Here is a 288358-nt window from a genome sequence, read left to right as displayed (position 1 = left end):
TCCTTTCATCCAGAGAAATTACATCAGCTGGAATTCACCTCCCAGCCAGTGTTCTCAGCCACGGTGCTTCTCCACACAATTGGAGACGTCAGCCTGCCATAATTCCTCACCACCAGTTTGATGGTTTAGCAAGTTCTCATAAATAACCATTAATCATGGGTGTGATGTCATCTGACAGAGTTCTTTTGCATGAGCCATTCCATCTTCCAGAGGCATGTCCATTTCAGCATTCATACTATTCCTATCAGAAAAGGCATTATACTATTCCTAAAACTAAGCAGCAGACTATTCCATGAAAACATGGTTGGAGTCCATTCAGTTGGGAAAATTGCTCACAGAAGTGTTACTCCCTTTTCTCCGTGCTATGGCCTGGATCTCCATGCTATGGCCTTTGAGCCCCCACAGCTACTTCGTAGGGCCAAATGCTCCTCCAGCATCTCATACATTTCAGCTCCAGGTGTCTTATAGAGACTTGAAGGACCAGCAGAATGAAGGTGAGCCATTTAGGGGTTTATAAGTCAAAATCATCACTTCGTATTCTTCCTGGAAGTAGAGAAAAAATAGAATCTAAACTGCAGCATTATTGTAATATGCTCCCAATCTGTCAACCATGAAGACAGCTGGCCTGCAGTTTCCTGCATGATAGGGACTGGAAAAACTCCAACAGTGTGGCTGATCCTCAGACTTAGAACCAGGGCTTTTTTTCAACAGGGAACGGGGTGGAATGGAGTTCCGGAACCTCTTGAAAATGGTCACATGGCTGGTGGTCCCGCCCCCTGATCTCCAGACAGAGGGGAGTTTAGATTGGCGTGGACGGCAATCTAAACTCCCCTCTGTCTGGAGATCAGGGGGCGGGGCCACCAGCCATGTGACCATTTTCTCCACGGGCAACCCACTGAGTTCCACCACCTCTTTTCCCAGAAAAAAGCCCTGCTTAGAACCCTCTTCATATGGCTGTCCAGGAGCAGGCCAGAACATCCCCTGCACTTATCCCAGAAGTCACTGGATGCTCACTTGGGAACCCATGATGCCAGTAACAGAGAAGCCCACCAAGACAATGGCAACATGGATGAATGCTGCAACAGCAGTAAAACAGTGTAGGCCTTTTAAGGCCCCATTTCAATCACTGCTAACAGCTGCTGGCAGTTTAGCCTTGCCAGGGCAATGGAGGAACGGGGCAGGGGGCTGTAAGTGCAGCCTAAGATTCCCCTGAGGTTACATGAGCCTGCTAGTTGAGTGAGCATGTGCAGCCTGCTTCACTAGCCTCAAATGGTCTTAGAAGTAGGACAGTGAGGAGGTGGTTGGGTTCTCTTTCTAGAACATGCAGAAGATACAGAAGGAGGAGGAGTACAGCAACGATAATGATGATGACAAAGAAAATGATGACCCAGGACTCACAAACCTCTCCCCTCCAGTTCTGAGGCTCTGCAATATGGATACCATACCCCCACCCCTCACACCCCGCCCCCCACTTACCTGGCCGGCGGGGGGGGCACCTTCAGTGTGCGCTCTCCTGCAGTGCTGCACGCTCCCGGCACAGCAGCTGCCTGGATTGGCCCAGTTTGGCCTGGATCGGGGCCACTGCAGAGTGCGGGAGCACTCCTGCGTTCCGCAGCAGCTCAAAACAGGCCCAATCCACGCCAAAACGGGCCCGAAATGAGCCCGTTTTGGCGCAGATCAGGCCCGTTTTGGGTCACTGTGGAGGGCAGGAACACTCCTGCGCTCCGCAGCAGATCAAAACGGGCCTGATCCATGCCAAAATGGGCCCAAAACGAGCCCGTTTTGGCATGGATTGGGCTCGTTTGGGGCTGCTGAGGAGGGGAGGAGTGTTCCTGCCCTCTGCAGCGGCCCCCATCCAAGCCCCTGCGGAGCGCGCTCTGGGGGGGCACCACATGATGATGTCACTTCCCAGAAGTGACATCATCACGCCTGCGGGAGCAAGTGCACCCCTCCAGAAAGGTGAGTGCCAGACCCCAATCCCCCCGCCAGGAGGTTGAGGGGGCCTGGCAACCCTAGCTGTAACACAGTGTTTCCCAACCTTGGCCAAATCCACACGCACTCACCATCCGCTTATCTTGCGCAGTCATGGCAGTTGGGTTCATTCCGCTACCATGCTGTGCATCATCACATTCACCCTCCCAGCGCGTCTTCATGGCACAATCAGTTCTCCACACGCCACTGAGTAAAGCGTTATAGTGGGTGGTTCCTTCCTCCGTCGTCAGTGTTGATGGCGCACGTCACTTCCTTTTTTTTAAAAAAAAGTTAATTTTGCGCTATACCGATATTCTGACTTTTAAGAAATGGCAAGGTCCCCTCCCCCTGAACTTTGATTGGCCCATTTTTTGCTCGTCACAGACCACTTTCTAACAATTGGCTGGTTGTTATGGCAGGCAAATTTGAAAATAATTTGTCACATTAAAACATTCTCCGGAAACCCTGTTGCTCACAAGGTAGGTTTTGCGGTATACCGACCTTTCTTTATTGCGCAAATGTGCTATGAAAGCCCTTTAAAAAAAAAAGAGCCAGGCAAAAACAGATTTCCGCCATTATCATGTGGTACGGTAGGAGGTGCAATTGTGGGGCAGTGATGGCGGGGAACACGCGGAATGGAAAAGCGCGTGAGTATCTGCTCGAACAGCGTTGCGGTTGCAAAAAAGGCGCGGAAACAAAAAGGAAGTGTGGATTCAGCCCTTTTCTCCATGGAGGAACTCCTAAATTAATTTTTCAAATCCTGAGGAATCCTCATTTAGGAAAATGTTTACTAGTCAGAAAAAGTTGATGATGGGAAGCATGATGCAATTACTGCTCAATTACTGTTATTTGTACTGTCAGTGCTTTGTAACAATACAAAATGGACACAGGCACAATACAACTAAATTTAACCTTAATAACTACAACATTTCAAGGGATATATGGAATTTTTCATGGTATTTCAATTTTTAAAATTGATTTATTCTACCATATCAAATAAATGCCCTGACGATGGGATGTGAAACCCTGGTCGGGATTGGGAAATGCTGCTGTAACCAGACAGTCAATTGACCACACAGCTTATCAGTGTAAAAAGAGACAGGAGTTGCAAAGCACGTTGCATTTTCAAAATGACTTAGAAATTACAAGGAATAATGGCTAAACAAATTGCCCATCTTAAGCAAACACGTTATAGCAGGGAAGGCCCTCACACATTTCAAAGACTACATTTCCCATCGTCCCCTTGCATGGTCCTTCCGAAACTCCCCCTGTTCCTACCCGGTGGTTCGTTTCTCAGGGCGGTGATGGTTAGAAAGTGCTGCCAATCCTTCGGGGATCACAGCCTTTCATCCCGGCAGGTGTAGGCCGGGGCGATCCCCGAAAACCACACCGAGAACTTTAGCTGAAACTTTCCTGAGTTTTGCGGAGCAGGAGAACACGGTGGCCCGCCTTCCCATTTCGCGCATCAGCCAAAGCGGAGAAGGCAAGCTCCAGCCCTGACTTGCGGGGGTGGTGAGTGCAGCTACCGGGCATGGGCGAAAGAGACCGGGAGGTGGAGCTGACCCAGGGCGCAAAAACTGCAACATCGCCTTTGCCGTGGGGCTCAGTTTTTCTGTCTTGGTTCTCTAACAATATTGACTCTGGGTGTTAGGTCAAGGACCTGGAACAATTCTTTCGGCATTTGGCACTAGTGTTTTAAACCTGCAGTCTCTTGGAGAGCCTTTTCCTTTCAGTTAAGTTTTCTTTCTTTCTTTCTTTCTTTCTTTCTTTCTTTCTTTCTTTCTTTCTTTCTTTCTTTCTTTCTTTCTTTCTCACTCCATTACCTTAGTTTCAGGTGGGTAGTCGAAGAGCAAGATCCAGGTCCAATAGCACTTTAAAGACTAACTAGATTTCCAAGGTATGAGCTTTCGAGAGTCTTGACTCATACCTTGGAAACCTAGTTGGTGTTTAAGGTGCTGTTAGACCCGGATCTTGTTCTATTACTCTTATTGTGTGTCCTCACCTTCTTTCTTTGTGAAGATCTGAACTCATGAAGGTGGCACCTTTGCTATTATTTTGCAACGGCTAGCTTCCCCCTCCCTTGTCTTCTACTAATACAAATCTATTTGGGACCAGTCAAGGAAGCGCTTCAATGTGGCAGCAGACCCCTCTGTTTCAAGTCTATTACTTTGCCTGATCCAGCTGTGAAACCTAGCATTCTCTCTTCATATATGGCCAGTCAGATGTGTCTGGGCACCTTCACACAGGTGATGACTTCCTTTGTTGTTTGCTCCCACCATCTGGTACTCAGAATTATACTGCCTCTAAACACAGTTAATGTGGGAATATGTAAATATAATTACTTTACAATGTAATGTACATTGAACATATGAGATCTGGAGAGATTAGTATCAGTGTGACTGTATCTTATCCTTAAGGCCAGATGGTGGTTAAATATATTCAGCGAAAAGCCTGCGTCATGTACAGAAAGTTGAAACATGAGGGGAGGAGGAAGAGAAATAGGGGAAGGACGGAGGGAGAACTGTTTTATTGATTCTGGATTTTCACAGGATGTTGTCTTGGTCAGTGACACAATATCCACACACAGGCTGTCAGATTCCCCCTCTCCCTAGTTTCTTGGAGACATCAACAACCTAGCTATTGGGAAGCAGTTACACTTGGTATTGCCTGGGACGCCATAGGCCTTCCACAAAAACCACAGCCTGCCTGTGAGAGAACTCTGCAGAAGCTGACTTTTTGAATGAAGACGATCCAATGCTAACAGGTGTAGATCCTGGAAGAGTGTGGCAGCATGGAGGAGGTGCTCCAAAGTGCCATCCTTTTCCTTTTACCAGGATGTTTGTCTTCGTAGTCCACTATATTAAATTGCAACTGAGTCACCGTCCTGCCTGTTGGTCCTCAAAACTTGAAGAGGACAGAGTCAACCCACATGAAAGAAACCCAGAACTTCCCAAACAGTGGTTTTATGTGTTCATTTTTAATTCTGGTTCAGCCACTGCATTTACTACATCAGTTTTTCTAATTGAACTTTTTATTCTGAATCTGTACCTTGATTTTTAATAATTCCATTCATGTTCTACAGAAGCTTTCAAATTGGAAAGAATAACTATTTCATTGAATACTTTGTTTCATTGGAAGCAGTACGCTTTCCCCAGTTGATACCAGAGAAAGTTTGTTTGCAAAAAGTTTGATATTTGGAGACCTGTACGAATATCCCTGACTTGTCAGTTTGGAAGCTAAGGCCATGGGAAACCAATAAGGAAGACCAGGTTTGCTATGCAGAGGAAGGCAATGGCAGACCACCTCTGCTTCTTATTTTCCTTGAAAATCCCAGCAGGGGTTGCCATAAATCAGTTGACCTAACAGAGCGTTGTTGTTGTTGATGATGATGATACCTGCCAGCCACGGTTGATACAGTAATGGAACTGGAGGCCCCTTGACCATCTTCTGGTTCTGTTTTTGATCAATACAGTCTGCTCTCCTGGGACAAGGTTGACAGGATCCTGTGGGCAATGAGGCCTTCCACCTGCCCCTTGGACCCTTGCCCGTCATGGCTGTTGAAGGCCAGCACCGATGAGCTTCAGGCTCTATTGAAGGCCATTGTTACTCTCTCTTTAAGCTCCAGGTTTTTTTCTTGGGGCGTTAAAGGATGTGGTGGTGCAGCCTCTCCTGAAGAAACTGTCTTTGAACCCCTCTGACCCAGTCAATTACCACCCAGTCTCAAACCTCCCATTTCTGGGTAAGGTTATTGAGTTGGTGGTGGTGAGACAACTGCAGGTATTCCTGAAGGATTCCTCGGTCCTGGACCCATTCCAGTTCAGCTTCTGCCCTGGTCACAGGGCGGAGATGGCATTGGTCGCCCTCACAGATGATCTCCACAGACACCTGGCTCAAGATGGGTCAGTGCTGCTGATACGGTCGACTACAACCTACTGGCCTACCACCTTACTGATGTGGGGATATGTGGGACAGCCTTACAGTGGCTGATCTCTTTTCTCCATGGTCAGGGACAGATGGTGGCACTTGGGGAACAGTTGCATCTACGTCACCCCTTGGTGTGTGGCATTCCACAAAGGGTGAGACTCTCCTTGATGCTATTAAACATCTATATGTACCCCCTCACCCAGCTGGTGTGGAGTTTTAGGCTGGGTTGCCATCAGTACACTGATGACACCCATTCTTATCTGTTGATGGCTGGCTGGCTGGGCTCTGCCTGGATAATTTGTCCAGGACTTTGGAGGCTGCAACTGGGTAGTTAAAGCAGAGTTGACTGAAGTTGAACCCTGTGAAAATGGAGGTCCTGCATCTGGACCACGGGTTATCAGGTTTGGGGATCCAACTCCCAGCACTGGGTGGGGCATCTCTTGATCTGGTGCCAATGGTAAGGAGTCTGAGTGTAATTCTGGATGCCTCCAGGCTCCTTGTCAATGGAGGCCCATGTTATGGCAGTTGCCAACTTTGCATTCTTTTATCTTAGTGTGGCCAGGCAACTTGCCCCCTACCTGTCGACCTGCAGGCTGGATTACTGTAACTCGCTCTACGCAGGGCTGCCCTTACATCTGCTCTGGAAATTCCAATTGGTACAGAATGCAGTGACGCGTATTTTGACCTGAACTCCATTCCAGTCATATATTACACCTGTTCTGTGCCAGCTGTGCTGGCTCTCAGTGGAGTTCCAGGTCAGGTTCAAGGTTCTAGTTTTGACTTTTAAGGCCCTTAGCGGGCAGGGACCAACATACCTACAGGACCACCTCTCACCCTATACTCCCTGGAGGCTGCTTCAATCAGCAGACAAACAACTACTGGTGGTCCCTGGCCCCAAGGAGGTTCGCCTTGCCTCAACCAGGGCCAGGACTTTTTCGGTCCTGGCACCTACCTGGTGGAAATCTGTCTGAGGAGGTCCGATTTCAACAAGATTTGCTATCATTTCACCGGGCCTGCAAGATGGAGATGTTGTGCCAGGCTTATGGGGGCTGAGGCGGACAAATCATCCAACTGGCCCCTCCGGTGAGGATATGTGCCCAACCCTCACTGGCTGAGTGTTAACTGCCCTGCCCCGTGGGTTCGAGGTGCTATGTAAATTACAAATATGAGCCTCCTTGTTTCTGTTTAAATGCAGAGCTTTCACAATTGCTACCAGTGTTTTTAATTGTTTCAATTGTTTTTTGTATCTATATATTTATGCTGTAAATCTGCTCTGAGCCCGGTCACGGGGAGAGCGGACTATAAATTAAATAAATAAATGATGATGATGATGATGATGATGATGATGGAAGTGCCGGGGTTTAAATTTCTTATTAAGATATTATTCATGTTAAAATTGAATAAAAAATACAGATGGCCCCAATACATCCTCTCCCATCCCCAAGCCCACCCAAATTGAAGAAAATATATATATATGCTGGATGAGGGCATAGAGGCATGAATTCAGATCCCCGTAGGTCCTTGGGCCAGTCACTGTATTTCAGTTAACCCTCCTCATAGGATTCTTGAGAGAGTTAAATGTAGGAGGGGGGAAACATGTACACTGCTCCGAGCTCCTTGGAGGAAGGGTGGGATCAAAATGCCACAGAAATAGAAGGGAAATGGACTTGAGAGAGAAGTAAGCGGGAAGTGCAGCAGCAGAACAACCCAGGCAGCACATGTTTCTGTTCATCTTGTACTGGTGAGTATGGATTTCATAACAGGGTCTCGATTGCAGTACTCAATTGGCACTGCTCAGTTCCTTGTAATTCCACTGTTTTCCAGCAGACCAGCTGTTCTTCTATGAATCTGAGGTGTAGCCTGGTTTACACTTTATGTTCTTCCATATTTCAGACATGGATACCATGGAACCAGTGGCAGGCACACTGATGAACGGACAATGTGATTCCCAGAAAAATGGGATTTCAGGTGAGTAAGAGAGGGGAGAATATTCTTCACAAGCACTTCCTACAAGGGCACCCTATTTGGGGGGACAGTTTCTGTTGCTCAATTTGCTGTATGAACTTTTTTTTCTCATTTTCTCCTCTGTCCCTTTTCCTTGATGCCCATGGACTCACGGGTGCTCAGTCAGAAGTAATTTTTTTTTCTTTTTTAATTAAGTAAGACCGTTGGTCCATTTAGTTGGGACTGTCTCTGATTGGAAGTGACTCTCCAAGGTTTTGGATAGTTGTTTCCAGCCGTGCTGCCTGAAAAAGACCTTTTTACCTGGACGTGCCAGGGCTTGAACCTGAGATTTTTGAAATGTAAAATGCCTGTTCTTCTACTTCAGTGTGGACCATTTCTTCATTTGGTTGGGCATAATCCAATTTATGCCTGCCAGTAGTCTTTTTCAGACACGTCTGGCTCCAAGCATCAGTTTCTGTTGGAGGCCTGAACCTTGTGGACAGATAATAGTTCACACTAATCAAATTGCCCTACAATTCCCACTTTGTTGTTAAAGTTGCATGAAGAAGGGCTCCTTCCTGCATGTGTGGTGGATTTGTGAAATAATAACTGGCTGTCAGACTTAAGTCCACTTATAAAATTGGCAAAATAATGAACCAAATGATTACTCTGAATCCAAGTGTTGTGCTCCTTAGTAATTACAATCAAACCATGTTGCATCAAGTCATTCTCAGTTATGTTGGCAGTGAGTATGATATTGCACAGCACTAGAAAACCTCTGATGCCCCAAATATAAGTGAGTGGCATAAAAGGAGTTGGAGTATCAGATTAATGGGGAAAGAAAGCTGACGGGAAGATAAATGAGTCATTTGAAATGTGATTTTACGGATATCATGGATGGCCAAAAAGACAAGTTGGTTCTAGATCAAATCAAGCCTGAATTCTCCCTGGAAGCTAAATGATAAACTGAGGTTATTCTACTTTGATCCCATCATGAAACTCGCTGGAAAAGACAATAATGCTAGAAAAGGTGGAAGGCAGTAGGAAAAGAGGAAAACCCAAAATGAGATGGCTTGATTCAATAAAGGAAGCCATGTCCAGCAGTTTGCAATATCTGAGCAAGTCTGTTAAAGATAGGATGTTTTGGAGGTATTTAATTTATAGGTTCACTATAAGTTGGAAGCAACTTGACAGCGCGCACACACACACACACAAAAACCAGAGGCATTTATTAGCAAGTGGCATTCTTTTATTTTGTATGGAAATAGTTTCCCAACAGATACAAGAGTACCAACTGTTTAAAGGTGCTTCTGGGATAATATTATTATTACAGTTAAATACTATAAAAGTTAAAATATTATTTATTTTCATATGTCCTTTCTGAACCTAAGGAGGCCAGTAGCTCTTAACTAAAAACAAAACATTTCAGTTGTTTTTATGGCTGCTGCTATTTTGACAAATAATCCCCGCTTGCTGCAAGTTTTCTGTTTTTAATACTGTACTTCTCAATTCAGTGTTCTGACAGAATTTTCAATTATAAAAGAAGAAGCATCTGGCAGGTTTCCAAAGTAAATGAATCCTGAACTAGCTGGATCTTTGGTGTGGTCTAGCAAAGTGTTACTTATGTTCCTATATCATAGGTGAACTAGGTAGTGTCGAATCAAGTCAGTGTATTGTTTGATTTTTGGATGGTATAGCATACCCTTAACATACATGTTTTGAGTTAGTAATCTTTGCAACTGATATATTGTATAAGTGCAATGCAGAGGATATCTGTTTCTGTCAGCATGGAGAGCACCATGCTTAGGATATGCAGCCTTCTGTTATGCCCCCTCTGCAGTCCCTCTTCATGTATCTACTTGCTGAAAGCATTACATGGTGCAACAGCACTCTTGTGAGTTCCTTCCCTGGTGTAACATCCTTGGCTGCATTAATACTGTGACTCATTACCTTGCTTTGGTGAAACATCCTTGAGGATGATCCTCCACTTTTTGCCTTGTACAACAGACATAGACCTTGCCTGATAGACTCAATTTCATGCGGCTAAACTTCTTGCAGGAATGTAGCCTTGAGACTGTGGAATGAGTTCTGGACTGAAATATGCAAATCTATCAACCTGCCTGGAGGGGGGCGGGGCGGGTCTTGCATGTTTTTTTATGTTGGGGGCATGCTGCTGCTGCTGCTGCTGATGGTTGGGTTTTTTTCATTGCTTCATTCTTAATTCCTATTGTTGTTTTGTGTTTGCACTTATCCCAGAATCCATTTAGGAGGATCTGTGTCAGGTGGCCAGCCTTCTTTTTTACTGTATAGGTTCTTGCGTGCATAAGCAGTTTGACGCCCATTGGACTGGATGGAGAAAGAAATCAATGCTGGATTTGTAGCAGGCCGCTCCCATTTTAATAATTATTCCCTACATTTAGTCTGTTGGAAGAGGAGGATTCAGTGTTGTCCCTTTCTTCAGCTTTCAGAGGGCGACAAACCAAAGAGTTAGAAAGATAGAGAGGTCAGGGCACTCTGCTCACTGTTTACTGTTTACTGCTCTGACTATCCTATATGTAGATTGCTATTCTCAGGATTTCCTCTCCTGACTTCCTCCCTCTCACTTCTTCTTCTTCCTCCTCTTCTTCTTCTCCTTCTTCTTTCTCTAACAACAGCAACAACAACAACATTTGACTTATATACCACCCTTCAAGATGACTTAACACCCACTCAGAGCGGTTTACAAAGTCTGTTATTATTATCCCCACAACAAAACACCCTGTGAGGTGGGTGGAGCTGAGAGAGCTCCTAGAAACTGTGACTGACCCAAGGTCACCCAGCTGGCTTCAAGTGGAGGAGTGGGGAATCAAACCCGGTTCTCCAGATTAGAGTCCCACACTCTTAACCACTACACCAGGCAACATCTCTCTCCTCCCTCCATCGTGGGAGCATGAATGCAGGACTTGTCCTGGCCTCCATGCCTATCCTTAGAATAGATAGGTAGTTAAGATCTGTCCTCCTTTCCTATTAGAGTATGAAGTTCCTACAATAAAGAACTCTTATTTCTTTTCTAAATATAAAGCAAGTCTATGAGTTGTTATTTTCTCTCCTGCACACACCAGCCAGCAGAACCAGCTCACAATAACTTATAATCACATTTCTTATGCTAAATGATAGACTCTGCTAACGGCCAAAACATGGAATACTTTAATTCGGTTTCTAGGACCTACATACGATTTATAATATTGGGGGAGAGGCTTACAGCATTGTGGCTTATTGGAGCATTCTGGATCACAGGAGTTACACTGATTTATTGGCTACCTGTTGCTTTCACCAACTTTCAAACTGTGTGTGTACTTTTGCTTTAGTTGTATCTGGCCCACTGCCACGTTGCATCCTTCTAATGTTTGTTTTCTAATGTTTCCTCTTTCTTTATTTCCAGGCTTGCTTACAAAGCGCCTTTGGAAGGCTTTGCATTTTTCTTCCCCTGTGACTCTTCCCCAGTACTGTACAGGTAGGTAAAGGCAGGTGAGATGTTCAGAATCAGTTATTGCTTTTGTATCCTGCCTCTGAATGTACTGAAACTGAACCCAAACCCTATGGAAAATTTACAACCCTTAAATGATATGCTGACATTATTTTTTTCCACACATGACATAGAAAGCTTGTTCAGGAACCTTGAACTGATATCTCTTCAAAAGGGCTTCCTTTCTTTCAAGAAGCAATTACTACATTTTGCAAGAAGTAGTAAATGCCTCCTTATCTAGACCCATGGAGTTTATAGACTGGTCTTTATCTACCAGCGTTGTAGACATTGTGCGTGTGATACATGACAGACACTCTGTTGCCAGCCAGCAGGGCTGCAAGACTTGATATTGCCCCAGCATCTCTGCCAGTTCTTGCTTCTATACGTCTGCAAAGCTTACTTTGATGTATCATCCTCGATTAAGCAAATGGATGGCAGCCCCAGCTCTTTCCCAGGCCCTCTCCTCCCTTCCTTAAACTTCAAGCATCTGGACATCAGAACCCACTTCCCCTTTTGTTCAGCTTTCACTAGGCTCTTTAACCACTACTCCTCTCTCTCTTTATGTTACACACTGCTCCTCTTTCTTCTTCATTTGTTACTCTAAAGAGCTCCTACCAAGGAGGGAATCCCTGAATCTTTTGTGCAGCTATTCTCTGGATAGGTTCTTATCCTATCCTAAACATCCTAAGACATAAAAGACAAACTGTGTTGCTGACGACTCACTTTTTATCCTTGCACATGTGCAGTACACCACATATGCGCAGTACACAGGGATAAGAAGCGAGCGGGGGAAAAACAGTTTACCTCCCTGTCACCTCCTCGGAGCCTCTACAGGCCCAGAAAGGCCCAGCACGGCAGCAGGAAGGCCCAGCGCCGTGGCACTGGGCCTTCCCACTGTCTCAGGGCTTTCAGATGCCCAGAAAGACCCAGCCCAGCGATGGGTAGACCCTGTGCCATGGCATCGAGCCTTCCCACCCCCGAGGAGCCCACTACCACTGCCCACCACCAAGGAGCATACCCCCTGCTGCTGAGGAGCCCATCCCCTCACTGCAGAGGAGCCTGCCCACCTGCCCACCACTCAGCTGGCCAGGGAGAAAGTGGGGCGAACCTTCTTTCTCCATGTCCAGCTGATCCATGGGCAAGGGGGGTGACAGGGGAGCCCTCCCACCTGCCCGCTGCTCAGCAGGGCAGGGAGAAAGCTGAGCAAACCTGCTTTCTCCCTGCCCAGGTGATCTGCAGGCAACTGGGGGCGGGGGCTGGGGTGGTATTGAGAAGGCCCAGTGACGCTCTCCAGAGCCTCAGGAAGGCCCAGCGTAATGGGCTGGGAGTGCGATGGGCAGCCGCAGCTGTGCGTCAGCCCTCGAGCCAGCAGGGACCAGGCCAAGAGCAGGAGAGTGGAAGGGAAAGTCCTGGGGTTGAGGCCGCCCCAGCCGGCATCTGGAGCATAGTAGCTGAGCTTCTCCCCCATCCCTCCCTCTGGACAGCTGCACTCAGCTGTGGAGAGCCCAGTGAAGCCCAGCCCCATCTGGCCCTCTTCCGTCCCCGCAGGCATCCCGGCGGTTCCCAGGAGGAGAGGCTCACTGAGGCTGGTGGGGAGACCTGGCGTGGCTTCCAAAAGAGGCGCGTGGAGAGGCCCTCTGGAGGAGTCGGTGCAACAGCAGCAGCCAGCCAGGGATGTACTAAAAGGTGTGACAGGATTGCCCATTGAAAATAACGGGAGAGACTTGAAGGCCCATTGGAGAAAATGGGAGCCCAAAATGTCAATTTACTTGCATGGGCTCCATTGAAAAGCGTTACAGCATAAAAAAAGTTGCAAAGAAAACGTGGAATGGATTTTCCATAAAGGTTTCTGGGCCTTGATAGACTACTCAGGGACTGGTAGTAGCAGAAGTGTTCTTGGACTGGAATGACAGGTCGCAGAGTAGAATGACTGCTCCTGGGAATAGACTTTCCCCATAATCCACAGTGAGTACAGCGCCAAAGCATTTTGTTTCACTTTTCTATTGGCCTGCCGGGTGTCATTGTTGCGTTGCCATGGCAGCGCCCTGTTCGTCACTGTCAGCCCTGCCAATCATTGGTGACTACATAAGAAGAAGGACTCTTACCACTACACTCAAAGGCAGAGGGAGGAAAAATGGGGAGGAGGGAGAGAGCCAGCCGGAGAGGGAGGCGAGCAGAGGGAAGCCTCGTTGAGTGCGGGTGCACGAGTGTGTGCATCTCTCTGTGTGTTAATCTTTGAAACTCCTCATCTTGCCACTACTGCTTCTCTCCCCGTCTCTGCCCCCCAGCAATAACCCTCGCCTTTTCCCCCTCTGAACGCACAGTCAGAAAATGCGCAAGGCACTGCACATCTATTTTGTTTGGCCAGGATGTACAACGGGAAGCGAAATGCAACTGCTGTCTTTAACAGCCCACTTTAAACTAATGGATCACAGACAGGGAAAGGAAGTTAAAAAGAAGAAAAAGAAGAAGCTGGGTTGGCCTGGGCTCTACTTTGGGATAAAGGGCTCCTAACATGATTTGTGCATAGTTGCACTTCATTCTGCCTATCTGAACACTAATAAAGCTGGGGAAGAAAAGCTAGATGAGATCATCAGGTCCATCCTCAGGCCACTGGAGCAGCTGCTTAATGCCACACGGGCTGGGGCGGAGAGAAGGGGGAGGGAAAGCAGAGCGCTTCCAAGCATGTCTTCCCCTAGCAGAGGAGCTGCTTGGGGTAACTTCCCACATCACACTTGGCAAAAGCGGCCTCCTACAGACTCTGCAGCTGCTGCAGGGCCTTGGGAGGGCGAGGCGGGCCTATAGGGGCAATGGCAAGGCCTGGCCTGAGAGGCCCCTTGCTGCTGGGAGGGGGCCCGCCGAATCCATTTTCTAGAGCTCGTTGTATTTGTTCACACAACAGGCATTGTTTTTAGTATAAGAATGATACAATATTAGAGCATATATGTGTTTATTGCTTTATCTCCAAATACATGTCCCTTGACTGATGTAGAAATAATCATCTTTATTCTGTATAAGATAGTTAAGTAGTTCACTAGAAAAGGAAGGAACATCTTCTTTCCCCTCAACACAAGCAAGGTAAAAGGAATGATGGATGGAAGCTGTAGTGGGATTACAAACAACTGCTTTTGGTGGCATTCAACCTGACCTAAATCTGTCCAGACTTAAGGTATTCCTGGATCCCATGTAGGGTTTCTAGGTCCCCTTACCCTCTGGGCGAGAGGTGAGAGACCTGGCACTAACCTTTGAGACATCTTCATGCTCAAAGCGTGCTCCCAGGCTATGCGATTGTGCAGGCCATGTGCTGCCCCTTGAAGCTCTCCCCCACTCCACAATGGTTCAAATTGGGCAGAGGGCGGGAGCACTGCTGCGTGTGTGTGACGGGCCCTGGAGTGCTCTTGTGTTCCACAGCGGCCGATTTTGACTCATTTGGGGCTGAAGTTGGCGCACTTCAGCACACCAGCGCCCCTAGCGGGGGACTGGCAACCCTAATCCCATGCCATGTTTTTGTCCCCACTTTTTCTTTCAGGAGCTCAAGATTGTGTAATATGGTATTTGCCATGTCTGTAGGCTGTGGGCACCCTTCAGGTGTTCTTTTTCTCAGCAGTGGTACGCATATTTGTGGACTGGTTCCTTACTGGCATGGCTTTCTTTTTGTAACATAGCTGCTGCTGTTTCTCTCAGGTTGGCTGGTGTAGCTGCCTGCCTGGTGGAGTGGAGCACAGAATCTTAGAGAACGGACGGTGATAGGTCCCAGATTCAAGCAAAACTCACAAGAAGGCCTTATGCAAATCACCGTCTCCCTCAGCTATAGTTGTTCATCTGCAGAGTGAGAAGAATAATACTGGCCTACTTTAGCACAAGCTTCTTTTTCAGCCACACCGATCTTTTGGATCTGGATGTAAGCAGTGATGATTTTCTGTGTATGTGTCTTTAAATGCATACACTTTAGGGAGCTACTGAGTCATTTTAATTTTGCTTTTGCAAGGACACAACATTAATAGCATACTTTCCATCATGATTTGCTATAGAAAAAGGGGAAGTGTAGAATCAGTCTGCTGTGTTAAGTGTGCTGAGCACAGTTGGTTTCAGATCCCTCTGTTTTCTGGTGAAGAGTACTATTTATACCTAGGTACATGTGTGTTTATGGAAAATCATGATATAAAAAGAGTGGTAATGGCCCAGAGAAAGAGTTCATTAACATTTAGAGAATAATACATATTTGTGAAGACAAATTCATGAACACTGTTGCTTGATACGCTTGTTCTACTCTTGCAGGCTCTTGCCCAGATTTGATGATGAATAGGAATGGAGCACTAGAGCAAAAGACTGGAGCAGCAGCCTCCTCTAGATCCCAATCAGCCATTAAGACTCACCAGCCGCTGTGTTTATCCATCTCATCGAATGGTGCCAGACAGCTCAATGACCTGGTTTCTCAGAATCTTGATACTCAGGTGAGTGATAGCTGAGGCATGCATGTGATCAGTCATTACCACAGGGATTGTGGGGATTAGATATTTGATTGAGAGTGCTATATTGGCTCCCAGCTAGTGGGCCAGTTTGTGGATCCAGCAGAGCATTGGAGTCTAAACTTCCAGGAACTTACTTGATGTGTTCATCCTCTTCTTAGATGAAGCAAGCCCACAGTGGTCGAGCAGCCAGCAGCACTGGGTCCCTGGAACAGGTGTCCTTGTTCTGCCCCTCTGAATCCAGTTCCTCATACAAAACCATCATGTCCACACCAGTGCAATCTCCTTCCAAGCCCAAGTCTTTCTTTCGATTCTCTTTGTTTTCTCCCTCGATGCGGAGCAATGACTTTGAATTGGATTCCAATCCCCTGTCTGCTTCGGGCTTCAAGAAGTGCCACCATAAGTGTCTCAAATCTGGAGCAACCTGTCACCCAAAGCCGAAGGAACTGCAGAACGTCTCAGAACCAGTCATCACCAAGGTAATGGATTGCATCTATGTGGGGAATCTCTGGGCAGCTTACAGTGGGCAGGTACTGTGCAAGAACAACATTGATAGCATCATTGACATGAGCAGTTTGCCCAGGGACTGCAGCCTGAGCACCATTCCCTGCACCTGCAGCCGAGGACCCCGACACAGCTGGTCCCGCCTCAAGGTGCACATCCCGGGTTACTCGGAGAAGGAGTGCACGTCTCTGCAATTGCCTTGCTTCTGGGACATCAATGAATGCATTGAAGCCTCTCTGAAGAAAAGGAAGCGACTTCTGATTCACTGCAGGGATGGCTACTCTCTGGCTCCTACCTGCATCATTCAGTACCTGATGGTGAAGCACAACATGAGGCTGCTGGCTGCTTATGAGTTTGTCAGGGCCAGGTACCCACTTAGTATCAGGGAATGCCATCAAGACCTTCTGTTGGGTCTGGAGAGATCGCTCTGGCCGGAAGAAGCAGACATGGAGGGCTTTAAACAGGCCATGTCAAGGAAGATGGCATGGACTTAGGGGCAAACGAGGCATGGTAATGGCAGTCTTGTGTGTTCAAACATGGAATGATGTCAATTGCATACAAAGAGAGGGTCTGATTTTAAAAACAAAGGGGGAACAAAGGCGGGGGAGAAGTGCAGAAGCTTCCTCCTGTCTGTGCGTTATCTTCCCGCAACTGTTCTCCCTTTCCTTTCTCCCAGCAGAGCACATTTATAGTACTGGAACTCAGGTGAATAAAAAAATATTTTTGGAGAGAGGGTATGTGGAAGCAAGTCAAAAGTAGGGAAAAGATTCTGTTCCATTCACCTGGGCACCCTTTTTGTTTTTAAATGGGGCTTCCATCCCTTCTTTGCATATGATTGGGGAAATCCACTCTTAAATACATGGATCTGCTCTCATCACATCAGTCTGGCTCTTAGAGAGGGTAGAATAAGGAACAGCATATTTTAAGGTTCCTTGTGAGAGCTGAAGCACAACCGGAAGTGGCTCTACGAGGCCTTACAATTCTACTTCTGATATCTCTTATACCAGGAGCTGCCTAGCCGATGGTCCATTCTAGACTAGTACAGTCTTCTGCCACCCAGCGACCAAATATCCCAGGGAGTGGAACGTACATGTACAAAATGTGTGCTTTTGCACAGCTGTGGCTCATCTGAGTGTACTCTGCTCTAAAGTTGTTGTAAGGATAGTAATATTGTGCATGGAGGTAGCCCTTTGATATAATTGGGCAAATTTGTAGAGCTTCTTGTGCATAATTTATTTTGCAGTTTTAACACTTCTGCATATTTTCCCCTTTCACAGAGAGAGATGCAGGGATCAGTACAGGCATTGGTATTTAATTTAATTTAATTAATTAGATTTCTTGCTTACCCTACCCACAAGCTGGCTCAGGGAAGGTTACAACACTATACAGTAATACAATAAATTAAAACAATACACAGTAAATGATAAAATACACAATTTCATAGTACCAATACAAAAGCTAAGACCACAGTCTAAAATGCAGCATGTGATGGTTCACCATAATACATCCCACACCCCAGTATCATGGAAGTAAGGCAGGCAGGTCACCAGAATGTAAAACAAGCAGATAATGTGCCCTCCAGCCACTGGAAATCTTCACAGTTCTTCTGAAATTGTCTGAGCATTGCCCACACACACTTACAAGCACACCTTTGCAATCACAAGGGCTCATAAGCTGGCAGGTTTACATGAAAGGAGAGACTTCTAGAAAGCCAAATTGCACAGGTTGTGGCTTTTTTGTATTGTGGCAAAGCTACATTTTGCACACAGCCCTGATTATAGCCTGTCCCTCCAGTGCTGGCTGTGAATAATTTCAAGTTTCATAAGGCAAATAGCACCCTGTGCCTATTTTCATAGCTCTGCAAATGTGGCAGTTCAGCCCTCTCTTAAAAGAGGCATGATGGTTTGTTGGTCTCATTCATTTGTTACGGAAATCTTGCCATTGTAACACTGAACTACAGCGATGAAAAGGAATACAAGTTTCAGCTCCATCAAGGTGTACATTGTATAATCCTAATATCTGTGTCTCGGCAGGTCAAGGATGGATTGGAATCACAGAAGAAACATGACACTGAAATTTAATTTTGGTGCATAAGTTCTCAGGTTCTGTGATTGGAGTACATTCAGTATATATGCTTTTTTCCCTGGCTGTAACTTTTTCTGTTGCAGATTTTGAAGAATGTTTTTAGGGATACTGTCCATTTATGTACGTAGCAGGCTGATAAAAATAATTGTGTTGCTTTATGCAAGCTCCCAGAGGGAGTTGGGGAAATATTTGCATGAACTTGGTGAAAAAGGAGAGAATGTGATTGTGTCTTGAGCCTTGTTGTACACCTCTCAAAATCCCTCTGCCCATCAGCAGGCTTGAGAAGTTCCTATGCAATAGGGCAATTCTGATGCAATAGAAACAGCAGGCAGATGGCAGTAGGAACAAAGGAAGCTTCGGGTTCTTGCCGTTTCCTCAGCTCCATTTGGCACAATTCGCTGACATCACCAGAGCAGCAATGACAACAGAAGCCTTCCTTTTCTCTGTCCCTCCCATCCCTCGGAGCACCAGACAGAATTTCAATTCCTTGTTTTCAATGGGGATCAACACTTCAAGGGGGAATGTTTTGCAGTTTTTCTGTTTATATGTTCTTCAGTAAACTGGGCTAGAATATCAGAAAACTGAAAAAAGCAAGGGATAGCAGACTGCAAATGTAGGAAGTCCCATTGAACTTTAAGGGATTTGCTTCTGAGTGATAGTGTGTAGGATTGAGCTGGCAGGCAGTTAATAGTCATTTAATTAATTAATATTACTCTTTTGTTCCTTCATGGAATGAAAGGTATCACACGTGCAGTTCCCTAGAGGTCTTCCATCCAGGCACTGACCAAATCCTGACCTGCTTAGCTTCAGCAAGACCATCATATCCTGTGTCTAGTACCTTTCTTGGGAGACTTTCTTTAGCAGTTAAAAAGACACACATTATATTTCCTTCTGATAATATAAACAGAGAACTGCTATGTTTCCAGAAATAACACTGGCTCAGTTCAGACGTAATGCAAAACAATGGATTACTTAAACTACCTGTGGTTAAGGTAATTATGGTTAATTATAGTCTTAGCTACAGTTTTGTGAAATTAGGAATGTGGACATCCTGGCTTGTTCCCCTGGTCAACTTTCATTTACTCCCCAGTAATGGAGATGCCTGGCAGCCTGACTGAAAGGGAGGAAACTAGGTTCTAAGGCATCATCTCTAAACCCCGTCTTTTGCTGTTGCTTTGGCTGCAGTTCTGCCAGCAGGTGGCAAAAGAAAACTTTCTTCCTAGGCATGACCTGCTACGTCAGAGCCGAGCATCTGGCCTTCAAGCTGCAGATACAAAACACATGTTTTCTCACTAGGCTAACACATATCTGCTCGCTCAGATGAACTCCTGTCTCCTCTTCATCAATATGTGGTCTCTCGGCAGCTGTCTGTGAAAATTTACACAGTATTTTCTGTGGTTGCCCAGGCACTAGAGCAGGAAGTCTGCTGAAGTCCTCAAGCTGTTTGTAACTGATGGGCTAGTTACTCGTTAACCAAGAAGCCTGGGAGGACTTCACTTGTGTCCTTAAAATACAGCAAACTTGTTAAATTAGAGGAAGCATTTGATATTGGAATGGAGGCCACATTGGGTTAATAGCAACCTTGCTTTGAGGCCACTCTTGTATTCCAGAGCATGCCCCCCCCCCAGCTCTACAGAATATGCCCCTTAATTCAGAACTCCTTAGCATGCACCTTATGAGTATCTTCTCCACTGGAAAGCAATTTAAATTAACAGCCAGTTGAAGTAAGCTGGCTAGGAGTGCAATGTGAATCAATATATCTCACATTTCCTCCCTCCCTCCTCTCTACAGATCCTTAATGGGGAGAGGTGATTCTTGTCCTCTATGGATGCATATTACATGAAGCTGCACCTTAGAGAGCCAGCAAGCTGGAATTTGGGAAACCCAAGCTCCTGGTTCTAGGATATTCAGAGCAAATCTGGCAAGCAGGCCTGGAATGAAGCCAGGGGATGACTGCTGCCCTGACTGATACAGTGAAGGTTAACTTGCCCAGGGAAGAGGCCAGGCCTTACCTGGAAGCCTTTATTTCACTAGTAGGTTGGGGCTGCAGTGGGCTTTATGGGTAGGTGGAACCACCCTAGTCCCTGTTATTGTAGTCTGAGGACCTTCCAGTCTGCAGTCAGGCTGTTCACTACATGGGCAGCAGAGCACTAGGAAGAAGGGGAAAGAAAGCAGAAATCAAGCAAATTCTACATACATCCATAAGCACATGGCCCAAGTTATGTGTTACTTCCTACAAGCATCGAACAGTGCACATGGCCTCAAGATCCAGATCCTTGGTGACCATGTGGTACCATAATTACCGATGCTGAAACTGCCCTTAATAAGGCAAAATACTGCACACTTGCTCAAACTCATTCTTGTTGTCTCAAATGTCACTAGCAGTCTGAATAAGTAAGCATTTCAGCTGTATTCATACCATGTTGCTAAAGAAGCATGGTGATGTCTGTCAGTCTTCCGGTGCATCTAAGGAACCTGCTCCACTAACCCCCTTTTGAAATCTGCTGCCACTGGAATGAGTTTTTCCTGGAAGCTGTGTGGATAGATTATGCTACGGTATTGCCTCAGGGGTTGTAATCCTTTCTGAACTTAGGTTCTGTACCTGCTCAGTATTTCAAACATGGTGTTCTGACTGTTGGAAGCATTAAAAAAGGGAGGAGGAAGGGCACCCAGAATCTACAGAACTGCTGAGCAGCCTTAAAACCAATCTTCTTTCCATAGAGGCTTGACCCATCAACTTTAATTAATGGTATGGATGCAGCAGATGAATGTTATAATTGCCTTTGTGTTGATGTCTTCAAATATGCTGAGCGAGACTGAGTTGTAGAAGCAAAACCTGTGGAAATCATGGCTCCAGTCATGTAGGTACCTGGATTCAAAGTCATGAAGTTTGCTGGGTGGCCTAGAGTAGGCCACTGCTGTTCACCCTCAGATCCCCTTTGCTATTGCCAATATGGGAATAATCATGCCTGCCTACATTACAGGGACTTCTAAAGATTACCTAGATTGTGTAGGTGACACACTTTGAATCTACTGTGGTGGAGGAAAGTACCATCAAGTCTCAGCTGACTTATGGCGACCCCTGCTGGGGTTCTAAGTACAAAGACATTCAGAAGTGGATTGCCATTGCCTGCCTCTGTGTAGTGACCCTGGCTTGGACTTCCTTGGTGGTCTCCCAAACAAGTACTAACCAGGGCCAACCCTGCTTAGCTTCCAAGTTCTGATGCGATCTACTAGTGCTGTATAAATGTTTGGCTATCGCATCTTAGCCTACCTCAAAGGATTGTTGTAAGGATGAAATATGATAACTCCATGTTTTCTTGAAGAAAGGGGGGGGGATACAAATGGGATAGATAGAGGAGAACTTGCTTCGGGTGCGCAAAAAGAATTTGGGAGAGGATTGTTGTAAATACTGACTACATTAAACAGAAGGTCTAAGAGTATGTATTTTTTTTTGTGCCTGAAGCCATGCCATTTCATCAGATACACCCCCTACCCCCAAAATCTTGTAAGGTAAATGATAACAATCTCAGGAAATCTTTCCCTCTCCCTTTATGATTATTCCATGGTGTTTGTCTCCTCCAAGACTCCTTGAATGTTTCCTGAATTGACTGTGTTAGTCAAGGGAGGTGGTTTGTATTTCTGGACCCTTGCACACCATTGGTCTGAGGAGGCCTTCATGCCCAAAAAGAGAGAATGGGTTTTTTTGCTGAGCTGTTTAAGAAACACATTTATACCTCCTCAGTGAGCCAGCTGCCTGTGGCTTGCCAGTTGATCCTGTCCTCCCACCAGCGCTGTCTATTTTGCTTCTTGGGATTTAGGTGAGCCCTTTGCATGCCTCTTACTGACCCCACTTGCTGTTTAAGGGGGTAAAATGAACAGAAACACCATGGTTCTTAGATTAATGATGTTTGGATGGGGAGGGGGAGGGTCCTAAGCCTCATTATTGAAATAAAAATGACCCTCCCAGCACCCCTCAGTCTTTTCTCTTTAGCATGTCTGTTACAATGAGACATCGTCCATTTCTGTTCCTTGCTGGGCTTCTCTTTTCCTTTAAATAAAAGGGGCTCTGGCTCTCATAATTCAGCAGCATTCGAATCCTCATGTTCATTCTGACTGGATCTCATTCATGTATGTTAAGGAATCTGGAAGATGGATGTAAATTCACAAAGTAAATTCTGCTAAAATTCTTTTTTTCCTTCCTAAAACTTCTCAGTAGAGGAAGCTGGGCAAAAAGCAACAGAACAAAGCTTATTAAATAGGACAACCTATTTAATAAGCTTGTTTTCTGTCCACAAACCATTTTTGACTGTTGGAAGCAAATACTAAAGTTTTGTGTTAAAGAGAAAGGGGAAGATATAATTGACCATTTCGTTTTCTTTGTGTTTGCAAGAAACAAAATAAAGGGAAGTGTTCTGTTTCAGCAGTCGAAGTGATGCTCTTAAAAGTGTTACACACATTTCTTGCATGTCAAACTCTGCCTTTTCTACCTTTGCCACCTGTGCTTGCCACACTGACTCCCTCGCCCCCTTGAACTGCTAGGGCTGGAAAACCCTGCAACCCAAGGAGACAGCTGGAGTTCCTTGAGATCCATTTTTAGAATCACTTTCGTCCCAGTAATGAGATAGGCCCTACACATTTTTCAGGATAAGATTTCTTTTGGGAGATCAGCCATTCATTACTTTCAGAATCTCCTTTCTGGAAATCACAGGGTGTTTTGTTGTGGGAATAATAGTAACATACTTTGTAAACAGCTCTGAGTGGGTATTAAGTCATCCTGAAGGGTGGTATATAAATCAAATTTTATTATTATTATTTTAACTCCCCGTTCCCCATTCCAAGCCTAACAGTGTTCTGAGGCAAGTAAGCAGAAGGTAGTTGGCAAAATAAGAGAGGAGAAGAGACCGTTGGTATTTTTGATTTATTTCAAGCATTTCTACCCTGGTTTTTCAGTATTACAGGGCCATCCTAAGCCAAGTTACATCCTTCTATTTATTGACTTAAACACAGTAGAAAACAACATACACAAGACTACTTAAAAGCAAAAAAACCCCAAAACCACCTTTCTGAACATCGTAGGCTCTTAAATGGAGTGCATTTTTGTTACTACATTTTAAAAAAACAACAAAACCCTACAGTATTGATCCTAAAACCTCATTAAAATGGAAGTGACCTTAATGTATTGCTTTAATGAACCCCATTCAATACAGCACACTCATATCGGAAGGAATCTCTAGTCATAATAAAATGTAAGCTAAGCACTCACTCGGTCGCATGCATTTGTATTCTGCTTTAGCTTGTAATAGAGGTGCCTGGTTCAAATGGGTGTTATTTTTATCATTGGACCTCAGAAGTTTTTCCATTTGTGATTGAGGATATACTTGACAACTTTCCTTGAGTTTAATAGCTGCTTTTGTATTCTAAAGAAACTGGACAGCTGGAAAATGTGTACAAACCAGTATCCATTTACTGATAAAACTTACATGTTTAATCAAAACAATTGTGTTCCATATGTATATGTGACATGCTTCTTTGTTTATTGCAGGTGCCTATCAAACCAAGATGTCTTCTGAGTAAGTATCCATTGCACTTCACATAGGAAACTTCTTTTTGAAATTATTACTATTCTACAGCTTTAAAAATACTATTCTTGAAATCTATTACTTTCAAAAGGAAACCATTTTCTGCACCCTCATCTAGCTACGTATACAGAAGCTGGCCTCTTCCAAGCATGTATAGGAAACTACATGCTGAAATGAGTCCTGCATATGAGACTCCCTGTCCCATCTAGCAGCTGGGGCTGCACATATGAAATTCTTTCAGAAAGCTAAAATTATGCCACTCAGCTAGATTCAGTTCACTGCTTTCTATGCCAAACAGCTGATTGGCCTGATTTTAACCTCTGTGCACAGTCCTGACTTCTGCCCACATATATAGATCAAGATACTTGCTTTTTTGCCTTGATACTAATGATCTTCTTTTCTTCTCTCCTTTCTCTGTGACTTTTTCTACCTTCTTCAACAGGGAGGAAGTAAGTTTTTCTTTCTTGATTTCTTTTACATAAAAGAATTGTGTGTTCAAAATGGCCATGTTACATGATAGGCATCTGCTATCTTCCTGGGTTTCATTTTGGTGAGAAGCTTGGTGAGAAATGATCTTTCATTCAGAACTCGTCTCCTTACCAGTCTAAATAAAAGCCAGTTCCCAACATTCTCCCCACTCCTGAGGGACTAAGGATAGGGCTGTGCAAAAAAACCCAGCAGGGTTATTTAGCTTATTTATTTAAAATAACTCAGTATTCAATCACTGGACTCATCAGAGTGGCTTGCAATGGTGAAAATAATCAGTTTAAAGATACATCGTAAAGAAAAAACCGTACAAAACACACTAAATTAAAAATATTATAGACTGGCTGGCTTGCTGTGTTGATAGGTGCAAGGTTGGTTCCCAGTAGACAATATCTGGGGTCACTGTTACAGGATGTAGTTTTAGATCTCTCTCCCAGTGGGGTATCAAAAATAGACCTTTAGTTTCTTCTCACATACATGAACAGTAACCATTAATTCCTTTGGGGAAAGTAATACTTATGGACATAGCTGCACTGAGGAGAAAAACTGTTACACTCCTTGGTCCTTACTGTTAGAAATTTTGTAAAAGATTAAATCTGTTTCTGCCTGCAGAATAACAGACAGTTCAAACAACAAGAATATATATGAGTTCTTCCTGCAGTGGTTATCATAATTGACAGTGATACAAGGGAACTGGGGTATAGGGTCAGCTCAAACTAGCGAGCTGCCCCAAATGTTCTTTCATGCTGCCTCTCAGTAGATTTGAGGTGGCAACAATGCAAGAGGAAGCTCATACATCATCTTCTGCTGCTTCTGCGGCATCTAAGGTAAGGTACAGAGGAAGGGCCTGTTCAACCCACCTTAGATCCCAAGTGATAGCAGGTGGAAGACATGCCTGCCATCTACTTTCATGCCACACCCCTCCAACCAGTCTGGCACCTCAAGTGGCCTCTTGAGTCACTTTGGTGTTTAATGAAACCTTTCACGGATACCCTGTTTGCCAAGCTGACTTAAGGAGCCAACAGTCTCTGTGGGTATGTGTAACTTCCTAATTCAAGAATTATTAGAGGCCAGTTTTCCACTGCTTGTGTTCTTCAGATACAGGGAGAGTGGAGATCCCTCAGCCTTTATATCCCAGTCATGGAGTGGGAGGGGTGAAGCAAAGAAAGGAATCAGGATGTAAACGTACCTTGTTACAATGAAGCTTGATTAGAGCACAAATTAGCATCTATAGTAAGATAAAAATCCTATGTCTCTATTCAGCCTTAGGATTCCATTGTTCTGAACTTGTAAATGAACTCAAGTTCAGCCTTCTCACTTGTAAACTGTCATTGAAGGTTCAAGGATCTCCCTGTATCTGAAAGCTTGAAAGCTTATACCCTGAAAATCTTGTTGGTCACTAAGGTGCCACTAGACTCAAATTCTGCTAGGGTATTCATGAGCAGAGAGAGGCACGAACAGCAATACGAACAAAAAAAGCCACAAACAGCCCAATCTGCTGTTCATGAACAAGCTGTTCGTGAGGCCCCATTCTGAACGAACGAGTGGTTGTTGCAAGCCTTGTTCATTGCGTTCGTCAGCCGTTCATCAAGCCAGACAGTCTGGCGCCTTTCAATCAATTCCCCTGGCAACATAGGCATGGACTGTCTGAACTCTGAACTCCTCCTGCATTTCCTTCTGGCTTGTAAGTTAACCCCTCAAAGTAGCTTCCAGTAAGTCCAGTTTTTTTCACTGTGAAAAGAAAATGACAGGAAAGGGAGGGACCCATGGATCCCAAGGAGATTCTCTCCGGCCCTCTCGCACCTGGCCGCAGCAGCCCAGTGCTGCCAGCTCTCCCAGTGCGAGAGGAACGGGGAGAATCTCTCTGCCCATCTCGCACCGAGCAGCAACAGCCTGATGACGCCGGCTCTCCTGGTGCGAGAGGGGCAGAGAGAGTCTCCCCGCCTCTCTCGCATCAGGCAGCAGCAGCCCAGTGGCGCTGGCTCTCCTGGCTTGAGAGGGACGGGGAGAATCTCCCCGCCCCCTCGCACCGGGCCGCAGGAGCCCAGTGGCACCAGCTCTCCTAGTGCTTAAGGGACGAGGAGAATCTCCCCGCCCCTCTCTCACATCGGGCAGCAGCACGGCAGCACTGGGGTGGGGCAGGGGGAGTGGGGGCTGGGGGTTGTGAGATGTTTAAAGGGCCCTGTTGCTTGCAAGTCCCCCCTGCTACCTGCCAGCTGATAGTTTAAAGGGACCTTTAAAGGGCCACGAACAACGAACATGTTTGGTAACAGGTCAGGTTCATCAATGTTTGTTGTTCATTGTTCGTGGATGGCAACAAACAACGAACGGCGTGTTCATTTTTTTTTCTGTTCGTGCCCATGTCCATTCATGAGTACCTCTGAATATTCAAAAAAGGTTTGACAAAGAATGAATCTGTTCTACTATGCCCAGATTCTAGAGTGGTGGATTGTTGAATCTCAAGAGGAACTCCTAGGCATCCACACTGTGTGGTATAGTGCAGCCTTTATCTCTCAGACCAAGATGGAAGTGCATGTTCTGAGGCCTATTGTGTGGTAAAGAAAAATCACTGACACTAGATGCTTCTGGGTATGTAAGGTGCAGGTGAGGCCTAGTATGTCTTTGGGATATCCCTATGTTATACCAAGCCCTGCCTCACAAGTGCACAGGCTTCTAGTATAACACAGGATCAACAATATCTCTGAGCCCTTGCCATGCAAGAAGTCTCCAGGCATGCAGACTGAGTGAACATCCCCTCAGAATGCATAACTTGCCTGCATAATATTTCTAGAGCAGGCTTAGTACCTGCTGGAATACAGCAAGTCTGTGTTCTGACTATCTTTCTACCCCATACAAAAAAGAAATTATCATGAAACAAAGCTAAACAAACACAGTAAACCATGAAAACTAACTAAATCATAAGTCAAAAGATTATATTCAATATAATCTTATATTCAATATTATATTCAATAAAGTTTAAATGGGTGTGTATTTAGTTACAAACCTTTTTAATAGCTAACAATGCTCATCAAAAATTTTACAGAACAATTTATTAACATAACAGGTAATGCCAATATCAGACCCACTCAGAATGTTACCCAAGCCTCTATAGTTTTGTTAACTGAGGGCCAAGCTACAAGTGACAAATGACACTTGAATGGCAAGTGTATTTCTCCCTGTTCACTTGCCCTCCAGTCAATCCACTTGCCAGGCAAGTGTCTTTCGTCATGTGTAGCTTGGCCCAAAGTATCTCAGTCATGTATATCCAGAGGGAGTATCCCAGACCCTTAAAGTGCCAGTGCATTGAAACCATTCAAAAATATACCACAATCAATTTCATTCACAGTCAATATATTGTGCAAGTCTCCACAGACAGTATTTGACAATCTATTAAGTCCAAATATAGCAGGAAACACATTTTTCCAACTCTTTAAAGTGTCAGTGCAGATATAGGGGGATTCCGCATGATCGATTTTGATCGGACTTTCTGAGCAGTTGTGCTGAAGTGGAGTCGTACGAATCCACTGCTCCCCCATTCCACATTAAGGCTTTTGTTTCGCACTGACATTTCATTTCATCATGCTCAAAGTCCATTGTGTGGAATTTGCCAGTATAAAAATTGATTCCTCATTGCTTTTTCCGGGGGAAGTGTTGACAGACGTGCGTCTTCTTCATTTTTAAAAAAAAAAAAAAATTTTTTTCAAAAAAACATTACTACATATAAACGTTGCATCAAACAAACACATCTGATAGGTCAGAACATTTCCCGCTGATATCATGGAATGAGTATTGGCTATTGACATTTGGAGGGAAAATTGCTACTGATGACCCCACTTTCCCTCTGCCTCAGAAGCTGTCAGCGAGCAACAAGTAACAAATCTGGCGCCTTGAAAAATGGACCGTTATTGGTCAGCTGTGGCTACGTGATATGTTTCTGCATAGACTTGTAGAAACATTGCAACATTTTAAATAATTTTTTTTAAAAAAACAAGAGTGGAAGGGAAAGGTAGTGGGTGTGGCTTAGAAAACGTGATCGGCCAATCCAATTAAGTTGATTTGAAGGGCGAGAGAAAAGGGCAAGGGTGGGGAGAACATCAGATAAAGAATTTCGCATGATTAAAATCCCTAATCTGCTGCGAATGGACAAATAAATTGGGGAAAAGCAGGATGGAAAAAAACCAGACACAACCTGCAGTGACTTCGAAGCTGCTGCTAGGATTGCCTTCCCACATGTGGAAACACAAATTAAAATCGAGGTCATTTGGAAGCTGAACAGCAGAAAACCACTAGTGCGGAATCACCCATAGTTCATTCATAAATAATTTAAACATTGTGAACTGTCCTGCTCTACTTGAAATAATCCAAATTGGTCCTTGACGCCTTCTTAAAGAATATGATTCCATCTGTGACCATGATGGGTAATTCAGTTCATTTTCTCCATTTCCAGAAATCTTTCTCAGAGCAGTCACAAATTAAAGGGATCCAAAGTATTGCATCCTCATCACCTCAGGCAAAAGGCCTATGAATGAACTATATATGCACTGACATTTTATTCTGAGTGGGTCTGATATTGGCATTACCTATGCTGTTATGTTAATGAATTTTTCTGTTAAATCTTTGATGAGCATTGTTAGCTATTAAAAAGCTTTGTAACTGATTAAATACACACACATTTAAATCTTACTGTTTTTGTTTTATTAAGAATTTTATTGAATATAATCTTTTGACTTGTGATTTAGTCAGTTTCACGACTTATTGTGTTTGTTAATCTTTCTACCCCAGCAGATTTCTAACCCAGATTTCCAGTCAAAATTCTGTTTACTCGTACATTGTCAGCCTTCAGGTGGGATCTGGAGATCTCCTGGCATTACAACTGGAATTACAACAGATCTCCAGTTCTCCTGGAAAAACTGGCTGCTTTGGAGGGTGGACTGTATGGCATTATAACCTGCTGAGATCTCTCCCCTCTAGAGGTGGGCACAAACCAGGGCCATCGTCACACGGGCTTTTATTTAGCGCGAAAATGGCACAATTTCCCAGCAAACACCCACCTTATTCCAACACTGATGCGATTTTCTCTCTTCTGCTTTGTGCTTAATAGTCGCGATATTTTGTGCCTCAGTGTGAATGCCTCACATCGATGTATTTCGCCTTGCAACGCCCTATGCCCTCCCTTCAATCCCAGAATCCATTTCTCCCCGCGACTCCCTTTTTAAAAAAAATTATGTCCTTATAACGCCATAACGACATAACACAATGCAAATTTTCTGCTGAAGTAAAAATGACTCAATCACCATTGGAGAAATATTTTAACTCAAAACCGCCCCTCGCTAAAGTTGGAAAAACAAAAGGGTCAACCAATGTTCTGACCACGCCATGGGCGGGGAAAAAGAGCAACCTATCAGCATCGTTCTGGGTTAGTCTACGGGAATGTTTATATAATGTTATTCCATTATAGCGGAATTAAACGGCAAAAAAATAAAAAAAAGGGGGGAGGAGCTGCTTCTGCGCCATTAGAGAGAATGGAACAGAGCGCTTCGGTGTGGACAGCTCGGAGCGCAAAGAGCCGTGAGGTGACCAAAGAAACGTTACTGTGCCGATATCAGGCTGTCTGCAGTGATGAATCGAAAATTAAACCAAATGAACCAGCCTAAAGTTTGTGGCGGTTCATCAGAAATGGGCTCTGATGAACCGCTGGTTCCCGAACTGTGAACCGGCCCAGTTCATAATGAATTTTGGTTCGTATTTACGTTTGTGCCCACCGCTACTCCCCTCCCCCAACCCCACCTTCCCCAGGCTCTATTGACCAAATCTCCAGGAATTTCCTAATATGAAGTTGACAACCGAGTGTGCTGCAGAATTTGTCCTCTTATGCACGCACTCTCTCTCATCACCTGACCTTGCCTATCTTTTTAATCTCATTTGAACCAGCTTTGAAGGATTCCAGTCTGTCATAGACATAGTGGTACACTATGTCATAGTTGTACACTATGTAGTTCTTATTAGGAGAAGGGAGTTTATCTGGTCTATGAAGTATTTGTTATTTGTTTATTAGTTTCTCCTTCTCCTTTTGATCTATGGAATTATCAGTGTGGCTTTTATAAAACAGCAATCTGTAATCAGTCCAATTTGAAACCATTAAAGTAATTCAGTTAAAATGCCTAATCAACACCATTAATCAAATCCAACAAACTAGTAGATGACAAGCTTACAATGTCAACAAATAGCCAATCCCTTCAAAGACTGTTAAAAAACTGCTTTTACCAGTGCCCCAAATATCCAGGAAGATGGGCTTTCTAAGAAAGAGAATTCTTTGGTGGAGGGGAAACCACTTGAAAGGCCTTCTTGTAATCACATTCCAGGCCTCAGAAATCTGGGACAGTCAAATTAGGGCTCCATGCCCTACAGAAAGTACCATCTAATTCTGGTTGAAATAAAGGTAGGGAAAAATCCTTCATGTTGATTCATTTGGTTTGTTTTCTAACCACTTGGAAGCAAACTCTCCCTCTCTTTTGTTCAAACCTCATATATGCTGGACTGATTTTTTTGCACTGGGATAAATTACACACTTATGCTATTTTAGTTCTTATACTGTGGGTATCTGGAAGAACCATTTCATAGCAATCACAAAAAAAACCATTCAGGTTAGAAGAAAGATTAATCAGAGCTTACTGTAGTTGAGCCAAGCCTTCCCATTGCCTTTAGAAGACACATTCTGGCCCCGCTGCCCCCCATACTGTGTGACCTTATCAGATTTCTTAAACATTCATGACTTGGATGGAAGGCCGTCAAATGAAAGTACAGCAAGTGTCATTCTGATTCAATCCCTGGCACCACCTATTAAAAAGGACCTCCGGTAACCATGTTGGAAAAAACCTTTTCCTGCGGAAACTCTGGGGGACCACTTCTGGTCACAGTAGACAGCTGAGCCAGATGAACCAAATGTCTGACTCAGTGTATAGCAGATTTTTTAAATGTTGTGTTCAAAATGTGAACAACTATGCTGTTCCCACTGAAGGGAAGATATCTGTATTGCAGAGTCATTCAAAACAAGCAAAAACATCAGTATGGAGGACAGATCTTGAAATGAGATTGAAATGCTTGAAAAATTGCCGTGCAGTGTATAAACTAATCCCTCATAGCTGTTTTTTTAGAGAAGAGGTAGTTCTTAACTCATTCGCTACTTGCTCGTTCTCTGTCCTCTGTAAGGCTCCAGGAATTTCATGTAGCTGACTTTTAAGTATTAGTATATTTACCTTCCCATCCTATCCATAACAGAATGCTATTCCTGGGGAAATATCTATGACCCGCTGGGAAATACAAGTTATGGCTACTTATGAAAGCAGAAAACTCCTGTTTTTGACAAGTACTTGATGCATCTGATGAAGAAGGGTTTTTCTGGTGAAATCCATGCTACAGCAAAGTTTTTCAAGTATCACATGGTTGTTCTTCTAGAATTCTTAGCTTTAGAGTATAATTAATACATGCTGCAATTCAGTAAAGACAAAGACTGGAAACAAGCCATAACTGCTTCTCTCCAGGGGGGATTCTGTATCTAGCACTCAAAGGTTGCTTTTGAACCCTGAATGCAATGCCAAGGAAAAGTTTTGCACAGTCAGTGAAACTTGCCACTCTCTGGCAAGGATTAATATACTGTCAAACTTAACTCCATGCCCCTTCCTATTTAACTTCATTTGCTGGCCCTTGACTATAGCACAACTAGAGTAGAACTTAAGCATTAACCACTGGAAAGATTTGATGAGTTTGAATGATTAATAATTGGGGACAATGGACAATTTGCAGTGAACCTCTCTTGGAGCCTCTCTTTTTCTCCCTTCATCCCCCCCCCCCCAAATAAGTCTTTTTGTAAACTGGATCTATAGAACTGGTTTGGAGGAAGAAACGGCTTGTGCTTCTTCAAGGCCTCTTGGCCCTGAAATCTACAAGGACTTGGGTAGTAGCAGCACTAGCTTCCTGTGCAAGCCAGTGACTGATAGTTATGTTGCTGAAAAGTTGTATATCCTTGGAGATGTGGGGCTAACCACTCCTTAGTGTGCAAAACTAGTAGGACAGATAGAAAAACAGAACACATACAGATAATACTGTTAGTTGAACCCCAAAACAAAAGCAATACGTTTTATTAAGACTAGCCAACATAATACAACTCAGTGTACAAGCTTTTGAGTTCTCCAGAACTCATCATCAGGCTGTCAGCTGTAGATGTCCTTCTCTTGATATTATCTGGCTTTTACTTGTTCATAAACTTGGCAAAGATGCATGGCAAGATATGATTTGTGTAAGGATACTACAAGCACATATACTGACCTTCTTCTTTCTCCTTTTTCTTCTTTCAACTCTAGAAAAGGAAAAGGGCAATCACTGCCCGCCGGCAGCATCTCAAGGTACTTACGATTTCTGGTAGTTCATAAAGATGAGCATGATTTTTTGCTGCTGTGTTCACCTCTGGGATAGTAACATCACTGTGCCACACAGTGTTCTCCTACTGGAATGGTGGTCCTACTTCCCAAATTTGCAGTTGTCTTACACAAATGCTCCCACCCAGAATCTATTTAAGTATTTCACACAATTTCCCTTTTGTATTACTACCACTACTATCACTACTACTACTACTACTACTACTAGCCAGTTTGGTGTAGTGGTTAAGAGAGGCAGGATTCTAATCTGGAGAACTGGGTTTGATTTCCCATTCCTATGCTTGAAGCCCACTGGGTGACTTTGGGTCAGTCACAACTCTTCCAGAGCTCTCTCAGCCCCCCCCCCACCTCACAGGGTGATTGTTGTGGGGATAATAACAATATACTTTGTAAACCGCTTTGAGTCAGCATTAAGTTGTCCTGAAGGGCAGTATATAAATAAAATATTATTATTGTTATTACTACTACTACTTGCTACTGTATTGCTGTTCAGTTTTAAAGCACTTATGTTCCTCTACAATGTTTCTGTCATGTTTCCAGTACAACAATGGAACCAAACTAGGCATGATGATGGCACATCTTTGTGCTTAAACATGGAACTGCCCCTGACCAGTTGCGTGTCCAGTTGCAACAGCAAAAAGAACGTGCAGGCAAAAGCTGCTGAATCTCCCCAGTGTCCACTATTGACCTCCAACTGGTCTTTCTCCCAAAGTGCTTTTCTCCTAGCTGAGGTAATATGGTATTGAAGGTCAGCTGAGGAGAAAATCGCTCAGTGTGAGAAGCTGCTTGGAGGTAAGCCACAGGTTGATGGGGAGTATTGCACTCCTCACTGACACACTGTTTTGCTGTTACAATCAGATCCCACTATCCATTACCTATTGCATTTTTATCTTGCCTTCCATCAGGGAACTCAGGACACCTCAGAACTCAGTATATACCACTCTCTTTCCCTGAGAAGTAGATTTTGCTGAGAGTGGGAGTGAGTAGCCCAAGATTTCCCAGCTTCTCCTCTGAGTGGGGATTAGAACTCTGATATTCCTGGCCCATCTGGCCACTAACCACATTAGCTCCTATCCAGCTTTATTTTTTATTTTATTTTATTTTATTTATGTCATTTATGGTCCACCTTTCTCACTGAGACGCAAGGTGGATTACACAGTGTGAGAGTAGTACTGTCAGTATCGAGGACAATTTCATAAACAATGCTGTAGGGTAAATAAATGCAAGTTTACAGAGACATAACATTAGCAAGAATCCAATACAGAGTTGAAGAAATGCTGAAACAGAACATAAGCAATTCTAGGGCTGACATAGGAGCACATATTTAAAGCAACATAGCAATGAAGTCAGTGGGTGAAGTCTATGGTCCCTAACTCATTAGTGGAGCATCTGAGACCCCTCCCTACAAAATAATAGCCGTTTTGAATAATTCAGTTTTTATACATGATTGCTGAAATGCTGTTTCAGCAATCATGTTCAGCTTGTTGCACTGAATCCAGTCATACAGTTCTTAAAAAATATTTGCAACTTCTAAGCTTAAGAGGTTGTAACTTACCCAGGGGCACCCAATGAATGTAAGGCAGAGGCTGGTTATGAATCCAAGTCCAATTCCATACCATTGGGCCATGCTGCTTCTGCCCAGCACTTCTTCTTGGCTTGCACTAGTCTAGAGGTTAGCTGTTCAGGGCACCCTTGTGCTTCCCATGATGCACCTATGGCCACTTCCTTTCTGTGACTTTTCCTTCCCTGTCCCCTGAAAGTTCTTCTGCTGTACCAGTCATTATGCTTTTCCCAATTGTATTTTCCAGAGTGTTATGCTCCAGATTGCTGCTACTGAACTTGAAAAAGAACATGCAGCCAAAGAACAAGAAAAAGCCGCCTACCTGGCAGAGCATTGTCCATCTCTGCAGCTCCCAAGTTCCATGCAAGACCTGCAGGTAAAGGTTTCATCCCCTCCATTCACTGTCACACAAGAGCCACAACATTTGATGCCACTTCTAGCAGTTGATTTTGTCCAATACTCTGGTCTTAATCCATAGCCCATCCTTACCATGTGGAATGCTGGTGGTAGTGTCTTCTTTCTTCATTGAGAGATAGAAGTGAGACTTTTTGGCTCAGAAGTTAGTGTTGAAAACATACAAAAGCTGATCTTATTTTAGCTGAATATATGCAAGAGCTCAGAAGCAACCATTGTGTAAATCTTTCTAGACAGACTTTACAGTATTGCTTAGAGAGAAAGCATGCATGAGAAGCTGAGCTGGTCTGGCATACTCCATATTGTAACTGTGCTCAATTGTGTAATTAATGGGTTATTTTCTTCCATGTTATTTCTAAACCATTTTGGGAAGGAGGACGAGTTGCAACACAATGAGGAACTCCATTAATTTTCCAAAGAAAAACCTCAAACTGTGAATCAATAGAACTGTTGACTCCAGTAAGCCAAATAGCCTCTCCATATAAAAGCTGAGATAGCACTTTAGCCCTAAAGACTTGGATTGCTGTAGGAACATACTGGCCCCCAGCAGAGAAAAAGAAACAATGAACAGCTAGCGTAGAACTAGCTACTAAAAGCAGAGCTCATTCTTTTTGTACTTTCCATGAAAGAGAAGCTTGGAAAAGAATACCAAGTTAATGAAACTTAGACACCTGCTCAAGTGACTGATTATTTAATTTCCAAGAAACCTTCTTGGGTTGAAAAGATCTCAAGATCATAACTTGACATTTTCCATAATTTATTACCAGGTCCTCTTCAGTGCAATAGTTCTGAAATGCCAAGGGGCAGTTGCATCTCTCTCTCTCTTCCTGCATGGTATTTCCTTTGGGTCAACAATATTTCTAGACAGATTCATTAGTACTATAAACAATTAATATATGCTTGGCAAAGACTCAAATCAATTTGCTTTAAAAAGGCTGAATGATAGATCTATATTGATAACATTGCCATAGTTATCATGAGGAATAAAAGACTAATTATAACATGTACTGCTTAAAATATGCGACTGATTTACAGGTTGGTTGCCAGCTGACCAGAAAAAAGCCCTGTCCTTTTAATAGCAGTTTAATAAACAGAAATGGGCAGTTGAAGCTTTTCATGGCTTGGAGCTAATTCAAATCACCTGCTTCAGATCAAACTGATACTAAAGGGACAGTTAGATGGACTGATTTAAAACTTGGCAATCCTAGCAGCCTTAGACCAGAGAGAAGCAGCCACATGCCATGAGTCTTTTATCAGCTAAGGGTGTCCTGGCTGGGGTTTATGTAGTGGTTTGGAGGCCTGTGATTTGTTGCAGGTGTTAGCTGAGACCCTAAGATAACTTTTTCCTGGGAGTAAGCTCCATTCAGTATAATTGGACTTCTTCTGAGTAGACTTGATTATGATTGCTTCTTTGTATCCTGGGCTGAGGCTTGGGGAGAGAGGGGGAGGTGTTGGGGGGGGGCTTGTATTGTATGGGACTTGAAAAGATATACAAGGGTTGTTGTTGGTGTAATGATGTGACTGTGTTGGGATCACAACAGGGGTTAAGGAAGCTTGTGATACTGACTAAGCTCTGTTTCTCCCTTGCCACCTACTTATTTTGGCAGGAGTAATACTGGTTTAGTACAATGCCATTGCAGTTTGGTACCAGCCTATCACCAGGATATGGATAAATCATAATTTCAGTTATTCAGAGGCAAGGCTTAGAATGAGAATCTAAGAGACTTTTCTGTTTAGATTTTGAAAAAATAGCTGGAGCAAAAATAATACAGTGTGAAAATTTCTGAAACTGTACATCCCTGCAGATCAACTGACACATCAAATGCAGATTTCTCTAGATAGGGCTACAAAGGGTAAGAAACGTGGCTAGTTTGAGCAACCCTCTTTTATAATCTCTTCTTGTTTCTCAACAGGAACTGTGCAAAAAGCTTCATGCTAAGATAGAGGAAGTGGATGAGGAAAGATACGACACGGAGATGAAATTACAGAAAACAACCAAGGAGGTAATCTTTGCTGAGCCACTCAACTCTGTGCTTTATTGAGCATCTGCAGCATGCATTGTCATTTTCCGAGCTTGATTGTCCTACAATGTTGGTTTCCAAAGTATGGGTTGGGAACTACCAGAGGCATACAAGAACTTTATGCATAGGGTCCACCGTGTTGGTACTGCAGATGTGTGACAAGAAGTAAAGGCAGGAGACCTGATTTGTGGTCAGGAAAATGGATTCAACAGGAAGGTCCTGCACAAGGCTAAAATTCCACCAAAAAATGGGAAGTATTGCTCTAGACAATTAGGATATTTTTTCAGTAGCATACACTTCAAAAAAACCTTAGATATGCATCTGAAATAATGCATGAAATAGTTCTCAGTAAGAGCGGTATGGTGCTTTATTTAATTATTTTAACACCTTTTTATCTTTCCTAGATAGCTCAAGTCAGCTTACTATAGGAAAAAACACTCTCCCAAACCCCACAATTAATATGTGAAAGTGGAGGAAGGAACACTGGAAATAGCCCCCAAATGGTCTGTAATGTTCAGTTTAGTCATGAGAAGGCTGAATTCACTTTGGAGAAGAAAGAAATCCAGAAACAGTAATGATTAGAGTCAGTCCTTGGGATTGGATGCTGCCATGCCCCTGCTGTATGTTCAAGGATATTGTGTAGAAATCAGTTGATGTAAGCATACCTGCACACTGCACTCCAAGTGCTGGTTTTCCTTCATGTCTACAAATGCCACCTCCTAACATGTTTTTTCTATAGTCCTATCCTTTGTCAGGTCGTCTCCTATTGTAGATCATTTGGGCCTAACAACCCACCCTCCCCATAATCATCTGCTTTCTGCCACCTTCCTGATTCTTGTAAGGTCCTTTCTTCCCACTCATCTCCTCACATCTCTTTCTCTCTAGCTTGAAGATTTGGGCCAGAAACTGTTTGACCTGAGGGGCAAGTTTAAGAGGCCACCCTTGAAGAGAGTCCGCATGTCAGCTGACGCTATGCTGCGTGCTCTTCTGGGCTCCAAGCACAAAGTCTGCATGGATCTGAGAGCTAACTTGAAGCAAGTCAAGAAAGAAGACACTGAAAAGGTATTTGGAGAGTTAACAAAAACACATTCTAGGAATTTGCTCTATACTTCAGTGGTCCTTTTGTCTAGCAAAGATCTTGCCTTTTGAGAGACCAAGAATGTGGACATAAAGTTCTTACTGTCTGGTTATGTTCTATCTCACATTTTCAACTCAGAGCTCAGTTGGCCATTCTAACAACAATTTCCTGTACTTCCTTATTGCAAACATACCTTTCTACATCCCTTATCAAGATCAGCTAGATTCAAATTCTTCCTTTTGCTTCAGCAAGTATTTGCCTAAAGAAGCCCAATGAAAGGAAGTCTAGATGTTTCCTATAAAAGTTCTATGCTAATTGGCAAATATTAGACTTGTACCAGGGCACTGAGTGTCAAACTTGCTTAGTTCTACTAAGTTATATATGTTTACTAGGCATATCGTATAGTTACCAAATCAACTTAATCCACAGAATACTGCTAAAGACTAATTCATTCTTCTCTTTTAACCTCATTTTTCCACCCAGTGGGCCCTTGTTGTAGCTCAAAAAATGATTAAAAACAAAAGATAAACAAAGCTATGCAGCACAGAGTAACAGGAAGAATTGGCAGCTATTCATTGTGCGCACACACACACACCCAGTTTTGTATCCCTCTTCCACCTGACAGACAGTTTGCTTCTGGAAGTCAGCTAGGAACTCGCTGTCCAAAATGGCTCAGTGGGGGCACTCCATAGGAGAAGAGCCATTGCATTTAGATAACATTGGGCATAAAAAGCAACAGCTAAGATGACGCTGAATATAAAAGGTATCCGTGAGTTAAAAATGACATCATATGTTAATCAGTAAGTGATGGTAACCAGAGAGGAAACTTATTTTACCCAAGTATTAGGTGGCAGCAAAATGATTGAAGACTTCTAGTGGAAGTTACCTACATTTCTGGCAGATCTCTAGAGATTTAATCTGTGTTGAACATGATGCTATTTTGGAATTTGTTGATAAACATCCAGCTGTCTGGCCAGAGGTTCTAATGCAAACTGCATGAGACCACACTCTTCAGTCAGGAGTCTTGTAGCATTTTCTGTGGCAAACAGGCAAATAGGTATGAGTGTATGGCCGTTTCCACATGCTGTTAAAGAGACGGTCTACTTACTGAAGGCTGGCGGGTTTTTCCACAGATTCCAGATGCCTCCAATTTCAAAGTGGAAGCAGGCAGTTTGTCTTGTGTCTAATCAGCATCTTTTCTGAGACTGGGATTTCCTGCTCTTTCCTGTGCCGGGTCAAGGACGCTGATCAGACGCAAGACAAACTGCCTGCTTCCGCTTTGAAATCGGAGGCATCTGGAATCTGTGGGGAAAAAACACCAGCCTTCAGTCTCTTTAACAGCATGTGGAAACGGCCTATGTGTGGCATAAACTTGAATGTTCCTTTTCTGCCCTATCACAGGAGAAGGATCTGCGTGATGTGGGTGACTGGAGGAAGAACATTGAGGAGAAGTCTGGAATGGAGGGCAGGAAGAAGATGTTTGAAGGAGGCGAGTAAGAAACACGCAGCTGTTCATCCGGTCTCCACACCTGTTCAATCCCAATACTCCTCTTCCACCTGTCTTGCCATCTAATTTTCTGTCAGCACTTTACAGCGCTGTTTTTAGGCCGACTTTCCTCAGGCCATGATTGCATTTCATAGAACAATCCACCCTACAGAACCTACCTGCAGCCCAACCGTTATTATTACTGGGAAGACAACCATCTGAAGCGGCTAAATGTTTTGAAAACATTTTGCATTAATGGTAGTGGCATGAGCTTAAAGTATTCACTCATTGTTAAATCCTGTAATTGTGTAGGTTCTGTTGTTGCAAAGAAAGCTGAAAGATGTAAATAAAGCTTTGAAATTATGTTTGAATTTTTAAGCCTTGAGAGGCCAAGGCATGAAATGACTTTGTGAGATATGGGTATTTATTTCCTGACATGAGATCTGAAGTCAAATATCCCATTGAGACAAATTGTATTCAGTTCATTGGGTGCATACAGGGAAGATTCACTGGGTGCATTTCCATTTTCTTTCCATGAAATTACCTCTGCCATTCAAAAACCTGCCCCCAAATTAAATGCAATCAAATGAGCAAGATCAAGTTTTATTAAACAGCAACCTATTTCTGGGTCATTAGGAATCATTTTGAGGAAATGTAACAACTGTCTCTAGCTATTCATGAATAAGGGAACAGCCACATGGGAGCATAATGCAGATTAAACATGTCTTTTTCAAAATATCCACAAAACTCACAGTTCCCAGGGACTCGCTCTTATACAAAATGATGTCAGAACTCTGTCCCCAAGCCAAATGAAGAGATACTGCTTTGATGATGATGCAGGAAATTTAGTGCTTTGGTGCCAGCAGAACAATGTGGGTTGTAAGATACTGAGAAGCTAAAGATTCATCTGCCTTCAACTAATTCAGTATTTTCACTGCCAGGGCCCTTTGGGGAGACATTTTTATCATTACTCATAGCGAGATCACTGGGGGTCAGGGGGAGGTACTCTTCACACAACATCCACATATATCCAAATCTGACCTGTGCTATATGATGGATTCTCAGAGTCTCTCTACACGAGACATCTAACATGTGAAAAACACATGTTGGGAGATGCAATGGTAACTGGGAAGGGTAGTTTAAAAAGACAGAGCATGTGGCAGGGCAAAGGCTTTGCTATACACTGGAGCTGTGTGAATGGGCTGTGAAATGCTAGAAGGGAAACTTCAGCCCATTATAACGTCTTCTGGTCCAAGTCCAGCTGTGGAAGGCAGCTCCAGCCCATTTCCATTCCTCTGCCCTCTGGTTGCAATCCCACACAGTTTTAGACTGGAGAGGTGAAATTGACAGAGCTATTGGGAAGGTGAAGATGAAATTAACAAACCCTTTGAGGGGCGATCTCTGCCAGCTCTATCTTTTTAAACTACACTTCCCAGCTAACATTGCATCTCTGTACACTTGACAAACATGCACAGAGGCATCTCATGTAGAGAGATGCCAGGCATCAGGCTAATGAGGCAGGCCCTCTCAACAATAACAGGTATAAGACCGATAAATCCTAATAATATTCTTTGCTGACCTCACTCACGAGGACACTTACAGTGCATTCCTAAACAAAATTAAACCATTCTAAAGTCCACTGAGAGCTGTAACAGATGCACTGTGCATCTACAATCTGATCCTTGTAGTAATTTCAAGCTGCAGACCTAAGAACAATCACCTGCAAGTAAACCCCATTGAATAAAATGGGACTTCTGAGTAAACATGCATAGGATTGCGCTGTCTGTCATCCAGGATTACAGCCCTGGTTTTGCATATCTCCTGCTGAGTAAACAATATTGGACTTGGTATGAATGAGCATGCCTAGGATTAGGGAATCAAAAGCGTTCATGCTGGTAAAAAGCCAAATTGCTCTGTACATTCGTTACACTAAACATAATGTTAGGTTGATGGTCACTTTCTTTCTCCATTCTTTGAGGGGCTGGAAAGCATAGCTGAATTCTAATTTTGCCAGCTGTATTCTTAAAATAAAACCAAGTACAGTTGCAGTCTTCAAATATATTTAAGGTTCCTAAATGGAAACACACATACACATAAATACTATAACAAATAAACATCAAAGACTCTCTGCAGTAATCTGCATGAAATTTCCTACTCTAGTAGCCAACAAATGAGGCTCAGTGTAATGCAAAATTACGTATTTTTCAATTATGTTTGTGAAATCTAAGATAATGAATACTTTGTAGAGCCATTAATCTAAGCTAATTTATTACCCTTTTGGTGTATATAGCTATTACTATTGGAGCTTGTATTGGTCTGTTTACTATCATCTCCTGAATCTTCCCTTGAATCAGATCTTTAACAATTCAAAAAGATTTCCATAGATGCAACTGCTTTGTTGCATCTATCTATGCTTTGTCTACTTCGTTGATCAATTTTGCCAGTCAGTTTTCTGCAAAGCCATTTGTGTGGATGTGCCTCAGCTTCTTCCTTCTCAGAGATCGCTTTATTCCAGGAGATTGTCTCAAGGCGTATATATTTTTAAGCATTGAGACACAACTCGAGCCACAGGTAGCTTATAGTAAAAAAAACAATTAGAACAGGTACAAATGACCCTAACAAATCTAGCCAACGCTAGCTCCTTTACTACAGCAAAACAAACAGTAAAAATAATAAAGCAGTCTAAATGCATACAAGTAATTAAAACAGGAGAATTTAGCAGCAAATATACATACCAGCACAGGAACAAAAAAAAATCTCTAAAACCAGCAGTTTATTGTATCAATACTTCAGAAAAGCATTATCTTACCAGCACCTCCTGCAAACCAGAAGGAAGAACTTATGTTGATCTGACCTAGACCAAAATTCAGCCCTTTAACAGGCTTTTGAAAAGTTCATGACTGATAGAGTTGCAAGCTCCAGGCCAGAAAATTCCTGGAAATTGGGGGGGCGGGATGCATGGAGAGGGTGAGGTTTGGGGAGGGAAGGGACCACAGCTGTGTATAATGCCATAAAATGCCATGGGTACAAGGACCTGCTGTGGCACAGTAAACGACAACCTCACCATGTGGCAACTGGTCTGGTTATTGCATGATGGAGCCTTCTGCCTCTTTCTTCCAGGCCCCTATATGCGCCCTCTTGTGTCCTGCCCCCCTTACACTGCATGCAAAAGACATAGAGCATAATGCTGACCAACTCATCCCTCCCCACTGGCCACAGCAAATCCTGCCTCCCCCATTGGTCAGGGGAAGGGGTTGCAGAACAGACTTCTACACACACACAAAAATCAATTCTCACCTGCATCAATGTTCTGTGTTTGTAAGTCAAGATTTTAAATGCCAGCTGGTTACTTTGTTGGGCAGAGCAGTTTTAGGGGGGAAACAAACTGTACCCCACTCTCCTGATTTTATTTTTTATCAAATCCAACACTTACTTATAAAAAAAAACTTTTAAAACCTTTGCCACTAAATTCAACTTCCAAAGGGAAGTAGGTAGTACTATGCCTAAGCTTTAAAATATAATACCCACTATCACTTCTCTGAAAATTTATGTGCATTTGAATGCCTACCATATGAGGAAAAATCAGCTCTATTTTTAGAACATACCAACATGTGCCTGAAAAGTTGGAATATTATAAATTAAATTTAATTATTTGGTTTGAATAATTTTAATTAAAATTTGATTTTGGGGGGGGGGATTCTCCTGGGTTTGTCATCATCATCATCACCATCACCACCATCACCACCATTACTGTGCTTATATACCACTCTTCCGGACATTTTAGTGCCCTACTCAGAATGGTGAGCAAAGTCAGTGTTGTTATTATCCCACAATACTGCTGGGGAGCTGGGGCTGAGAGAAGCGGCTTATCCAAGGTCACCTACTATGCTCATGGCAGTAGTGGGATTCGTATAATTCCTCAACTGCCCTTTTTCTCACCAGGCAGACTTTTCTCTTTGCATCTTGTTTTGCCCTCCCTGTCCAGAAACCACTAGCCCTGTTCATGCCTTTCTCCCAAGCTTTCTCCTGCTTTTGTCCCAAGATTTTCACTCTGTGCAGAAACAGAGGGGAGACATTGTCCCATTCTGCTGCTCCACATGCAAGTATTGTGTGCACGTGTGGCAGCAGAACGGGGCAAACTCTCCTTATCTGCTCTGTTGTTGCACAAGGCAAAAAGCTCGGGAGTAAGGCAGGAGCTTTCCCACTCCCTGTGGCAACTTTCTGAGTCTATTTGCATGCTGTTTTTTTAAAATAGAAGCCAGTCCCCAAGATGGTGTGTGTCTGTGCAGATCTCAGGTTGCCTCCGTGCAGAACTCATAAAAGAAGTAACGTGTAGAGAGACTGTAAGTAGCAGAAATTCAATATTCTCTCTGATTAATCACATCCCTCCATCCCTTGAACCTACTCTAGAGTTGTGTATGTATTGGTTGGACAATCAGATAAAATTGACTTTTCTCTTGTCTATCCCTCCACCCTCACACACTGTAATGTGTGGAGAAATGAGACAAATGTTCTTCCCATGAACAGATGCTTGAGATGGTGTACAAAATATTCAAACTATTTTATAAAACAATATGTCAGCTGGTGTAGTAGTTAAAGTGTTGATCAGGCTTACATACCCCTATGTTACTAGGCTTGGTGGGTAACCTTAGGCCAGTCATTCTTTCTCAGCCTAACCTCGAGTTCCCGTGTGCATAGTGGTGGTGGGCAAATTCTTGGTAGTTTGCCCCGTTGCCAGCTGATCACTGGCAATTGGTGGGAGGCTGCACTTCATAGGGGCTAATTTTAGCCCCAATTGAGCCAATTTGAAAAGAATCACCCCTGCTCAAAGTGTGATGATGTCACTTCCAGAAGTAACATCATCATGTGGAGCCCGGGAACACACGCATGAAGATCGTGCCACAAGCGCATACTGAGTCTTACCCTCCTGTCAGGAGCCTATGAATTAGGGTCCCCAGTTGCCTACTGGTGGCAGTTGGCAGGAGGTGACAAACTGCCTGGTGATCGCCTGCCATTAGCAGGCAATCTGGGAAAGCATGCAGTGGGCATGCTCTCGGCTAAGTGTGATGACATCACTTCCTCGAGTGATGTCATTGTGCTAGTGGCAGGCATGCTTCTGTACTTTTCATGGGCCAATTTGGGCCCCAAATGGGGAGAATTGGCCCCATGCAAAGCATGGGAGCACTCCAACTGCCAGTGCAATGACATTACTTCCTGGAAGTGACATCATCATGCCTTGCCAGGAGCACATGCACACTTTGTACATGAGCGAGGAATGTCCTCCAGGTAAGTGCTGGGTCCCCCCTCCCACTGGGAGGTTATAGGGACTTGGGAATCCTATTATGGGTACCTGGCAACCCTAGCCTAACCTATCTCACAGAGTTATTATGAGGGCAAATGGAGGAGGGGAGACCAGTATATACCATCCTGAGCTCCTTGGTAGGGTTGCCAGGTGACTGGTTTTCACCCAGACATTCTGATATTTTCTTGGATTGTCCCAGGGAAATGTCTTGAAAATACCAGACGCCTGGCTAGAAAGGAGGGAAGAGAAGGAATGGAAAGGAAAGACAAGGAATGGGAGGGAGCAGTATGGTGCACAGGCGGTCTGGTAGGCCTCTCTAGGGAGGGCTGAAGCCCTTAAGTGGTAGGGTTTCCAGGTCTCTATACCCTCCCGGTGGGAGGGGGGCCCAGTAGTTACCAGGAATTTGCTTCTCACGTGTGCTCCTATGGCAAAAAGAAGCACGGGTGCACTCCCATGGCCAGAGCAATAACATCACTTCTGGAAATGACATCATCATGTCTGCCAGGAGCATGCACACACTGCGTGTTCCCAGGGTGCCTGGTGGTGGTAGGCAATCTCTGGGAGGCCCAAAACCTCCTGTTGGTTGCCAACAACCAGTGGGAAAGCAGCTAAATCACCAAGAGATTGCTTGCCACCAGTGGGCACCTGGTATCCCTATGGGTTCCTATTTTCTACTCCTGGAAAAATTGGAAACACACTCTGAGTTAATCATTTTGTATGTTTTTAGAGTGCTTCCAGACATCAGCTTTGTCAGCAACCATAGTTAAAGCCAGGAAGTAAAACAAGAAGTACTTTAAATTGTAGAGCCTAGCACACATTACAAAGTTCTTGTATCCCTGGCACATTCTGGTCCTATCAACCAAATCTAATCTGGGAGTTTTGTGCTTGGAAATTAATTTTCAGATGGGTGGAAACCAATTTGAACCAGGATTATGGCATGTAGTGAAGATCACAGGGATTCCTAGAGTGCTGTGTGACATGCAGAGCTCCTACATGGGGAAGGGGTACACTTTAGTAGGGTCCAGAGATGCAGAGAGGCCTGGCCAGGCTATAGCCCATATTACCATGAGGGAAAAATGAGAATATACGGTAGATCGTGCCTAAGGGTAATTAATGAAACTTATTTCTTTGTATCTATGTATCTATTGTCCACATATTATGAGATTTTCTGGAGCCCATGTGAAGCAGTGTTAGAGGCGCAATCTCAAGCAACACGTGAATTGCTGGATTTCTTGGGTCTATCATATCAAGAAGTCCCAGTTCAAGAGGGAGGGAGGGAGGGAGGGAGACCTAGTGGGATGGGCAAAGCAAAGCCATACAAGACAGTGGGAACGAGTTCTACTGCTTTTTCTGGTAGGATTTGCAGGCCCAAAATATATGTCAGTGTCTAATTTTCTCACAGTTGCAAACACACATGTTCTCTGTTGCCATGTCTGGTGGTGGCTATAAATACAAATTAGTCAGCCAGAAACGTGAGGAGGTAAAAGAAGTGGGACAAAAAGAAAGTAAAAGACATTAATCTATCCTCCAGTTTTTCAAATCTGTCAAGGCCTTTCTGCAGTCAGGCTACAATGTGGTAACTAGGAAAGCAGATGAACAAAATCAAGATGAAAATTATTTTAATATAGAGACTGAGTCTATGGCGACTCATTTTCAGTGGAGTGTGCCTAGCTTCTTTGCACACTGCCAGTGACTGTGGAAGTAGCCGAAAGAAGTTTCAGCAAGGTGGCACTCAATCAAAAACAGTGGGGCAAGAATGGTTAATCCACCTAGCCATCTTGTCTATTGAGTGTGAACTTGCAAGAAAAATTGACTTTGGAGGGATAGTTCATGATTTTGCAATGGAAAACTAAAGTTTTAAATTAATTGGCCTAATCTTTTCAGCCATGTTGGTCCATTAGAATTTTTATAAAAAGACATTAACTAAATAGTGACCAAAAAGTTACAAATTAGTTAGCAAATTTGTTGGACTCTCAGGCTGGGTGTTATTATTAAACAAAAGTTAACAAAAGTAGGCGTTTTTCAGAAATGTAGAATATGTAATAGTAATTTCATAACTAAAACAAACCTTTTTCATAGCTCATGAGCTTTCTCTCTTGTTGTTCTCTGGTACTTCAGGCACCAGAAGGAAGAAATGGGAGGGGAAATTGAAGATGCGCTGGTACACATACATTGCTTCCAGTTAAATCTGGAAATGACATTTCACAAAAATTCTATGGTAAAACCAAAATGCTCCCACCATGTCACTTCCGGTTTTTACTGAAAGTGATGTCAGCATTCCACTGGTGCACCAGGCCCTGCCCCCAAGTCCCCCCTGGGGGTTCATCACTGTGGCCTGGGAGCCCTATTCATGATATTTCATATATGGGATGAAGGATTGTGGTGTAGATGTGGGGGAGCATTTTATAAATTTGTACTCATTCTCCCCCCCACACACACCCCAAGATAATGCTTGGGCCCTGGTGACATGGTGATGTCATTTCTGGGTTTTTTTTGTGAGGAAATGACATTGTGATATTCACATGACATCATTCCTACCTGTGTTGTCTCCCCCGGCCAGTCGTCATCTGATTGCCCAGCAACCCTAATTGATTGGCTTGTTGCATTAATGGTTGTCATGGGGACATCTGCATGCTGCTCTGTGCTTGGTGAGTTGAAGTGGGATTCCTATAGACATGGTACATTATTGCTATGCTGTCTGTACCTTGGAATTGTCTTTTGTGTTCATATTTCCCTCTGCTGAGTGAGCACAGAGTAGTGACTGGCAGAGCTGGTGATATGACTGTAGGAACCTACTCTTGTGGCTACTTTGGCATATGTTAGCTTTGGCAACAAAAAGAGCTACAAGTGAACAAATTAAAAAAACAAAATGCATTAGAAATAGTAGCTGCATAACATTTATCCATAAGACTATTTTTTCCCATGACAGCAGTATAATAATTAAAGCATAAAACAGTATCCTTGTTTGTTTCTTGAGATCATCCTTGCTGAAATGGAGATCAGGATGCCCTCTGGGTCTCTGCAGATGAAGGAAGGGGAAAAGCTGAAGAAACCAGCATTTGTAAATGCAAACCAGGATCTGAATGGCAAAGTGAGCTGGGTCCTTTGGACTTGCCGGTGACGGAGGAGAGGTGAACTTTCCTGTTTCCCCTCAAATCCTAATTTCACAGAGTAGCCATAAATAAAAGATGTAATATTTTGAACGGAGTCATTATCTCAGTAATCTCAGGACCTTTGCTCTCCTTTTACTGTCCTTGTTCAATTTTGTTTCTGTTCCATTTCAGATCCTTGTGCTCCTCAGGAACCATCAAAAGTAAACTGTATTGGTTAAATTGCTTTAGAGGAGTTGCTTCGTGCATAACCAGGATTCCAAAATATGATAAAAGTATTAACTTAGAGGAAAAGAACAGGAGGAAGCGGGTGTGAACCACAATTGCCCTAATAGAGCTCTTATTTCCTCTTCAACAGTAGAAACCAAATCCATGTACGTATCACCCTAAAGCACTTCATATGCTTCCTCTGTCCCTCTTCAATCTGTACCCGAAGTTCTGAGTGAAATGCCTTTAAGGGTCCTAGGGAGATATGCAGGCAATAATGCACATTAGTTGGCATTGATGCTCAGAAGATTCTTTTGTGCTGGGGCTGACAGAGGCAGTACCACCAACAAGAGTTGGTGCAAAAGTATGCAAAAGTGTTGCCTCCACTGTTCTTGCTGACTCTTTCAGTCTAAGCACTTCTTGCAGTCCTTCTGCACTATACCAGAGTGGGTATGATCATTTTTATAATCAAGACCCGTAGCCTTGCTTTTTTTCTGATACACTTTTAGGACAATTCCAGATGGGTAGCTGTGTTAAGTCAGTAGCAGCAAAACAGAAGTCCAGTGGCACTTTAACAACATTTATTCTAGCACGAGCTGTTGTGTGAGTCATAGTTCACTGCATCAGATGCATCCATAGCAGATGTCTATTTATTTATCTGTTTGTCTATTATCTATCAGTAGCAGATCTGCTGTAGATGAACACATCATGCATCTCATGAAGTGAGCTCTGATTCACAGAAGTTTATACTAGAATAAATATTCTAGTATATAATTAGTATATAGTTAGTCTATAAAGTGCCACTGGACTCTTGTTTTCACTCTAGAGTTCTTTTTGTGTGGCTATGAACTTTGCACCTCCTTCCATCCCTTCAGATATCTTACTTGTAGATACTTGCTTAAGCTGTGTTGCAACTGCTCAGCCTCCAAACCCTGTTATTTGCGTTAAGGTCCTGACATAGACAAAACATAGATAAGGCTAAAAACCAAAAAAATGAGGTAACCATATATGTGAGTACTGAGGCTATTGATGCAACATTTGTGAGATACAGCTTGACTTGGGACAAAGAGTTCTCTGTGAGCTGCTTTTTTTCATTGCATCCCTTGTGGCCTGCACCACTACTTCCTGATTTTGGAGGAGGGGTGGGGGGGATTAGTTTTACTTTTAAGATTTTTGTGCATGTGTGTGTGCGTGCTTCTTTGTGACTAAAAAACAAACCCACACCCTCAGCCCCACATGGTTTCCGGTGCTGCTTGCTTTAGAGTCAATACAGGAAGAGTGGGGAGAGAGCAATAGCACACATACTGTTCTTACAAAACAGTCTGCAATTGCAAATTCAGTTGACTGGACCACATTCTCACCAAGCGAAGAAAATGGCTGATTCAGAGGAATGTCTGAGAGATCTTGAGAGTGACACTGGGGTGGAGGAAGGTGGCCAGGAGGAGACACAAAGGTGAGTGGCTCAGCGTGATTATACGTTTTGGTGTCTAATGTTCCAAAAATGGCTTCACAGTTTAAAAGGAAAAAATAAAAGAAGACTGGGTAGAAAGAGACATCTGGAATCTGTTATTGTAATCCCATTGGACCATTTGTAGAGCCTCTCACAGATGTGGTATTCAGCCATTTCCATTGATGTTAAGCTTACTTTCAGTATAGAAGCTAGAAGTATGAGACAGGAGCCCCCCCCCTTCAAACCTTGCCTTAGACATGGATTCATGGATGGTCTTAGGCAAGCTGCCATTTTTCAATCTCACCCCCACCCACCACTATGTACATAAAGAAAATGGAGACATATATTATAGGGGAGTTGTAAGGATTATTAAGATAGTATGTGAAATGCCTTGAACATTCCGGGGTACAATATACGTACTGAGTATTAGCCATGATGGCAGTAGATCTGTGTATTAGAAAATAATGCTGGGTAAGGGGTCCAATTTAAGGAGCAAATCAAACATGGGGAGGAGTGCAGAATTCCCCCCTTTCTGCAGTTTATCTCTCCCTAGCCTGTCCCCTAGCATCACTGGCTTCTGATACTAGAATTTAGCTCAGAATTTAGTGGCAAGAGCTTAGAGAGACAGATTACAGGGGGAAGTAAGTGGTATGGAGGAGAATTGCGTAGTTCTCACCCACACACCCTTTTCCTCTTTAATTTAGGTCCCCACTTTCTGTGCATTTGAGGCAGAGCTAAGTTTCAACACATGGGTCTGCCACATCTATTTTAGCCATTATAAGAAGGGTCATTATAGTCAAGTATGGCCATGAAGTTCAGAGCTGTGTTTCCACACGTGCCAAATAACATTTCCTCTTCCAAATGGATATAGTTTCAGGTGGGTAGCTGTGTTTGTTTACAGTCAAAGAGTAAGATCAGGTCCAATAGCACCTTAAAGACAACTAGTCCAAATGCTTGATGTCAATTGATGATTTTATTAGTACAATACAACCGATGCTTTCATGCAGACTTGTGTATTGGAAAGTAAGATGGGGTGGGGGTCCAATTTAAGGAACTTGATGTTGTCTGCTAGAGGAGTGTGGGGGCTTGGTTGTTAATATACACATATCCATACTGTGAAGAAACAAGAAGTGATAGCAAAATTACTACACTGGATGATTGGACTGGTTTTTTTGCTCTACTTACCTGTTGAACTTCTACCTCACCAGTTGGACTATGTTATAAATTGTACCCATTGTGGACATTTTTGTACACTGGAAGGCCTGTGGATTAATTATTTGTGTATGTATTACTGTATTTATTGTTGTATTTATTGGAAGAATTATTTATTAATAACACTTGGAGCACTTTGCACTTTCATAATATAAATTATAAAAATTTAATAATATTGTTATAATAATTGTAGATTGTTTGTGCTTGTTAACAGATCCCTTGATTCCCTCCAGAAAGGTTTTTTCCCTTGTTGCTCTCAAATTCAGAAAGTGCTGTATCTTCACACTTAAATAAGGAAATACATTGGTTTGATTCATACTTTGCAGGAATCTTAAATACATTTACTGTGCTGAAAATCTTATTTCTGTGATCCTGCAAGTTGCAAAGTTCTGAGAAAGAGACAAAGAATTAAAACCATTGTATGCAAATTGAAGCCTGTTTACGTGATCCTTGGGCAAACTACCAGCTGGCATTTTCCATCAGCCTTGACTCTGGTGTGCCCTTGGCAAACCAGTTGTCTGAGCTCTCTATCGCAGGCACAAACTATGATTCACCACAAACCAATGTAAGGTGACCCTTTTAAAACAGACAATTAGCAACAGGCCATGCCCCAGGTAGGTTTGAATCCCTCTGTATATTTTACATAAAGTTAGACCTTGCTGACTTGATTCATTTGAAATGAGATAGAATTATAAGCATGCTCTATAAACATGCATCAAAACAGTAGAAAACAACTGACTAACATTTTAAATGTATCGACCGTGTGAACAAAATAGTGGTTAAGATGTACAAACCCCCTCGAAAAAGAGGTGGTAATCTTCTTGTGCTTGTAAAGGTGGAAAGTACAAAATTATGAAAATGTTCTTATTCCAGGTCAGTGTCTTTTGTGATTCTACACCACACAATTCACAATATTAATGCATTGTTTCATGCTGTCCCACTCCCCACAAGTCAGCTGCTTTAAAGGATGAATTATTTTAACTCATGTCTTCTTCAAATGTTCAACACACATACTCAATTGCACTTTGAACTAATGCAGGAGATTGGGCATAGATGCCCTTTTTGAACACAAATATATTGAAGTGCAGACCCTGGGAAAGCAGCTTTGCAGGGTGCGTGACTCAGGCCTTCAATTCAGCCATTATCATGATACAAAGACAGACAGCTGTTTTCTCATCAGTACTCCATTTTCAAGACCCCAGAATGGAATTGTTTGGGTGAAAATGGCACTCCAAGATCTCACTCTGTCTTGAAATCAAATTGGTGGACAAAACCAATGAGGTTCAATTGGTGATGTTCCCCTTTCCCTTTCTAACTTTTCTACTGTTTCACATGGTTTTGTTAGTGTAAGTGCCTCATTTTAGCCTGTTGTGGCTTTTGTTCGTGTGTACAGATTGAAATTGTTTGGTACAATGCACCCAAGATTTCAGGCAAATGCCCTTGTCTGGTGTCCAGTACTTTTATTGTTCTGACCAGCAAAACTGCATTCTCTCAGGTAACTACTATTAGGGTCTGAAAACTACTAACAGTGCAATCCTAACCAAAGTTACACTCTCTAGGCCCAAGGATGTAACTATCTCAAACAACACTGTTAACCCCATAAGCAGCTGAACAAGATTCTGGGGTGGTGGTGTTTGCATATTCTGTGTCCCATCAGTTTCTGGTCAGAGCCCTGACTACCCCTTTGCACTACCAAAGTAGGACAATATTTTTAAAATAAAAAAAACCTGGCATCCTTATTCACAGGATGGGTAACGATCTTGTGGGTACTTTTTCTGCTGTGGAGTAGCTTTTAGCAATAATGCCTTGATGAAAAGCCATATGCTTCTCATGATTGGCCCAGCATGGCAATACTTTCCAGCAAGCCTCAAACACCAAGTCTGTTAAGCTCATTGATCACAATTGAACTGTTCTCAAGACTAGGCTAAATTTGGCACACTCCAGTTTTATCTTCCAATGTGTAATTGAAACCTAGAGCCAAAAATACATTTCCACAGCTTCAGAACTCAGCTATATTATAACATGGCTTCCACTTTGTGGAATGGGCTCCTGAGGAAGTTTTTTGGAGGCTCTGTAAGCTGTTTTATTTACTAAGGCTCTTAATAGAGCTGTAACATTTTCAAGCTGTAGGTATTTTCTTGGGGAGTGAGGGGTTTATTGGGTTTTGTTTAATTGATGGCTTTAATTTAAAATTTTAAGCCTCCTTGAGCCACAAGGGAAAGATGGGGGTATAAATATTTTAATAAGCAAAACACACACACAACTGCAATTGGAATGGTATTCTTATTGTAGTGGCCATATGTCCAGGTCAGTATCTTGTCAAGCAGGATGACACTCCATTTGTTCTTAACATATGAGGTACTCAACCAAGAAATAGCTCCTTACAGACACAATCAACTATCCTTGCACAACCTTCAAGGTTGGCTTCCCATTCTGGCTTCTTGTTTCCAATGCTCCACAAAGCTCTCAGGCTGCCCATGTATGGTCATTGATTAAGAGTGGCTTTGCTGTGCCAGCAAGGCCCATCCTGTCCTTTGCCACGTTCATCTCCAGCTGTCCTGAATTCTCTAGATCCCTTAGAGGAGACTTGGAGAGTCCTAAGTAAGATTACAGCAATTGCTAAGAATATCCAGCATTGGAAGGAGATTGTCTGGGAAAGCTGATATCTAGTGAGGTATCTCTGGACTCCTTGGAACTGCATTCCTGTGGATGGTGCAGGAGGGTTTCTGTTCTATGTTTAACTCAAGTGTGCACTGTTGTATAAAAAACTGGCAAAATGGCAACATGTTCTGCTTGAGTGAATAGAAGAAATATCTTAAATTGGCTTGGCCCTAGACTCAGTTTCTGATGAAAAGTTACAAAAAACTACTTATCAGTTAATAATACAGGTCTACAAAAGGGTGAGTGGGAACTGTCTGTTATTTGGTTTAGATCCCTGAAAATATTTGGGTCTTCTAAATGTTCTTTCATGCAATCAAAATTCTAGTAGTGTCTAGGATGAAAATTAGCATGATTGTGACACTGGACTAATCAAATAATTGAAAATTGCAGTTTTTGGATAGTCATTCTTTGTGAAATCGATTCAATTACATACATTAAAATGATAAACTTTGATAAACATTCAGTAGGTTTGTTTCTGTATCATTTGAGGGAAAAGAATTAGTGATATTAATCCTCTGAAAGATTTTTGGGTATGTACTGTATGCACATTCTTAGATAAAATTTGTTCTACGCAGCTTGATGTATTTCTTGGAACTGCAGTATCAGTAGACTAACCAGATTCTGATAGCAGCAAGCCATGAGAATGTGAATTCTTGATGTGTTTCTCCTGATTCAATTGCAGTGCAATCCTAAACAGAATTATATCCTTCTAAGCTCATTAGCCTCTACAGGTGTAGAAGGGCATAACTCTATTTAGGACTGCACTGTTTTTCATACCTTTATGAAAATTTCACTTGGGAACCTCATGAAGGGCACAAAACTACAAGAAATTAGGGTTGTTTGGATACTCACTAGTTTTATTCATTTCTGTTTGCTGGACATGAACAGGGAGATTATTTTTCATCAATTACTTTGGCTGTTCTTGAATAGCTTGAACCAGTTCATCAGATTATTTTTCATGTATTCAAACACAAAATACAATTCAGTGTAATCAACAGTGTTTCACACATGCACGTTCCCACACAACACAATGGGAGTCCTACTTTCCTCCTCCCCTGCAGGCACGTTATTGCTGCACACCACTTGGCAGCCAATCGTTGAAATAAGCAGTGGGCAAATCAGTCATCAATTATAAACATTGTATTTTTTTTAAAAAGTCACCATCTCGTATTCTGGTTCATGCCACCAATTTTATTCTGCACATGTATATTTTCACATAGCCAATGGGAAGCACAGTTTTTTCTCATGTAATTTGCAGAACAATCATGAGCAGCATTATACCCTTCTAAACTGAACGAAGTCAGTGGGCTTCAAAGAGCATAACACTGCTTAGGACTGCATTGTGTCTTACCTTACCCAACTATCCATGGCCCCAGGCAGAAGCTTCTTTCCTACTGCATATATGCACAAGCTTCCACAACGCAAGGAAATGAAACTCCATCGCTACAGCTATAGCACAGTTGCAAAGCTCTTCAACAGCCATTTGAGGTGGGCAGGTAATGACTGAGACTGGAGGTTTGGCTCACAAGTAATTATGGCTATTCAGGTGAACATCAAACATGTTTGCTGCAAAGTTCAGAGCATCACTTCCGGGAACCTTTTTGATGAATACCTGATTGACTTTAACAATGCACAGGTATTTATACAAAAGAAATACCTGATAGGCTGTTCTCAGTTTGAAGCATATGAAAACAACTCAGTTAATCAGCCTTCAGGAAAGGAACCAGATGTGGTTTTGTAGGACCAAAGTCAGGATCATCCACCAGCAGGAAAAAAGTTGTGAGCAGACATCAACTTGATCTGGGAGGATAATGGACATGCAAATCCTGCCAAGGCATTCAGAGAGTCTGAGAACTCACTAGCATTTTTAAATGCATGGGGATGCATTTCGGATGCACTAAATGCATGGTAATGAATGATCAATGCTACTGGAGAGGGGAAACAAAATGAAAGAAATATACTTGACACATAGGAGCACACATAACAACATGGAACAAATGTAAGTAACAAGCCATTCAAAATAAACCCAGGACAACTTGCTGTGAACATATGGTCCAGAAGATAATACGAACATTAGAACTGACACTCAATTTAATTGAAACCATGTCCTGCCCAGAGTAACTGCAAGCTCCTGTAGCAGAAGCATGTTGGTTGGTATGGGATTTTTTAAACACTTTTAAAGGAACGTGGAGAGAGTTGTCCCCTATTGTTCCTTCCTACTTTTCATTCAGCAGGAAGTAGGATAAAAAGTTAGCATTCCTTGCTTTTTTTGGGCAAGAATGGCGGTCAAAATGGTGGAAGTAGAGAAGAAGAAATGCAACTTTAGGAAGTTCACTTATCAGGGTGTTGAGCTGGATCAGCTCCTTGACATGTCTTATGAGCAGCTGATGCAGCTTACCAATGCCAGCACCTGAATCATACCCTATGGGGCAAGCAGCATCCCCTCCCGAAGCGGCTCCGCAAGGCCAGAAAGAAGCACCCCCCATGGAGAAGCCTGAGGTAGTCAAGATACACCTGCATGACATAATAATTTTTCTCGATATGGTGGGAAGCATGGTGGGTGTGTACAATGGGAAGGCCTTCAACCAGGTAGAAATCAAGCCTGAAATGATTGGCCACTATTTGGGTAAATTTTCTATCATTTACAAGCCTGTGAAGCATGACCAACCTGGGATTGGGGCTACCTACTTGTTTTGGTTCATTCTTCTGAAATAAGAGAGGCTTTGGAAGACAATTCCTATGTATAAATAATGGTGCCCTCCCCCCCAAAAGTTAGTACTTTTTGTCTGCCTTTCTTGAAACAGAAAGACACATGTCTCCAGTGAGACACATTGTATATTGTTGTTTTTGTTAATTATAGTCTGTCTTTCTCACTGAGACTCAAGGTGGATTACACAGTGTAAATCCATATGATCAACAGCTGGGACATTCAGTAAACAATGCAATAGGCTATATGCAGAAAGGAAATCAACCTATCAATGATGTTTGGTTTGTAAACAGTTTTAAAACTACTTCTACCATTGGATGACTGTAGTACTAGATGAGGCTGCTGTACATTTGTCAAGATCATATTAGAGTTCTAAAACATTGGCAATGATACAGTATTGTGGGTGGTCCTACATTAATTAATGTTGCTAGCTTAATCATTGATCTATTGGCCTTTGAACAATGTGATATGCAGTTGAATCTACAGATGAGCATGAAATGGAAAAAAAACAAACCGTGCAGTTTGTGGTTCGTCACATTTCACGAACCACGAACCACAAATTTTCACAAACCTGCCCTGGTTCGCAAACTGGTTCATTTGGTTTGTGAAAACGTCACATCCAGGTCAGCAAATATTCACTTCCGGGTCAGCAGAAGGTCACTTCCAGGCCAGCAGAAGGCCGCTTCTGGGTCAGCAGATAGTCTGCAGGAAGTCCATCCACTGTTGCCTAGAAAACTGATTGATCAGTGCCAGGCTGTCTGCAGCGACGAACCAAAAAACGAACCAAAGGAACCAGCCTAAAGTTCGTGGCAGCTCGTCAGAAATGGGCTCTGACGAATCACTGGTTCACAGACTACGAACCACGAACCACAGTTCGTCATGAACTTTGGTTCGTATTTTGGTGTGTGTCCATCTCTAGTTGAATCATGAATAAAGCATATTGCTTATTTTTATGATTGTGAGATACAATTCACAGTTGTGGTCATACATTAAAAATCCTGTGATCTGGATGACCCTGGTAATTTCCAGAAATCCTAGCCGTTTAAGATATAGAAATGATTACCTTATACTGAATCAAACTAAAGATGTTTCAAACCCTGCTAATTTTGTATACAGTGACTGACAACGGTTCTCCAAGGTTTTAGGTTAAGGTTTTTTCCAGTCTCACTAGCTGTTTCAAGGGACTGAACCTGGAATCTATTTAATATATATAAAATGCATTGACTAAACTATGGCTAATAGTTTGCCTTTGCATCAAGAAGTTTGTCCTTTGCATCAAGAAGAGTAGCTCAGAAACACATTATTCTTGAGTGGTGCTAAAGTAAATCACCAGTCACAAAGTTTTTAATGTGGTACAGTGTGTCATGCTAGAATCTGGGAGATCCAGGTTTGAATGTGGGTGACCTTGGGCCAGTCACTCTCTTTCAGCCTAACCTACCACACAAAGTTATTGTGTACTTAATTTATATTCTACCTTTTTTTCCAATGAAGACCAAAAGTGACTTATATTGTTCCCCCCTTCTCCATTTTATCCTCACAAGAACTCAGTGAGGTAGATTAGGTTGAGTGTGTGTGACTGGCTCAAGGTCACCCAGCATACTTCCATGGCAAAGTAGGGATTTGAACCTGGGTCTCCCAGAGCCTGGTCCAACACTCTAACCATTATACAATATTGCCTCTCACATTTGTGTTTTGTTGTGAAGATAAAATGGAGGATGGAGGAACAATATTGCAGTCACTTTGGGTTCCTATAGGGGAGAAAAATGGAGTATTAATGATAATATAAATAAAGGAAGTGAATTTCTCTATTTAGATCAACCCCAGGCAAACAGTAAGTTTTTTAGAGGTTACATGTGTACAGAATAGATTTTATGTCCTGCATTTATAGTGTAATCTTTTGCACATGCTTTGCATGCCATTGCCAAAAGACTCAAGTTCAATCCCCAGCACCTGCAGTTAATGTACTTCAGGTATTGGGGGTTGGGAAAGAGCTTTTGCTGCCTCAAACTCTAGAAAGCTGTTGTATTAGTAGAAAGTACTGAGTTTGATGGACTGGTAGTCTGATGGACCAGTGGAGTAAGTTTCATGTGTTCATCTGTTTCCTGATACATCATTTCTCTATGGTAAAGCCATAATTGATAATACATTGTGACCATTACATTATAGTTAAATTAAGAACTATACTGTGCAAAAGTGCATCTGACAAAGAGAGCTGTGGCTCTCGAAAGCTTATGCTATAATAAAGTTGGTTAGTCTTAAAGATGCTACTGAACTCTTTGCTACTGTGCAAATGATCACTGCTGTTGAAGTTTGGCTGGGACAGGAACTATTTATTTTTTTAAAAAATACTCTTGTTTTCTGTTGATAGAAAAATGCACATATGTCACATAAAATTAATTATATTGTCATGATACAAATGTACAACTATTCTTCAAATTACATCTTACCCTTTCCAGAGGTATCATGTGTTTATTGGTAGGATTGCCTAACTGATTTTATGCCAAATATGTTTCTAGTTAGAGAAACATGCAGTTTGGCATATAAATCTTTAAGAGATTGTATTTCTTGTTTGCAAATTTGGAAAATAAGACGATTCTGTGAGAAAGACAGATGTTCCTAAAGAAGTCCAAAATCAGATGCGTTTGCATGTTTGCCCTCAAGGAGGCAGACTCTACTTTGTAATTTTCTACTTTATTATAAAGTGACAGAAAAGGAAACAGTCGTGACATTTTTAATTTCCTGGAAAGAATTCTTATTTTGAGTTATAGTTTCTGAAGGTCATCTGATCCAATCCACTTCACTGAGTCTGGATCATAGTGGCTTTTCTGCTCTAACACCATTGTGTGGAAACCATGCAAAATCTTGTGTAGAACTGACATTGACATAGCACAAAGGTGTGTGTGTTTCCATAACATTAATGTCTTAATGGCAGCATGTTAAGGTACAGTGAGAGCAGCTGTTTAATTTTGTGAAATTGTGAATAAAAATAGACCCATAGAACTGTATAGATAGTTCCTGAGTTTACTGGGAAAATGTTGCAGTCTAAAAAAAAATATATATATATATATATATATAGTCTTAGTATTCATATATAACTCACAGGAAACTATAGAAGATGTTTGATTCACATGACCATTTTTAATGCACTGAAGTCACCATGAATTGATGTTTCTTAGCCATTTTGACATGGAATGTGTTTTGTGTTATGTGCTCACACGTGACAAGATTGCAGTGCTCCCCATTGTTATTTACCTTTTTTATGGTACTTGTTAATGTACCTTTACTGTAGTTGATTTTCACAGTGCTGTTTAATAGTTCTGGGTGGAGTTTTAAGATCTGAAGGTATTATAAACATGGGAAGCTGTTTTAGACTAAGGCAAACTCTTGGTCAATCTAGATCTTCTCAACTCTGATTGGCAGTTTTTCTCCAGCACTCGCTGCTTGAAATCCTTTTAACAGAAGATGCCAAAAAATGAACCTGGTATATTCTACATGCAAAATAGATGTCCTTCCACTGAGCAATGGATCTTCCTTTGCCCTGGCTAGTTAAGATTTGGACATGAGTCTTGCAACATTTTGCATATAAATAAGCTTTTGTATTTTATTTATGCTGGATAATGTAAGCTTTTAAATATTTGTCACTGTGGATTTAAATGCAGGCCTCTGAGGAAAGAAGCAGGGGTGGGGTGGGCTGGCTGGGTGAATGGAGTGTGCTGTGACTGGACAGTAACTATATTCTGGGGGCAGGGTGAACTGTGGTTTTTTGTCAGAGAGCTGGAAGAAAGTGTTTATTCAGTCAAGTTCCATGAATCTGTGTGGATTTCTGAAAAATTCTAAGCCAGGCAAACTGTGTGTGAGCCTGGTCAGTCTGTGTGTATCTCAAAGAAAGGTAGCGTTCCCATTTCCCCAGTGGGGGGGAGTGATCCCCCATTCCCAGCTTCTGCTCCCTGCCACCTCTCACCTGGCTGGCAGGGGGGGAAAGGCATGGGGAATGGGTGAAGAGCCCCTCAGAGCATGCTTCTGCTAGATTGGGAGCTAATTTTTACCAAATTTGCCCCTGGCACAACCCGTTGCATCTGTGTCATGCTGGGAATAATGTCATTCCCAGTGCAAAGTGCAAGTGTTGTGGAGCATGCTGCATACATGCGTGAGGTAAATATTCCCATCATGCCCTCCTGCGCCCCCCATCCCTGTCCCCTGCTTTGAGTCTCAGGGAACCTGGCAATCCTAGAGAGAGGATATTCTGTCTAGTTCAGACAAGCTATGTAGAAAGGCCTGAGTGAATCCATGTCTGCATGGATGAGAGGAGTGTTTATTCTGTTAGTGAAAATCTGTATGGAAAATACGTCTTTGTGATTGGACTGGTGAATATACCTTTAAGAATCTTAGGGCCAAGCTACACATGACGAATGACACTTGAACGGCAAGTGTATTTCTCCCTGTTCACTTGCCCTCCACTCAATCCACTTACCATTCAAGTGTCATTCGTCATGTGTAGCTTGGCCCTTAGATACTTATAGCCAAGTGGCCCTGATTTGTGGATACTTAAATCTGGAAATTGGAGCTATGAATGGACAACAGATCTTCCTAGTCAACTGAAAAATGCCCAGGTTTGTAGAAAAATCTGAAATCTAAAAGAAAAAAATCGTTGGGGGGGTTAAAAACCCAAATTATAAAAGGATCACCTATTGCTTTAATCAGATGCCCTCAGTGGCTGTTGCTAGGCAACAATAAGAGTTCAGACAGTAATCCAGGGTTGGTTTCTGTCAGTAAAAGGCAGGAGGAGGTGGCAGGGCCCTTTCCAGGTATGTTTGGGCCTTTGAGGGAGAACTCATTGGGGCTAGGCCAAGAAGCAACCACATGACATGCATGACTCATCCAGGCATAGCTGCTTGCTAAGGTTCAACAGCAGCCCCTCAAGCTTTAGTAGTGTAGTGGTTAGGGTTGCCATATGGAGTCTGGAAAAATAGCATACCCTGGGGAGGGGGGTGGTATTTGGCCCCCAGCACAATCCATTATTTATGTGTTGCAACAAGAAACAAAATTGTTACAGGCGTTGTTGGCTTTAGTGGTGGGATAATGATGTGAGGGGAAAAGACAGAGAAATATAGTCGCAAATGAAACTGGGATTTTCTACATGCAAGGACCATGTCCGTTCATAAACACTGGACACTCCTTTGCCCCAGCTGAGTAAAGATTTGGACATGAGTCTCTCTAGACCTAACTCTTAGATCAAGTTTGCACATACCACTTAAAGCTTTTCATACATTCTCTGGTTGTCTGTATGCACATATGAAAAACAGAAAGGTAGTTTTAAAAAAGCTTGTATCAGGTTTCTGAATCTGTTGATAGCGCTACAAATAGATTGATTCACAGTTGCATTTTAACATTCCTCTTATGCAAGATCTTTTGCTAAACCTAGCACGTTTCTTCATTTATATTACAGTTCACAGAAACTGGTTGCACAAGTTCTTGTGCAAGTAAAAATGTAAGGGAGAAAGTCTGATTTAGCACAAGCAACTACTGCAGTCTTTTTCTTGCATTTTTACTTGCACAGGAGCTTGAGTGCAAATGGAAATTTTGTGCTGGATCCAGCCTGATAGATTCCAGAAAATCAACTGGTGGAAATATTGTTGGTAGAGAGTGCCCTCAAGTCATAGCTGACTTATGGAGACCCCTGGAAGGATTTTCTTGGCAAGAGACTAACAGAGGTGGTTTGCCATTGCCTGCCTCTGCAACCCTGGCCTTTCTGGAGGTCTCTCATCCAATTACTAACCAAGGCTGACCCTGCTTAGCTTCTTCAGAGATCTGACAAGATCAGGCTCACCTGAGTTATCCGCTCAGGGGCTGTCTTTCTGTAATTTGGGAAGTAGTGATCCATTAATTTTTAGCACTGAGAGTTTGGGATTATGTATTATGGTACTTTTCTCCCAACAGGGGATCTATGGTGGCTTGCAACAATCTGTAAAGCAGTACAATTCAATCCATAAAAACTTACCCTCAATATCACACAAACTGCAGAGCAGATGCAAGTCAACTTTTATACACTTTCAAGGAAATTTCTGCAGTTTTGAAATTCGTGTCCATATTCATTTCCATGAAAAGTCCCTTTTGTCCACTACTGTTTCCAACTTGCAGTTTTGCCTAGCAGTGCAGCTGGATCTGAACCCTGATTTCTCCCTTATCACTTGAATGCCTTCACTGCAAGGGGTACAACTGTTTCTTCCTACATGATGTTCCTAATCCTGAAATGATGGGGTTAACTGCTTTCTTGTTTAAGATTGGAGTATATTTTCTTTGCCAGTGTATCCATTTTAATACACACCAGATGTGCAAGGCAGTTGCCTGAGCATCTTAATCCCAGTCTTCAGTAGTTAGAGTAGTCATTCCCACAAGGGGTCGAACTGCTGGAAACTCTCTGGAGATTAGATGCAGTGAAAAGCAGGGGCAGAGTGGTGAACAAACATTCCTCTACCTGGCCTCTCTTTCCACACAGGAAAAGGCTGCTAAGACTACAGGCTACGAAAAATGAAGTAAAAAAAATGCTTCCATTTTCTATTAACCATAAATGCCAGCTATGAGGAACTGAGTGCACAGTATCATTGTTTCTAAATGTAAAGGACCAGTCTAGGAGCACAGAAAATACCAGTGAGCTAGCACTGGCTGTGATGGGGCAGACAGGCTTATTCAGCACTGAGTACCACATCAGGAGAGAATCATGAGAAAAGCCCCTGCTAATTCGAACCTTTAATTGCTCATAAGTAGCACAACATGCAAGTTGGCAGATTTTCAAAATAGTATGAGCAGAGATATGGAGAACGTTATATCACACCTTGCCCTGACCTGGATAGCCCAATCTCATCAGGTCTTGGAGTTAAGCGGGCCTTGGTTAGTAATTGGAAGGGAGACCTCCACAGAAGACCAGGTTTGCTATGCAGAGGCAAGCAATGGCAAATTACCTCTGTTCATCTCTTGCCTTGATATACCCAGCAGGGGTCACCATAAGTCAGATATGACTGGACAGCACTCTCCACCATCAATATAATGCCTTGTTCATTACCTCAAATAATATTCAACACAGGGCTGTGAAAATGGCATAACCAGATTCTACACAGAAATCATGAAAAACTAACTGTATGGGAAAGTTTTAAGGGACAATGGAAATACCAACTCCTCCTTCAACATTAAAGGAAGATGTTCAAAGTCAGCATGTAACACATGAGAAATAAAATGCATATGTATTGAACAATGAAATGTAGGTGCAGGAAAGTCCTTCACAAATTGGGACTGCTTTTAATTTTTTTTTTAAATCATTCTTAATAATTCTGCATTTCCAAGGACAAAGGCAAAGGCAATAGGTACTTCTATAGAGTTAACCAAGAACTGGATACCTTTGGAATGAACAACGAAACCTTCTATCAATTGGCCCAATTGACATGCATGCACAAATTGGCTTGGGATCATTTGCTGGATTTAACATGTTTTCAGCTGTACCATTTAGAGGGCCAAACTAGATAAGATTATTTTTTTAAAAAGTTAAAAGGAGCTGCGGTGCTCTGTCATTCAGTTTTGTCCTATAAATAAAATATTAAAAGTGATCTCCCTTACTCACTACATTCTTAAATGCCTGTTGACATACTGCTTTTCTCCCCTGCAGTCTAATTGACAGTTTTGCCATTATCTTGCACGCAGGAATGGCAGCTCTGTGGAGTAACAAAGCCCTCCTATTTTAAACTAGTCATCACAATGAGCAGGGTATGTGCATGAACAGAGGAACTGTATATTGCAAAGATCCTGGAAGTGCAATGAACCCCCCTCCTCCCATGGGATTCCATGAACAGATTTTACCAAGACCTAGGGTTGGTAACAATCTGGAGCAAAAAATACCTTGCCCCTTTAGCAGCAGCTTAATATGTGGAAGTAGGCAGCTGAAGCTTTTCATGGCAAGAAGTTAAATAACAGCCTCTGGTAAATGACATCCCACTAAGTCTCTATTAAAGGGGAAGGACTGTTTTTCTCCAGGTTGTGGATAAATATTACAAGGCTACTGGTCTTGCAAGGTACCCTGCTTATGGCAACATCTTGCCTCTCTGCTCCAGTCCTTGCTGTTGGTCAATTGAGCAGTGGACAGCAAAATGAGGGGTGCGGGCAGCTTTGTGTGACACTTTAGGAATTCCACAAATCTTTATAGTTTTATCAGTTCTAGGTATGTCATGGTGTCATGCAAAACAATTTCCCACATTCTCTGCCTCCAAAATGCTCCCTCCCCAATACCTTCCCTAAACTGTGTTTCAGTGTTCTCCATCTGCAAGCTTTCTCTCCCATTTGGAAGCAGTAAAGAGACCTGTTGTTGAAGCTACTAGAGTCTCCTGTATGTGTTGGCTACAGAACAGGTCTGATGGAACAACAACAACAACAACAACAACAACAACAACAACAACAACAACAACAACAACAACAACAACAACAACATTCAATGTATATACCACCCTTCAGGACAACTTAATGCCCACTCAGAGTGGTTTACAAAATGTATTATTATTATCCCCACAACAATCACCCTGTGAGGTGGGTGGGGCTGAGAGCGCTCTGAAAGAGCTGTGACTGACCTAAGGTCATCCAGCTGGCTATAAGTGGAAGAACTGGGAATCAATCCCGGTTCTCCAGATTAGAGTCCTGCTGATCCTAACCACTACACCAAACAAACAAGATCAGTAAGCTTATCCAGTCTCAAAAGATACTAGAGAGTCAGGGAAATGGCTACAATGTTGCCAGGACCAGGAAAATCCAAACTTTCCTACCCAGAAGCCAGCCATCAAGACTGTGCAGAAAGACAGGCTTGGGAAAAATTGGAAAAAGCTGGGGAAACCCAAAAAGTGTACAGATGCCAGGAGCAATCAGCCACTAGACAGCTGGGGCAGGTGCCCAGGGCCTCATGCTGCAGCCCCAGAATCAATAAGATTCCCCTGACAAATGCACCACAATGTTGTGGGAAAGCAGAGGGGAAAAACTTGTCAACAGCACCAAGCCCAAGAAAAATTACCCATGTGTGAAAAAAACCCCGAACAATGCTGCCTAGCACAGCTGTTATTTACCTATAGGAGTTGATGTCATATACTCCAGTTATATGGAAGAAATTAGAGGGTTATCTGGAACAGTTTGAAGTAGCAGCAAAATGACCTGCTGCCTCCAGAAACCAGAGTGTGTAGATGAGGGTTTTTGTCTTCCTCTCAGTTGTATCCCAGATTGCAGTGTTATCCCACAGATTTTAATGAAAGGTATTTCAAAACAAATCTGGGTCATCCTCAGTTCTGTTTCATGGTTGCACTAAGCTGCAAAATGCAGGCTCAAACAGCAGATATAGCTGCAGCACTGGTATTCCTGAGATTTTCTGTGGTCCAGAATCTTGCAATTCAGCTTTTTGGCTTGCAGCTAAACACCAAGCATGCGAGTTTCCTTTTATCACTCACACTGAACACAGCGTGGAAAACATGATCTTACCCCTCATCAGGCATGGAGTGAAGGAAGACAGCTTGTCTCCTATAGATGGAGTTTCCATTACAGACATAGGATGTGGTGGCTGCTTTGAATATCTAGAGAACCTCAATAGTCCACTGAGACACCCCCCTCCCACCACTACACAAGCTACACACTTCTGATCGGCCTGGAAAGGAGACTCTTTATTTTAGTTTGGGGCTTCAATACTATATCTGCCAGCAAGCAGTTTCTGACTTCTAAAAAAATATAGTAACCTGCCATCATCCATATTGTTCTTACACAAGAGATTATCAAACTTTCCACTTAACGCTTGTTCACACATCATCTATACAGTTGAAGTCCTGTTGGCAAGCTCCCTTAATGTGGATTAAATCACCCTTATCACTTTTCAAGCACCAATTTGTTCTGTCAGGATAGCTGAAGAGTAAGAGAGGATGAGTTCCCTTGCATGAAATCAGTCTCAACATTTTATGTCAGCTCCTTTTTGAGTCTCCAGGTTAGTTTTTTCTGGAAAGTTCTGACAGCCAGGGACTCCATCCTTGAAATTCTCTTTAGAAGAATGGAGGGAGCTGGGCTTTTTCTACTGTGGAGCAGTGAAATGCTATCTGTCTATAGTGAATTGATGTACTTAAGACAGTGTAAATCTGCGTAGAATTGCCTGGTTAGATGGATATCATGTCACTTCTCTGTGCTCTATTTCGTTTATCATTTTTCTTGGACTAAGTCTATTGACTTCAGTGGTCTTAGAAGGGTGCAACTCTGCTTAGGATGGCACTAGTTTGTATCCTACCCTATCCTACTACTTCATTGAATAAAGCTTGTTTGTTTATTAAAATATGTATATCCCTTTTCTTTTGGCTCAGGTTTGAAGCCTTCTTCCTATTTGAGTGCTCTTCCATTGGAGAACAAGCCATTTAAGTTGGAATAAAGTCTGGAGAAAGGATATTTAGAGGATGGGTGGATTCATCCCACTGTACTCAACTTTTAGCACATGGAAGCTTATGTTATATATGTGTTAGTGTTTAAGATATTACAATGCAAGAGACAGTTTGGTGTAGCGAGAGCCAGTTCGGTGTAGTGGTTAAGAGCAGTGGGACTCTAATCTGGAGAACCGGGTTTGACTCCCCATTTCTCTGCATGAAGCCAGCTGAGTGACCTTGGGTTAGTCACAGCTCTTCCAGAGCTCTCTCAGCCCCACCCATCTCACAGGGTGATTGTTGTGGGGATAATATCCTTTGTAAACCAATCTGAGTAGGTGTTAAGTTGTCCTGAAAGGCGGTATATAAATTGAATTTTATTATGTTGTTACTAGTCCTGGACTTCACCAGACTAATATTACCAAACCTCTGGCATGAACTAAATATACATTACTCTTACTATTAATCTAGTAGTTCACCATTCCTTTAGCAGCTATATGCCACTGTGACACTCAGTTTTGTATGTTTGTGTGATATACTTCATGTGCAAACAACAATAATATTTATGAAATCTAGAACTTAATTTAGCCACAAGGAGAGATGGGGAGGGGAGAATGATTGCAGCAGCTCGGTGAAGAAAAATAATTTTGCAGACAAAATGGGTGATTGATACTGGGGGTACGCGATAGTGGAGAAGCCCAACCATTAACAGCAGTGTTTTGGTTGTTGTTCAAGAACATTCAACTAGAGATGGGCATGAACAGGAAAAAAAACGAACACAATGTTCGTTGTTCATTGCCATCGACGAACAGGGATTCACGAACATCGACGAAGATGACATGTTCACGAACATGTTTGTAGTTGGAGGTTCATGGGAGCCAGAACGGCCCCCTTGAGACTTAGCTGAACTTGAGTCGGGGAAAGGAGAGTCCATGGGTCTCCTCCTTTCATGTCATTTTCTCTTCACAGTGGCAAAAACTGGACTGTCTTCTGGAAGCTAATTGAGGAGTTACAAACTGGCCTTCTCAATGTCCATACCCACCAAATTTGTAGGGGAAATAGTCCTCACTGTCCTCTGAAGACCACCCAAGTTTCAGAGAGATTGCACCCCGGGAAAGGCACTATCCATGGGTCTGCCCCCTTCCTGTCCTTTTCTCTTCACAGTGGCAAAAAGTCGACTGTCTGCTGGAAGCTACTTTGAGGGGTTACAAACTGACCTCCCCAATGTCCAATACCCACCAAATTTGCAGGGGACATAGTCCTCACTGTCCTCTGAAGACCCCCCCCCCCAAATTTCAGAGAGATTGGACCCTGGGAAAGCCATGATCAATGGGTCCCTCCCTTTCTTGTCATTTTCTTTTCACAGTGGCAAAAACTGGACTGTCTGCTGGAAGCTACTTTGAGGGGTTACAAGCCAGAAGGAATGCCAGAAGGAGTTCAGACAGAGTTCAGACAGCCCATGCCTATGTTGCCAGGGGAATTGATTGAAAGGCGCCAGACTGTTTGGCTTTATGAATGGCTGATGAACATCACAAAGAGGGCTTGGAATGAACAGATGTTCGCCAGGAACGGGGCCTTATGAACAGCTTGCTCGCGAACAGTGGATTGGGCTGTTCATGGTTTTTTTGGTTCGTATTGCTGTTCGTGCCCATCTCTACATTCAACTAGCAAAGGAAGAATCTTGTACATTGTTAAGGAAATAGTTCTAATAATGGTCTTTACCATAGAGATTAAAGGAAATTCCTAGAGCCTATCCCAGAAGTGACATCACAAACCACCCTCCCCATGCATTGCCCTCAAAATCTCCTGGGAACTCTAACATTCTCTAATGCACCAGCAATGCCCTTCTGCCATTTTCTGGATAAAACGGGCTGTCTCTATGTAAGTGAATAAATTGACACAAATTATACATTAAAAATGGAAATACTCAGAAACCAGTTAGTGGCTCTGTGGAGATTCATTAATAGACTTAAATATTGCAGCACCTCATGAAGTTTCAAAGGGAGGCTCCAGTGGCAAGTTACTGAGCTGGAGTTCATAGGTAGGGCAGTCTATAAATTGAATTATATATATATATATATATATATATATATATATATATATATATATATATATATATATATATATATATATATAAAATTCAATTTATAAACTGCCCTACCTCTGAATACATACAGCTCAGGGCAGTGAACTACATAATGATAAAATATTTCTAAATAATAAACAATTTAAATGATCCATAGTTAAAACATTCTCAGATGGTGATAGCACTTCAGATTCCAGTTTTGTCACTGCCCCACAACAAACAGAAAGGGGGCAGGAAGGAAAAGGAGGAAGGGGGAAGAGGAGGGAGTGCCAGTAGGATTGTGTCCGCCACAGTCCTCAACCAAAAGCCTAGTGGAGCATCTCCGTCTTGCAAGCCCTGCGGAACTGCATTAGGTCCTGCAGGGCACAGATGTTATTTGGCAGGGAGTTCCACTAGGTGTGAGTCAGAGCAGAAAAAGGCCTGGCTCTAGTTGAGGACAGCTGGACTTGTCTTGGGCTAGGGATCACCAGTAAATTCTTCTCTGCAGAGAGTTATGCTCTTTGGGGGAACATACCAGAAGAGATGATCCCAAAGATATGCAGGTACCTGACTGCTCAAGGCCTTAAAGGTCAATACCAAAACCTTGAAACTGACTCGGTCATCCACAAAAGCCAGTGCAGCTGATTTAGCACAGGTTGAATATGTGCTGTCCATGATGTTCCAGCCAGGGCTCGCACCACCATATTCTGGACCAGTTGAAGTTTCCAGATCAGTCTCAAGGGAAGGCCTGCATAGAGTGAGCTACAATAATCCAATCTAGAAGTGACCATTGCATGGATTACTGTGGCCAGGTCAGGGCCTGAAAGAATGTCAGCTTGGAACATTTTTGATTTGGGCCTTGATTGATAAGGAGGCATCCAGAACCATGCCCAAACTCCAAACAGTCTGTGCCAGTGTTAAGGGTACACCGTAAAGCATAGGGAGTTGGTGCCCCAAGCCTGAATCCCACCCAGCCAGCCACAGAATCTCTGTTTTAGTTGGATTCAGTCTCAGCCGACTCTTCTTAAGCCAACCCACCACAGTCTCCAGCCCCTCTGCCAGATTTTGTAGGGCAGCATTCGGACTTAAGCCTTTTGATCTTGTCTTCCTAATGCCCATTTTCAGACATAGCAGGTCAGCTAGGTGAAAATGTGAGCCTGAAGAAAGGGTGAAAGTTGAGTGGAACAAAGGGATTTTACATCAAAGCATTGATAGGGCCTCTGTATTCATCTCTCTTGCTTCTGATCATCCCTAACTTGGGTCTTTTAAAGTGTTTTTCCTCCCTACATTCCCTCTCCAAAGTCAACTTCCTCCCATTAGAGGTTTTTTTTCTTAAACTCATATAATTAATAAAAACTTGACAGAAACAAAACATGCCTCACAGGCGGGGAGAGGAGAGTTTGGGTTCACAACTCTAGGAATTCAGTTTTCACCAGAGTTGCAAAGATGGACAGGCTGGTTGGGTTGGGGTAGGGATGGCAGGCAGAAAATTATGGGGAAAAGGAAGCCAGTGTCTGTGGGGTAAGGACTATATCCCCTGTAATCACATGGCTCAAATATATATATATTTAGGAGATCAGAAGAAACCAATTCTCATCATCCAGGCCCCACAAAGCTGTTCAGACTTGCTATGAAAATATTTACACTGAGTTTTCCTGACTGGGCAGTGGTCATGAATAAGCATTTTTCTTTACGTCAATTTGTCACAGAGACAGACTCAGACCAAAGCCCCTCGCAATTATTTAGCCTATAAGAGTTCTCAAAGGGTTTTCACTTTTTAATATGTGCTTCTATGTTCCTGTGCAGTTCTAGAGCTTTATAAACCTCATCTCCCTTCCCTTTCCCTGCTTCTGTTAGTATTCTTTATAGGATTGTTAACCTCCAGGTAGAGCCTGGAGATCTCCTGGGATTACAATTGATCTCTAGATGACGTAGATCAGTTTCCCTGGAGAAAAGACTGCTTTGGAGGGTGGATGTTATGGCATTATAATCTGCTGAGGTCTCCTCCTTCCCCAAGCCCTCCCCTCCCCAGGCTCCCCCCCCCAATCTCCAGGAATTCCTCAACCTGGAGTTGGCACCCTAATTCTCTAGGGTTTTTTTTAAAGAATTGGGCCTAACCTAACTGTGATGAACACTGGACAGATACTACATTCAAAATGAGATGGGCAATCATAGATGCAGCAGAAGTGCTGGAGCAATGGGTGGAGTAGGGGAGATCAGATCCAAATCCTTGAGCTGCTTTGTAAGCATATTTAAGGACTCAGATCTGAGTTTTGATTGATTGGATTTATAATCCACACTCCCCAAGAATGGGCACAGAGCAGATAACATTAAGATTAAAATTACAATAAAATTTGCATTAAAACCATAAATAAACATATACTCCAGTAATAAAACCACTCTAGATCCAAACAGATTGTTTTTGTCTTATCTAACCATCATCCTCCAATCCTCCACCCCCCACACACACCAGTTACCCAGCTGGCAGAGTGGAAAGGTGGGGGAACGGGCATCCCGGGCGTGCTTCTGGGGCAGTACAATGACGTCACTCCTGGGAATGACTTCATTGCGCAGGTCCAGAAGCGCTCTTGTGCTTCACAGCAGACCAATTTCGATTCTCAACAGGCCAAATTGTGTCTGTTTGGGGCCTAAATGGGCCCCTGTGAAACACACAGGACTCAAGAAAAGGTGAGTGCTGGATCCTCCCCAAGGAGGGTAAGGGGACCTGGCAACCCTACCCCTTACATTGTCCTTGTATAATAGGTTTGAACTCTGAGAAGTCCTCTTGCAAAATTGACTAGATCTAAAATGAATGTAACACTTCTAATCCTGCCATGTGTGCACACCAAATTTCAGCAGAAACAGATTGGGGGTGGGGGGAGCTTCACATCATGTTCTTTTTGTGTGTGGAAAAATTGGCCTATTGAAATGGATGCCCTGTTACATTATTGTGGGTTGGATCCACATTTAAAAACATTTTTGTGTGATGTGTACAAAATCGAATTACTTCTTTAAATTGTCCCTCATCTTTATACATTGTAAGTTTACAAATCAGAGCTTTCTTAGAATTCTTTGTACAGAGCCTAGCTAAGTATGTTATTATTACAAGCTTGGACTCCATGAATCAGTGTGTTCTATGTGACAAAAGATATAGTAATATTTTTAAATGCTTGTAGATATCTCCTCAGAGGGCTTTAAGTAGGCTTTCTTCCAATTTAGTTTCAGCCTAAAAGATGGCCTCTTACCTTGACTTGGCTGATCTGGCCACCTGAATCCTCACCACAGTAACACACCCTGGCCAAAAGCATGCAATGCAACCAGGACTAGATTACTGTAATGCACCCTGTATGGGTCTCACCTCAAAATCAACTTGGAAACTCCAGTTAGTGCAGAATGCTGCAGTTCGGTTATTATCAGGGACTAGGTGGTACATGTATATTACACCCATTCTGCAGTCACTCCATTGGCTGGCCATATTTTCCAGGTTCAATTAATGGTACTGGCCATCACATACAAAGCCCTTCATGGTTTTAGATATATCTGCTGGACCACCTCTCCTCCTATGCCCCTCCACAACAACTTCACTCATCTGATCAAGGCCATTTATAGGTGCACTTTGCAAATAGGGAAGATCAACAACTGTCTGTTTACGTGCATTCTCTGTACTGGACCCCACCTAGGATTGTCAACCTCCAGGTGGGGGCTGGAGAGCTCCTAGAATTACAGCTGATATCCAGACTACATAGATCACCTCCTGTAGAGAAAATGGCTGCTTTAGAGGGTGCACTGTATGACATTATACCTCACTGAGGTCCCCAAGTTTCACAATCCCCAGGCTTTACCCAGAAAAATCTCCAGGAATTTCCCAACCTAGAGTTGGCAACCCTACTTCCACCCTGTGGAATGATCTGCCTGAGGAGGTTAGGAAGGCTCCCACACTTTAGGCTTTCTGCAAATTATGTAAAACTGTACAGGAGGGCATTTTTATAAAGGAAAAGGACTAGATTACAACAGAATGATTCAGGAAGATGTTTCAATAGAAAGACTGGTACCATGGATTATACTGCTAGGCCTGCCAGGTCTCCCCTGGTAACTGGCAGGAGGTTGGGGGCAAGATGTGTGTGGACATTTACTTTCTTCTTTATCTTCATGTGGGAGAGGAGATGACATCTGTCATGGGCTGGGCCCGCCCAAGCTGGGAGTCCAGGTACTAGCATGAAGCCAAGGGGTGTTCAAAAGTCACAAGCCAGGTCCAGTCCGTAGTCAGAGCACAAAGTTAATGCCAGGGTTGCCTCCAGGATCCAAAAAGCCAAGCCAAGTCCAGTCCGTAAGTCAGAGCACGAGGGTATCAAGTCAAGGTGCAGGCAAGAGCAAGACACAAGGTACCAGGGAGTGGTTGCAGGTAGTTGACACATTGCTTCCACGCCTGGCAGTTGCTCCTGACTGGCTTTTATAGCCAGGCGTGATTTTCAGCCAGCTGCTGGGGCTCCATCCTGATGCTACTCATCATCACTCTCCAGCAGCTGGCGTTGGCTCAGGAGACGAGCACTGCGCCGTCTCTCCTGCAGTTCCAGTCTCTGGCGCTGCCTGCGGCGCTCTCTAGGTGTGGGTGAGCCTGGGGGGGTGGAAGCCCCTGGCTGGGCTTCCCCTGTGGTGCTGGCAGTCCCTGACTGAGCCTCCCCTGTGGAAGTTCCTGGCTGAGCTTCCCCTGTGGTATTGGGGCTAGAGGGTGCTGGTGTCTCAGCTGCTAGCTGTGAGCCTTGATCAGCCAGCAGCTGCTGCTCATGATTGCTGGCTTCTGCTGAGTCAGGGCTAGGGCTGGCTACACAGAACTCTTCTTCTCCTGAGGAGTCCTGGCTGGCTACACGAGGCTCCTCTCCTCCAGAGGAGACCTCACTCTCAGACTGGGCTATGACACCATCCCCCCTCCCAAGGCCCCCCCTCCTCTGTGGCCCGGGCGCCCCCGGTTTCTGAGGATAGGCCCGATGGAATTGTCAGACTAGACGGGGGGCATGAATGTTCACAGCCGGCTCCCATGAGCAGTCTTCCGATCCATACCCCTTCCAGTCCACCAAGTACTGCACTTGCCCCCGCCGGCGACGGGAGTCCAGGATCTGGGCGACCTCATATTTTTCTTGCCCCTCAATGGTAATCGGAGGCAGAGGAGGTGGTGGCCCGGGATGGTGCAGGTCTGGGGGTGACGCCGGGACTAGAAGGGACCGAAGAAACACGGGATGGATCGGGAGGGTCGGTGGCAGTTGCAGGCGGTAGGCTACGGGGTTCACCTGGTCGGTGATCACGAAGGGTCCAAGGAACCGAGCATCCAGCTTTTTGGAGGGCCGTTGGCTGCGGATATGGCGGGTGGATAACCAGACCTGGTCACCTACGGACAGGGGAACACCAGGTTGCCGTTTCCGATCCGCAGCTCCCTTGTAGTTTTCCTTGGCAAGCTGGAGTTGCTCCCGCAACAGCTCATGCATGGATTGAAGTTCCTGGAGGCGATCGTCCGCAGCTGGGATTCCTGACGAGGGTGCGGTGCTAGGAAAGAAGCGAGGGTGATGGCCATAGTTAGCCATAAAGGGGGTCTGTTGGGTGGAGGAGTGCACTGCATTGTTATATGCGAACTCGGCCAAAGGCAGTAGGGCTAGCCAGTCATCCTGTTGATGGTTTGTATAGCATCTCAGATACTGCTCCAGGGTTGCATTGGTGCGTTCCGTTTGCCCGTCGGACTGGGGATGGTGTGCTGAGGATAAGTGGACTTGGGTGCCAAGAAGGGAGTGTAGTGCCCGCCAAAACCTAGAGGTGAATTGAACTCCCCGATCGGAAATTACATGGTCCGGTCGCCCGTGAAGTCGAAAGACATGCTGAAGGTACAGGTGTGCAGTGTCCTGAGCGGTGGGGGGTCCAGAACAGGGAATGAAATGGGCCATTTTTGTGAATAAGTCCACCACCACCAGGATGCAGGTATGGCCTTTGGAGCAGGGCAGATCTGTAATGAAGTCCATGGAAATAGTCCTCCATGGCCCGGTGGGTGTGGGTAGCGGATGCAGAAGGCCGGAGGGTTTGCCAAGGGAATCCTTGGCCCGCCTACACGTCTCACAGGCTGCCACGTACCGGGCCACATCTGATTGCACCCGGGGCCACCAGAAGTCACGGGTCAAGAGATGGGTTGTCTTGTGGCGACCGAAGTGCCCAGCGGGTCTGGAATCATGGACCAGTTGCAGGACTTTCGTTCGCAGCGGGCCAGGTGGTACATAAATTCGGCCTCGATGGGTCAGTAGCCCCTCTTCCTCTGCGAAGCCATCCGCCTGGAGCTGGTGCGGCTCCCGGACCTTCTGGAGATATTTCTGGGCAACTGGGTCCAGTACCTGTTGAGCCAGTATCTCCTCAACCAGCCCCTGGGAGGGTTGCGCGGCAGCGAAAGTTTCGGGAGCCAGGATAGTAGTTAGAGGCTCTTCCCAGCCTGGGGATGAGTTGTACTCTGGTTTCCGGGACAGAGCATCGGCTTTCTTATTCTGGGAACTGGGGACATACGTGATCCTGAAGTCAAAGCGGGAGAAGAACAATGACCAGCGGATCTGCCTCTGGTTGAGGCGGCGGGCGGTTTGGAGATGTTCAAGGTTCCGGTGATCAGTGAGCACTCGGACAGGGTGTTGAGCCCCCTCCAGATGGTGCCGCCAAACCTCGAAGGCTGCCTTTATTGCCAGCAGCTCCCGCTCCCAGATGGTATAGTTCCTTTCTGCAGGGGTAAGCTGGCGAGAGTAGTAGGCACAGGGTTGGGGGACGCTGGAGGAGGTTGCGCGTTGTGAGAGCACCGCTCCGATGGCAGTGCTGGAGGCGTCCGCCTCAACTACGAAGGGTAGCTGGGGATCTGGGTATCGGAGTACCGGTTGTGTGATGAAGCGTGCCTTCAAGGTCTGGAATGCCTCATTGGCTTCCGGTGTCCAATGGAAGGGTTCTCGAGGCCGGAGAAGCCGGGTAAGGGGAACAGCTATGGATGCAAACTGGGGGATGAACTGCCGATAGTAGTTGGCAAACCCCAGAAATCGTTGCACATCCTTCCGTGAGCGGGGGGGTTGCCAGGTCTGTACCGCTTCGACCTTAGCTGGGTCCATTTGGATACCCCGGGGCGAGATCACATGGCCGAGGAATTCTACGGCAGGCAGGTGGAATGCACATTTTTCCAGCTTGGCAAACAGGCCGTGCTGCCGGAGTCTTTGCAGCACCATGCGCACGTGCTGTGGGTGTCGAGCCGGGTTCCGGGAATAAATTAATATATCATCCAAGTAAATGATGACGAACTGATCCAGCAGGTCACGAAAGATATCATTCATAAACCTCTGAAACACCGAGGGCGCGTTAGTCAGGCCAAAGGGCATTACCATGTACTCGTATTGTCCATACCTGGTACTAAAGGCAGTTTTCCACTCATCGCCTTCCTGGATGCGCACCAGGTTGTAGGCTCCCCGAAGATCCAGCTTGGTGTAGATCTGGGCTCCCTTAACTTGCTCCAGGAGGTCGGAGATCAGTGGCAGTGGATACCGGTCTCGGACAGAGATTTTGTTCAGGGCCCGGTAGTCATTGCAGAGCCGGAGTTCTCCACTTTTCTTTTTAACAAAGAGGACTGGGGCAGAGGTGGGCGAGGTGGAGGGGCGGATGAATCCTCGACGCAGATTGGTTGTGAGGAAGTCCCGGAGTGCGGCCAGCTCAGGCTCTGATAACGAGTACAGGCGTCCCACTGGCAGGGGGGCGCCGGGGATTAAGTCAATAGCACAGTCATACGGCCGATGCGGGGGGAGTTGGTCTGCCCCTTTTTCCTCAAACACATCTGCAAAATCTGCATATATCTCCGGTAGTGCAAAGGCCCCTTGTGCAGCGGCTGCAATTGGACCCGTGCGTTTATTTTCATGTGGGCAGGGTGTCCGGAAGCGAAGGTCCTGCTGGCCCCACCGAATAACCGGATCATGGCAACAGAGCCAGGAGAGCCCCAGGACCAGCGGAAAGTGGGGGATGCCCACAACATCGAAGCAGAGCTGCTTACGGTGATGCTGGATCTGCAAGAGAAGGTCCTGGGTTTCCTTGACCACTGGCCCAGAACGCAGAGGCCGCCCATCAATGGCCTCCACTACGGTGGGGGTCTTCTTTGCCCGCAAGGGAATCCTGTGCTGTGCGGCAAACTTGATATCCATGAAGCAGCGGGATGCCCCTGAATCTACCATGGCATACACAAATAGGCATCAGCCGTCGGGCAGGCACAGCTTTACAGGCACCAGGAATGGTTCGGGATGGTCACAGGAGGCATTGGCTGTTCCAACAAGTTGTTTAGCAGGAGTCCGCTCCAGAGCTAAAGCTGGAGCCCTCCTTTTTGCAGGGCAGTCATTGGCGTAGTGGCCCACCCCACCACAGTACCAGCAGAGGTTGTGGGTGTGACGCCGCTCCTTCTCCTCAGGAGGCAAATGGGTACAAGGCATGCTCGAGGGTGCTAGTTCTGCTGCCTTGGCAGGTGAGGCCTGGGGCGGAGGACAGCTTAGCACACGGGCTTGTCTCCGGTTCTCTAGCCGCCCATCGATTCGCAAGCATAGGAGAATGAGCGCTTGTAGTTCTCTCGGTCGTTCGGATCGGGCCACTTCATCCAATACCTCCTCAGATAGGCCCTCCAGGTACTGGTCGGCGAGGGCAGCTTCGTTCCAGCCCAGGTCCTGGGCCAGTAACTGGAATTCAGTGGTGTATTGGGCCACAGTCCCATTCCCCTGGGTGAGGGCACGTATTCTTTGGTTTGCTTTGATGGCCTTCAGGGGGTTCGCAAAGGCGGCAGAAATGTGGGCCACAAAGTTTGGGAAATCCCCTAGCAGTGGGGATTTGGCCAGTAACAAGGGTGTGGCCCATCTTGCCGCCTGCCCCTTTAACAGGCTGAGGATAAAGCCAACCTTGCTTTTATCTGTGGGAAAGTCTCTGGCCCGGAGTTCAATATATAGCTGGCAGCGGGCAAGAAATGCTGGGAATTCCTCCACATCGCCCTCAAAACTGTCAGGAAGCTTCACTGGGCATTTAGCAGGCGGCAGTGCAGCAGGGGCAGCAAGTAGGGTGGCAATCTGCTGCTGCAAAGTCACCAGTGCTTGAGTCAATTGCAGTACCTGATCCTGCAGCAGAGCCAGGCTCCCCAGGGTGGGCATCGCCGTGTCCATGCTGGGAAGTTTTGTGGTGGAAGCAATCTGTCATGGGCTGGGCCCGCCCAAGCTGGGAGTCCAGGTACTAGCACGAAGCCAAGGGGTGTTCAAAAGTCACAAGCCAGGTCCAGTCCATAGTCAGAGCACAAGGTTAATGCCAGGGTTGCCTCCAGGATCCAAAAAGCCAAGCCAAGTCCAGTCCGTAAGTCAGAGCACGAGGGTATCAAGTCAAGGTGCGGGCAAGAGCAAGACACAAGGTACCAGGGAGTGGTTGCAGGTAGTTGACACGTTGCTTCCACGCCTGGCAGTTGCTCCTGACTGGCTTTTATAGCCAGGCGTGATTTTCAGCCAGCTGCTGGGGCTCCATCCTGATGCTACTCATCATCACTCTCCAGCAGCTGGCGTTGGCTCAGGAGACGAGCACTGCGCCGTCTCTCCTGCAGTTCCAGTCTCTGGCGCTGCCTGCGGCGCTCTCTAGGTGTGGGTGAGCCTGGGGGGGTGGAAGCCCCTGGCTGGGCTTCCCCTGTGGAAGTTCCTGGCTGAGCTTCCCCTGTGGTATTGGGGCTAGAGGGTGCTGGTGTCTCAGCTGCTAGCTGTGAGCCTTGATCAGCCAGCAGCTGCTGCTCATGATTGCTGGCTTCTGCTGAGTCAGGGCTAGGGCTGGCTACACAGAACTCTTCTTCTCCTGAGGAGTCCTGGCTGGCTACACGAGGCTCCTCTCCTCCAGAGGAGACCTCACTCTCAGACTGGGCTATGACAACATCACTTGAAGTGGGACTAGAGGCTACTTGGCCCAAAACATAGTGTTTTCTCTTTGCAGCCTATTGCTGAAGACGGGGAGGGGGAAGGAGGCAAGAAGACAAAACAGACCACACACTTGGCTGGAGGAAAGAAGGCCACAACCTTTATTGGAAAACAGCATGTAGGAGCGTGGCAGTCATGTGGATCGGATCCCCCGAAAGCATCGGCTGACCCGCCTGCCAGCCGATGACCACTCCCCCCTCAGTCCCCAGCTGAGGGGGGGGGACCAAGGAGTGGCATTAAGGGGGAGATCATGTGGGTGTACACCCTTGAATGATTCCCCTGCCACCTGGAAGTGAGTATGCCCTGGAAGCCCCCGAGCTGGGCATGCACCTCCATAACTCACTCCAAGACTCCTTATGGGAATCCCCTTCCAGGGAATCAGGGGGCGCAGCCCCAGTTCCCACCAAAGAGATCTGATCCAATGACCAACCACAAACAATAGTTGTGACAGTACAAGCAAGTAGCCCAAAACAGAGGGAGTGGTGGGAGGGGTTTCGCAGCTGGGAGCAAAGTGAAGAGAAGCGGGGCGGCTGCGGCTTTAAATACCCAACCGCTGGACCTGAGGGAAGACTGCTTCCCTGAGGTCCAGCAGCAAAGCCCCGCCCCCCGGCCATTCCACCCCGGCCGCCTCCGATTGGCTGCCCGGGATTTGAATCTGATTGGCTGCGCTCGCCCCAAGGAACGCTGGGCGAGCAAGCAGCGAGGCGGCCACATGCTCCGTCTGCCCTCCCCGTCCGCAGCAGCAAACTGTTCGTCTGGTAAGTCGGGCATCCGTGCATATGATACCCTTGCCAGCGATCAATGAGCAGAGCCAAGAACCCCCGGGAGATTGCCTGCCATTGGTGGGCACCTGGGAACCCTATATACTACAGATATGTATTCTCTGTTGCTGTATGTTTTTATATTTCTCATTATATTTCTACTTACATAATACCATTTCTTTCATCGTTCAACATGTCATGTTTAATATATATGCTTTGTTTCAGATTTCTGCTATCCTAGTCCTATTACATTGTTTGTTAGATGTCTTCTCATCCTATTGATTGTACTGATTTACATTATGCAATTTGCTATGAGTCTCAGTGAAAGAGGCCAACTATAAATAAGATAATGTTAGAAAATGGCTCTGGTCAGGTTCTTAACAGGGCTCAGAAGAGGTGAGCTGCAGTTGAAGGGAGATGGTATGTTGTCTTTAGATGCTAGAAAAGACAGAAAAGCAGCCAGACACTGCTGTCAGTTGGCTAAAGCACCTTAGTTTCTTTCTCCTTCTCTGCAGAACTTATTGTTATGCCCTTAATACTAGGCATCAGAATAAGGAGGCAAACAGGAGCACAGCTGGTTCATTCTCTATGTGGAGCTGTAGTGACAACAACTTCCTTCCTTTCTGTTCCTGCCCACAGTACGTCTCGGAGTGGACTCAGGCAGTTGAAAACACTGGCCTGGATGATGGGAACAGAGTTGTCAAAAACACCGCACTGATACGGGGTAGTGGACCTGCTCCCCAGTAGAAGTGCCGTTTGCTTCAACCTGTGATTTACTTGTCCATTTGTAAATAAAGCAAATGCTACGTAAATGCCATAAATCTGCAGTTCTCTCTCCTCCAAAGGAAGAATAACATTTAAATGATGCCAGATGTATGAACCTGCTTTTTACTGAGTCAGACCATTGGTACAGTTAGCTCAGTACTGTCTACTGTAATCAGCGATAGCTCTCTTGGGTCTCAGGCAGAGAAAGGTCTTTCCCCAACATCTGAAATCATTTAAATGGAGATGCTAAGAATTGAACCTGGGATCTTCTGGCTGCAAAGCACATGGTTTTTAATTGTATGCCCCCTCAACAGTACTCTGAAAAGTACATAGAAATATTCTAAGGGCAACTTGAAAATGTAGGCCATGCAGCCAAACTTTAAAAAAGAATTGCTTTATTTAGCTGTCTCTTTATCTTTTGGGCTAACAGAGCACAACATAGTATATCTCTGTATTGCAAAACCATGTTGCAATTACAATTAGCTTATTTCACTACCAGCATTCCATACAGGTTGCTCACTCTCTTCTTTGATAATCATCAGTTGTTTGCAACTTGATAGTAACTTCCACATAATGATCTCTCAGTGGTTTTACAAACACTGTCAGTCCTCCATAAGCTTCATAAACACTGAAACATGAGCAGCTAAGTAGTCTTTTAATTATTTGATGGAAGCTGAGTAACTGAGAGCTTCACTGAACTTTATTATTATTATTTGAATTATCTGAAACACAATCAACAATAAGCAGAGGCCACATGTTGTTATTGATTGGCCTTGCTAAGCTGATACAAGTTTCCACCAGAGACCTAAGTATCAACCAGATATCAGTGTAATATGTACGCTGTTCCAAGTAGTGCTGTCTTTTGTGGTTCTGTAGGTGTTATGTCAGAAAGCTGCAGTTTTTCCCTATGAATTGCTAAGTTTTTCGAAATGGTTCCCAGTGCCCCGATGACAATGGGGACTACTGTTGCATTCTTCTTCCATAGTAGGGTGATTTCTATTGCCAGATCTATATATTTAATCATTTTTTCTTGTTTTTTTTCTTCGACTCTGGCATCCCCAGGAATTGCAGTGTCGATGATTCGGATTTCTCAATTTTCCACGACTGTTATGTCTGGTGTATTATGTTCAAGATGCCAATCAGTTTGAATTCTGAAATCCCACAAGATCTTGACTTGTTCATTTTGTAGCACCCTTTCCACCTGATGTTCCCATGAATTCTTTGATACTGGCAAGTTGTACTTTTTACATGATGACCAATGAATCAGCTTTGCGACCCTGTCATGTCTAGCTTTGTAGTCCGTCTGTGCAATTTTGCTGCATTCAGAGATAAGGTGGGACACAGTTTCATCTTTTTCCTGGCAAAGTCGACATTTTGGATTTTTACTGATTTTCTGAATTTTGGCTTTCATAACATTAGTTTGCAATGCTTGTTCTTGTGCTGCGAAGATCAAACCTTCAGTTTCTTTCTTGATTGTACCCAACCATGGGTACAACCATGCCCAAGCTAGGCTGTTGTCACTTTTTCCTTCAGTATTTTTTAGATGTTGCCCATGTAAGGGTTTGTTCTTCCAGCCATTTAATCTACTCTCAGACTGATGTATTGTCGAAGGCTTTCACGGCTGAGAGATCTCTGTCTTTTGGTGCTACACCTCTGAAGATGCCAGCCACAGCTGCTGGCGAAACATCAGGAACTACAATGCCAAGACCACGGCAATACAGCCCGGAAAACCCACAACAACCATTACTCTCAGACTGTTTCTTCTTGTATTCAGCTTTTGTTTTGGTTGTTTTTAATATGTTCTCTGTTTTCACAGCCTGAAGTAATTTTTCTGTACTTCTACTGCTGCAATCATTCAGGCCTCTCTTTTCTTCTTCCACTATCTGATGGACTTGTAACAGTTCTCTTCCACCAATTTTTCGTGGTAGATATAGCCTGTCAACATCCCTTTTTGGGTGTAAAGAGTGATGCATGTTCATTAGTTTTCACGTTTTTCAATCCAATTTTTCTAAATCGCTTTGTGTCCAATCTATTATTCCAGCTGGATATTTGATCACTGGAATTGCCCATGTATTTATGGCCTTGATTGTATTTCCACTATTTAATTTTGACTTCAGAATTTTTTGTACTCTCTTGATATATTCTTTCTGAGTCAGTTCTTTTACTTTCACATGCAGGAAGTTATCTAATTCTAATATTCCAAGATACGTATAATTTTCGTTTTTTGATAATGATTTCATATTGTCACCATTTTCAAGTTCTATTCCGTCAATATTTTTTACTTTCCCCCGCTGCACGGAGAGTTCTGCACATTTGTCTAAGACAAATTTCATTTGAGTATCATCGCTATACATTTTCACTGTATTAAGCAATGATTCAAGTTCAGTGGGACTCTTTGCATACAATTTCAAATCATCCATGTACAGGAGATGGTTTATTTTCCCAGCCTGATCAGAAATATAATAACCCATTTTTGTTTTCTCTAGGACCATTGTCAAGGGGATTAATGAGATGCTGAATAATAAAGGCAACAAGAAGTCCCCTATAAATAGTAATAGTAATAGTAATAGTAATAGTAATAGTAATAGTAATAGTAATAGTAATAGTAATAGTAATAGTAATAGTAATAGTAATAGTAATAGTAATAGTAATAGTAATAGTAATAAATGTATAAAACACAGGGGCCCTGAATCAGCTTCAAGCTACAAATCTGTGCCCTTTCATTTATTGCATATACTCACCTTTCTGTGTTGATGCGGACACATGTATGTTAACAAATTTAAGCCAGTGAGCTTTGATAGCTACTCCCTGGGAACTGTGGGAATGCTGTGTAATGTTGCTTGAGATCACATACATATATGAATTGTCTCATGGATTAGTTGATTAACTGCAGGCACATCTCATGTTCTGCATCTTGTTCGTCGCTGCTATTTTCCTTTCCCCTAGGTGTGAACTGACCTGACTAGGATTTGTTTTACTAAGCTTATTCCATGTGAAATATAATACACTTAAGTTTGTCTTACTTTCTACTTGTGGCACACAGTAGATACAAACTAATTTGTTACAACTGTTGAGTTAATGTCAAGAATCTTATCTCACTGTAGAATACGGCGCCTTTCTTTACAATTCTAGGATTGTGTGGATTTATTTGTATGATTATGACCTTGGTTAGTAATCATTTCAAATATATGCCCTGGTACCAAGCTGTTCTATTCTGGAATTGCAACACTATTTGAAAACAAATGCTACTGAAGGAATGAAAATGGAGCATGGTTCTTTAGTTTTTAAAGCTTCAGTTTCATGGGGATTATCTTTAAAGAGCTCAGCCATTTAACCTAATCCCCAGTTAAATGAAAGGGATTGCATTAAATGGAATCCCGCCTTTGGCCAACAGACACATAATTAGCAAATCTTTGTTTTGTGCCTGGCCCAAGACAAACATGAGTTTACTACATATGCATTAGACTCAGGGCCAAGCTACACATGACGAATGACACTTGAACAGCAAGTGTATTTCTCCCTGTTCACTTGCCCTCCACTCAATCCACTTGCCGTTCAAGTGTCATTCGTCATGTGTAGCTTGGCCCTCAGACCCCAAATATCATGTCCAGTCTCATTTAGAACTACGTATAATAATCCCCAAAAGTTCACTTCAACCACATTTCTCCAGGGATGTAGTTTGCGAAGTTGGAATGTGTACAGTTTTACTAGATTGGCAAAGGGGAACATACCAGCAACACCAAATGTAAGAAGAACTATAAATACTTTGAACTTCCCATGTAAACAATCAGTGAATGTAGTAACTAATGCCTTTTATAAGGAAAATGAATTGCACTCCAAAGACATTTACCTTTACAGCTACCAGTGGTCCAGAGAATACAAACATCCTTCCTGCCCTTGTAATGTTGCCTGCCCCTCACCCCTGCTGTACTGCTTTCCCAGTCTTTGGGAGAGGGTGAGAGTGAATATGGGTGCATAAAACAGCCATAGACTAAATCAGACACAGACTTACGCTGGCCCCTATGGTGCTGGGGCCTGAACCTGGGGTTTCCATCATTTCAAGAATGTGCCTGGCCACTGAGCCACAGTATCTCCCCAACAGAGGACAGAATGGAAGAAAATATAGACCAGAGAAGCTGCAGCTGCCATCTCCTCATACAGCAATAGGTTTAAAGGTAATCTCTGGGTTGAACCCAGAATTCCAAAAAAAAGGAAACTAGACACATGGAATGTTGCTGACACAATAGATACATCACTTGTTAAATCACTTTTGATCAGCTCATATTTTTATACAAATTACTGGGCTAGTATGATCTCAAGTACTCCAAATGAATTAAAATCCAGAAAAGCAGTCGTAGAATTAATAACACTGCAGTAGAAAAACCCTTCCTGAACTTAAAGCTAACTAGAGTGTTACATGGAGGTGACAGCTGACCATGTATATTGAGTGACTTCTACAATGCCATAGCAAATGCTCATCAGGAGAGATATTGGTGGCCTGATGAAGAACATGCAATCTGCACAATAAGCCATTGCAAACTGACAGGGTAACGTGGTAAAAGCTTCTAAAAGGAGAGAGATGACTGAAGACTTTTACTCTTCTAAAGATCCCTGCCAGCAACCATCCTATGTATCAAATCCTGTCTTGAAGGGTAAGCTAATCAAACTGTTGGCTAGGTTTTAATTCTTGTATCAACACTTAGAACATGTTCTTAAATACATTATAAAAGCAAAACTGTTAAGGAAGAGTCTATTGCCATATTTTAAGCAATACTCTGTACTTTAAATCACATTAACTGACTTGCATAGTATTTTTCTTAGTTTGCTTCCAGATGTGCTCTGCTCTTGCAAGATGCTGTGGGCTCCATTAGTGAAGCATATCTAAAATGCCAATAACAGTATTTCTTCAAAGAAGTAAGCACTTTGTGAAAAGTAACCAAATTTATTTCTTCATTGTGGCCTTGGGTAAACCACTCCTCTCAGCCCCAGCTCCCCAGTTGTATTGTGGGGATAAAACACTGACATTGTTATCACTCTGAGTGGGGCACTAAACTGTCTAGAAGAGTATATAAATGCAGTTATTGTGTATTATAAGAGTATATGTGCAGTTATTATCATTATCATTATCATTATCATTATCATTATCATTATCATTATCATTATCATTATCATTATCATTATTAATAGCAATTACTCTGAGTGGCTTACATCATTCTTTCATTTTATCCTCACAATAAGCCTGTCAGGTATGCATTTGATGAAGAGAACTGTGGTTCTCGAAAGCTTATGCTATAATAAAGTTGGTTAGTCTTAAAGGTGCTACTGGACTCTTTACTATTTTATAACTACAGACTAACATGGCTAACTCCTGTGGACCTGTGAAGTAGTTTCTGCTGAGAATGTGTGATTGCCTGGAGGTAATTGAGGCAGCTACAGAGTGTGGAATCTCCCATCTAGTTTGACACTCAGACCACTACATCACACTGGTTCCCTTGTGTAAACACACAGTTAAAGATGTTTGCCATAATCACCACACTTGCTTCCTCTTTCTTTTTCCTTTGTTGTCTATCCCACTGTGGAAATTCATGAAAAACTCTTTGGAACAGTAACCTGTTAATTTCCTCCTTGTGTTACTCCACAAAGCACTGGGTACAGGGATAAAGCTAATCAAATACACAAGCAAGTGTGCATAATATGCAGTCCAGGGACCACATGTGACTTACCCAGCCCACATTCCCTACCACTAATCTGGTGATTCAGCAAGTCTTGATGGACTCCTGGCTGGCTGTAGCAGCTTGACAGCATGAGGGCATCTGGATGCTGTTGATGCAGTGTCACATCAGAGATGGGTAACAAATGTTAAGCAAGCTGCTGAGAGGCACTAGTTCCTGGGTTAAATGCTAACAACAAAGCAAGGAGTCACGTTTTGAAGAATGAAACTATGTGGAGGTTGAAGGGATAAATTTCTGTCCCATCTCTACACAACACCAAGGCCAACTGAGGCTGCATGAGCCTGACATTTGCAATTTTTCTGAGGAACAGGATGGTGAGCCCCATCTTATCTGTTTGAGCCCTAAGTGTTCCATTCCAAACCCTGAAATTCATGGGACAAGGCCTGATGATGCCATGGGATGGGGCCTAGAGATGTCATACTTTCACAATATGGCCTGCTTAGTTACAATCAGGATTGATTCTGGCCTGTGGAACTGTTTGAGTTGTGTACATCTGACACAAAGGAAGTAAAAAAAATATTCATCCTTAGTGTTGGTCTTTTATTCATGAACAGAAAGAGCTGGCCAATGACTGCAGGCACATTGATAGAGCTTGATTATGTATTATCTGTCATCTATATACATACTTGCCGTCAACTGATAACTGACTTATGGTGACTGCAGTCAGGAGCTTTCAAGACCAGTGAGAAGCACAGGTGGTATCCCAGTGCCATTCTCTGCATTCTCTCCTGGTAGTCACCCACCCAAGTACCAACCCTGCTTAGCTTCTGAGATATGACTAGATCAGGCTATGCTGTTCCACCTTCCTTCTCATCTGCCATTGACTGTATCCATATTTAGTGATCACTCATTTGGCGGATACACAAGGGGACTGATTAGCAAACTAAATAGAAAAGAAAATGCCCTTGAAAAGAATAGAGATCAGGTAGTATGAAAAATACAGAAGTTAAACATTAGGAAGATAAACACAGTGATTTAAGTGTAAAGGTAAGCACTCAGTGCAAGCACTGAGTCATTACTGACCCATGGGAGGATGTCACATCATGACGTTTTCTTGGCAGACATAAACCTGGCAGGTCCTGGGAGGACCAAAGGAGTTTCTGAGTGATTGCAGGAGTTCTGGCTCAGTGGCTGACCCTGCCACTGAATCCCTGTTTACGGCTTCCATGACTTGACAATACCATTCACTCGTCATAGTGTTGCCTGTGAAGAAAGTGGTTCATGTTCACATTGAAAATGTGTTGGTCTTTTAAAAATTAAAAGCACATGAGGTTGCAACATGACAACATATCTAGAGAACAGAGATAAATCTCTGTCAGAGCTGGAGCTTGCATGTCTTGTTTTAATAAATATGCTACACATTCCTGATTGATATGGCTTTGAATCCTGATTCTAAAAATGCAGCTGGCTCCTATAATTTAAAACACTGATTGTAAGTACCTGATATAGGCTACTAATATAGTAAAAGAAAGATTAATTCTGAACTGACATCCTGTTATGGGAAGCTGTAGCCAGTTCAGGTTTAAAATCCACTAGTCCCTGGGCTAATTCAACAACTCCCTGCGTATGTGCTTTCTCTGTGGTAGCACCTCACCTCCCATGGAATGGCCTACCTGAGGAACTCAGGAAAGCTCCCACTCTCCTGGCTTTCCACAAACTATGCAAGTCTGAATTATTCAGGAGGGCTTTCTACACGGATTATAGGGTTATGTCATAAGAATTAAATCTAAGCGATACCTTGACAAGGGACAGGGACTATAGACTGAGTACTGTCTGCTGATGTAGATATGCTCCTACTGGGTAGTTTGACATTGCTAAAGATTTCATGTTAATTACTTATGCTTTAATTCAGAAAGATTTCATCTATGTGTTTGGTTTTTTGCTACTTGTCAAATTTGCCACTACCATACTTTGTTGATCTGTTTTCATTGAATGTCCTAATTATTGATCATATTGAATTTTTGCTCTGTGAATGTCCTAGCTATTGGTTATATTATATTCACTTGCAGTATGTAATCTGCCTTGGATCTTAGTGAAAAGGGGACTATAAATAGACAACAATAACAATAATTCCATTCAGAGGACTTGCCAAATTAGCTCAGTCCATTACACATACACTGTTGGCACATGCCCAGAAGATCGCACAAAACTCACGGCATAAAAGCATCTTCCCAGCACGATTTCCTGGCATGATCCCGTTTAATGGCCCTTTTTCTGATGTCATCAGGCCATTAAAGGGGATTGTGCCAGGAGATCGTGCTAGGAAGACACTTCATGCTGTGAGTTTGTGCGATCTCCTGGGGCGCATATGAAAATGGCCTTATACTCTAAATTAATTAATCTGGAATAACTACCTTCCTCTGATTTCCCCCAATTCCAATCTCTCAATAAGTAATGGAGGAGCCCTGTGGCGCAAAGTGGTAAGCTGCAGTACTGCAGCCCAAGCTCTGCTCACGACCTGAGTTCGATCCTGGCGGAAACCAGGTTCAAACAGCCGGCTCAAGGTTGACTCAGCCTTCCATCCTTCTGAGGTCGGTAAATGAGTACCCGGTTTCCTGGGGGTAAAGTGTAGATGACTGGGGAAGGCAATGGCAAACCACCCCGTAAAAAGTCTGCCAAGAAAACGTCATGATGTGACGTCCCCCTATGGGTCAGTAACGACTTGGTGCTTGCACAGGGGACTACCTTTACCTTTTACCTAATAAGTAATGAAGATTAGCAAGATTCAAGCCCAGTGACTAGACATGGGCACGATCCAAAAAAAATACCGATCAAGCTGTTCGTGGATCCACACTGGTGATGAGTCCAGATCACCGATTCACTCCGATCAAGTCCCGTTTCCGATCAGGGATCTGGGATCGGAGGGGCACCACACACCCAACACACACTTAGAGCAGATGGGGAAAAAAGTTTTTAACCCGGTGACAAGCCGCCTCCCCTCTGTAAGGGGACGTTCTCTCACACATACACATGCACACACTTAGAGCAGGGGGGGGGAGTTTTTAATCCTGCGACGAGCCGCCTCCCCTGAGGGGATGTTTTCTCTCTCACACACACATGCACGCACTTAGAGCAGAGGGGGAAAAAAAGTTTTTAACCTGTCCCTGCCGCCAAATAGAGAGAGAGAGAGAGACACACCCTGTCAACAAGTTTCAGCCAGCTTTTTAAAAAAAGCGGGGATAGAATCCCACCCAATTTTAAAAGCAAGCAGCCAGTCTTCCAAAAGCATATTTTAAACAGGAAGAAAGTAAAACCAGGATCCACACGGATCCTCGCAGATCCTATGGTTTTTTAAATAGGAAAAACACAAATGAAACATCAAATCACACACCAACTTCTTGCAAAAAGCAGGCACTGGGCTGAGAAGCCAGGAGGAGAGAGATATCTCTTTTCAGTTAACTCTTTCAGCACTGAACGAACTCAGGAGAGGAGCACAAAACAGCTTGATAGCTGCTCTCAAAGCAAGGGTTTTTTGAAAGAGTTAACACTGAGAAGAGCTTTTCCTCGCTAGGGGAAATATTATCAAGTTTCAAACAGAGCTCAGGCATTCCCCTGCCTCCGTTGCCAGGGGAACAAATTGTTGGCGCCTGAATGTCTAGCTTCCCGGTCCTATCACGATCGCCCCGGAGTCCCGACTGCTGGATCGTTTGCCGTGGAAGACAACGATCCACCAGGCCACGATTGGGAGATTGCCATTATCGTGGGGTTTTTTTTATCGTAATCCAGATCGTGCCCATCTCTACCCATGACACCTTAAAAACCAATGCGATTTTCCAGGGTATAAGCTTTTGAGAGTCAAGTTCCCTTCATCAGATTAGAATTCTCACTCTACCAACAACCAAAGAAAGAATTGGAGGGGGAATTCATAATGGCACTCCATAATGGCTAACCACACTGAAGACCAGTCTGCTTTTTCCAGCCCCTGTGTGGAACTCACTGCAAATGAAGTCTGGCAGCTTTTCCACACAACAGCTGCTTCCCACATGGGAGTCACCACCACATCAATGTCAACCTTTGTCAAGAATGTATATAGCTTGGTAACCCACTTCTAAGTAAAGGTCTAGGTATACAAAATGATCACTTTGGAAACATCACATGTTTTATGTGGTAATGTTTCCAAAGTGATCATTTTGTATACCTAGACAGAAAGGGGAGAACAAACTTCACCTGAAGTCAGGGTCTTGTTTATCTCATCTTTCCCAGGCAAAAACAATACTTTATTCCTTGGGAAAGAAGAGTACATTAAAATACGTATAACTAATTCTCTTAAGGCTAAATCCAGGCTGTTGAACCTTGAGAAAGTGGTGGTGGTGGCGGCACAATAATTGTTCAGTGCTGGGAGGTGGGGATGGAGGGAGGGTCTTCACAGGATTTTGCTCAGGGACTGAGTGTGGATTTTCCATGAGACAGAGGTATGGTCACCAGGTTTTTTTTTTGTTATTTATCTATTTATTTATATCTTGCCTTTCTTGCTGAGACTCAAGGCAGATTACATAGGGTAAGACAATGCAGTCAAATAGCCTCTGGGATCCACATATGCTAGCATCATCCCTTTAAAAAAAACAAAACCCTAGCTAGCATTGGGTTTTGCGAGAGCCTTTATTCATCCTTGCCAAACATGTTTTAACTTTCTGAAGATTTTGCAACCAGCACCACATAGCAAAATGATTGTGTAATTGATGAAGGCTGGTGTGCCTTTCTCTCTCTGGAACTCTCTCCCTCCCACCACAAAGGCTGATTCACTTCCTCCCTTGAAGTTTCTCTCACCTTTAAACTCTTCCTCTTTCGCTGTGAGTTGAGGATAGGCTTGCCAACAGCTATGCAGAAGACCATCCCCTCCTTTTTACAGAGACTCCATGCATGGAAATGAGTATCTAAAATTTATGATGACATGGAGGTAACTAATGTCACCTGGTAAATAACATTCCATTAAGACTCTATTAAAAAGACAAGACCCGTTTTTTCCAGGTAGTAGATAATCCTAGTTGAGGATGGGCTCCTATAACGTTTTTCTCTATTTGGCTGTATCGCCATTGCAAAATTTATACTGTGGTAAGTGCCACTACATTGGGATTTATTTGCACATGTCTATCTCATGGTAAATTATGGCCCTCTATGGATTTTAAACTACCGAGGGAACTTCCTGTAGCAGTTGAAACATAGGGTTTTTTTGCTTTGGGGAACATGTGATAGATGTGCACTTGTTGCAGTTAACCCTCTTCTGTCATTGCTGTTTGCTTGTCCTGGTCATGCGAAAGGAACACTGGGACACACACTACCTCTCAGCCACAAATATGGGAGGGTGGGTGTCTGGTTTGCCCTACAAGTAAAACAACAGGAAGAGGAGCAAACGCAACTGGAGCGGCACAATTAATGAAGAAACTGAAAACCAACTTAGCAAAAATATAGTCTAATAAAGCCAGTGAATGTGAAAATAAATATAGGTAAGCAAATAAGTCATATACATTACAGAGTGCACACAGGCACAAATAGAAAACAGAATAACGATAAATACAATGCAATGTAAGGGTGCACGCAGGCACTCCACTAAATATTATATGGAAAGAAGCAAGTAAGCAGCAGCAACCAATTCATACACAGATAAAGGGTGCACACAGGCACTCCACTAATTATAAAACATGCAGCAGCGGAGGATTCATCCTGATCATTCCATCCCACAACAGTGAAGGTGAATGTAGGGAATTAAATTTTAATTACTGAGGGCCAAGCTACACATGACGAATGACACTTGAACAGCAAGTGGATTGAGTGGAGGGCAAGTGAACAGGGAGAAATACACTTGCTGTTTAAGTGTCATTCGTCATGTGTAGCTTGGCCCTGAGAGAAAGCAGCCTGGATAAAGTTATGAGGACTGTCTTTTTCTGGTGACCAAGATATGGTGAGCCATGGGTTTGAGTATGAGAGGGGGTGAAGTTAAAGGAGCATAGTTTTCGCCAACAGTACCACAGTGAAGCATTTTACTGTGGTAGTATTACAGGACTGAAGTGCCATTGTCTCCTGATAGCAAGTGTGAATAACCAGCAATTTAATGTCTTGCAGTTATAGTCAGCATCAAATTTTATCTTCTGATGCATTATATCAGCCACCTCCTGTAGAAGGATGGAAAGATGTGTGTGTATGTATTTTAAAAAGAGAGAAGGATAGAGGGAAGGAAATAATTGTTGTCTGGGCTGAAGTACCCCCTCAACTTCTGGACTCTACCAGCTGCAGCATATTCTCAGCTGAATGACTGACTCAAATTGTATTCTCATTATCAAATTGGGTATGCTGAAAATGTAGGGAGAGAAGGAGTGGGATTGTATTGGTTGTTCCTTCACCTCGCCTCTAAATATTTTGATAATGATATAAACAAAACCCTACATAGGTTCAACTCTATGTGCAGTTGAGGACCTTGTATAGACTCTGAAGACAGAGGGCCAAGCTACACATGACGAATGACACTTGAATGGCAAGTGTATTTCTCCCTGTTCACTTGCCCTCCACTAAATCCACTTGCCGTTCAAGTGTCATTCGTCATGTGTAGCTTGGCCCAGAGTGATGTGGGTGTGTGTTGGGAGGGGGGATCACAGAGATGCATAGAAAATCTGTGCATTGCTTATTTGAGAAACTGGATCTATTCAATGGCTTGTTTTTTAATTATTTGTTTTAATACTGTGATATGGTTTTAATTATAAGCTGCCTCAAGCAGGACTCTGAAGATGTGCATAGAGGTATTCTAAATAAATATTGCCACTACACATCTAGACTGTTCTGTCCAAAAGAATGAGAGACTATGGCATGTAGTTCATCCCACCCATTACTGCTGTCAGCTCAACTAGGGGAGACAACTGTGTATGACTACTGGCTGTAGTGAAGCCTATTGAGCTGACTAGTCTTTTCCTGCCCCACACTTATCCTGCCTTGATGACAACCACATGTTTTAAAACTGCCCCTTGTCACCAAAGTCAGCCTTTGACATTCCTTTCTGCTCCTCCTTAGCTTGCTATGGATTGTGCCGCATACCAGCCTATATTAAGAGCGTGGAGACTGTTGGACTGTGGTCTCGTTTAGTCACTGCGGGTGATGCTATGACTTTTGCGCCTCAGCATCCTTAATTGCTGCCTTTAGAGTCACTCTTTTAAAGATAGGAAGATTGTTTAAAGAGAATGAAGACTTAGGATATATCTACACACAAATTTACGTAGATGTTATTCCAGATGAATCATCAGGGCTTCTCCCAATAAATCCTTAGAAAGGTGGTTTGAGAAGGGTATTGAGACTTCTTTTAGAGATCCCTAGCCCCCTTAGAGAACTCTAGTTCCCAGGGGACAGGGAATGACTGTTATACTTTGCTAGTCTAGATCTTTTTTTCTCTGTTCATCACATGTATCACATGAAATTCCTTACACTGGATGCAGAAGATAAAAACAAATTGAAGTCAAAACTGGACAATATCATATGGTTAAAAATTGCCTTGAATTGGAAGCCACGGAGACCTTAATATTTTTAAAATTATCCAGCCCCCTTCTACTTTTTCTGTCATTCCTACAACTTCTCCATTGCCACAGTTACTTTGACCTCCCCCCCTTATCTTGCCCTCAAAGACAACCACATGCTTCCAAAATCCCCCTCTCCACCAAAGTCAGCCTTTGGTCTGGCTTGATATCTATATAGATCATACTAAAAGAGCCAGTGTCGCATAGTGGTTAAAGGCTTGGACTAGGATCTGCAAAGACCCAGGTTTGAATGTCCACTCTGCCATGGAAGCTTGATGGAAAGCTTCCATTCTGCCATGGAAGCTTGGTGGGTGACCTTGGGCCAGTTACATGCTCTCAGCCTAACTTACCTCAAAGGATTGTTGGGAGGATAAAATGGAGGAGAGGAAATCATATGGGTCCTCTTCAGCGTAAATAAATAAATAAAAATAAATAAATAATACCAAGTACCTTCCATGATGGGGTTTCCTACAGAAGTGGGTGAAGTGCATGGGAAATAAGAACTACCCTCTTCTCTTCCATTCCTTGTTCTACCACCTACAAAATCTGCAATGGGAAACTGTATTTTTTAATTTTTTTAAAAAAAATTAATGCTAAACAAAAAAAGCAAACAAACAAAAAGAAAACAGTAAACAAAAACACGGTTAGCAAATCTATACATAGGCATCTATAAAAGATTTCCGAATATCTAGAAATGTCCATGTGCAATTGCCATCTATATATGATATGTTCAAATATTGGTAGGTTTATAAGGTCCTCTGGGAAACTGTATTTTTTAATAATTCAGATTTTTTTTAGAGACTGAGAATTCCCACAACATAAAGCAAGAATTTCCATGCAGCCTGTTAGAGAAGAAAAAAATAATCTCTGTAATTATTCCGTAACTTTTTATCCTTTTCTATTTTTTGTTTTTTGTTCTTTGAATCCTGTACACTTTCTCTGTTTAAGAGAAAGATGCAGTGAGAGGTTGTGTATATATGCCCTTTGTTATGGTGTGAACTAATTTATGAGTGCCCTTCATAGTAGTGGGGAAAGGGTCCTCATTGCACTTCTGCATGGGAGCTTCTCCCACATTCATGACGACTCAGGCCAGAAATGTGGAAGACATTCTTCTATGAGTAAGAGACTATGAGACGCAAAACAATCAATTGGCGGCTTGTGCAGGTTTTGTGGCTCCTGCTATTCTGCCTGTCACTTCAGCAGGTGATGATAGGACAAGAACGGGTTAAGATTATCTGATTCCTGAAAAAGTGCTGTTGTATCTGCAGAGTGTGAACATAAGGATGTAAGAAGAGCTCTCTATGAACAGAACAGCATCTAACTAGTTTAGTTTTCTAACAGAGATCAACTAGGTATTTCTAGGAAGTTGAAATGGAGCATAATTGTAATAGTCCTCCCCTGTTGATACTCCATGGTTTCCTCATGGTTGGGAAATGATGGCGCACCAGTCTGGATGCATCATCTTGCACTTACAGTGTATGTGAACAAGCACTTAACAAGCACTTGAATTCTGAACAACAGAAGTGTTGGTTGCCCCATCAGACATGACTAGTTTATATTTATTGTTTTCTGTGTACAGACTGAAAAGAGTTTCCTTACCTCTTGGCACTCAGCAAAGATTTCTGATGACCCAGTCTTTTCCCTGTCATCTGTCCTCAAACTGATTCCACTGGGAAGAATTGTTTTTTTAAAAAAATATATTACTTTTTCGTAACTCAGTAATGCAACAACCTCTATGCATATTGTCTCATTTCACAAATGAAAGCTGTTTTCTTGTTTCTAATCGTAAGTGACAATCACACAGCTGAGTTTTTCATGTATGCATATGTACTAGGAAGCCATGATTTGCAGTAAGCGCAAGAACACCAAGCGCGAGCATACTAGGTGGACATGGAGCAAACCCCATGCAGTCATCACTTGGTGAGCTGTACACTGGAATTTGGTCAAATCAGGTATGTCTGATTTCAGGGGTGCATGTTGGATTCCCTGAGTCAGTCTTTGGATTTGTCAAATTTGTCAAAGGCTCTATTACAGGCTTCTAAGCTCACGGCCTGTAAATCTGCTTAGGATGGCACTGGAAGACTAGCTTTATCCTCTTGAATGGTGAACTTTTGTTTCCTTTTTATGTAATGGGACAAGAAATAGTGAAAAGATTAGAAAAGGAAGCAAAGAAAAAGAGGAGGGGAGGGTGGTGAGAAACAGATGGAAAAGCATGTGAGAGACACTGACTACAGATAACAGGAGGACACCTAATGAAGGGAATGTGTTCTGAACAGAGAAGACCGGCTTTCAACTTCACTCTGAGTTCATTCAGCAATCAGATGGGAGCGGGGAGGGACCCTTTTGCAAGCTCTCTAAAAGATTTTTTCCCTGACATTTCCACTAGGCTGAGGAGAACGCAGAGGTGGAAGAGGCAAGGGGGGGAGAGTGGGATAGGGGGCTTAGAGAAACAAAAGGAAACCAGCTGTAGAACTTCCTGAGCAGGGAAAGAAAGAGTGGGACAGAGAGAGCGAAAGAGCACGACTGAGCGTGCACTAACAACTAACAAGATTATCTAAAAAAGCAGGGCGAGAGAGGGGGAGAAAAAGGAGGTTTGGCAGCAGGAATTCTGAGGCTGCCCTGATTCATTTCCACCCACCATGACCAGTGCAATCTTGAGACGGAATTCTAGTAAACAGGGTTTGCAGAATCTCATAAGGTAAGTCTTTACCTGTCCGCGGGGGAGGGGGGAAAGACACCAAAAGCGATTTCTTTGTTTACATGAAGCTCAGATGGAGCTAATTCCTTGCTTCAAAAGCTCTTTTTACACTCGCTAAATGATGTTTTGTACTCTCTGCAGGGAGGAGCAGATTTATACACATATTTAGACATTGATAAAGAAAGCAGCCACATCCTTTTGAGGGCTGGGAATTTCAGGTTGTGGATACATTCATTCTGAGAGGAAGAGTGGGAATTTGTTGGATGAGAAGGGGTCTGAATTTATTAATGGGTTTTCCAGAAGCACAAACTGAAAATCACAACTCAGAACTAAATGTTAGGATGCACTTTAACACTCTGCCTAAATCTTCTGGGTTTGTTGCCTGGCATTTGATGTGAACATCTTGATTGGCGAGAGAAGCTTGAGCAGTTCTAATTTTTAAAAAAAGTTTAGATGGAGGATTTTGGGGAGGGGGATAGTGGGTAACTAGCATAATTTGAAATACTGTTAAGCTGATTTTATAAATGGAACCCAGAATATCATTAACTAGCATGAGTTACTTCTATACACAGAAGTGGAGTCCCTAGAGATCCTTTCTGTACAATGACGTATTGTCTGTTTTCTTTTCATCAGTAAAAAGGTGAATGGAAATCTCTATTGGGGGACTCACTTCCCCTGGAAAAGAAGAGTGCATTGAAATATGTATAACTAATTTTCTTAAGGCTAAATCCAGGCTGTTGAACCCTGGGAAAGTGGTGGTGGTGGTGGTGGTACAATAATTATAGTGTCCATTGAACCACAGGTTGGACAGATAACAACAACAGAGATCCCCTGGTCAGTATTCATATTAACTTGTGGATTTCTTTGCAAACAATTAATATGTTACATTGTCTACAGCTAAGAATGAATTAAGAAAAGATGGCTAGATGACAGATTTAGTGAACATATCAAGGAGTGCTTGGACAAATCTGAAAAAAGCATTTCCATGTGGTATGCCTGTACATTTTGCATTGGCTGATCAATGCTATAAATTAAAGCAGATTCAGCAGTGTTTTTGAGTACTACAATGTATTGGTTTGAATGGTTCTGAAATAAAGAATAACTTCTATCACACAAATAACAACAACAACAACAACATTCGATTTATATACTGCCCTTCTGGACAACTTAATGCCCACTCAGAACAGTTTACAAAGTATGCCATTATTATCCCCACAACAAAACACCCTGTGAGGTGGGTGGGGTTGAGAGAGCTCCAGAGAGCTGTGACTAGCCCAAGGTCACCCAGCTGGCTTCAAGTGGAGGAGTGGGGAATCAAACCTGGCTCTCCAGATTAGAGTCCCACACTCTTAACCACTACACCAAACTGGCTCTACACCAAACCCCCCTTAAAACATACACCATATAGAGGCAAAAGAGATGATCACGTATGGTGCAATCAGTACTTAAAAAGTCCCCGTGATGGCTCTTAGCTTATATGGCAAACCTTTGTCTATCACAGCTTACCATTGTCAGAAAGCTTTGGTCATATGGTAAGCTGTGTCATTTGCCCCACCTCCCACAAGTGACCAGCTTCCCCATGCAGTAAGGGCCACCAGGTAGAATGTTTTTATATTATGGGCAGTGAGTAAGAAAACAGACATCCTTCTCCCTTCCTCAAACATGGAATATACACATTCAATAAACCTCTATACAGTGTGGTCACAATACTGATCAAATTGAGGGGCAATAGGGATGTCAAATAATTGCAAAAATTAAAGAATAGGAGCATATTTGTACAAGTCAGTAGAAACGGCACTGGATTAAAACTGTGGGCAAATCTGAAGACAAATGGTAACCACAACAACTGCTGCTGAAGTAAAATCTGATGTCATTATTCCTAGAAAATATACACCCTTAAGTCTTCTTTGTCGTGTCTTACAAATAGTCTTGGTACTCGTCTCTATGAAATGTAGGGGCTATTATCCTGTTCAAAGAAGGACTGCCAACTCCAGTTTGGGAAATTCCTGAAGATTTGGGAGCAGTGCCTGAGGAGGAGGATGTCTGAGAGGGGAAGGAGTTCCATGGGGATGTGATGGCCTAGAATCCACCCTCCAAAGCTGCCATTTTCTCCAAGGGAACTGATCTGTGGGAGATTCCAGTCCCTACCTGGAAGTTGACAACGTAGTTCCAAGGTGCAGACTCTATAGCCCATATTCTAAAATAATCTCAGTGAAGTTACTGGGTTTAGGTACCTTAAGCCTTGGAGAATAAGTTTCTGTTCCGATTTCTTTTCCTACCAATGGTAGGACTCTGTCCCTAGATAATGCAAGAACTTCTATCTTTTTAAGTATAAAGCAAAACAGACCAATTCTGAGATGCAGTGTCCAACTGTACTGGAAATCCTCAAACTGATTTCAAATGAGTGTTATATTAACATATGACCAGTAATCCATTCTCCCCTTTTTTAAAAAGACAAATGGATTCGTATTCTTCTTTGATTTGCGAGAGTTTTAACATTTTTACAGTGAAGGATATAGTCCAAAAATATTAGGTCTAAATCACTCAGCTGGTGCTTATGTGTTTAATTCTTATTGATTTCATTGAGATTTTTCCATTCACAACTATCTCTGGATAGCATTCAATGATGTATTTTTAAGGGAGTTTTTTAAATGGTAGATAGTGAAAAGAATCTAAAGTGTGTAAGAAAAGCCCTTCCCTCAGCATGGGGCACATGAAGCTACTATATTGCCTGGAATTTCATTTTGGAATAACACCAGTCGCTGTTAGTCTGGGATGTTTGAATAATTTCCAAGCATAATGGGGTCATCAAATACAATTCTAACGCTTTTAGAAATACCAGTCACTAGGCTTAGGAAACTGGGCAGCACTGGGTGATGGTGGCAAGGTGGTAAAACAATACTACCTCAGTTTTCAGCAAAATGCGAAGATGAATAGAAACGTCCTCTGTGGAGAATAATGCTGCAAGTCCTTTGCAAGTAAATGACAAATCATGAGGCAAACCATCTACTTCATCAGGCAGCAGCACAGGTACTTTCCTTTATTCTCAAGCACATCCAGTTGATAGTATGACAAAACACTATAGGAGTAGGAACTACAAAGCTGGATGTTTATTTATTCACTATTATTGGTTGAAGCCCTAATATGCTACCATATTCGAGTCATTTTTGTAGTTCGAGTGTATTTGGGTGTAATTTGAGTGCAATTCAAGTGTATTTTGTCTTGTGTGGTTTGACCCTTAGGCCTGGCTTAACAGTGATGCTAAGTGTGCTAAAAAAAACCCTCTACCTATACAGAATTCCAAATGATTAACCAACTGCATCTCCAAAGTGGAGGGAGAGTAAATTGTTCCATCTGATTTGTGCTCATTCTATTCCGTGTTTTTTAAATTCTGGTTGCATGCAACCCCACACAACTTTTTAAAAAAAAAAAAATGCCTGGCATCATTTTAAAATGGGGCCTTATAGTTATGCTGGAACACAGGGAAAGAAGCAGCTTGTTATGCCTCTTAGAACTGATTCACATGTGAGTATCTATCACTTGATGATGGCAGCATGAAATGCTATTACATATACATGGATAAGCCTCACAGATAAAACTCACCCAAACATCACTGCTTTCCAATATTCAAGATGTTCAAAAGGAAGTACTATTTTACTCAATGAATAACTGAGAGAGGAATCCTAAGGTCTACTCAGAACATATAATAGGGATTACTCCGACAAAAATGTTCTTAGGAGTTCACTGTTCACTGACAAGCAATATAATGATGGGCACAAGCATAGAAAGGGATTAGACAGATTCATGGAGGATAGGTCCATCATGACCTATCCTTTTAGTCATGGTGACTAAAAGAAACCCCTACATCCAGAAATAGTAAATCTCTGAACACCAGAGCTAGGAAGCAATATCAGGGGAAGGCCTTAGCATCTATCCCTTGTTTGTTGCTAAGCCAGTTGGCCACTGTGTTTAACAAGATGCTGGACTAGATGGACCACTGATTTGATCCCAGACATGATGGAGTAGCTCTAGGAATTGATTCACCAGAAACTCTATGGGTTTCCTATAGATTTTCCAGAAAACCATGGAGTTTCCTGTGATACCTAGTGCTATTTTACTTCTGAGTTTTCCCCTGATGTGACTTCATGCTTCAGGTGCCAGTGAGATTTTTAAAAATCCTCTCCCTTCCAAGCAGCAGTGGGCAACAGGAGATTGGAGTAGGAGAATGCCCTGCTTAGAGATACTTTTGACATGACTTTTTAAAGAAGAGACCCACACCTATTTCTTAAGATGCATGCAGATATCATGTATGAAATATAACATACACTTATTTTCTAGGGAAGCTGCAGATTTTCTATATGACATTTTGAAATTTTGCCAAATGCACTGCTCTTCTGGAATGAAGCAGACATGTTGTCCTTTCTGTGCTATACTTGCAAGCAGCTGGAAACATAAGTGTTCATCTTCATCTTAAAAAGCCTGTTTTTATATCAGTGATTCCTTTATTAATTTTGCAAACCACTATGAGAGCCCTGGGCAGAATGAACATTGTGGGGTTAAAAAAAAGGGGACAAAGGAAAAAGCAAACAGATCTCCTTTTCCAGTTGTCACGTGGCAGCTCATTATTCACAAGGTTAAAAAATGCATTGCTCAGATCATGAGGTGTGAGATTCAGCTGTACAGAGGGCAAAGTGGAGACATTAAATCTGTTTATCCAGCATTCAAAGCTACTACAGGCAAAGAAATATTCAGTAATCCAATTAATCATCTGATCAGCAAAAATAAATACAGTTAAAAACATTTTTAACAGATTTCTGACTTTGGACCAAAGTTGCACATCCCTTCTTCTACCAAAGAGACTGGATAACAGACAACCAGTTCTCTATATCTAAGGCTGTCTTCACAACAGATGCTCATCAGTACAATCCTAATAAGAGTTACACCCTTCTGAGTCCATTGAAGCCAATGAGTTTAGACTGGAGTAACTCTGTTTAGGATTTCTCACGTCTGAAATTTGAATGCAAAACCTATTTTAGTTAGAATCAAATTCCAGAAGGCTAGCTGCAGCCAACCAACAACCAAGAATTATTAAAGTCTAACAAGTTTGTTGGCATATAAGCTTTTGTCACTCACTCTGTCAAGTGGATTTCTATTTTTGCTAAAATATAAATTCAGTTTTTAAAATGGCTTTTCTCTATTTCCTGTACCACAAGTGACACTTTTCAAACAGAAAAAAGCCATCACAGGGCCACTTGTGAATATACTCTGAGTCCTAACTGTCTTCTACAAAGAGAAATGCTGAAAGGGCCTTGATTTGTGGCAGGGGCAGTGGGGGAGCAATGTAGGGGGGGCACTGTGTAGGCTAAATGAACCATTTGGTTTTATTATAAAACTCAACAAGTGAAGTGAACACAAAACTGAGCATGGAGGATAATGCTGTAGTATGATAGGTGGCAGAGAAGACACTCATCTTTTTAACAGGCCCGGCCCAGAACAAATCCTTTTATAACTATGCAATAATTTAGAGGAGGGTGAAAGCCCTGGATTTCTTACTTTGAAGTTGGACTTGAAACTCTTTATCTCAGACTGTTCATATTTGAAACCACTAGAATTCTTCTTATATATATTTGGAGGATTACAGCCTTGATAGGCACCTAGTGAGATGGGATAACATTGGAGCATGAACTGATAGCACTGTTGAGAAAGCATAAATGGAATTACTTCACTGTGTAAAAATGTATCATGTTTGAGGGTGAGTGAGTCGATTTCAGCAGACAAACTGAGAGGCTAAAGGGAAGTCTTGGACAGTAACTCAGTGGTATGAAATCTCCCAGAAGTACCCAGGCATTGTTGTCATTGTTTACTTATTATAAACTAGGATAAAGCAACTTGCAGCAATTCACTATCAAACAAAGACTGTGTTTAACAACCCTGGGCAGACACTGGAAGGGAAGGCGAGAGTTAGATAAGATGGTAATTGTCCATTCTTTCCCAATGTCATTTCTAGTTAATTACACAGTTGCTGGCAATAAGGTCTCCCAGCAATGGCAAAGCCTGTTCTGGGTTCTCTTGGCTTGGTGGGCACTTCCCAAATGCCAGACTTTTCAGATGCAAATGACATTGGTAGATGTTTTCATGTAAAGCTTTTTGCCTCTTTTCATGGGTCATAAAGGACAAAGCCCACCTTTGATTCTGTTTTAGGGCCAATTCACACTTTATCTATTATTTAGATATTAATAATATGGATAACCTGATTTTCCAAATTCATTGTACAAAGTGGTTCACAATATAATAGTAACATATACAAAAACCACTAAAATAAGTTAAGCTACAATAAGCAGCCAAAGGCAACTTCGAAACAGCAGCAGAAAATCAAAGAGCAACAAAATAATCACAGATGAATCATAGGCATGGACAAATTTTGCAAGACAAAATTAAAAAAAAAACAGAAAAAGAATTTAAAATCTTTGACTGGCATCTAAACAGGGCCGGACTGTCCATTGAGGCCAGTGAGGCGGCTGCCCCAGGGTGCTAAGGCACCGGAGGGGTGCCGACCTGGGGGCAGGGGCACGTGCCACGGAGCTGCCACTGGTGCTGGCAACCCGGAGTGCATGCTGGTTGCCGGCACCAGGAGTGGGGCAGCTAAGCAGGCAGCCTCCTGTTCAGTTGCTCTGTGGGCCAGGCGCAGCAGGCAGCCAGGGTGGCCAGCTGCGCCTGGCCCACAGAGCAACTGAATGGGAGGGCTGGAAGGCTCCCTGTGTGTGTGTGTGTGTGTGCGCGCACGCGCGCGCGCACACACACACACGCACGCGCGCGCACACACACACACGCACGCGCGCGCACACACACACACACAGAGGCAGTATTAAGCTGCCTCGGGTGCCGGCGAGGCTGGAGCCAGCCCTGCATCTAAACACCAGCAATTCCACAATTGCACCAGTGTTACACTAGTGTTTGTTGTAATAAATAATAATGCAGGGAGATACGCACTAGAGAGTCACAGCTGATCAGTTTCCAGCATATGTTCCCAAATATTTGTACATTCCTTGTACAATGTCTACGTTTGTCTCTGAAATCAGTCAATATAATTTTTGTGTAAAATGCGAAGTGACTCTTAGTTTAGATTAAATGTTATATAAGATTGACATGCTGGAATAAATTTTCTTGTTGAGTCTCTGTACTGTCAAGATGGAAGTAGAATAAGGTGAGGCACAACCAAAATGAGGCCAGACTAAGGGCCATTCTGCACTGCACACTTTAAGCTGGCACTTTTGCATATTCACACTGATCAGTGCTGAATCAGCTTGGGCTCCTAGCATTCTGCACTGCATGATGTCAAGGTGATTTGGCTTCCGCTTTCTTACAAGACTAGTCGAGATATGAAGCTGCCTTTTGTGGGGACTGGAGCCAATATCACTTTTTAAAAAAATTTCAGTGTATGCATTGTAATGTTGCAATGTTGGAGCCTATCCCCCCTGTTCCTGTATTTGCTGACTGGGCAGTCCTGTGCCCACCATTAAAAAAAAAAAATCTTGAGATACAGTTGGTGGTGGAGTTCTGGGAGGAAGCCTACAAAGTACTTTTCGTGCTTGTTCCACCAGCTTCTGGCAGATTTGCTCTTGTGTGATTTAAATCTGCTTGGTGAAAAACAGCGCCTCCTTGCCAGAGCAAAATGTTCAGATCCTGCTGCCCAAACAAAACAGCATTCTCACAGGCCTCCTCACATCATGTGACCGTGTTCTGGGATGGAGAAGGCAGATTCTTGAGACAAGTTCTCCACCCCCATTTCCAAATAACCATGAACATGAGTCCCAGTTGTAAAGAAAGGAAATAAAAAGTAAACCCAAGAAGTGATAAGCGGGGAGTGTGGATTGCCATCAGGGGATGGACATTGTGCTTAAAGGGGTAGAATGCACAAAAGTCACAGTGTTACTACTCATCCTTAATTAAAAAAGGGGGTGGGGTGGATGCTCAGTTGCTTGGGGCTTGTTTCAGGCTTCTACTAATGCTAAAGGGGAAAAAATAAAGATTTCCACAGTTTGAGAGATGAGGACGCAGCATTAAAAAATAAAAAATAAAGAGGGAGTCTATGGAGAGCTGGGAAGGGCAGGAGCAGTTTCCACAGCCCTTCAAGAAATTAAGTTGCAGTGTTCTGACCCTATTTTAAAATTAAAAATAGCAGTGGTTAGCAGGTGGCCAACCAATCAGCGCCCAAGGAAAGGAAAAGGGGAGGGGTGCAGTTAGAGACTAAGAGTTTTGCACATACATAAGATGCGCCAGCAGTGACTTAGCAACAGCTTCAAAAAAAGTCACGGTATGTCTGCAGGGGAAAAACATAGGGAAAAGACAGACAAAATTCGATTCTGCACCCGATGACTCCCTTGCAGACCCAATTAGTATATACTTGAAGTTGGGATTTTTTTTGTCCCAGTATGCATCACCTTAAATTTACCTACATTAACTTTCACTTGCCACATTGTTGCCCACTCAAACAATTTGTGGAGATTATCCTACAGTCAGCCTTGGTTTCACCATCCTGAATAATTTTGTGTCTTCTGCAAACTTGGCTATTACACTGCTCGCCCCCAGTTCCAGATCATTTATGAACAAACTAAATAGCACTGGCCCCAGTATCGATTTTTGTGGAGCCCCACTACATACTTCCCTCCACTGTGAGAATGGCCTGTTTATGCCTATTTATTTTATTTATGTCACTTATAGTCTGCCTTTCTCACTGAGACTCAAGGCAGATTACACAGGATGAGATTAGTACAATCAATATCAAGTACATTTCAATACAGTATCAAGTATATTTCCATAAACAATGCCATAGGGTAAATAGATACAAGTTTTGCATTGTTTGCGGAAAGCCAGAAAGTAGGGGCTCTCCTAACCTCCTCAGGCTAGTCATTCTACAGGGCAGGGGCCACCACAGAGAAAGCTCGTGTATGGGCTGCTGTTGATTTCACCTGTGTGCAGCCTGGCACCTGGAGGAGACCCTGTTCAGATGAGCGAAGCTGCCGAGGAGGGACATAGGGAGGGAGGCGGTTCCGTAGGTGTGCCAGGCCAAGGCTGTGAAGAGCTTAATAAACAATACCTTGAACTGAGCACAATAACTGATGGGCAGGGCCGTAGCGAGGCTCACTGGCCCTGGGGGCAGCACCAGGGCTGTTGCCACCCCCATGACCACTAGTGCGTGCATGCACCCGGCCTGCGTAATGATGTCACTGTGTGTGATGTCATCGTGCAGGGAATGCCGATGCATTCAGCTGCCACAGCTGTTGCTCCTGGCCAGGAGTGCACGCTGATGGCGGCAGTGCGGGACAACTGAACAGGAGGGCTGGGAGATCACTTGCTCAGTTGGCCTGCATTGCTGCCACCAGTGCATGCTCCTGGCTGACACAACAACTGTTGGTGCGGCAGGCACCCGGGGCGGCACGTGGGCAGCCTCCCAGCCCTCCCACTCAGCCGCCTGCACTGCTGCCGCCATCTCCGCAGTGCGTGCTCCTGGCTGCCAGCCGCACCCAGCACCCCTCTTCATTGGCGCTGGGGGCAAGCAACCCACCCTGCCCTCCTAGATCCGGCCCTGCTGATAGGTAGCCAATGGAGTGACTGTAGGATGGGAGTGATGTTCATGCTCCTGCTCGCTCCTGATAACAGTTGAGCTGCAGTGTTTTGCACTAATTGGATCCTCCTAGTTAACTTAGATGGGAGACCTGTGTATAAAGCCTACTCTTGCTTTGTTGTTTAACCAATTTTCAAACATTAAGAGGACCCGCCTTCTTAACCCATGGAATTCCTCATGGTGAGCTTAATCACTGTTATTGCTTTCAGTAGAGTTGTAACTGAGGTGCCAGTCACACCCACCACCTGGCTGTAGTGCCAGCCAGTAAAGTGTAGAGGTTAGTGTGCTGGATTAGGACTGAGAAGACTGGGTTGAAAATCACCACTTAGACATTAAATATATTGTGTACTTGGGCTGGTCACCATCTCTCAGCAAAGCCTATCTTACAAGTTTGTTTTGAGGATAAAATGGGGCTGAGAAGAACCCTTAGATTCTCCTGAGTTCTTTGAAAGGCAGACATAATTAATATGTGATAGCAGCAAAACAGATTGAATTTCAGCATTACTTGGGGGTCAGAAGATACAGATAAAGCAAGCAAGAGGCAAAGTAGGATTACAGCTGAACATCAAGAAGACAAAAGTTATACTACCGAGGAATTACACAATTTTAAGAGTGACTATGAAGAAACTGAAATTCTTGAAAGATTTTCAATTCCCTGACTCAATCATCAACCAAAAGACACTGGAAGGAGATTGAGACTTGAAAGGGCAGCCATGAATGAACTAGAAAAGTTCCTTAAGAATAAGAATTTGTGGCTGGGAACCAGGATCAAGATAATCCACTCTATGATATTCCCCATTACTATGTATGGATATGAAAGTTGGACAATAAAGAAAACTGACAGGAAGGAAGCTGATTAATTTGAAATGTGGTGTTGAAGAAGTTTTGCGCATACCATGGACTACCAAAAAGACAAATAACAGTGCAAGCTTAGACTAGAGTAATTCTTCTTAGGATTGCATTATAAGTTGGTTCTGCCAATCAAGCCTTCTTTCTCCCTAGAAGCTAAAATGATAAAACTGAGGCTATCATACTTTGGTGAGATAATGAAAAGATAAGACTCACTGGAAAAAATAATAATGCTAGGAAAAGTGGAAGGCAGTGGGAAAAGAGGAAGACCCAGAATGAGATGGCTGGACACAATAAGGGAAGCCAGGTCCTCTAACTTGCAAGATCTGAGCAAGGGTGTTAATGATAGGATGTTTTGGAGGTCATTAGTTCGTAGGGTTGCCATAAGCCAGAAGTGACTTGACAGAACATAACACACAAACAGGAGATACAAGACATTCTTACACATGCGTTATTTTGTAGGTTTTAAAGTCAGCAATTCAATATAGCTGTGTTAATATAGGCTATTAAACTATCAGAACTTGAGTCCAGAGTATATCAAGAACATGAGAACTGGTGAGATACTAAACAAAAATGAAAGCTCTGTGTTACCCGTTCTGGCTAAGCTAAGACAAAGAGACCAGCCATATTTGCCAGGAAACCACTCAAAACAATTGGACCAGATTGGTAGATAGCTGATAGGTCACTGTATAGGACAGGATGCTGGACTAGATGGACAAATGGTCTAATTTAGCAGGACTCTTCTTATGGTCTTAATTTTAGCTAAATATACAGGTAACAGATGGCACAAAAGTTGTGTAGTTATGGAACAAACAATATTTTAGCTCTGTGAGTACTTGTAGCAAATCCAGCAAAATATTGCTTTCAATTCAACAACTAGAATATATTGCACAGATGTAAGGACGGTTTCTTAATTTATACATTTTCTTCAGAATTAGAAAGGGCCTTTCGTCATTTTAGTGGAAACATTTGGAAGAACTGATCATGGTATGTGTGTGTGTTGGGAGGGGTGATCAAGAGGGTGAAGTCCTTGATATAAGACGTTGCTAAGATCTTATTTTAGATGTTTAGGAGTCGTTATGGGAATTATTAATTTTGCAAAAGAGGTTCTGGCAGCAGAAACACAGAACTCATTGGACCTTTGGTTATGGACAATAGCCAACACTGAGCTATGAACACCCTTTCACTCTTCTTAGAGGAGGGAATGCCTCTACTCATCCCTTGTTTATTGCAGCGTACATATGCACCATCTTAAAACAAAGAATTTTTCTTTCAAAACTAGTGCTTTGTGCCCATGCAAATGCATATAAATTAAATCAATTATTTGATAAATTGACTAAATAACTGTTAATGAGATTTGTTTCGTTCAGTGGCTTTCACTTTCTCCCATTTACAGAGGAGATGAAACGGTACGTTTAAAGACAACTTAGGGCACATCTGCCCTATACTTCACACAGCTTTAAGTGTCATGGATTCCCCCAAAGCTATCCTGGGAATTGTCTATTGGTGAAAGCACTGTCAATTCTCTATTAAAGATCCCTGGCTCATTTTCAGATCTCCAGTTCCCAAGGTTTCTGAGGGAAATTGAATGTTTTTTAACTCAGTTTAAGTCTGTAGTGTAGATATGCCCTCAGCTCAGAAGCAATGCCACGAACTCATTACACAGCCTTGAATGTCTTGCAAAGACAATGTTCATATCTGGGGAAAAAAACAGCTAATAGTGGAATGTCAGCAGAGAGTGCCAATACACAAATAGAATGGAGAGCATGAAGAGACAAATACATCTAAGAGTCGATCACTCTTGCAGTCAAAGACAGCTTTGCTGCCCAGCTTTGGAGATGTGGGCTGAAAAGTACTCTGAGCAAAGCTTAGCTCATTCTTATCCATCTGGGCATTTGTTAGATACCCTCATTCCACTTTTGATGCCCACCTGTCCCTCAGAAGCCTCATAGCTAATTCTCTCCTTGTCAGTTTAAAAATATGAGCTGCCTCCTCTCTGGACTTTCATTCCCAGAATTTCCAAACTCTACATGCTGACATTATTACAGGCAGTGCAGCTGCTTTCTATGTGGCTATTAGCTGTATGTCACTCCTCTAACTATGCACAAGGGCTCTTTGTGGCATGTCTGCTGCTAACAGACTGCAGTAGAACAAGGTCTGTTGCTTACCGGATGTGAGAGAGCTCCAGTTAGTATAGACTTATTAGTGTTTTTTTGGACTTTTTGCCACAGTGAAATCAAGACTAGTCCTAGTATGAATGTAAGATGGAGCTTGTATCCAATGAAAGTCATAGTGGACATAATGGGAAGTGGACATAATGGAAAGCTAGCTGTATGCTGGATCTGGGAAACTCAGGCCTGAGCTTCACATGCAGCACAATGAGGTATAGAATGGACAGTTTTGTTTCAGATCGCGGATGAGAGATGCCAGATACTGGATGCTCCCCCATCCCATCATCCCCCTGCAAGTAAAACATTAGCACCCAGGGGGAAAAAAAGTTCTACTATGACAGCTCTGTGTTGTCATAGATTCACACTTGCATGGAAACAGTTTAAAATGGCACCTCCCACCTGCAATCTATTCTGCCACTTATTTCCATCCCATTCTGCTGCATGGGTTGAACAAGGTTGCAATTCAGATTCACGCTTTATGCAGCAGTTGTTTTGCTGCCCATATATGTAAGCTGTAAAGGGGAAATGTGTATTTCCCACAGGCAGTGGACATGTGCCAAGAAGCTGCAGCCAATTGTGGCTCCCAAGTGTATGTATGCCATGTGTTCCTGAGTGTTTGAGGATGTACATAGGACAGCTTCACAGTGTATGCATGGAAGCAGTAAATCATCAGGGTATAGATAGCAAAATGCCTGTCACGAAAAGTATGAATTGGTCTGCAGCTGTAATTCACCATGTGGCTTTTGATAAACCAGCATCTTCTAGCTGGTTTCTGTGAGCTGGGAGCTTACAGAAAAAACAGGCAGCCAAATTAGACCTTGAATAGCACTGATACCATTGTGCCTTTTGCCCTGCTCTTTCCAAGATTATGTTGCTCATTTTTATTCCCTGTCTACCAAAGTAAGCAGGATATTAATGGTACCCCACAGCGGATGGCGGAAGAAGGTGAATGATGGAAAGAAATGAAGCAAGAGGCATAATGACAACCACTTTTCCTTGTGCATAAGTACCCTTAGGGGCACAGGTAGGTTATTCAGAATGTTCACAAACTCCAGATCTTTATATTACCTCTGGGGACATGGCAGTGGCAAGATTTGGGCATGTGAAGCCATGTCAAGAATAATAATTGGTGCAATCCTAAGCATTGCCTTGAGTCTCACTAGAATTTATGCATTGCTAATTCACTACAGCACAGTTGGCGCTCATCCAATGCTACTGGGGCTACAATCAGTATCCTACTAATTTCACTGTCTGCAGGTGCAGCCTTGGTCACTGAACTCTGGAATCTGGGCATTCTGCCAGCTTGATGTGTTTAATATCTGATCCCAAGTGGGAGGGGTTTTCCTTCCTAGTGGTCTTTGTGTGAGCCCATCTATATCCTTCTCACTGCACCAAAGCTAGGCAACTGAACAGTGAGAGCATGGAACTTGGCCAAATAACGTTTTTAAAAACGTTTTATTGAAATGGTCCTCAATCTCTCCATAGTACATATGTAAAAGTCAGGGCCCACTTGAGTTTGATTCTCAAAATGTTCCACTAAAACATGCCCCATTAAGTTAGGAGGCCTGTTAGTCTGAGAGGTCTCTCCAGGGGTCTTTCCTCTGAGCCTGCTTCATCATATTTCACATTCTGAAATATGTCTTCTCTTGCCTTGTATACTTGTGGAATTTACAAATCATCTGTTTCATGTTGTCACTGCCCATCACTTTATCGAGGGACAGCTTCTCTCTCTCTCTCTCTGGAAGAATCGAACATCCTGACGGGATTTCCTTAATTGTCACAGACTGCCCCCACCCCCGCCAGATCTGTTCTGAGTGACATATTTTCTCAGATTTCAGATTTCTAAATAGCATGTGCTGGGATTTCATATTGCTAGTCTTCCACCCCTAAATTCCTTACATGTTTAGCTCTATTCTGCTCACCAGCTAGTAGGGGAAATGAAAAGCTCTCGATACTACAGTTCCTAGGCCGTGTGACCCCTTAGTCTGTGTAGACATGAGCAGAATCATGGGTGTTGTTTTCTGTAGACAACAGACACATTGCAGTTTGGCAGATGGCCAGTGCTGGAAACCGAGCTATAGAAAAGGTGAATGACTGATGGGAGCTCATTGCAGTAGCTAGAGAAAAAAAATGAAAAATGCAGTGAAAAATAGCACCCCCGCTGCTTATTTGTAAAAGATCAACACCTTCCAGCTGAGAAGCGGGTTCTAGTCTCTTTAAGAGTTTCACTAGGAGCTAGGAGACCATCTGGTAAAGAAATCCATATCTGTCCTTCTCCCTTTGATATTAAAAAGAAGGCAATCTAACCTACTATGTTCAACTGGGAAAGGAAGCCAGCATTGTAACCTACAGAGATTGTCAACTGTTTGTTATTTTTCAGGTCTGTTTAATTTATTTATTTAATTTTTTATTTTATTTTGTTTATACCCTGGCTTTATCTCCAATGGGGACCCAAAGTGACTTATGTTGTTCTCCTCTCCCCCATTTTTCCTCACAACAACAACCCTGTGAGGTAGGTTAGGCTGAAAGTGTGTAACTGGCCAATAGTCACCCAGTAAGCTTCTACAGCAGAGTGGGGATTCAAACCTGGGTTGCCCATGTCCTGGCCCGTCACTCTAGCTACTATACCACACACTGGCTCTCAACTGAGTTTTGACAGATAACTAGAAGTAGGATCCAGAAAGCTACTATTTTTTTTAGTTTAACCCTACTACTAGTCACCAGGCACAGCCCATAACTCATCAGTTTCTGCCAGGTTCCACTTCTGACTGGTCGATTTCTGCCAGGTTCACCCCTGATCCTGATTTGGCCTCCTGCCCTGCCCTGTCTCTGTCCTTTAGCCATGCCATACTGTCAGTGTGTTAGTTAGAAACAGTTTAACTTTCGGCCAAGCTAGAAGTGACAAATTACACTTGAATAGCAAGTGAACAGACTCACATGTATTCCTCCCTGTTCACTTGCGCTTCACATGTGATCAAGTGGAGCGCAAGTGAACAGGGAGGAATACATGTGAATCTGTTCACTTGCCATTCAAGTGTAATTTGTCACTTCTAGCTTTGCCCTTAGAATGTCTGAGACCATTCTTGGTCTTCTTTCCATCTCCCTTCACTTTCCCCTATTAAAACACTGGATTCAATGCATCCTCAAATGTATTCTGTTGTCCAAACCACGAAATGAGATGCACATTCAACAGGAAAGGCGTAGATTTTGTTTCTGGGAGCTACTTTGTTCAAGAGCCTTGGGTTTAGTAGGTGGAGCCAGTCACAGAATGTACAAAAATTACAGCATTTCAGAGCAGATCTGCAATGTTCAGATAGGGAAACCTTTCCACAGATTCCTCCCCACCCTGAAAACAAACCACCACTACAACTTCAAACTGTAACCTGCCCAGCATGGAACCGCCACCCCCCTCCTGTTACCTCCATGTTTTTCCTGGAAGAGGCAAACAGTTTTGATGCTGTCATTTTTCCATCCAGAAAAAGTGCATGTGCCTCCTGCTCCTTTGGGGTTGGGGAGAACAACCAGAGAAGTCACTGTGCCAACTTTAAAGTAAGGATAAGAAGGTGATTGATTCCTGCAGTTTGAAAACTGACTAGTCATTCTTAAGTGACCTTTCCACCTCCAAGAGAGGAGGAACTGACATGAGGGTCAATTTATTGTCTCTGGGCAGACAGGCAAGGAAGGGATCACATCAAAGAGGTGTGACTTTTTAGGCTGCCCCCCCCCCCAGTTTTAGCTGGACCATCAGGCCTATGCTCCCTGTGGAGATTTTCAGAACTGGTCAGGGGTCAGCATGGTTGGGGACCTGATGAAACCCACCACTCAGGATGCTCACTGCTAAGTCTACCTGTTCCCATCAAGTAATTAGAGATTGTCCTAGAGCCTCTGCACCAGGCCCTATTGGCACTGCTATCCCACCAGAAATTTAGAGATCACCCCAGAGGCCTCTGTGATAGAGGGCACTTGGGAGACTTAGAGCCAAACTAAAAGTGACGTCTTACACAGGTTGGACACTAGTAGGCTTCCCTCAAGTTTTGATGGGAAATGTAGGCATCCTGGTCTTGCAGCTGTAATGGAGAGCCAAGCTGTAAAACCAGGGCGCCTACATTTCCCATCAAAACTTGAGGGAAGCCGACTAGTGTCCAACCTGTGTAAGACGTCACTTGTAGTTTGGCTGTCAGTGAGACTGGTGCATACAATACATTGTAGAGGTCTATACAGCAATCTCCCATTTCTTGGAAGAGGTGGAGTAGTGACTTCCTCTGGATCCTTTTAGCAATACCAGCATGTGACCACCATGTCAGTAGGGGCTGTGTATGTGGGTGCACATGGATGGAAAATGTAGATGGAGTTGCAAAAGATCAATCACTGGCCATATACTTAGTGATATGACCACCAAAGTGTATCTTTCCAGGACCCTCCAAAATCTGGAGTCAGTCCCGCAGATGATAATTTTATTTATTTAAAATATTTTATGCCATCTTTCCATCCAAGTTAGGGTCCTCAAGACAGCAAACAATTAAAAATATATTTAAACAATTAAGAACAATTCAATTAAACACATAAACAGGACAGACGGTTAGTGAGAGAATTTTGGTACCAAGAAGGTCCTTTCTTGAGTTTCTGCCTATCTAGCCTATCTCAGATGGCAGGAGCACTTGAAGCAGAAGATTACCTTCATGTTTGAGTAGATTCATATGGGAGTAGGCAGTCTTTAAAGTTTGCTGACCCCAAGCTGGATAGGGCTTTAAAGGTTAATACCTATTCCTTGAATTGGGTCTGGAAGCAAATCATGAGACTGTCATTATGTGTCTAAGTACTGTCAAGCTGCAGTGACTTATGGTGGTCCCATGTTAGGGTCGCCAGGTCCCCCATAGGGAAAACCGGGGGATGGTGGGGTGATGGTGGGGTGGCGGGTATTCACTCCTGTGTGCTCGCCTGTGTGCATGCTCCCATGTTACCAGGAAATGATGTCATTTTATGGTGACATGGGTGGACATTCAAGTGCTTTACACATGTGCCTTAGGACAGCCTTTCCTATTTCTTTGTGCAGTTCCCCCCCCCCCACCAGCCAGGTAAGTAGTGGTGACAGCTGGTGTGGCTGGGAGCAGGGGACCTGGCAGCTCTGCCCCATAGGTTTTTAGCACAAGAGATGTTCGGATGTAGTTTGCCATTGCTTGCCTCTGTGTAGTGACCCTGGACTTCCATAGTGGTGTCCCATCCAAGTGCTAACAAGGGCTGACCCTGCTTAGCTTCCAAGATCTTGGACCATCCAGGTCAGGGTGACTGTCATTATAGTTGGCAAAAAAGGTCAGACTGCGTGCTCAGCTCTCCCACTGTATTTGCTGTAAATAACTGAGCCTATTCTAATGCAATTAACGGTAATTTTTGTTATAAATCTGTTCCTTCAGGTATACTTTATGATTGAGGACCCTGCCAGAAACACATCCAGAGTCCCAAACTATGCTTCATAGAGAGATACTATAGAAACAATGCCTACCTGAATCCCTCCCCTTAGATCTCCTTGGCAATATGTCATTATAAAACCATGATATGATGTCACTATGTTTCTCTACTTGGCTACCATGCAGGGAGGGGTGGGGAGACAGTAACACAATGACATCACATTAGTCTTTTCCAAAGGGAGATTTGAAAGTGAGGCATATCCACTGTGTAGTTTGAGCCTGATAAACTATCCATGATTTGTTACTGTAAAGCACAACAATACTTTGTGGGTTTAAAACCTGAGATTATTGCAAACTGCTCCCCATCTGCTGAACTACACCGAAAGTATATTGTAGAAAATGTACAATTTACAGGGGAGGGGCTTTCATTTCAATGAAACAATTTTTAAAGTGAAGTCTGAAAACTTTTAGACTAAAATGTTTTTATCATAGAATTCCACAGGGAAAACCTGATTTTCTGCTCAGCTGTAATTTGTAATGATTCACTGCGAATCATCCCATCTAGGACAGAACCAGCGAACCAGGTTTGAAGGCACATGACATACCAGCTTTGCTCATGTTAAACAGATCAGAATCTGATCAGTACCAGGAGGGGATACTTTCTGGGTATTTTATGTATGCCTCCTTGAGTTCTATGGATTAAGAAAGGTGCAAAATAAATGCAAAAAATAAATAGGGGACTATTTCTCTCATTTAGGGTTGTTTTTCCGTATGTCATTTTGGTTTAAAACCTTAAGCAGTATCAGCCACTCACAAATGCCCCTCTTGTTTTGATAAATTTGAGAGAAGGGTATCCTAGGTTGTGTTATCATTGTGCAGTTGGGCCAATGAGGAGAACAAAATGTACACTTTAACTAAAGAACAAACTGAAATTCTTTATAGTGCATATCATTTCATATAAGCTGATGAGAACATCTTTTTTCCCCCCTCTGGTTGAAGGTTTTCTAAAAGGAAAATGGCCAACTGCTAAGAAAATAAAAAGACTGGTTAGGCATGATGAAGAAAAGGCACGTGGCAACCACTGATGAGACTTGTTGCCAGGATGCCAACTTTTCCTCACTATACTTCTGTGCCTCTTGAAGTTAATGTCCTGCAATTGTATTCAGGGCTGTCTGGACAAAAGAAAGAACAACAAGTTGTGAGCTCGTTAGATCATGGGGAAAAATTAGTCAGTCCAGTGAAGGAAAAAGGGGAGCAGCTAAGGAAAGCTAAAATGGCAATACGCATGCCTGCCCTCCCGACATTCCTCCCAGCGGAGCAATCCCAGGGCAGGGATGCAAACTAGACAGAGGAAGGGTATTGTGGTTCCCACTATAAATTCAAATTTGGGATTGGATGGGGGGGAGCACTAGTGTATTTTTTTAAAAAAAACAATCTGAAATTCTAGTGAAAATGTGACATTTCATTCTGGAAAGAAGTTAGCTGGACATTTTTGAGTTATGAATATTTCTGAATCAGACCTTTTGTCTAAAGATGTCACATATGTATGAAATGGAGGTCATGACTGAGTCCAATGAATTACTTCATTAAGATTGTTTTTTAAAAGCACAACACTTTGGCTTCTTGCCAGGGCCCAAACAACTCTTTCCATGGGAACTGTAGAGAAAACAGTAAATATGAGTAAGGAATGAATAAAGAAAGAGATTTCTCAGGTCTCACTTATGATAGCAATATCATAGTTGTTCTTGTGTACCTCTGCGCTCTAATGGATGGGCTGAAGTCAGAAAACGGAAAGTGAGGGAGAGGGTACAGTGTATTCTTTCATATATATATATATATATATATATATATATATATATATATATATATATATATATATATATATATATATATATGAAAAATGCAACTTTGCTCAAAACTACCATTGATACACTTTTGAACTTCATTTTTAAAAATTTCACTATGGACTTTGGCACACTTTTCAGACTTCCAGAAACAGGTCTGAGTTTCTGACATGTTGGTTTATAATAACATTGATTTATATACCACCCTTCAAGACAACTTAATGCCCACACAGAGCAGTTTACAAGGTATGTTATTATTATCCCCACAACAATCACCCTGTGAGGTGGGTGGGGCTGAGAGAGCTCCTAAACTGTGAATGACCCAAGGTCACCTAGCTGGCTTCAAGTGGAGGAGTGGGGACTTAAATCCAGTTCTCCAGATTAGAGTCCCACACTCTTAACCATTACACCCAACTATCTTTGTATGGGAATGATGAAAACATGGAGGAAAGAGATCCTCCGTGCCTCCAGAACACAGCTCCTAATTGCTGGTGTATCACATCTTTTTTCTGATGATCTAGAAACACAGAATTAAACAACAAAGAGTCGTAGCCTGTCTGGCCACTATCTATGCCATTTAAAAACCCACCAAGATATTGGTCACAGTCCCACAAAGAGATAGAGGCACTTAAATAAATACATAATATGTACACATAATATGAATTCCTCAGTTTACAGTGCCGCAGTGCCATTTTTCCCACAATCACTATGGTCATAGTGGTGTTCATGGGGCCTAATTCAGAAGGTTCAGTAAGAGGCACAATGAAAGCATCAGTAATCCTTCTAAGCCCATTGACTTAGTTCCCCAACATCAAATTTATATACCATTGGCAGCTTCAAGTTGTGAACTTCCTGGAGACTAGGGGCTAGAACTTGGGGAGGGCAAGGTTTGGAATGAGAAGGGACCTCAGCTGGGTGTAATACCATAGCCATGTTTATGATATATGCATACAGTACATAGATCTTGGGCATACATGCAGTGATCCATCAACCAATTCTTCAACATTTGGTGTGATTCCTATTTGCAGTGTTCTGCTTTAAGGCTTGTGGTCTGTGGAAGAAATCAGGATATGATTAGCAGTGTAAAACAGATATCATCTACCAGCTATCAGAAGGCTTTACAGGTGGGGAAAAGGGGCTGCCTAAAATTCTTGAATGCCCCCAATTTGCCCCAAAGTTCTGAATCCCCCACATAAAACTGTAACTGATCCTCTGGGGAGTATGTATGCATATGTGCCATCAAGGTACAAACAAACTTTTGGTGACCACAGCAATGGGCTTTCAAGGCAAGTGAGAGTCAGAGGTGGTTTGCCATTACCCTCTTCTGCAGAGTCTTCCTTAGGGGTTGCCCATCTCAGTATGGACCCTGCTTAGCTTCCAAAATTGGACAAGATTGGTCTATATCATGCTGCCTTCCCTCCTTAGACATCTGTATGGCCTATATTTTAAAAAAAATCACTGACCTATGTTGCCAAGCAGCCCCCTATCCCGCTTTGAGGCCTGCCATGAACTGTGTTGGAATTTCCCGCGTTGCTGATTTACTGCTACACCAAAAACTGCCCTGCACGTGTGCACTTTAATACACGTGTCAGTTTCCTGCCCACTTGCTAGTTATCCTGCTGTTTCAATAGACTGTGTTAGTTTCCTGAATCCATGTCTGGATAACTGCACTAAGGACTCTCTTTCCAGGCAGCCTTGCCCAAGCCTATATCTGGACCTCCCTGTGTGTGTTTGGACTTTATTACACGTGTGCTCCGTGCCTGCCTTGCCATCTACCACGGGCTGTGCCTGTTCCCTGCTATGGACTGTGTTTCACATGCTGTTTCCCTGCCTCCATGGAAGCCTGCCTCACCTGGGCCCCAGCCGCACTGTTAGCAGCCAGGTGCCCACTGGGGAAAACCTCCAGTGAGCCTGACTAGGCACCCCCTGGCCAGTTCCCGCCTGGGAGCCTCCCGCGGGCCGGTCACCCAGCTTGCCCTCACTACCAGGCAGCCTGCTAGCCAGCCCCAGCCATGCCCAGCCCGCAGCCATGTTCTTAGGCAGCCAGAAGACCTAGAGAAGAAGCCTGCTTTGGGAAGCCATTTCGGAGAAGCGGGCACACCACGTCCGCAGCGAGAGAAACTTGCCCCGCTCTGCATATCTTAAGAGCCGCCCCAGAGAAGAAGCTAAGTGCCGACCATCCCAAGCACTCAGAGAATGCATCTCAAAGAAGCCTCCGCATTCCAGAGCTGATGACATCAGGACAAGCCCCGTCCGCTGGAACATCTATTCAACACGCCCGGATCTCCCCCTCCCTCCTTTGTCCCCTCTTCCTAAGGTGTCACTATAACACAATCAGATTACTAAAGTGGCCCATCTAAGACATTCAGAAAACCATTAAGACCTTTGTTCTGACCTGTGAGAACCACAAGGTACAGCACCAGCACCAGGGTACGTTTTGGGGTATTTAAGCTGGCCGCCCTGGCCACATGGTGCGTACGCCTTCCCTGTCCAGACCCCTTGCTGTCTCTCTGTGGATCCAGTGCTGGCATTGGACCACCTCGCTGCTGTGTCTCTACTCCGCTCCAGGATTGTAAGTATATCCCTTATCATCGTGGGTACCTGCTCATGCGACCGTCTCTATATTTCCTACTCTGTGTTTCCTAGTCCTTGTATGCTATCTTGTGTGTATGTTCAAGTTCAGGCTTATGCCACACTATTAGTAAATACACGTTATTGATTGAATCTTTGTAGTCTGCCTCTTTATTACGTGAGTGTCTGGAGAAGGGACCTTGGTATAGATGGTTAGATCCGCGCTAAATTTAGTTCTGCACTGCTAAGCTAATTCCCCATTCAAAAGAGCAGTTCCGGTAACACCTACAGAGGAAAAAGGGAGTTAAATGTCAAAACAAACAGCCATATCAGAAAGATCCACAACAAAATTATTATGTAGCATATGTGAGAGTGTGAGGGAAGGCATCATGTTATAGCCTAATCTCATCTGGTCTTAGAAGCTAAGCAGGGTCAGAACTTGGATGGGAGATCACCAAGGAAAAGTGCAGAGAAAGCAATGGCAAACCACCTTTGCTTCTCACTTGCCTTGAAAGCCTCTTGCTGGGGTCACCATAATCAGTTGTGATTTGACAGCACATAGATAGGTACATATACTTGAAAGTCAAACGAGGCTTTACATCAGTTGTGTTACTTTTAAAGACAAATATAGGATTGCCACCCTTTAGTTGGTATCTAGAGATCTCCTGGAATTACAACTGATCATTAGACTACAGAGATAATTCCCCCTGGAGAAATAGGCTGCCTTGGAGGATGGACTGTATAGCATTACACTCTGCTGAAGTCCCTCCCCAATCCAAACCTTGCCCTCCCCAGGGTCCCCTCCCAAATCTCCAGGAATTTACCAACCTGGAGTTAGCAACCCTACAATTCCCATAGGAATATCTCGACAACATCAGAGTTTTCCCTTAACTTTTAACTTTTATTTCTTCTTGTCTCTGATTGAAGGAAGTTTCTACAATCTTACTTTCTGGGGATAGAGTTGGGAATAACTTCCTTTTCTCCAGAAGTTCAGTTTCTTAAATTAAAAAAAAAAACCTACAGGGATTTAATTCCTCTTATATTTCTGTCCCTAGAAACGTTTTCTGAAAGACCAGCAGAGATCCATGAATATCTTAACCATTCTTTTTTAAAAAGACAAAAAGCCATTACACAAGCACCATTACCTAAAGCCTGTTCTGATGCTACATAAAGTTTTGAAAGACATATAAAGCAGCTCTAGGATTTGAAAGTGATACAAGAACAGTAGGAAGAAAGGGATAGGTAAAAAATGAACAAAGGATAAATGTGAGCAAATGCAGCTATGTATTATTCAGACCTTATTACAGTTGTCCAAAGCAACCCAGCAAGTACCAAGCAAAGTTTGTCTGAACATGCATATTACAAACCCAGGCAGGAGGTGAGAAAGATCTCTCTTTTCCTGAGATTCTAGAGAGCTATTGTCAGTTGCAGTAGACAATACAAAGTAAGAAGGGTTGGTGGCCTGACTCAATATTATATGCTTCATTTGACAGACCTATTTTCTCACGCAGCACAATATGTGTGCTCCAAATGTAATCTAAGTCCTGGCTCTCCAGTCCTTATACTAGAGCTACCTGACACATGTCAGGGTAGCAATACATAACTGTAACACTAAAGAGACAGGCATACAGACATCTCTGCAATATATGTGAGTTTTCCTGCACAGGTAAGGGAAAAGATCATGAGATGTAGCCCTCAGCTAAGAAAAGGTTAAGAAATGGTGGAAATTATGTGGATGTGACATTCAAATATCAAGAGCTGTTTGTGAGATGTAATAATTTCAAGTTGAGTAACAACTTGAGTAACAACACAAGTTGAATAACAACTTGAAATGGCTAATGCAAAGGATATTGAAAAAAAGAGACAGAAGGACTTATATTAGCACCATAGGAGCAGGCATTAAGAACAAACCATATGAAAACAGAAAAGAGTCCAGTAGCACCTTTAAGACTAACCAACTTTACTGTAGCATAAGCTTTTGAGAATCACAGTTCTCTTCTTCATGAATCTGAAGAAGAGAACTGTGATTCTCGAAAGCTTATGCTATAGTAAAGTTGGTTAGTCTTAAAGGTGCTACTGGACTCTTCTATTTTTGCTACTACAGACTAAGATGGCTAACTTCTCTGCATCCATATGAAAACAAAAATTGAAAAGACCACAAATGACAGCAAAAAATTGTGTAGATTATATAATGAGGCAGATGAAACAGTTGACCATCTCATGCAGTAAGATTGCACAAACTGACTATAAAAGACAATGTAATAATGTAGCTGTGATGCTGCACAGGAATTTATGCAAAAAGTATAGGGCTGCCAGGTCCCCTAGTACAGATGGGGGATCCCCCAGTCCCAGCCTTTTCCCTTCCTCTGGTCGTTGGTGGGGGGGGAAGGCCCAGGGATTGGGTCTGGGAGGTATAAAAATCTACCAAGCCAGTGCACAGTGGGCAGGCTCCTGCTCCTGCAGGCCACAAAGATCTCACTTTCTTAAGTGACATCATTGCTACCATTGCTGGGCATGCTCCCACACTTCACAGAGGCCCAAATTGGTCCTTGTGAGACATGGAAGCATGCCTGCCAACAGGCATGATGACATCACTTCTGGAAGTGATATCATTGCATCTGCTGGGAGCATGCCTGCCTGGAGTGTGCATTCACAAAGTGCACACACAATGAGATCAACAAAAGTAAGTACCAGGTCCTCCCTATGTCAGACTGAGGCTTGAATAAAAGTTGCAATCCAGACTACCCCTTGCAATGAGACAAGAGTTCATTGATTCCAAAAGGCTTTTACTGAAAATAAACAACTAATATAAATTCCCAGATCCAAGGATCAGGGCTGAGCTTAGAAATTGTTACGAATGACAGGCAAAAGCAAAGGTACAGAATAGCAGTTCCCTGTGGGCCCCATCCTCCCCCTCAGTTCTCAAAACAATCGGCCCGAGGGTGAGAAAGCGAAAGTTTCCCAAGGGCGTTGGAAAGGCAGATATCTGTAGACATAACATTCCTCTTCTCTCTGTGAGCTTCCAGTGGAAGGCTTGCCACCTGCAAAGAAAACACTTAATATACAGACAGGATCAAAATGGAGTTTCTTTGGTTTGAACACAGTCAGAACCTGACATTCTGCTCCCTCTAAAATGTTCCTCCCCCAGGTTTAAGAGGGTACAGAGTGTGAAATGCTTTTAATAATCTAGGGGCTTGAATATGAATAGACTCCACCCACTCATCATGCCCAGAGTCAAAGTCCTTCCACCTAATGAGGTAAAACAATTTGTTGTGTCTAATTTTAGAGTCCAAAATTTCTTGTACTTCATAGTGAATTTGATCATCAATTAAAGTAGGTATTGGTGGAGAGGTGGTACGCCATTGGTTTGCAGGGGGGACCTTTTTCAGCAAACTGATGTGAAATGTAGGATGGACTTGACATAAATTCTTTGGTAAGTCAAGTGCTACAGTAACTTTATTGATCACCTTGCGAACAGGAAAAGGTCCTAGAAATTTTAGAGCCAATTTACGGCTCGTTTGAGCTACTCGTAAGTTCTTTGTTGAAAGGTAAACAAGATCTCCTGGATGTAATTCCCATTCGGCCACATGATGGCGATCGGCGTATTTTTTGTAATCCTGTTTGGCTTTGTCAAGACGTGCCTGAATTTGAGTCCATTGATGCACAGCTTCTCCCCACCATTCTGAAACATCTTTGGGAGCTGTCGGAGGGGGAAGAGCTTCAAAAGGATAGGGTTTGAAGTCATAGCCATAAACTACTTTGAAGGGTGTTTCCCCAGTAGAAGCATGTACACTGTTCTTATAGGAAAATTCTGCCAAAGGTAAAAGATCAGTCCAATTATCTTGTTGCAAATTAATATAGCATCTGAGGAATTGTTCTAAGATTTGATTAGTTTTTTCCGATTGCCCGTTGGTTTGTGGGTGGTGGACGGAGCCCAAACCTTGTTCCACACCCATAAGTTGAAGGAGCTCCCGCCAGAAGTTGGCAACGAACTGTCCGCCGCAGTCGGATATTACCTTTGATGGAAAAGAATGTAGTTTTACAATATGTTTCATAAAAATGTCCGCTAATTTCTTAGCTGAAGGTATAGTGGTACAAGGAATTAAATGGGCTTGTTTTGAAAATAAATCCACCACGACCAGTATACATGTGTGGTTCTTGGAGGGGGGAAGATCGGTGATAAAGTCCATCGAAATAATCTCCCAAGGTCTGTTTGGGGTTTCAAGGGGTTGTAAAAGTCCTGGAGGCTTCCCTTTTCGCGTTTTGGCGCTGAGACAAATTGGGCAGGAGGCTACATACTGGGAAACATCCTTGCGTAAGCCTGGCCACCAGAATTGTCTCTGTAAAAGGTGAAGAGTTTTCAAATATCCATAATGGCCAGCAGTTGGGGCATCATGACAACAGTGCAAAACTTCTTTCCTTAAGCTAGCAGGCACATAAAAACGATCGCCACAAAGCCATTCCCCTTGTGCAGATTGCGTTAATTTCTCTTTGGGCACATTTCCCCCCTCCCTTTCCACTTTGTCTTTCAGTGTTTGTCTCCACCCCTGATCTGGGTGAGGAGGTTGGGCTGCCCGGCTGCGTGTTGTGACCACACCTCCTAATTGCATAGGCGAAAATACTGTGTCTACTGTCTCCTCCCTTTTGCTTTTGAGTTGGGGCATGCGTGATAGAGCGTCCTCTAGGAAATTTGTTTTGCCAGGCAAAAATTTGAGAGTGAAATTAAATTTGGAAAAGTATTCTGCCCACCGTAACTGTTTTGCATTCAATCTCCTAGGGCTGCGTAAGGCCTCTAGGTTTTTGTGATCCGTCCAAACTTCAAAAGGATGACGGGCCCCTTCAAGCCAATGCCTCCAAGAGGAGAGCGCTGCCTTTACTGCAAACGCTTCCTTTTCCCAGACATTCCAATTTCTCTCTGATTCCGAGAACTTGCGAGATAAATAAGCACATGGTTTAAGGCTATTATCTTCCCCTTTTTGCAGGAGCACACCCCCCAATCGCCGTATCGCTGGCGTCTACCTGTACAATGAAGGGGCGATTTTCATCGGGGTGTTGTAGTACTGGCTTGGATATAAATTGTTGTTTTAAAAGATTAAAAGCCAATTGGCTTTGTGGTGTCCATAAAAGCTTGGAGGATGGCTTTTTGGCTTGCTCCCCTTTGTCTTTTGTCTTAAGTAGTTCAGTGAGGGGAAGAGTGATTTGGGCAAAATTCTGTATGAATTCGCGATAGAAGTTGGCAAACCCCAGGAAGGATTGTAGTTCTTTACGAGTTGTGCTGGCCGTGATCTGGGCGGGCCCCTCTGGAGAGCTGCCACCCCACGACCGATGGAGATCCTTGGACATTCTCCAACTTCTCGCGGGGGATCTTCTCCCGGTCCTTCCACAACCAGTACGGATAGCAAGTGCACTGCGTGTGCCAGGACCTCCTCCATACTGCCAAGCCTATCTTCCAATCTTTGTACATGTCGTGGTACGGAAATATTGACCTCCTCATACGGCGGTTCCTGGGGCATGTCCACTGGGAATTGTGCATTGTCTATATATTCTTCAGAGGAGATGGTTGTTCGGGACCAAGGCCGAATCTCTCCTATTCCAGTGGCCCCGGTACCCTCCTCTTCCTCCGATATGCCAGCCAGGATACCTTTCGCTAGTCCCGTTATCGCCGAGATTCCAGCATCCACAGCTAACGTGTGGCTTTGTAATTGGTGCCAACTATGATCGCTGGACTCGCGTTGCCCCGTCCACGGGGTGACTTCAGCGTAGTCCCAACTCATCAGATCGCGACGAGTAGTTTCCCAAACCTGGGTACTTTCAGTACCTCTTGAGTCCCACTCCAATTGGTCGGATTCTCTATTCCAGTAATACCACGGCTGGCTACTGGTCCGCTCCATTGAAGAACCGGCAGTCCTTTTCCCATCCATCTGCGATCTGGTAAACACCGTGCTTGCTCTCCTCTCCCTCGTTTCTCTTGGCCTCGAACCCCACTGCCTCGGTGTAGGCAAGGATATCAGAGGTTCCGCCGCCGCCCTTGGTCGAGCTCCCCAGTCAATCCGGACATCCTGGGTGCCAGCTCTGTCGGGTACGAGGGTATACACTGTTGCAAGCCTTGACTCCATTTCCCCCCGAATGGGTTGCCTTGTATTAGTAGGTTCCAGTCCTTCCATATTAGAGACATAAGGATCAAACAAAGGGTCCCTGTTGGGCACGGCCTTGGTATCCATCTCCTCCGGCCTAGGCATTGGAACAGGTGTGATTCGTAACAAAATGTCAGACTGAGGCTTGAATAAAAGTTGCAATCCAGACTACCCCTTGCAATGAGACAAGAGTTCATTGATTCCAAAAGGCTTTTACTGAAAATAAACAACTAATATAAGTCCACATTCCCAGATCCAAGGATCAGGGCTGAGCTTAGAAATTGTTATGAATGACAGGCAAAAGCAAAGGTACAGAACAGCAGTTCCCTGTGGGCCCCATCCTCCCCCTCAGTTCTCAAAACAATCGGCCCGAGGGCGAGAAAGCGAAAGTTTCCCAAGGGCGTCGGAAAGGCAGAAATCTGTAGACATAACATTCCTCTTCTCTCTGTGAGCTTCCAGTGGAAGGCTTGCCACCTGCAAAGAAAACACGTAATATACAGACAGGATCAAAATGGAGTTTCTTTGGTTTGAACACAGTCAGAACCTGACACCCTGTCCCGCCGAGAGGGTAAGGGGACCAGGTAACCTTTAAAAATGTGCAAGCTACCATCCATGAAATACTGGTGGGATCATAAGCCCGAGAAAATTGTTGAAAATGAGAAAGTTAAGATCTTCTGGGATTTCAAAATCCAAACAGATTAAGAAGCTAAAACATAATGCTCCAGATATTACTGTGGTTGGAAGTAAGAAGGTTAATACCAGGTTACACTCAAATTTGAAAGATTGAAATGATAACAAAATATTAAGTTCTATGATTTGAAGTTCAGCGTCTCTGAAAGAAACATAGGCCATTTCCACACGACTTACCTGCCTGCGGAACATCGCGTGAAAGACCCGGAAGACAGCATCTTCTTGCATGAAATCGCACCAGGAAGACGCTGTTATCTGGGAGTTTTGCGTGAAATTGCATCTTCCTGGTATGATTTCATGCGGGAAGACGCTGTCTTCCGGGTCTTTCACGCGATGTTCCGCAGGCAGGTAAGTCGTGTGGAAACAGCAATACAATTGTTATTTCAGTAGTGATAGGACATCTAGGTGTGATTCCAAAAGGAGTAACTAAACACCTAGGCAATATTGGCATAGACAACTGGCCAGTTGCAAACAGCCACACTACTTGGAACATGCCACATACTAAGGTGATACTTCACTTACTCCTAGATTCTTGGATAAAATCTCAGTTGGTGAGGGACCAAAAATTCCAGCCCAAACATCTGGTGGACTGTGGAAAATAGAAATGATAATAATAATATACATTTGGCCTACCTCTAAAACAGAGGAGGGATGGTCTGGCCACTAAAATTCATGTTCTCACCTAGGTTGGAATGTTACAGCAGCCATGTCCTTTCCTCTGAGATCTGAGAGGTAGTTTTCCTGACAGAGAATTTATTATCTGGTGACTGGGACATCCTGGGAAGAGACATATCAAGGTTTTAGTTTGTTGGGAGAAGAAGGTAAACAGCATGAAGCAGAAATGGCTGGGAAGGTCTGTAGAATGATAGGGCCTGGTGCCCTCTTCTGACATTCTCTGCCTGGTTGGTAGCAACAGCACAGCTTGGCTCGGGAATTCTGATGAAAATATAATGTTTCTAAGAAAACATGTCAAGGTCTTTTCATGCTCAGGATTCTCTCTCCTGAATATTGAACGGGGAGGACCAACATTCTTGGCTGATTTCTTAGCCTCTCAAAGCCAGGCTATGTATTTTTATCACATTCTTTATTTCCCTTCATTTATTTAACTTCCTTTGTTTTTGCTTTAAGGCATAGCATTAACAGCTATAGTGCTTACATACAGCAATGGATACATCCAGATTTGAACTAAGGCAATGTCTCCACTAAGCATTTTTTCACACAATCTGCTAATCTGAGGTGGCACAGTCGGTGCTGCTTCCTGTGTTTTGTCTCTGTTATTCCATGTACACTGGTAAAGATCACGATACATTAAAAACCAGATAATGTTATTGTAATCACAAAGATACATCAAGAGGAATCCTTGGACATAACTGGCAGCCAAACTCAACTGCAATTGAAAAGAGAACGAACTCTTTCTAGAGACTGAATTCCAGCACTTCTTAGTATGGTGAACCAAAAAGGCTAATACAACACAAGCACAGTTGTGCCGTTTGATTCTCCAGATTTTCATACCGCCTTGGTTGATTCTTGCAGATGTGAAGCCTACCACCTGTGCTCTTGATCCTTGCCCTTCCTGACTGATTAAAGGTACCAGAGAGGGACTAGCTAAATGAGTAAAGGGAGTGGTAAATGCTTCCTTGAAGGCAAGAATTGAACCACTGTGCTCAAGGAGGCAGGATTAGGCCTGTGTTGAAAAAATTCTCCCTGAGCCCTACTGTGTTGGAGAGCTTCTGGCCACTCTCCAGTCTTCTGTTCCTAATCTTGGGCAAGGTGTTAGAGTGGTCAGTTGCTTCTCAGCTCCAGGGGTTCTTGGAAGAGACTGATTTTCTGGACTAATTTCAATTCAGGCTGCAATTTGGAACAGAGACTGCACTGGTTGCCTTTACTGAGAACTAGACAAAAGGAGTGTGACCCAGCTAGTCTTGCTGGAACTCTCAGTGCCCTTCAATACCATTGCCATTGTAGCCTTCTGAGTCACCACTGGGGCTAAGGGGCACCATGTTATGGTGCTTTGAGTACTACGTGGGAGGTCAGTCTCAGATGGCTGCACTGGGGAATTTCTCCTCTGCTCCTTGGCCATTGCCCTGTGGGATTCCACAAGGTTCGCTCTTATCCCCCACACTATTTAATATTTACATGAAGTCACTGGGAGAGGTCATCAGGAAGTTTGAGCTGCAGTGTCACCAATGTGTTACCCAGCTCTGTCTTTCTTTTCCACCCAATTCCAAGGATGCTGTTGATGTTCTAAACCAGTGCTTGGAGTCAGTAATGGGCTGGATGAGGCCCAACAAGCTGAAACTGAATCCTGACAAGACAGAGGATCTCTGAGTTAGTAGAGAGGCAGATCAGGAACTTGAGGAATCTCTCTTGTTCTGGATGGAGTTATACTTCCCTAGAAAAGTCATGTTTGCAGCTTGACATGGCAGTCACCTTGGAAAACCATGTGGCTGTGATGGTTTGGAGTGCTTTGGCTGGTGTGTCAGCTGCGTCAATTCCTGGCTCAGTCAGATCTAGCCATAGTGATCCATGCCTTAGTCACATCTAGACTGGACTTTTGCAATGTGCTCTACTTGGGACTACCCTTAAAAAGTGTTCAGAAGCCGCAGTTAGTGCAGAATGCTGTGGCTAGACTACTGGTTGGGGCCAGGTTTAGGATTATATAACCCCAATATTACAGCAATTACACTGCCTACCAAGCCACTCCCTCGTACAGTTCAAGGTGTTGGTTTTGGCCTTTCTAGCCCTATATGGCTTGGGACAGGGGTATCTAAAGGACCATCTTTTCCCATATGTTCCTATCTGGGAATTTAAATCATAGGAAGAGGCCCTCCTGACTGTATGGTCAGCTAAAGAAGCTTGTCTGGTGGGTACACGAGACAGGGCCTTTTTGGTGGCAGTTCCAAGGTTATGGAACAGCATCCCCAGGGAAATGTGCCCGAACCCTTCATTATCTATTTACAAGAGACAGCTGAAGAAGTTTTTACTTAGGAGTGCTTTCTTACTGGCAGTCCTAAACGGCATTGATTTTAAAATTTGTTTTTATCTGTGATTGTTTATATTGTAAGCTGCCTTGAGTTCCTACATGATAGAAAGGTAGCTAACAAATGTTTTAAGCAAACAATACAAAGGTAAGAGCAATGTCTCACATTCTTCCTTTCTTTAATTTTTCCCCTATATTGCAAATATGAACTCTGGAACTTGACTACTTCATGCTCCCCAAACATAGCTACTAATTATCTTATCTTGAGGTCTCTCTCTTTGTGGATACATTATGTGTCAGAAGCCACAGAGCTGTGGTTTTCAAGCTTTGTGCTTATCAAGGGGTCCTTGAGAAGAGGATCAGTAATGTGATAAGCTTCCTTGAAACATACCTTGTCCATCTGCTGTACGTTTCTGCTACAACACGCAAGCCTCGTCTTTTCTGCAGGATTGAGGCTATTTTCTTGAAATAACACATGACTGTATTTTCTTTGTGATAGGCTAACAGCACAGTGGAGTGTGGAAGATGAGGAGGAGGCAGCTAGAGAGAGGCGCCGGAGAGAACGTGAGAGACAGCTGAGGTCCCAGGCAGAGGAAGGTGTTGAAAGCATTGGCACATCTTCACAAAATGGAGAGTCAGCACAAGAAAGCCAGTAAGTAGAAACTAAACGCAAAACTAGAGGACTATTTGTTCTAGACCACTCCTAAAAATCATGTTGCATACTTCTCAGCTGCCTGATGAATAATTCAGTGAAACTCAAAAGTTTATGTGTTCTCATACCAATGGACATTTACAACATTCTTAGACAGGAAAACAGGACATCTGTCATTAAAACATCAAGGTTGATCTGCACATTATGCTAGCTGTGTAGTGGATGAATGAACCAGCTTCCATGGGGTGGATGCTCCACACTGGGGGAAAGTGTGTGGGGTGATGTGCTAAGTGAATTGCGTGTATCACCAGGAGAATTTATGTGGCACTGGAGGCAGTCATAAGCAACCACTAGTGATTGCCTGAGATTCTCCATGTGATGTGGAGGATACATGTGGTCAGCTGTTCTACACATTAATCCCACAGTGCAGTGCACCCAACCAAGGTAACTGCAGCCCACCATCCGTGTCTGGTCATCTGCCATGTCTAAACCCAAGTGTCTTTCTCTCTTACCTCAAGACTTCAGCTGTGAAATTATCCTCCTTCATGGTCTAGGCAAAATCTGACATTAAATATGTTCAGTTCAAGATTTGGGTCCAGTAGCACTTTACCAACTAGATTTTGAGGGTATCAGCTTTCAAGAGTCAAAACTCTCTTTGTCAGATATCTGATGAAAAACTCATACTCAGGAAATCTAGTTGGTCTTTAAGATACTACTGGACCTGAATCTTGCTCTTCTACTATGGACCAACATAGTTATCCACTTGAAACCATCTTCAGCAGAGATGTGATGCTTTCTTTGGGCAAGTGTTTAATGGCCAAGTGTTTTAAAATACTGTACCTGCCATGAACATTTGGAAACACAGCAGATTAGAAACCTTAACAAACCAATATTGAAACCTTCCTCAGCGTGGGTTCCTGGAAGTTTGTTCCAGAAAATATCAAGGAAATTTACTTCCAGGAGGGCAACTGAGAATGAAAAAACTTGATGTGATAATAGGCACTTCCTTGGATTAAACATAGGAGTGCCCCAGTCATGGTACAAGAGGACTGGTGTGTCTGTTTTTAGCAGAAAAGGGCTGCATGTGCTGAGTAAAAAGTTGTCACCTCCCCAACTGACCTCTCTGTACTTTCCCTCCAAAAAATAATTTTATACCAGACATAGCCTTGGCTGAAGTGCAGCAGTTGGGAGAAAGGCTGCAGGAAGAAGCTCTGACAGAGGAAGGGTTCAGTGTCCTTCTCTCCATATGCTCTGTTGTTCAAATTGGATCCCTACCACCTCTTTCAATGTACTTTCAAATGAACTTGTGTAGACTGGAGCCTGTATTCACCACCACCATGATTACTTGTGTACCACCTATATTGTCTGAAAAGGATTTCTGTAACCATTTTGTGTAATGGAGTAGATGTAAATGCAAAAGAACATGAATACACACTGAGGGCCAAGCTACACATGACGAATGACACTTGAACGGCAAGTGGATTGAGTGGAGGGCAAGTGAACAGGGAGAAATACACTTGCTGTTCAAGTGTCATTCGTCATGTGTAGCTTGGCCCAGAGTTATTTTAGAAAAGTTTTTCATTTTTTTGTATTGAGGGTAGCTCCCCAGTAATTTCTCAGCCTTGTCTGCAGTTGCTGATCTGGCTACAAAGATTAACATACTATTAATCTACTATAAGCACTAGCTTTCTCTTATGTAAACTCGGCTCCCCCTTATGGTGACTCATCCTCTTCTTATAAGCTGTGGGCCAAGCTACAAGTGACAAATGACACTTGAACAGCAAGTGAACAGACTCACGTGTATTCCTCCCTGTTCATTTGCCCTCCACTTGATCACGTAGTGGAGTGCAAGTGAACAGGGAGGAATACATGTGAGTCTGTTCACTTGCTGTTCAAGTGTCATTTGTCACTTGTAGCTTGGCTCTATGTTGGTACAAATATCTAATCATTCCATGAAGTAAAGGGTTTAATGCAGTCACCTCTAAAGAGCAGCTGTCGTAACGTTGCTGTAGGTCTAGATTAGATTTGTCAGACATCCCTTATTCCAGAGCATTAGATCCCCCACAGATCTAATGTAGAGGCTGCACATTTCTGAGTAACAGGGCTGGATCGAGGGGGGGACAGGGGGGTAGTCTGTTCCCAGCGCCGCCAGGGAGGGGGCACTGGGAGCAGCTGCCAGCTGTGGGTAGTGCGTGGGCGGCAGCATGGGCAGCCTCCCAGGCCCCCACGCTGCCTTTCGCCTGCCCTGCAGGACAGGGGGCGGCCGGCTTGCTGCGCGCCCCCTGTCCTGCAGGGCAGGCAAAAGGCAGTGTGGGGGGCAGCGAGGCCGCCCATGCCATTCGCCTCCCCACAGGACAGGGGGCAGCTGGCTGCCCCCTGTCCTGCGGGGCAGACAAAAGGCAGCACGGGAGGCTGCAAGGCCGCCTGCGCCATTCGCCTGCCCCGCAGGACAGGAGGTGGCTGGCCGCCCCCTGTCCTGCGGGGAGGCGAATGGCGCGGGCTGTTTTCCAGTCCTGCATGCTGCCTCCGTTGGCGTACTGTGCGGGCAGCACACTCCACCCTGCGTGATGACGTCACAGAAGCCAGGAGCGCGTGCGCACTGCACTCACGCAAGGGGTCAGACTAGGGTTGTCCTGGGCGCCAGCAACCCTAGATCCAGCCCTGCTGAGTAAAGGATGCCTGTTATAAACTGTGACGGGTAACAGTCACCACCTTGCCCTGCTTGCTTCTTGTGTCATTCACTCATTTGAACAACTTCAAGTGAACTTGTATATATACAAGCTGAAGGAATGCTAGCCAAGACAGGAATTTTGTATTCTTGTTTCAAATTTCTAATTAAGTCCTGCTGAGAAAACATGCTAGATATCTGCTTAATTTTTTAAAAAAAAACATTTCAAAGTTTGATCTATACCACTCCAGTGGCTTCCGCACATATATGCAAACAATGCTAGTTGCCTACCTGTGAAACTGATATGAGTTATAGAACCTGAACTCTTCAGTCATTCTGATTCTTGCCAAAATACTGGAAATTCTGCAATAATCTAAACCTTTCATTTAATATGAATAAGAACATTGAAGGCAATTTGTGTCATTTTTCCTACTTTGTGTAATGTACCCCATTTTCAATTGCAGAATTAGGATTTTCTGAGGGCAGTAAATTCATGGGCAACATACATTGTTAAGGAATTGCCCCTCTGCTTTAAGAACTATCTTACTTTTCATCTCAAAAGAAAAAAACGGGACACTCCTTTAAAACTCCTTTTAACTAGAATTGGAACTTTTGTGTAAGGTAGAATCAGTGGTGCTGGTGGAAAATGCCATCAAGCCATAGCCAACTTATGGTGACCCCTGCTGGGGTTTTCAAGGCAAGAGATTAACAGAGGTGGCTTGCCATTGCTGCCTCTGCATAATGACTATGGTCTTCCTTGGAGGTCTCCCTCCAATTAGTAACCAAAGTTGACCCTGCTTAAAATCAGACAGGCTCTTTAAAAAGTGTGCATGTTTGAGTTACCTTGCCATAATGACTCAAAAAATGAACATTGCCACTCAGATCTCCATCCAGATTGATGTAATCACAAAACTCTTACCATTGGTATACATAGTTTCAAGTGGGTAGCCATGTTGGTCTTTAGTAGCACCAGTCATAGATGCAGAGGAGTTAGCCGTGTTAGTCTGCGGTAGCAAAATCAACTCTTTTTGATTTTAGTAGCACCAGTAGCACCTTAAAAACCAAGTAGATTTCCAGGGTATGAGCTTTCAAGAGTTGAGAGTCAAAGCTCCCTTCATCCCATTGGTCTTTAAGATGCTACTGGACCTGAATATTGCATTTGTATACATAATATTTCACATGTTCAGCAGGGGTCACCATAGTCAGCTGCTATTTGATGGTGCTTTACACACACACACACACACAAGAAATATCTCAGATATCGCACTTCTCATTTGGTTTGATATGGGGGGTGTTTTGGAGGCGGTGGGGGAGGGGGGGCTACTGCTTCTCTTCTATTGTGGCTTTCCTGTGGGGACAAGTTGTAGCCATTGCCTCTGTTTTGCTGCAATCTGCCCTTCCAGGCTGTCAGCAAAATTTTTGTCCATGCTTAGCAGGCCAAGGCCCAGAAAATAAAATCACTCACATAAATATAGAATCTGTTCTTGAATAGATTGTGAGAGTGCTCCCAAAGTCAGTGAAATCATAACAGTGATTAGTGGGAAGAGGAAATGCTGAGCACAAGAATACTAACAAGTTATGATCCCGTTTGGCATAAATCTTGGCAAACTCTTCTGGATAGACAATGTCTCTATCAGCATATCTCCTGTGTAATTTTTCCTCCTTCTGGCTTTTTTTGAGGGGGGTGGGCAGGAGAGATGCTGGAATAACAGCAAGATGCCAGAATATCATTGAAACATTTCTGATCTTTACTGAACGTTGTAAATTATTGCAGTTATATTATTCATACTGAAGAATTGTCATTATTGAATTGTGATTACTTATTATCTGAATGAACACCCCTAAGTTATGCTGCTGCCCATGCTTATTAATTCATACTTAAACACTGTCCAGTTCTGAGAACCCAGGATGACCTATATATTGTGGGGCAGAGACATGTATAACTTAAATTCCTAAATTATACTTATTGCTAAAACTGCTCTGGAGCAAAGAGGCAGTGCAGTCCTTTAAATTGTGCTTAAAGGTTGCAGGGGGATCTTTCATTAAAGCAGTTGAGTCTAAGGCAGTGAAGGAAATCTGGAACACAGACAATAATGAAAGACACCCCAAAGCAACCCCCCCCCATCTTAATTTAGTAACTGATTTGTCTTTTGGTTAACTGTGACCAAGAGGCCTGTGCCTCTTTGGATTAAATTTCAGCAATTGTATTTGATCATAGCTTTGGAATGCAGTCTGTGTACTCTGAAGGCCACATGACAGACTCTTGCCAGTTGGGTATGAGTACTTCTCTCTCTTTATTAAGGAGTAGGAGAGAACATCCCTCCAACCTTAGTGTATTCTTCAAAACCTATGAAATAGCTGAAGTTCAGCTTGGTTTCCCCATGCCATATCATGTAGGACCCTTTAATTATTTCAAACTGTGCACTGGGTGTGAACTGCTCAACACTTACTAGTCGGTGGTGTACTTTTCCTGCCTGCAAAAGATCATTTTTTAAATAATGTTTGACTTTTCTGTTTCATATTTTGTAATGCCCTGTGGCCAGTTTCTCCTCACTCTGAAGCTAACAGAAAATCCCCCCTAATTTTTTTCCCTGTTACTTGAGTCAGATTTAGTCAGTTTGCTCATAACCCATGTTGTATTTGCTGAATTACTCCAAGATCAATATACTTTCATAAACTTGTTCTAGGTTTTTACTTATTAAACGATCTTACTGTATAATTGAGTAAGCGTGTTTCAGATGACTCACTTTATACCCTGGTGCACCACCAGAGGGCGCTGCTGCAGAGGAAAGCCCAGGTAACTCACCACATCGCTCCAGAAAACATGCCATGGTGGGAAGCCCAGGCAGGGAAAAGGAGCGGAGCAGGGGGCAATGCCTTCCCCGTGCCTTAACCAGGCTGGTATTAGGTGCAGAGCAGGTGGCAATGCCCATCCCCCACCTTAACCCAGCTAATATTAGGAGCGGAGCAGGGGGCAATGCCCCCCCCCCATCCAGTTGGTATTAGGAGTGGAACAGGTGGTAATGTCCACCACCACCTTAACCCAGCTGGTATTAGTACTGGAGCAGGTGGCAATGCCCACCCCTACACCTTAACCAAACTGATATGAGTACTGGAGCAGGTGGCAATGTCCACCCCGCCTTAAACCAGCTGGTATTAGGAGCGGAGCAGGTAGTAATGCCTGCCCCCAATATTAACCCAGCTGATATTAGGAGCAGAGCAAGTGGCAATACCCGCCCCCCTTCAGCCAGCTGGGATCAAGAGCAGAGCAGGTGGCAATGCCCACGCTCTGCCTTAACCCAGCTGTTATTAGGAGTGGAGAAGGTGGCAATGCCCACACCCTCTTTATCACAACTAGCATTAGGAGTGGAGCAAGTGGCAATGCCCACACCCCACTGTAACCCAGCTGGTATTTGGAGTGGAGCAGGTGGCAATGCCCACCCCCTTCACCCGGCTGGGATCAGGAGTGGAGCAGGTGCCAATGCCCTCCCAGTGCCTTCAGCTGGGTGGGATCAGGTACGCAGCAGGAGGCAATTCCCTTCTTCCATTCACCCAGCCTGGACAAGAAGTGGAGCAGGTAGAAATGCCCACCTCCTTCAACCTACTGGAATAAGTCACTGAGCAGGCGGCAATACCCACCCCATCTTCACCCTGTCAGAATCAGGAGCCAAGCAGGCAGCAATCTCTGACCCTCTTCAACCTGCCGGAATCAGGAGCAGAGAAGGTGGCAATGCCCCCACCCCCTTCACCCAGTTGGGATCAAGAGCAGAGCACGTAGCAAAGCCCACTGCCCGCCTTCATCTGTCAGGATCAGGTGAGAAGCAGAAGGTAGTGCTCGTTCCTCCCTTCACCCATCAAGGAACAGGTGTCAGTGCCCACCCACCCCTTCACCCAGCTGGGATCAGGTTTGGAGAAGGCAGCAATGTCTGCCCCCCTTCACCTAGCTGTAATCAGGTGCAGAGCAGAAGGCAATGCCCATTTTCCCTTCACCCAGCTGGGATCGGGAGTGGAGCAGGTGGAAATGCCTGCCCCCCTTTACCTGGCCTGTATCAGACCTGCAGTAGGTAGCAAAGCCCACCACCCCTTCATGTTGCTGAGATCAGGTGTAGAGCAGGTGGCAATGCTCATCCCACTCCTTCAACGGCCAGGATCAGTGACAGAGGAAGAGGGAATGATTGCCTGCCCACTCTCCCTTTTCTAGAGACCGTTGTATTTCCCCCCCACAATGGGCTTTGTTTCTAGTTTAATATAAAGTGTTCTGTCCTCTTATTTTGCAATACAAACAAGTTAATAAATATCACATTTCAATATAGTTTACAATAATAGTTACAACCAATTCACAAAGTTATAATCCTCGTATATATGTCACTTGTCACAATAACATTCAAATAAATATGCAACCATAAACATGTATGTAATATCAATTTCTAAGAAGTCCGGTTATTCTTTGAAAGCACAGTCTTTTGAACTACAGTTCTCTTCAATATGGTGCTTCTAATTTCAAACAGTTCCAACACACATTTTGCAGACTGCACTTGCCTATGATTTCCTTCTCTTGAGGGTTGCTGGATTAAACAAACAGCTTCGTTGCTCTAAATTTCCTCTTCCAGCTCTCTCTCTCCACGGGGGGATGTAAAATCTGCCCGACAAACTGCTAGCTTTTTGGTTTGTTTCACCTGCGCCTGTTTGTTTCGCCTGCTACTGGCAGTAGCAACCTTTTGAAAAGGAAGACAATTTGTCCAGTCATTAGAGAATGTGAACTCTGTACTTTAATTGCCCTTGAAAAAGCTTGTGTATGGGTGCAGGTGAAACAAACCAAAAAGCTAGCAGTTTGTTGGGCAGATTTTGCATGGCCATGCCAAGGCCATCATCTAGGCTAATCTGATTTGTGAGGCCTTTTTTGCAGCTGCTTGTACTTGCTTCTCTAGCTGCAACACTGGGTTCTAGTATAACCCCTAGGCTCTTAACTGAGTCACCAGGGTCAACTAAATTACATCACCATGTCCTTCAAGATCTCTGCTTTTCCAACCAGCATTGTGGATCCAGGCACACAGACCAGAATGGTGCCTGTATTATTCTGAATGTGCATTGTATTAATTCTTTCTCTCCCACCCCCATATCTCAGGTTTGATGGTAAACCTTCTGGGACTTCAGAATTAGAAGAGGATGAGGGCTTTAGTGACTGGTCGCAGAAACTTGAGCAGCGCAAGCAGAGATGGGCAGGAGAAGGTGCACAAGAAGGAGAGCGGATATACCAATGGACAGAAGCCCAGCAGGCAGCCCCTGCTCAATGGGAAGAAAGGTACGGGGTGAAAAGGATTCTCTAAAGAAAATGGCAATATACTGAACATAAACCAGGCATCTGGAAGAAATGTAGCAATGAGATTACAAGCAAGCCTGGCCAAAATGTCCTGTACTTTTAAAAGACACTATTGTGCCAGTTTGGTGTAGTGGTTAAGAGCGCAAGACTCTAATCTGGAGAACCGGGTATGATTCCCCACTCCTCCACTTGAAGCCAGCTGGGTGACTCAGGGCCAAGCTACACATGACGAATGACACTTGAACAGCAAGTGTATTTCTCCCTGTTCACTTGCCCTCCACTCAATCCACTTGCCGTTCAAGTGTCATTCGTCATGTGTAGCTTGGCCCCTAGTCACAGTTCTCTGGCGCTCTCTCAGCCCCATCCTCCTCACAGGGTGTTTTGTTGTGGGGATAATAGTAACATACTTTGTAAACTGCTCTGAGTGGGCATTAAGTTGTCTGGAAGGGCGGTATATAAATCAAATGTTGTTGTTGTTGTTGTTGTTATTTACTAGGTGAGGTTACTTATCTCTATGCCATGAAACTGCCCATGTCTACACATTAGTCTCTATTAAAGTGACAGGAAATTTTTCTCCAGGCTGATTAGCAATCCTATACATGTATACTTGGAAGTAAGTCCAACAGAATTCAATGGGATATGTATGCCTAGTGTGGTAGCTCAGGCCAAAATAACCCAATATACTATGAACTACTTCTCTTTTAACTTCTAAGGCTGTTTTTCAGTATAGGCATATTTTATTCATTCCTTTATTCATTTTCCACCTTTCTTCCCAATGAAGACCTACCGACAGTAGCTTACATTGTTCTTCATTTTATCATCATGACAATCCTGTAAGGTAGGTTAGGCTTGAGAGTAGGGGGATGCCAGACCCCCGCCAGGGGTGGGGGATCCCCACCACCACCACCACACTCCCACATACCTGGCCAGCGGGGGGAGCACACGTTCCGTGTGCACTCCCCTGTGGCACTGCACACTCCCATGCACTGCAGCTGCCTGGATTGGGCCCGTTTTGACCTGGATCAAGCCCGGATTGGGGCTGCTGCGGAGTGCAGGAGCACTCCTGCCCTCCACAGCGGCCAAAACACACCCATTTCAGCCCATATTGGGCTTGTTTGGGGCCCATTTTTGTGCAGATCAGGCCTGTTTTGAGCCACTGCAGAGCACAGGAGCACTCCTGCACTCTGCAGCAGCCCAAAACAGGCCTGTTTTTGCCTGGATAGGGCCCGTTTCAGGCCACTGCAGAGCACAGGAGCGTCCTGCACTCCACAGCAGCTCAAAACGGGCCCGATCCGTGCCAAAACGGATCCCGAAATGAGCCCGATCTGGGCCGAAATGGGTGCATTTTTGGATACTGTGGGGGGCAGGAGTGCTTCCACACTGTATTGTCGAAGGCTTTCACGGCTGGAGAACGATGGTTGTTGTGGGTTTTCTGGGCTGTATTGCCGTGGTCTTGGCATTGTAGTTCCTGACCTTGGTCATCCGCAAAGCAAACTTTCAGTTAGGACACAAGGTCTACAGGAAACCAACTCACACTGATCGGTACTTACACAAAAACTCCAATCACCACCCCTGACAGAAAAGAGGCATAATGAAAACATTAGTGGATCGCGCAAGACGGATATGTGAGCCGCACTTTCTCAATGAGGAAATTAATCATCTAAACCACGCACTTCAGGCAAATGGCTACTCCAGAAATGAAATCCGAAGAGCAATCAAATCCAGGATGAATCAAACAACCAAGGAAAAACAGTCTCCTACAGGAAAAGTGTTTTTGCCATATATCAAAGGAATTATTGATCAGATGGGTATGCTTATGAAAAAGCATAACCTTCAAGCAGTATTCAGACCCACCCGAAAAATACAACAGATGCTACGATCAGCAAAAGACAGTAGAGACCCCCTCACCTCTGCAGGAGTATACCGTATACCCTGCAGCTGTGGACAAGTTTACATCGGGACCACAAAGCGTAGCATCCAGACAAGAATAAAAGAACATGAAAGACACTGCAGACTTGGACAACCTGAAAAATCAGCAGTGGCTGAACATAGCCTAACTCAAACAGGGCACAGTATCTTATTCCAGGACACCAAAATACTGGACAACACTTCCAACTACTTTGTCAGACTGCACAGGGAAGCCATTGAAATTCACAAGCATAAGCAAAACTTCAACAGGAAAGAAGAAACCTTAAGAATGAACAGAGCATGGTTTCCAGTTCTGAAAAACACCAGGCTAACAAAACACTCTATGTATTGTCGAAGGCTTTCACGGCCGGAGAACGATGGTTGTTGAGGGTTTTCCGGGCTGTATTGCCGTGGTCTTGGCATTGTAGTTCCTGACGTTTCGCCAGCAGCTGTGGCTGGCATCTTCAGAGGTGTAGCACCAAAAGACAGAGATCTCTCAGTGTCACAGTGTGGAAAAGATGTAGGTCATTTGTATCTACTCAGGAGGGGTGGGGTTGAGCTGAGTCATTCTGTAAGAGTTTCCCAGGGTGTGGAATGCTAATGGCGGGAGGCTTCCCTGTATCCTGAGGAGGTTCTTTTGCATATGGATTGGTGCTTGATGTGCTAATCTTCTCTGCAGGGCTATTGTCGGGTGTGGAGTGTTTTGTTGGCCTTGTGTTTTTCAGAACTGGAGCCCATGCTCTGTTCATTCTTAAGGTTTCTTCTTTCCTGTTGAAGTTTTGCTTATGCTTGTGAATTTCAATGGCTTCCCTGTGCAGTCTGACAAAGTAGTTGGAAGTGTTGTCCAGTATTTTGGTGTCCTGGAATAAGATACTGTGCCCTGTTTGAGTTAGGCTATGTTCAGCCACTGCTGAACATGGGGAGCCCACTCAGCCCAGTTATAGCAAACTTCTACATGGAACATTTTGAAAAAACAGCTATAGAATCAGCACCCCACAAACCCAGTGTATGGTTCCGGTTTGTGGATGATACATTCATCATTTGGAGCCATGGGGAGGAAGAATTGAGGGAGTTTTTGAATCATCTCAACAACATCCACCTGAACATACAATTCACAATGGAGAAAGAAAGTGAGGGAAAACTCTCATTCCTGGATACCTTGGTCATCCGCAAAGCAAACTTTCAGTTAGGTCACAAGGTCTACAGGAAACCAACTCACACTGATCAGTACTTACACAAAAACTCCAATCACCACCCCCGACAGAAAAGAGGCATAATGAAAACATTAGTTGATCGTGCAAGACGGATATGTGAGCCGCGCTTTCTCAATGAGGAAATTAATCATCTAAACCACGCACTTCAGGCAAATGGCTACTCCAGAAATGAAATCCGAAGAGCAATCAAACCCAGGATGAATCAAACAACCAAGGAAAAACAGTCACCTACAGGAAAAGTGTTTTTGCCATATATCAAAGGAATTACTGATCAGATGGGAAAGCTTATGGAAAAGCATAACCTTCAAGCAGTATTCAGACCCACCCGAAAAATACAACAGATGCTACGATCAGCAAAAGACAGCAGAGACCCCCTCACCTCTGCAGGAGTATACCGTATACCCTGCAGCTGTGGACAAGTTTACATCGGGACCACAAAGCGTAGCATCCAGACAAGAATAAAAGAACATGAAAGACACTGCAGACTTGGACAGCCTGAAAAATCAGCAGTGGCTGAACATAGCCTAACTCAAACAGGGCACAGTATCTTATTCCAGGACACCAAAATACTGGACAACACTTCCAACTACTTTGTCAGACTGCACAGGGAAGCCATTGAAATTCACAAGCATAAGCAAAACTTCAACAGGAAAGAAGAAACCTTAAGAATGAACAGAGCATGGGCTCCAGTTCTGAAAAACACAAGGCCAACAAAACACTCCACACCCGACAATAGCCCTGCAGAGAAGATTAACACATCAAGCACCAATCCATATGCAAAAGAACCTCCTCAGGATACAGGGAAGCCTCCCGCCATTAGCATTCCACACCCTGGGAAACTCTTACAGAATGACTCAGCTCAACCCCACCCCTCCTGAGTAGATACAAATGACCTACATCTTTTCCACACTGTGACACTGAGAGATCTCTGTCTTTTGGTGCTACACCTCTGAAGATGCCAGCCACAGCTGCTGGCGAAACGTCAGGAACTACAATGCCAAGACCACGGCAATACAGCCCGGAAAACCCCCAACAACCAAAACACTCTATACTCGATAATAGCCCTGCAGAGAAGATTAGCACATCAAGCACCAATCCATATGCAAAAGAACCTCCTCAGGATACAGTGAAGCCTCCCGCCATTAGCTTTCCACACCCTGGGAAACTCTTACAGGATGACTCAGCTCAACCCCACCCCTCCTGAGTAGATACAAATGACCTGCCAACATCTTTTCCACACTGTGACACTGAGAGATCTCTGTCTTTTGGTGCTACACCTCTGGAGATGCCAGCCACAGCTGCTGGCGAAACGTCAGGAACTACAATGCCAAGACCACGGCAATACAGCCCGGAAAACCCACAACAACCATGCTTCCACACTCTGCAGCATCCTTAATCCGGGCCCCTGCGGCATGTGAGTGCACTCCCAGGGGCTGCCTGATGATGTCACTTCCCGGAAGTGATGTCATTGTGCTTGCGGGAGTGTGCGCGCGCTTTGTGTGCGCACCCCCCCCCCCACAGGTAAGTGTCAGGCTCCAATTCCCCGCCGGGAGGTTGAGGGGGCCTGGCAACACTAGTTGACTGTGTGTGACTGGCTCAAGGTCACCTACCTAGCAAGTTTCTGTGCAAGTGTGGGGATTAGAACCTAGACCTTCAAGATCCTAGTCCAACACTATTTGACAGTTGCTCTTTAGTTAGTGGAAAAAACATAGCTTTACCCACCAACAGACTCTGGTAATATGTATCCAGTATTTGCTTTGAGAAAGAATTTGAGAACTCTGATTAGTACCCTTGTTGAGTGTGGGACATAACAGGGTTTATATGACTTTAACAGCTGTAGGACAGGCGGAAAATCAACAAGTATGGTATTTTCTAGCATAGTGATGCAAAACATTTTAAGGTTTTTTCCAATTTTTAAAAATCTTTTATTTGAAAAAAAGGAAGGAAAATTAAAACAAACCTTATACAAACAGAAGTGTGACAACAATAGTGAGAAATCTACACATAAGCATCCATAAAAGGTTTCCAAGTAACCAACAAGTCCATCCTGAGATGTTGCCTGTAGACCATTTATTCAAATATTGATAAATTTGTAAGGTCCTCAGTTCATTGAATTATGGGAGGTGGATGTTTGTCTCTCCAGTGCTGCAATATAAGTCTTTTAGCTGCAGGAAGGGCACTCAAGGTTCATTTTTGTTAACAATCAGTTAGGTTCCAGGATATAGGGAGACAGTCTAAAAGTACATAAACATCTTTAAAAAACAATGGATATTCTAATACAAAATTAATTGAGTAATAACTTTGCCCAAAAAGATTTTTGCATGAGAAGGCAAAAATAGTAATAACATGTATCCGCTCCGTACCCATTATGTAGCTGGTAAATGCAGAGCTTCTGTCAGGAAAAATGCCAACTCAAGAAAAGGACAAACCTCATAGCGTTTTTATCAGCAAATGCCCCTACATAGTGGTCAGTTTGCTATAACTTTTTAAATGCTTAATGCAGGCCAGAACAATGAATTTGATGTATGTATCTGCTAACTATGTATAGGTCATGGTTGCTTATATAAACATGGGGAACGATATGAGGAAAAATGGAATATTATAATGCCTTGCAATACTGTTACCATTGTAATATTTATACTTTGTCCAGGTAAGTGTGCACAAGTTTTCAGTTTTAACTGTATGGAAAGATCAACTTTATAGTTTAAGCTGGTAAATAACAACTTGCTTGATTACCTAGATATTGTTCTCTTGTGACAAAGTAGGGAAGTGGTTGGAAATTGCAAATGACCCCTACCCCCCATATAAACAGACAGACTAGCTAGTTAACATATTTGTGAGCAAGAAAAAAGGCTGAGCTATCTAAATACTGCAACTCAATACGAGATAAGCTCTAGCTAAAACACACCCATGACTACATGTATGGTAAGTTTCTTGCTTTTAAAGAAACAAAATGATTGATTGGCTAAGAGAGCTTGTTTCAACTGGGAAAGCAGAGAACACCTGCAACAGGACAGGGCAGATGAAAAGGAGGTGTGTTACCTAGCCACGTAACTGATGGAAGCATTTAAATCTAGGTGCAGCAGCACAGCTGGGAATGTAGTGTTCTTGAAGGTTAGGAGAGATATGGTAGAAGTAGGTGTCTGTTAGTGCATTTTTAGATATTGTACTTTTCTTTCTCTTCTAAAAGGGTTTGGCTCCTCCCTCCCCCTCAGAAGTGAGACTATTCTGAGGATAAGTGAAGAAGAGGAAACCTTTTTGTTAGTGAAAGGGTAGCGCAGCTTCTGTATGTTAAGTTGGGAAATTTCTCAATATAAGCATCGAGACTTGTGTTGGAGAGCAGTTTGTAATTAAGGAGAGAGGAAAGGGGAACCCTGTTGTTTTTTAACACCCCTCAGAAATATGGCTAACTATCCCAACATGTGGACTTGGTGGAAACTCTTGATTTGTATTTGAAATAGTTTTCTTTAGGATTGCTCTTTAAGTAATTGTCTCTAAGAATGGTTGTATTGGATGTTATAAGCTTGGGCTGTAATCCTGTGCACACTTACTTGAGGATAAGTCATCTTCAACTCAGATTTATTTTTGAGTAAAAAGTGCTTTCTAGGATTTCCTATCTACTTTAGTGTCAGTAGAAATCAACAAAGAGATGGCATTCCCTCCTTCATATCTCCTGACAGGCAGAACTCATCCAGACAGAGTACCTGTACGGCCTTGCCATATTGGCTCATGAATCTGTTCAACTGGTATGGCAAACTGGCCTGTGCTATGCTGTAGTATGTATGTTATATCTCAATTGTAAGACTTCCTGAGAATGCTCAATCAAGAAAATGAAGGGTGATAGAAGTGTGAGTTGGGACAGAATGTAATAACTGAGAAGGCTGCCCTGCCTAGAATAGCAAGTTGATGCTATTCTGTCTATGGGTGCCTGCAAGAAAGGGTAGAATACTGTTGGATGGTGAAATGTAACTCCTGCACCTAAGTAAGGGGGAATGCTGTTGTAGTCTTCCACTTATGCAATATTTGTGCAGGGAAGAGGTGGTGTCACTTGTCAGTGACCTAAGTTTCATTGCTTGGTAGGCAATTTTTCAGTTTAGTAGATACAAAAGGTAACTTATCATTTCAGGGTACATAATGTTCTAACATGCAAGGAGCAGTTGTTTACTCTCTCCTTGGATTCAACAAAGGGTGTAGAAAATGTTACCCAGAACAGCTGCTTTGAATTTTATTGCTTGTTTCTGATGTTCATGGCCTGTCACCGAAAAGCACAGTTTTTTTTTAATTGCCTTGATCTACTGGGAAGTATGCTTTCTGGCCTTGGAACTATGGAATATTCTCCACTCCAAAAGAATTCCTAACTTTTTCAAATGGTTTCTCTCTCATACTCTGGTTCCTTTAAGGTTCCTACACAGAAGTACACTGGATCAGTTTGTGCATTCAAAGGCTCTTCTTTCTCCCTGCGTTCTCATTCTAGGTCCCCAAGGCATTCCTGTGGAGAAGAGGACAGCAATCTAAGGGAAACAGAAGCCAAGTTAGAGCAGGTTCATCTGGACCAGGAGCCAGATTCTCCAGCCATCATCCGGTTTGGATGTGGGCCTTCAAACTTTCTTAAATTTGTTCCTGTTTCACCATCGTTCGATCAGAGTGAAATAGAAGAAGAACTGGAGGGGCAGAAAAAGTTAAATGCAGCACTGGAAATTACAGAGGAGAACCTGTCTACTGGAATTGGAGAGGAGAACCAGGACTTTGCTCAAGAGAATGAGCCTGAAGAAGAAGCGAAGGAAAGGCAAGAGGTGAGAGCAAAAGCCCTATTCCTCTGACCCAGCTCACCCTTCCTTGTATGGGGCTGAAGCCTGAAGGCATCAATTAAAATCAAAGCTGTAGTTATGAAGGCTTGATCCTAGTACTTTTTCCATACTTGGACAAACCATTTTTCCAGGTGTCCCAAGTTAATCATGGGTAGCTAAATTGGTGGTGATTTTCTCTTTTATAGTCTTGAAACAGGTCAGCTAAGCTTAAAAGAAATGGATGATGGATGGTTATAAGGAGGCTAAAAATCTAGAGGAAAATCTGTGCTGCTGATTCTGGAGGCTTCTAAATATTAAAGAGACAGAAGTAACCTGGATAGTTTGGTTGCTAATCTGCCCCCTAGGTTATACTATAAAAGCTAAAACGAGTACTCTGTGCAACTACAATTTAAACTTGTTTCCTCCTTCCCTGCTTTATAAGCAGCATCAGAACTTATTAGTAAGAGATCAGCTTGGGTTATGATGTTCCATCCTCCTCCTCCCCTCTTAGTCCTTAAACAGCAGAAATGGCACTAGTGGGTTTTTTTAAAATTCAAAAGTAACTATTTTATTTATTCTAGAGAGGAAAGGGTCAGGTAAAATCAGGGTTGAAAATTTCGGCAATAATTCAACATGAGTATTTCTGAGGTAAAATCAGTACATGCACAGACTTTAGTTCTTAGGCTCTTCACAGATACTTAAATTCTTAGTTTAGAGGCTTTTGTTCCCATGTTTTACCCAAATACTCTAGCACACTTTCTTTTAGAATTCTGTCTCTTTTGAGTTTAAGACTACAGGTACCTACTTCACAGAATCACAGAGTTGGAAGGGGCCATACAGACCTTCAAGTCCAACCCCCTGCCCAGTGCAGGATGAGCCTAAAGCATCCCTGACAAATGAGTTTTTCCTAATACCCAGCCGGTACCTTTCTGCGTGTAATTTAAGCCCATTGCTTCGAGTCCTATCCTTTGCTGCCAACTGGAACAGCTCCATGCCCTCCTCTAAATGACAGCCTTTCAAATATTTAAGAGCAATCATGTCCCCCCTCAATCTCCTCTTCTCCAAACTAAACATTCCCAAGGCCCTCAGCCTTTCCTCTTAGAGCTCAGTCTCCAGACCCCTGATCATTCTTGTTGCTCTCTTCTGCACCCTCTCAATTTTGTCCACATCCTTTTTGAAGTGAGGCCTCCAGAACTGCACAGAGTACTCCAAGTATGGTCTGAACAAGGCAGTATGAAGAGGGATTATGACCTCCTGCGATTTCGATGCAATGTCCTTTTTGATACAACCCAAGATGAGTTTGCCTTTTTTGCCGCCGTATCATACTGACTGCTCATATTTAGTTTACAGTCCAGTCTTACTCCAAGATCTCTTTCGCGTACATTACTACCCAGAAGTGTATCCCTCATCCTGTATTTGTGCTTCACATTTTTGTGGACCAGAAGTAATACTGGGCAGTTATCTATGTTGAATTGCATCCTGTTCGCAACTGCCCACTTCTCCAGAGTATTCAGGTCTTGTTGACTTTTAACTATTTTCTTGGGTGTTTGCCACTCCTCCCAATTTGGTATCATCAGCCATTTTAATGAGTAGCCCGTTCACTCTCCAGAGCTACCTCCCTGTTTAGCTGGGTAGGGAAAGTCTCCTCTTCTTAGAAGATCTATCCCCTTTCTTTAGGCAAACAGGAGTCTGCACCTACTTCCCAAACGTCCTTGCCAATTTCCCCCCAACTCTCATGTCTGTGTTAAACTGCTTTCAGTTACAGCCATTTATTCCTCTCAGCTAGGACTGAAAAAATAGACCCTCTTCTTTCCAGCTCATGCTACCCAATCAGATTGCTTGGAGTAGCTGATCAGTCAAAAGCTCTGTGTCTGTGAGGGATTAACCCTTAACAGTCCTTCAGCTGTTTGTACACCACTTCCCAGCTTTTAAAAAGTGCAGTCCATCCCAGTTGCCATGCTGCTTACAAGTACAGGCAGCCTTCACATACATAGCTCTCATTGTGTGAGCAGTGCCTTGCTGAATTTGTCAGTCATTTTCTCTCAGGAGAAGAAGAGAAGAAGGAATGAAGAAGAAGAGGCACCTGGGAAACGTCAGAGAGCTCCAAGCATTTCTAGCCTGGAGGAAGAGTACCAGCCTCCTTTGAGTCCCACCACAAAGGTCTGTTTATACAAATATACACTTTTATTAATGCCAGGAGGGTTTATAGAATGGAACAAAAACATCAGTGTACAAATGAGGGTAGAGGGAGGAGAGGGCTCCCAGGGGGAGGATGCTTTTCTTCATTGCCCCTCTTCCACCCTTAGCTCAATATTTTTGAAATAGCAGGGAAGATGTCCATTTTATCTGTCCTATAGATTGCTGACTGAAATGCTAACAGTCTTCGTATCCATTCTTTAGATCACTGATAGAACTGAGTCACTGAACCGCTCCATAGAGAGGAGGTAATTTCCATCCTATCACTGTGATCTTAGTCTTCCCATTGGTAATTATACTGAAAACATCTGCTGAAGCAAAGAACAGGAATGTTTTCTCTCTGGTTCTATGAAGACATGGCATGCAATAATGGTTTGTTTTTCCTTAAACATGGTAAAAAACAGTGGTTAGCGAATTGTCACAAACAAGGATGTGAAACCATGCTTTTTGTTAACCAAGGTTAAGTATTACATTCATGCAGTTAGCAAATTGTGGTTAAGGCAATTTTCACGGTCTCTGTCAGGCCTTGCTGGTCTCTCCTTATGTATGATGGGAAAGAGAGTAGGACTTGGTTTGGCATGCTAAGCTATCGCTCCATCAACATCTTGGGTAAGACACCAAACAATGGATAAGTATTATGCCTGTAGTGCTTGCTGAGTGTGTGGAGTGGCATTTTTTATGGCAAATTGGAAGGGCCAGTCTAAACTTAATGGAAAAAGTATTGATGAGCAAATGGTAGCTGGTTTAAGGTCTGCAATATCCAGGCTTATGTCCTCTTTCCACCAGTTTTCTGTTCTCCTTCCAGTAATAGTGTGAAGAAGACACAGGCACCTCTTCCAGTTTCAAAGATTGATGACAAACTGGAACAGTACACGCATGCCATTGAGGTGAGATGGATTTTGCAGTTTCCAAAACTGTTGTGTGTGTGTGTACTCCTTTCCCTGCTCCCGCTCCAGTTTCAGGCAGGTAGCCATGTTGGTTGGCAATAGAAGAGCAGGATTTGAGTCCACCAGCACCTTAGAGAGCAACAAGATTTTTACTGTATAAGCTTTTGAGAGTCAAAGATCCCTTCTTCAGATACAGGGAGAAGTGGAGATCCCTGAGCCTTCATGCCCCAGTCAGGAGGTGGGAGGGGTAAAGCAAAAAGGGAGTCAGGATGTAAAAGTACATAGCTACAGCTTGATTAGAAAACAAATTCGCATCTGTAGTGAGATAAGAATCCTATGTCTCTATTCAGCCCCCTGGGGGGGTACATTGTTCTGCATTTGTGAATGAACTCAGTTTCAGCAATCCCATGTTGTAAACTGCCCTTGAAGCTTTTTTGTTTGAGGACTGCCACCTTTAGGTCAGCAATGGTATGTCTTGGAGCCAGAGGTATGCTGTTAAAGCCATACAGAGGTATGCCAGCATTGATTCTTGAAAGCTTATATCCTGAAAATTTTGTTGATTCTTGTGGTGCCACTAGACTCAAATCCTGCTGTTCAACTGCAGATCAACATGGCTATCTACCTGAAATATTCCAGAAGTGGAATCCTATGTATGATGTTGTGTGTACCCAATCAGCTTGTCATTGCTATCTCATTGCTATCTGATACTCTGTGACACAAGCAATTAGACCAATTGTGTTGTACCTCAAGCAATGGAATTCTGCTGTCTCCTCTGTTAAGCCCTGTTATCCTGTTTGTTTTCGCTGGTCTACTGTCACTGTTTTCCACATGCTGGGGCAGACTGGGAAGTCAAAACAACCTTGGAAAGGAGCCTTGCCCCAACCCCCAATGGAGGGAGGGAAAGAGGAAGAGTTTGTGCCTGCACACCATATGCAAAGCAAAGGCCATTGCCTCGCACCTACCTCCTTGCATAAAATGTAGGCTGCTGGCTCAAGGTGTGTGTGTGCGTGCGTGCATGCACACACACAAGCCCTGGCTCCCACCATCAGCCCACCAAGACAAGCCCCCATGGTTTTAATGGCCAGTCTGCCCCTGCTGTCATGTGGCTCTGAAACAAAGGTGGTCTCCACACTGGATGTGTTCAGGAACTACACCTCCCTGCACTGTAGACAGGAGGTGTTAGCACAAAGTTATTATATACCAATTTTTTTGCCTTAAACCACCTTCCCATTTGAGCGGAAGCAAGAATAAAATGGTGCAGGCCCTAGCTAACTGCAGATAAGTGTAAATTGGGTAGTTACAAAATTGGGTGTACAGCTCTCTTAGAATCTAACTGGTGCAGACATCCCTATTTCACTCTTACCTTATATACTTTTCAGACCTCCAGCAAGACCCCCAAGCCTGCTCGCCAGCTTTCCATTGACCTGCCTGCTAACAGTGCAGTAGTGGCCAGCACAAAAAGCCTTTGGGAGACTGGTGAGGTTGCCATTCAGTCCCCCGTGAAGACAACACCCTGTAAGGTAGGATTGGGGTCTTTGTCTTCAGCAAGTTTTTATTATTAGGGAAGTCTAAATTTCTGCAAGGGACTAGGAATAATGGCAGAATAATGCAAGGGACTGGGAATAATGGCATCTGTAGAGAGGACTGGGTGGTGGATCTTTTTTTTTTTTTGAGAAGTGCTGCCACATTGTTTTAAATATTTATACTTATGTGATTTTATTTCTGTTTTAAAGTGTGTGTGTGTATATATATATATATTCATGTTTTATATTGTATGTAATCCGCCCCGAGCCTGCTATTGCGGGGAAGGCAGAATATAAATTGAATTAAATAAATTAATAATACCTTGTGACTTTCTACCTACTAATGTGCAAAGGCTCAATATCAGATGGGACTACAAATAACATTGGTGGAGTGTATTAAAATGTTATAATTTTTAATGCATCAATCTCTAGCATTGAGGGTGTTGCAGATATTAGCCTCTAGAAAGTATTTGTGTTTAAAGAGAGGGCTTTTGGGGTGAAAGAAATCACTATGCCTCTGTTCCTAGGACATTGTGGCTGGAGACATTGTGAGTAAGAGAAGCATTTGGGAACAAAAGGAGACCCCAAAGGCAGATGAGAGTGCTAAGGTGAGCTGTTATCTTTACTATTGCAAGGGTAAGAGAACTAGCAGCGGAAGGAAATTTTCCTCTTGGTGACCAGCAAAGGATGCTTTTCTATGGTATTTCTTCTTACAGTGTGCAAAGAACTCATGTGTCTCTGGTGACCAGCTGATATGACTAGACTGCTCTATGCATAGCTAGTTTGTTTGTTTTTTAATTTCTCAATTTTATATGCCAGTTTGGTGTAGTGGTTAAGAGTGGTAGGACTCTAATCTGGAGAACCGGGTTTGATTCCCCACTCCTCCACTTGAAGCCAGCTGGGTGACCTTGGATCAGTCACAGCTCTCTCAAAGCTCTCTCAGCCCCACCTACCTCACTAGGTGTCTGTTTGTGGGCGAAATAATGACATTGACTTTGTAAACTGCTCTGAATGTGGTAAATTGTCCTGAAGAATGGTATATAAGCACAAGGTTGTTTATTATTATTAAAATATTTATATTCCATCTTTCCACTCAAATAGTCCCAAAGGTAGCAAACAACACACAACGTTTAAACATTAAAGTAACATGTGTATATATAAATACAATAAAAGCATAGACAGATAAATAGCAAACACACAGGGAGGAGGGCCAGTAAGAGCTTACTGGGAACTGATATGTATAGATACTACTATACAAGTCTTCACTTGGTGGAAGATGACAGAGGGAGACAGGCAAATCTCCCTGGAGAGGAGGTTTATCCTGGGGTGAGAATGCAGGAATAGGAAATAATGGCCAAGTGATCATGTGAGCTGGTCCTGCCAAACTGGAGCAGGATTTTTATTTGGCTACCCAACTCTGTTCCTAGTACTAAAAGGTGTGTGCAAGTGTGTGGCCTTCTTACTATTTGACTTGTTAACAAGTAATCTTTTGCGGGGGGAGGGGCTCTATTTACAAGTTTCTTCCTTTTCACTCAAGACTATTTGCAGTAAGTTAAACCAGATGCATCTGGTGCAAAAAGCAGACCAAAGTTACATCACTATAAAATACTGAAAGCTAAAATGTTAAAATAACTTGGCTAGTATTCAAGGCATATGGAAAATGGTGATATGGGAGGTGGGTATTTCCTTCTGAAGGTTCTTCCATTTCTTTTCTCCCACTCAGGTAAAACTTCCTGGCAAGAAATACAAGTACGTACCAATTGGACATGGCCAATACAAGAAGGTGTTGGTAGATGAGGCCACAGAAAAATAGTCTGCTTAAGCTCCAAACATGTATAGGTGGGTACAATAAACAATGACTTCAAGCTCATCGTTTGTGCCTTTAACTATTACTACATTGGGACTCTCTCACGTGTATCATGCCATATTTGGTTGACAGAGCTTTGCAGCAGTACGTAAGAAGAACTTATGCCTCAAAATGCTATACTGATATTTCTTAAACAGAAGTAGAATAAGCTGTGTAATCTGCTGGGAAGAGAATGGGAAATTCGTCAACTCTCCTGCAATTATGTCTGGCACACATGAAAGACAGAAAAATTTTGTAATAGAAATACTTTATTCAATCTATATACAGTGTTTATAAAAACTCCCCTTATCTTGAATTGGGTGGCTGGGTGTTATGGAAGTGGCATCTAGAGTGCAGATTGTACATAGCTATGGAAGGAAACCCCCAAGGGTTACTTGGGGAAGGATTCTACCGCCTGTTAAGTACAGACTCAACAAGATGCCAACTCACTTCTCCCTTTTCTTCTTACTACATCCTACTTCTCATTTCTCTATCATGGCTACTTCTTTAACACTTAATACATTTTCCTTTCTCCGTTACCTCAAAATGAGTTTGTATTTCTTTATCAGGCATTTGAAGTATGAACATGGCTACATACTCATTCTTAGTTTAGATTTCCTATGCATTTGAGCCATCACTGGATAAAGAATGTCTGTGAAAGTTAAACCTTACTTTTCATATCCATTTTAATTAAAAAAAGGAATTAATAGCTAAAACAAGTTCAGGACTTGCGTCTGATGTGCACAATCCTGTATTTAAAGCTCACAACTTACAGAAACTGGGCTTACTTCCATCGTCTTCAATGCCTTACACCATGCCTTCAGATCCGTACCTTTCCTCATTTTGAATTTACCTCCTCTCAAGGGGCTTAGGATTAGTAAAGATTTGAATGTTCAGAAAATTTCCCCCAATGAACCCTTCTGTGTCCAGAGATAAGACACATTTTCTTTCAGCACTACTAGAGTGAACAAGGCTCAAAGTGCCTGCCCGCACCAATTGTAAAAAAACTCGAATCTCTTCAGTGGATGGATTCTGGCTTGTACAACTGGGTAGGCAGGAAGAGGACACTCTGAGCTTGATGCAGAGGTCTTTATACTGCTGCTCTGAAATAGAAGAAGGTGACAAGAACCCTCTGCCATTCCACATACAATAGAACTGCAGCTATCTGCCTGCAGTGAACACCCCATTTGCATTTTCTTAAGGATGTCTGTTACACTTCTTTATAAACTCTAACTAATAAAAGTAATACAGTTAACTTAATGTGTACTTTGAAATACTAAAGTGGTTCAATATCGTTACTCACTTCCAGAGTAAGCAGTGCTTACACCGCCATCTTTCTCTGCCATTTGACAAAAATGTAGCTAGAGATCTCACAACTGCCCCCCCCCACCACCCGCAGGTTTGCAAATGCAAAGCAGACAGACTTGAAAAGCAGAGTTTTAAAAATACATTTCAATGTGTGACAGAATAGTTTTTTTGGAAGCGGCAGCAATGCTTATGTTTAGCATCTCCTGTTCTCTTCAGGTAATGTTGGTGCTGCTGTAAGACTCTTTCTCCTCTCAAATACATGTGAGTTTAGTTTTGAATACTGAAAAGGGACTGTTAGCACACTGAAGGTATCTCGCCACCCCAAGCATGGTAACAGTGATCATGCAGGGTTCCCAATTTGAGCCAAGTCATGCCTGTTGCCTTCATACAGCATTCTGGAAAACCAGCTCCAGTAGCATTATTGGCACCTCTGGAGCTCCCCTTGCACCTTTGGGACATGGTTGGGACACACATTGCTGCCTCCTATGCCTTTGCCCTTTTCAAATGGTGCTGAAACAGTCACCTGAGTTACTTGGATGGCAACTTCCTTCAATAGAGAGACCACAGCCTTGATTCATGTATGTTCCACCTTGAAGTTGAAAGAGGGGGAAAGGGTGTAAATGGAGCTATAGAATATGAAGATGTATTGGGATTTCAGTCTTCTATGATACAAATGGCTGTAATGTGTACTCCTTTAAAAAGCTGTTTTGACCATTGATGTTTTAAGCGCATTATTAACAATGCTCTTTGCACCCTCTACTAGCCACGTAAGTAAAACTCTTTACCTGTCAACTTGGTACCTGAAAGCTTATTTCACCTGTAGGGTTGTAATGTTCCATATGTAACAAGGCAGAGTAAGCTACTTAACCCTTTCATCTTTAAAACAATGATGAGTGGCCTTGTTTTATTATTGGTATAGTATCTTAAATGTTCACTCTCGGTCTTGGGTTTAGTTCACTGCAGGGATTGTGAAAGAATACTGGGAACCCTATTAATAATAAGCCTGTTTCTAGCCAGGAATAAATGGGCTGACTATTCTTTTTCTGGAATCTCAGAGAACGAGGAAGCCAAACTGGACAAGATGCTTGTTCATTGTGTAAAATGCAGCTGTTGAAGTCACAATCTAAAATAGAAGGCCAATATGTTTGGGAGGAACTTGCCCCTCCCTACCATGTTTTTTGCCTGCCAATATTCTCCCCCCCTCTGAGCTTTTTTTTATGGAGCCAAAATCAACTTGGAGCAAAAACATGATGGGAAAAAGTCAAGATATTCCTCCCAAATGGCCATTTGCTTTAATTGCAGCAGCATTTGGTAAAACAAAGCAGGATAACCTTCTTGTGAGTGCTGCACTGTTACTGAAGAATGGAACATGAATTTCAAGCTTTTTTCAGGGTGGCACTATGGCATAACATAAGGGTTGCTCATTCGTCAACAGAGCTTGGAAGCTATGATTCAGTTCACATTTCTCAAAGCATCAATGTAGGGATAAAAGTGGCAAGTGCAACTGCATATTATCAAATGAAAACAAAATTCATACCTAGTCAGCTCAATTTTTCAAATCTGAGGTTAATACACGTCTGGAGGGAGATAAGCCATACAGCTGCTCTGAGGATCTGAGGTAATTATTCTATTTTCTTAGTTTCAGTCTAAAATAGCTACATTACAGCAGGGAACAATGGCCTGTTTAAGACTAGTGTCTGTTCTGAATTGCTGCTGCTGTAATAAGTTTGGGTCTTGCTACACTGCACTGGTTTAATGTGCTCCCTGGAGGCACATGTCAGCTGAGGGGAACTGCTTCTTTTTGGAAAAAAAAAAGAGCTCAAAAAAGTGCTAAACGGCATGCAGGGGGGGGGGGAAACCCTCCTGCCCTTCACACAATGCTGTTTCCTTGCATGAAAACTGCATGCCAGGAGAGTTATTTTTCTGGGAGAATCTGTGCATAGATTCCCCACGGGGAGCAGCAAAGTAACTCCCCCCCCCCATATATACTTTTTTCATGCAGGAAAATAGTTTGGGAGGGAGGCTGGGACCACTCCCTCCCCCTGGGGTGCATTCTGAGTTTGAGCTCTCTCTTTTTGAAAAGAAGCTGACCTGTGACTGCACACACCAGTGACCAGTGTGACTGAGCATGCATACACCAGTGAATGTCATGCAGAAACGTATCGTGAAGCAAGGCTCTTTGTTTACCTTTAGGGAAGCACTGCTTTATTTAATACTATTTACACAAGCAGTATGATGCTCTTTCAGAAATCTTGGGAATTCCTATTTTGTATAATCCAAGTATTATAAAAAATTCTAAAACTGCAGGAAAAAATCTTAACTACTTGAAGCACCTAAGAATGTAAGAACCCTACTAGGTCTGCCTGATCCAGTAGTGACCAACTAGTTGCCCTGGAGGGCCAGACTAACACATGGGTGAGGCCAAGGCCCTTCTCCTGCTGTGTATCCTAGCACAATGCTCAATGCTAGAACTGCTTGGTGTCACTAGTGAGCTCAGAGGCTAGAGAAGAAACCTGTGTACGAGCATGCCCAGCAATCTGTGCTTGTTGTGAAGCACAGGAAGCAAGTTCAGTTGGAGCAAAAGGGAACCATTTATATCCCAGATTTTAATGTGCCTAAAAACTGTTTGGACTATTAATTGTTCATTTCTTCAATTCCAAGGTTAAGTGAGCAACTCTAAATCACTAGCTAGGTAATCTCTCAAACTCCCATGGCTTGTTTATACATGGCAGGATTCACACTTGTGTGAACCAGCTGATACATGGATACAGCAGCACCTGGAAAGTACTGTGTCATGAGCAGAAACTGATGCCTACCCTTTCTGCATGCAAACACTGCCAGCTCAATTTTGTTTGTGTATAGAAGAAAATGACTACGAGTGGACCCTAAACCTGGTGTTTGAGCAGGTTCGGCAATAATATGCTTAGACTTTGAAAGATTCTTGCCTACTGTCTGCTTAAGGTTACTTTTGAAAATACCTTTTAGAGGAGTACTGTAAGTAAAAATGACTGTAGATAGTCTTTGAGATCTGGACTGTGCTGGTCATGTAGGAGATTCATGAGTTATGGGACATGCTCCCAGAAAGCGCTGCAAGAAGAATACTTCCATGTCTGTCCCCCAGTGGTACAGAATCCTCGGCCATGTTCCCACAAATTAAGCACAGTTGCAGTCAGAAAGCAGCCCTCAAAGGAAGCCAACTTTCTCATGTCAAGCAGTTGGTAACATTCTTCAAAGAAAGATGTAGAACGTTACAGAAGGCCTCCTGTCCTCTTGCAGGGCAGTGGTGCTCCTTACGGCTGGCTTAGGACAATTTTGCAAAGAAAGTGGGACCCATAATTTAATTAGCCTGGCTGCCTAGGTTTGTCATTTGTGGCTTAAAAGAACCAACTTCTGGAAAAATTTCTAGCCTGGCTCCCTTGATTTTCTCTTTTACCTCTGGGAACTGACCACATGAATGTGGAGGATTTTTCTGTGGTATGAAACCATTTGGTTGAGTCTTGTACCATGCAATTTCTAAAGAACAAGGGCCTTGTTAGGGTCCTCTGTGTTTTGGCAGTCACTCAAATTGATTATCACAATCCATTAGATAAACTTCAAAGTAGTGTTGTTTTAAGATCTGTAGCTGCCGCAGAATACACTACTTAGCCTTTTTGTAGAGGTGTGATGCAAGGAGTATATTACACCTGTCTTGGGCATCTGAATTGCCCATCTGTTGCTGGTTGAGTGCAGTTGTGTGCTGGTTCTGGTTTGCCTGGATCTTAGGATACTTTATCTGTATGAACCAGGAAGTTTTCTTATGATCTGTAGATGGGGCTCTATTTCAGGTTCCACATCTCCAGGTTACATTTGTATAGGTACACAGTATGGTGGTTTTTAATTTTAAACTCTGTATGAAGAATAATTTTTCAGAGTTAATGGTGATATGAAAACTAATGAATACATTTTTTCTGTTATCTTATGGTTGTCCTGTTGAAACAAATGAAAGATTTGGCCAAAGATTCTAAAAGCGTGTGAGAGAAACTGAGCATTGCAATTTCTGAACATCTATTGTATACATTACTGTAGGTGGTTTGTAAAATCATGAAATGATATTGCAGTTCTGCAAAACAATGGCGGTACCCAATAAAGATAGGGAGGGGGAATGCCAGCTCCCATATAGGATATGGCAAAGAAGCCAAGAATATTCTGTCTATGACAGAATAGAAAGTAGGTATGGCAGAATAGGCCTTTGAATTAGCTTAGTGTGGTACACCTAAATTGGTGTCTCCTTTGTGAGAAAACACTAACTGAGGGTGAAGCTACAAGTGACGAATGACACTTGAATGGCAAGTGTATTTCTCCCTGTTCACTTGCCCTCCACTCAATCCACTTGCCGTTCAAGTGTCATTCGTCACTTGTAGCTTGGCCCTGAGAGCCTTTAAATGGCTGGCAGGCTTAAGACATTCTATATTTTTGCTTCTGGTGTTACATAGCCTGCAACTTGAACACCAGTAAAACAAGACTGAGGTGAACATCTTTCCCCTCAGGTGCCTCTCTCACTCTTAAATCATGCATGCATGTTTCTAGGTACACAGAGAGGTCCCTTGAAGGGTTTTTTATTTTTTTTCTTGAAAATGATTCTGTTGCAGTAAATCTTGCAATCATCTTAGATCCTCCAAAAAGAAACTTTAAAAGACGAGGAAGTGTTCATCACTTTCCTTCATCTCCAACACAGATAGAGTCCTGTTAATGCAATAGCAATCCCTCAGGTGCTTTGCACTGGATTCGGCGTACCTCAAACAGAGTAGTAATCTTTGTCATGGGTTTGGAAGCCAGCTCTTTAAGCTTCCGTGCATCAAACCGTGGCCTGTGGAGTAAAAGGGGTAAGCGACGCCGAAATGGGAACGCTCCCTCTCTCCTGATTTCCTTTTCATCTCCATGCTGCTTTTTAGCTTTGCTGGTTGTCATCTGGTATAAGATGGCATCCCACATTTTGATAGCTCTTGACTTGATTATCCTCTTGTCCTGACCAGTGTCAGCTTGAGAGCCTTGTGTTATCTTTACTCCCTCTTGTTCAGGCTTGGTTGGCTTGGTTTCTGAAACTGGAAACTGGGGCTCTTCAGATTCTATTATCAAGTGCTTCTTGAGACGAGACCAGCCACTAAGCTTATTTCTGGGTGGCAATGTTGGCTTGGGCTTTGGTATGGTACTCTGGGAAGTAACTGTTGGTGATAACCTTTGTTCACTCCTAGCTTCTGGCAAGAGAGCAGGAGTACTGGCTGTTGATGGGGCAGGCATGGCTGTCTCTGACATGATGTGCTTTTGCGTTTCACTGGGTCTTGCATGTCTCTGGAACTCATTGTGTGGTTCAGGGCCTCTGTCACTTCCTGGCATCAAAGGCGTACTGAACTGAGGAGAAGGGGACGTGACCACCACTTGCTGCTTGGAAACATGCAGTATTGCAACTGTTGTTCTAGTAGGAGATTTGGGGGCTGAAGAAGTTTCAGACTTAGGAGTGATTGGTCTTGCCTGGCTTGCAACATGTGCAGCTGGAATCTGGCTTGGTGGATCTTCTTGGTGTACCTGCAAATGAGGAAATGGGTGTCTATCTTCACTAGCAGGATATTTAGTTGATTGTTGTAACTGGAGGCTTGCTGGTTGCTGACCATGAATAGAAGCATGGGTTTCAGCAATGTGAGAAACCACCACAGGGGTCTCCACCATGGATGTAGGATGAAGAGGAGGTTCAGGAGAAACAAGCACAGAATGCACAGCACTTGAAGGGGACTGTTGTGTGTGCATGTCTGACTGAGGCTGCCCTCTGAGTGGCCATGAGGGCTCAGCAGAGCTCGGTCTCTGGACTGGTGATACGGCAGGGAAGGCAGTGACTTTGAGATGCTCTGAAAGGCTTCTCTGCTCTGTGACACTGAATGTAAAGGGTTTTCCTTTAGGAAAGGGAGAAGACACATGGTGGGTAACAGGTCTGATGGAAAAGCGGGGTGGGAGGTTGATGGTGAGGTGTGTGGTAGTTTCTGTAGGCTTTAGAGAGGAGGAGCGTTCATTGTGCTCTAAGTCTGGGCTGGCTTCACTCACAGGGGACAAGCTAGATCGAAATGATGTGGCTTGCTGCGCTGATAAGGCTACTTTCTTCTTTGCTGCTTTTTTCAAGAGTCTCTGAAGCTTAAGATTGTCTTTTCCTGGCTTTGGTAGAATAGGAGGAGGTGGTGCCTGCAGATGAAAAGAGGCTGGCTCATGGGATGGTGTTACAGTAATCAGCATTTTAACCCCCTGAAACAAAGCAAAATTTTCCATTAGTTGCAAAAAGTTAATATTTGGGGAGTGAGGTTTCTTGAATGATGCCTGAACACATTAGTAAACACCCTTTTCAACACTTGTGAGATAAAATTAACATGAAGAGCAAATGGTTGATATTAATAGCGGCTTAAGAAAACCACACCAGAACTACTAATCTGCATCACAGCCCTCAAATCATGCTTTCCAAAAGCCAGTTCACACATGGGAGGAAACTTAAGTGTTGAGATATCATACATATGTGAGCCAGGCTGTAACCACAATAAAGAATAAAAATATCAGAAAAGTGGGATATAAATCTAAAAACATAATATTAGCTGGCTGAAATACTTATATAGACTTAATGATCAGTGGCTATTTATATTGACACACCATCTGACATTCTGCTCAATGTACAATCCTATTCTTAAAGTTGAACATCGACCCAAGCTAGGAGATAACAAACCTTGTATTTAAATGCAGTTTTGCTCAGTCCACATGTAGCACAGGGGAGGGGTTGATGGGGGTGGGTAAGGGAGGTTGTTGAACCTTTCTTCACTTGTCCCTCTTGTCTGCATCCTGTCTTTCTAGGGCACACTCTTCCTAGTCTGATCTGGATGGTAGGAAAACACATGAGCTTTGGGTAGGAAATCAATGGATGGGTTAAATGCCCCAAATGCACTTAGTTACATACACAATTTTGATCTCTCTCTATATATGAAACTTTTAAAAATATATGAAAGTAGTATAAATTACAAAGCCACTGTAAAATTATATTCAAGGTATGAAAATATGTCACAGGCATCTGGTAGTAATCGTGTTTCAATACGGAGCATGTGCATCAACCGATGGCAGGTATTATGAGACCTGAATAACAAACGCAAGTGTTAAGATTAACATCAGGTACAAGATTGTGTGTTAAGCAGAATACCAAGTAGTGTGCTAATATAACTATTTGCCCATTAAGTCCATGTAACTATGTCAGTCAGCTGACTGACTTATTTCACCCCGCCCCCAAATTTATCCACTCAATCTGTAGTGATCTGGAAGTCTCACAATTTTTCCAGAGTCATCAATTTTCTAAGGGTTTATATCAAAGCAGGAAGATTCTTGGATGTGCCTGTGGCATATTTGCATACATATTATAATTTTACAATGGTTCTGTATGCTGTTATTTGGATACATTGTTTAAAGTTGCATAGAAGTTAGATACAGCACGCATTCCTAATCTAAATGCATTGCTTCTGGCTTGCAACTGCTGTTCCTTGCTATCTGTGACCCATCACTCTTTCCACATGACTAGGCAAGGCTGGGCTTAAAGATGCTGGCATGCCACCATCATGTGTAGCTGAGACCTTATTTCATCTTTGTTGTTGAAATGGAGCCTCTTTGTGTACTGAGTTATCTAAAGGTGAGTTAGGGAACTGGAGACCTAAGAAGCTGCTTTACACATCAAATTTTAGCTTTAGGCAATAGACAGACAGTGTTGAATAACACTTGTCAAAGTTCACTAGGGCTATCAAGTCCACTGTGCTTCTCCTTGGTGATTTGTATGCTTATTTCAGCTGCTGTGGCATGCTGGCCCAAGCCCATTGCTCATCTGATAGCAGGTCCTCTGGGGAGTGGGAAAGCAGAAAGCCGCCACAGAAAGGCAAGCCCTAATATCCTGAAGCTCTGATATGTAGAACAGATGTTTCCACTTGAGCGCACGCAAGTGGCTCGAATGGCATTTGCCAGGGTTGCAGTTTGTCTTTCAGCACAAGTTAATTAATCCTCTGACTTTGGGGCCTTAGCAGAGAGACCTTGGAATGCCTTCTGCAGGGTTATGGTTCCAAATCTCACTTCTAAGGCTGGCTTTTCCTCCAGCAATCAGGGGCATGAGAGCTGCTTGAAAACGCATGGCTGGAGATTGCTTGTGTGGCATGATACTCGTGTGTGCAGCTGCTCTCTTGCTTCCCAGTAATTTGACTGTGGCTGCAAATGCCCCCAAAGGATTGTGATGGCATGTCACCACTGCATGCACTATGTAAGAATCTACTTCCATGCACAAACAGCTTCCATCTAACTGGACACTCAACCTACTACTAGATAGCTGAATGCAAATGTGAGTTGATCCAAGGATAGGTCAGATTTCAATTGCCTCACAAATAACTTCACAGTCACAACCAACATGCAGAGCAGGAATTTGATTTTTTTAAAAATCACACATTCCTCAGAACGCAAATCATGTCTTTATGTTTGATTTGGTAACACTCAAGAAAGCTTGTGCTCTCAGTTCAGAAACAGCACACATCTCCCAATGGGTCAAGAAACGAGCCTTTTCCAGTCTTACAGGTGAAGCACGAAAACAAGAAATGCAGTTCACTTTTTCCTTCCTTTTACCTAATTTCTCAGAATGTTTAAAATCTCATCCATCTGCAGTAATGAACATATGAGAGCTCAGACTGATGTATACCTAGTTTGTCTCTGACAGATTTATGTCTAGTTTGCTAGTGTTCTGTATTGTGAGCACAGAACTTATGCTGATGGGAGTTCCTACTTTAAAGGGGCAAAAGATTGTGTCTTTCATGCAGAAATTGGACTGAAGATCAACATGCTTCTGTTAATGTGTAGCTGAATGCAAAAATGGACTCTGTTATCAGTAAAAACTTTAACAGCATGTGAAAGCAGATTTCTGCTTTCTTTGTATGAATGTCAAATGCCTTTGTTATACCCATAAAATCTAGGAAGGAAAGTTCTCTCTTTGTAAGTGGTAATTGTTAAAACCTTGGCTATTCCTCCCAAGCAAACATCTCCCAATCTAGATAGACTTCAGTCTTAGATCTTTCATGTAGTCATACTGAATATGTTTACACTTCCTACTTCTGTGTGACAGTGTGTTTTTTTCAGCTCCAAACTTTTGCATAATATTTCTCATGTTTGGAGCCAGGGTTAGCCAAAGTGCTCATTTGCCTCTTTTTCCAGATCATGTGACATGCTTCAAAGGTCTATGCAATCTGCCACTCTTTGCCTCCTCTGCATCAGTTCCAGACCAGAATTCTCCATGCATGCTGGAGCAACAAGTATTAAGGACCCACTAGAATTTTATTTGGCTTTATTGAATGGAGTTATTTTTCTCAATTGAATTGGCTACTTAGCAGAGTTACTGTTCAAGGATCCCATAAAGCTTGCAAGCATCCTTAGCTTAAATGAGAACTCATGAAAAAGCCATGGATTACTTAGCATTTCCTTTCAGCTTTGATGCCAGATCACTTTGCTGCCTGGAGCACTGCCATTCTACTGTGTATATTATTTAAGTCTTTGGTCAACTGTATACCTGCAGTTTCAGGAGAATAGAGAATACCAGTGTAGGAGAGGTTATAGGTTGCTAGATGGAAAAGTAATTTGCAATCCTTGACTCAAATACACTATCAGCTGTTCTGCTTAGAGAGAAGAGTGAGATGTGAGGAAATCTGATACTGGTGGCATTGCAACTGATCTGTTAAGGGAAAACTGTACTCTCTTCTTGCAAGAGAAGCTTCTCTCCCCTCCACCCCTTGGCTAAAAAGAAAAAAAAGGGGGGGAAGGAAAGTGCCTAGCTCCACGGTACAGCACAAAGGGATTTTTAGGTGCTCCATCATCAATTTTCCTGATATAATTAGCAAAAGCTTTAGACCTCTATTGACACTGCTTTACCCTTGCTTCGCACTAGTGCATCTAAGGATCACAAGAGAAAAAGGGCATGGGTGGGGCATAACTTCTGGCAAAACCTGGAGCTGACAGCATGATGTCAGGGGTGACACTCTAGGATTGTCTGGGAAATGGCATCATGATATCACTTCTGGTTTTAATCAGAAATGACTTCGTGTGCTGGTGTGCCTACCACCCTGCCCCATTCCAGCCTGGGAGGTTGTCAGTGATTCAGTCTAGTAGTCACATAAAACCATAGTGTAATTAAACTACAGTTGGTATGATCATCCAAATAATGGTCACTCCATTAACTATGGTTTGGCAGGATTACATCAAACTATGATCTGCCACCATGATTTTAGAGTTGGATTACTAACCACAATTAGCCTAAACTAGGGTCTCATGTGATGAACAAATTTAAACATTTTGATCTGATTCCCCAGCACCAATCTTGGCATAGGAGGCAAGAGGGGAGAGGTATGGAAAGAGTGAAGATGATGAACGTGGTATCAAGGCCAGTTGGATCTGAATGATCATCTGAGCCAAATTCTGGTTTCACAAACTAACCATTGTCAAAATATGCTGCTTTGTATTCTGTCTCAATAGAGACAATGTGCTTACTGTTGTGGCAGCTGAGGAACAAAGAAAATTGTGCAGGGGGTGATATTTGTTCTCTTGTAGCCCAGTACAGCAGTAAACTTGGAAATATAGAAGTGTACAGTATGCATCAAAAACTTTGTTTTTGATCGCCTGGTTCCTTTTCTGTTTATCCTTGAAGTTGCAAATTCCATATTTGGGCTATAGTTTGAAATATTGTCTATGCCGGTCTCTGTTACTGACTGGTACCAAAAAAGCACCTGATGACAGAAAATAAATTTGAGACTGTTAGGGCAATGGGGGGAAAGTTAAAAAAGGAGACTGTGAAAATTGCCCTAACTGGGTGCAAGCCTCGACTCCAACAGTGACTTTGGAACTCTCCAACAGAGAGAGCTTGCTGAAGGCAAAGACCAGGCACCACTGACAGCTGCGTGGGCAGGAAATAGCTGCTCTGAGCTGCTCTAACCTGTGTGCTGCATGTTCAGCAGCGGGTGGTAAGAGGCAAGAATAGAAATTAGTGATGGAGAGTAGGGAACTTCCAACAAGGGAATCTCAGCCATAATGTGGATGACTTGGCTGCACATTGTATACTATCAACAATTCTTCACTGTGCTCCCAGCCTAGAGAACGAAGGTCAATACCTTATACACACAAAGTGGTAGGGTGTGATATTTAAGACTGGTTTTCTTTTTTCCTCTAAGGTGATCTTACTATTTACATCTGCATTGGGTGTAGGGAGAGAACTTGCCTGTCATAGGGAAGCAAAAGTAGATAGATTTTAAGGTTTCTTGGCTGCTAAAGGGGAAAAAGCCCTGTTTGATCTGGGATGTGTATGTGTGTTATTCTTTGCTCTCCTTTCTTCAAGTAGGAATACTGTGTTCACTTCACTTAAAGTTGAGGGCTTCCCCCACATTCATGTATATACATCTGCACATCTACTCCTGTCTGCTTTACTAGGATTGGATGCTGGGAAAAACCTACAGACTTGTTGCAAAAATAATACGGAAGTGCACTGATAAAAATATGATGCTTTTTTCATAATTATGGGAAGATGCAATTCAGCCTACTGGTCAGTTCAAATGCGCTAAAGGGGTGGGGGAGGGAGAGTGACCAGGGAATGAAGATGCTGTGGGTAAGTGCATTTGTTATTTAAAGAATAAAAAACATCTAACTTATACATTATCAGAAGACAAGAAGTAAAAAGCAAACAAGGGAAGTGAAGATCTGTTTGGGGAGTGTTAGTATAACAAGAATTTCCTCCTTTGAAAGTCTCTTAAACCTAAAGTCTGATTTGCAGCATTTAATTCAATATCTACTGTTTCCATGTTCTTTCGGTTGATGCTCTGAGACATTCCTCTCTTGATTCAGGAAGGTATACACATGCAACTGTCTTCCTGTTTGTAGGGAAACAGACTGGATAGCCTCTCTAGCAAATCTTTTCTACCTACAAAAGAGATCTTACAACTCTGTATTCTTCTTGCAGCTCGGCTTGGTTCTGGTTTGGACACCCGTGGCAATACCTCTGTACAACGCTGAGGTTCCCTCTCCTGAAAGGGAGCTCAACAAAAGGACCGTCTTCCTTACTATCTAAAATAAGCAACCTGCTACAAAACCTGCTGCTGCTTTCTTCACAGACATGAGCATCTCTCCAAGCTTATTTCTTTTGGACTTTTGACAGCATCAAAACAACAAACAAAATATTAAGAAAACCCTCTCTAGTTCATTGGGCTTCTGTTTGAAAATGTTATTCTATGCTGTTCTAGTTTTTGTAGCTTGGTGGTAGAGAAAGGCCAGCCTTTTTTTTTTTTTTTTTGGAGTTGAGTCTACATGGCTATATTAGTAATCTAAGAGGGACATTTATGTATTTGTTATTAATTTGTAACTTGGGAGCAAGAAATTAAATGATGTTAATTTGAGCACGGGGGAAGTGTGGTAGTTTACGCTTTATCGTAAGAACCTATCTGCCATTCAAAATGGCAGTCCTCACTAGAATTTGAAGGTTTGATGTGAAAAATCTTCCTTTCCAATCACAGTTCTGGAACTCTGACAATGTGTACAATTTCCCCTTATTTCATAATTATAAATTCATAAAGATCTCGTCATATTTGTCTGTGCATCTACCCCCAGTTTTCTCTTGAGTGGCCTTTGTCATTCCTTGACCTGTGGTAAGTAAAAAGCCAATTCAAGTTGATATTTCCCTTGTACACTATCCTTACCACATCCTTGTCCTTGTCATACATCTCAGTGAGATCTCACACCATTTCTGTCAGAGTCACGGTCTCATGGTTAAGAAACGCTTCAGGACATCTCCCCCACCCCTCAAGTGCCTGCCAAATCCACAATGTACTGCCTACTATACCTGGTTCATGCGAACAAATCCTGAAGTCCCTTTTTTTCTATTCAGGTGAATATTTCATTGTCCAAGGCATAAATTTTAAGCAGAGTTTCACTGGAACACTGAAATTTCCTTTGAAAGTACTTGTCAGGCTTGACAGCTGATTCCTGCCAATCACAGCTATTACTTGCTTCTCTTTCCCTCTCTGTACAAAGAAAGTGGCCACCATATTCAGCTTTGATTCTCCTAATAATGAAATTTTGCTTCTAAAGAGACTAGACGGTCTCCCACCCACACACACACATTTACTTTCACTTTTTAGCTTTTTGTGTAACTTGGAATTGTTTTGTAAGCAGTCAATAAAAATTCTGAAGAATATAAATATTTGGCTCCAGTAGAGTCACTTGACCTAAAGCCTCTAGTAATGCTCTTATCTCTACTTTGGAAAGCAGTATTTAAAACAATGAAGGTATTTTCCAAATTCTGATGGAGTAGGTAGGGACAAGAAAAGTCAGTAACAGTAATGGTTCTTGTCGTTTGTGCTAATTATACCTCTGTGCAAGTGTTCAATCATGCATACACTGAACACACGCAAGGGAAGTGAGTTGGTACACTGTGGGTTTTAGTCAAAGCTTCTGGAGGCAGCCACAAGTATTGAGGAAGGTCTGCATATTCATCAAGCAAAATGAAGGTTCCTCAATCACAGCACCTATGTGCATTCAGCTCTGTGCAGGTTTACTGCTGAACAGGCAGGGCCAGAGGCCATGACCAATGAATGCCTGTGGAAGAGACTATGTGCACACTATTGAATGTTTGCATGAGTTATGAATGCTTGACAAATATTCTGATAAAAGAAAGTTGAATTGAGAAAAAGACTGAGAAAAAGCCAGCTTCTTTCATGGATTTCTTCTGGGGAGGAAAAGAATGGCAAACTTTACCATATCCCGATAAAAACTTCAAGTTTTTTGTTTGTTTTAGTAACACTTTCTAAAAAATGAAACCATAGGGGAATATGAAAAAAAAAAACCTACTTGAAATGGTCATGATCTTGCACCAAGCAAGTAGCTCTGCATAAACAAAAGGCCAGATTCCTGCTGGATCAGACCACAGGCCAATCTGCTCTAACACCCTATTTCCTATAAGGGCCAATTATCTCCTCTCCCCACCTTTATAGTAACCCCCTTAGAATACATTATGCTGCTGTAGCATAGTGGTTAAGTGGTTCAGCTGCGAATCAGTACTCTACTGGTTCGAGTCCCACTGCTGCCATGAGCTCAGTAGGTGGCCTTGGGTTAGCTACTTCTCTCAGCCCCAGCTTCCCAGCTGTATTGTGGGCTTAATAATAACACGAACTTGTTCACCGCTCTGGATGAGGCACTAATCTGTCTAGAAGAGTGGTATATAAGCACAGTTGTTGTTGTTGTTAATATTAATAATAATATACATTATGCTGTCTCTTTAGCAATCAGTTGCTTGAGTCAGCCTGAAGTGTAGCGACAAATGAATATATTAAGTAGAAACTACTTTGCACATGTCCTGCCAAGCAGGGGTTTTTTTCTGGGAAAAGAGGTGGTGGAACTCTCAAGAGGGAAATGAGGAAGAAACACACGGGTTTCTTTGAAATAATATTATTTTCAAGCACTATTGCTGAGTATTTTCAAGAGGTGCCAGAACTCCGTTCCACCACGTTCCCCCTGAAAAAAAGCCCTGCTACCAAGTATCTTTAAGTATCTGATAAAGGCTGTAGCACATAAGACAGTAAGACCTTCTTGGAGCAGATGAAGTAGGAGGTTTGCTTGAACCAGCTGGTATATGTTTTATTCTGAAGATGACCAGTCAACTTCCACCTTGATTGCTTCAGCTCTCCTTGTGGCACATTAAGTTCTATCTGTTAGGTGCAAATCCATTAATGAAATGGAGCTATGGAAGAACCTGGCTCAATGAAGCAACCTGGCCTTCAAACCCCTTTCAGTCCTATGTTGCTAAGTTCCTTTTCGGATCTCCATACAATTTTTGTAATCAATCTTGGTGACAATCTTGGGTTTGTTAGGATGGTTCCATTAAAAGTGCCATGGCATTGTACCATTCTTTCAACATGCTTTTCTTGCAAGGAAATGTCATTGATTCACACGCTATAGAGTTATCAGACAGGCTTGCCACAGAGGTATACACAACTGGGAAATGTAGCCAGTCCCAGCTGTGGGTGTACCCATGTAATGTGTTACACCTGTTTTCTGTCACATTCAGTTTCTCAATATATTCTTTAAAATGAAATGTGTGAAGAGATAATTCATATACTGACAAGTACAGTGGTCCAGAAAGTCCATGGTAGTCAAAAATTGGATTTGTAGAACTAAATAAGGCCAAAGCTGGAATTATAAGACTTGATTTATGAAAGGGGGTGGTTGCGCTATAATTAATATATTGTTTTGTGGAAGTATACTTGGACTGTATATGTTACACTGCCTGATATAGCTCTTCAGTGTTCCATTAACTTTACTGTTTAAAAACTGAAATTTTACATCCCGTTCAAACTTTACTGATTCATCTTTCAACTATGCAATGAGTGGTGTTTCTCTGTAAACATTTATTCTTTTAAAACAGTCTGCTAAAGTAAATGGATGACATTTCATAATTCCTTCCCTATATGATTTACTTTTTCTAAGTCATAAACTACTTTTTGCAGGTTTCTACAAATATGCAAACATAAATTACCAGACCAGGAAAGTAACAGAGCTGTATTAAATTGCAGAAAAATATCTAAGGAATCTGTTACTTGACAGATCTGCCTATATATCTTTGCTGAGCTCAAATCAATCCATGATCCCAGTTTAGTAACAGTTTATATTTTGAAAACACATTGAAATAAGGCATTCTGCTTTTATATTTAGATCAGTTTTTGTGTAGTTTTCTTAGACGTTCAGGCAAAATGGATTAAACACTGGCTGGTGAAACTCGAAATTAATAGGCTTAAGCGCATGTAATTCTAGATCATGGTTTAGATTTGTTAGAAGTACCTTGCTCTAACATTAGCTCAAGTAGTAAAATATATCATTTATGTGCTGTTTACAGGACTTTCATTGAGGATTAAGATTCTGCTGTACTATTATGCTTTCTCCTATGCTAAGGGTAGCAGCAGCTGTCACAGCCACAGGACAAGTTTATAGTACATTCTGTCAGTCACAGCTGGCCCCATTCACCATATTATGCCATCTTTTTTTCTGCTGGAATCAGAGCTGGTCATACCCAGCAGGCAGATCAGGCAGAGGTCAATGGATTTCCCAAATCATATTGGAAACTTTGGGGTTGGGGAAGGTGTTATTCTAGTATTTCTCTTGCTGAGTCCAATCCCCACACTCTGACTCAAGATTCTGTGGGAAATTGAGAGCAACTTTGAGATTGATGGCTAGAATCAGGGCTGGCCCAAGCATTTTGGGTGTTCTAGGTGAGGATGCCCAAGCACTCCCCTGGGTGATAGCGTGTGTCTGGGGTCTGAGCCCCAGCCCCCAGACTTGCCAGGGGGGAATAGCAGGAGGCAAAAGGGAGGCAGCAACCCTGCCACCCCAGCCAGCAACCAGGGCCAGAACCTGCCTACGCCAGGGGGAAGGGGCAAAAGGTCAAAGCCTCAGGGGGCTGGAGGGAGCAAGGAGAGACCAGCTAGTCCCACCCTCCAGGGGGAGGAGAGGGGGCTAAGCGGGCCAGAGGAAAAGGGCCAAGGCAGGGGGCATAGGGGCCCAGCAGCAGCCCAAACAGAGCTCTTACCTGGCAGAGAGGAGAAACAGCCACTGCAGCCCAGGGCCACACCCTGGCTAGAGGACGGCAGCCTGGCTCAGGAGGTGCTAGGAGCCAAGCCCCTCCAGGTGGGGCTGCCACAGGCATTCTCGGGGAGGAGATGGGTAGCCCCGCCTGGCATCAATAAGCAGGCAACCCAGAAGCTGGCCAGGGCAGCTCCTCGCAAGCAAATCCAGGCATGCTCAGCAGCACAGAAGCCGGCTGGGGCAGCTCCTCGTGAGCAAGGCCAAGGAGACCTCAGCTGGGGATGGCTCGCATTCAACCCCACCCTGCCAGCAAGGCAAGGAAGCCAAGAAGGGATTAGTGGTAGAAGGGAAACACCTGAGGGAAGGCACAGCTGGGCCAAGTCAGGAGAGGGAACAAGCCTAGAAGGAGGGCGGGGCGGGGAAAGGAAACCCTATATAAGGTGGCTAGGAAGAGCCCTGAGGTGGTGGGTGTGAGTAAGGAGAGATGGTGTGGAGTGACAGCAGAGCAGTGTGAGAGTGGAGGCTTGGAGGAGAGTTCTGGGAGGAGGAGGAGATGATGGAGGATGCAGAGGGTAAGCAGACCAGGTTGAGCAGGCCAGCGAGTGGACTGAGAGGGAGTCTGGGTGATGTATACCGCCCCTCCTTCCACAGAGCAGGGTCCTGCAGTATCCCTGGTGCCCCTCTGATGTCAGGGCTGGCCCAGCTGGGGCCCCGCCCAGCAGCGGCAGCGACAAGCCCCGACAGCGTGCACCCTCCTCACTCTCCCACACACCAGGGGTCATGTTGATAAAATAGTGCCTGCCCTCCTTGCCCCATCCCCACACTGCAGGCAGGGGAAGGCAGGAAGACAGTGCCCATTTTTCTTGACCCCTGTAGCACCAGGAGGCAGGAAGATGGTATCCACTTTCCTGGTATCCCTACAACATGGGGAGGTGGCAGGAAAACTGCACATACTAAATGTTGCCCCACACTTTTTATATTAAAACTGTTTATACACATAATTATTTGAGTGCAAAGACAACTGGTGGGTGCTTGTTGTTTACAACAGATAAAATTCAAGGTGGCTGACATTTCTATAAAAACCCATCCTCTTGAATAGATGGAAAGTTCCTTGGCCTAAAAATAGGTTGAAGACATATGCTGCTTGGTTGATTAACTGTGTTTCCATGTTTGTCATTGGAAGACTTGACATCAAAATTATTGTAAATATCACCGGTAGATAAATGTCACAGGCCTCCTGTGATAATTGCTAGAAATGATGAAACTGAGTTTCTCTGAGTTTCTTCTGAGAAGCAAATTGCAAAACTGTTTTGAGGATGACAATTGGTTGCCATATATTTGAAAAGCAGGAATTTGAATGCACTGGTCTTTATTCATGACTTACACAAAGAAAGTGTGAGCCACTGGTTCCTTGATGAATGGGTGCAACTGAGTAAGAGCTGGCTCACATGAGATTGTGGTACTAAAGTTACTACATATTAATTTCTTCCAGTTAACCCTTCCCCATCTTTCTGTTTGAGGCAACATTATTTATTGTGACAAAAACATTCATGGATTAAAGTTACTTCACTGAATACATGTTAGCGAATATACATACATGGATTCAGAAGGGGAAATTGTGAAGACTAACAGGCTATGAGACACACATTTCTTTGCAAAGCTCAAATATAACAGAGCATTCACAACAGCAGTAACCAGGGATATATAGAGAAAACTCACAGGAAAAGACAATAATCCTAGGAAAACTTGAAGGTAGTAGGAAAAGAGGAAAACCTAGTATGAGATGGATTGACTCAATAAAGAAAGCCATGGACCCTCTTCAGTATTTACCATATGCCAGGAAAAGATTTTCAGTCTGTGTCTGTATGAGATTTGCTTACTTAGAGCCAAAACAGATGAGATGCCTGATGCATAGAGGACACGTGTCGGTTTCCCTCAAAGTTCCACAGGAAGTGTAGTGAGAAAGAACCTCTGCCAGGGAGAAAAGGGAGAGAATCCTTCTCCTTGGCAGAGGTTCTTTCTCTAGGTGTCTCGTCTAGTCTGCTTGGCTCCTCTCGCCACCACCAGCTTCCCTTGCTCCCATAAAAGCAGTCCCCAGTCAGAGAGAGCCGACTGCCGCTGCTAGTTCCCTCTGACCACCATCGGTGCAATTAGCTCCCTCTCACCACCGCCAGCACGCTCGGCTCCCTCTGGCTGCAGAGTGCTTTTCGGGGAGCAAGAGCTGGTGAGCGGAGCTAGCCGAATGGACTAGACAAGACACCTAGAGAAAAACCTCCCTGGCAGAGGTTCTTTCTCACTACACTTCCCATGGAACCTTGAGGGAAACCAACATGTGTCCTCCACGCTTCAGGCGTCTTGTCTGTTTCGACTCTTTCTTACTTTATTTATAACCCACCTTCTCCCTAGTTGGGACCCAATGTGACATGTAATTCTCCTCTCCTCCATTTTATCCCCATGACAACCTTGAGGTTGGTTAGGTTGAGTGTGTGTCACCCAGCAAGCTCCCATGGGACAGTGGGAATTGAACCTAGTTCTTCTAGATACTAGTCCAACTCCATTGGCTCCCTACAATAGCTTCCTCGTTTTCTTTAACATAAGGTTTTGTGTTGGCATGGTAAAATCTGCTAGATAACAGCAGAGATAGGGTGTAAGAAGTGTAAAGGTCGTTGCTGTGTTGTGTGTAAGAAGTACTTGTTTTCCTTATCAATTTTATTCCCCAGGGTCAATTCCTTACAACTATCTCAGCACATGGATGTTAGTAAGTTATGTCAGACTGAGCTTTTTAGAATGGTAAAGGTAGTCCCCTGTGCAAGCACCGAGTCATTACTGACCCATAGGGGGACATCACATCACGATGGTTTTTTGGCAGACTTTTTTGTTACAGAATGGTTTCTCATTGTCTTCCCCAGTCATCTATACTTTACCCCCAGGAAACTTGGTGTTTTTTTAAAAAAATATGGGATGTGAATTATTACTCATAGAATCATAGAGTTGGAAGGGGCCATACAGACCATCTAGTCCAACCCCCTGCCCAGTGCAGGATCAGCCTAAAGCATCTCTGACAAGTATTCATCCAGCCTCTTCTTGAAAACTGCCAGTGAAGGGGAGCTCACCACCTCCCTAGGCAGCTGATTCCACCTTTGAACTACTCTGACCGTGAAAGTTTTTCCTAATATCCAGTCGGTACCTTTGTGCATGTAGTTTTAGCCCATTGCTTCGCATCCTACCCTCTGCTGCCAACTGGAACAGCTCTTTGCCCTCCTCCAAATGACAGCCTTTCAAATATTTAAAGAGAGCAATCATGTCCCCCCTCAACCTCCTCTTCTCCAAACAAAACATCCCCAAGGCCCTCAGCCTTTCCTCGTAGGGCTCAGTCTCCAGACCCCTGATCATTCTCGTCGCTCTCCTCTGCACCCTCTCGATTTTGTCCACATCCTTTTTGAAGTGAGGCCTCCAGAACTGCGCACAATACTCCAGGTGTGGCCTGACCAAGGCAGTATAGAGAGGGGCTATGACCTCCTGCGATTTCGATGCTATGGCCCCTTTGATACTACCCAGGATTGAATTAGCCTTTTTTGCCACTGCATCACACTGACTGCTCATATTCAGTTTACAGTCCACTCTTACCCCAAGATCCCTTTCACATATACTACTGCCCAGAAGTGTATCCCCCATCCAGTATTTGTGCTTCTCATTTTTGTGGCCCAGATGTAGTACTGTGCACTTGTCTTTGTTGAATTGTATCCTATTCACAGCTGCCCACTTCTCCAGAGTATTCAGGTCTTGTTGAATTTTAATTCTATCTTCTTGGGTGTTTGCTACCCCTCCCAATTTGGTATCATCAGCAAATTTAATGAGCAGCCCTTCCACTCCTTCATCCAGATCATTGACAAAAATATTGAAAAGTACCGGGCCCCAAACCGAGCCCTGCAGCACCCCACTGGACACCTCCCTCCAATCTGATGAAACGCTGTTGACCACCACTCTTTGAGTGTGGTCCTCCAACCAGTTCCCTATCCACTGAACTGTCCTATAGTCTACTCCACAGTCTTCCAGTTTGCCCATCAGAATGTCATGGGGGACCTTACCAAAAGCTTTACTGAAATCCAGATAAATCACGTCAACTGAGTTCCCCCGATCCAGTAAGCTGGTCACTTGATCAAAGAAGGAAACCAGGTTGGTCTGGCAAGATCTGTTAGGAACAAAACCATGCTGACTTCTCCGGATCACTGAGTGGTCCTTCAGATGCTTACACATTGATCCCTTTAAAATCTGTTCTAATATCTTCCCAGCCACAGAAGTCAGACTGACCGGCCTGTAGTTTCCCAGGTCATCCTTCCTCCCTTTCTTAAATATTGGGATAACATTCGCTCTTCTCCAATCTTGTGGCATATCCCCAGTCCTCTAGGAGGCCTTGAAGATGATGGACAAGGGTTCTGCAAGTTCTCTGGAAAGTTCTTTCAGCACTCTTGGGTGCACCCCATCCGGCCCAGGGGATTTGTATTCATCCAGTGCAGCCAGATGCCTCTCCACTACCTCTCTGTCAATGTCAATTAGCCACTCAGGTGTCCTGTCACATTTTCTACTATCTCTAGATGTGCCTGAGTTCTTCAGAGAGAAAACATAGGCAAAAAAGTCATTAAGCCTGTCTGCTTTTTCTCTGTCCTGCATCAGAGTTTCTCCATCTACTCCCAACAGCGGTCCAATTGCCTCTTTTACCTTGTGTTTGCTTCTCACATATCTGTAGAAGTTTTTCTTATTGTAGCGAGCCCTCCTGGCCAGACCCTGCTCGTACTGAGCTTTGGCCTCTCTGATGGCTGATCTGCAGTACCTAGTAACCCTCATATACTCCTCTTTAGAGGTCTGTCCTTCTCTCCATTTCCTGAACATTTCCTTTTTCTCCCTTAGCTTATTCTGGAGCTCTCTGTGCATCCACATCAGTTTCTTGGAGCCCTTACCATGTTTCCGTCTTGCTGGGATAGCGAGGGCTTGAGCTTGCAAAAGCTCGTGTTTGAGAATGGCCCACCCTTCACTCGCTCCTTTTCCTTCCAGCACACCCCCCCACGGAATGACTCTCATCAAGCCTCTGAGTTCATCGAAGTTGGCCCTACGAAAATCTAACCTACAAGTCTGGCTACGAACTTCCTTGGCTCCCCACAGCAACTGGAATTCAAGAAGGACATGGTCACTTCCCCCTAAGGTCCCCACCACCTTCATCTCATCTACCAATTCTTCCCTGTTGGTTAATATCAAGTCTAGTATGGCCGAACCCCTTGTAGCTTCCTCCACCTTTTGAAAAAGGAAGTTATCGGCCAGGCAGGTCAGGAAATTGCATGATTCATGACGCTTTGCGTCATGATTTGGATTGGTTTAAATTTGTTGAGTTTTTCGTCATTATTACTGGATTGGTTTAAATTTGGTTGTTGTGGGTTTTCCGGGCTGTATTGCCGTGGTCTTGGCATTGTAGTTCCTGACGTTTCGCCAGCAGCTGTGGCTGGCATCTTCAGAGGTGTAGCACCAAAAGACAGAGATCTCTCAGTCTGTGACACTGAGAGATCTCTGTCTTTTGGTGCTACACCTCTGAAGATGCCAGCCACAGCTGCTGGCAAAATGTCCGGAACTACAATGCCAAGACCACGGCAATACAGCCCGGAAAACCCACAACAACCATCGATCTCCGGCCGTGAAAGCCTTCGACAATACATGGTTTAAATTTGTTGAGTTTTTCAAATTTAAAATACTGATGCTGTGAATCACCTTGAGTTCTATTTTAAGAAAGGTGGCCTATAAATGCTATAAATAAATATATTAGGAAAGCCTGACTCCTGCTGATTTCCAGTGAAGTCACACATGTCCCACCACAGGGTGGATCCAGCTTGTTGCATAGGTTAGCACAAACAGTGGCATTCTAGAAGCCATACCTGGGCTGTACTCTCAGGCCTTGGCAGTACATGCACACAACCAGCTTAGAACGAGCTGAATTCAGGAAGTCAGGTTTTTTTATCACAACCAAGGAGTGCCAATAGGTATGATGTGGCCCACTGTTTCAGGGCTGAGTGCTAAATTCCATCCTGCCTCTTGTAATCAGTGTACTTGATTTCTCATGTATGTATTCTTTAGCTCCATGTGGACTTTGGTGAAAGCAAAATAGATGATACTAGCTCTTATAGGTGTATCCATTTTGCTTGAAACCGCACAGAAAAACCTCCAAAGTATCCCAAACATGATGATTAAAGATTCACATGGTAAGAGCTTTTGGCCTCTTCTGACCTGGTCTGAGTGCTATAAAGCTCTGTATCTTATTACTAGTCCCTTAGCTGTCCTGTCTGTTCAGTTATTCTAGGGCATGTGAAACTAGATCTAAAAATAAAATACAGTTGAGAACACTAGGATCCATGGGCCAAGTTCTTAGGCAGGGCAGGTTTTGGTATCACCATTAATTTCGGGAGAAGTATTTATCAAGCTGGACAAATTTAAATTGTGACCTTTATGTAGGTGGTGGGAAAATGCTAGATTAGAACATATGAAGCTGCCATATACTGAGTGGTCCATCAATTCCAGTAATGGATTTTGAATGGCTGCACCTCTTCAACATCTCCAAGCAAAGAAATGTCTTTCCCAGCACTCAACATCTTGGAGATACCAGAAATGGAATTTGTGACCTTCTGTACATGAGGAGTCATTGAATATCTGGCTTGTCCATTTCAAAGAGTTTGGGAGAGGGGCTTTGAATCAGTGGAAGAGCTTTGCATGCAGAAGTTCCCAGATTCAATCCCTGGCAATTCCAGTTCAAAGGATCAGGAAGAAGGTGATGTGAAACCCTGAGACCCTGGAAAACCAGTACCCATCTGAGTAGACAATGCTAGCCTTGATGGACTGATTCAGTATAAGGCAGCTGCATGTGTGGCTCCCAGAGTTTGGAATGCATTTTTAAATTTTATTTGAGACCAGGATTGTCACTGTTTCAGACTGACATAGCTAGATTGCTTTCACTCAACTAACTACTAAAAGATCTAAGAATGACAGAGATGGGCACAAACTGCACGATGAACTGAAGTTTGTTGTGAACTGGGCTGGTTCACGAAAGCCCATTTCCCATGAACTTCCATGAACTGCAGACAAGTTCTTTTGGTTCAGGTAAAAGCCCAATACCCCTTTCCGTGCCACTGAGAAGCGGCATGGAGTGGGACATCTAAACCCCTGATCAGCTGCTTGTCAGGGAGATCCCCGACAAGCAGCTGATCCAAGCTGGTGGGGGTGATATGCCCTTTTCCTTGCCGCTGTGAAGCAGCACAGAAAGGGGTATTTAAACCCCCATATGAGGTGCTTGTTGTGGATCTCCCTGACAAGCTTCCGATCCAAGCTGGTGGGGACTGAAATGCCCCTTTCCCTGCAGCTGCAAAGCAGCACAGAAAGGGGCATTTAAGCCCCTGATCAGCTGCTTGTTGGGGAGATCCCCGACAAGTAGCTGATCCAAGCTGGTGGTGGGTGAGATGCCCCTTTCCTTGCCGCTGCAAAGCAGCACAGAAAGGAGCATTTAAACCCCCAGATCAGGTGCTTGTCAGGGGATCTCCCCGACAAGCAGCTGATCCAAGCTGGTGGGGGTGATATGCCCTTTTCCTTGCCGCTGTGAAGCAGCACACACTTCTGGCGATGGCAAGAGGCGTGGCATATGCTAATGAGTTATACTAGTAAGTTATGCTAATAAGTTCCTCCAGCTCTTTTTCTACAAAATGACCCCTGGTAACAAGCATTATAAAGATCAAATTTTTCCTGATAATCGGAATAGTTGGGTCTTCCAAAGACAAAATAAAATTATTTCAGGGTGTTTAGGGATTGCATATCCAGTTATGTTTTTGATTTGTGCTGAGTCCCAAAAGTTTTGGATCTTGGGGCACGTCCACCATAAGTGGATATAATCTCCAACTAAGCCACACTGTTTCCAACATAGTGGATTTATTTCAGTATTCATGTGGTGAACAAATTTCCAGAAGCGCACTTGTGCCCATGCAAGTACATTTGATGCAATGTGCTGAAATTGGAGTGATCTTTAGCAGAGAAGAAGCCACATATATAAGTTTTGCTAGCAGCTGATATTCACAATATGTCTGACCAGATGAGAAGCTGGAAGATTCATGATAAGATCTCAAGTACTCTTTTTGAAAAAAATTGCAAAGAGCAACTCTGAGAGGCATGATTCCAACTGGGGCCATGGTGCTGGGGTGGGATGACAAGATTAACTCTTCCCTCTGCACTATTTTCCTGATTTCAATTGCTGCCCACCCTAGAGCTGAATTTGCCTGTTTGCATGAAATCCATAGGCATTATACAGGGACGAAGACTGTGAAAAAAGCATAGGATGGGGGGCAACCTAGTTCTGCTCCAAACCATAGTATCTGTGGCTGCCATTTACAAAACAAAGAAACAAAAATGCAACCTCTAATCTTCCAGTGTATCATTTGGTTTTTTTTTTAATTCTTCAGTGAATTCCTGTAATATTGCAAAACTGAAAAAAGTCAGAGGTTATCCTAGTTAGACAAGAAACAGGACAAGAGCCAACAATGTAAGCTTTGGCTCCAGACAAGGTGTGCAAAAGCTTGTATTTCTTAAAAGAGGTAACAAGATTTTGCATGAGAATCCAAGGAAATAAAATGTAGCACAAATTCATCACAGGTTCCAGAGAAGATGGCATCACCAAATTAAGTAGAAAGTTTAAGATCCTCACATGCCCCCCCAAATGGCATCTTTCACCTATAGGCAGAGATTTAATAACCTCCCGATCTGCACTCAGGGCTGCATTTCAGTTTAGATGTATGCTTTCTACACTGCTAAAAATTAGTGCATACCATAATAACACATCTGTGGGATAAATAGCTTTTCCTTCAAAGATTAATACAATTTGGTCATGTAGACATCCCATTCTAGGCATGACACAACTGCAACTTATGCATTTTTGAGGCTTCCATTAATTCTGGGCCTAATTATTATTGCTGTTTAATGCAAAGCACATGGTGTTGCTGTAGATGTAGAATCAAGGTTTTCAAGTGATTAAGAGATTGGAAATAACCTACGGAACTGCACAGCCCCTTTTCCTTTACTTGCCACATTAAACATGATTATGCATAGCAACAACACTGATTGTTAATCGTGGTTATTGCTAATCCAACTTAATTAGGAAGTGAAATAAGTGTTTGAAGTTGGTTGGCATTTCCTGATTGAGAAGGATCAGTTAATGCTACCTGAAGCCAGCAGATGAGAGGCGCTTACCCCAGAGAAGGGAGAAACTGAGGAGGAGGGGAAGCACGTCCTGCTGGTGCTTACTCTGCAGTTAAGAGAGCCCCAGTGTTATGCCTGCACTGGCTATAGTTTTAGAGCTAGACAGCATCAGTGCATGGAAGACAGAGTCACAGTAACATTCAAAAGAATGCTTTCTGATGCAACCAAGATTGGATTGAAGAGCAATGTGTTGTGGTTTACCTTTTTATACATCAGAATAAGTAGAGCTTCTTATCAGCAGAGATAGGACATGCAGGTTTTTTGAATGGCGTGAGTAGCTCAATGATTTTGCAATTTTGGCATGCACACAGCATCTTTTCCAACACTCAAAAGATGACTATAGGCATACACTTTTTAACACTGCCTTACACTACCTCATGATGACCCATTCTGGTGCTACTATTAGCTATTGATGAAAGCTCTTCTTTGCCCATTATGATGCTGCATTAATTTTCTCTGCAACAACCTCAGTCCTCAGCAGTGGATTGCTCATTATAGCCATAAGGAAAAATCCTGGTGGCCCCCAGAGCCCGTGTCCACTCAGTGAGCTGCCACACAGGTAAGTCATGGACAAAGGCCACTTGCCTGCCTAGCCAGGGGGAGTTGCATGGTGGTGGCCCCTTGTGATGGACAGAACTGGCTCCAGCTCCACTTCTCCTGAGAGACAGCCAATGGAAGTGGGTGGAATGCTGGGCCAATCAGAGTTACGAGTCCGTTGTAGGAAAAATACGTCTTTTGGGGAGACTGAGAAAGGTATGAGGTGCTGCTAAGAGAGGAAGCAGAAAGATAGCTGGCTGTAATTCTGTTCTGTTACTTTGAAACTTTTCCTGTTTAACACCAGTACATTATTAGTTAAAAATCCATTCATTCCTATGTTCCATTGTGTAAATAAAGTTTATTTTTGCTTTGTTTAACCCTGGCTGGGCTGAAGTTGTTAGCTGAGGGGAAATAAGACAGGCAGTGTGTAGCAGGGGAACTCCTAGCCTTTACCTGCCTGGGTGGCAAGCAGTATGAAAGGCTTGTGTGTCTGTGAGGTGGGGGTCACCTACAATGCCCCTTGCCAGTTAGGGCAACCAGCCCAACAATGATGCAGACGCTGCAACCAAGTTGGGCACCACATGATGCAAGAAGGAAAGCAGAGTTACAACCCATACCCAGTGAGTTTCAGAAGCCTTCCAAATGGAGCACAAACTGCTCTGCTAGCATGGTAAGAGAAAAACAACTCACAAGAAGCTTTAAAAAGTCATTTTCTTTATATCATAGCTAGTAGTGTGCGGTTGGGTTCCAATAAAGACTTTTTAAAAAAATTAAAAACTTTATGAAAGATGTAGATGAATGGCTGTGCTTCAAGCAGAAACTGTTAAAATGGAAGAAGCAAAGACGGAGTGCCTTAAAGAACATTTCCTAGGGCGTACATATTTGCTGTGTGAACTTTGGTTCATTTTCAAGAATCTGATAGGGATCATAGTAAGTGTGCTAGATAGAATGCTGGTGTGTGTGGATTCTCCTGAAAATTACAGTCAACAGAAGGATTTCTGTCAGAATGGTGTGACTGCCCACTCCACTACAGACCCAAATGCCCACTGAAAAGCTGCTCCTGGATGAAAGAGGACCCACAGGAACCGTATGAAGGGTGAAACTAGAGGTCTGGAGTGGGAATAGGGGATTAGTGACACACACACACACATCCCAGCTTCCTCTTATGGAAATGTAAGGTAGGATCCAATACACTAGGCAGATAGCAGCCTAGAAATAAATAAAGTGATACAAAGGTATGCAAGTGATTAATAAAGGAAGAAAACCTTATTTCACATCAATAGGAATCAAGATAGAAATGCTTACAGTGTCAAGGAAAAAGAACAAAAATTAATCAAACTGAGGAAGAGAGAGAATGTAATCATTCACTGATATTCCCTTCAGGGCTGAAGCAAAATGATATTGGAGTGTGATGAAGGTGATGAACTAAGAGTGATGCGGAACAGATAGCTTATTTGTCTAGCAGTTGAACCATGTGTTGAATGAATATGCAGTAGCGACCCAATGACACACTTATACAAGTCACATAGATATTATAGTGATTATATAGTGTATCAAACACGTTATGAGATATGTGAAAAATCATATGGAGCTGCATTGCACTCTTCTCAAATCAAATCAAATTTATTATTACGGTCCTCGACCAGAAAAGAATTACAGGAATGATCAGTATTACAGAGATAAACTAGAGAATTCCGATTAAAAGATACCTCAGTAACATAATAGATTACATTGCCTTAAAATATTTAAAATGTTTAAAATATTTAAAAATGCTTAAAATTTAAATTTCAGCATATCATAAAACCCAGGTACTATAAAACTATAGTATAAAACTGTCTTTAGTTGGTAGTAAACGAACTCCTGTTCTTTATTGCCATCCAACCACACTTAGCAACCTTATGTGTTATGTCCTGGGATCTATCCGAGAGCATTTTTGAGAGTAGAAAAGCTCTTTGTCTACCTGGATGGGCAGAAAGTATAGGCCTTATGTAAACTTCTCGAAGTTGCATATGTATTTTGCAGTCGAAGATGTCATGTTCTAGTGATTCTATTTTCCCATCACCACAGGGACACAGGCGTTCTTCCAGTGGCGTTCTTTTGTATCTGCCTTCCAGTACAGCTGATGGGAGAGCGTCCCAACGCATTAACGTAAAGGTTCTCCTGTGTTCGTGATTGGCAAGGTTGAAAAGATAAGGCATAGGGGTTAGACTAACCATGGGGTCAGGATCAAACAGTAACACCTTGAATCTGTTCAAGTCGTGTTGTCTCTTGACCTCTATTATTCTCTGCTTAATGGCCTTTTTGGCTTGATTATAACCCATACTGAGCAATAATTGCTGTGATAAGCCATAGGAGGCTAGTTTACTACCTATCTTGCTGGCCCAAGATGGTGTACAATGATCAGTTAGCATTAGATTTACAAGTCCTTTAGGGAAGAAAGTTAACTTTAACCAATGAAGAATTGCTGCAATCCATAATCTGGCCTCTACTGTTATCAGGCCTGAGTCCAGTCGGACTGCAGCATTTGTAGTACAAAGGGGGACCTGAAAAATACCTCTCAGAAATTTTGATTGTGTTATTTCCATCGGGGTACAGTTGGATTTAATACTAAGCAGAGCTCCATACGTTAATTGGGCTAATGATTTTGCAGAGAATAACCTGAGCGCAGCTGTCAGGCATCTGCCTCCCTTGGTCCAAAATCGCTCCGGCAGACTTTTGAGCACTCAAGGCAACATGGGCAATATGCGCATTGCTCGACCCATTCGCCTGGAAGACCACACCCAGATACTTAAAGCATGGTACTTGCTCCATGCGGACTGAGTTCAGGTTCCATGAATAAGTTCTGGGTCTCTGGGCAAAGACCATTATCTTTGTTTTAGCACAGTTGAGCTCTAGAGTGTTATCCCGGCAATACTGCATAAGTGAGCGCAAAGCTCTCCTCAGACCTGTAGGAGTCCTGGAGAGTGTGACTGCGTCATCAGCATACAGAAGCACAGGAATATGCCTGTTCCCAACTTTCGGGAGATGGAAGTCTGGCTTGTTTAAATAGGATACCATATCATTAATATATAAAATGAACAGAAGGGGGGCCAGTATACATCCCTGTCTGACTCTGGTTTTTCTTCAGATCGCATAAACCTTGCACTCTTTTCCTGCGCTCTTTCCTGACTAGGGTAGCTAATTGAAGAGCTCCAAATTAAGGAACCCGCCCTCAGACACTAAGAACATGTCACGTGTGTCAGAACATTAACAGCACTTCAGACTGTACAATCAGACTGTATTAAATTAAAAATGCATTTTGCACTTTTGGCACATCTCTTCCTTTTCATTACTATTTCTACTAATACTAAATAATGAACAGTTCCCAGAAATAAGGAAAGGTGGCAAACCAAGCTCAGACTGAGAGTGATTCTCTGGGGTCTCAGGCAGTGAACTTTCATAAACTCCTTCTCCACTGGTCAATTTCACCAGTTCAGTTCCCATACTGCAGTGTTTTTTCATGACCATGTGCACCAGATTTGCCGCCATGAGTAGTCACTCCGGCTACTACAAGGATTTTCTGCAGCTTTCCTGGAAGCACGATTTTTTAAAACATCCGTGTTCCAGTCTACTGCTTCCCCATGCACACTCTCTAACACCTCTTTTAATGTGCCACTCTCTTCTGCCCCCCTGCCAGCCCACTTCATTGTGATTGGCTACTCTTGTCTAGCCAGCCACTTCATCTCCACCCACCTCCTTTTTAAAAAACTTTTTTAAAAAACTCCAGCGCAGGACTGATGAATCGCTGGTTTGAAAGCATGCAGGCAAAAGTTCCCTTTTTATTCTTTCTGCTTTGGCATAGGAGGGAATATTGTATAGGGGGAGATATGCCTCCCTCACCCAAACTTGTTCTCCCTCAACCTCATCCATGTACATTTCAAGCCAATACAAACCTCATGAATTAGAAAGTCGCCCCCTCCACTTGCTTTTTGCAATAACAAACTGCCCCCAGAAGATTACTGCCCAAGGAGGTTGTTCCCACCTCGAGAGAATTAGCTTGTTTTAAATGGAGGGGGGCTACTTGGACTCTTCATGTTTTCCCCATCTGTGGATATTACACAATGGAAGGAAAGCAAGCTCCTTCCCCCACCCTCTAACAAATGGATCAACAAAGGGAAGGAGGTGGAGAGGCTAAAACCCAGAAAATAGGCTGATCCAGCGGTCCAGCGATACATCAACTCAGCGTATGCGCAAAAAAAATAAAAGAAAGGCGGGTGCAGAAAGGGCTGGTACTGTGATACCACAAATTACGGCATCGGTGACGACAGCCCCAGTCCCTCATGATCCTGACTCATTTGACATGGTGCAGACTTAAAAGAAACCAGCACACCAACCAAACACGAGAGGTGTGAATAGCCACATACAAGCGATTCCATGCCTTTCGGCTTGATTTCTGGGATAGTGAGGAGTTATGCTCCTGGTGCAGAAGGGGCTATAGATGCAGGCAGTCACTGAACCTGGGACATCCTCCGTGCGGCATGTTCTCTACCACTAAGTCTTTATGATGACATACCAAAAGAACCCTCTTATCTGGGGGCAGGAAAGATATCAAGATGAAACGCTTCCCTGAATTGAGCGGTACTGCTACTTATGCAAGAAAACAATGTATATGCATGTGGTGGTAGAGAGTGCCTTCAAGTCATAGCTGACTTATGGCAACCCCTGGTGGGGTTTTCATGGCAAGAGACTAACAGGGGTGGTTTGCCATTGTCTGACTCCGCAACCCTGGTCTTCATACAGGAATACTATACTCACTAACTGCCAGGATGCTAGGCTGTGCCCATTTTCTTGTCCTAAAAGTGTATGCATGAGAAATTCATCAGGGTCTGAAGTCTAGTGATATTACAGGTCTATGGGACACATGAGGAAATCTGATACTTAATAGAGAGACTTTGGGGGGATGTGAAGAAGAGCAGGCCAGTCAAGCCTAGATGGTTATGTATTGCAGAAGCACCAGTTCTCAAACTCTGCTGCTGGGGATGATTTTGTTGCCAATTCAATATCTGAGCTAATTTGTGAAGGGAACATAGGGAGAGATGGCAATAAATCGGATGAAGAATCATACAATCAAAAAGTGCACTAAGCACAGGCAAGCTTGATCTCATCAGATCTCGGAAGCTAAGCAGGGTTGGCCTTGGTTAATAACTGGATGGGAGTCCTCCCCAAACAGACTGGATTTCTATGCAGAGGTAGGCTATGGCAAACCACTTCTGTTAGACTCTTGTCTTAAAAACCCCAGCAGGGGTCACCAGAAGCCAACTATGACTTGAGGGCATTTTCCTCCATCAGATACTGCATTAAGGGTTCAATCCTAAACAGACTTACTAGGGAGTAAACCCTATGGCGCTCGATGGGACATAATTCTGAGCAAATATGCGTAAGGTTGCACTGCACAACAAAGGCTGCATCCACATGGTGTGGATCTTCTATTTTGCATTCACTGCAGCTGCACACGGTTTGCTGTGCACTTTCCTCTGCCAGCCACCATCACCCTCATGTTTCCTCCTACAGTGCCATCAGAGGGCTTTAAAAATCATAAATTTCTAGTGTTTGTTTTTTAAAAAACAAAAGGCTTCTGGTGGCATGGCAAATACAAGGGGCTGGCAGAAGGGAAAGAGTGCTAGTGTGGGTGGGACCTCTGAAAATGTGTGCCTTCCTGTCCACGAAGTGTTGTAACATGCTTGGACTGTGCTCCTCCCAAAAATATTGCTGTAAAGCAGATTTGGGAAAGAATATGCTGAGGACAGGAAAACCTGGAAAGTGGACCATTAGAGGGCAGTATCACCTGAGGAGCCCAGAAACACACACTCCCGTTTGGAAGCAAAGTGGAGAAAAATGTCCACGAATCAGCCAAGGATTTACCATTCATCAAATGACGCCAAATATCTAATCGATGCTTTCAGCGGCTGAAATGAAGCCAAACACTTGTGATCCAGACCCTTCTGAAGTGAACTGCGTTGGGGAGACTGCAGTTAAAGCTTACTAGATGAAGGTCACCCATTTTGGCAGGAAGTTGCAATGCAAGTGACATCTGTTATTCTTTTCATAATGTTTTTAATGCATTTTTGTTCTTCTTTTTCATTTCTTTCCAATCCTACTGTCCAAGCAGGAGACCAGCTGATCTGTCTGGCAATGGCTCCGTGTTAAGTTTCTCCTGTACTCGCATCTGCCAATGCACAGACCTCACTCCTCCAGCCCTCTCTTGTACTGTACAGAGCTGCCATATGAGCACTCAAAGCAATCCATAACAGGCAGCAAATGAAGGGTGACTGGAGAATACACTTCCCTGTCAAACACTGCAAAGCAGAGCGTGCAATTCGGATTCTGAAAGCAAGAAACACCACTACCGCCTTATTCGTGCTTTGATTTCTTTCTGAGTAAACGTAGCACTGCTTTGAAAAGTGCCAATGCAAGACACTTGCAGGCGAGGAAGCGTGGCCAACGCATTACGAAGCTATTCCTACATACCAAGAAAATGCATCACGGAAAACTGCAGATTTGCTACAAACACGCCTCATCAAATAACACAAGTTATTCCAAACCACATCTAAAGCAGTAAATCAGTTCTTTTAAGGACCCCCGCCCAACACATACCGCTGAAAATGGGAGGAAGTTATTTTTACGTTTTCTTTGCTAATCAGCAAGCTAATTCTTAGTAAGACCAGTAAGTCTGGTTTCCTGCATATTTATTTATCCTAAAAGGAAAGGCTACAATAAGAGAGGCGCTGTACTGGAAATGGGGATGGGGGGTGCTTCATTACCTGCCGAGTGCTACTGGATGGTTAAAGGCTGCAGCTCGCCGCTCCCGGCTCCGCGTATGTAAAAACCTGTCGGTGCATCCTTGCTTGGACTCTTCCCATCCTAGTGAGGGAGGGGGGAGACCGATTCCTGCCCAAAATAAAACCTGCCCCACAGCTCCTGACTTAAGGCCTCCTCTGTTCTCACAGGCTGCTTGCACGGAGGTGTCGACCCCTCCGGGTGGCATGGGGCTACGCTGCAGAGAACCCTTGCCAAAAGGCTCTGGGGGAGAGGCGGGGTGGTGCAACCGACCGGGAAATGGAAGGTGCACAGAAACAGGCTTGAGTGCCTAAAAACCTGGAGTGGAGGCTCCGCGGCGGTGCTCCGTTCCCTTGGTGGCGACGGCCCCCTAGTGGCAGAGAGGCACAACTGCATGGTCCTCTCAACTCGTGTCGTCCTATAAACTGTTGCAAAAATAAACAGGAATCTTGAAGTTTAACAATAAGAATTAAAAAGTTACGCGAGAATAAAAACTATTTAGTTTTTAAGGTGACACAAAACTCCTAGTTTTGTTTTGTTGTTGTTGTTGTATCAGATTAACATGGCCAGTCCGCTATTCCGGTGTAAACTGTTGCTGTTAACTCAATGGGATCCTAACATCTCTAGTGTTACCCCCAATCTTGAATTCATTCTCTAATGCGGCCTGGAGAACCTAGCCTTTCCTGGATTAATCAACCCTTCCGTGCAAATGCGGTTTTCTGCCTATTAGTTGTTGAATGTTTGTATATTTTAAAGATGCCTCACATACTCTTGGCAGCCAAAAGTCATAAAATGAGAACACATAGGAGGATACTTTGCCAGGATGATTTTCTTATTTGTTCATGATTTCAGATTAGCCGCCAGATGTAACAGAGTACTTTTATATCAGACAGCAAACTCAAAGTACCAATTGTTTTTGAATTTTTGACAGGGAAAGCTGAGCAGCGTTTTCCGTCTATTGAGCAAGAAAGATTGTGCAGAAATCTGTGGTTTTTCCTTGTTGCTAGAGCAATGTGATTTCATAGATTTGGCTATGTATGCACCCTTCCTGAATCCCAGCACCATCCCACTGCCAGTGGGCTTTCCTCAACCCTTTTAGAATAGCAAAGAACTCTTTGGCATGGCTTACAACAACACGTGCAGCAAGTAATGTGATTGAGGCTGGAACTATACTGGGCCAATACAGAATTTGTTAAAAACCCAAATCGCCCTGGGCTGCACTCTTACTTGCTTGCTTGTGTGGATCCAGCTCTTTTGCACTGATCATCTCTCTTTAAATTTTGCTTGCCTGTTTGGGTTATAAATATAGAAACCTAAGCCATACATTTCCCCCCCCCCAAACATATCCCTCCCATCTTAGCCTGGTGCAGTTCCTTCAGCTGCTCCTATACTTGGTATGACCTTTTCCCATCCCCCAACCCAGCCCTTTTCAATCTCTCTCCCTTTCCTTGCTCTTCCCCTCCCTGGTGTTGTGGTGGCCAATGGGCTTCTCTAGAAGATCAAATGTCGCTATAACAGGAGGACTTAATCGCCTGGTGAGGTTTGCGGACCCTGCAGCCTGCCCCATTCAGCACAGAGAGCTCCTCGCTTCCCTCAGCTTCCCCCTTTCAGGTAAGGAGGATATTCAAGCAAGAAGACAGAGCAGGTCCGGAGAGCAGGGAGGGCTATGAGGGATATGGGCAGAGTAGTTCATGGGCCTTGAATGAGTTTTCAGGGTTGCAGCATCCATCTGTTTCCTGTTTTACCTGCCTTTCTTCTTACCTATTACTTCAAGTTTGTATTTAAAAAAACCCCTGAGGTCCATTGCAGGAAACAATTGTGCCCAAAGCAAAGCCTGTAAGTGAAAAACACATACAATCTTTTGCGGCTCTTGAGATTGTCAAGAAAAAAATGTTCCACATTCACAAAATACACTAAAAATCTGGTAATACTGACCCAGGTTTTTTTTGGGGGGGGGAGGTTCCCTATGACCTGGATTCAGTTAGAAAAGGATGGGCAGAACATAGTGCAAAAGTAATGAAAAGAAATCCTTTTATGTCAAGTGGGGCATCCCTTGATAATGTGTATGGCTCTCAGAAGGGAACTGAAGTCATACTATGGCAAATTTGTGCAGTTTACTATCCTGTATACAGTTAGCCTTTTTAAATTGCATTACTTTCATGGAAACGTTAATCAAGTAAGAACTATGGTGGCCTGATTTTGGATGGGGTCATTTTTGTGGATTCAGCACTGTTACAGAACCAAGCTCATAGGTGCACCAAAGGATGATTATTTCTGAGCTTTAGTTCCCTGACTTGGAAGTGGCTAAACTCCAGTTATACCTAGCATACCAGTTAGGGATCATTACCATATATGAATACTGGTGAAAATGCAATTTGTGAATATACAAGAATATGTGTTCTGTGTGGGATGCTAAGAACTGAAAAATATATGTGTGAATCAGGTCTTAGAATAGTTTGACATAATGACTAGGATGTATTAGGAGTAACCTCTTGATTAGTTTGTGGGTCAGTCCAACTTCTAAAAGTGGATCACATCTAATGGGGACAGCAATGTACTGAAAGGCATTTTTGACATTTAAGCAGTTTTATTGGTTAAAAAATGCCTACTTTAGTTGAAAATAATGGCATAGAAATGTTTTTGTGGTAGGAAAGGGCCTAAGTACGAAAACTCTGACTGGACTCTACATGTGGCCTTTAAAAAAAGTAGAACCTCTCTTATAGCTTGTTTGATGAATTTAATATGGTCTATCAGTTTGTTTTGTCTTCAGAGATGCTGAGGTCTTGCAGATTACTATTATACAAATAGACAATTGGCATATTATTATATGTTTTTATTCCTGTTTTTAAAAAGTGGAGTGGAGAATGCCATTTGTATCCAAATGCTGCTTTTCCTATACTAGATTATGATGTCGGTCAATGATCCTTGAACATGACATAACACAATATTAAGGACTGGTGCACACACTGCAGCTTCCATGCACAGGCTATTTAAATCATTCTGTATGACAGCTGCCCCCATATGGCAAATAGTTTGTGTAAGCAGCTTGCTGTGTAGATTGGGCAACTTTCTCAATCAATACCACTACAGACCTTTTTTGGCTGTTTGTGATGGTATGAAGACAATGGCACATGAGGACTGCCACCATAGGGCAGCCACGATGTGTGCACCAGCTCTCAGCCAAACTGGAAACGTTCTCTTCTTGCACTAATAGAACTGATGGTATGAAACACTCCGGAGCACACCTATCACTATAAAGGAGGCATTGGGCGCTACAGCACCTCCTCTCCAACAAACTCTGAAGTCTCAGGGATCAAATTGATTGTGACCATCATGGGACTGTGAAGAATTTTCTCATAGGTCACACACATTAACTGGCAATTTTCAAGAAAGGGCAGCACCTTTTCCTGTGGCACATGGCACAGTTCACTTGCAGGAGCCATTATGTGTGAGAGAGATTCATTATTCTACAGACCCCAATGATGCCATTTTGCTCTTCTCTTGTTGCTTCAGATAGCCTAGACAGTCTCTCAGGGGAGTGTTTTGGTGTATAGAATTGTGCTTCCATGCCATTCATATCTGTTCTGTAAATCAGCGATTCACTGATGCCTGACAATGGACACTTTGGTACAGAATATGATGGCTATATGATTTATGTAGCCTGTGGCTTATAACCATAGACAATGTGTTCTACTGACGCATTTATTTGTATGCAGAAGAAATTTTATCCCCCACCTTCAGTGTTCCTATCCAGCCAAAATCTTAACAGAAACATCACCAAGCATTCCAGCAGAGGGTGCAGCTGCATTAAAGAGGATGGAGATAGTCTTCCAAGTCCTCCTTATTCTTAACAAATTCTGTACTGGGAGACAAGAAGTGTATGAGAGCCAAGCTACAAGTGACGCCTGACACAGGTTGGACACTTGTCAGCTTCCCTCAAGTTTTGATGGGAAATGTAGGCGTCCTGGTTTTACAGCTTGGCTCTCCATTACAGCTGCAAGACCAGGATGCCTACATTTCCCACCAAAACTTGAGGGAAGCTGACAAGTGTCCAACCTGTGTCAGGCGTCACTTGTAGCTTGGCTCTGAGAGGCCAGAGGGACAAATGGATGGGATTAGAAATGAGAAGCTTGGCTTCTTTCTTTTTTAAACTCTGGCTGTTGGTTTCTTGATCTCAAATATAGAATCACATTTCAGCCGGCTAAATGGTTAAAAAGAATTTCACTAGGATAGGGAGAGAAGATGGAATAAGCGTAAAGAACTACATACTAGATGTTGTTAGATATGTCAGATTGACTGGAGACCCAGTCATGGGAGAGGATCTATGTGCCAATAGGTAGATGGGTAATTTAACAGCTCCCCCCCCCCACCCGCTACCTCTTTACCAGATTGCTACCTTCCTGGCCTGCTTTTCAATTCATGTCTATTTTCTTTCTCTGTCTTCCCCCCCATAATGTTGCTGCCTCACCTCCCTTGTATGGCCAAGGAGACGGAATGATTGATAGGAGGAAAGCTATTTTCATAAATGGTCTCTGAGGTGTGAGGGAGTGAATTCAATCTATCAAGCAGAAGATGGGTACATTCTCAGCTGTTAAGAAGCTCCTGCGGAGACAGGGACTCTGTTTTTTAAGCCAAGATTTGGAATAGATTTAGGCCAAAAGGAACATTATACTTTAGAGCGGGAGACAGGTTGAGGAATTTATGTGACAGAATCATGAATCCACTTTGTCTGCTTCAATTTGGCTCAGTAGTGTTGAACATTTACTTGTAATTCCTGCCCTTCATAGATGACCTAAAAGTAATGGGTTTATCTGAATTTTAGGAGATTCTTTTGAATTGCTAATAAAGTGCAACTGCCTAATCACTATTATTCTGTTGGTGCTGTTGCTATTTTCTTTAAATGTAATGAACACCCATTAGGTTAAAACTCAATTAATAGTAAGCTAGTACAAGGAAATTATGCTTTAAAGTGACTTCTACCTTAAGCTATTTTTAAAGGGTAAGTCTTCTAGTGTTTCTTGGAGATCAGCAAATGGAGACATCTGATAGAGCGGGACACGTAATGAGTTCCAAAGAATTCCCTGCCTCAGATCACCAAAAGAAGCGGAGCTTAATTAGTACCAAGGCATAGACATTAAAACGAGTTTGGAGCTGGGTTTCTCATCATGCTCTTCCCCCAAAGAGATCTGGGAATTAAGGGTAGACAGTCCGCCCCAAGATATTTTACTGCCCGTTGTGTCTGTATTGTACAACCCCTGCAGTGTAACAGAAGGTATGGGGTATACCATTCTCAGATTGTGCACAGGCATGCAGAATGTAACAACTACATCTTCTGCAGTTCCTATCCTTGTCACGTAATGACACGTTCTCAGAATACTTAGGTAGAAATTGAGGTAGTTGAATAGATTTGAAAGAGATCTAAATGCATAATGTAGAAGGCATCACCTTGTAACCAGTTTTGAGTGCTTCAGCTATGATATGTTTGAAAAATTAATAATAAAAGAATCAAGTCCCTCAGAGTGCCTGTAAACATTGCCCTTCCCTGCTAACTAAACTTATCCCTAAAACTGATGTTTGGAGTAAATCTTCCAGACAAAACTGAACACTTGCATTTCCCATTTTACCAGTCTAGATAGTAGGGGATGAACTGGCTGATCAAGATTTCCAACATGGTGTTTAAAGAGGGATCTCCATAGCAACCAAACCACAGTTTATACAGGCCTGTGTGAATGTGTAAAGTGTTATTAGGTCTCAGCCAATTTGCTGAGGTTTTCAAGGTGAGAGACTAACAAAAGGTGGTTTGGCATTGCCTTCCTCTGCATAATGACCCTCATTTTCCTTGGTCTCCCATCCAAGCACCAAACAGGGCTGACTCTGCTTAACTTCTAATGTCTGACTAGACTCAACTCACCAGGCCCATCAAGGTCAGGGTTTATGGAGACCTAGAGGAGTCAAAAGTAAGAATTGCTGGGAATGCTTTGAAAATATTATTAAATAGTTTTAGAATATAAGACTTTCCTGATGTAACAAGCTAAAAATGCATTAATGATACCAGTTTTATAAGAGTGTGTTAATGAACCTCCATTTGCTTTTCATATACCTTTCAATTCAAAGATGAAGCCTTTGAGTATATGATGGTTCTTCTTTGTCAGTGCATCTCTTCGTTAATTGGGTTTAATTGAACTTGTGATGACCCATATCAGACCATTTGGATAATTGTGGTTATATCATATTTCTATTGAGATTGTTGTTATTATAATTGATAATAAGTAATTCTGAAGTATGATATAACCACAATTATCCAAATTAACAACAACAACAAATAATTTATACGGTGCCATCAATGTGCATGGTGCTTTACAGAATATTAGAAGACAAGTCCCTACCCCGAGAAGCTTACATTATTATTGTTACATGATATTGTTGTACAGTTTCTGGCTTCTCCTCACGTCCATCACGATGAGGCCATATTTACCAATCATTTACCAAATGTAATGAAGGTCACATCCTAAGGAAGATGTATTCCATATCTGAAAGCAATTTTTTTTTTAAATGTAAAGAATTGTATTTCCTACTACTTCTATGAAATATGTATTCAGTGAAAGTAGTGGAAGACATCCAAACCGAGATGCCCCACCCAAGTAGAGCTGAGCATGGGCATGAAAAGAGAAAGAAAAAGAACATGCCCCCATAGATCTTTACTTTCTGCAAAAACACACTGGATGGGAAGCTGGGACAGACAAAGCTGCTCCTGCCTCTGAGTAGACATGGGCACGAACCAGAAAAAAACCAAACCATGGGGTTCATGCTTCGTGGGGTTTCCACGAACCAGGAACTACGAACTGGCACGGAAATGGGCCCAGTTACGAATCAGGTTATGGTTTGTGGTTCGTGGGGTTTAAATGCTGGAAAGGGGCATTTAATCATTTAAAGGGCCCTTTCCTACCTCTTGCAAGGGGCAGGACCCTTTAAACTATCAGCTGGCAGACGGGGAATCCCCCCCTGCTGCCTACCAGCTGATAGTTTAAAGGGACCTGTCGCTTGCAAGGCAGGGCCCTTTAAACGGCCCAAACCAAAACCCGCAGCCCCCCTACCCCCTACCCCCAGCCCCTCACCCTCCAAGCCCCAGCCCCCCACTTACATTCCCTCTGATGCTGGGGTGGTGGAGGCCTCCTTCGCCACCCTGCAGGCCCACGCAGCAGAGGAGAAGGCCAGAAACGCCCTTTCAGCCTCTCAAATGGCAGACGCAGCTTCCATTTGAGGGGTGGAAAGGGTGTTTTCGGCTTCTCCACTGCCCTGTGAGCCTGCAGGGCAGCAGAGGAGGCTGAACAGGACTGTGGCTGCCATTTGAGGGACGGGAGGGCCCTTTTCAGCCCATTGCCACACAGGCCTGCAGGGCAGTGGAGGAGGCCTCCACCACCGCAGCATCAGGTGGAAGGTAAGTGGGGGCCTGGGGCTGGGGCTTGGGAGGGGGGTGAGGAGCTGGAGTGGGGAGGTTGGGGGTTGGGACTGGAGGTTGGGCCATTTAAAGAGTCCTGCCACTTGCAAGCGGATGGTCCCTTTAAACTGCCGCTTGCAAGTGGCAGGAAAAGTTTAAATGGCCATTTCCACTGGGGAAATGACCATTTAAACTGGCCCTTTAATATGAACCAAGCAAACCAGTAGTCCAGTTTGTGGAAGTTTGTGGAAATGAGCGTCCACGAACTGGGTTGGTTCGTGGGTTTTTTTGGTCCATATTTAGGTTCGTGCCCATCTCTACCTCTGAGCACATACACAAGAGACCTTTCCTCCCAAACCATTTTGATGGTGAGTGCGGTCACACATTAAACTCCAGTAGAGTCGGAACTTTGCTACACATGAGTTTAGAGCATGTGGGACCAGACCACCATCATTTCTTTGAAAGCGGTCCTCCTCCTCTTTACTAGCAGCAGTGATGCCATAATTAAGTTAATCAATTTGACTATGTGATGATGCCACCAAAAGCAAACAAAACTAATTTAGAGTGATGACACGGACCTCACTTTGAAGCATATGTGCATGTGCAGGGCTTACACATGCAGGCTATGTACGTAGAGCAGGGGGTGGGATCATGTCCACTGGCTGCATCTTCCTCTACAAGGTTTATGTCAGCTCAGAACCTATGTGTGTACAAACTGTACATTCGTAGGGTCAGTCCACACAATCAAGAACCATTGAAAAGCAGCATCCCTGGATGCAGTTTGTACATGAGTGGGCTCTGCACAAATGTGGGTTGTAATGCACTTAAGTAGTTGCAGGGCTTGTGAGCACGATTCTGCTTCTAGACCCACATTTGTCATATGTACAGTGTTTAAATTAGCTTTACCATCAGCGATGTGATCATGTAGCCAGATTAGATTGGCTGTATGACTGCATGGCTGTTCCTAGGATAGAATAAACAACAGAATGGATAATTGGGGCTGCTCTCTCTGAAACTCTGTTGCCTCCATGCTAGGTACTGGGAGGGCTCCATGGGAGGTATGGGAAATGGTGTCAAGAGCCTGCATAAATATCTTTGGTATCATGTTTTTCAAGGAGGAAAATGTTAATGAAGTGCAACTGTCTTCAGCACACTGGCTTGGGTCCAGTCTAGATTTCCAAGATGCAAGGAAGGGTGTGTGTGTATTTTTGCTGGTTCTTTCCTCCCATATCAAGCCAAAACGCCCTCTGAAATGCTGCTTCTTGGGGAGGGGTGGGGCGGGGCTGGGGAACAGTGGGGGGTGGGTTAGAGGTCTGAAATCTCCTGCCTCCTTGCGCCCATGGAAATTTAGACAGCACCCAAGCCAATAATTGTTTCTAAGCAATGAGCAGAAGAAAACAATTATTTGTCCTGTTAATGTTGCATTGGGGAGGTTTACATGTAGCCTATAATTACATGTAGGTTTCCCCCTTGCCACAGATAGCAACTTCCAAGGGCTGTTTCAGGTTGGGAAAATGGTGTGGGAAGAAGGCTTAAGCATCCTCTCCCTATACATCATGGTCCCAAATCAAATTGAGGCACTGTGTACCTGATGATATAATTTTCTACAAGGCACATGGGCTTGACAAGACATGGGGCGGTCCTGCAAACAGTGTACCATATAGTTAGGCCTTTACATGTTGCCAGTCCATAATCTCCTACAGAAATATGACTTACGGTGGAAATACACATTACGGAGTGCCTAGGGACGCTCAAGTGAACCTCATTTCACGTATCCCCCCCTCCAACTTCCCATGTACTCACTTGCACAGCCATACTTCAATTTGCTCCATGTCAGGACATTCACGCACTTGATATCAGTTCCTTCTCAACTGCAAAAAGTATCCCAGGCTGTTTACATCTGCCAAATTCCCAGTTTGTCACACCTTCCACATCCGTTCATTGAAATGCAGATCTTGACACTTGCTCATACCTTAAAGAAATGCAGATTGGCAACTCAGAGGAGCCTAAAGTACTTGCTCTACAGTGTCCATCCCTGAGAGTAAAGGTAAAGGTAGTCCCCTGTGCAAGCACCGAGTCATTACTGACCCATGGGGAGATGTCACAGCACGATGTTTTCTTGGCAGACTTTTTGTTATGGGGTGGTTTGCCGTTGCCTTCCCCAGTACTGGCTGCAAAACCAGAACTGAATTTGAGCTCTGCCCTCCTGACACGCAGGGTTTGTACTCACTTGCAAATGCAATCACACAAAGGGAGCTCCCATGAAAGAGGCATGAACATGTGCTCAACAAGAGACAGCCTCATGTGAATTGAGTACCACACATAAAATCCAGCAGTTGAGTGTCCCCAGGTAATTTGCACCGTGTACTTCCACTCTTAGGGAAAGTAACCTGGGAGCATCAAGGGACCAGTGAACCTCAATATAATAGAAATGTTTGCTATCAGTATGGACGTTCTCTGACACTAAAACTAAGTTCTGCTGCAGTGCTATAACACTAATAACAATAAAGTCCAGAAGAAATATAGGCATACTGTTTAGTTTCCTAGCTTTCCACAAACATACACCCCACCATTTTTAAGCTCGATTTATGCATGAGGAGCAATTGGCCAATTTCATTCCAAATTCAAGTGAGTATTTTTATACTATGGTTAACAACTGGGATTGTTTGCAATTGACTTATTGATATTTCGGATTAACATCTTGCTATCTTAATTCTTTCACAGTCTTTCTATAATATTTCAGTTTATGTTGCATTACTGCCCAGATGTATTTTGAGATTAGAAGCCCATGATCAAGATTGAGCTAAGGTAGTGATGAGGGACAGTTCATGGGCATCAGGCTTGTCCAAAATATGCCATCGTGACCCTAAGTGCACTTTAAACCTGTTGTAGCACATCTGAGTTGGTGCCGGAAATGTTATAGCACATAGGCATCTTAGAATTGTTGCTTCAAATTAACAATAACAACATGCTTACATACCACCACCCTTCTGGACAGATTAGTGCCCCACCCAGAGCGGTGAACAAAGACAGTGTTACTATTACCCTCACAATACAGATGAGGAGCTGGGCTCACAGGAGTGTCTTACCCAAGGCTACCTGCAGAGTTCATGGCAGTAGTGGGAGTTGAACTAGCAGAGTGCTGATCTGGAGCCCAGCCACTTAACCACTGTGCTACAGCAGCTCTCAAGACTGGAACCATCTTGTTCAAAGAGCAACTTTTCAAGAGTAGAGCAACTTCTCTAGTAAGGTTTTTGTGCATGTTTTGGTGCTATCTTGGAGCTGCTTGCGATGAAAGACAGTAAACACCTACTACACACATTCATGGACACATTCACATATGGATTGGGCAGAGTGTTGGATAACAAAGCACTTTGTGAGGTTCCTAAACCCAATCCATTTTGCCACTGCCTAAAATCCCTTATCATTTTAAGTTCCTAGCCTAAAAGTGAAACATGCTTTGTTCTGTTCTATTCAGCCCTCTCCATTGGCTACCATGATCCACCATTTTGGAATCACTGACTGTCATCAGAGTGCCAACAGAATAAGCAAATAAAGAAGCAATTGAATGAAGTCACTCTTGGAATCTTGCATTTAATCTCTTAAAAGTGGTCATGACTTTGAAATATTTATTTCAAATAATTAAAAGTAAACAGTTGGATCCTATTTTCTAACAGTGAAGTTATCCTCCAGCATAAAGAGACTTCTGCCACTGGAAAACCCTTTTGCACTTGCAGAAAAGTGCCCACCAGCAGCGGAAGGCTTCCTGTTCTGGAGTACAGCCATTCTGCCATTAACAGAATGGACCCATAGGATCCAAGCCAATTAGGTCTATCGGTCCTATTAAAATGCAACCTGCATGGGCCATAAACAGAAATGAGCTTTTAAGTTATTAATCTTCCTGAATATCAGCAATTTTGAGAAATATAGTCACTTCCCCACATGCATAGCTACTTTTTCAAACTTTTTCCAACAATGGAAGACTTAATAGTCAAGGCTCATTTGTTTTGCCTTTGGCCAAGTTCCGCCAAAAAGGAAGGAATTAGAAGCCAGCAACATTCCACACACTTCAAATGTACTTATGGCAGCCTTTGGCTTCCATAGGATTGCACCAGTAAGAGTAAAGAAACCATTTTGATCTTATTCCTTTATTTCTAAGAAAGACTCACCCCATGTGTATGGACTGTTCAAAAAGTAAAGCGGGTATAGCAGTCAATGGTCCCACGGGAATCTTTGTAGAAATAGTTAGAGCCAAGCTACAAGTGACGAATTACACTTGCCTGGCAAGTGAACAGACTCACGTGTATTCCTCCCTGTTCACTGGCCATTCACTTGCTCTCCACTTGATCAAGTCTCAGTTTGAAAGGAGCCTTGATTGGATTTTATTGCTTTTCTCTTCACTATGGAGCAGCTGTATCACTCCATCCCAGAGACCAAAAATATTGTCTATCCGCCTGTTGTTGGGGTTTTATGACTGGAACATGTAGAGCCTCATAACATAGTGGTAAAGGCTATGTAAGCACACACCCTTCTTGGTGTTTACATTGTATCATTAAGTGTTGTTATGGGTTGCTGGGTAGGAATCCTTATATGGCAGGACTGTTGCCTCCGGGATTATTACTCACTTCTGAAATAGAAACCTTGTGAGCTGCAGATGTTCCTTAAGGATGCACATCTATCTACTTGTTACTTCAAGACTCCTCTCATATGTCAGCTGAGTAATGAAGTCAAGTCAAGGCTCAGATTTCCTGGGGAGGAGCTTCCCCCCCCCCTTTCTCTAATTTAAGCTACAACTGGTGGAGGCTGGATGAAATCCCTTCTGCAGAGTTTCTCTGTGACCTCCTTGTGTCTTCTAACTCTTTAAACAGATTTGCAAAGGCATTACTAGAAGTTACCAAAAAGATCTGTTGATGTATATCATTACCTGAAACTGCTGCTCCTTTTGAGGGGAGGAGAAGATATGCATTTTGCAATACAGAAAATTCTGCTTTGTGATTAAACATAGGAACCTGGGGCCACCGACCAGGCACTCTATGCTGTCAGCAAAACCAGTCTGTCAGTTCTACAATGGAGCAATGACTTTCATAGTTGTTGAGGGTTGGGGAACCATTGCTTTGAAGAGAGAACAAAAGTCTTTCATGTTACTGGCCCTTCCAATACTTACTCTGGGGTATGAAATCTGGCTGTAGTAAATACAAAAACTAACGAGATATCTTTATCCATAAATCCTGATTTCTGACATTTTTCCATATTCCTCTTTATAAGTGAATTTGCTGCTGAGCTGAGGTTATCTTCTTTTATTTTCTTTGACATGAATATAAGGCTTGTTGTAAGCTTAGCAAGTAATGGAGTGCGTGCCATATGCATTTGCTACCCATGCAGCAATGTAGAGTAGTGATGTCCAATGGGCCATTTAAGCTAAATCATCAGTCCCATTTAGGCAGTCCTACAACTCCCACTCTCAGTTTTCCTGTCTGTAGATCCACTCACAAGAGTTATTCTGAGGACAAATATCAAAAGAATTATAAGATAGTGTTGTGTAGTATTGGACTAGGATCTGGGAGAATGAGGTTTGAATCCCCACTTTCCTATGGAATCTCACTGGGTGACTTTTGGCCAGTCACACTCAGCCTAACCTACCTCACAGGGTTGTTGTGAGGATAAATGGAGGAGAGAAGAATTATGTAAGCCACTTTGGGTTCCAATTAGGAAGAAAGATGGGGCACAAACAAAGCAAATAAATAAATAAATAATAAAAATGATAAAGTACTGTGTACCTTAAAAATTCATGGATGATTGTGTTCACTGTTAATAATAAAATAATAGTATTACTGTAGGGAACTGACTGAATTGTTGACAAGTCTGGATAATTACCTCAATGGTCTAAGGGGCCTACCTGCTCAAATACATTCCTGTCACAGTGTAGCCCAGATTGTACTCCATGTAGGGCAGATATTGGTTGTACGACTGCCTGATCCTAAGCAGAGTTACATCCTTCTAAGCCCACAGAAACTGCAGTGCTGCTTCAGGATTGTTCTGGGCTTGAGGACCAGGTTTCTAATCTGTGTTGAAAGTCAACAATGATAATTAAATATTGTGGACTTGGTTGTAACCACGTTCTTATCTGGCAAGTGACAGACTAGTATTCTGTTAGATTATTATTTTTTCCTGAAGCGTATTATGAATTGAACTGTAAAAATGATTTTCATTGCCACTGCTTTACAAGTAGAAGTGTGGGGTTTTTGCACTTCCACAGAAGGATTAGGTGTCATTTTTTTCAGTGCTGAATGTCATTTCAACTGTTGCTGATATGTGTGTGAACATGTATGTGATGACACTCATCCTGCCTTCATTTTGTTCTTTCATCTAGAAACCTACTGCCAACATGTCTGACACCGAAGAAGTGTAAGTTGATCATTTTTGTGGAGCTTCTTGGTAAAGACAAACTAGTGGACCTCCCAAGGACCAATGAAGACAAGTTCAAATGAATGTTATGGTTTCTTAATATGTCCTTGAGTTATTAGATACAAATTTCCAAATGCAGGAACATAGTAATATCTCTGCGCCAAACACAATGATTTCAGCCAGAACACTGATGTCAGAGCTACTTCTTTGCACATATGTGTGTGCAGAATGTAACATCTATATGTTTTGAACTAACATGGAGCACATATGGAGGTAAATGATTAAATAGCCATGGAATAGAACATGCAAAGTGACCCATCCTTGACTGGCCAGTTACTAAGGGGAAGAAGGCAGTGGTGCAGTAAATGAGTGGAAACTAAAAAAAAGCCTCTTAAGTGTTTTGCATACAGCTTTGTCAGGGGATCACAAATATGTTTATCTCCAGTGTCCTTCCCACTAATCATATTTAGAGTTTCCCTGATGAAGCTGCCTCCAAAATGCACAGGGGCTTTTATTTGTTTCTAGTTAATAAATTATCATTTCCCCACTGAACCACTGGCATTTGGCCCTTCCCTCTTTCAGCCTGGTGATGGTGCAGCCCTCTTGTTTTCCTGTTTAGTTGTAAGGGAGAGAAGTCTCCTTGTTACTACCTGTTTAGGAGAAAAAATGGAATTATGGCAGTTGCAAGGTATCTACTGAAATGGCTGCTAACGATATAAGATTCCTGTCTCCCTTTGCATCTAATCCCCTGTTTCATCATGAGTGCCCAATAGACTCCATACACTATAATAGTAACAGAGTAAGTACCAAGCACTATGACATGATGAAAACGCTCTGTATTCCCTTGTATAGCAATGAAGAATCAGGAGGAAGAATGTCTACCTACCTATCTCGTATCTCAGCATGGTATTGAGTGTTGGACTAGGACTTGGGAGACCTGGGTTCATGGATCTCACAGGGTGATCTTGGTCCAGTCATTCTCAGCCTACCTCCCAGGGCTGTTGTGAGGATAAAATGGGGAGGGGAGAACAATATCTGCTACTGTGAACTTCCTGGAGGAACAGAGAGATAAAAATGTACTTAATAAGTAAATCTCATCTTGTTCTTCATTCAAGGAGCCTAGAGCAGCATACATGTTTCTCTCTAATATTTTACTAGACTTCAGATTTCCTGTAGCTGCAAATCATGGAGTTTTCCTTGAATAACAATCAGATAAAACTTCAACTCATAAAGCATAATGTTTGATATTGATCAAAGAAAACATTAAACATTGAGGTCTCTGGCCAACAAGCCCTTCAACAAGTATCGTAAGATAGCAATCCTAAGCAGATCTTTTCAGAATTCTACTCACATCACGTCTAATTCACTGGGGCTTATTCCCAGGAAAGTGTTCTTAGGATACCGTCGTGACAGTACAGTCCTAAATCAATGGGCTTAGAAGGGTATCACTCTGCATAGGATGGCTTTGCTGCTTGTCATCTAAATAAAAGAGTCCTAATGGGGTTTCATAGTCACGTTACTGTTTTTCTTTTGCATTCCTGCAGTGGCCTCTGTGCAATCTGCAACATAAGTCTAGTTGATAAACCAGCATCTGGCCTGCATTGCTTCAAATTGCAGATGGGGCTTGTGTGTTCCTACCTGTAGTGATACAGCCCAGACACAGGTTTATTGCCTCAGTGAGAACAATGCCATAGAAATACCATAGGGGATTGGATTTTATAATCATGAAAACAGGAATGAGGGATTTTTTTTTTAGTGGTATAGGGCTAGAACAGAATAGTCCAGTGGCAGTGGAAGAACAGGGTGATGATGTTAAAATGTAATTCACTGTGGAAGCTTGCTTAAAATATTATCATTTTATGCAGAGATTTGAAACTAAGATTGGTATTTTTAGGGAATGAGGAGTGCTGTTTTTGGTACAAGGAATACCATAGTGAACTAATCCCATTATTTATTCTGACAACAGCTAAGAGCTTAGGGATGAAAACTGGCATAAGGCAGCATGTATGTGTTAGCATTACAAGCAGCAATTCAATCAACTGATATAAGTTAAGTAGCATTTAATGAATCTGAGCATGGCTTTATCTCCTTTGTGTTTTCTCTTCCAACAGTGAGCAAGTAGAGGGTGAGTATGAACAGCCCTTTCTAATTATATGTCAGAGTTGTTAAAGTCTATTTTTTCTATTTACTTTTCTGATGCATGTTAGTTTTTTTTATTTACACAGTACCAAAGGTGATGTTTTAAGGTGATATCCATTTTTGTTATTCTGTTAAATTGCAATGATTCCTGTCAAGCAGGGATTTTGCTTAACTTGTTTCAGCCATTTTTATGCCAAATATCTTCTTATTCCATTGGTCATCCCAATGAGTTTGAAGAGATGGCAAACTGCCTCAGAATTGAACTGTAAATCTAGTGGCATGGTGCTATGTGGTTATTTAGAGCAGCAAACCTGCTTTGTTGGTTTTAGGATGGCCGAGGCTGCCTTGTTTCTCTCTCCACCTGCTCCATGCTTTTAAAAGAACTTTTCATCATATTGCTGTGCCACATAAGGAATAATGCGAACTGGGGAGGCAGGTTCTTTTACACCCCGGCACTGGTAATCCTGATGCTATGTTCAGCACTCTATAACAGACCTTTAGAATAATGTTTATGCAGTATCCTTTGCTTATAAAATCCTGACTCATATAGACCTTGCCGTTAAGCCAAACTGCTGCTTCACACAGTTGGATGCCTGCCTCTTACAGGTTTGCAGTCCATCCATATTCCATCTTTTCTGTTCTCTGTGTTACTTTGTTGTTGTAGAGCAGCTGCCATCTGCTGGTGACACATTTTACAATTCTGGAGCCCATGAAAATGTGTCCCATTTTCTTGCTTACTCATTTCAAGCTTTGCTTGTTTTTCTGTTATCTTGTTGAGTATGAGTCTTGACACTCATTAGCCAGGTGGACTTCAATTTCCATCTTACTTTTTTCAGACGCCTCCAAACTTTTCATTTTGATGGGTTTTTCCTTTCCCCAAATGTGCATGTGTATTAGTAGTAGCTTGGAAAACAACTGACGTTCTGTATCCGTTTCAATTTTGCAAGATAAGAGAATAGAAAGATAGATCTAAACACTTCAGTTGTTCCACAAAAATATGAACTGAGCACTGTATGCTCCCTCTGTATCTGTTTATGTTCGTAATATAGCCCTTGTTAGAAAGGAACATGCTTTTGGCATAGTCTGTGTTGCATTGCAGCCACATGTGAAAGTAAATGTAGCTATTATCAAAATTTGGTGTTTGCTCATGTGAATATAGCCATATCATTTTGAAAAGAAGTTGAAAGACATACTTTTTTATATATTTTCCCTTCTGGTGAATTCGATTGATTGGAAAGTTATGTAAGGTACTGTAAAACTTGAATGACCAATATCCGCCTACACTGAGGCAGGATCATCCAAAGTTGAATTTCTGACATCAGCTAATGTCATAGATTGCAACCTATGCTTATGTTCCTTACTGTGCAATCCTCAGCAGAATTATACCATTCTAAGCCCATTGATCTCAGAGGATATAACTCTGCTTAGGATTGCACTGGTAGAGGCTCATAATTTTTCTTTCTTTCTGCACTTGTTGCATCCAGACTTTTGAATAAGATTTCTCAGAAGGAAATAGAATTGCTGTTTTTCTAAACAAGAGCAATGATTTTTTATCTTCCACATCACTCCTTGGGGTGCTATGTGTTGTTTCTATGTGTTGTTTGTTGTTGATTATGCTGCTTTTTTATCTCATTGCAGAGGAATATGAAGAAGAAGGTAACCAAAACTCATCTGGAATGTACCTTCTCTTTCTCTGATCCCTTGATCTTCAACTCTGGGGCCTGTCATTCACCCACCTCTCTGTTATTGTCTGCTACAGATGATGTGAAATTCCATAGGAAAATTTAGCTGCTCAATTTAGCATCAAAACTCAAGGCTGATTCATATGACCCAAAAAGATCCTGCAGTGCTTAAGATAAAAATCTGTGTTAAAGCTAACTATATGGCCACTTGATTTCCCAATGATTTCACTTTATAGTCCTCACTATCATTACAGAATTAGACTTGAATTTGTGACGGCAAAAATTCCCAATACTTTTTTCAGGTCTGAACATGTTGCCAGCAACACAATAAATTAAATGCATAAATCACTTCTACAAGATAGGAAATGTGTATCATCTTGAGCTGACTAATAACTATTTGACAAGCTGCTGAATAGCAATACAGGAGTATTAAAAAGATGGAGTTTAGAAAATGCTCTTCCACACAGATTGATCACTGATGAGTTCAGTTTTTGTAGATCTTTGTGGTGGGAACTATGACGACACTTGCAAAATCCGAGCGTTCAGCAAGATTTCATGCTATATTCCTTTTTAGCTGCCTGCATTCTGAAATAATGGAAGTATATTTCAGAATTGCTGATAATTCATCTTCCTAATTCAGTGAAATAAAAGTTAATTTTTGTCTAAGCCTTGATTTGTTGTGCTCAGGAAAAAAATCCTAGAAAATAATATATGGACAAACTTTCAGATGTCCTGAAGCCAGTGTTAATTACAAGATGTGGAAACCAAATTATTCACAGAGCATTTTCATCCAGCTCCGTTAAAAACAGTGGTGTACACTATTAGATTGTCAATGCCAGTTAGACTTGGCATGGGCTACATCATGGTCTCATGTAGTGAAGGCCACAAACACTAATCCTCCTCACAGGCTTTGGCTTATCAAGATTTTAGCCCTCTAAAGTTATGCGATAAATATGTGATGCTTTCCTAATGCCACTCACAGTCTTTTTGCAGTAATCAGTATACTGCCGAGTCCGACCCAATTGCCACTACTACTAATAGTAATATAAGGGTATACTTGGAACAGAAATGACATGGTTTTTAAAATGCCACACAGCCTTTGGAGAACTGGATATCCTAATAAGACTACTGTGGGAACCAAATAATACTGTTGATGGAAAACTGTAGGCAAACAACCTTGGTATAAAATAACATAAATCAAAATTATGCAGCTAAATGCTTGTATATTATTTGTTTGTCAGTATTTCCTGACAAACAACTTCCTTTCCCTGACCTATACACAGTGTTTGAGTCAGTGTTGTCACTAAAAAATAGTCAAGAAAAAGTCAATGCTTTGCTAGGGTTGTTATGAGTAGAGAAACTTTTCAAACTCCATCTTCAGCCACTTGTCTACAAAGAGGGTGCTAACCAAATGCAGGCAACCTATCCCAGTTAAGAAATATTTGTTTCCCTTCTTCACATCTTTTCTAACTTTATTTCTTCCTTTCTGTTTGATGGAAAACAATAATTTCAATAACTAAGCTAGGTCTTTTCCTTCACCTCTTTAATTTGCATGCTCCGTGTCCTCTGACCGTGTTTTGTTTTATGTCCTTCTGATTTCTGGATTCACATGTTTGTCTGATCTATATCTGTTGTCTTTCAAGGTGGCTGATTCCTGTCTTATGTATTCTTTTTAAGTACTTCTTCCCCCAGGCTTAGTTCACAAAGTTTTGAAGGTTCTAACATGTATTTCAATGTTGCTGTCTTGTTTGTCTTTGCTTCTTGTTCCATGATGTTTCCCACATGAAGAAGCAGAAGAAGGTATGTGATGCCTTTGGATTTCTCTCTCTTCCTTTTCAGAAGAGTGTTTTGCATAAAGGAATCCCAAAGTGATAGAAGAAAAGGAGCAGGAGAAAACAAAATATTAACTTCAAAGGCTTGATCCAGTGGCACTAACAAGGAAGAAAAAATTTCCACTGATGAAACTGAGTTGCTGCTGCTAGTATCTCAGTTATAAATCCCATGTGTATTCCCCCCTCCCCTTTTATTTGCTATAAATTGGTGTGTTAAAAGACTGGCTTCTTTTAAAAATGGTATTACTAAAACAAATCTATATTCGCAATAAGAGCCCTCTTTCGGTTAATAATCAGTTATGTGTGGGTCAGTTTCTTTTGAAATTTCAGAACTGGTTTACATATATTGAATCAGATTCTCTGGATCTGTTCCAATAAGAGTAACACTGACCTCTGTCACAAAGAACTTTTCATTGATGGAAAAGCCTCCTGCATCAGGAAGGGGGAAATTTGTGCTGAGGGAAAGTGATGCCATTAATGGAAGAAATCCATAGGACCCAACCCTCTAATTTCTAACAAAACATGGGATTTTAGGAAATTTTATCCAGCTCTGTTAATAAAAAATGCATGTTTTTTTTTTTTTAACCTGGTCATGCTCCTTCTAAGTCCTAACATTTCCAGTCAATCAGTCGGTGTGTCATTTCCATTCTACGAGGATTTTAATTTTATCCAACTCACTGTAATAATGTAATTCCTAATTTTCTTCTTGCAACCTTACTTGCCTCACACAGTTTGAGGTTTCTGCCTTCATATTTCTTGTTTTAACTTTGTTGACGTTCCGTTCTTTTTTTTTTCTTTTTACGATGCTTCCCACCTGAAGAAGTTCATGAAGAAGGTATGTGTCAAGGCCTCTCAGTTCTTATTGTTCAACTGGAAGAGCTAATGGCCATGTTGCATCTCTTAAGGTTATAAAAAGCAAAGTATGACCATAGTCACTATCATCAATAAGCACTGAATACAAAGGGAAGTAGATAAAATCTTTGCAAAGTATAAGTAGCTATTAATCTGTAAGATTATAGACTTTAAGCAATTCACACTCAGTTAGTTAATTTTTATTGACTTTAGCAGAATTCTTATGGGCTAAGAATAAGATACCTGACAATCAAAATTAAATGGGCATGTTTCTGTGTGGCCCAGCTTTCCCTTCTGTGGTCCTGTCATTGACCAAGCAGCTCTTTTCATTAGTTTCCAATGTAATTTTAAAGAAATCCACATGGAAGAATATAAAATGAAAACATCACAAAGTAATGAAAAGTCCACAACTGTTTTGCTTTCCAATATGACTATTTCCTTATGTGTTCATAGATGAAAAGTAGAGGCATGTTGGATGTGGAGCTAGGAAATATAGCCCCCCTTCGACACTGATGTTGTGTAATGCCAGGTCCAGAAATAATAAGACCAGAACATTGCATGATTATTTCGTGGCAAATAATTTGGACCTGGTATGCGTGACCGAGACCTGGGTGAGGGAGGGCGAGACGGTTGCTCTGAACGAATTGGCCCCGCCTGGTTTCTTGGTCCTTCATCAGTCCTGAACGGGAGGCCAGGGGGGAGGGGTGGTGATTCTTGTCCGAGAGTCTTTCTCCTTCAGGCCGCTTCCCGTCCCGGAGATCCCTGGCACTGATTGTGTAGGTCTGGTGTGGGGAGCTGAGGAGAGTTTAGCCATCTGTGTGGTGTACCGGCCACCTAGCGCACCAACAGATGCCTTGCCATGTCTGCTAGAGATGGTGGCTGGATGGACCTTGGAGCACTCAAAACTATTGGTGGTGGGTGACTTCAATGTCCATGTTGATGCCGCCGCCTCTAGTCGGGCTGTGGACCTGGTGTCCTCCATGGCCACACTTGGACTCTCCCAGATTGTTTTGGCCCCCACACATCAAGCAGGCCACATGCTGGATTTAGTCTTTGGGATGGAGATGGGAGTGGTACTGGCAACAATTGAGTTGGTGTCATGGTCAGACCACGTGGTCCTGAAGGCTCGGCTGGATATCCCACCCACCTCCTGCAAGGGTGGTGAGCTTATTTATGCTCACCCGCAGAGACTTATGGATCCAATTGGTTTCCAGAATGCTCTGCAGGATCCGATGCTCCCTGGCGGTTCATTGGATGAGCTAGTGGAAGACTGGCAAGTTCGTCTTTCTGAAGCCATCGATAAAATCGCCCCGTCGCCCTCTCTGCCCCCATACCAAACTAGCTCCCTGTTATACAGAGGAGCTACGATGGAAGAATCAGGAGATGGCTAGAGTGAGTATGGCGGCGAACTCACAACGAAGAGGCAAGAACATCTTATAGGACGTTTATGAAAGCCTATGAGATGGCAGTGAAGGCTACATAGAAAGAGTTCTATGCAGTCTCCATTGCATCAGCTAGCTCACACCCAGTAAAATTGTTTAATGTGGTTTGGTCCTTGGTCTCCTTATCAGGAAAGGACCATCAAAATTTAAATTTGGATACTGGATGTGAGGCTTTTGGGAGCTTTTTGGCTGATAAAATCTTGTCTCTCCGCCATGATCTCCCAGCCACAGTTGATACAGTGTGTGAACTGGAGGCCCCTTGGCCACGTTCTGGGATAACATTAGACCAATTCTGCCCACTCTCTGGGGATGAGATTGACAGGATCTTGTGAGCAGTTAGGCCTTCCCCATGCTCCTTGGACCCATGCCCTTCGTGGCTGGTAAAGGTCAGCGTAGATGGGCTACGGGATACCCTGGAGGCCATTGTCAACATGTCTCTGAGCTCTGGGATCTTTCCAGAAGTGTTGAAGGAAGCTGTGGTTAGGCCTTTCCTGAAAAAAACCATCTTTGGACCCTACTGACCCGGTCAGTTACTGCCCAGTTTCAAACCTCCCGTTGCTGGGTAAGGTGATTGAGCGGACGGTGGTAGAGCAGCTGCAGGTCTTCCTGAATGATTTCTCATCCCTAGATCCTTTCCAGTCTGGCTTCTGTCCGGGACATGGGACGGAGATATTACTGGTCGCCCTGATGGACGATCTCCGTAGATAGCTGAATCAAGGCGGGTCGGCACTGCTGATATTGTTAGATCTATCAGTATTATTCGACACGGTCGATCATGACCTGTTGATCCACTGCCTTGCCGATGTGGGGATTCGAGAGACGGCCTTGCAGTGGTTTGTCTTTTTTCTCCATGGTTGGGGACAGAGGGTGGCACTAGGGGAGAAGTTGTCATCCCGCCACCCATTGGTGTGTGGTGTCCCTCAAGGGGCAATACTGTCCCCCTTGCTATTTAATGTATATATGCACCCCCTCGCCCAGCTGGTATGGAGTTTCGGACTTGGGTGCCATCAATATGCAGATGACACCCAATTGTATCTGATGATGGATGGCCAGCCCGACTCTGCCCCAGATATCCTGGAACGTGCCTTCGAAGCTGGGACTGGATGGTTGAAGCAGAGTCAGCTGAGACTGAATCCCTTGAAGATGGAGGTCCTGCATGTGGGTCTAGGGTCCATGGGTGCGGGACTCCAGCTCCCCGCTCTTGATGGAGTGCCACTGACACCAGCGTCAAGAGTAAGGAGCCTGGGGGAGGTCCTGGATACTTCCCTGTCTATGGAGGCACAGGTCACAGTGGTTGTTTGATCCTCATTTTTCTATCTAAGACAGGCTCGACAACTTGTCCCTTACTTATTGACCCATGACCTTACGACAGTGATCCAGGCAACGGTCACCTCCAGATTAGACTACTGTAACTTGCTCTACACAGGGCTTCCCTTGGGCTTGATCCAGAAACTGCAGCTAGTTCAGAATGCAGCTGCATGGGTGGTTGCCAGAGCTCCAATCATGGCACATATAACACCCATCCTCCATCAGCTGCACTGGTTACCAGTTGAGTACCGGGTCCGGTTCAAGGTTCTGGTGTTGACCTACAAAGCCCTATGCAGGCTGGGCCCAGCATACCTTCGGGACCTCCTCTCCCCATATGTTCCCCAGAGGTTGCTTCGATCAGCTAATAAGCAGTTGCTGATAGTCCCTGGCCCCAGGGAGGTCCGTCTGGCCTCTACCAGAGCCAAGGCCTTTTCGGTTCTGGCTCTGACCTGGTGGAACTCTCTGTCTGAGGAAACTAGGGCCCGGTGGGATTTGTTATATTTCTGCCGGGCCTGCAAGACGGAGATGTTCTGGCAGGCATTTGTTGGGGGCTAGGCTGTCCTCTTGTTGGCCATACCACTGAAGACCGTCCACCACTCATGCCGGAGCTCATAAGTGTGGCGCAGGGCATGCTGTAAGAGCCAAGTCCTGTGCCTAAAATGCTGTATTTTAATATTTATTCCGCCAGTCGAGAAATTTTATTGCCTATTTCTGCCAACTGAGAAATTTTATTGTATGTGGAATAGTGTTTTAATGTTTATTTATAATATTTTTATTGTTTTTAAACTGTATGTTATAAATTGTTTGTTGTTACACCACCCTGAGCCTGTCTGATGGGAAGGGCGGTCTAGAAATGCAATAAATAAATAAAATTCAGTGGAAGTTAGAGTTGGAAGCAGAGCTTCAAATGAGAACTGATATTGATTAGTGAGTGACAGAGGTCTGTGTGTACCTCATCTACTATCTGCCAGTTATTAAAAATATGGTACAAACAAGTCTGCTGAAACTCAAGGTCTCATCTAGGTGCCATAGGAATATATTAGGTGTCCTTGCATGTGGGAGATGCAGGTAGTGGCATTCAACCAAAAGAGTAGGAAATGTTCTTGAAGCTAGCTTCCTCCCTAGGGAAACCAATGTACCAAACATAGGAATTCTGTTGTGTAGTACTTTGTGTCATTTGCAAAAACAGGTGGGAGTAATAGGGTGAATTGTATCCCTGGAGTGCATGGATTGTGGGGACTGGGCATTTCATTGAGTTCCCTATTCTAAAATGTACAGACATGCCCTAGAAAGAATGTAACAGCTTTGCAAACAAAGCTATCAGCATTGTTTGGCTTACAAATGATTTGCACATTTTGAAAGCTTTACATTTCCTTCTCTGCATTTGCATGCTCTGCACCCTCATTTTACTATTCAGCATTCTGTATTTGCCTGTATATATTTCGTCACTCTGTGTTCTTTATTTAAATACATTAATTGGCTTTCCAGTAATGAGTTTACTTCTTTCTTAATGCTGGCCTTATTACTTTCATATTGTTGTCAAGTTCTTGCCTTTTCCCCTCTAACATCCTTGTTTTCTATTACCTTAATCTTGTTCCATGATACTTCCCACCTGGTGAAGTTCATGAACCAGGTATGTGACTTGACTTCTGAATTCCCTTTCCATCTTATATGAGCGTGTGCTGCAATTCAAAGGTGATGGAAAAGAACAGGAGAGCAACACATTACCTTAACATTTGGGTTTGCTTTCATTGATATAACCTTTTTGTTTATTTGTTTTTGATTAACAAAGGGTGATGATTACAATGCATGAAAACAGTAAAGCTTTCTCATATACTGATCATGCTCACTGACTCCAATGACCTTATAGATGTAACTGAGCTGAGAACATTTTGTCAAGCACAGGATATCTAGCAGTCCAAAGCTTAGGCTTACCCATGGAAATTCTTGCTTCAATTACATAATCTTTGTGGTTTTCCTTTGGGCTGCACAGTGAAAATTATATACCCCTGTTTTTCACATGAATCTACCCCTCTTTCAGTGACTGAAGAAGGGGATGTTAAGAATATTGCAGAATCATTAGTAGATTTTGTGGAGCTGCTTTCTGTTGCATTCTCAGCCCTTAAAAAAGCTCCCGCTCTCCTGGCTTTCCACAAACTATGCAAAACTGAATTATTCTAGAGGACTTTCTACCAAGATTATAGGGCTGTGTCATAAGAAACAGCTCTGAGAAATGCCTTGGTACAGACAGGGGCTATGGACTATTCTAATGGGTACTGATGTGGATATGCTCCTACTGGGGAGTTTCCACAATGCTAAACATGCCATGTTAATTGTACTTTGTTTCAGAAAGATTTCTTCTCTGTGCTTGGCTTTATGCCTTTTCAGATTTTCTGCTATCATAACCAATTGTATTTGCTCACTGAATGTCCTAACTAGAGGTGGGCACTGACTGGGAAAAACCCACGGGCCGGAGGACAGTAGTCCATCACGGACCACAGACCACAAACTTTTCACGGACCCATACCAGTTCGCCGACCATTTTGTGGGTCTGTGCCCGCCAGTCAGCTGGAGCAAGGGAGGATTTAAACGTTAAAGCACTCCCGGCGCCACTTGCTAGTGATGCTGGGAGTGCTTTAACCCCCCCCCCCCCAATCTCTGGATTCACAGATGACAGACCAACAGACCGGCTGAAAAGTCATGAGGTCCGTGGAAAACAGATGTCCCATGATCTGCCAGTTTGTGAACACCGATTTAAGCCGGTCCATGTGAAATTTTGGTCCATTTTTAGGTCTGTGCCCACCTTTAGTCCTAACTGTTGTTCATTTTAGGAGGGTAGCTGTGCTGGTCTGCAGTAGAACAGCAGGTTGAGTCCAGTGGCACCTTAGAGACCAACAAAATTTTCAGGGTGTAAGCTTTTGAGAATCAGAGCTTCCTTCTTCAGACACAGCCTCTTTATGTCTGAGGACAGCTCAAGTCAGCTGCTTAGATGAGGGCCCTGCCAGAGAGGGGTTTCTAAGGTGTCACTGAACTCAAATCCTGCTGTTCTAACAGTTGTTCAGTGCTCAATGAATGTCCTAGCTGTTGATTATATTGTATTTCGCACTGTGTAATCAACCTTGGATATCAGTGAGAAAGGTGGAATATAAATAAATAAAATACAAATTTTATAGTTCAAAATGTGCAATTTCAGACCAACTAATGGCAATAGAAAACTTTGAGTTTTTGGTTAAAGAGCAACGACATTCTAATCTTTGTGGAAAGATGTAAGAGAATTTTATTTATATAGACGTTGCCTGCCTTATTCCTAGGACTCAAGGTAAATTAGCCATATATCCAAACTTAGGGTTGGATCCTATGAATAGCAAGAACAAGGAATTCATGGGGGCAGATCTTCCCCACTTTCCCCTTCCTCCAGCAACACGCTGTGATGCTGAGGTTTAAGGGACCTCATGGGCAAAACATTGCATGGTGTAGAGAGTTGCGGTAAGGAGGAGGAGGAGGAGGAGAGCAGTCCTCTGTTTTGCATTTGCAGAGGAAGAGCAGCCAAGCAAATGTCTGCCAATGCAAGGGGGGGAGGGGGATGTTCCCCAGTTCATCCTCACTGCAGCTGCCTATATCATTTGGCATTTTTTCCCATGAGGGTCCCTCCTTTGTAAGGCTGTCCTTTTCTTTCCCTTTACTCTTGCAGTCAGAGGGTGCCACAGTTGATACTTTTGTGCAAAGGTATCATGAGAACAAAATTAGGCCAAGTCATTTATTGAATTATTACTCCTCACCATTCATAGAAAGTTTACTGCAATGGATCCTTAAGAGTGCAGGTTCTCCTGTGCATTTAGCATAAGAGTTGCTGTTTCTTTACATTGGATAAAGTTTATATCAACAGATAAAACTTTTGTACTATGTTAATAACTCATGTATACCATGTTCATTAGCTTGTGAGCTTATGACTGTTTATGTTTTTTCATTCCCAATGCCCAGTATGCTTTTATAAGTGTTAAACTGTTGTGATTATGCTTTCATATCAGTAGCATAGCATTAAGAGTGCCCAAACTTTCCTTACTGAATTGACAGATTAATCTTTGGATCAAAACAAAAATACGCCGTAATGAAGGAGACCTCATTACATCTTGATAAGAAGATAGTTTAGCTTTAAGATATTGCTTATCTGGCATGGGGTTTTTAATATCCATATTGGAATTGGTAATATGTGAAGTAAACCAGAGGTCCAAGTAGCAAACTGTGTAATGCAGAAAAGCATGATGGGAAAGTATCACATGTGACAATATGATACTTAGCACATTATACAAAATATACCAGGATTTCTTTTGCATGTTCCTTGATCTCCTATTGCTTCTTATTTGCATGTTCTCTTTTCTCAGTCATCTTTGTCTCCTTTTTAGTTTAAACCAATTAAAGTTTACTTTCCCTCTTAACCTATTTATAAATTATCTATTTCAACCTTGACTTGAGAAAGTTCAAGGTTGTAACAATCCTTTATTTCTTTAATTGTCTTGTCTTCCTTTTCCCCTATTGACACTTCCCACCTCATGAAGTTCATGAACCAGGTATGTGACATGACTTCTGAATTCCGCTGATTTTCTTAAGAGGTAATGTACGCACAGGAATTCAAAGGTGGAGCAAGGAAAACAGGAGATAACAATAAATAACTCTTAACTCTTGCTTGTCTTTTAACTATACTCCTATAACATTGTTGTTTTGAAAATAATGTGGTGTAACATCCTTTACGTCTAAGAACTGGGGGTGGGATGAAACATACGCAGTAGAGAGAAATCTACAATACGTGGGAGGGGATAGCAAAGAATTTTCTTAACTGGGCAGCTAATGGAGGAGTTTTGGAGAATCAGAGAAGATCCTAAGGAGATCCTGATAGGTGGTTTGAATATGTTTAATGATAATGACTTCACTAATGCACTGTGGAAAAGTTACTAGATTCATGAATGAAAATACAGCCCAGTGGGGGGGGGGGGAATAGGTTAAAATATTTTAAAACCATCTGAAGTTATAGCAGATAGTTATAGTTCTTTTCAAGCACAGGTAGATTTCACAAGCAGGTCAATAGGACTGATGTACTTGAAGTGAAATTTGATCCACTGATGTGAAAAGAATACTGCAATGGAACAAATCATATTTATTCTTGTTATTAGAATAAATAATTGAAATCTTCTGCATAACCATGGCATTTTAAAACTCATATTCTTGCATGTCTGGGTACTAAAATGTTAAAATTAGGGCAATAGTTATTCTGAAATTAACTATGCAGGTCTGTGAGCATTTCTACCCCTCTTTATTCAAAGTATGAAAACCTACCCCAAGAAAAGCAACAGAAATACATGTAGGTTTACACTTCATACTGCTCACAGATCATAACACGGGCTAACAATGCTGTCTACTGAGGGGAAAAGAAACAGATAGAGATGTGCTCTTTTCTGAAGTTCTCGGTTCCTGTGCAATGCCTTTACTATTGCTGCACTCTAGATGAATGAAATCTGTTTAAATCATGATTGCCATCATGCACATGATTTACCTCTGTAAAACATGATGGTGAATCCTTTTTAGTTTTTGCCATGTGTACATCATTCATCTATGTGCCCATTTCCCTGGTAAAAGCCATTCACCACCATATCCTTTCTGTTTGGCTGCCTTTACATGTCCCTTTAAATGCTATACCTTTTCTTTCCCTTTGACTATGCCCTACTACATTTTTTCCTCTCCTCCTAATTTTCAGACTCACAAGGAATTCAAAACCTTGTAACTAACATGTCCCTCTTGTTTTCATTCTCTTGCTGTCCACTACATCTTGTTTTCATTCTCTTGCTGTCCACTACATCTTGTTCCATGATACTTCTCACCTGATGAAGCTCCTGAGCCAGGTATGTGACACAACTTCCAAAATTCTCATATTGCCTCTGATGTGTGCGCAGAGAATACATGAATGTGTGAATAGGCGGTTGAAAGAGAAGAAACAAGATAGACAATTCCTATTAATAAACTGTCACTTAACAGCTTGTTTTCTTTGAATGCTTCACACTCACAGCTGCTTTAACCTGGTGCTATTTTTCACATCCTTACAGTTTCTTCAGGTATCTATGCTGCAGTATTCTTGTTATTTTCTTTAAAACGAGAGTCTCTATTTTCCTTCACTCATTCCTTGTCTGTCCCATTAGGTTCAAAATGTTTACATACATATTATTTTTTCCTTTATTCTTTCCTCTCATTACTGCTTGCTTCCACTATGACACTTCTGGAAGAAACCCATGAAGAAGGTACGTGCTCTGTGTCCACAGAACCTTCCTTTCTTTTCTACAGCAGTCAAAATAACGTTCAAAAATATTTGAGCAATCAAGCAACTGTAGAATATAAGTTTCTACTTTTCTTAGTTCTGGATGCATACAAATCAAAACTGCATTGATAGAACAAATATGAAAAAGGGGGCCATAGAAATTTTAAGTGAAGAATGTAGCTGTAAATTTGTGAAAAGGAATTTTGGTTGCTTCTATATGGGTGTTGAATGCTTCAGAATATATCATTATTCCCAGAGGGTATGTTTATTCAGGCCTTGCATTTGTGGTAAAAATTTGAAGGACCAAAAGGATTATGAAGTGGAAAGGCAAAAGGAAGGAGGGTACAAAAGGAACATGACGGCTTCCACTGGGTTTCACGCTTGGTTTGCAGGTTTCTTGTTTGGATATACTCAGATATATACTAGGAAACCTACAATGCAACCTTATGCAGAGTAAGTCCAGTATTTCAGTGGGCTTAGACTGGCAAAACTCTGTACAGGATTGCATTCCTAGAAAGAACCATGCATCTACCTCTGTTATGCTTAAGAAGGTTTTGGTCTTGCATTTCCCGAGCAATACTCTTTCCCTCCAGGCAAACAGTTCTTGAAACTGAAGACAAAATCAGCTGGTCAACATGATAGCCTGTTTGTAGAAGTAAAGTAAAAAAAAAAAATCATGTCCAGCTATGAACAAATTTGAAGGGAATTGCCTTAGGTAAGGCAACAAAAAGCAACTATCATATATTGTTTAAAAGCATGTTGTTTCGTGCTTAACTAGACAGTTATATCAGTCAAGCAGTGTTGATTTACACTAACTGATAATAAACACTCTTGTGCCTTTACCAGGTACAGTGGTTCCAGAATCCTTTCTGCTTTTATAAAAACACAAATATGCCAATAACAAGATAAGCCCTAACAGTCTCTCTGGCTAGTTCAAAAGCTACTGCAAAGCAATTAGTAAAAGAAATATTGTTTCAGGCAGGTCTCCAAAATGTATTAGTCATATGGCTGAATGCTGACTTTCTGCACTGTACTGAGGCAACTAATGCCTGATCTAGGGTATCATCCACTAGGGGATATTTGTGGCGGGACTGCAACTCAGTAATAGAGTGCTTTGGCATGGAGAAAGTTCCAAGTTCATTTCCTGGTATATCCATTTAAAACAATCAGGTAGTACATAATGTGAAAGGCCTCAGCTTGAGACCCTATAGAGCCGCTGACAGTCAAAGTAGACTGTATTAGCCTTGAAAGACCAATGGGTTAAAACACGCACAAGTGTTCACTACTTAAAGCTAATAACTATACAGGGTCTACCCATTTTTTCCTGCTATATCTTTTGTTACAACAGTATATGGATATAATAATAATCTATTGCTTATTTTTAAAAACAAAAATCACCTTAATGGCAAGGAGAGGAAATGTCCTCTGTGGGGACATGTTCAGGAAAAATGGCTGCCGTGTGAGCTGGAAAATCTAAAGCAGTTGATGATCTTTCAAAAAACTTCAGAGCATAGCAGGTTTGAGAAAGACTGGAAGAAAGCTGGGGAAATCCCAGATGTGCACAAATGTACCTTGATGCTGTGGGAAAGCAGGAAAAAAACCTGCTTTCCAAAAGCGTTGAATTTCGGGTAGAAAATCCATGTGGAAGACACCAGAGCTGAAATAAATGATTCTAGTTACTAGAAGAGGGAAAAGTAGAGAGACAAGAAGAGAAGTGGGACATTGGGTCAAATGGTAGACAAATACTGTCTGGATTTCTTTCCTTTGACTTTTGCAGCTGGAGAATGAGGAGAATATTTTGATGTCATTTGGAAAGATCCTCATTTCTAATACACGTGCATGCACGCACACTAACACACACGCACCGCTGCTTCTAATTCTCACCCTAATTTAAAATCAGGAAACTGGACCAAATCATCACATTTACAACTGAACAAATTATTTGTTTCACCATATTATTGTGGACAGCCTACAGCTCCTTTTCTTTGATTAAGCCAGACAGGTTTTTTCATACTACCAGACCTTCCTCCCCAACATACCAGCTCAAATATCTGAAGTAACATCTTGCAGATATAAAAGAACAAGGTAATTCATGTCATCCATCAGCAGAGATCTGAGATTTTCCAATTGAGATCACTATTGGCTAGAAAATCTTACTGATGCGTTTTGAACTTCTCTAAATTTCAGACTCTAAACGGAAGCTTCGAGACTGGTGTACGTGAGATCACCAACACAATTTTCCTTTAAAAACCTTTTCCTCACTTCCAGCCTTTTTTCTTATTTTAGGCAAAGCATTGGAGGAGTCCTTCTTTTAGCAATATCATTGTGGGGATTATATTTTACAGAAGTATTATTAAAATCCAGAACAAGCTGAATATGAGATAAAGTAAAATGCATTGCAAGATATAATTTTGCCATGATGATCCTAGTTTTTTCTTGGTTTCCCTGATGGACAAATCATCTTAAAAATGCATCCTGATTTTGTATTTTTCTTTCTGTATAAACTACTTCTTGCTTTGTTATGCATTTGAAGATTTTCTTTTAATGAAAAAACTCCATAACAGAATCCGGACAATAAATACATAATTATAGCATTTTATTCCAGGATTAGAAAACGAATGTGGTACTCCCTCATTCCATGGTTCCATTAACACCACATTTTCCTGGAAGTATTCCCTCCCCCCAAATTGATACCTGAACTTCAGATAATTCAAAATGGCCAATAGTATCTGTTTCTTAAATTGTAAACTAAAATTCTCATAACAAACTATTTTTTTTAAAAAATGGTCTCTATAGTGAATGATTTGCTGCACAATCCTAAACAGAGTTATACCCTTCTGAGTGCATTGAAGACAATGGTTTTAGACAGGTATAACTCTGCTTAGGATTGCACTGATATTTTGCTATTTGAAGTTTGTAGTCAATAGGAATAAATTATTACTTGATGTAAGGGGTTGAGCGGAAGGGAATATTGTGTGTTTCTGAACATGAAATGATGTTTGTTGTGGTCTGTGTTTTCATCCCTTGTATTTCTTAGACATTTGATGGAAAAGCTGATCGTTTAATGGATGAGAAAAATTAAGTTCTACAAAATGTACATTCTCCTCACAATATATTAAGAGAATAATGAAATGCATCCAGATTTTCAGAGAAGAGCAAGATTCAAGCCCAGTAGTACCTTAAAGACCAACTAGATTGCCAAAGTATGAGTGTTCAACAGTCAGAGCTCCCAGGAACTCTAACTCTTGAAAGGTCCTACCCTGGAAATCTAGTTGATCTTTAAGGTGCTACTGGACCTGAATCTTGATCTTCCACTACAGACCAACTACCCACCTGAAACTATTTTCAGAGAGGAAAGTATCATTAAGATTAATGTAGAAATATAAATTATTAATTGGTTTTAATAGATAGTATAATGGTACTGTTATTTTGTATTAGAATGTCAAGTAAAATCCAGTCAGATTTGGATAATTCTAAAAAATGTTATTGGGGAGACTTGAAGCAAAAAATCAAAGAAATTATGCTGACAGACTGGTAAGATAGAGAGAAAGAGAAAAGGATTATTGGAAGTGATTGGATAAAGAAAGTTGATAGAAAGCAAGAACGTGGATTGTTGACACCTAGCACAAAATAATTGAGTTAAAAGAGCAAATAACATCATTTATCAACCCGTTCCTTTGGCATTACTTTGTTATCTTTCTTCTCTCCTTCAACCAATTGCACTAATCCATTCCTTTCTAAGGTTCTTACTTTTCTTTAGAACCTTTCCAGACAACACTTACTCAGCTCCATAACCTTAAAAAGCAAAAGCCATGTAAAACTTTTTAGGACCAATAAAAAAAATCATAAAATATCAAGCAACCTATTGAGATCTCTAAATCTCTCCATCGGGTTGGATGTTTAAAAACAATAAAGGGGGGAGGGGATCATGAAGCTACAAATATTTTTATTTTAAGCTTTTGTATTTTAAATTTGTCTTTCAGGAGGATGGTGGGGAAAGGCAAAAATCTTGCCCAGAACATTATTTTGCTTTAATATTACCATTGCAAAAACAAAAGGTTCTAGACATAAGAGGCATAACGTTTTTCAACCTGTTCTTCAAACTAATGAATTGCCTTGTGAATTGAGAGACAGGATATTCAACAGGACCTAAAATGAGATTTTGTACACAATACTCTGTCCAATAGCCGGTGGCTTTTTATTACTGTAATATTACCACAACCTCCCACCTCCAAAGTATGTATAATAGACACCTAGAATTTGAGAATTAGAACTGCTACCTTCCTGATGCTATGTTGAAGTATTCATGGAAGCTCATTTCATTTTTTGGTCATGTTTAACTTTTAAGTTAAATTAGTCTGTCACCTATATGATGTTTCAGTGGTATAGCCAAATGGATTTAACTTTCATTTTTTGTTTTAGCAAACAAGACTGAGATTTATTTCCTGGTTGTTTAACATTTTCTGTCTCTTCTTCCTTTGCCTTCTGTTTCTTCCTGGATTCCCACATGTAGAAAGGAAACCCAGAGTACCAACGTAAGTAAAATTCCTGTCGCTGTCATTATTCCTATATTTCAAACTATTTAACACACATGAAGCTGCTTTATACTGAATTAGATCATCATTCCACCAAGGTCAGCCTCATCTACTTGTTACGGTCGTTTTAACCCACCCAAGGAGGAACATTCCTTTTAAATAGACATGTGGAAACAAAGAGTCTTTTTGTATATTTTAAAGCAATGTTCTAATTGTAGAGAAAAATGCTTAACTTTTTTCTTGTATTTAGCCCTTCTGAGGCGGAATGGCTGCTTAAAACTTTGGTCAAGAGGCCTGTAGCCGTGAAATGGTGGTAGCGGTGGGATTGTCACGGCTACAGGCCTTCAGTGCCTCGACCCAGCTTAGGGAAAGAGCCAGCAAAGGTCTATCAGCCAGGCTAAACAAAATTAGCAAACTGGCAAGAGAAGGAAAGTCCCTCAAATGTCCTCAATTCTGCCACCAGTCCCTCAGGGTTCCCAAAAGCTTTAGGAGGAGAGGGACATCCTCCAAGCCTGTTAGGGAGCTAAAAGTAGCAAAGTCTACCTTGCAAGGGTGTGCTTGCAGGTAGAGTTCACAGCAAAAAATGTTAAAAGGTAGGTGGTTCACGAGAACTAGCAAAAATGGGTTTGGCAAAGTACCTTGAGTTTTGAGACCCCAAAGTCACACACCCAAACACAAAATATAATATATTTATTAAGGTGCAAGGTCACATACAATGGTACAAGACAGACTGTGAGGATTAAAACAAAAATACCTATAGCTTTATTTGCTCTAACTTATACATACCAATATCAAAGTAGAAGTAGATTGTCGAAAGTTGTCAAGAAGGCAAAAGGCAAAATCTCTAGTCACAGAGGCAAATTCAGTCAGGCTTCACAGCACAGCAAAATGGATGGGTTCAGGAACGTCCATCCCCAGACAGAGCCAGTTTGAGATACTGACCGAGTTACAATAGTGGTTACTGCAACCCAGACAGAATCTGAGGTCCATTATTGGTAATGGGTTTTTTTATGCCATTCTTGCCACCCGAGAGGGGAGGGCCAGTCCACCAATCGGCTAGCAAGAGTGTGATCTCATAGTTAAAAGTGACTGTGCGCAAAAAAGGAGTTAGGTGCGTGGCTGCAGTCCAAGACACCCCCTCCCATCATGCACGTGCAATTAGTTTCATGAAGCAAGAATGTTAATTGGTTAACTGTCTGGCTATGGAGGTTTTCTCTTATCCAATCTGCAAGGTCAGAGTGTTCGGGAAGCGAGAGGCATCTCCGTTCTCAAGAGAAATGGCTAGAAGCAGAAAAGGGGGAGTTTGTGGGCTAAAAAATGTCTTAGAAAAACAAGGCCTCTTGACCAAAGTTTTAAGCAGCCGTTCTGCCTCAGAAGGGCTAAATACAAGAAAAAAGTTAAGCATTTTTCTCTACACTAATGATCAAACCACAGGGCTGTATTGAAATTACTGTTCTCTCCCAAAGCCAGGGCTTTTCTGCACACTCGACTTAACTCTTGATTTTCTTAGCAGTCAATCCCTAAGCATTGGTATTGCATTGAGTACAGTTCTTCTGCATGTCTGCCTTACCTCAGCATTTTTACAGTTGGTTTATTTTGTTCTGCACATGTCTTAAATAATCAGAATTTTCAAAGTGCGGGGGCTGTCATCGTTGGTGACATCATTAGTGACTTCCCCTTTTATTTTTTATGCATGATTTTATTGCTATTGCAATGTAAGGGCTGGATTTTTTAAAAAAAAAAAATCAAAAATGAATACATGAGGAAATCTTTGCATGGGGGAGCCTTAAAGGGCAGCAGCTCTGCCACCCATACCTAAGATTCCTTCCCTGCAGTCCAAACGAGAGAGCCCCATCCAGGCTGAACCAGAGCCAGGAGGCTGAAGCCAGCACTGGTGGGGCAAACCAACCACAGTTGGGATGGAGCCCAGAGCAGCAGCAGCGATGTGCTTTTCAAACTATGCTCCTTTTTTTTTGGTGCCAGAAGTCACAAGTCCCCTCCCCGGGAACACCAGCGCTTTTGCATTTAAAAAAAAATCATATTGCTATATCAACCTACTATTGTAACAACAGATGCAGCAGATTCTCCGAATTCTCACCTTGCGTTTTAAAAAAGCAAGTCTCTAGATATAAGGAAAAAGGCATCTCTACAAGGGAAGGGGCTAGAGATTTACTCTTTTTTAAATGAAAGCTGGTAATTCTGAGAATCTGCTGCATCTGTTAGTACTACAGTAGGTCAATATAGCAATATGACAATTATGATTTTCAAAGCAAGATAGAAAACAAAACCAGGAAGGGGGAAGGAGGTGAGGGAGTAGTGACGATGCCAAGTGACGATTATCAAAAAGTGGGTTGGAGGGGGATGGAAGTGGGTGGGACAAACAAAGCCAAAAAATCAACTCAAAAACTGCTTCCAGAAAAAGATTGGAATAAAAGTAGTATTAAGAGAGTATTGGTTAAAAACAAACAATCATAAGAAGTGAAAACTAAAGGCCAAAAAAAGTATGTAGAAATCAGGGGATAAATCAAAGCAATATGGGGCCAGAACCAGCAGAAAAACTCATGTGGGACCCCCCTCCCCAGTCTCTTAGAAGTGAACAGCACTCTGACTGAAAAGAAGTTATAAGTTTATTTATTCCCAGGCATCAAGTGAAAACCATATATCCTAGCCAATAATTACTTAATGTTGTCTTTTAAGACTTTTATTTAAAATCAATCTAATCAACATTGAAATAATGAAAAATACAAAAATTACATACAAAATACGCTTTCATATGTGAAAGATATCAAAAACAGATAAGCATACATATCATCATCCCTTATCCTATCTACCTTAAATCTAAATGATAAAATACAATTCTAAAGAACGTCACCAAAGCGCTTTCAGAAAGATTAGGTAGTCCCATACAACCCACGTCTGAGAGATTCAAGGTGCCCAAGGGAAAGCCATCTTATACAAGCTCAGTTATATGAAACTCTTATGACCATACCAAAACCTTCCCATTCGTCACATATAAGAGTGACTTCTCTAAGCTTTAGAAGAAATTTCCTGTCAGAATATATGTACCAAAACTGTTTACTTTCAGATCAACTTGTTCAGATATTTGATTCTGGGCATCCATTTGACTTATTCAAAGTTATCTCTTCCAAAGATGTAACAGTGAGATGGGTGGTGGTGGTGGTGAGAATTAGCACAAAACAAAGCACATGCTTCTTCAGGACAATATTTGTATAAAAGCAGCCTTTGAGAAGGGATTTAATGGAAGAAAAGGACATGGTGATAGAGGGAAACTATTGCAGGAGTGTAGAGAGGTATGGAAAACAGTAGGAAGGTTGATACAAGGATTTGAATACAAAAAGTTGCATGATGCAGAGGGAGATAGAAAGAGGTTTAACAGTCAGTACAACTATACATTAGGTACATGATAGCATAGGTTATTATTAGAGGTGGGCACAAACCATGACAAATGAACTGTGCAGTTTGTGGTTCATGTGTTTTCATGAACCACGAACTTCCATGAACTGGGGCAAGTTTGCAAACCGGTTCGTGGTTCGTGGGGTTTAAATGCCCCTTTCTGTGCTGCTTCACAGCAGCACAGAAAGGGGCATTTAAACCTGCAGATCAGCTGCTTGTTGGGGAGATCTCCCGACAAGCAGCTGATCATTTAAACAGCTGGGCTGTTTAAACTGCAGATAGGGCTTGGCTTGCTGACCGGGAACTCTTGGCCGGACAGCCAAGCCTCCTGCTGTTTAAATGATCAGCTGCGTGTCAGGGCTGCTTTGCAGCAGCATGGAAAGGGGCATATTGGTTTAACATGAACCAAAGGAACCAGTAGACCAGTTCGTGGAAGTTCGTGGAAAATGAGCTTCCACGAACCACTGGTTCCGAACCACGAACCGAGCCAGTTCATGGTTCTTTTTGGTTCATGTTCCATTTTGTGCCCATCTCTAGTTATCCACCAAAAGATTTCTGCAAATGGAAGGGGAATGATTTTGCTGACCCCCCCCCCTTCTACTTTGGACACGTTGACGCGTCCCTCATGTTGTTCTTGGGGGTCCCTTGTCATCCAGGAACAGCATTTCAGGGTCATTTGGCACTGGGAAGAGGGTTGCGAGGAAGGTGTGTTTCATTGACAAAAACTCCTTCCATCAGCGGTGAATACAAGCTCTTATGTACAACACTGTCAACATCATGTTAGCATGGCAGGGTGTGAGCAACAAGACTAGGGGTTGAGTGAGCCACATTACTCTAGCAATATGTTCCTTTCTAAACTACAGGTCAATGACAACTTTGCTAAACTTGTCTGGTATATTGAGGAATGGAGTCTTACAGGACGTGAAATGAGGATGTCTTGGTGCTGGAAGGAAGGCAGTGGGAGGGCTTCTGGTGTCCTGGCCTCACTGACAGTCCTTTAGATGGCACTGGATTTCTAGCCACTGTGTGTGACAGAATGTTGGACTGGATGGGCCACTGGCCTGATCCAACATGGCTTTGCTTATGTTCTTATGTTCTTATGAGGATTTATAAGTTGCTTATAAGTATTATGTCATGGTAAACCAGCTTGTCCTTGTAAGGCAGGAGCATAAGGTCAGGCTTTTAGGGATCATCATAGCATCCCACAATACACCTACCAATATCCAATACCCCAAATAACCCCATCTTCTGTGCTACAATTTAAATTTTTTCCAGTTTAATGTCTAAAATAAAATTGATTGTTCAGTGAAAAAAATATATGGTCACCACACTTGACCATCTGATGGGAGGAGAATTTGACTTTTCAGCCTAATTGATTTTGACATCCTAGCTCAAAGTGGTCACAACATATTTTTCCTAAATGGGGTTATGTCAAGCTTGATTTAAGTAATGCTTTCTTGGGAAGCATTATCCCAGTTCTGAAAACATTTACCATTGGAGCTTTTATGTCTTTATCTTTTTCCTATTTGCATAGGCTGACCGCACCTAAAATACCAGAGGGTGAGAAAGTAGACTTTGATGTAAGTATCACTGGCTCCTATCAATTATATAGAATTACAGACCTCTCTAAACTTTCAAGTTAACATCAGCTAAGAGGATTAAGATACTAGAACCCCACCCCTGCGTTCCCTAATCAAGGATCATGCAAGGAAATAAGTGTCTGGGACTTTTAATAAATGATGATATCAAAGGATATGAAAAAAATATCCAAGAGATTATTATCATTATCGTTGTTGTCATAACCAATTTAACATATTATTTCTCTTCTCTCTCCAGGACATCCAAAAGAAAAGGCAGAATAAAGACTTGATTGAACTTCAAGCTTTGATTGATAGTCACTTTGAAGCACGAAAGAAAGAGGAGGAGGAACTGATGGCTCTCAAAGAGAGAATCGTAAGTCTCAGTAATGTGGTGTCCATAATTATGTCTTCTCCAAAAGTATCATATGTATTGTCATAACTAAAAGTAAATGATTTTTCCTTCTTTTTGACAAAAAGAGGTTGAAAAGAGAATTTTAAGGAGTGATCACATCTTCATTGACATAATTTTGAAGGGATGCTATGCAACCGCGTTCCAAGCACTGCTGTTTTGGATAGTGGGGGGAAATTTGATCCTTGAACTCACTCTCAAGAAATGAACTTCACCCAGCTGAATAGAAATAAATTTTGTGGTCTCAGTTGTCTTCAGAGGCAAGTGATATTTTAAACATTCCATCAAATTAATTGCAAGTGTTCTTGAACAAATATCAAAAACTGTATTATTCCAGATCTGATGCAGAATAAAAGGGGTGTCAGATTCCGATGCAGGGGACGTGGCATCCTATTGCCACTTACAGGATGCCACAAATGATCAAGCTACCCTCAGTAAGATAGCTTGCTTCTAAAAAAATTGGCCACCACTCCTTGTTTAACTAATTAGTGGATTAGATTTTGCAATCCCAGTGCTAATTTATTCCATTAGATGATCAGACAGCAGTTATTTAAGCATTTTTGTTCTATCCAGCACCATGAATACAGCCATAATGAAGCCACTCATTGCTCTTTCCCTCCATGTTCAATGTACAGGAGAAGCGTAGAACTGAAAGGGCTGATCAGCAAAGAATCCGTGCTGAGAAGGAAAAAGAGCGTCAGGCCAGGCTTGCTGTAAGTCTGTCTATATTTACCTCATCATCATGTAAGTGCTATGCAGAATGCTTTAGGTAAATGCTGCTAGTACTTTTGGCTGCACTCTAGAGTCTCACCCCAATCCTTTCAGGTTCGATATTTCTTATTCCACACAGTCTATTCACAAATCTAATTCTGGGCAATTTCTTCTCTTGCCCATTTCACAGGAGGAAAAAGCAAGAAGGGAGGAAGACGAGGCCAAGAGAAGGGCTGAAGATGACATGAAGAAGAAGAAGGCTCTCTCCTCCATGGGAGCTACTTACAGCAGCTATTTGGCTAAGGTAAGTAAATATACAGTTGGAATGAGGAAACATGATTGTGATAAGTAAACTAACGCATTGCTCATCTGAAAATCGCCTAGTTATATTTCCCTAAAAGCTTATGAACATATTACCATATGGCAGTAGAAAGTCTTTGCCTCTCAAGAAAAAGCCAAGGAAGAAGCTTTACTTTCAAGAGCCAGTTTGGTGTAGGGGTTAAGAGCAGCAGGACTCTAAGCTGGAGAACCAGGTTTGATTCTCCGCTCCTCCCCTTGAAACCAGCTTGGTGACCTTGGGTCAGTCACAGCTTCTTGGAGCACCCTCAGCCCCACCCACCTCACAGGTTGATTGTTGTGAGGATAATAATAACATACTTCATAAACTGCTCCGGGTGTGGCATTAAGTTGTCCTAAAGGGCGGTATATAAATCAAATGTTGTTATAATGTTATAAGGAACATTTTGTGGGGCTTTGTTTTTCTCCTGTATGGGCATCAGCATTGCTGACAATTTCCTAATTTTTTTCCAGCATATTCTCCTATATTCTCCTATAATGCACTATGGTAATGGTGCTATAGTGAACAGTTAAGGAAAGAAATGTTCTAGCCTCCATAAATATCAAACTCCTAAAGATACATACGCTAAGACCATTGACTTAAAGGCCGTCGTCACACGGGCTTTTATTTAGCGCTAAAATGGTGCTATTTCCCGGCAATCACCCACCTTATTTCAACACTGTAGCGATTTTCTCTCTTCTGCTTTGTGCTTGATAGTCGCGCTATTTTGTGCCTCAGTGTGAATGCCTCACATCGATGTATTTCGCCTCGCAATGTCCTATGCCCTCCCTTCAATCCCAGAATCCATTTCTTCCTGCGACTCCCCTTTTTTAAATTTTATTATGTCCTTATAACACCATAACGACATAACACAATGCAAACTTTCTGCTGAAGTAAAAATGACTCAATCGCCATGGCAGAGTCTTCAGCGATGGGGATCACGCCAGACAGGGAGTTTTCTGCGGGCAAAGGGCTATTTATATAATTTCAAAGTTGGAAAAACAAAAGGGTCATAATGTTTTGCTCTAACGGAATGTTTATATGCTCTTATTCCGTTATAGCGGAATTAAACGCCAGAATAATTTTTTAAAAAGGGGGAGGAGCTGCTTCTGCGCGGTTAGAGAGAACAGAACAGAGTGCTTCGGTGTGGACAGCTGGTGGCGCAAAGAGCCATTAGGTGACCCAAAGAAACGTTACTGTGCCGATAACAGGTAGGACGCTATATGCTGTAAATTTAACGGAAGAGATGCCCGTGTGACGACGGCCAAAGTGTCACTTTGCACCCTTACTAATCTGCAAGCATCTACTGTACTTTGGAAGAAAAAGTTAATTGGGAAAAAGAAGTAGAGTCATCCAATCCTGCTGGGGGAAATCCTGTGGAAGCAAAACAGCTATAATACAGCCTCCCAGAACCAAAATTCCATAATGCTTTGATAATAATCATTTTTTAGTTCTGGCACAATCTTTCCTACATTTAGTTATAAAGGGAGGAACGTGAGTAGGTTGGCAATCAGGAAGGACAATGGGAGATGTCAGGGAAGAACATAAACTTTTATTGCCTATTGGTTGCTTCGCTATTAGTGGAGGCCTCCTTCACTGGATGAGAACTGTTGCTCTGGGACAGGACAGTAATGTTTTCTTCAATGAATTTTTGCAGAGGTGTACCTTGTGATATTCTGAAAATACTGTTTCCCCTCAGGCTGATCAGAAGAGAGGAAAGAAACAAACTGCTAGGGAATTGAAGAAGAAAGTGCTGGCAGACAGGCGCAAACCTCTAAACATTGACCACCTTAGTGAAGACAAACTGAGGTAAAATGCCATTTTCCCCATTTTAAAATCAGGTATTTACCAGAACTGAGCACTAATCCCAGATAAAGTAGTTCATTCTTCCTGCCTTATTGAAGCAGTTTGTGGTGGGATTTCTTGTAAGGCTTTGTTTAGCTATGATAATATTCTCCTTTTGGCTAAGATGCAGAGATGAAGGATATTAGATACTTATTGTATTGCCACAGACATCTGGCCTTAATTAGACCATAACTATAAAGTCTATATAATCATGATTAGAGATGGGCACAAACCGTATTACGAACTTCAAAAACCCACAGAAATGACGATTGCGCGATTGCAATCCGGCAGTTCGTGATCGGCCACGGCCAATGAACCAGCATTCGGAAGAGGCCTGGTTCGGTGCGTTTGGCCACGGTTCGGGAAGGCAGACACTCAGGCGCCAGCAATCAATTCCCCTGGCAACGGAGCTGAGGGAATGCCTGAACTCTGTCTGCGCTCCTTCTGTCGCCCAGGAAACCCGAACGGAAGCCCAGCTTACCTTGATCGGCAGGTCTTCCTTCCAACCACGGAGCTGCAAAGCAGTTACAAGTTGGGAGAAGACACCCAGGGGAGGGAGGGGGAAAGGGGTGTCCTGTAGCCACGGGCACTCCAATCTCATCCCTGCAAACCCTGATAGGCAGCTCTGATGGCCATCCACAAACCTCCTGCGTTGCTCAATGGGACCTGTGCTTATAAATAGCCATGGGCTCCCAGGCTGGGTTTCACTTTCAGCGAGCAGTGGAGTGGGACAGAGCTCTTGCTTGCCAATTGCCAGCCTTTGGGGAGAGAGACAGAGTATAATTCAGCTTGGATTTGGGGGATAGGGATCTATCTCCTCTGGTTCAAGGGCTGCTGCCTGGCTCTGGGGCCAAGCTCAGTGGGCACCTTGGCTGAGGGCTCACATTGATTATTGATCAGTGCCTGATCGGGTCAGGTCTGTGGGAGTGGTGGGCTAGGGCTCTAGTCCCTCCCTCCCTCTGGTGCCAGGGCTGCTGCCAGGCCCTGGGGCCAAGCTCGGTGGGTACCTTGGCTGAGGGCTCACATTAGTGCTTGATCTGTTCAGGTCTGTGGGAGTGGTGGGCTAGGGCTCTAGTCCCTACCTCCCTCTGGTGCCAGGGCTGCTGCCAGGCCCTGAGGCCAAGCTCGGTGGGTACCTTGGCTGAGGGCTCACATTAGTGCCTGATCTATTCAGGTCTGTGGGAGTGGTGGGCTAGGGCTCTAGTCCCTCCCTCCCTCTGGTGCCAGGGCTGCTGCCAGGCCCTGGGGCCAAGCTCGGTGGGTACCTCGGCTGAGGGCTCACATTAGTGCCTGATCTGTTCAGGTCTGTGGGAGTGGTGGGCTAGGGCTCTAGTCCCTCCCTCCCTCTGGTGCCAGGGCTGCTGCCAGGCCCTGAGGCCAAGCTTGGTGGGTACCTCGGCTGAGGGCTCACATTAGTGCCTGATCTGTTCAGGTCTGTGGGAGTGGTGAGCTAGGGCTCTAGTTCCTCCCTCCCTCTGGTGCCAGGGCTGCTGCCAGGCCCTGGGGCCAAGCTTGGTGGGCACTTCGGCTGAGAGTTGACAGTGTCATCTCTCTTCATCTTCTCAATTGTTTGCTGGCATGATGAGGCTTCGGGTGGGGGACAAGAGTGGTCGTGGGGGGAAGTGCAGAGATTGTCCCAGTTGCAGCATGGGAAGCAGTGCTGTGCAGGACTCTGGAGCAGCAGAGACTCCTGCTCCCCCCAAATCACCAGTTGCGGCTTTGGAGGAGGCCAAAGAGGTCTTGCCGGTGGTGGAAGAGGAACTCCTGAAAATTTTGGGGGAGGAAGAGGCCGAGGGATCCTTGGAGGAATGGTTGGGGTTCGAGGAAACATCCAGCCCATCCCCAACTCAAACTACCGGTGGTGCTGTCCCTGCCTGCAGTCCACCCATCACTCCGTCTTCCATTGCCAGCTCCGTGGAACATCCAGCAGCAACCCTTCGTCCTCCCTCCCCTGGAACTGTTAGTGGGCCACGGTTCAACCTCATTGTTTGGAGGCACTTTTGGTCCCTTCCTACTGACCCCCGTGTGGTGCGGTGCTGTGTGTGTGAGGGCCTGGTGTGCAGGGGCAATGACCCAAAGCACCTGTCATTGATGTCCCTGACTCAGCACCTGAAGAGGCACCACCCAAGCCTGTGGTCTCCGTCCTTGGCCAGCGTAACATCCGTTGGGGGGAGACCAAGGGCCACCAGCTCGTCTGATCCAGGATCGATGGGAGGGTCTCTGGAATGCACCCCGAGCAAGAAGCCTTGCCTCGAGGGTGTGGCTGGTGGGAGTGGAAGGGTCAGGCAGGCCACCCTGGGGGAAGTTGTTCCATCGGGTTTGGGCGTGGCTCTGCTGAAAAGGGTGAGGTCAAGAGCTCAGGAGGCGGGCGTTCATGTGGTGGCTCAGACGATTGCCCTGCAAGGCTTCCCCCTATCAGTTGTGGAGGGTGTGGGCTTCCAACTGCTGCTCCAGCACTTTGCCCCATGGTTCTCCATGCCGTCACGGCACACTGTTGGGCGTCGAGTCGTGCCCGCCCTGTACGAGGCAGTTGAAGACATGGTGCTCAGAGAACTGTCGGCCACCCAAGGCAGAACAGTGCACTTCACGGCTGAACTGTGGAGCGGCTGCCATCAAGGGTACATTGCCATCACCGCCCACTGGTGGCAACCAGAGGACCTCTGCCTCCCCAGGCCAAGATCTGTCAGCCGTAAAAAGGTGCCCAGCTTGACACTGGGCTACAGGGCGGTTCTTCTTCAGGCCCGGGGGATGGACAAGGTCCACACCAGGAAGAACATCACCGCCACCATCAAGGCGGCTCTGAGGGAGAGTCGGTTTCGTTTTCTCGGCCATGTCGGATGCTCCTCTCCGCAGGTCCAAGAGGAAGCGCCCGAGCAGCCTGACCGGGTGGCTGATCTGCGAAGATTAGCCCCCAGGACTCCCAGTGAGGGAGGCAGGGTCCGGGACGCGGCGGGAAGAGCCCCCTGAAATCGATGCAGGGGGTAAATTGCCCGTTTGTCCCTATGGAGGCCGGCAGACGTGCGCGGCACCTCAAGTGCTGCCGGGCCATGGAAAACGGCAAAGAGCAGAACTAGGTGGAAGCCTGTAAGTAAGCGAATCCCTTCTGTTATTACAAGCGCACGTGAAGAAGTGGTGGGATCTGAAGCTAAGAAGGCTCGTTCTTCCCCCTCGCTGAGTTTCAGAATTTGGTTGGTGGTCCCCCCCCCTAAAATGGCAGCGAAAAAGCAGAGTCCCGCTTTGGGCAAGTCAATCTCAGCTGCCCTGCAGGGGAAAGGAGAGTCGCTCGAGGACTTGATGAAGAGGTCAGTTATCGAAGCCATAAAGCCCTTTGTTGACAAGCTGAATGAAACAGATCAAAGGGTGGGCTTAATTGAGAGCGAAGTGAAAACCATTAAGGAAGCAGCGGGGGGGCAGAGAAGTCTGCTCGGGAAAATGTGTCACTTGTGAGGGCAACGAATAAAGAGTTAAAGCTGGTGGAGAACCAGCTGATCGGGCTACAAGTGGAACGAACACAGACAATTTTGCGCCTCCAGAATGTGAAAGAGGAGGAAAATGAGGATTTATGGGGTCTGGCCTCGGAACTATTGGCGACACCCACGAGGGCAACTAAAGAAGAGGTAAAAAGCGCCATTTTGGAAGTCCGTCGGGCTTCTTCAAAATATGCAACGAAGCGTCAGCTGCCTCGCGAGATCATCATCGATTTTTCATCTAAGAGGATCCGAGACGCTATCCTATACAACTCATACAATGCGGATCTGGACTTTCTAGGTAATAAAGTTAAGATACTGAAGGACGTCCCATTTTTAGTTCGGAAAAGAAGATTTAAGTATAAAAAGTTCGCAGCTCTTCTGAGGGAACGTGGAATAAAGTATAAATGGCTATTTCCGGAAGGTATCTGGTTTAGTTACAAAGATCAAGCTTACAAGATAATATCAGAAGATCAACTAAGAGATTTTGAGGACAAAAATCAAGAATTTCAGCAAGACACCAAGCAAGAAGAAAAGGATTTGAAGTCTGAAGGGCGGGGGGAACGAGCACTGCGGTTGCAGTTGCTCAGAGAGAACTGCGTCCGAGGCCCGGGGGGGGGGGGGAGGAAGACTTTATTTGGATTGTAATCTGTATTTTGCAAGGTCAACCACTCCATCAATATCTTACAAAGGTTTAATTTTTTAATAATGGCAGTATGAAGGGAAAGCATTATTTGTAGTGTAGTGTTGTTATATGTTGCTGTTTTTTTTTCTTTCCTTCCCCTGTCCCCCTTCTTTCCCTCTGTATTGTTAGTTAATGTAGGTAATAAAAAAATAAAAAATTTTCAAAAAAAAAAAAAGGCGGCTCTGAGGGAGTGGACGTCCGAGGTGGAAGGGTTTGTCTGTGGCTTCATGGTCACGGACGCGGGAGCCAACATGTTGGCAGCCCTGAAAGAGGCATCCCTCCCGGGCCTGGTGGGCATGGCGCACAAGCTGCACCTCGTGATGCGGGACGTGCTCAGGCTGGGGAGCAAGCCGAGGGACAGCTGAGACGAGGGAACCTTGCGGATGTGCAATCTGCTGGACAGCTGCCGTTGCATCGCTTCCCACTTCTCCCACAGCATAAACTCTTCCCGCGAGCTGTTCCAGATGCAGGGGGAGGCAGGGGACCCCGAGCACCAACTCTTTCAGGACCTGCCCACCCACTGGAACTCCACCTACGACATGATATGTCATCTGGTGGAGCAGAAGGGTGCGTTGGAAGACATCCTGTCCTTTTCGGATGTGCTGAGGAGGGGAGAGGAGTTAAGCCTCAGCTCCATGGACTGGACAGTCCTTGCCCAGATGTCCTGGATCCTGAAACCTTTCAAGGATGCCACTGAGCTCTTGTGCTCCTACCAGGCCAGCCTGGGTCAGGTCCTCCCTCTGATCCACGGCCTAGACCAGTTTCTGGCCCAGGAGCTCCAGCAAGGGCAAGAGCTGCTCCCCAGGGTCCGGGACGTTGTCCAGAGGATCCAGGCCTGGGTCGCTGAATGCCTGCATCCTCTACGCTGTGAGACGCCGTACCAACTGGCCTCCCTCTGTGACCCCCACAGCAAGGGCAGCATTGCCATGCAGGCGGGTCAGATGCAGCACTGGAAAAAGGAGCTCTGCAGAGCGGTGCACTGTTTCCAGAGGGCAGGAGACAAGGAACCGGGTAGCAGCGAGGGGCAGGCGGTGGAGGAGGAGGGGGAGGGGGAGGAGGGGGAAGAGAGCCATGCCAGGGAAGAGCCACCCCAACAGACACATTCGATCTCTGGGCCTCGTCGGTGGGCTGTGTGGTTGGCCGCTGCACGGCAGGCGCGTCCCTCTCAGTGGAGGACTCGGCGGGGGCTATGGTGCGTGAGTACCTTTCTGAGCCCACTGAGCCCCCCCATGCCAACTTGTTGCATTATTGGGCGAGGAAATCTGACCAATGGCCGGACCTGTCCATCGTGGCAACAAACATCCTGTCCTGCCCTCCCACCAGCGTGCAGAGCGAGCGGGTGTTCTCCCACCTGGGAGACCTCCTCTGTCCCCGCCGCACATGTCTGCACCTGGACCTGGTGGACATGTTGACGTTCATCAAGGTGAACCTCAACCTACTGGGGCACCCTCCCGTGGACCTGGACCTACCCGGGTTCTGAGCCACCCTGGGGTTGTAGCCGGCCCAGCTTGTCCACAGCAGGCTCAAGCCTCCCTCAGTTCTCAGGGCTGCTTCCATGGCTGGTGACCCTTTGCCCTCCTCTCCCATACAAGTTCCCGTTCCCTCTTCACACCTCTCCCTCTCTGGATCTGCTTAGATGCCTCCCAACCTCTCCTGTCTTTCCCATCCCGTCCTTTCCGCGAAGGCAGGAAGGTGTGGTGCTGCAGGCTGATGCTGCTTTTGGGCACGAGGAACAGCTCTGCTGCTGTTGCTGATTTTAGTGTGGCACCACATGGTACCCCTCCCTTTCCATGGGCACCTGCTACCCCCTCTGAGCAGGGGGGAATGGGTCCCTCGCCCTCACACCCTTTCCGTGAAGGCCGGACGGTGGGTGCTGTATGATGCTTTGGCTTTGGGCCACGAGGGACAGATTAACTACTGTTGCACATAAGATTGTACATCACGGTGACTCCTGCCAACAGCAGCGGCTGTCCCCTCTAGGCAGGGGTGAATGAGTAATGCTGCTACAACCAGTCATGTCCTTTCCACGAAGGCAGGAAGGTGTGGTGCTGCGAGCTGATGCTGCTTTCTGCCATGAGGAGCAGCTGTGCTGCTGTTGCTGGTGTTAGCGTGGCACCGCACGGTACCCCCCCCCTTTCCATGGACACCTGCTGTCTCCTCTGAGCAGGGGGGAATGGGTAATGCTGCCACAACCAGTCACGTCCTTTCCGCGAAGGCATGAAGATGAGTGATGCTGGCGACAGCCTCCACTGTGACACAGGGGGAGTGGACAAGCTTCTGCCACAGCAGTTTGTGCACTCCTTCAGGGTGGATGTGGGATCCCTCCATCCCGGTCCTGCTGCGCAATGCGGCCAGGAAGCCTCAGGCTTGGCCCTCCTCTCCCACACAAGTACACAGTCCCTCTTCTCACCTCGCCCCCTGCAGAACACTGAGTCCCCTCCCAACGACCTCTCCTGTCCTATTCCATCCTTTCTGCAAAGGCAAAAAGGTGGTTGATTCTGGCTGCTGCCGCAGAGTTCCTCAGTGGGATCCTCGGAGGAGGCCTCTCGGCTGTTAGGATCTTCCGACTTCACAGACCCTCTTTCGACCTGTCCCTCTCTGGAGCACTCTGACCCCTTGAAACAACATCTCCTCTCCCTCCCGTCCTTTCTGGCAAGGCAGGAAGGTGGGTACTGTTGGCTGCCACCACAGAGTAGCTCAGTGGGCACTTCAGAGGAGGCCTCATGCTGTTGGTGGATCTTCCCACTTCCCCTCCAAATGACATCTCCTCTCCCTCCCGTCCTTTCCAGCAAGGCAGGAAGGTGGGTGCGGTCAGCTGCTGCCATACTGTTCCTCAGTGGGACCCTCGGGTGAGGACTCTCTCTTGCTGGGGGATCAGGCCCCCATCCAAATGACATGTCCTCTCCCACCCATGCTGGGAATACCAGTGCACTCCTCTTTGGCCTGGCGGGCGGGCACATGAGGGGTGCCACCAGCGAGTGGCCAGACCCTCAGCCCCCTAAAGTGGAGATGGCTCATCGCTGTCTCCCCATGCCCGCCAGGCCCAGCGGCCACCGTCAACACCCACCTTCTTTACAGTGGGCCAACGTCAACCGGTGGCTCTAATTGTGTTGAGTGGGAGTTTCCTGGGGGCCTTGGATGGGAGAGGGTATAACTCCAAGATCCCTTTTGCAATCTTGGGTGATGGCTGTAGGAGAGCCTGCAAAAGACTCCCCAGGAATATGGGCTCTGTAAGTGCCACGGTGGCTGTTCCGCGTCTCACTAACCGCGAACCAGTTCGGCAATGGAAAATGTTCGTTGCAGTTCGCGATCTCAGGATCGTCTTCGGCACTGAACCATGAACTGCTGGTTCGTTAAATTTTTTTGGTTCGCGCCCATGTCTAATCATGATACCATAGAAAGCAGGATAAGAATCAGAGTCTATAGGCTATATAGCTAGATTTATTTAGTAATTTTAAATATAGAGGCAAAATCTAGCCAAAGCATTGTGTCTTGAGATCATTTCAGTGGCTTTACTCTTTCCTGTTGAAATCAGTGGAACTTTGAAGCATTTAATTTTGCATGGATTGTTTGTGTTGTTTGCAAGCTCTCCCATGAGAGAGAAATTTTTACTACCATTTAGTGATTAATGATATTTCACAATGGCAGTGGCCAGGTGTTTGTTCCATGACATAAGCTTTAGGTTTTTAGTTTCTCTACATTTCCCCCTCCAGTTTCTCTGAGTTTGTTTGGTGGAAGGCAAAAGTGAGTTTTTAAATTACAGATGTGAAAAAAGCAAAAAGGTGTCCTGTGAAAATGAAGTAAATGTTTTTCAGGTGCGAAGAAAAATAATTGAGAAGGTTGGAAAAGGGAAGTCATAAATATTGTAGAGTCCTTATGTTTACAAATACATATGAACTGCTAGTAAACAGGCAACACAACTCTGAGGTCTGCCAATGTGGAGGCTGCTGGCTGCTTGTGCAGTTGTGGTGCCACTGGCCCATTCCTTGTGGACATTCCACAGGAGGAAACAGAAAGGGCCCTCTGGAAGGCAGAAACAGCATAGCGAGCATGCTGGAGTCCACAGCAAGCCCAGCAACATCTACCAGTCAAGCAATGGCAGCTGATGATGCCCCCATAAGTGACATACACAAGTGCAGCCAATAACCAGCTGCTGATCCAGCCACTGCCCCTTGATGCCGCTCCCCACCTTCCATGGAGAGTCAGCAAATAGGGAGAGAAGAGTGAGCAACAGCAAAACCCCAACATAGGCACAGGGCCCAAGAGCCCCCCTCAATAATCCATAGGGGACAGGCACCCATTTGGCAGATGGAATGGCAACCCGTTTCCCAACAAGGGCCTGATGAGCAACAAAAGTGCTGTTCACATGCAAACATTCCTGCTCTGAACCACACATACCCTCCCCCTGAAAAAGATAAAAGAGAAAGACCAAAAAAATACAGAGGTTGGTCTTAAACCCACAGACCTAAATCACTGGGCCAAGAGGCTATGTTCAAAAGAGGCATGCCCGTTGACAGTAGGTGCTCACTGCAGCCCTTGTAATGGAATGCATATCCACATCTCATTAAGGTTTCCCACTGTTCAGTGTAAAATTTTACACCTATCATTTATACGGTTCTTCTTGCAGTACTGTCCCCACAAAGACACAAACACTCTTTAGAGTTATTTTATTAAAATAAAATCTAGTATTTAAATAAAGCAAGATCTACAAAGATGGAACAGATGGCAACAAGAATGAACATTTCTCAATTAAATCTAAGTTTAAATTAATCAGATTGTCTATGAAATGCACTGAAGTTTCCTTAACACATATTACAAGAATATATTTCTCACCTGGATCTTCATGAGATTTCTTTCATCAAAACTCTGATCTGCTTTCTTGGTTAGCACCTTTATATGATATCTTAAACAGAAATCTAAGATCTTTTCCATGTGATAGCATAGATGAACTATGATTGGTTTGAGACTTAATTATTCATATTTTCAATCATGTGGCATTCTACCTAGCCAAAAAATGACACTATGTCCAGCTGCAAGATAAGATATATAAATCAGTAAAGATGACAGGAAGAGTTAAGTGAGCAGATCATCATTGGTCCATTCTAACAATTAGAGAACATTTATCCGCTACTGTCCACTATTTTTAATTGGCTGCCAAGATGAAAGAGTATCTGTGTAGTTATAGAACATGCTAGGAAAAACTACAGTAAAGTTCATACAGAGTTAACTAGAATACACGTGTATCACTAAGTATAATGTGCTGTAATCCATACTTCCGTGACACCCTCCCTTAACCTGTGAACTTAACTATTTCTGTAAATATAAAAGTGATACAAAAATATAAATGCATAGCATAATGTGTGAGAATATATACGGAAGCTATCAAAGATTAATTGGATAACAAAACTACAAAGCACGGTTAGTGAGAAAGCTGCTTTCACTGCTGAGAGCTGCATTTACTGCTGCAATCCGCTTTCATTGCAGAGAGCTGCTTGTAGAGGTGAATGGGTCATCCCAGCCAATGGGCTGTCCTGGGGATTCATCATTCTGGCAGGGATGCCAGTCCACAATGTCCCCTCCCCTGGATTCCCTGCCCCTGCACCAACAAGCTGCATGGCTTATCAGATGCCAGCAGTGCTGTGGGAGAGTGTGGGACCCGGAGACTGCCCCCCCTTCCTAGAGCAGTCATATGTACCCCCAGATCACTGACTAGTCTGTTCTATGTACATGCTACACACAGCAGCCAGCAGAGTGTATGTGAGGAGGGAGGGACCTAAGTGTGGGTTCAGCCTTCAAGGTGCCACTGCCCTTGCTATATGTGGCAGGTTAACAAAAGTCCAATGGCACCACAGGCATCCCAGCATGGGCATCTCTGAGTCAGAGCCTACTCTCTTGAACGTGTGATGGGTCAGCCCTAAGGGGAAGTCACAAATAGGGGGAGGAGGCAGATTTGGGAGGGGCATGGCCTTATCCTTTCACAAACAAACAGGCAGAGGCAGGGAAGAGTTGGAGAAAATCTCTGGCCTTATTACACTGCAAATTGTGAAGTGGTCTGATGAACCGAGTTGTTAACTCCCTCTGTCCAATATAGCACCCGTGCCTCTGTCAACTGCTCAGGGGCTGTGGGGAGACAGGCTGAGCCATCCTTAGCATAGCATGCATCTAAGTGAGGAGGACTAGTGACTGAGCAGAGTGGTAGGCACTGCAATAGTTATGCTCCCAGGGCTCCCTTTTGAATCAACACCTGCACAGATGCAAGAGAGGCATGTGCAGTGATGGCAAACAGCACAGATGCCATACTGGCCACAGCCATGCCTATGGTACCCCAGGAGGGGCCACAGTCTCAGCCCCATGGAGGGCCTATTTGGCAGGAGATCCTCCTAAGGCACATGCAGTTGGCATCCTAATGTTACTTACCCAATCTGTGAGGAAGTGCTCTGCAACTGCAACTTCTCCATTCAGTGCTGCTGCATAGGGCCTGGATCCTGCAAATCAATGAGGCCCAGGGTTTCTTGGTCACCTGACCCATACAGCATAGTGGGACAGTTGCCAGGCACCCAAATCTACAGTTGTGCCTAGTCATCCACTTCAGGTGACCCCCCACACACACATACGCTATTAGCTCGTCTCCCAGGAACTCTTCCCCAATGGTATGCCCTGCTGCAGGACATAGGCCATGGTGCCAGAAGGGGCTGGCTTGGTTTGTTCCCCCCCCCCAGTCTGTTGGCCTCAAGTGTGGGAGCCAGGGCATGCCCAGCTTCATGCAAGAGAATGGGAAAAACAGATGGGGACTTCCAGCTGTGGCAGGTACCCATGCTTACCTGCTTACCTATCTCTGTGTGGCTGCCCCTTTGGCTTGGGGTTTCAGAGATGGGTGCTTGTTAGGAGTCTGAAATGAGACACATTAGCCACATAGCATGGACTTTGCTCTCCCTCTTGGCTGTTAGTGCTAAGTGCTCTTCCAGTAGTGTTAAGAGCCCACTTTGTGCCTTTTCCATCCCCAAGGTACAATGCTGCATGCTCTAAGGCCACAGGCCAGAGAACTCAGAGACAGAGTCCAGTTCCATGCATCCTGCCTTATGACTTGTGGGGCATCCTAACTAGAGTGTACGTAGTGTTGGGGAAAGTGCTTTGGTGCTGGGGAGGGGAGGGGTTGTCTGCTATTGGAGAGGAAGGTGATTGGTTGGAGCTGTAGCCAGCATCCTGTGCTTCACCAGGGCTTTTGGGCAGGGCTGCAGGTGTGTGTGCGTGGGGGGGACTTGAACTTTTTTGTTGCATGGGCATTCATGGGTTACACCGTGTTTTTTGCAGGCACAAGTATCTGCCAGAGTTGGGAGTTGTTCCTTGGGGAGTAAGCTTAGGGAGCTGACTAACTCCAGTCCCACCCATGGGTCTTCCCCTTCCCACATTGGTGCAGGGCCTTACACTCAGCAGCGAGCAGCCATGGTGAACTGCACCGGTGGCTGGGACCAGCATGGTGGTGCCAGAGTGCTGCACCAGTACAACTGTTTATGCTGCTGTATCTCAGTTATATGCCAGCGTAGCAAATAGTTGCCCCCCTAAACACTTTTGTACCCATGCACACACCAGGATTGCACTGAACATCTTCTAGATGGCCTCAAAGATATTTGGCGTATATGTAGAAACCTTTGGCAATATTGCTACTAGTGCTATGATGTCTACAGAATGGGTGATGTGTGGAATTTCAATTATTCCCCCATATTTCTGCTTCTTCACCAATACACAGGGAAAAAGCCAAGGAGATGTGGGACTGGTTATGTCACCTGGAAACGGAGAAGTATGAATATCTAGAGAAGATGAAGAGACAAAAATATGATGTGAGTAGAGAGGTCTTAGTTATAATTCTTTTTATCACCTATCCCTAGGTGAAATAGCTTTTTGTCCCCCTCTGGAAGGAATGGCCTCAGGACCTATTACTATTTGGTCTATTTATCAGCAAAAATGAAATACTCATTTCTTTTTGGAAAAAAAAGACTGTTTCCTCATGATGTGCCTGATGGGAGAACACAAAAATCTAGAGCTATTTATTTACTTGTTTGTAAACTGCCTTCACTCACAACATGTCTAATTTAATGGTTTTGTTTTCCAGCTCAGAATTCAAGGAAGGGAGCCAAGGACCATTACTGAAAGATCAGCACTGGACTGAAATAACTAGAGGTCCAGTGCTGAGTTCTGTTCTGGTGTCCCCTGCCTCCATGCTCTCTCCCTTGGCAGTACTCCTATAGACAGAGGGTAGAATGATCTATATGTATGGTATCCACTATTATAAAGACACTGTAGTTGATCTCAGAGAAAAAATATTCTATGTTAATCTTCAAATCGTGAGCATGGTCCCAGCTCTCCTACCATGGGATAAGAGAACAGCCACTCTGCATACCGGCCAAAATCAAATAACATGCAGTCCAGCCATACATTTTTGGGTCTATGCACACAGGAATGTACGTGTAGGTGTATAAGTGTTACGCATGTTTCATACAATGCATGTAAGTAAGCTGCACCTTGGGGCAGAGAAGAGTGGGGATGGTGGTGGAGGGACAGATCTGCACAGTTCCATTATCCCACTACACATGGACTCTGTGCTTTGGAGGAACGTGATAATACATCAAATGGAAATGAATTCCATCTTAAAGCATTTGCTTGGTTAAAATGCTAATTTAAATATCATCCTTTGAAATTTGACTCAAGATAGGTTAGAGCCCTGACAGCTTTGAAATGTTTGGGGCTTTTTATCTGAATACATATTGTAAACATCTGCATTTGAGAAGTACCCCAAAGCCTAAATCGCCCGTTTGTCCCTATGGAGGCCGGCAGACGAGCGTGGCACCCAGTGTGCTGCCGGGCTATGGAAAACGGCAAGGAGCAGGATTAGGCGAAAGCCTGCAAGTAAGCGAATCCCTTCTGTTACTACAAGCGCATGCGAGGAGTGGTGGGGTCTGAAGGTTAGAAGACTCGGATTTTTCCCCCCTCATAGAGTCTCGGAAGATTGGCGGTTCCCCCCCCCCTAAAATGGCAGCGAAAAAGCAGAGTCCTTCTCTTGGCAAGTCAGTTACGGCGGCCTTGCAGAGGGGCGAGACGCTTGAGGAACTGGTTAAAAGAGCGGTTATGGAAGCCATAAAACCCTTTGTTGACAAGCTGAATGAAACAGATCAAAGGGTGGGCTTAATTGAAAGCAATGTGAAAGCCATTAAAGAAGCAGCGGGGGGGGGGCAGAGAAGTCTGCCCGGGAAAGTGCGTCACTTACGAGAGCAACGAACAGGGAATTAAAGTTGGTGGAAAACCAGCTGATCGGACTGCAAGTGGAGCGAACACAAACCATTTTGCGTCTCCAGAATGTTAAAGAGGAGGAAAAAGAGGATTTATGGGATCTCGCCTCGGAACTTTTAGCGACACCCACGAGGGCAACTAAAGAAGAAGTGAAAAGCGCCATTTTGGGAGTCCGTCGGGCATCTTCAAAATATGCAACGAAGCGGCAGCTGCCTCGTGAGATTGTTATCGAGTTTTCATCTAGGAGGGTCCGGGACAGTATCCTATATAATTCATACAATGCGGAATTGGACTTTCTGGGAAATAAAGTCAAGATATTGAAGGACGTTCCATTTTTAGTGCGGAAGAAATCACAGGGTGATTGTTGTGGGGTAATAATAACACTTTGTAAACCGCTCTGAGTGGGCATTAAGTTGTCCTGAAGGGCGGTATTATAAATCGAATGTTATTATTATTATTATTATTAAGTACAAGATGTTGGCAGCTCTTTTGAGGGAACGGGATATAAAGTACAAATGGCTACTCCCGGAAGGAATCGGGTTTAGTTATAAAGATAAAGCTTACAAGATTAATTCGGAAGATCAGCTAAGGGATTTTGTGGATAAAAATTCAGAATTTGGACCAGACACCAAGCAAAAAGAAGAGGATCCGAAGCCTGAAGGGAGGGGGGAGGCAATGAGCGCTCCGGCGGTAGCTGAGCAGAGGGAATTGCGCCCGAGGCCCAGGGGAGGGAAAAAGATTTAATTTGAACTGTAATTTGTAATTTGTATGATCAACCACTCCGTCACTATTTTATTAAGCTATTTTTTACTATGGCAGTATGAAGGGAAAGCATTGAAATGTAGTGTTTAGTGTTTGTAGGTCACCTTCCCCTTTTTTCCACCCCTCCTTCCCTTTCTCTTTTTTTTCCCCTTTCTTTCCCATCCCTTGTGCTATTGTAGTCTTTTGTAGTTACTGTCTTGTAGGTTATGTATGTATGTAGTAGTTTTGTATGTTAGACATTGAAAAATAAAAAATATTATAAAAAAAAAGAAGAGAGAAGTACCCCAAAGCCAATGTAATTATCTTGATCTCTCTTAGATTTTATCCCTACGTTGCAGGGTGGAGGCAATATCCAAGTTGTAAGTACAAAGGCTTCACCCACATGACAAAAGTAGCAAAGGCTGTTTACATGCATGAGCCTCTTGCATGTTAGACTTCAGGTTCACTCACATGTACAGCAAGCTGGCACTCAGTTCCTGTCACAAAGAGCAAGAAGCCATTCCTTGGTTGTTTTTTCTCCTCCTGTCTTCTATACATTTAGAGCAGGTTGAGGCACTTACTAAAGAATATATCTGCTATGTTTCTTGACCAGTTATACAGGCATCCTGTAATCAGGGGTCCCCAGTCTTGCAGAGTCTATGGGCACTTTTAGAATTTTGAGACTGGGGAGTGGGTGCCACTGCAAAATGGGCCCTAGGAAATCCATGGGCACCACATTGGGAATCACTGATATAGATTAACTGGATGATGGCACGGATACATAGAATGGAACTCATAATCCATAGATATGAGTAACTGATTGCAGCCTACACAATGGGCTGTTATCTCAGAAACCTACTTCATGGCATAAGTGGCACAGAAAAGTAAGAAGGAAAATAATATTCCTTTAAATAGAAATATTTTTATTGCACCAAGGCTAAAGTCATATGAGATTTTTATACAGGTTTGAAAACTGAACCTGAGGAGAAGCAATGAATAGTTGGGAAGTCTCTCAAGTTTGCTCATGTCATGGTCTTACAGAATCCAAAATGGTAGGTGAGTGCCAAACATCTGCTAGAAAGACAAACTTGATGTAGGATGGCCATCAACTTCCTACTCTAGATAGGTAGATTTTGGTCTAGATGGACCTGGAGTCTAATTCAGCAGGCAATTCTTAGATTTTTCTGTTTTCTGTTTAGAGTTACAGAGGTAAAAATTGCTGATGACATGAAGGCTATGGAGGCAAGCAAATATATTGTGCAAGGGAAACAAGGAAGGTAGCATTAAAATAATTAGTAAGAAAAACGTGAATACAGTAATATTCTTTAGTGTTTGCCTCTTTCTTGTCTGCCTTTGAGATTCAGGAGAGTGAGTGTCATGCCTGTTGTTTTCAACTTGCTGCAGGTTTAGCAGCAAAGGTAAGTCTCAAGCATTACGATTAAACTGATCAGCAAAGTTAAACTGGTCAATGCTCACTTCCACAGCATATTTCAAATATCTACAAGTAAGTATACCAGGTGGCTAAGCTTTCTTTTCTATGTTGTCCCATTGCCACCAGTATCCAAGTCTCATTTGTTTTTCCTTGCCATGGAAGAAGTTTGGCTTTGCAAATTCAAGATGGCAGACAAGATTGAAATGGTATAAACGGTACTGTGTATTTCAAAGTGCAAGCAGTCATGTTTCTAGGAGATTGTAGGTTTGCTCAGAATAATATAGACAGGGTTTTAAAAGACTTTTAGCCATATTGCGTTTGGCAGTGGTGAGGCAGGGGCTGAGTATGTTCAGTTTTGGAAAAACATACTCAAACCAGAGTCACCAAGAACTCATTTGAAATGAACGGATCGATTTTATAAAAGCCAAGTATGTTTCTTAGAAGTTGGGAAACAAACTGTATGGTGACCCGAGAAATTGGAACAATACAAAAAGTATTATAAACAATGGAATAATTAAAACTATGATTTGCTTTCTGCTGTTCTTGACTTGTATGAGCATGAGATTCAGTTTTCATTACCTCAACTGAAAACATAGCACTCCTCTCATAATAAATGAGAAATCTACATAGATTATTAAAATCTGAAAATTGATTTGGAATTCATGTCATGCCTCTTTCTATGGGGTATATTTTGTAATACTTACTTTCTAACAAAAGGCAGTGTATCTGATCAAGAGAGCAATTTCTTTGTATGCTCTTGTGGCTTCTTCCCATGCTGCTTCAGTAACATTGGGAAGCTGGATGAACCACAAGGGCAGGCCCTTATTTCCACCAAATGATTGACTTCCCAGACAGATGACAATCAGGTGGGCAGCATCTGTACAACTGCCTCATCCACATGGTTCTGGTTTTCATATGTTACCATGGAGTAACTAGAAGAAGCCATAGGTCATTGCTGGCATATGAAGGACCTCTTGGTTCTAAAAGTGGGGTTCTTCCACTGTCGTTGATGATTTTTACATTTTAATTTATTCATAGGGATTTTTCTACCAACTTTTTGTAAATCTGTCACAATCCTTGGTAGGTCTACAGGAGTAAATCCCATCCAGTTTAATGGAATTTACTAAATATTAAAGGACTGCAGTTTTTGTTCAGCAATGCTGATGTGTTCCAGTTTCTCTCTCCAAATGCAGTGACTCCCCTCTTTGTTTGTCTGAGTGCCACAGACTGGAGGCTGATGTGGCCTTCATGTTTCTAATATGCCATCTTTCAGAAGGAACCCTGGACTAATTTCTCCTGAGCAAATTCAAGTGGCTAACTAACTTTCGAGCCTTTTATTTCCAGCTTTCATCAATACACCTCAGTCCCCGTCATCCAAATACATGTTTGCTAACTGCGTGGTAAATCTCCAGCAAAGGAGTAGGAGAACCATTAGATTATGAAGAAATTGGCATAGCCAGGAACAGATCTTTTAATAGATCCAGTTTAAAATCACAAAGCAGTGAGCCAACTTTCAGTCTCTGTCAAGACCTCCAAAGTTTTCACAGAGGTCAGTTTATATTTCCCAATCTTGATTCCCTCCCACAATTTGATTGCATACCTCTAATATGAATAGTCCCCATGAAATTGACCAAGAGAAATGCTTTAACAAGGTGGTAGATTCTCCTGATTTCTTCCACAGTGCCTGCCATGAAAAGAACAAATTTGTTGGTGAGTTTACTACCAGTTAGCAATGTCTTTGTCTCTAGTTTTTCCTCACACAAGGACAACTTTATGGTCCACTCTCAGCTGCATGGAGCAGCTCTGCTACCAGGTAAAAACCTTCCCTCCATGATGGGAAATTAGATCACTTTAAAACTGTAGTCATATATGTTGTTTGCAGATTACCACCCTCAGAAACCGGATCGATCAGGCCCAGAAACAGTGAGTACCTGTCACATTTCCCAGCCCGTAGTCTGGAATGTCTGTTCAGATGATAGAAGCAGCCACTTCAGTCTTTGTTATCCACATGTTTTCTTGTTGGGAAGGGAGGAGGCAAAAGGCAGGATGAATTCCATCCCGTTCTCTTCCTTTTAGAAAATATTGGTGAAACTGAAGTGAATCCATAACTATTATGCAAAAGAACCTATTCTTCTTCCAACCATCTCTGCAAGGCCACCCTGTTCTCATACTGCTCTTTGCCCTTGCTTGTGTTTTTTAATGCAAGGATTTCCTTTGTGCAGCTTCTGAGATTTAGGTGAACAGGATGTAATAACACTAATACCCAGGTTTGCCACTGCCGCATGCACACCATGGGTTCAGGGCGAATGAGTTATTTTTACAGGCCATATGACCTGTTATTTCCTTCATATTATTTGCCTCCAATTCAATTTTTTTCCTGCTTGATTTGTTCCATGTCTTCAGTGTTGCATGTGTTCATTAAGAAACCTCTATACATCAGAGACAAAGGCTGACATAATCAGTTAAGAAACAAGTGTGGGGGGTGGGTAGGTGTGAAAAAAATGGAAGTTGGGAGGAGGTGTTAAGCTGTCATGTTCTTTATGCACAAGTCATAATATACTCTTGTTTTTTCCTGGAATTGAACGTTGTATGATTAACCTGCCACAATGTTTCCAAGTATTACTATTAGAGGTGCTATGTCCAAAGGGAATAATAATATCTATCATATGTAATCTTACTATATAATTGATTAAGCATATTTTAGACAACTCACTTTATACCCTGGTGCACCACCAGAGGGCACTACCATGGAGGGAAGCCTAGGCAAGGCACCATGTCCCTCCAGAAAACATGCCATGGTGGGAAGCCCAGGCCAGGAGCAGGATGGGAGCAGGTAGCAATGCCCATCCCCACCTTAGCCCAGCTGGTATTAGGGGTGGAGTAGGTGGCAATGCCCTCCCCTTGCCTTAACCCAGCTGATATTAGTAGTGGAACAGATGGCAATGCCTAACCCCCACCTTAACCCAACTGGTATTAGAAGTGGAGCAGATGGCAATGCCCACTGCCTGCCTTAACCCAGCTGGTATTAGTAGTGGAGCAGTTGGAATTTCCCCTCCCACCTTAACACAACTGTTATTAGGAGCAGAGCAGGTAAGGTCAGAGGTGCCACCCCCGACCTTAACCAGCTGGTATTAGGAGCAAAGCACTTGGCAATGCCTACCCCCCTTTACCCAGCTGGGATCAGGTGCAAAGCAGGAGGCAACGTCCTTCCTCCCTTCACCAGCTGGGATAAGGAGCAGAGCAGGTGGCAATGCCCGCCGTCTTCAACCTACCAGAATAAGCCACTGAGCAGGCGGCAATGCCCACCCTGTCTTCACCCTTCCGGAGTCAGGAGCCAAGCATGCAGCAGTGCCTGCCCCCCCTTCACCCAGCTGGGATCTGGAGCAGAGCAGGTAGTAAATCCCGCCACCCACCTTCACCTGTCAGGATCAGGTGCGGAGCAGAAGGCAATGCCTGTTCCTCCCTTCACCCAGTGGGGAGCAGGTAGCAATGCCCACCCCCCTTCACCCAGCTGGGATCAGGCTCGGAGCAGGCGGCAATGCCTGCCCCCCTTCACCCAGCTGGGATCAGGCTCAGAGCAGGCGGCAATGCCTGCCCCCCTTCACCCAGCTGTAGTCAGATGCAGAACAGGAGGCAATGCCCCCCCTTTACCCGGCATGGAGCAGGCATGGAACAGGTAGCAAAGCCCACCACCCCTTCACATGGCCAAGATCAGGCAGATCAGACGTGAAGCAGATGACAATGCCCACCCCCCTCCTTCACCAGCTGAAATCAGTGACAGAGGAGAAGCAAAAGCCCGCCTGCCCACCTGCCCCTTTCTAGAGCCCGTTGTATTTTTTCCCACAGTGGGCTTTGTCGTGTGAGTCTATATTTCTCTAGAAGCTTCCTAAGGAGCATACATTCTAAACCTCAGGTTTCTTATAAACCTGCTGTTTTACCTTGGAGAATACAGGTGTAAAAGACAATGGACTCAATGAAACCTTGGCTATTTTCACATGATTAATCTGCCCTGGATTCAATTTTACTGGGAAATGTCTGCCTCTCCTCCCGCTTTCCCACAGCATTGTGGTGATTCCATGCACCACCCAGTTTTTCTGCAGTTTTCACAAATCTGCTTTGCTGCAGTGTTTTGGGAAACATCACAGCAAAGCCAGGCTGCTGCCATGTGAGCAAGAGAGTCTAGATTTTCCCAGTCACACCTTCCCTACAGCCATTCCACTGGCCTCCCTGCTCATGCCACCAGGTGGCTTTTCTGAGGTTTTTTTTTAAATTGGAAACTGGCATATTGAGATAATAGTATAGTGTTATGCCCATTACCTTTTTTAAAGCCTCAGAACCACCACCACCCCCTTCCCATAGCACAGGGGTTTGTGTGACCACCATAGGGACTAGGGCAGGGTGAATGTAGGGAAAGCTGCCATTTGGAAGCCCTGTTGCTGCTGCACTGCATTGGAACTTGAAGCAATAGTGAGGACCCCAACCAATAGGAAAGTGCTACTATGTGGAAAATGCCTTAGTCCTAATACTCACTTTGTCGGAGGTGCTATCGTAATTTGTTTTCTGAATAATTCCATTGTCATAATAAAATGGGTTTGCTACATACGACAGCACCCATGTTTAGGACTGTTCTGTGAAAAAACTGATGACAAGCATTTGTCTCTCATGTATAAAGTTTCTTTTCAGAATATTCTTCTAAGTTAATTAACAGGTAAAGTATGCTATATGTGTGCGTATGTGTGTATATGTATGAGAAAAACCACTAGTAACCATGTAAACATTAAAGATATATCTTATTGCTGTTGTATCTGAACATCTCCCCTATTATTGTTGAAGGCTTTCATGGCCGAAGAATGATGGTTGTTGTGGATTTTCTGGGCTGTATAGCCGTGGTCTTGGCATTGTAGTTCCTGACGTTTCGCCAGCAGCTGTGACTGGCATCTTCAGAGGTGTAGCACCAAAAGACAGAGATCTCTCAGTGTCACAGTGTGGAGAAGATGTTGGCAGAACATCTTCTTCACACTGTGACACTGAGAGATCTCTGTCTGTTGTGGAAATTGTTGCTCTGCAACCAGGGGTCAGTCCACTAGTTGCTTGGGTTTGCCTCTTACCGTAGGCATGTAAAGAGTGCAACCTCAATTGATCTTTCCCTAGTACTAAACTGATGTCTCTGTTAAGAATAATGTGCCAGCTGCAAAAAGGTCTTAAGTAAGACTGGAAGTTTTTATTTCAAAAGGCAAAGGAGAATACAAGCAGAGAAACAAGGCACCAGTTCAGGGCCTCACCTCTGCTGAACACTAGAACACTACAGAGATAGATACAGAGTACAAAATCATTAGTTAGACATAACAATAATACAAAACAATTAAGATATCTTTTCCCCCCAATCAAGGATCCTTGAGACCCCTCCATTGCAGAGAGCAGGGACCATTGAGGTCCCTACCCTCTAACAAGAGAAGGGTCCCGAGTATCTGGTTCGTCCTTCCTTTATAGGGAGGTATCAAAGGCTTGTTAACATCCTAATCAATTACATTGTCTTTGTTCTTGAAAGACAGTTCCGTTGAGGGTCTTTCGTGTAAACACAAGTCTACACATCTTTTACCTCTGTGATAGACTGCATCTTTGATATGCATTTGTAATTTGCAAAAGGAATGTTCACACACCACTAGCTATCGGTTATCCCGTTCTTCCTGAAGATAAGCTGTTTGCTGTTTGTCATGGTGTCCTCTTAGTGATTTACATGCAATGGCCAGATGACCCTTCAAAGGTCTCCAACTATTAACAACTTTTATAGCCTTATCTGACACAGAGGGTGAAACCTCAGGAAACGCAACTTTATTTTGCAGAGAGAGAGAGAGAGAGAGAGAGAGAGAGAGAGAGAGAGAGAGAGAGAGAGAGAGAGAGAGAGAGAGAGAGAGAGAGCGCCTTTGGACGATTTCTTTTTCCAAACTCTAGCTGGTTCTTTATTTCTAACATGGGCCAAAAAGGCCTGGTTCCGACCCACTAACAAAATTCTGACAACACTGTCTTTTGGTGCTACACCTCTGAAGATGCCAGTCACAGCTGCTGGCGAAACGTCAGGAACTACAATGCCAAGACCACGGCTATACAGCCCAGAAAATCCACAACAACCATCTCTCCTATTAGTTGTATGAGTCTATATTTCTCTAGAAGCTTCCTAAGGAGCATACATTCTAAACCTCAAATACTCTGGCTATTACTCCAGGTTGCCTTGTAGTACCATCCAGGGTTATACTGCATCCAAATACTTCAGGAATTTCAAGTGTTAGGTTTTATCAGGGTGTGCTTGAAATAGAAAAGCTGGGATTGAGCAATGCACAGGCATTGCAGGAGGAACCTATTACTGCTACAGTTCAAAGTTTCTAACACCAGACTAACTTACTCACCTGGAACTCACCTTTGCACCTAATTCTCACCAGGAAGGTAAGTACTATGCACATTTCGAGTGTCGCTTCATGCATGCAGAATGGATTATTTGGAAATCATTTGAACCATCTCTGGAGGACTGTACAAGGACTTGTTTCCCTCATTTTTAGGCACCTGGATTATTGGGATAAGTAACGATTACATATCTGTGCAGTGCTTTGTGAAAAATGTTTCATTAGATATAAACAAAGCATAACGTCAGAACATTTAGACCAATTTCTGTGCATTGTTGCCCTTTGTGGTTAAAATCAAGGATGGATCATTTCTATATTTTTGAGGGCTATTCAGTTTTTTACACAGTGGCCCACTTTGTTCCACAATAATTATATTAGATTGTATAAAAAAATTGGCACTACCTAACTACAAAGGCTTTCCAGTGCATGCAAGCATTTGGAGATGGCCCAACATAAAAAGAAATATAAAATTAAAGTATGGAATCTTTAATTCTTATAACTTATTTTATATATAAATGGAACTGTTGGAAAAATTTTACCACAAGGAGACTGCCACATATTTGGTAGAGCTTCTTTAGGTGAGATACTATTACTTCAGAGGCCAGATTTTATTCACAGACTGTTCGTTGTAGCTTAAATGAAAGTTACAACTGACTGAAAAATATTCCTTTGAACTATGTTTTATCCATTGTAATGACGATGCACCCAGTTGAAGGGACACCATTTTGCCTGTTCTAGTGACTGTTATCTACAGTGTAGAGCTTCTTGCTAAAAAGTGTGTGTGTGTGTGTGTGTATGTGTGCAAAGATGGGGGAAAATGTGACTGCAGCAGCCCACACTGACATATTCCTTTGTTCTGTATTACAGCAGCAAGAAGGCTGGAGCCAAGGGCAAAGTTGGAGGGCGATGGAAATAAAGATCCAAAAGGTGTCTGCAGGCAGGATCATCAGCGGTGGCATGGCTAAGCATTGCTGGCCTCTCTTTCCTTCCTTAAAAATTAATTCCATTTCCTCGCCTGAGCAAAACCATACTTGCCACATCAGCCTGGAATGCCTATTGCTTATTTCAAGAGCTCCCACCTCTTCCAGAATCAAAAGGGAGCCAGTTGTCCTGGGATGGAGAGATGACTCCCTGCTGATACCTCTTACTACCCGCTGTGTGTGTCCTTCATTTCCTGATACCAGTCCTACGCTGCCCCATAGATTGCAGTGTATGAATCTCTTGGTTTTGTAAATAAAGTGTGACCATAATATAATTCAGCCATTCAGCTCATGACTAGCCAGTTGTCTTTTTTTATAATTGACTTATAATTGGCCCAAACAGCTAGTAGAACATAGCAAAGGACTACAGAAGTTAATGCATGTATTATACCTAGGGAAAACTATACAATATTAAAATATCATGACATGATCATATGCATATTTACTTGAAGATGAGTCTCAGGGCCGGGCTACAAGTGACAAATGACACAGGTTGGACACTTGTCAGCTTCCCTCAAGTTTTTTTTTAATTTATTTTTTTAATACCTTCCCTCAAGTTTTGATGGGAAATGTAGGCATCCTGGTTTTACAGCTTGGCTCTCTGACTGCTGTCCAATGAACTTTTCAACTGTCACTTGTCCAACATTCCACCAAGCTGCCTACATTTCCCATCAAAACTTGAGGGAAGCTGACAAGTGATCAAGGATCACTTCTGTCAGGCCGTGGGAGAATGGAGCAACTGCCGGGTGAGCACGGCCAGTCCAGAGCGCAGCTCATCCCTCACCAAAGGGCCACGGGGCCAGCATGCACACCGCTTGATGGAGCCACAGGCCAAGGCCCCTGCTCCCAGAGGCGGCAGGATGAGGCCGCGGCTGTGGAGGGGGGGAGATGGACAGTCCCTGTGGTGAGCAGCTCTGCCTGCGGTCCAGCATCCAGGCGCCTGAGCTGGCCTTGTTTGGCCTCAAAAAGGCAGAAATTGGGATGGTGCAGAGCGCAGCAGCACAATCCAAGACCTCTTGTGCCACCCCAGCAGTGTTCCTGTGCCACATATTGTGGAATGCAGTGGAGCACTGTGGAATGCAGTGGAGCACTGCAAAATGCAGGAGCACTCCAGGGCCCCTTGCACTGCCCCAGCAGCTTTTCTGTGCCCTGCACCAGCCCGATTTGGCCTCAAATGGGTGGAAATCGGGCTCGAACCAATCTAGCATAGCACTAACCATGCCCATCTCAGCCATGTGGTTCTGAAAGATTGTTACCCAAAAGGCATCTGTGTCTGTACCCCTTCCCCCACTGTGGGGAAGTACTCTGAGCATATTTAGAATGCGTACCAGAAACCAAAGGGTTAACATGAACTGGGGCTCTCGTCCCAGACGGTGCTATTCTTGCTACTGAGGGAAATGACAACGGGAAAGGGGGAGGGAAGGGATGGAGGGAGAAATCTGGGCTTGCTGCCTCCAGATAACTCTGCTAACACAGCAGGAGATTAACCAAACAAAAGCATTTACGATGGGGAATTAATCAAACATAACTCTTAAGGATCCCCTGGTGATGCAGTAGAGTCGTTGATTTACAGCTGTGGTCAAATGGCTGAAAGGAAACAAATTGAAATTGAACCCAGATAAGATGGAAGTGATGCTGGTTTGGAATGCAGAGATTCTGAAAACGTGCTTCACAGCTGTCTACACGAGATGCCTCGGCTTGTTTGTCAAGTGTAGGGAGACGCAATGTTAGCCGGAAAGCAGAGTTTTAAAAGACAGATCACTCCTCAGAGGGTTTGTTAATTTCACCTTCACCTCATGGATGGCATCCCCTAAGGATCTGTCAATTTAACCTCTCTGTCTCTGTCTTGTTAAACTACCCTTCTTGGTTAACATTGCATCACCCAACTCGTGTTCTTCACATGTCAGATGTCATGTGTACAGAGACTCTCATTAAGAGACAAGGAGTTATAATGAATCCAACACTGTAGTTAGAAAGCAAATTAATGCAGCTGCAAAAAAGGCCTTCTCCCAACTCAGACTAGCCTGGACACAGACTAGCCTAACATGACATAGCTGCTCTGGCCACCTGGATTCATGCTACGGTAACATTAAGACTAAACTATCGTAGTGCACTCTATATAGGAGATTCTAGCCGCTGCAGCAAATTGAGCATGCATATTACTCCCATTCTGCAGTCACTCCACTAGCTACCCATCAGTTACCAGGCACAGTTCAAGGTTTTGACTATCACACAGCCTTGGTCCCTCATATCTGTAGGACCACTCTTCCCCTATATTCCACCATGACAGCTTTGGTCATCTGAACAGGGCCTTCTTCAGATACTGTAAGGGAGGGAAGGAGAAAGCAATAATATCTCTGTGGCTGTAAAGCCTGAATGCCTTTGTACTTCACATGTGAGAAGCCTTTCTTTTCCACTTATGCAATGGGGGTGGGGTACAAAACTCCAAACCTTGCCTCTCGAGTGATGAATTCTACCATGGACACCCTGGGTCCATTTTTGGGGTTCACTGGCTCACAGTTTGCAAAGCAAACTACCTACATCTTTGCGGCTGCATGGCAGACAGAGCTTGTCTTTGGGATATAAATTTCCCTATGGCCAAACTACCTGGTTTCAGGTTTCAGTGTTAGCAAATATGAATGCGTGCTGTCACAGGATGGCATTGTCAACAATATTAAAAGGCACCGAGAAGTACAGAAAGACCAGTGTAGAGCATTCATCAGGGCAACCAATGATGTCTGTCTGCCATGATGAGGGCAACAATCAGACTGAAACAGATCATCTTTATGACTTAGCAACAGGGGTGGATAGGGTTGCCAAAATAGCCATGGAAAATGGGTCTTCACCTCCACTGGCCCCAGCAACACTCTTCCAGCAACACTGCCTCATGTGGTGGAGGTTCACCAGCTACTGGACTAATATGCAAGTACAAGCCAGCAGTGGTTTCTGTGTGTGTGTGTGTGTGGGGGGGGCATAATGGCAAACTGCTCCTCCTTAAAAGCCCCTTATTTGTTATATTCTAGCGTATGGCATTTGCTGCTCCACCATCCTCAGTCTCCCCAGTCTTACGGTTGCAGACTCCTGCTTGTACCAGGAGATTTGGGGGTGGAATCTGAGGAGGGTGTGGTTTAGGAAGGGAAGGAACCTCAGCGGGGGAATAATGTCACAGTCCTCTCCTCCAAAGCAGCCATTTTACGCAGGGGAATTGATCTAGAGATCAGCTGTAATTCAAGAACTCCAGGCCCCACCTGGACATTGGCAACGTTACCTAGTCTCCAGCTTTTCAAATCAGCTCTGCTGGTCTCCCTTGTATGCTTGAATCATCTCTCCAAGCACCTACTGATCTTTTAGTCAAATCCCTTTTCAAGTACCAATACTTCATGCAGTTTTCCAACCAGTGTGTCATCAATTTTTGCATCACTGGTTTTGTTCACATTCACACACACACAAATAGGACATCTCTTTTTGATTGTTAGTTGAAGCCTCCAGCCAGGTGACCCCTATTGGCTTGAAGTCATGTTTCAAGCACCAGGCTACTTCCAGACAATAAAGCTAAAATATTGTTCTTTGGTGTCTTTATTACTTCCCACTGTTTTTTGTGGTACTAGTGTTTATTTAGTGCTCGTTCCATGTTGTTCCAGGAACATTTTGGCAGGGAAAGGATTAATAAAAGCATGCTATTGCCATGTTTTCATTACTAAAATATTATTCGCTGGTGTCTTTAACACATCCCACTGTTTTTTCTGGTACCACTATTTGTTTAATGCCCGTTCTGGCCTGTTCCAGCTTTTAACCCTTGCCAATTTAATGGCACAGAATGGTAAGCCGCAGTACTGCAATCGAAGCTCAGCTCATGACGTGGGTTCAATCCTGGCGGAAACCAGGTTCAGGTAGCTAACTCAAGGTTGACTCAGCCTTCCAAGGTCGGTAAAATGAGTACCCAGTTTCCTGAGGGTAACGTGCAGATGACTGGGGAAGGCAATGGCAAACCACCCCATTAAAAAAAAGTCTGCAAAGAAAACGTCATGATGTGACGTCCCCCTATGGGTCAGTAATGACTCGGTGCTTGCACCTTTACCTTTTAAGGGCACGACTGTTCATGACAGCTCTATTAAGTCTTTAGGTGCCACCGGACTCCTGTTTAATTTTGTGGCAACAGACTAACACAAGAATTACAAACACACATAAAGCTGGGGAAAGCCAGTCAACGAGCGAGCGCTCAGGGCCGCTGCAAGTCCCCCTTTGCTGCAGAGGGCGATGGCGCCCTGATGCCGGAGAGAAGGTGGCTGGGGGGCAGGGGGCAGTAAAACCGCACACGCCGCCTTCCCTGCCGGCTTTCAGTCGGGGCATGGCGGTGGGACGCAAGCGCCGTTTTACCGCCCGGCGCATTCCATCCGGAGCCTGAAGCGCAGCCTTGGAGTTGCACTGCGCCGGATTTCTTCATGGGCGGCCATAGAGACGAAGCGGCTCTTCGCCCTTAACGAGAGCGGCGTTGTCCTTCGCTTCCGGGGGCTGGCGGGTTGCGGCCGAGTGAGCCTGGCGTCATGGCGAAGCGGATAATGTGAGTAGCGGTGGGCCGCGCGACGCCTCCCTCCGGGCAGGGACGGGTCTGAATCTCGCTCTGGCTTCTTCGGCGCAGGCTAGATTGGCGCCGTCCCCTGTCGAGAACGAGGGCTTGTAGTCGTCTTTTATGCAGCACCGAGGCGGGGGGGGGGGGGAGGGATGCTGAAAATAAATTGGTGCGGAACGTTTTTTAATAAAAGCCTCTGAAATAAACCAAGCAGTCTTTTTAATGTATGCGTTCAGAAGGTGTTCTGAGTAGCAGAAATTCTTAATTTGATGAGATACACGGGTTGGGAGGCAGCACAGAGAAAACGATTAGGAGTTCAACCCTATAGTGCAGTATGGCCGAGCTCTGAGGCTCTTTTCGCAGGAGCCGAGATCTGGGGGTAGCCCAGCAGTAAAACTGCTTATCTAGCCCGGAAGTTCAGTGGCAAAATACAAAGGGGCGAAAGTGCCTTTTTAACCTTTCTCTTCCCTCATAGTTCCCACAGTTTGGTGAGTAGACACTGAGGGCCAAGCTACAAGTGACTCATGACACTTGAACAGCAAGTGTATTTCTCCCTGTTCACTTGCCCTCCACACAATCCAGTTGCCGTTCAAGTGTCATTTGTCACTTGTAGCTTGGCCCTGAGGGTGAGAACTTCATGAGTACAACCCCCAACCTTAATGTCACTTTCCTGGTCTCCCATTATAACCTGAGCTGAATATCCCAGGCAACCCTGATCTTATCACGTCTTGGAAGCAAAGCAGAGTCGACCTTGGTTAGTAATTGGATGAGAGAATGCTAAGGAAGACCAGGATTGCTATGCTATGCAAAGGCAAGGTGATGGTAAACCACCTCTGCATGTCTCTGGCCTTGCAAGCCCCGACTGGTTTGTTTTACTACTCTGACACATTGTTAAGAGTAATACATAATAGTAGATTTAATTATATAGATATAGATGATTTGGGAAAGCTGGGAACATTTTAAGAACCTTCCCCTTATTTTGAAAGCCAAAAGAAGCAGTTTATTTCTCTCATATTTCTGATTTTGCATCACATGCTAGTGATTACAGTTTCGTCATACCAGGAAGAAACAAATGTAAAGTACTTTTCATTAAAATTCTGAAGTTTTCAGAGCTATTTATTTCCTTTGCCTACAGTTATCCCCTGTACCAGCTGGGTAATCCTCAAATAAGGGTTTTCCGGACCAATTACTTCTTGACATTGGTGAGGCCTGGTGTTCCGCAGATGGAAGACACAGTACAATTCCGCATTCCCATGGAGTAAGTACACACAGTAGAGGCAACTATCTGTTTATCATATTAAAATTATTTAAGTGAATATCATCCAGTTTCCTAGACTATCACAACTTACAAACAAGTTGGGGGGTTATGTCAAAATGTGCAGTTCTTAGTGAATGGTGAAAAATAGGTTTGTGGAATTTTGTATTGTTCTTAGAGTGCCTACTGCTACTGGTGAGTTGGAAAGCTATATTTAAAGGAAATTCTCCTTAGTTCTGTTTTTGATCAAAGTGGCTTTTCTGTCCATCTGTTCTTCAAATATGGGTACACATCATAGTGTAGCTAAAGGATCGTTCAGAAGTCAAGTCCTAGCAAATGTATACAGCTTAGTGCAATAATTGCTGACTAGTTCCTATTACATGTTGTCTCTGTAATGGTCCCTAAGGGACTAGACATACAAACACCTTAAAAAAAATTGGAGGTAAATCCCCCCCCCCAGGCTTCCCTTTTGGGGAACATTGAAAAAGAAACTACTTTGAAATGTTCTCTTTGGAATGAGTGAAATGTTTTGAAGATAAAGACTCTTCTAACTCAAAGTTTGTTCTAAGAATCATGTAGAATGGAGATACTTACGTAGAAATTATCATTTCTGTGTAGACACAATGCTAAAATCTAGGACAAATTTTTCCATCTAGAGGGTACTGCAATATTCATGAGAGGAGAATACAGGGCCACCTTTGCTTATGAGTTGTTGCTCACATTCCTCTTGTGACAGTGATCAAGTTTGGTGGAGATACTATTTCATCTTTCCTTTAAAAAGGGCTGTGACACAGAGAATCTGCTATACAGAAATAAGTAGATGCCTTGCTGCAGGATAGTTAATAATAATCATAACATTTGATTTATATATATACTTCAGGACAACTTAATGCCCACTCAGAGCCGTTTACAAGTTAGAAAGGTGGAGAGAAGAAACTGCAAAAGGCCCAAAGTTCTTGTGAGTAGCAGAGGAGAGAGTTTGCATCTGACACTGAAGATTTATGTTCCTAGATAGTTTAGGGTACAGTATGGCATAACACATCTCACTTCACCACAGAAAATAGAAATATCATTGCAGGACCTAGTATTTTCAGCAGTGATTTTATTGTAATGTCTCTTGGCAATCTTCAGTAAAAGTACAAATCATTTAATAATAGAATGTTTTAATATGACAAAAGTAGATATGCGTGAAATTTTTATCATTCTTATACACTATTCAGTGGTGGTAGATAAATTCATTTCTTAACCAGTTGCTTTCTGTACTGGCTGCAATTCTCAATTCAATTGATGTTTTTAAAGTAATAACAAAATTATGAGAAATTGAGGAAATCTTAGGTAACGCAATATTTATTTATATATTACAAACTTTGTCATATCTTGAATAAATAAAATTATGAGAAACTATGAAGAGTTTAGGATTAGGCTCAGAGATGTGAAGGCCCAGAAACATTTGAGGCCCAGCTTGAATATCTAGCATTTCTCATTCAATATATGGTAAGAGTCTTTGCTGTAGAATTTTGAGCATCACTTTTCTTGCATGGGAAATTAGTGCAATAGTCCAATAGTTGCTGCACTCTTTGGCATCCCCTTTTTTCAGAACTGGAATGTAGACTGAGCGTTACCAGTCTGGTGTCCAAATTTCTGGAAAATTTACATCTCTGGTGCTTTGATTATTGGTAAATCAGCACTTCACTGGTTCAGCTGCCATGAGCCCAGGAGGTGGCCTTGGGTAAGCCCTGTCAGCCCTAGCTCCCCAGCTGTATTGTGGAGATAATTATAACATTGACTTTGGTTACCCCTCTGAATGAAACACTAATTTGTCTAGAAGGGTGGTATATAAACGTTTTGTTGTTCTTGTTGTTGATAATAATAATAATAATAAATAGTCCTGACCAAGTGAAAAATACATTTCCTCTGAAAGTGTTTTAGAATATACCTATGGAACCTTTTTTTTTTTGCAAATTGAAATATTGACAGTATTTTTACCCTCATCTGATATTTTTTCTAAACATTTGGTACAGAATGACACGATTGGAATTAAAAGATTACCTTGAAAACATATACAACGTACCTGTGGCTACCATAAGAACCAGGATACAGTATGGTGAGTCTGAAGTCTAACCTGCCTTATGGAAGGTACTTTAACATCTATTTTGTGTCAAAACATTCCTTTATATTACCTTTGGAGAGGCAGTGGCTTGGTACTTAATGGAGGGAGTTCTAGCCATAACATAAACAAGATTACTACTTCTAATCATTCTTATATGAATGGTACTTTAGTGCCCTTTTCTTTATTGAGAATCAAATTTGGGTTACAGCCTGGGTATTGTTATTGATATCTCTAAAATTTCTTGAAATACATCTGCCACCATCTTTGTGTGTTTCCATTAAAGCCCGAGATCTTGAGGCAGTATTTCTGTCAAGGTTTAGTCCTTAATTAAAATGTGTTTTTCCTTGTCACAGATGGACTTTTGTCATTTAACGTTACAATGTCATGTTACTAAAAAGCAATCAAATTCTTTAAAAGGAAGTCTCGAATCTGTTACCTACAACATGGATGCTAATGTTATGTTTGCAAGGCAGCAATGCCAATTAAATACCATATGATTGGTTTAAAAATAAATCTATTAAAGAAGATAGGAAGCTTCAGGTTTCTATAAGAAGATATTATTTATTCAAAAGAAAGGAGGGAAATGAATTTGCACGAAGGAAAGGATTGATAAAGCATCCTCCATTAATTAAATGAGAAATGCTGCATTGAACTTCCTAAATGTGTGTAAAGCACTCTAGTTGTATTTGAGAACAGTCTGCTGGGAACTCTTCTTGTGTAAGGCTTATTTAAGTGAATGGACAGGAAGTTGTACTCTTAAATTGCATAGTCACATGCAAAAGAAGCTTCCAGTAGATGTCTTGTCCATCCCTAGAGGTCAGTTACTGCCAGCTATGCACTTAACTTTTTCCATACATTTCATGACTTCTGTCCTCTTCGTAGAACATTAAGTCACGTAGTGATATTGTGCATGTAAAAGGCACATACAGGGAGAACTTATAAGGAAATAATAGGTGGGATTCCAACTCTGACCACTCAAAACAAACCCAAAAAAGTGTGTCTACTTAAGGGTTAGTATTTATTTTAAATTTTTAAGAGAAATTGCTTTTGCATTGATGCCACATGCTTATTTGCTAAGGATGGCTTAGCACATGTTCCTCTAGATTCAGTAGAAGTTTCTCTTTATAGTATAAATTTTGTATATACAAGATAATTTACACAGTTTTAATATCTGCATTGATACAACTGTGCTCAGTTCAGTAAAGCACCACTTTGAATGTAGGAAAACTGCAGTACATTTGCAACATGTTTAATGCTCCAGGTGTGATTATCCTTGCTCCAAGACAAAGATCTGATCGTACATCCAAATTGGGGGAGGGGTCGCTAAGTAATAGGGCCATTTCTAGGCAATATGCAAATATTTCTTCTCTAATGACAAAACTGAACTCTCCTCCCCCAATCAAAACTAATTGGGAAAACCATGTAAGTCTCTATATATGAAAGACCATATACTGAAAGGAGGAAATTGTTTGCTTACAGGCAGGGCTTTTTTTCTGGGAAAAGAGGTGGTGGAACTCAGTGGGTTGCCCTCGGAGAAAATGGTCACATGGCTGGTGGCCCCGCCCCCTGATCTCCAGACAGAGGGGAGTTGAGATTGCCCTCCCCGCCGCTGAGCGGCGCGGAGGGCAACCTACACTCCCCTCTGTCTGGAGATCAGGGGGTGGAGCCACCAGCCGTGAGACCATTTTCAAGAGGTTCCGGAACTCCGTTCCCCAGCGTTCCCCCTGAAAAAAAGCCCTGCTTACAGGTAACCTTTCTTTACTTCACAGGTTCCAACAGGCAGAGGGATCACAAAAACAGACGTATCAAGAAGCCAGATTACAAGGTTGCATATGTACAGTTGGTGAGTAAATATATTTGTTTGAATGTGGGAATGGAGCCCAGACCCCCTGAGGATGGATGGTTTATAAATCGAAATAGTAAAAAAAATAAATAAGGGTATTGTTGTGTATATTAAGTTAGCCAGGGGATAGTTATTTATCCAAATAATTGATAGTTATTTATCCAAATGACTAATAACTAAATTACAATTCAAAGGATTTGAATTGATCCAATTCAAATCCTTTGAATTGTAAGGCAATTATGTGTATGTCAAAAGTTTGCCAGGGATGGGGCTGTTTCTCCAAATGGTATTGAGGGAAAGCTACCACTTAAATTTGTAGGGTCATCTTGGTGTGGTGTATTGCTATAGGTGAGATAACAGGACACAAGCATTTCCAGTAACTTTATGTATTACAGATGATCAGCCAGCTACCAGTGCTTTTGTATAGACTTGGTTTTATCAGCCCTCTCTGTATTAGCATATTAACCATTCCATAGTGAAAAGGCTCACTGGAAAGTGTTCTGGAACTATAATTTCGTTTATTCTCAAGATTTATACCCTTTTTAAAAAACTGCTGTCAAAGCCACATGAAACCAGCACTAATAAAAACAAGAGCTACCTTCAGGCATAGAAAATTAACAATTAGTCACTAAAGATGTACAAAACTGTGATATATAGAAATAAAGCAGTAGTAATCCAAGTATAAAGTAGAATGGTAGATAAAATACCAATTTTCAGAGGCTCTAGGGAATAAACAGTCTTTCTGTTTTCTACAGAAGGCCAATAAAGATGGTGCCAACCATATTTCCAGGAAGGAGACAACACCAGGGAAATCTTTCTTGGGTTTCCACTAATCTAACTTTACAATTACAGGGTTCTTTCACTAAGGTCTCATCTGCTGACCTTGGATCCTGGGCTGGGTCATATGGATGGATAGAAATCCAAACCATTTAGGGTTTTAAGGGTTAAAGCCTCACTTAACTGGTCACAAAATTAATTGGGAGCCCATGCTGTTCATAAAGCATAAGTTTTATACTGTATATTCATTGCACCTGGTGCTGGACAGCATTCTGGCCACTGTTTTGCACCACTTGAAATTTCTGAACATCCTTCAAAGGCACATAAAACATGTTGCTATAGTCCATCCTAGGTATTACCAGGGTGGCTTCAGATGGTGGCTCTAGGTTGTTTTTCTCTAGGAACAGCCACAGTTGACCAACCAGTTTAAGCTAATAAATGGCTATTTCCAACACATATACAAAGTAAGTTTGATATTCAGAAGTATACCTGGTTATGAGTTTAGTGTTTTGATTGAGGTCAACCCCATACAAGGCAGGTTGTATGATTATTCCCAAGTATTGCTTCACGACAGATCATAAGTTAAACTAGTTTAGCTGACTTTACTGCCCCACAAAGTACCATGAGATCCTCTGATAGAGAATTTTCAGCTCTTCACAAAACAACAGTCTCCAGAGGTTCTGTCATAGTTAAAATGCTCTTTTGTATAAGAATGTCTAAATGCTTTGTCTGCTTACTCACAAACGTGGGACTAGAGATTCAACTAAATAAATAATTCAATTTATGCAAGTCATCAAAATGTTATGTAATTTTGAACGTATCTCTCTGATTAGAGGGTAGTTTTATGATGTTGGGTATATATAGTTTTTTTGGTTTTCTTCCCATTGGGGTTCCAGAATGACTTGCGGCATCATTCTCCCCTCCTCCATTTTGTCCTTGTAACAACAACCCTACGAGCTAGGTTAGGCTGAAAGAGAGTGACTGGCCCAAGTGAGCGTCCCTGACGGAGTGGGGATCTGAAACTCAGTTCCCTAGATTCTCTGACCAGACCACCACATTGTAGTTTGTTGGCAAGGACTGGGACTACACCCTTTGATTTGAAATGTTGCCTTTGTAAATTGAGATCATACTGATTTGCATATTTTGTCATGTTCTTGGAGAGCAAGACACTGTCAATGTATTTGCGGTCCCGAGGACTATTGAGGGGAACTGGAAGCTTGAGTAGCCAAGTAACTGACCTACTGGGATTGGACCAGCAAAGTATTGGTATAGGAGTGCCAACAGCCATTGCTGAGCCAGCAGAGAAACTAAGATTGGTGCTACTACCCTGACATCCATTCCAGAGCCCTATTGTCTTGGGCAACAGCTCCTAAGATCAAGATGTTCATCTGCTTTGCAAGTAGTGAGCAGCTTCTGTTAATGTCTCCATGAGGTTCCTGCTTGTTTGGCAAAACCTGAGCTACAGACTTTTTGAACAGGAGCAAGCACCTGAAATCATTTAATTGTACTGTTATTATTTGTAGTTATTTTGTCCTTTTTATTCTTCCCAGTGAGAATGTGTATCCTTTCTAATGTAGTCAGCCAAAAGCTGTGATTGCTACTGGTTTTGGCCTTCCATGCAGCATGCGGTAGCGGCATGGTCTCCCCTCTGATGTTGACCCAGCCTTTGGAAATGCTTGAAAGCCTTGGTGCTTCTGCATGCCTCGAAATCCCAGTATAAGGTTAGACGTGGTCCCCCACCTACTAGGTTAGATATCCTTGGTGCTAGTGAGTGCATTTGTAGACCCCTGGAAATTTGATTTTTCAAACACATTTTGAGCTTTCCTCCAACATCCATCTTCCTTTTTTCTGCAACCAGACAAGCCTTCAGTTTGGTCCTGTCTTGCTGTTGCTGTGACCACAGGTCATGATGACCAGCTATGCAGTTTCTTGAGAATGTGCATAAGGGCTCGTTGTGTGAGGAGTGGGGGTGGATTTGTGGGATGAATACAGTGGTAATCAGAATGCCTCTACAGAAACACAGCTGGGAGCTGCTTTTTGTACTTCAGAACAGCTGCTTTGGACCTGATAGGCTGATTCCACTGCACCCTCGTAACCTACTTAGAAAATATGGAAAACTTTCCCATCTTGCTTTGCCTGCCTGGGAGAAAAAGTGGCACATAAATTGACTTGCTCATTCCTATAAGCTAAAGAAGAACATGTATGTGACTGAGAAAATGTGCAGGGCCTCTGTGCATGAAATTCTCCCCCTACACAAACACTGGGCAGTACATGTCTGTGTGAGGTCTTATTCATACTCCCCCCCCCCCCCTGCACAGCTGTGTAGTTGATGTAACTTGCTAATATGTCTCCCTTGGCAAAAATGTTCTTGGGTGTCTCAGCAGAAGTGAGCTCTTATATGCCCAAGATTTGTGTAAAACTGTTTGGTGAGGTAGATAAAGTTGTGCTCATAAAATGAAAACAAAAACCCTCAATGAATTTGCTTTCCATTTCTATGGCCAATTTTTGAGAGTTCTATAATGAATAAAGTTAGTTCCGCCACTAGTCTTGGGGTTTCCAAGATTTATATTGCCTTTATATTTTACTTTCTTACCTACTTATTCTGATTTGCAACAAAGTACAGGTCCTTCTGGCTTTCCCTATTTGCATCTTTTTGATTCCTTTGCGTCTCAGGACTACATTTTAACCATTAACTGGCCTCTGAAATAACTGAAGTGCTAGTTCTTTCCCACCCCGCCCCCCTTAAAACTTCTGGAAAATCTCTTATTCTTAATTGGTTTGTTCTTCTCTGCTTTGTTTCTTGATTGCCCCTGATCTTAACAGTTTTTTTGTACTAAGCAACACTTAACTTTTGGTTGCTCCAAACTCAAAGCCTTTGAATCAATAATAACACTTTCAAACACCACTTCCATTTAAAAATGAATCAGTTGCTAATCTTGTAAGGTTCCTGTTATGTTTTCTAGCCGAGGTATCTGCAGTTCAACATGAATAATATGGGAAGAAAACTGCTGCTTGAACTTGTTTTGCATAATACTGATTACTCTGATTTCTGTAGGTGAACTCATGGTGTAGCACAAATCCCTGCCAGCTGCCTGGACTTGCTGTGTATCTGTGGTACTATATAGTTATTCCAGCATGAAATAGACAAGCAAGTACTCCTGAATTAGGTAGTTGTTCTTTCCTTGCTTGTACTTTGCTTCAGCTTCTGGCTCGTTCTTTGGAACAAACCTAAGGCCCAAAGGAGCATGTTTGTTTTCAGGTAAGCCCGTGAGAGAGCTCCTTGAATTAGAAGGCATTTGTGGTGGCCACTAGGTGGCAGCATTATTCTTTGTTGTATTATTTTCACTTGCTGGCTGCCTCGCCTATGTGAGAGAAATTGTTTTGACTTGAAAGCAGGAGTTACGTTTCCCTACTCTGGAAGTCATCAACTTCCATTTTCCAGGCCAACTTATGCAACCTTATATGCACACATTAATCATTGTATTCCAGTGCTGGATGATGAAAAGGTTGGTGTTGGACATCATATAACACAGAGCATAATGGGTGAGAATAGAGAATTGACTTGAATGCATAAGGAACATATCGCCTCTTTTCTCTTGACAAATCCTGCTTCTTGATGACTGAGTACTTTCTTTTCTCCAACCCAGACTTGGCAGATGAGGTTTTCATCGCAGGTGGCATTTGTTTCCTGTTGCAAGTGACCTCAGATTAAAGCTTACGATCAATATCACCTTCTATAGTTTCCCTCTGTTCTTAGTGTGCTCTCCCCCACAACCTTTCCAAGGAGAAAACGTTTTATAACACTACTTACTATAGAGAACTGCTGCCTTCCATTTATACTTCACAAGCTAGAACCAGGTTATTTTTACTTGAGAAAGTAACTCTGATGCTTTCAGAAATCCTGCTCTCTAGCTTGAAAATGTTGAACTGTCAGTGGTTAGCTCTGAAGGAGCAGTGGGTGCCCTTACCGCTTGTGCTGTAGCCAGATCACTTGAACATTGTGGGCAATGGGCAGGAGTACCCAGTGGCTAACATAATCATATGATGCGTACAGGAGTTTCTCACATCTCTTAGCTCTCTTGCTCCCTCCCCACCTTAGTTTTGACATGTATGCTTTGTCAATTCCAGGCTATACTCAACATGCCTCCTGTGTAGCATTTTTTTTTTACTTTGCTTATATCCCACCTTTCTGTCCAGTGTGGACCCAAAGCAGCTTACAACTTTTTCCTCTCCTTCATTTTATCATCGCAATAACCCTGTGAAGTAGGTTAGGTTGAAAGTGTTTCACTGGCCCAGGGTCATCCAGCAAGCTTCTGTGGCAAAGTGGGGATTCAAACCTGGGTCTCCCAAATCCTAGTATGATATTCTAACCGCTTCTCCATGCTTGGGTAACTGGGTTTGATTCCCCACTCGAAGCCAGCTGGGTGACCTTGGGCTAGTCACAGCTCTCTGGAGCTCTTTCAGCCCCACCCACCTCACAGGGTGATTTTTGTTGTGTGGATAATAATGACATACTTTGTAAACCACTCTGAGCGGGTATTATGTCATCCTGAAGGGTGGTATATAATTCGAATATAGTAGTAGTAGTAGTAGTAATCTGTGATGCCTGGAGCTTGATATGCTTTATGGTTTTACAGCTTGACTCTTCTGTCAGATGTTGTGATAGCTGAACAAATTGCTGTGCAGTATCTGGTCACATGAGCATTTGATTTCTCTTTCTCTGAGCTGGTTGCTAGCATACACTGGACCCTCGGAAGAAGCACATTAATTGCTATTTCTACATTGAGATAATTGCACCCTGAGCAATGAACCTTGAATGCAACCCAGGAAAATGGAAACGTGTTTTTATATGACAGCACTCTTGCAATCAGTAGACTTCAGCATTGGTGACATAGTGTCTGGCAATAAGATACATCTTTATCTGCATTTTAATAGGACTTTCTGTAAGCAAACTTAAAACGAAAAGCAGATCCAGCTGTTAGCCTTTGTTGAAGTACAGTTTCAGCTTTAGCAGTATTTCAGAATAATTCACAGTGATCTTTTTAATGCTAATTTTTCACATTGGTAGTGTTACATCTGTTCATAGAGCTGAAAAAGTAAGCACTACAGGCTGTAGCAGTGCTTTGAGAACTTAAAGGGCTGGCCTCCCCTTGTGTGTGTCCTTTTCTTTGATAATCATAAAAAAATGCTAAAATATAGGATGGCCACTCAAATGAATTTGCTAGGTTACTAAACTGGACTGACTTTTAGCACTGAGACTGTATAGTAGCAGTTCAAGTGTTACTTTTTAGCTGTTGGCATTATAACTATTCCCTCTAACCTGAATTCTGAAGGACAGCACTTAGCATCTCAGCTTTCCAAGTAAACCAAAGGACTTTCCTCTGTTTGCTCATTCAGCATAATTAGAGTGAGAGGTTAGCCCATGATTCCTGCACAGAATCTTATCTTACATTGTCAAAAAAGTGAGAGGACACATCTCAAGTTCAGCCAGGACATAAAATGCTGCTCTGTGGCTCATCAGGGGGAAAAAGTTTACCACAGTAACAATGGGCTGTATCCAACAACTCCATTCAATTGGAAAGAGGTCTCTGTTTGTGGAAGGAGTTTTATGATGGCAAAAGATGGCGTTCCTGTTGATGGAAAACTTTTCCACCAGTGGAAAGCTCAGCCATGAGCTGAAGGCAGGATCTGCTAACTGGGCAGACCCTGTTATATTTAATGAAGGCTGAATGCTATTTTTCCCACAGTTGTCAGGTCTTCAGAGCATGGAGGTGTGATGATTCTTTCTGTCTCAATTTGAACTTCCAGATGCAATAGACAATAGCACCAGTCAAAATCTTCACCTGGGCAGAAGAGAGCCAGTTTGGTGTAGTGGTTAAGAGTGGCGGGACTCTAATCTGGAGAACCGAGTTTGATTCCCCACTCCCCGACTTGAAGCCAGCTGGGTGACCTTGGGTCAGTCACAGCTCTCTCAAAGCTCTCTCAGCCCCACCCACCTCACAGGGTGATTATTGTTGTGGGGATAATAGTAACATACTTTGTAAACCGCTCTCAGCGGGCATTAAGTTACCCTGAACGGCGGTATGTAAATTGAATGTTGTTATTATTATAAGGCTGAGACCTTTTCACACACACACACCCTGCTCCCAGATTCAAATCTAGTACTCATCATCCATGCCTTCATAACTTTGAAGCTAGATTATGATAAAATGATATAGGCCTTTGGCTGTTTGGAAGAACATAACAGCACTTCTCCTGACAAGTGCAGATCCATGAGAGCACATTAAACTAGAACTTGCTAGGTCAAGATAAAACAACTTATGAGCATGTGTTCACTGCTCATGCAGTTTGTGTGTGTACCAAAATCCTAATTGAAATGAGTAGCAGTGCCCATGTATATTGAGAGACAGATTTTATCTGTGGATTTAAAAAAAAAATCAAGTAGTTCTAATTATGGAGTGCATTGTACACTATAAACTTCAAGGGCTAGAAGTACAGGATCCCAGTATAGATATTTAGCTCTCTATGTATAATTATCCCTTTGGGTATAGTTGAAGTTACAAAATGGCAAAGATACATACCTTTGAAGAGTAGCTACTGGACATGCACTGTAACTATTTTTCATAAAGCTTTCAGCACTTTAGAATCTGACCAGTGCAAAATTACTGCACAGTATTGTTGTTGAGGATTTATAAGGCTTTCAGTTCAGAGAGTGCAATGTAATGCCTTGGCTGTTTCAAATCCTATCTGGCTGCCAGCCAAAATCAGCATTTCTCGGCAAAACAAGAGGTGGAAAGAGCCAACTTGTCTGCAATGATTTTTTTATTTATTAAAAGGTTCCAAATTGACTTCTGCTCAGTATTTGATTTTGACCAGCCTTGAAATGGGAACTGGAAGCAGCTGAGAGGATTCTTCTTTGGTTCCATTGTTGTCTGATTATCCTCAGTGCCCCTTCCTAGATTATTTTTAAAGAGAAGATTTGAAGAAGAAATCTGCTGCATTTTATGGAAACTTCCAGTCCCAACCATTTCCTTTCATCCTCCAGTAGTGCAGTGATGAATCTTGGAAATGTAGAGTAAGGAGTATCACCTTGGCTTGAGCTGCAGACCGTACCCTTGCCCTTTGAGGGCCGCGGAAGGCCCTGTCTGTCTTGGAGTGGGCCTTCCATTTCTCATCTTGGTAGTAAGCCCAGTCCTAGTATGTTAACAGTGTTACTCAATGACAGCATTGTGCATGCAGAGATAAGGGACAAATGGCAACCATGCAAATGTTGCTGGATAACTGCTCAGTATTGCCTTTGGTGTGTTGTGTTAGTAGACTGGTTCCTTTAAAAACAGATTTCTTCAGTGACTTGCCTCTTAGAATGAAAGTGGGCAACAATTACTGTAAGAGACAAAATGTTATGATATTAGAGATATTCAACCAAGATAATGCATTAAAATCAGAGTCAGGTTTTCTTTTTTTAAAAAAGTTATCTTCCCTGCCACCCTTGTGGCCTTATGGATGGTGGGAATTCTAGAGCGGCAAAGTAATTATCAAATTACTTCTGTGTCTTTCTTACTTGAAATATAGAAGGATAGTGTTGACAAAATGCCTTTGGGAGAAGAAAATGATCACCCAAGACAGAACGTTGAATGGCACACACCAGTGCTTTTCTTAGATTGGGCTCAAGAGCTCTGATATAGGCAAGTAGCCAGTACAGCAGAGGCTTCTTTATGTGGATGCAAACCAATAAAGAGGGATGCTATAACTGCAACTCCATGCAGTGGCTGGAGCCCCAGTTTTTAGTGTATGTATGTCATGCTGGGGACTCCGGACAGAATAGGGATTCTATTGGTGTACTGCCCATCCCCCTGACCAACAGTCTCTCTGCCTGAGACAGTCTCCGGCTTGATGTTGAGGACCCTGAGACTTTCTAGTATCTATGCACACAGCAAGTCATGTACTTGATTTGATTTCCTCTGGGGATCAAATACATGGCTTGGTAATGGGAGGATTTTCCTTTCTGTCCTTGTCATGGACCAACCATTGCCTGGCGATATTTGGAGTCACAGACACTTGGGACCTCCACAAGGATAGTGGGGACAATTAGGATGGTCTGCTTCTGCTACAGCCCTGGTTGACCTGTGGAATATGTAGATGACTCAAGCTGTCAACATGATTGCCCCTGAGCGCTCTTTCTTCTTCCATGGAGTCCAGAATGCCCCTTGGTTTACTGAGAAGCTTCATATGATGAAAAAGTTGAGCAGACTGTTAGAATGCAAATGGAGAAAAACCTGAAGTGAATGCAAACAAGCACAGGTGAGAGTGCATTGAAAGGAACCATCCTTTCTTGGAGGGGTTACACTCCCCTGAAGAAGCAGGTTTGTCACTTGGGGGTGCTACTAGACCCTGGCCTATGGTTGGAGGCTCAGGTCCTTTGTGGCATATAGCACCTTTTATCAGCTACAGCTATGGCCATTCCTTGAAAATCATGATTTGGCAACAGTGACCCATGCTCTGAACACATCCACATTGGATTACTGTAACATACTCTACAAGGGATGGGCTGCCTTTGAAAATGGTTCTAAAACTTCGGTTGGTCTAAAATGCAACAGACAGGCTACTATCTGGAGTTGGTTACATTGTATCTCCCCTGTGCTAAAAGATCTGCACAGGCTACCCATCTGTTTCTGGACATAATTCAATGTGCTGGTTCTCACCTTTAAGGCCTTACATGGTTTGGAGCCATGGTACCTAAAGTGCCTCCTCCTCCCATATGGTCCAGCCTCCCAGTTAAGATCTGTTTCTCAAACCCTGCTCCCCCACCTTCAAAGGTGATGCAGGTGGCAACTAGAGGCAGGGCATTTCCTGTGGTGGCATCTCACCTTTGTAATGCCCTATCCCTTGAGGCTTGCCTGATATATTCTTACTAGCTTTTTAATTGTCTAATCTGTTCTACAGACAGTTATGCTGTGTATGTCCAATGTTTTTTTTTTATACTGTGATTTTAATTTTAAGCTTCCTAGAGCAGGACTCTCAAGAAGTGTCATACACATATTCTAAATAATGATCCAGAGGAGTTAGCCGTGTTAGTCTGTAGTAGCAAAATCAAAAAGAGTCCAGTAGCACCTTTAAGACTAACCAATTTTATTATAGCATAAGCTTTCGAGAATCAAGTTCTCTTCGTCAGATGCCTGATCATCTGACGAAGAGAACTTGATTCTCGAAAGCTTATGCTATAATAAAATTGGTTAGTCTTAAAGGTGCTACTGGACTCTTTTTGATATTCTAAATAATGCAGTCTGGATGATATCACAGGGGGTTACTGACAAGTGCAAACTGTGCCACAGATGCGGATGTTTGTTATTGGCAAATACCTGTTTAGCTTACAAAGCAAAATAGAATGTCAGTAAAAACACTCATGTCTTCGGAGTTTTATATCTTTTTAATATTCCAGGTTCTTCAGGGGTGGGCTAAAGCTGTTAAGGTATTTTGGGAAATAGTTTCAAAATACCTCCAGACTTTATTTTTATAACACATCTTCCTATGCCATGTTATTGTCTGATAGTTTTATTATATTGTCTTCTACTTGAAGTGAATGGAAGGCAGACAGGGTTGATTTTAATGAGGTCGTCAACACTGCAAACAATATGGGGGAAAAAAGAGATAATGTCAACGGAATAGAATGCTGTCTTAGAATAATAGATTCCTGCTGTTAAATAAAAGCTAAAAGGTCAACTGATGAATGTTTACCAAATGGGAGACGTTGAGTCTGTGGCAGTGTTCTGTGTTGGCACAGACTCCCTTCGTTATGGAAAATGATCGATGTAAATTTAATGCTGTATTTCAGGAATGGCATGAATTTCATAGATCACTTGGGCTTGCATGATACAATTTTGCCTAGCATATTGTTTCCTCATTCTTTTATGAAGCAGACATCGAGGCACTGAATAGCCATTGTTAGTTCTTCATTTAACACTCTCTTTATTTCCACTGTTGTGGGGTCTTAAACCTAATAGACATAGTGCTGAAGAAATGATTGAGGCATGCTTTAACTGATCTATTTCCAGTGTAGCCTTTCTGCTTTTTTAATAACTGTCTTAAGGTAGGAGAAAAGTACTTATTAGGGTGTTGAAAATTTGCACTTACATTTTCCAGTTACTACCTACTCCCACATCCCAGAGTCTTTCTAGTTTGTTCCTGCCTCTTTTCTGTCTTTGCAATCTACTGTGTCACTTCCTATATACTTCATGAAGATACTAGATAGTCCCTATGTCACCCCATTCCGCATGTGTGTAGCTACTACCCTCCAGCAGTCTTATACTGCTACACATGGTTAATCTGAAGTCCAGCACTCATAAAGTTTCCTTAACTTTGTGAGTTAGGCTAAGAAAAATGAGAGGGCTAAATTAAAGTCCCTGTGATGGATATGTGCAGCCGTATCTGCCGCAGTTGAGAAATGTGTTTTTGTAAATATATTCTTACTAGAGAAAATGTATCTGAGTACCCAGGGATACTACTTAAGTTGAACAGGTTTGCCTGATAACCAGGAATTGCATCTTGAATCGTATGGTTTTTTGACTTTTAATGTATTTTTTTAATGTTGTTAGCCGCCCTGAGCCCATCTGTGGGGAGGGCGGGGTATAAATCAAATCAAATAATAAATAAATACGCCCATTGCACACCAAAGTATTATGCCATATTTCACAAGTGATAGTATTTTCTGCATGGGCTTGCCTTCTGTGGGACAATCTGCTGTCTGTCTGTTCTGTGGGACAATCTGCTGTCTGTCTGTTACAGGTTGGCAGTTCTTTGGACCAGCTGAAACTTGCCATGGCTTATCTAAAGACTGCTGCAGCTGCTGATAGACATGTATTTAAACATTTGTTTTCTGTCTTTAGGGTGCAGGACAAACTTTTCAGTTTCCAGACTTGTATCCAGAGAGACCAGAAACCATTGAGCCTGGCTCTCTTGAGGACATCCAGAAGAAATTCATGGAGGATGAGATGCAGAGACAGAAAGATGACCCCAAGCGATCAGGAGTTCCTAGCTGGTTTGGACTTTGATGAACTCATCCTTCTGTTTTTCCTTTGGGTATCTTGGAGGAACTGCAACCAGTACTGGTCGTCATTTTGTGTATGAACTTTAAAAAAAAAAAACCTTGTGAATATCTTGGTGGTACCATTTTTATGCAAGAGATTCATTAAAAGAACTTTCCAGCTTGTTTTTGAGTGTGGAAAGATGTATCACCTGAACTACTCACCTCTTCCTATTGTAAGCAGCTTATTGGAATGTCATTTATTGGAGCATTGTAGAAGAAGAATGTATAAGGGGGCTGAGCTAGCCGTCCCCTGATGATGCAAGTGTCTATCTATAAGAATGACTGTGACTTGCAGAAGCTAGCAGGCAGGCTAATACTTTGGACTTTTTGCAACTTTCGGAATTAAATTTTCCCTAATACAGTACAAAATGGAGGTATGTTCTGAGGAGGAGGTGACACAAAATGCATTCTGGCACCCTAAAGGAAAGGTGGTAAAGTTTCAAAACATGCATAATCCAATCAAAGCCAGTCCAATAAATATCATTGCTTTGCTAAGCCTCTTTCAGTGCAGTTCATTTGTTGACTTTATCTGTAGAGATTCTCAAGTGTTTGCATTATATTTCACTTTTTTCCTTGTAAAGAAAGTGACTAATTGTGGAGTTTTGATCTTTGCTATGAGTCTTCTTTGGAGAGACTTCCCTTCTCCCTTATTTTTGCTTCAGCCTGGTTTTCAGTTTACTCTTATAGGTTCATATGTCAATTTTCCATCAGGACTCACAACAAAAGCAGCCATCTGTGTGGAAGCTTAGTTTCAGTGTTTTTGAGGAAAAACTACCCCAGATGTAATGGTCTGTGGAGGTCTGTCCAGCTACTTAATCTACCAGAGTGTTTCAGTAAACAGGCACTCTTGCAAAGTCTGCACCAGTGTTTAATATACAACAAAACAAATGAAGAACAGACTGGCCAACGCAAGCTAAGATCTGTCTGTGTCTTCAGCTCCAGAGCTGCATTCTAACCACCAACCATGTGGTTGGTGCTGTATTGACTCAACCAATGTGATGAATCTAGCCTTAGTGACTCCTGTGAGTTGTATTCACAGCCTATACTGGCCATTGGAGGATGGGTTAAAGGTTGTATAGCCACAGTCAGACTACTTGGGAGATAAACAGTGAGATGGGCTTGCTTAAGCCTATAGATAACAAACTTTGCAGAATTAAAGACTTACAGACTGCTGATTTTTCAGGTTGTCCAAGTCTGCAGTGTCTTTCATATTCTTTTATTCTTGTCTGGATGCTACGCTTTGTGGTCCCGATGTAAACTTGTCCACAGCTGCAGGGTATACGGTATACTCCTGCAGAGGTGAGGGGGTCTCTACTGTCTTTTGCTGATCGTAGCATCTGTTGTATTTTTCGGGTGGGTCTGAATACTATGTTCAGCAGTGGCTGAACATAGCCTAACTCAAACAGGGCACAGTATCTTATTCCAGGACACCAAAATACTGGACAACACTTCCAACTACTTTGTCAGACTGCACAGGGAAGCCATTGAAATTCACAAGCATAAGCAAAAGAATGAACAGAGCATGGTTTCCAGTTCTGAAAAACACCAGGCTAACAAAACTCTCTATACTCGACAATAGCCCTGCAGAGAAGATTAGCACATCAAGCACCAATCCATATGCAAAAGAACCTCCTCAGGATACAGTGAAGCCTCCTGCCATTAGCATTCCACACCCTGGGAAACTCTTACAGGATGACTCAGCTCAACCCCACCCCTCCTGAGTAGATACAAATGACCTGCCAACATCTTTTCCACACTGTGACACTGAGAGATCTCTGTCTTTTGGTGCTACACCTCTGAAGATGCCAGCCACAGCTGCTGGCGAAACGTCAGGAACTACAATGCCAAGACCACGGCAATACAGCCCGTAAAACCCACAACAACCATCGTTCTCCGGCCGTGAAAGCCTTCGACAATAAATCTGGAAAGACTTGTGGGGGTGCACCTCTCTTCCCTAGTTACTCATTTATACCCCACCTTTCTCCACAATGGTAACAAAGCAGGTTGCCTCATTCTCCTCTCTATTTTATCCTCAAAACAACCTTGGAGAGCTGGTTGTAGCATAGTGATTAAATAGCTAAGTTGTGATGCAACATTTTGCTGGTTTAAATGTCACTGCTACCATAAACTCACATGGGCCTTAGGTAAGCCACTTCTCTCAGCCCCAGCTCCCAGCTGTACTGTGGGGATAACAGCATTCATTTTGTTAACCAATCTGGGTGAGCCATAAGAAGAGTGGTACACAAATGAACTGTTGTTGTTGTTATTGTTGGAGTTTTTCAGAACAGAAGGGATGGAAAAGCTAGAATCTTCTCAGTTTCCTCCTGTGGTTATTAGGGGTGTGCAGCCCGAAAAGATTCGGGTTTCCCGCTTTGGATTTACCTGAAGCGGGGGGAAAATTCAGAATTATGGTATTTTTACTCGCTTCGGTATGCTCCATAAATATTCAGAGCATACCTAAGTGAGAGGGAGCATAAATCCATGAAACTCAACTTTCAAGCAGCACAGTGCTGTGTTTTACTATGTATGAGTGTTTATTGTTAGAGGTGTGCGAGAACAAAACTTCTAGTGGCAAAAATAATGAAAAACCCCATTTTCAAGTCTTGTGACTCTCCAAAAACACTAGTTCTGGCTGCTCACAGAAACTCTCCTTCATGAGATCTGTAGGGTATGTTGGTTTTTTGAGTTTCCAGAAAGGCAGCATAATCTTCCATTTCACTTTAATCTGCATTGAATTGAATTTCTCCCTTCCAATCAGATCATTCCAAGTGAGGAACAAAAAGCACTCCCAGCAGATCCCAAAGAAAGCTACCATGCTCCTCCCCCGCCCCCTCATAAGCTCTTGAGAAATAGAAAAGTCTAATGGAGGGCAGGGCTTGCTCAAGGGTTGGCAAGATTCAAATGCTTTCTCCAATTTGCTTGAAACCTGGCGGTTCTTTGAAGGGCAGGCAGAAGACAATCCACGACAATTTGGGTGACATTGGGTTGAAAAAATCATGAACTCCTCCCCCCCGCCCCCGCCGAAGTCTCCATTAGAAACAATGAAAGTATGAAGGCTGGGTCAGGGCTTGCTCAGAGGCCCATTGAATTCAAATGCTTTGCCCAATTTGCTTGAAATTGGAGGTTCTTGGAAGGGCAGGCAGAAGGCACTCTGCTGCAATTTTGTTGACATTTGGTTGAAAAACAACCCCCCCAACCCCCAACCCCCCCCCCAAGTTCAGTTTGCAACTGAAGCCTTCCTCTGAGAGGAAACAAACAATAAAACTACAATAAAGAAGGAAGACAAATGCAGAGTTTTCAATGAAAAGGTAAATCTTTTACTGTCAGCCACTGTAAGAGTAGGGAAATGAAATGAATGCAGACAGGGCTTTATTTTTTAAAAAATACTGCTGCTTAACAGCCATTTTAGGAATCAGTGAGAACTTATTGCAGAAGTGCAGAGAAGGAACTACTTTGGGGGTCTGTAAAAACACCCCCCTTTGTTCAAACTGCTTGAAATTTAGGGATTCTTTAGATTAGAGGGCAGATTGTGTTCTGTGCTATTTTGGTGCCATTAAGTGCAAAAGAGCTGCCCCACAGCCTCCAATGGTCCCCCCTCCTCTTCCTTTTGAAAAGAACAGCCCCAAAAATAATGAGATCAGGAAAAAAAACTGACATTCACAGTCTGACCTGGCAATGTCCCACCAGAAATCTACCCAATCACTATAAGCACTTCACTCAACAGCCCCAGATTGGAAAGCACAATAAACAATTTCTAGATGCACATCCCTGTTTATTCTACACTATTAGATTGGGGAGCCATAGTGGGATGCAGAGGACTGTAGCTGAATGGGGGAGGCAGGAAAGATCCATTCCATGAGCAAAAGTTCACTCACAATTCAGTAAAAGTGGTAGATTGTAGACTGGGGTACCTCAAATTTTACCTCAAAAATGCATGTAAAGTGCTTGTTGGTTCTCCAGAATAGGCAAGCAAATTGCAGGGTACTTGTTCTTCCTTTTCCTCCCCAGTAATGTATCCAAACTTACAAACAATGAAGTTCTTTTTGGAATTCATTCTCCATTTTGGGTGTGTGGATCTATTTCTAGGGTTTTTAGAAGTCTTTGTAATTGCTCAGCTATTACTGCCAGAATGTGGAGTTTTCATTAACAAGATGCTGCAAAAGAATGTGTAGGAACTTTTGTAGTTAAAATATGTAACTGTCACTGATAATTAGACAAATAAGACATTTGGGTAAAGAGAAATAAAATTCAAGTGGAAGGAAGGCGATTGTGCACTGGAAGTACAATTCAGAGTTGCAAACTTGGGGCAACCAAGAGATCATGCTTAAACACATCTCATAAAAGTTATAGTGCTAGACAGGGCACTGCAAATGTTCAAGGGGCTAGTGTACCTTCCTAGTGAAGAAAGAATAAAACAATTGGTGCTTTCTAGTTTAGAAAAATGACAAGGTAGAACATAATATGGGTTTATAAAATTGAATGTTATAGAAGCAGTAGCTATAGATCTTTCAATTGTAGAACTCAGAGGTTACCCAATGAACTGGAAAATTATGAGCAGACAAAGAAATACTGTTTATCATAGTGTGTAATTAACTTCAAGAAGAGTTTGCTGTCAAAAGCTGTAGTGATAACCACCAATTTAGATGCCTTTAAAATTCTTGAAAGACAGGACTGTTAAAAGCTATAAGGCATAATACCTCATTTGAGCCTCTTATGTTCAGAAACAGCACATTTCTGAATACCAGATGTCAGGACAAGCAAAGGGGGAGGGCTGTTTCTCTCATCCCTTGAAGAGCTCATGGAGCAAAATTTGCTTTCTCTTTGTGAACACTGAACAGGCAGCTTGGTTCTTTAGGAGACTCCACGTGACTAGAGAGAACTTGAAATTACCCTACTACTGAGTTCTGTCACTATGAAAAGTATTGGACCTTTTCCATTGACACCTTTTCCCACCCACCCCCCTTCCCCTACCCTTGGCCACAACAAATGTTTTCCGTTCAAATTTGAAATCAGAACAACTAATAAAATGTTTACAAGGAGACAGCTGTTCCCCTGAGAAGCAATCTAAATAGGATTTTACACACACCCCTTCTGCTCATTAGCTGCCTTTTCCTCCCCCCTCCCTTTGACAATCTGATTTGTGTAGTTTGTTGCTTACAACTCTAGAGAGCTGCCTTCTGCCTTTGTGTACAATAACCAAAACAACTATTTTAGAATGCGTCATGATCTACTTAAACTAGCAGGTTGATCCAAAACAGAAGGCTGAAGGGAATGGTCAAGAACATTTTGCCACACAGTAGTTAATGAGAAAACGTACTTGGTTAACCTATAGCCTTCCTTTAAAATTAAAATTTCCAAAAAGGATATAGGGTTGGACTTACAAGGAGGTGGCTCACTGTTTTGGAAGGACTAGCTGGCCTTTATCTGAGTAACACATCTGCTATACTGCCTCTTTTAATATTGAGTGCTACCTGTGCATCAGCTGTAATACAAGATGAGAACGGCCAGAAACATGAATGGAGAATAAGGATGCTAAGTTAAAATTTATACCCTGTGAAGGAATGGACTTGCTAGCCCCTCCTGTTCCTTCTGGCTGCCCCCCAGGAGGTTAGCCACCCATGACTGTCCCAAGTATCTGCTTGCTGCCGCTGCCCCTTCCCATTGCTCCTTGGGGAGTGCCAAAAACAAATGGTGCCACCTGCTTACCATAGACTCCGGGAGCATGTCCTGCCCATATGTGGTCATGCATCTAAGACTCTGTACCTATAGTGCTGATTAGAGGCTCCACCTCATTTCCACACCTCCCATGGCACTCCTACAAGCAAGCACAACGATCTATCACAATTTCATAATAATAACAACATTCGATTTATATACTGCCCTTCAGGACAACTTAACACCCACTCAGAGTGGTTTACAAAGCATGTTACTATTATTCCCACAGCAGTAACCACCCTGTGAGGTGAGTGGGGCTGAGAGAGCTCTGGAAGAGCTATGATTGACCCAAGGTCACCCAGCTGGCTTCAAGTGGAGGAGTGGGGAATCAAACCCGGTTCTCCAGATTAGAGTCCCATGCTCTTAACCACTACACCAAACTCATGCTTTGAGGTATTGTGCTCTGGATATGGCAAGCTGACTTGCTACCACACCCTATTGCCTCAGTTCAGATCTCAAGGCCAAAAAAGTGTGTGAATTCCAGAAATCATATGTAGAGCATTCAGAATATAATTTAATAAATGGATAAAAAGAATATTCGTGTTCAAATGTATCAAATGAGAATTTGATAAGTCACATTTGGGGGAAGTTGAAAGGCTAGATGAAGCTAGGATGGGTCAGGGCAGATTTTGCTAAAAGAGTAGGTCTGATGGGAAATTTTGAAGAGAACAAAGTGGGACTGACAACTACAGAACAGAAGGTTATTTGAGGCCTAGAAGGTGACGTGGCAGAATTGCTGGTGAAGGAAATAGAAGGAGAACCTCTTCCTTTGCTTTTTTTCCTGGCTAATGGAACAGCACCCAACAGATGGCATACCTGCCTTTGGGTTGTACTGTTAAGCTGGTGCTGCATATTTAACATGTTAACTAGATAGACTTCCAAGCTTGTACATTGCACTGTGAACCAGGGAGAGCCAGAGCAAATGCATTAATTGATGGCCTTGACTGGCGTTCCTCATTCCTGCCTTCCTAACTGGTGGTCAAATAGTGTTGGGTATAGAACCCAGTGGCTTCTCAGTCTAAAACTGCACTGTAGGGTGGCCATAATTGAGCATACAATAGTTATCTGACCAGTTTCTTCTTGCCCTCCATGCATCTGACGAAGAGAACTGTGATTCTCGAAAGCTTATGCTACAATAAAGTTGGTTAGTCTTAAAGGTGCTACTGGACTCTTTTTGATTTTGCTACTACAGACTAACACGGCTAACTCCTCTGCACTCATACAATAGTTGGAGTTAATTTTGCATTAGGTACCAATTCTATGTATTCTCAGTAGCATTTTGTATGAAATCTTGTGTAATGTAAAAAGAGCGCAAGTTGTCTGCCAAAAAGCCCCAGGTTCAACTATAAGCTCTTATGAATTTAAATAATCTTGGGCAGGACATTATCTCTCAGTCTCAGATCCCAGGTGCAATATGGACACAGGGCTGATTCATTTTATGTTGTGGTTGTAAAAATTATGGAGGTATGTAAAGTGTTTTGAAGACTTTTTAAGCACAATATAAATGTTAAGTATTATTTGCTGAATGTGCGCTACTTGGTGTAAGAAGCAGGCTCAATAGAGCTCTCTTCAGTGATACCAGCTTTTTTTGCTATTAAGTGGGTGGAGATTTATTTTAGAGGACTTGAGAAATTTTATGGGTATACATTGAGACTCTGTAATGTAGACTCTAATTTCTTGATTGGGTAATATAATTAGCTAAAGCAGAATAACTAATAGAATAAGAAGTCCATTTGTTAGTAATCCTAGTAATTAGATACTGATATAGCAAAGCATGAACCAACCAACATTTCCAGTTTTCCCTCATTAATAGCCCCATTTCCACAAAAATAAGGTATGTAGGCAACCCGGAGGAATTCATAATTGTTATAAACTGGCTGCTGTTTGCTGCCACTGGACATTCCACAGATTTTGATGTCACTCTTTTTCCAGGCTAAGAAAATGTGGAAAGGCATAGCAATTTCAGCATTAGAACCCAGGGATACCTAACTGTATCCCTCTTTGGGTAACAAAGAAGTGTGATGCTTTACGCTGGCACTAGATTTTATGGGTAACAAATTGTAGGTATCCTTGTAAAAGTTTGCTTAGTTCAGGAGTCCCCAACCTTTTTGAGCCTGCAGGCAGGCATCTTTGGAATTTTAGCACAGGCTGTGGGCACAGGCACAAGAGGCGAAGCCAACCACAAAATGTCAGGGAGTGAGGTTATGCATAACTAGTAGTAACTCTTCAACATTTCCAGCAGAAGATCTGCTTAACAGGATGCCTTTTAAAATGAAAATATTGTTTACAAATATTTTCTTGCATACAGAGCTTACTTTCACTCACATAGTGAAGATCCTTGTGCTGTGATGGCAGTTGCTGTTGAAGCAATGTTTCAAAAAATCTGCACAGCCTATCAGAAGTCCTACTGGGCAAAAGACCCATCTGCCCCTGCCCACTTTCTAAAAACATTTGGTGGGCCCCAGGAAAGTTATCAGCAGATGCCATGGTGACCACGGATGCCACGTTGGGGACCCCTGGCTTGGCTGTGCCAGCTCTCCACGGCTCCAGGACTGCCTCATTTACAGAAAGTTGTAGCATTGCAGTAGGGAGGCCAGAAATAACAGCTGCCAGTTGGTATTTGGCTGCTTTAGGCACACAGGCAGTTCAGACAGCCAACATCTGTACCTAGAAGGTCAGGCCCTGGACTCAGAAGTGGGTGCATGTCTCCAAGGAGTAAAACAATTATTTGACAGAAGTGCCTGGAATGAAGCAACATCATTGCTGGAGTGACGCACAAAGCTATTTCTCACATTTGGCATAGGCAAGACTGCAGCTGCTGGCCTTCCTGTCAAACAGCATAGCTGTGAAATGGATCCTTTCCCCGCTGGCTCTACACAGATCCCTGGTAGAAAGTGCACTAGGAAGAACATGGAGGGATTTATGATGTCTTGCCTCATCTATGCTGATTAGACGACTCTTTGTACATATTTAAGGCAAACAAAGAGCACTGAGATTATTAAATCTTTCCATAAACTTTCATATAGTAAGTAATCCTTGCACTTTGCTCCTGTAATTTGTAGAACTGAATCCCTTTGCATGGCAACTGGAATAGCAGAAGGCTGCCCAATATGCTATGGTTTTAAATTTGCCACAGTGTTGCAAAGAACTGATCTTATTGTGCAGTAAAACAAACAGGCAAAGATTATTTTGCATTAATATGTTGAGCTGGGCTTCCAGTTTCCATTCTGCAGCAGTGACAACAACTTTCCAATAGGATGTTCTGATGTGGTTTTTTGATAAGCTATGTATAACAGGTGGTTAAGCAGGTGGCTCTCAATTTCTGACTTCATTCTTTCCCCCAGATACTCAACTGCTAGCACTTAGAACTATTTTTTCCCTTTAATAGCAGCTGTTCTGCTGTGGTAATAGGAAAGCTAGCTGAGGTGGGTAGTGGATTACAAGGTAATACACAAAAAGCCAATTCAGGACAAATGGCTTTTAACAGCTGGGGAGAAAAATTGCAGTGAATGCCTGGTTGGTGTTCTTGCAGCCATGTGGAGGCTGCCCAAGGGATAGCTTTCTAATTTGGAGAAGACCTGGGTCCCACCACTGCTGACTCCCTACTTACACATCTCCTCTGATGCCTGTACTCACACCCTTCTACTGCCTGCTTGTGAGTGCTTTGCCACATTTGCTCCCAGCTGCATACGCTGCCTAACACTGCTGGAGAAGGGTACAAAGGTGGTGTCGAAAGCAGCAGCGTTCCTGGTGGCCATGACTGTGGCACTCCTAGCTGCACTCGCAACCCAGCACCATCAAGGAAAGTGTGCAGGTGGTGTGGGCAGCTGTGACTATAGGTGGTGGGAGTGCTTGCGAGTGGGCAAATGAAAGACACACATGCAGATGGGGAGAACATGGGTGGGAAGGCAAGAAAGGGAGCCTCATAGTGGACATGGAGGGGCACATGAGCACTCTCTGCCCAGGGTCCTCTAAAATCTGTCCTGAGAGAACCATCATTTAATTTATGCGTCTAAGTTTCATCTTCTATAGTTCCCTCTGAGGATTCTGACTGGTGTTAAGGAAAGTTGTCCTACATTTATGTAGAGGTAAAAATAGACTCTAAACCCTTTTGAATTTGATGATACATTTGGGTGGAGGAAAATGAAAGCCTGAGGCCCAGAATAGGTCATCTAAGATGACACCAAGTGGCCAGATTTGGATTTGAACCCAGGTCTTTTGACTCTCATCAGTGAAGTTTCAAGATCAAAATAGTGAGCAAGATTCTGACTTCCTCAGCGCCCTTCTTCGGGTTGGTTGCAAAGCAACATAAAAGGCAGGAGGAAAAGGTTCTTGGATGCAGTGAAAATCCCAGCACTGCAGACTGTAATAGTCTTACAATGGATGGGGTGATGCAGAGTCAGCTTGGTTAGAACTCAGATTACAGGTTGTATCAAAGGCCATCAAGACAAAGAAGGTGGCTCTCTCTTTGAAAACATAAACATTACTAATTTGGATCTAATGTTTACATTTTCAAAGGGTGAGTTGCCCTTGTACCTTTTTCTCCCCCCCACAATTTTTTGAATTAACACATTCAGCATTGAAAGCTTGTTCACTGCTTCATGAACCAACACAACAACTTGCAGTTTTGGTCTCAAAGAAGGTATAGTAAAACTAAACTCCAAAAGCCACAACTCAGCACCAAGTTAGGTGTACCTAAGCCCCTTAATGCTGAAAGGACTTAAATGCACATAGTTGTGTTCCGGATTGTATCTGCATGAACTAATGCCCTGGAAAGCAGGTGATATGACTAAGTAAACAATGGATATTGATGTTTCTTCCTTTTCTTTGCTTCTGTCTAAGACTGGGGAAGAATTCTGTGCGCCGCAAAAGATTTCTTCTAATATTTTAGTCACTAAGTAATTCAAATAAAGGTATTGCTTGCCCACCAAGTCTTCTGATTCACCTATCCTGCTTCATATTTGGACTGCATCATATGGAGCTTTCACTTGTATTTAGACAACTGCAGAAGGTTGGTAAGCATATTGGGCAACTTTAAACATCCTGTTTATCCTAGAGAAAGGGAACAGTTGATTTAGAGAACAAATACACACACACATCTCCTTGGAACTCTCCCTCTGGCTCTAGATAGCAAATAAAGGGAAATAATTGCTGCTGTTGGACTCATGGATTTCCTCACTCTGTTCTGCTCATGTGGGACACCATGTATGCGCATAGTGCCATGTGAGGCAGGAGGGGTGTGGTAACAAGAGCACATTCAGGTTGCCAGAAAAGAGGGATTGGACCTTAGACATAGCTTGAGTTTTACCACAAAAGACCAAAAATTGTAAATGAGCTGGCAGGAATATTCCATTCTTTGCCCTCCCCCCCACCCTAGTTTGCTGTTTGTTGTTGGGACAGGGGAAGTTGTTTACTTTGGTAGGGAGAAGGAAGGCCAGATGCAAGAGAAACTGTTTTGCATGCAAGGGTTTCTGTTAAAGGGTGGGAACTGAGGGAGGGTGGGATGAGACTAAGAGCATTCCAAGTCCTTTTTAACAGACTATAAAGATCCAGACACTTGTTGTTCTGCTTCTCAGATTACCAATCAGAACCAATCTAACTTCTCAAACCCAAGACAAAATCAAAATGACTTTCCAATACAAGTATCAAATGCATATAACTTTTCGTGATTGGTAGGCAGCATCAGAGTATAATGACATGGTGACATATAAGCACATTCACCTGGGCATGTATAACTTTGCATGTGCACATATTCATATGTATGGAGGGAGCCAGTTGGTTGGCAAGTGAGGATCCTCTCTATAAAGTGAACCAAATGGGGGAGCCATTTTTGGCAGGAAAGGGAACCTCTGCATCAATGAAATCGGGGGACAATTTTACTGTCTCTTGTCCTAAGATTCTAGTTGTTTTATCATCTTTGGATAAAGGAAGGAGGAAACACAGTGGATTGGTGTGTGATGTTCATTCTAGAGCTGAAGCTAATTCCTGTTCCTGGTTATACTAAAAAAAACTTGGAAATTTTTGATGGTGAACACTATGAATACTCAAATGAAAGAATATTCTTTGAATGTCTGGTGAATATTTTATGTTTGACATTTGACATCCAAAGATTCTGTAGTAGCAAAACATTTGTCAGCATCTGACAGCTGTCATACGTAGCAGTTGAAATTTTATTACATTGGTTGGTAATTTTATTTGACAAATGAATGAAACAACATTTTTCAGTATCACACAGCTAATATTTGGTCCAGCCTTTTAAGTCCTGTATTGCTTGGGGACTAAATAGTTAAAGGACCAACTGTTCCTGTACAGTGCAGTCTGCCATTTACAATCCTCCTCATAAGCCCTGTTTTGAGTGTCCTGCCTTCAGAGGTGAGCCAGTGGCAAGCACTGGCAGGGATTTCTCAGCAGTGGCCCTCTGCCTATGGAACGCCCTTCCTCTTGAGGCTCATGTGACCTATTCTCTTTTAGGTGGCAAGTCAAAATGTTCCTTTTTACCTGGTCTTCTAGTTAAGAAGTTGATCTTGTCACACAGTCTGTACTGCCTTGAACAAGCCTGAGAACTCTTTTATGAGACTCATTTTAAGTTGCTGAAAGTTGGGTCACTTCCACATGTCCTTAATGGGACAGCCTGCCAACGGAACTTTGGTGGGTTATCTCACTCATTACACACGTCCTCATTTCCCATGCATGAACAAGTCATGACGATCCAGGTTTTTAAGTGGTTTTTGCGAGACCTCTTTTATTCCGTTTTAATTTTTGATGCCGCTTTTTCTGCGTGATTATTACCGTATCAATGCATGCGGAAGCTTTCTTGCACTTTTGAAGTGCCCTCCCACAAATCTCTATCCCCTCCTCTCACCATTACTCCTCCCACACATGCATCTGGCTCACATGCACGATCTTATAATTCCCCCCCTTTACTTTTTTTTAATGGTCCTTACACTATTATGATATCTATGTATACAAAGGGAATCATACTGCAGTGCTTGCTACATTGGATCGCTCAGCAATCAAAGTATCAGTCTAGGATCAACATTGAGAATGGAATGGCATTTCTGATTTAATTTCAAATTATCAATAAGGTCAGTTGTATGGGAAAATACAATGGACCCTAGCAGCACTCCCCCCCCTTGCCTTTCCCCATGGCATCAGTCAAAGGGGGGATCAGGGAAGAGAGCAGGGGTCCCTCCTTCTCCGACCCCTTGGCTGCCACTTGGCTTGTGCACGGTCCTCCCAAGGCCCCGCAGATGTGGCAGGGAGCCCCGCCCCCACTGTGTGGGACCTTGGGAGGGCCTCAGCACTACGACTTGCTTCTTATCCTTGTGTACTGCACCTTTGAGGGGATGAGTGGTGGAGAACACAGTTTGCCTTTTATATAGTAAGATATGGAATTACGCTACTCTACTCTTTGCATATTTATTAAATACTTTTGCATTTAAAACTTGGGAAATCAATGGCAGAGGAGGAGTACTAAGCATGCCTAGTTTCTACAGAAGCTGAAAGACAGGACAATTGTATAGCACAAGGAAAGTTGGGCGGGAATGTACCAACATAATTTGTGATGAGGTGCAGATAAAGAACAAGTTTTCTGTTTTGGGACCTTTTTCCCCCATGACAAACATCCACAAAACATGTATGAGGACGATGCATGTGGAAGGTTAGTTCTCAAAGCGGCTTTGGGACAGGGACCCCCCCCCCCGCCCAATGGAACATGTGGAAGCGACCTTGATCTGGCTGCATTTTTAATGCTGTGCTTTTAATAGTTTATTAATTATGATATTTTTACGGTGCTTATGTACTTATGTTTTACTTTGTAAGCCACTTCAAATAGGTTTTCTGGAGAGGCAGCATAGACATTTTCCAAATAAACAGATGACTGTATTCTGCATGTAACTGTGAACTTTTGATCATCTGCATCTGGTATAAAGAGGCAATTGATAGTTGACCATGTTGTTACCTGAACTGCTATACATGCAGAGGCCCCACAACAAGCAAAGGCATCCCCTTGCTGGCCCAGATCAAACTTGTGTGTTGCAGGATATTTAAAACAATATTTTGGGATCTTTAACCAGGGTATACCAATGTCTAGATACAGCCCAGAACTTAGCATAATGAGGGGGAATAGGCACTCTTAAAATGAAAAGGGGTTTTATTGAGATAAAAGAAGCCAAATTAAACAACTGTTATAAGAAATATGAGAGAGAGAGAGAGAGAGAGAGAGAGAGAGAGATTGCAAAGCAGCAAACTAAAAACCTCACCCTAACAGCTGCCTGTCTATAAGGAAAAACAAGCATATGACCTGTCCTGTAGAATGTAGAAATCCTGTAGAGTCCTGATGTGAAAGGCAGAAGAGTGGGGTGTAGAGACAGAGACCAGGGCCGTTTCCACACGGCTTACCTTATTCTGCAAAATAGCGAAATCTCACGCGAAATCTCGTGAGAAGATGCTGTTATCGTGTCTTCTCGCATGATAACAGGGTCTTCGCGTCAGATTTCGCTATTTTGCAGAATAAGGTAAGCCGTGTGGAAAGTGTCCAGTTTGCTTCTCCAAGGAATTTGTGTCACACAGGGGCAGTAGCTGGAAAAACTGCAAACTATTGGGGATTTCTGGGTGATACTTATAGTACAGATGTTCATGATCTGGGATGTACTGGTCATAATGTGGGGCAATTATAAGTGAACAAAAGACTGGAAGTAACAGATAGCTGTCTCTGGGAGGATGATGGGTCTATGATAAGGCTGAATACTGGCTAAATCCTGTCCTGCATCAAGCCTATCAGGAAACCTAATTCAGGAGAATCACCCAACTTTAAAGTGGGGTGGAGATAGCTGATATTGAAAAGGGAAGTTTTTCTGGTTTGCATAAAAGTTTTTTTAAAAAATGCTTCCTGGAGGAAGTTTGGAGAAACGCTGCCCTAAGGTTGGGGCGGGGGACAGTGAATAGCAAGATTATGGAAAGGGCAGGAATCTTCCTGTACAGTCACTAAGATAAGGGGAGGAGCTAGATGGGGCAATCCATTGCTCATTGTTTTGAATATCTGGGCCATTCATTAGGATCAGATTATTCAGGGAGGAGCTTCCAAAATCCTTGGGGAGAATGGCCATTTAATCAGCCCAAGGTGGGCTCTAGGGAGGAGTGGGTCTGTAGTCCATTGCAGCTTAAATCCATTGCTGTTTAATGAATCACCGCCTTGTCCTTGTCATGGCTGCTGCTTAATGATGAGCCACTTCTGTTAGCTTAACTTCTGCAGGTTGCAGACTTTGTTTTCTAGCCCTAAGCCCATATTAGAACCAAAGTGAAGGCCCCAAAATGCTCCGTCCCTTAAGGCAAGCATCTGGGGACTACAATATGTGACATTCAGCCATAAACACTTGGAAAGTTAATGTATATGCAGTAGCAGAAACATTTGGCAGAATCTGATATACAGCAGTCGTTAGCGGTAGCATCAAAAAGAGACAGTTTGTGTAATGGTTAAAGTGTTGACTTAGGCTTTGTTTAACATACCTCACGGGGTTGTTGTTGTTATAAAATGGGAAAGGAGAATCATATGAACTGCCCTGACCTCCTTGGAGGAAAGATGGGATAAAAATGTACTAAATAAATAAATAGCACTAGAATGGGAGTTTCGTACTGCAGCCCAGCAATTTGGCCTTGAGCATTCCACTAAATATAGATTTTTATTTGTCAACTCCAGCCTAGAGTGTATCTTGGCAATGAATGATGGATCTGGTAAAGGTTTTTTGGCTTCATTTTGAACCTGTGGTGAAAACAATGCTGGAAGTCCCCAGCTCCCTCCAGCTGCTTATTGGCTGCCCTGAACTACCTGAACTAGAGGTCATTGTTGCTTAAGTTAATCAGTCCTGACTCCTGATGGCTAATGGCTATTCTAGTAAAGGACAAGTACTCCCATGTGCCCAGACATTTATTT

General features: G+C 43.2%; 5 protein-coding genes, 1 long non-coding RNA gene and 1 pseudogene across 12 annotated transcripts; 6 read left to right on the top strand and 1 right to left on the bottom strand.

The window, feature by feature from the left end:
- The first annotated feature begins 22117 nt into the window (after window positions 1-22117).
- Window positions 22118-24546, top strand: LOC129323327 (uncharacterized). Its single transcript, XR_008596453.1, has 3 exons — window positions 22118-22223; window positions 23948-23975; window positions 24427-24546. It is a non-coding gene; the product is annotated as an uncharacterized LOC129323327 (long non-coding RNA).
- Window positions 24547-32773: 8227 nt separating this feature from the next.
- On the top strand, window positions 32774-39828 carry TNNI2 (troponin I2, fast skeletal type). The gene is made up of 5 exons (XM_054972886.1): window positions 32774-32872; window positions 34714-34842; window positions 36794-36883; window positions 37787-37963; window positions 39381-39828. Exons 2-5 carry the CDS (start codon window positions 34720-34722, stop codon window positions 39474-39476), a joined length of 486 nt encoding a protein of 161 aa, XP_054828861.1. The 5' UTR covers window positions 32774-32872; window positions 34714-34719; the 3' UTR covers window positions 39477-39828.
- Window positions 39829-49391: 9563 nt separating this feature from the next.
- Window positions 49392-165848, top strand: LSP1 (lymphocyte specific protein 1). 2 transcript variants are annotated; one of them, XM_054970757.1, is made up of 11 exons: window positions 49392-49537; window positions 128786-128938; window positions 136732-136908; window positions 144523-144841; window positions 146882-146995; window positions 147236-147279; window positions 147837-147918; window positions 149298-149438; window positions 149969-150049; window positions 151165-151280; window positions 164615-165848. In XM_054970757.1, exons 1-10 carry the CDS (start codon window positions 49458-49460, stop codon window positions 151252-151254), a joined length of 1281 nt encoding a protein of 426 aa, XP_054826732.1. In that variant the 5' UTR covers window positions 49392-49457; the 3' UTR covers window positions 151255-151280; window positions 164615-165848. The 2 variants fall into 2 exon arrangements, with proteins under 2 accessions (XP_054826732.1, XP_054826733.1); XM_054970758.1 differs by lacking the exon at window positions 49392-49537 and adding an exon at window positions 95744-96017.
- Window positions 55699-56122, top strand: LOC129323922 (40S ribosomal protein S15-like; annotated as a pseudogene).
- PRR33 (proline rich 33) lies at window positions 157103-186076 on the bottom strand. 3 transcript variants are annotated; one of them, XM_054970756.1, is made up of 4 exons: window positions 185838-186076; window positions 180998-181197; window positions 159332-159478; window positions 157103-158862 (listed from the first exon to the last, which is right to left on the bottom strand). In XM_054970756.1, exon 4 carries the CDS (start codon window positions 158851-158853, stop codon window positions 157321-157323), a length of 1533 nt encoding a protein of 510 aa, XP_054826731.1. In that variant the 5' UTR covers window positions 158854-158862; window positions 159332-159478; window positions 180998-181197; window positions 185838-186076; the 3' UTR covers window positions 157103-157320. The 3 variants fall into 3 exon arrangements, with proteins under 3 accessions (XP_054826731.1, XP_054826730.1, XP_054826729.1); XM_054970755.1 differs by lacking the exon at window positions 180998-181197; XM_054970754.1 differs by lacking the exons at window positions 159332-159478; window positions 180998-181197.
- Window positions 186077-187349: 1273 nt separating this feature from the next.
- Window positions 187350-251361, top strand: TNNT3 (troponin T3, fast skeletal type). Of its 4 annotated transcripts, none has more exons than XM_054971563.1 (15): window positions 187350-187464; window positions 199662-199696; window positions 201808-201821; window positions 203474-203491; window positions 206170-206184; window positions 215224-215238; window positions 219769-219790; window positions 224739-224784; window positions 225041-225157; window positions 225829-225906; window positions 226095-226208; window positions 227941-228050; window positions 239986-240076; window positions 245579-245619; window positions 250962-251361. In XM_054971563.1, the coding sequence occupies exons 2-15, from the start codon at window positions 199677-199679 to the stop codon at window positions 251008-251010; spliced, it is 750 nt and encodes a 249-aa protein (XP_054827538.1). In that variant the 5' UTR covers window positions 187350-187464; window positions 199662-199676; the 3' UTR covers window positions 251011-251361. The 4 variants fall into 4 exon arrangements, with proteins under 4 accessions (XP_054827538.1, XP_054827537.1, XP_054827540.1 ...); XM_054971562.1 differs by lacking the exon at window positions 245579-245619 and adding an exon at window positions 242604-242644 and having other exon boundaries at window positions 187356-187464; XM_054971565.1 differs by lacking the exons at window positions 215224-215238; window positions 245579-245619 and adding an exon at window positions 242604-242644 and having other exon boundaries at window positions 187356-187464.
- Window positions 251362-255363: 4002 nt separating this feature from the next.
- MRPL23 (mitochondrial ribosomal protein L23) lies at window positions 255364-273212 on the top strand. The gene is made up of 5 exons (XM_054972798.1): window positions 255364-255635; window positions 256780-256902; window positions 258921-259003; window positions 260779-260852; window positions 272513-273212. The coding sequence occupies exons 1-5, from the start codon at window positions 255619-255621 to the stop codon at window positions 272675-272677; spliced, it is 462 nt and encodes a 153-aa protein (XP_054828773.1). The 5' UTR covers window positions 255364-255618; the 3' UTR covers window positions 272678-273212.
- Window positions 273213-288358: the final 15146 nt, after the last annotated feature.

This window comes from Eublepharis macularius, chromosome 2 (genome assembly GCF_028583425.1).
Source record: "Eublepharis macularius isolate TG4126 chromosome 2, MPM_Emac_v1.0, whole genome shotgun sequence".
Taxonomy (NCBI): Eukaryota; Metazoa; Chordata; class Lepidosauria; order Squamata; family Eublepharidae; genus Eublepharis; species Eublepharis macularius.
This window is presented reverse-complemented; position numbering and strand designations above follow the sequence as displayed.

Excerpts from the sequence above, each read along its gene's own strand:
- TNNI2 (XM_054972886.1), top strand. The coding sequence starts at position 34,720 with ATGCTCCAGATTGCTGCTACTGAACTTGAAAAAGAACATGCAGCCAAA. Across the intron at positions 34,843-36,793 it reads GTTCCATGCAAGACCTGCAG|GAACTGTGCAAAAAGCTTCA; the intron begins GTAAAGGTTTCA and ends GTTTCTCAACAG. Across the intron at positions 37,964-39,380 it reads AGAAAGAAGACACTGAAAAG|GAGAAGGATCTGCGTGATGT; the intron begins GTATTTGGAGAG and ends GCCCTATCACAG.
- LSP1 (XM_054970757.1), top strand. The coding sequence starts at position 49,458 with ATGGCTGATTCAGAGGAATGTCTGAGAGATCTTGAGAGTGACACTGGG. Across the intron at positions 146,996-147,235 it reads CTTTGAGTCCCACCACAAAG|ATCACTGATAGAACTGAGTC; the intron begins GTCTGTTTATAC and ends TCCATTCTTTAG. Across the intron at positions 147,280-147,836 it reads AACCGCTCCATAGAGAGGAG|TAATAGTGTGAAGAAGACAC; the intron begins GTAATTTCCATC and ends TTCTCCTTCCAG.
- PRR33 (XM_054970756.1), bottom strand. The coding sequence starts at position 158,853 with ATGCTGATTACTGTAACACCATCCCATGAGCCAGCCTCTTTTCATCTG.
- TNNT3 (XM_054971563.1), top strand. The coding sequence starts at position 199,677 with ATGTCTGACACCGAAGAAGT. Across the intron at positions 224,785-225,040 it reads GTGAGAAAGTAGACTTTGAT|GACATCCAAAAGAAAAGGCA; the intron begins GTAAGTATCACT and ends TTCTCTCTCCAG. Across the intron at positions 226,209-227,940 it reads ACAGCAGCTATTTGGCTAAG|GCTGATCAGAAGAGAGGAAA; the intron begins GTAAGTAAATAT and ends GTTTCCCCTCAG.
- MRPL23 (XM_054972798.1), top strand. Across the intron at positions 259,004-260,778 it reads AAGAACCAGGATACAGTATG|GTTCCAACAGGCAGAGGGAT; the intron begins GTGAGTCTGAAG and ends TTTACTTCACAG. Across the intron at positions 260,853-272,512 it reads AGGTTGCATATGTACAGTTG|GGTGCAGGACAAACTTTTCA; the intron begins GTGAGTAAATAT and ends TTCTGTCTTTAG.